The sequence below is a fragment of the Calypte anna genome, chromosome 1, assembly GCF_003957555.1.
Source record: "Calypte anna isolate BGI_N300 chromosome 1, bCalAnn1_v1.p, whole genome shotgun sequence".
Classification (NCBI taxonomy): Eukaryota; Metazoa; Chordata; class Aves; order Apodiformes; family Trochilidae; genus Calypte; species Calypte anna.
The window spans coordinates 62030925-62319282 of NC_044244.1; the positions used below are offsets into that span (position 1 = coordinate 62030925).

At 42.0% G+C, this 288358-nt stretch overlaps 5 protein-coding genes across 15 annotated transcripts in view; 3 read left to right on the forward strand and 2 right to left on the reverse strand.

The window, feature by feature from the left end:
* Positions 1–15867: 15867 nt before the first annotated feature.
* KDM5A (lysine demethylase 5A) lies at positions 15868–61467 on the reverse strand. The gene is given in 29 exon segments (XM_030444217.1): positions 15868–16080; positions 18199–18609; positions 20777–20997; positions 21293–21452; positions 24778–24921; positions 25699–26250; positions 27547–27708; positions 29441–29620; positions 30556–30694; positions 31207–31562; positions 34680–34794; positions 37229–37379; positions 37624–37748; positions 38022–38203; positions 38316–38510; positions 39559–39678; positions 40469–40631; positions 42379–42560; positions 44108–44266; positions 44967–45086; positions 46566–46724; positions 49622–49710; positions 50249–50354; positions 55319–55453; positions 55897–56067; positions 58131–58253; positions 59303–59380; positions 61302–61424; positions 61426–61467. Coding segments are annotated over 29 exon segments (5076 nt in total).
* Positions 61468–64211: 2744 nt separating this feature from the next.
* Positions 64212–76718, forward strand: CCDC77 (coiled-coil domain containing 77). The gene is made up of 11 exons (XM_008495686.2): positions 64212–64578; positions 65929–66145; positions 67289–67431; positions 69355–69451; positions 70306–70372; positions 71136–71230; positions 72312–72460; positions 72798–73035; positions 73903–74028; positions 74114–74266; positions 76234–76718. Exons 1-11 carry the CDS (start codon positions 64532–64534, stop codon positions 76378–76380), a joined length of 1479 nt encoding a protein of 492 aa, XP_008493908.2. The 5' UTR covers positions 64212–64531; the 3' UTR covers positions 76381–76718.
* Positions 76719–85334: 8616 nt separating this feature from the next.
* B4GALNT3 (beta-1,4-N-acetyl-galactosaminyltransferase 3) lies at positions 85335–150889 on the forward strand. The gene is given in 22 exon segments (XM_030448377.1): positions 85335–85470; positions 123527–123630; positions 124305–124382; positions 131783–131878; positions 132376–132466; positions 133332–133432; positions 133790–133857; positions 134415–134493; positions 134925–134991; positions 136753–136896; positions 137311–137420; positions 138342–138442; positions 139662–139738; positions 140340–141351; positions 142965–143014; positions 143017–143058; positions 143061–143261; positions 143626–143779; positions 144484–144556; positions 145024–145177; positions 145925–146051; positions 146851–150889. Coding segments are annotated over 22 exon segments (3174 nt in total). The 3' UTR covers positions 146960–150889.
* Positions 150890–155235: 4346 nt separating this feature from the next.
* Positions 155236–200877, reverse strand: NINJ2 (ninjurin 2). Of its 2 annotated transcripts, XM_030464097.1 has the most exons (3): positions 200833–200877; positions 156232–156463; positions 155236–155487 (listed from the first exon to the last, which is right to left on the reverse strand). In XM_030464097.1, the coding sequence occupies exons 1-3, from the start codon at positions 200863–200865 to the stop codon at positions 155324–155326; spliced, it is 429 nt and encodes a 142-aa protein (XP_030319957.1). In that variant the 5' UTR covers positions 200866–200877; the 3' UTR covers positions 155236–155323. The 2 variants fall into 2 exon arrangements, with proteins under 2 accessions (XP_030319957.1, XP_008493930.1); XM_008495708.2 differs by lacking the exon at positions 200833–200877 and having other exon boundaries at positions 156232–156581.
* A 27594-nt stretch (positions 200878–228471) lies between these two features.
* WNK1 (WNK lysine deficient protein kinase 1) overlaps positions 228472–288358 on the forward strand; it is a 100469-nt gene continuing 40582 nt past the window's right edge. For 7 of the 10 annotated variants that reach the window (XM_030462189.1, XM_030462201.1, XM_030462192.1 and 4 more), the window contains exons 1-8: positions 228475–229927; positions 261109–261281; positions 265964–266184; positions 268197–268354; positions 283824–283912; positions 285239–285458; positions 285666–285996; positions 286922–287109. In XM_030462189.1, the coding sequence (XP_030318049.1) occupies positions 229142–229927; positions 261109–261281; positions 265964–266184; positions 268197–268354; positions 283824–283912; positions 285239–285458; positions 285666–285996; positions 286922–287109 (2166 nt within the window). In that variant the 5' untranslated portion in view covers positions 228475–229141. Of the gene's footprint in view, positions 229928–261108; positions 261282–265963; positions 266185–268196; positions 268355–283823; positions 283913–285238; positions 285459–285665; positions 285997–286921; positions 287110–288358 lie in introns of all 10 variants that reach the window. The other 3 variants (XM_030462267.1, XM_030462214.1, XM_030462224.1) reach the window with 3 other exon arrangements.

The following is a 288358-nucleotide window of genomic DNA, read 5'->3' on the forward strand; positions in this document are numbered from 1 at the left end:
CTGCCCAAGGGTGTCCCTGGAGGTGCAGAAGACCACCACACTTGGGTGCCCTCACAACCCTTCCCTCGGAAGCCAAAGCCTTGAGAACTTCTGGGAAAAGGTAAGAGATGAAGTATGAATTCAAGATGAATTCCCATCACAGGATGCATCTCCTCAGCAGGAAGGACACGGGCACATGCAAAGATCCTGCACTGTAGCCCAGACAGGCTGCAGTGGTGGGCACCAAAGGTCCCATCTGGAAATAAAATCTGCTAATCTCTCTGCTGCTGCTTAGTAAGGGCCCCAAACAGCCCCATTCAGAAAGAGTTGCAAACTCTCTTCCCTCTCACACAGGTAACTTTGCCACTGGTCTTTCCCGGGATATCACTCCAGAAGCAGCAATGGGAGTGGACAACCAAGCAGCAGATGAAAAATCATGCAGCAGGGGGAAAAAACAGCCCCAGTTATGTATTTCTAACATATGGCTGGAAAATCAGCTGTGGCTGCTTAGGAAGGAGGTCTTGGGTTTTCCTGTAGGTAGTTACTTGATGATATTAGCTCTGTGCTTTGAGGCCGTAAAAAAGGCAAACAGAACAGGATATTGTTTATGGTAGATGTGTTACAGCTGTGATGGTCCAAGTATGTCAGCAAGGCAAGGTTTTAATATACTTTTATTACATCTGTTGATGAACATCTGGGTCAAGGAGGAACAAAAAGTGACATTTTTGGGTTCGATGTCCTTGCATCTGGCCTGCAAAGCATGAGGAAAACCTGAGCTGTGTGCAGGCAGTTTGAGGAGGTATTAGGAGAACGACAGGAATGAAGCTGCAAACTCTGTGGTGTCACCACATTAATCTGTGGTGCACTCACACAGCACTGGGTTTGTGACAGGAGAAACAGGGAAAGGGAGGATGGATGGGCAGAGGTAAGGAACGGATTCATCCAAGGACTGATCAACTACATGACAATTCCTCATCTCAAGAAGAGATACCTAGGATAAAAAGAGGGTGACAACAGAGGTTTAGGAAACAAGGAAAAGATAGGGGAGATTAGTATATAATTCGCTACATATTTAGTGCAACAACTAATGGCATCCAATGAAATATTCAGATTTAAACCAAAAGGAAATTCTTTTTCTTCCCACTGTTCATAACTGATGTAAAGCACGGTACCTGTGGCTATTTCCACAAAATAAGGAACTAGGCAAAGTCACAAAGAGCTGCTCCTTCTCTGCAGCAATGAAACAGGATGGACCAAATAAACAGTTAGCTCCAGTCCTCAAATTGTTTGGAGCTGATTGTTGGAAATCAGGGAAGATGCTCCAGAGCAGGAATTAGACAAGATGGTGAGAATCAAAAAACATCCCTGTGCAGAAACCATCTCACAGTGAACAATGTAGCTGTTAAATAATTAGGGTAAGGACACAAGGATTAAAAATCCACAGCAAAGTCAAATAATACCTTGCTTGGTGCAACAGATTGGTGTGAGAAGAGAGGAGATTGAATAAGGAAACATTTCCAGAGGCTGCCAAAACTGTTGTATTTGAGCATCACTGCTCAAATATCTCTAGATAACCACTCACTACAGAGCACCAATGGCAATAATCTTATCAAGGAGATAACAAGCTAATTGGCAGGAACTAATAGACTGTGCTAGGAAACCCTGTAATCAATAACAAACTACTTGACTTCCACCCAGCATGATAAGACCCTCGCTGAACACAACAATAAGTTGAAAATGAAAGGAAATGTTCAGTGTAAACATAAGCAGCAAGAGGAAATGCTAAATCTACATGTGCAAAAGCAAGCTGGAAAACCCTGAACAAAGCATATTTAAAGTAGAACACCATTTTACACATCATCTGGGCTGAAACAAGAAGTCCATATAAATTTGAGTGATATTACTTGAGAAATTAAAAAAAATAGAAAAATCTTCTTAGTGAAGAAGAGAACCAACAAATAGAGAAAATCAGTTAAGACTACACAAAAAGAAGTTGTCACTTTTTTGAAATTGCAGAAGACAAAGAAACTGAAAGGGACTTTAATCAATCTGGCAGAGGCAATTAAAACCTAAAGAGAAACATGCAGAGGATGAAATCTTGGTGTCCAAAATTTTGATTCTGTGAAAATATCTAATCTAAGTGGAAGAACAGGTACAGTCAGGAAAAAAAAACACCCTAGGAGGCAGAATTGTAAGAAACAAATGAGAGATGGAAGGATGTGAATAGCTTTAAAAAAACAAAACAAAACAAAAAAATCACCAAACCCCACAACAACAACAAACAGCAAAAAAGCAACAAGCTTAGTTACCATGCTGTCCTGGTTTGGGCAGCATTCATACTGTTGTATGCATAGTACTGTAGCTCACACATACTGTAGTAACAGGAAAATAACTTCATTTCAAGATCTACTGAGATAGTACCATTTAAAATAATTTGAGAGGTACATATGCATATATTTTATTTACATGAATAAACAGGACACCAGGCAAAGGCTTTTGCAGCAGTGTTTGCCACCCAGAGTTGTGTAAGCTGAACCTCAGCAGGCAGATGCAGAGCATCATCCTCCCAGGGCTGTAATGTCTGGCAAGCAGCTGAACTGATGCTGGTGCCTGTCCCATGTGCACCATTCTCATGCCACCCCCCAGGATGGCACAGGGGGATTATTTAGCAGGTGGCCTCCCCTGCCAGAGGTACAAAATGGGAATCTGTCTGCTTAGTAAACCCCCAGAGCACAAGGCTGAAAATGGCACCAGCAGAAGCAGCCACTTTCCTCCCAGTCCTATCCTAAGCTGCTATGTAGTGATCCACCATTTCTTGGAACAGCCTGCACTGGAGTAATGCTTCCCTGAGTGGGTCCTGAAGAAGCTTCCAGGTCCAGGGAGGCTGCCAAAATACCTTTTCTGGTGCAAAGCAGCGCAGATCTGGGGCACAGCTGGCTTAGCCACTTCTTTCCAATACCCATTTTGGAGCAGAGAAAGAGCACTGGACCAAAGGGGTGTCCTGGTATACCTCACACCTCATCCAGGACAAGGGCTGAAAAATCCTGATCCTAGAGGCTACTGATTCCTCTCTTAAAGTTTATTTTGCTCATCTTTACCTTTCCAAATCTGCAAACATTTCTGTCTTCACCTTGGTCCCATTCTTCCACCAGCAGCTGAAACTGCACCCTTGGGAAAGAACTCGCAGCCTGAACAAAGCAAACCTGGAACAGGTGTCCTCTGGAGATAGGAGGTACTTCAACATTTTCTGGCCCACCCCATCCCGCACTGCCCCCCAAGCAGGAGTGCTGGCCCAGCATGCTTCAGTCAGAACCACAGGACCCACTCCCAGGTCTGGTCTCGCTTCCTGTCAACATCCAACTAAACAGAGAATGAGTGTTGACAACATTTTTCTCCTATAAAGCATCCAGACACCTCCAGCCACTTAGAGAGCTGGTTCAAACCTAGTAATAGGAGGAATTCAAAGGCACTCACTTGGAGGAATGATGAGGGGTTAAGAGGGCAATGGTTACTGGGAGACATGTACAATCTCTAACTGCTCCGCAAGTAGCAGTGACTTTTAGATGAACTTATGCTCCTAACCCACCAAGGTGCTCTTAGGAGAGTGACCAGGGCACAGTTGCTGCTGCTGCTGCTTTGGCATTCCCAATGTGAAGAAGCCATCAGCCATGTGTGACCCTTGCTGAGCACCAGGACCAGCTATGCCCTCCACTTCCACCTCCCCCTTGCTCCTCTCTCACTGCATCCATGCCTTTTGGGGCTGTGTAAGCTTGAAAGGCACCTCCCAGCTTCCAGGAAGACAATTTGTCATTATACTATCTGGGAACCAAAAGCAAGAGCAAATACAATGAGTTTCCTCTATCTGATAATAACCCTGCTACTTGCCTTTTCAGCCTGAGAATGTTATTCAGCTTACATGGCCATGGCTGGTAGCGAGCAAAATTGTCACAAATTTGCACGGAAATAGGATAAAGAGAGGCTGATACTGGCTGGCACATTACAGAAACCTGGAGACTGCTCAGCAAAGAAAGAAGCCAAAGTAAGCACAAAGGATTGACTCCTGTTTGAGCCACTAAGCTCCCTCCCAGAAAGGCACATGTGTTTTTAAACTACAGGGGTAGAAGCCAAAAGCCATTGCAGGAGCTTGCAGTTTCCCCTGTGACAGGAGATCCTGCTGCAGCCATTTGGCCAGCCTCATTCAGCTGCAGCCTCCTTAGCAAATACCCACTTCCAAATAATTACCCAAAAGAAGAGGATCCTTCAGGCAAGAAAAACATCTGCAGAGTGGCTGAGGTCTCACTTTAATGCCCTGACTGTCTGTGGTGCAAGAGATGACTGCCTGTGAACACCATGATCTGCATACAGGAGGTAAACAAATGACACTCCCGCTCTTACAAGAGCTCAGCAACCACTTGAATCCCTGTTTCATTTATGGGCAAAATGAATGCACTGCAAGGTTATGCAGTTATAAATGTATATGTACAGATACCTATATGTATGCTTAACATGTGATATAATACATAACATCAACAAAAGTTCAGTAGGAACCACAGACTCCTGGAGACTTCCATCTTTTTAGCATCTCCTTCTGCTTTTCCCCCAGCTGTTCCTCAGGGCCCCTCCATAGTTCCACATTGCCAGTCTGAACAATTCCATGCCATTGGGCAGCCTGAACTATTCCTTGCAGAGTAACTGGGAGCAGAGTCTGAGGCTCTTGTAGGGGGAGACCAGGAACCACCACTCTTCAGAAAAGCAGTCACTGATCTCCTAATGTGAAAGCTGATAGTTTACATCAAGAAAATATATCTCACCAGTCTGTTCTTACCCTCTCCAATTAGGGAGCATTTTCATACCAAGAGCTACATCCCAAAGGCAACCCAAATGTCAGGCTAGTAACAACAGCAGTATTGCTTAAGTGGCCCAGAATTGACATGTATAATATCAGCATATTAATTATGCACAGGGTAGAGTTGGGGGCAGAGAACATGTACTGAGACCACCAGGGTAATGACCTGTCCTTTCCTCTGCACATCCTGCTCCTCTGAGGTGGAGTTATAAATCTGAAGCAGAGTGTCTGCTGAAAGAATTAAATCAAACCCATCGATAGGGATGGGACTTAAATGCCCCCTGCACCTTGCCTGCCTGCAAGGGGCATGTTTTGGCAAGAAAAAAGAAAATATTCTCTCAGAGGTAAGACAGGGTTGCACCTATAATCTGGTTTTAAACAGGCAAGGTTTGAACAGTGTTCTCAGAGCATCTGTTCATACTTACATACTCTCAAAAAAGTGAAAGGATAATTTTTAGTTCAGGATACCTACTGGGCTGGTAACCACTCAGAATACAAAGTTTCTGTTCTGGGAAAAAATCCAAAGGTCAGACTGTCATTGGTGGACAGAATGAGAGAAAAATTTTAAAGTTTCTCAGAATTAAGTTTTCTACATAAAAGACAAAGTAAAAACCTTTGGCATTTCAAAGAAAGCTCAACAGGAAATAAAACACAGGTTGAGTTTTTCCAGCTTCCAAAAATCAAATAAACAGGAGATTTTAGAAGGCCCCTGCACTGCCAGGCTGAATTACCTCTTCAAACCATCCCAGAAAGCCCTCATCTTGGCAGAGGGAGTGCCCCAGCTGAGCTCTTGGGGCAGCGCAGCACCCAGGGATGCTGTGCTTGAAGCACCACCACCTACCTGGGAGTCCACAGCCCATCCCTGAAATACCACCTGGTCACAGGTACCCTCCGTATGCTCTGCAGAGTGTGCCAGCTCCAGCCTGCTGCTGCTCAGAAGTGGTTTGTGTCTCTCTTGTGCTTCTGTTGTCATCAGCAGCCTGAGGCAGGGCAGGAGGAAGTGGAGGGACCTGTGCTGCATGTCTTCTCTAACCTTCCCCTTGGCCACCCTGCTGAGGTCCCTACAAGGTAGCTTAGGGAGACACCGCAGAGTTACCTCTGCAGACAGAGAGAAAAAGGAGGTTGCATACTGGTAATGTGCTCCCTGCCACCCATCTACTGAACTAAGTCAGTGCTTGGTGGGGCTGAGACACAACATTAGCAAGACCTTTAGGCATCTCCCCAGATGGACAGGATTCTGCTGAAATCAAAGCTTCACACCAAGGCTGATCTTCTGTCTACAAGTCTTCCCTGTTCTGGTGATCTGGTGCAACCTATCATGGCACTGAGTGTCTTTCTGTCAGGCTTAGACATTTTTCCTCACCAATTTAGGTAGTCATTTGCCAATTTTGATAACTTAAGGCAATCTTATTTTTCTCCTGATAAATGCCTGAGATGAAAAAGCTGTTCCAAATTAGATCTAGCTAATGTCTGAAGTTAATCAAGAGAAGGAATGGCAGTGGATCCAGGGCTTGGTGCCCAGGCAGTAAGAGACATTGCCAGGCACAGAGATAACAGCAAAGCCACGTGTGTATTGGGGCTGGCTGGATCAACCCACCACACATCTGCTAAATGGAGAAGGTAGCTTCTTGGCACCACTTGAGAGCAGCTTTTCCCAGAGGGAATGAAAGGGGTGCTTCTGCTCATGTACCTCACCATGCCATTTTTTAATATCCACCTCTACCCCACATTCCCCTCTTGCCATCATGAATTCAAACACTGATACCAGAAATAAAGCACAGAGTGGCTGACTGGCCAAGAGATCAGAGGGAGAAATACACACAAACCCAAGGTATTTCCATCCATTTCCCCATTAAATAATTAATTCTTCTCCTTTGGCCAGACAGGTTCAGCACATCACTGCTCTTTTTGATAGAAGGCACTTAATTCCTGGCCACTGCAAGGTAAGGCAGAACGTAGGGTACTGCTTGCCAATCATCTGAGAACTGCTGGAAATATGGTTTTGTTAAGACAGTCACAGCCCAGATGTGAAGTTCTCATGGCAAGCAGAGAAAACAAATGCAAGTATTCATCATAATGTGTCCAGGTGGGGGAAATAATTAAAAATATGGAGCCAATTCAACCTTTCATCTTGTTATTCCCTGTAACTGGGATCTAGGTGCGAAATGAGACTGGCCTTGGATTTACACCAGAGTAAACTGGAAAAACAGCCCTTTTTTTATTGCAGTCCAAATCTGGTCCTAATAATGCTAATGGATACAGATGTAGCACCCTGCTCACTAAAGAGAGGGACTTTAAGAGACAGCAGCTTACAAGAAAGATAAAACCAGGCTTTGACCATGCAGCCACAGTGAGGAACGCAATCAATATCCCCACACAGACTGTGACAGCACAAATAGTACTTACTGCCACCATCAACAAGTAGTCTGACGATGCTCAGGCCCTGAAAGGCTGAGCCACAGCTCTTTGCTTCCAGCACCTGGGTGGTGGTGGAGAAGCTGGAGGATCAGCCACAGTGAACAGGACAGCAGCAAAGTGCTAAACAACACGGAAGATGCAGCAGCTGAGATGGGAACAGCAGCTCCACACTTCCCCAGAGTGGGGTAAAGAAATCCTGAGCTGCACGGTGGGAAAAGTTCCAGAGAGGCATTTTGCAGTCTCACAGCTTCTCAGGAAGCAGACAGGCAGCCCTAGAAGGGAGGGAGGTGAGATCTCCGCTGCTGGGAAGAGAAAGCAACCGGGGAGGAACAAAAAGAATCCGCAAAAGGAATCTGTCCCGATTTCCCTTGGCCTCACTTCCTTCAGAGCAGGGATTTCCCAGGGTGTAATGGGAAGGGCCCGACAGTAGCAATTGTTTGAGACCACCAGACCTGAGAGAGAAACAGGGACTTAGAACAGCTGGTTACTTGGAAAAAGCACAGCAAGTTTCTTTTTGTAGGTATCTCGGGTATTACTTGGGCAGCAGTGCTCTCTGCACAGTGTGAACAGGAGTTTAGGGGAAAAAAACCCTAACAAACAAAAAATAAACAAAAAACCACAACAAACAAAGAAACAAAAAAACCCACCACCTGATGACTGTTTTCTGGTCTAAACAGGAATCTGACCCATCAGCCTCCTAGAATTGCCCTACTCAGAAAGAAAGAAAAAATTTTAAAAATCAGCTTTTAAGTTGTGAACAGCTTTTCCACTGCTGTGCACTCTCTTCCATTGCTATTCATTCAGTTTTGTGTATTCTTCAATTCCTTAACACTTCTAAATCCTGGGGTGTGACCATTCCAAGTGTATTCCAGCCCTCAATTCCCTAGGTACACACGCACACTCAGAAACAGGGCAGAGCACTGTGTTGCACATATATGCCATCTAATTCATAACCTGCTATCCATTCCTTTCTAACAAATGCTGTTTGCAAAAATTTAAAAAATGGTGATATGAAAGGTCATGAAAATCAAACATGCTGGAAAGGACTCTCCCATAAGTGTTTTAATTCTTCTGAAAACCATTTCTAATTGGTTTTCTTCTGGACTATGTCAGCTTCTTCTCTCCTTCACGTTTAGTAGACACTCCAGACACATTTTGATTACCAGTCAAGCCTGTCTGTCCCTCAGGGCAAAGACTCTGGTTTCCCTCTGGCAAGTTACTCGTGGTCCTCCTTTCACACAACAGTAACTGTGACAAAACAAGTAGCCAAGAGTGGTGATCTGCCAGCCTTAAGTTAAAACTATATAAAAGGCCAAGGTGTGAGGCAAACAAAACCAAGCAACCCAGCTGCCCTGCCAGTTGCATATGGGTGTGATGGAGTCATCATACTTTAAAGCTGTGTAGATGAGGCCCTTCAGGACATGTTCTAGTGAGTTTTACAGATATTGATATATATGTTTTATCCATGGGAAATGCTGAAAGCCAGACACAGTGATCTTAGAGATCTTTCCAACTGTGACAGTTCTGTGAAACCTCACTAATGGTTTGCAGCTGCCTCTGTACATTGCTACCTTCAAGCAACCTTCTATCAAGCTGTGAAGAGCAGAAGGACACACACTTACCTGGGTGCTCACCAGCAGTAGGCAGGGCTGCTGATGGATGATTCTGCTACTTCTTCATGTATTCTCACACATTGCTGTGCAGCCACTTCCTCTAAGCCACATTCTTAGAAGAGCACAAGAATGCTTCTAGGCTAAACTAAGGCATCTATCTCCTGCCTCCCATCCTGACAGGCTATCAGGAAAAGTGGCAGGGAAATGATGGGATGCGATGCTATCAGTCCACCAATAACACCTAGATTTTTATCTTTACAGCACTGCACTCTGATAATGCCATTGCAGGGACACATATGAGACCTGGCTAACTACAATTCCAGCTGAATAAAGGGAAAAGTTAAGCCATTAGCTGACAGAAATAAACAGAAGGTGCTACTCAGCACACATCTCACTAAAATCTAAGCTGTTTCTCAAATTCGTAATTTGGATTGGTGCAGTGCTGTTATTATACAAGTGCAAACTCCTTATTTCTCTGGGGAGGTAAACACCGTGCCCAGAGCCCGGCAGGTGATTTGAGTTGCTTCAAGACTGAGGACACAGACTGCATCCACCTGGAAATGGAGGCAGCAGTTGGATCTGGGACATCACCTATGCATTAAAAGCAGGTCCTGGGCTGACCAGTGACAGCTGTTTCAGGACCTGTGTGCTCAGAGGTGGCTGTTTTCCAGGGATACTAATGTCTGCAGCAGTTACCTCAGGCACTTGGATTTAAATTATTTTTTTTTTTTTTTGGGGGGGGGGGGGGATTGGGGACAATATACAGACCACCAAAAATTTGCTTCTGAAAAGACTTCAATTTAGATACAATGGCTTATCTAAGATTAAAACCTTTCACTGCAGCAGGGCTTTTGTTTCAAAGGCACTCAGAGCATGTCTCCTCACAAATATTTGTTTTTCAATAAATCCTTGCTACTTCCATTGATTGCCTTTACCTTGCAGCTTAACATGGTTTGTACCCAGCCATCTCATTACATAAGGCTTAATGCTCTCAACCTCTTGCTGTGCAGTTTCCAGCTGTCCCAAGCATTTATCATCCTCCCAAAGCCAGCATGGCTAGAATTTCGATAAGGGATGGATTTATTGCATCTCCCTGCTGGCCACGTGCTCCAAGCAGAGGTCCTGTTTGGTTCAGGCAGGCAGACCAAATATATTCTTAGGGACCACAGCTGGAAAGGATCTCAAGGAGCTCCTTGCTTTTCATTTTCATCTAACTCAAGGAAGCCTCAATGCTTGCTTTTAGCAGACCACAGTTCTCAATTTCTTACAGGGGCATTAACAGTGGTTTGAAAGAGAATGATTTTAGGAAACTTTTCCAGCCTTTTCAGATCTTTCATCTCCAACATACAAAACGACTGCTAACATGCAGCAGTTCTTTCCATCAGTCAGTATTTTTAAAGCTTTGCAAACCAACACCCAGAACGACAGCAAGGCATGTCTGATGAGCCACTGATGAATACCTGAAAAGTTTTTGTTTTACTGGGAGGGACTTCATGCTTTAGCTGGGAAGGGACTTTGTAAAAAGGCCCATAGTAATAGATTGAAGGGCAACAATTTTAAGCTGAAAGATGGTAGATTTAGGTTAGACATTAGAAAGAAATTCTTCGCTGTTCAGGTGGTGAGACACCTGCAAGTTGTGGCTGTCCCCTCCCTGGAAGTGTTCCAAGGCAGGCTGGATGGAAAATGGAGCAACCTGATTTAATGTGAGGTGTCCCTGCCCATGCAGAAGGGTTGGAACTGGACAATCTTTAAGGTTCTTCCAACAAAAACCATTCTATGATTCTGATACTCTGCTACAAGTCTGTGTGCCAGTTACTCTAGAAGCTGTTTGTCACTAGAACAACACAATAAAGGTGACAGCTATCATTGGACAGCTGCCTGATAAACAGCCTACTGTCAAATTAAGAAGGCTGTAGACTGTTTAATTTCTCCTAGATCTCTGTTCATGCTCATTTGCATAATGCCTTTCTTCCAGTCTGAAAAACTGTGTGCAGAACCATGCATCAGTAACATTGATGACTTTTATCTGTGTGTATAAGACTGAAATAACTGCTTAAGAACCCAGATGCAGCTTAGGCATGAGCAGTGCTTGAAGAGGCTTTGTTCTGCCATTTAGAGTTTTCCATGCATCTTGCAAACAGCAATTGAAATAGACTGGGTTGTTGTCTGGTTTGGTTTTTTGGTAAATCTCATATGCCACACTGATGAACAAAGCCTACAAAAACATCTGTCTGCAGGATCATTTTCTTGATTGTGATGAACCCTTCTGCATGTCACGCCCATTCAGGGAAGAGGAGGAAAAGAGGATACAGGCAACTACAGGACAGCCAGCCTCACTCCAGTCCCTGGGAAGATTACAAAACACATCCTCCTCACAGCCACATCCAAGTCCACGAGGGATAAAGCCACCATAAGTCAACACTGCAGTGTTAGCCCCACTTGGTTGTCTTCTGTGATAAGCACCATGGATAAGGAGAGAGCAGTGGTTGTTGGCCCTTGCAACAAAAACATAATTTAAGAGTGGATGGGCAACAATCTGAAATCTAGCAGGTAACCTGCTGCAAGTGGAGTACCTGAGGGGTTGGTACAGGAAACAGGACTTTGTGTCTTACACACCTGGGTGGTGGGATGGAGAGCACCCATATTTACAGATGGCAAACTAAATGCTGATGGAGGACAGGAGCAGGACAACCCAAACCAGGGGAGGAGACAGCTCCCATTTAGTTCAGTCATGACCAGCTGGAGAGTTGTGCTGGCATGAAACTGTCACATTCAAAGCTGCACCTGAGAAACAATAAACCACTTGGGGTAATGGTGGACACACTGACCAGGAGTTAGCAGTATGGCCCCTTGCAGCTAAAGTGGCCAAGTTCATGCCAGGCTATATGGTAAGAGCATGGCCAGCAGGTTCAGAGTGATTTTGTCCCTGTATGAGACACTCACAAACTGCATCTGGAGTACCGGGTCAAGTTTTGGGCTCCCCAGTGCAAAACCAGGTACTGACAAACCTGAAGCAAGTCCAGCAGAAGACCACCAAGATTGGTACAAGGCTGCAGCATGGCTCAAGGGAGGGTGAGCTGTGTTTAACTTGGAAATGAAGGCTGTAGGACCCGCTGTCTCCAACCACCCAATAAATGGTCACAGAAAATACAGAGCTGAATTCCTGAAGAGGCAACAAGCAAGCTTCAGTAAGTGAACCTCTGACTGTAGATCTGACCAAAGTGTGTAATGAAGACACCACAAAACTGGGACAGGAAGCCAAAGAGGCAGTCAAATGTGCATGCCTGGAAACACTCAAAACCCAATTAGGCATAGCTGTGATAAAAAAACTGACCTACTTTCAAATTCAGCCCTGCTTTGGTCAGGAGGTTGACCCAGATGACCTCCAGAAGACCCCCAACCTAAATTACCCTATCATTCTGAAAATGGAAATTATCAATGCCAACTTCACACAGCCCTCTGTTTATCTTATGCAGTGTGACTGTATTCCAGTCCCTAAAGATAATTTTCATAGTATCATTAATTTTACCTTAAGGACTCATTATCAAATTGTCCAGGCTGCACCAGCATTCAGGGACAGATATCTGTTAAAAGCATCAACCCTAAAAGTAATGGTACTGAAGTTCAGGAGTGGCATCTTTCTCAAAGTAAAGCTGCCCAATTCCAGGCCCTGGCTCCTAAAAAACCCCAAAATAATTATGAAACTGCATGATTTGGCTAAGATACACAACTCAAGTCTGGGCCATTCTTAGTTCCTCACAACACCTCAGGTTATTTCTTTGACCTTTTGTGTTAGACACATGAAAAGAAATTACATGAACAGTGGCTGGTACCCTTTGTAAAATACAGCATTAAGACGTGTACCTTTCTCGATTCACATGAACTACAAGACTTTGTGTATTCTGAGACTCTGTACCCAGAGTATGAAAACTTTTTTCCTTGACCTGTAGCAGATTTAAGAAAATTATATCCTTGGCTTAACTTTTTCTTACTTACTTGCATATGTTTTTATAAAAATTCAAAAACTGAAGAACTGGGGACAATACCACAACTGCAGCTTTAGGTTTTTCAACCACTAACTACAGAGTTACTTACACATTTTTCCAAAAGTTAACATTTATTCATAAGTTCATACTGTCAGCAATCCTTTGAGAGCAAATATGCTCTTTAAAAATAAGCTTAAACAATAAGATGTAAAGCTAATAATGGTCTTCGGTTTATGAATACCTTACCCAAAAGCAGATGAGACATCCATAACTACAACAAGTGTGGCAACCTCTTTTTGACAGTGTAATAAAGAGCCTCTCCACGTGGTAACATGAAAAACTGCTACTAAAAATGTGACCTTTTGCACATATTTACACATTTCTTTCAGTTGTTAACTCTTTTCTATGCCTGCTACCAGCAGAATGAGGGATCACTGCATCACACAGCTGTTTGTTTCCACCTCGTGGTAGCTAGTGCTACAGTTCAAAATCTCCACCACACTTTCTACTCAGAGAAACAGGAACATTCAATGCAGATTTACTAAAACATCTCTTTTCCAGTTGATGATAATTACATACAACAATGATTTTAATCGCAACAGAAAACGTAGGAATGGTTAAGAGGACACGCTCAGTGGCTAACAGGAAACGCTAACCATAGTTTCCATGTTGTGTCATGGATTCTAGGAGTCAGGAAAGAATACAGAACACTGGGATTCTTCAAGAAATCTTGTACTAGTCTACTTTTGGAACGATTAAACATCTGTGACAGATAGTCTATCCACTCCATATAAGGAAACATTTATGTAGTACCATCGGTTAAAGCCTGAAGAAGAGTAGCATCTGTTTAAACCAGTTTACCAAAACTAAGTGTACATTGAGAAGAAAAAAATGTAACTGGAGGCAAAAAGAGAGTAGGTCTAGCTATAGCATGGACTCCTTCATAAATAGGTAAACAAATAATACTCTTTTGCTAGGGTTTGCTAGGGTGCTCAGTCAGCCACACGCTTAACCACAGTTTGCTTTACCTTTTAACACCGTATTAGTCTTTACGGAGCAGGAATTGGAAGTCTGTGCCCCATCTGCACCCAAAAGCTCCCAAGACCCTGCCTTCTCTCTTATTTCTTTTTCTTTTGCACATCATCTTCTTCCCAGGTAGCAGGCAGCGATTAAAAAAAAAAACAAAAAAAACCCAAACAAAAACCAGTAAAGTCTGTCTACCTGAGCTGATTTTTTTTTTTTTTTTGATGGATAATTCTGCCAGATAAATAAACTTCCAAATATTAGAGAACAAGAGAAGGGACACAGAACAGTCAAGACAGAACACTTTTGTTTTTGTCAATATTTCTTTAAATCCCAATCCAGCTCCTAGTAAGACTGGACACTACTTACAACACTCCTAGAACTGCAGAAGAATGAAAACACAATAGGGAGCGAGTGGAGAGGGGGACAAGACAGCCCAGTAGCTGGCTTCAGACATTCACATACACAAAGCCAGCATCCACTGGAGTCCTTAAGGCCCAGATGCCCCACTAACAGGAATAAACCCCAACACAAAGGTAGCACATGAAATGTATTTACCTATTTAAACACAGGCAGCTGGTCAGGCTAGAATGGGGAAGGTAACTGCTAATTCCTTGTACTACAAGGAAGGAATGGAGTAAAAAAACCCAAGCCCACGGGCAGGTTTTTGCTTTGTGAACCTCTGTCTGTGCTGCTGGTTAACAGTGGTAAGTATAAAAAAATCAAAGAAAAATAATCTATTTATAGAACAAGTCAGTAGTCTGAGACATTTAGAAAAAAGTAAAAACAAGTCCTTCTTTAAAAATGGATTTACTAAAACAACTGTCACCCAGGATGACCCCAAACCCTCTGGTCCTCTGGCAAAGCCAGGGGCAACTTCAAACCAGAACTGTTGCTGATTGTATACTGGTACACATCCAGCAAAGCCAGCAGGGAGGGGGATTTGCACTGTGAACAGCATTCTGCAGATTGCTTGCTGGTATCGCTTGAGGCCATGCCCGTAGCCTGGTGATACTTGAAATAGTTGTGAGTGAAACTTTTCACAGAAGCACATGTCAGTGTAACCTCTGAGGTAAGTGGGCTGTCTTCTTTCCTTCCCATCCCTGGGTACAGATCACAGAAGCTGGTGTCCTAGGTGCTGTACCTCCTTGCCAGCTCCATCCTGCGTGAGACAACTTTAATGTGCAGGAGTGCAGAATTCTAAGCAAAGCCTAGAACAGGAGAGGGCACCCCTGAGGAAGGGGAAGCACTCTGCTTCTCCCAAGCTCTGGCCTAGCTAGACATCTTTGTCAATGTTTTCTGGCCCTCCCCTCAGGACAGGAAGATGAGCTGCTCTCCACTAAGGAAAAATTTTGCCTAGTTGAGAGGAGTTGGGTTTCTTTTTTGGTAAACAGAGCCTTTGCTGATTTCTGAGATCATGAGCTCCTCTGCCCTCTAGCTACAAAAGAGAAATTAAAATAAATTCATCCACTTGCTCCCATCCTTACAGAGTAGTGTTAGCTGGCTGGATATGGAGACAACTCTCCCAAAACGCTGCCCTGCTCACTGGGTTGGCATGGAGAGGCAAAAGACCAACTTCCAAGTCACCTCCTTAGGGTGACACGGTAGCCCCAAGAGCTCCAGCTCATGCCCAACAGTTCCAGGCCAGCTCCATGTACATGGCCAACATGTACTTCTAACACCCTGAAGTGTCTAATCTAACAGCCTGGGGTTTGCTCAGTCTCTAAGGGCAACAGCCACACTCAAAGATGGAAATGCTCAAGCCAAACATCACTGGCTGGAGCTCCTAATCAGGTGGTGTCTGCATAGATGAGTTGGTAGTGCTGTGCCTTGATGCCCCCATTGTGTGAAGGAAGCCAGCTGTAAGGAAGGGACCAACTCTGCTGCAGGTCTGTACATCCTTGGAAGTGAAGCTCAGTGGCTACATTAGCTTCAAACCCTCTCTCTTTCTGTAGGGTTTCAGTGGTCCGTTTCCCAACAAGTTCCAGGCATCGAGTAGCTGCTAACTTGTCTCCTTAAGATCTTCCATTGGTAATTTGTAGCTCAATAAGAAAGGAGGAGGTGGTGCATGAGCAGGGCTACTTGGTCCCTGCATTGGCTTCTTTGCACAGTTTATACAGATGTAATCCTCATTCTCAGCCATTTCCGGAGAGACACCAACACAAATCTGATGAAACCACTCATCACAGCCACCGTCACACTGCACCCAGTCTACCTGCAAGAGATCAGACCAGTGACATGTTACAAGGAAAGACAGATGGGCAGTTTTTCTGTGAAGAAAGTATCTTCTGTAAAGGCACGCGACACACCTAGAACACAGAAGGCACAATCTTGGGCACAAATCAATACCCCTATACAGCTTATTTTAACAAGCTGCTTTATTAAAAAAACCAAACAAACAAAAAAACAAACCTAAACAAAAAATCCCCACACTCTTTCAGCAAACCTTCTCTCCCCTCTTGCATCTTTAGAGCATCACAAAACAAGCACACACTCTGCTGCTACGGAAGATGACACTCGGGTCTCAAATGAAAGACAAATCTACAAATGCACATCCTAAATTACATATATCCCCTCCGACTGCATTATTAAATGGTAGCTTCTGCAACTTAAAAATTGCACTTTCAGAAAAAAAAATAAAGCCACATGACAGCAGCAGATTTAATACTTTCTACCAGATAGATATCAGGTATACAGCTGGCAACAAATACCATAAAATGCCCACAAACTAACTCCAATGCATCAGAACATTTAAGGTAAAGTATTTCAAACTTTGAGCTATGCTTGCTCTAGAACAATCAGGAAAATTAAAATTAAAATGTAAATGAAATTAAAATTAAGTTAAAACTTAGGAAGGGGGAAAGATACGAATTATTAAATTTCTGTAATTCCCTGAGTATGTGTTAATTTGAGTCTGGGGGCAGAAAGTGAGACCTGCAAGATAGGGAACAAAGATTCCTAACTGTATTGGCATGTACAGCTATAAAACCTGTTACTGCTGTTGTTCTGCTTCCACCTTACAGGGGAATGCAAATATAAAATTAAGATCAAAATGTGTTACATGAAAAGGAAAAATATATTAGAAGAATAACAGTAGTTGCAACTTATCTAAAATGAAGAATACTAACAGCTCAGGATTTTACTTCAGTTTCCTGAACATACTTTTGGAAGTGATTAGTAATGGGCAGTAACAGCTGCAGCTGTTAAGCCTATAGACTGTTTTCTTGTATTTGCCATTTTTTACTTGTATGACATTAACCCACTGAATGTACAAAAACAGAAAGTCATTCTGTTAAGAGATCTGATGACACAATCTGGAATTTTACTCAGTTTAACTTGTAGAAGTTTGACAAATTTACTATAACTTTATCATATGAACTTTATGACACTTTCCTCCTGTGCTGAAATCTCAATTTGAATAAAAATGTACTAATACAAGCTAATTAGAATTGTGAAGTAAACAGATCAGTGGTACAAAGACTGCATCATCTTTTGAATCATTCTGGGTAAGTTCTAACTTAGTCTAAGTTTAAGAACTCCAAACTGGTCTTTTAACTTATCTTTTTAAGTGCTCAAATGAACACTGGTAGTCAATGTTTCAATTTTGCAAGACAAGAAATAAGTTCTTGGTATTTGTATTTGTTCCTAATCCCTCTTGTGCAAGCCAATGTAGCAGTGTCAAACCCACAGGGTTTTTTTGGGGAACTATCTTTTTTTTTTCCTTTCTAAATAGCAGAAAAAAAAATTCTGAAAAAAAGCATTTTTAATCATAAATTAGTCAGTACTGAAAGCTGTCATCAGGACAGTCTGTACACCACAGGAAAAGGCCGAACAAGTTTCTTATGTAATAATCCAACCAGGTCTAAAATAATGGATTATTCATCTCCAGTAAGAAAAGGGAAGCACTGCAGCTTGCAGCATCACTGTTCACAGACTGTGTGAACTTTACTTCATTTAGGACCATGCCACATCCCACTTCTGCTCAAAACCACACTCAAGTTAGGAACTTTTCCATCTGAGTCAAACAATACTCAATGGTTGCTGCACATCTGCCAGAAAAAAAATTAACACAGCTTGAAGAGGTTAGACGTCCCAACCAAGACAGAGTACCCTTTCCCAGATTCTAACTATCCACGTTATTCTCCTGTGTTTAAGTGCCTAAGAGAATAAGGAATTTCTATTATCTGTGTATCTATCCAGGTACTACTCCATCCTCTCTTCTTTCCAACCATACCACTTTTGATGCTCATGCTGTTCAACCTTATTATTAAACTGCACTGGGGTTTATGACTTTGTATGGAACTGCTGATGAAGGAACTAAGCAAAAACTCACTTTGTCCTTGCAGGGCCTCTGGCAGTTTTGTGCAGCACATATAGCGTTCTCATCATCTGACTCCTCTGCTCCTGACCAGTCATACTTGGAAGGAATATCTAGAACCTTCTTCTCTCTTTTTTTCTCTGTGCTCTCCTTTGCTAGTTCCACCTTTGCAACAACTGCTTTCTCTCGCTTCTTCTTCCGCTCCTCTTCCTTTGCAAGTTTTTTTGCCAGCTTGTTTAGCTCCTTTGTCTTATCCATGGTGAGCTTTAGCTTCTTCTTTTTGGGTTTTTCCAGTTTTTTCAGCTCTTTAGATTTTTGCTTCATATCTCCAAAGAACTGCTCTGCTCTCTCCAGCTTTCGTTTCCGCTTCCTCTCAGAAGAGTCTCTTCCTCTCATTTTCAGTGGTTTCTCATCCATGCTGTCATCCTTCATAGAAAGGGTGAGAAAAAAAAATTCAAATGTAAATTTCCATGTAGTGCAAACCTGTGGTTTGAGGGATGTACTTATCTCCACCATTACGCTGACATGGTATAAAGAAACCTACTCAACAATATACTGTTACAAATTCCAAGCAAAATAGGGCTCAACTTTATTTTTACTACACTAGCAAAAAATTATAACTGTCTATCAACTGTGTCAAAGGTACAATGAATCAAAGATGTCAAGTGGGAAAAATAAATCACCAGCAAGGGTAAAGAGGCAGAATAGAAATAATTACAATACCATTCTCACATTACTTTTTAACAGAAATTGAGAAGATTAATCATTTGTTAGATGCTCGTGCTTATTTTTCATTCTAGGTCAGTCTTGCCTGTAATTATTTTTGAGAGAAAGCAATTGACATTCTGGAGATTAAAAAAGAACAGTTGGCGAGTTCTTAAAATGTATCATCAAGTCAAGCAAGAGAAGAAAGTAACAGATCCATTATTTGAATAGCTTCCAAACTGAAATACATCGTAAATATTCTGGCATCATTAAAAAAATCTTAAACAGCAGATTCAGGTCAGAAGTGAAGCTTAAAATTTGCAAACTCTGTCACTGCAGGTAGCATCCACAGTGACAGGTCCTATTTATATCTGAAAGATCCACATGGTAGCTTCTTTGCACAAACAGGACTGACTCCATTTCTGTTAATCCAACTATATACTTCAAACTTCATAGTTATTAATAGATTAAGGACATACTATAAACCAGAAGAAGACTGTTCACTGTACATTACTCAATATAGCTATTCCACACAAAACCAAATCATCTTAAGATTGTTTCCACAGAAGACTATTTGGCATGCAAATAGCTGTAGAAGGTATTCAATTAAAAATGAGTAGTTCTGGCTAAAGAAGTATTCATGAGGGTTAACCAGAAAATGTTAAAACATATAGACCCTCTTACCCCACCTCTCCATCCAACCACCCCCAAAAAGTGCTTACTATTAATATGTCTGACATACTTCTTATAAATTGCCATTTACTGTCATTCAAACTGGTTTTTAATACATTTCATGCCAAAACTGTTATATTAAAAGAACATTAAGCTTATCAAGCAAAATACTTGGGGCAAAACACAGTAAAGCAGTACTTCTTTGGAGGCAGGGTCAGCTTTATAGCCCTGTCCTAACTGATGGCAGTTTGGCAACACCTTAACTCATCCGTTGTACATGGATGGCACTCAGGAAGTGAGAGACAACCGATTTATTATGCTCATCTAACCTCTCTCTTCACAGCATGTAACCTTCCATCTTATATTACTGTACTCTACTAAAAAGTCAAGAAAGAACATTCTTCAATGCATTCCCCACGCAGCTCAGCAACCCAAGAAACAATCATATACTCCATAATTACACGTGGTTAAAACTGATGCCAAACTTTAGCTGACAGATGACAAAGGATGGCTTCCAATACATCTCCATAACCGAGGGGTTTACCTTCACATCCCTTTAAAGCCAAATGACTTGGTCTAGACCTCAGAATCAGATAAACCTGCCTCATTCATTGCCAGCTAAGCAAAGTGATCAGCACAACTTCAAGCATAATAAATAATTGTCACATCTATGTTACTCTGAGGAATAGGAAACTTCTCTGCATTACAGAGAAGGAAACTACCTACAGAGATAGGAAACTACCTGCATTACAAAACCAGATTTTTAAGAGTGTTCTTTTCCCAGTAATAGTAGCAGTTCAGCAACATACAAGTATCAAGTTATATGAGCTAAATGTAGACTTTCCATCTTCCTAAATATTTGTCATTCTTTCACAGAATAGGTCTGATTGTCAGCATAAACAAGTACTGCATTTCCTTCCCTAATCTTTTATTTTCTAAAAAAAGATTTATGTATGGAAGTGCCTGAGAAACCTGTTCTAAATATGGTTGACAATGGAGGACAGGGCTATGGCATGACTGATTAAGAACTGAATTTTTGGATCTCTTATACTGTTATTTTCCAGAACCTGCTACTTCCCATTTGAAATCCAAACAAGTCAAGTAACTAAACACTCAACTACACAAGATTTTATTTTTAAAAAAACCCAACAAAATAACGTGGGGTTGGTTTTTTTTTTCTGTTCCCACACCAGAATATTTCTTTGAGTCCCCATACCTCCATGACATGAAGGAACCTGTCCTCAGAGGGTGGATGAGTAGCCTGTAAAATCCGCCAGATGTGCTGAGTCTCATCCAGTGACACCTCCAGCAGATCTCCTACCATCATTAGGTCTTCTAGCTGAGCTTTTGCTCCAGGTGAAAGCTCCAATACAGGAGGCTCCAAACTGCGAGGTACCAGTGGACTCTTCCGAGGCTGCTTCCTTGGTGTGCTAGAACCTTTCGGAGACGAGGCAAGTCATATAAGTATAAAAGAAAGAGACCAAAACCAAAACAAATTATACACTTTTTACAAGAAACATCTAAGGACGGAGACAATCCCAAGCAAAAACCATTGACACAGGTTTATACAGCAGACATCATGAAATTGACTGCAATGTGAATCTACTGTACCTTCTTACAGACAACATATCCTCTACTACTAGTAGCACAGGCAACAGAGCAGTTCCCCTCCTTTATGACTGCTCAACCCAGCTATCTTCAATTTTATCTCAACGTATACAAAAGTAAATACCTTGAGAGCAGCTTTTAGAAGCTGATGAATATGCATGTTCAGCACAGAATGAGGGAGCAGTCCACATGTGCGTTACCACTTCCTCGGATTTAATGGGGATTTCCTCATCACAAAATAAATTGGGCTCCAAACTGCTGGAAGATTTTACACTGGCATTGTCCTGAAAGAGACCCACAGAAAACATGCAACATCTAGATTCCAGAAAATAGCTACTTCAGAGTAAATTCTACTAAGACTGACCAGTCTGCTGTTCCTAAGCCCCTACCTTTGAAGCATCCCATAGAGACATCAAAACTATGTACAGAAGGTAGAAGTTACACCCCTACTTAGATGGTGTGTGAACACAGCAACTATGAAGATAGGTTAACAGGCTTATAGTCAGTGCATGAGAAATAAATGATAGGTTTCCTCACTCAGCCATCCCTCAAATATGGTCTTCAAAACTCAACATAATGATAGAGACTTGCTCTTAGCCTACATAAGGTGTTTTTACATGAGAAATGTGACTGCAAGACCACAAAGACTGCCATCTTCAGTAAAGCAGGGGTATGCTGAGCAAATAATGGTTACTACAGAAAGAAATTAAAGATCTTACAGGTGAAGGAAAAAATGGGGTGCAGCACCAGCTCAGCACCAAATATCAACATAATGGCAAACAAGTAAAGGTTACCCTGGGATTGGGCAGTCCTGAGCCATTTTAAGATAGGGCCAAATATGAGAAGAGGGCTGTGCTTCCATGAACAAAATAACAATGGCAAGGGCTCGTGCTCAGCTCAATGCACTGCTTAGGATGGATGTTTGACTTTATACATCACACTCTAAAATGTGACACAAGCCTCCAGATACAGGTGGATACAGTAAGAGAAGAGATTTAGGAATATCTTCATGGTGGGGGAAACTTTGAGTTGATATTCCACTAGGCAGAAAATCCAGAGAAGGTACAAGCTCATCTGAGTCAGTTCCCTGATGCCCCCTAGTACTAATTTCTCCCTCTTACTCACCCCCCTGCAGGCAAAATTAGTAAGGATCATCTCCTCAACCAGATGTCTATTTCCACAGCACTTTCCGGAACTCAGCTACCCTGTCACACTTGTGATGAAATTGGCCAATGAGTTAAACATCTTAGCATGCCATGCAAGACTGAAATCTTTAAGAAAACAGTAATAAACAAGCGGGCTTAAAAGAAGAAAAAGGCTGTAGAACAGTTATTGACAATATTTACCTGAGGATTAGCTGTGTGGGTCCCAAAATGGTCAGCTCAGGATATTGTACCACACAGACACTGTCATTTCATGACATAAAAAGGGAATTTAAGAATGGTAACCTCTGTCTGGCTTTCAGTTACATGTTTAATAAAAGGAAGTGAAGTGCACAGTAATGACTTCAGTACAGAACCAGAAGTGAGAAACTGAGATTTAAATTATCCAGATGAAAAGGTAGAATAAATTTTTTCAGAAAGAAGAAAGTATTTTTCCCTACACAATAAAGATTATATGTTGTACGAGATCTTCTTTTGAACATCATATTACATTACCTTAGAGAAAGTTCAGGGCTGACAGAAAAAAAATATAAAAAGATATCACCATTTGGTGGCAATAGGTAACACAGGTGCAAAGGAATAAGAAAAAATATATGAGAAAAATGAAAGATGAAGAAAATTTACAGTAAATTTGATGAGTCTTCTTGGAACAAATCTTAAAAGAAATCTAGCTGTCACACTCATAATTAAAGTATTTGCTGGCAAGAGTCATGTTTTAATTAAAAGAAGCATGATATAATCAAGCAGACCTTTTCACATCCATTTTTCTAACCATTGCTGTACTTTGAGAAGTCCAAGACCACAATTCTCAGAAATAAATCTATGGACTTTAGGGATCCAAGGATTATTTCTACAGGGTCCACAAGAATTTACTACGAGCAAATTCATACTTGATGCATCATGATCTATATACCTTTTTTTCCTTTTTTTTTTAAACACATCTCTCCACTGGAAAATGTTTATAGATCACAAACTGAGAAAAAACAACCCCTGAAACCCAAAGTAGGAAAGTAATTAAACTCTGAGCAACTTTGCTATTGCTTCTGAACTCTTCTGCTCTCAGTTTAGACGTGAAGAATTTAGCTGTCTGAAGACTTGCCTTCTATTCAAACCATCTTAGTTGACCTAGCAAAAGATATTTCTGGTCTCTATCAACTTTGCTTTGACAGATTGTTATTTTTAGGTTTTCAAAATTACATATAGTGATGATGGACATACAAATCAAAAGGGTTAAGCAACAGATTTTGAAATCATGACAACAGGATCATTAAACAAATGAAACTACACTCCTGCAAAACTCTCAGTTACTGACAAGCATATGCCATCTCTCTTGACATATGCTTTATCACAGCCTCAGAAAATGCCACATCTTTCAGAAATGTCTTTTTACGACTCCTGATGCAAAGAACAGTTTTGAATATATTTTTAAAATACAAAACTAATTTAATTAAAAGCTGTAACACCAAATTGCAATGCACTCTTGTTGGCATTTCACATGGGACTACAAGACATTTGTCTTATAGTGTGTATTTGTAGAATGGTGCTTAAAAACAAAGTATTAAAAATGCAGAAAAACATCGCTGGAAAATTTGCTGTCCTTTTTTAAAACAGAAAATCTGCCTAAAAAGGTTTTAAACAACCATGCTATCTTTCAAGTTAGCATTTTTAAGGTATATATGGCACTATTACTAAAAAGAAAGCACTGCACAATAAACAGTAGCATTACCTTTGTCACTACATTAAAGGGCATTACAGAAGTTCTGAAATGAAATACACCATATTGAAAACACTTGGCTATCTCTATAATTGCCTTTTCTCAAGACAGTTCTTCTATAATTCAAGTATTTTAAAAATTTAGTTACAATTTAGTTACAATTTCTGAAGTGAATGCAGACACTGATTTTACCACACAATCCTGACATCAAGTCCTGAGTACTTCCACACATCTAAACCCAAACACATGTACTTCCTTTATGTAGGAGAGGCTGAATGAACAGAAAGGTATGAAAATGTAAAGGTTCTGTCATCAGGAAATTTCTTATAGGGCATGGAGTTTCCAAAGGCCAGTTTTTTATCTGTAACAAAAACTGTTGGAAGAACTCTCCATATAGACACTTACTCATTTATGATTCATGATATCCTGAATCAGGCATAGAGACAATGCTCATCCTCCATGACATTATGATACAAATTCCTTGAGAAACCCATCTTTTTCATTAGCACCAAGGAAGTGCTTTCCTTAGCACTTTTGAAACTCAAACAGGGCATTCTGAATAAAAGCATGACAAAACTGAGACATCAATATAAAATCAAGAAGTACTTCTGCAAAAGAAGCCAGGGCACATTGTACATAGATAGCTTGAGATGAAAAAAAATCTGAGATAAATTGAATTAATAAAAAATAGATGTTCTCTTCCACGAAGGGAAGCCACACTGGATTACTTACCTTTATGTCATAGCCATAAGTTTCCCTAATGTCTTCATCAGAGTCTGTCTCTTCATCATCATAATCCAAAGTCTGCCGTGGGGATGAGGACACACTCCCTATCACTCTGTTAAAGGCTGATTGCTGGAAACTAGTCAAGTGTCCCTAAAAAAAAAAATGGAACAAAAGAATTTAAAAAAATTTCCAGAAAAATATTAAAAAAAAACCAAAAAATTACTGATAAAGGAATCAGTGGGTATTTTGGCCTGAGGATAACTGCCTGGACAGTCAAAGAAAAGCCTAGTTAAAGCAATATTTGAAGAAAGATAGGGAAATGTCCAAGGAAAAGGTTCTGTTAGATTTTTGAATAATAGTGATTAGGAAGATCTAGAAATTGCTGTTCAGTACTACCAAATTATAGCCCATGGCTGTACAAACTACTGCACCACAGTATTATCTGATCCCAATCACAGGATGAAGAGATCAGTTGTAAAAGTATCAGTGTTTGCCTACAGTCCTCACTGAAATTTAATATCAGGACATCAAATGCCTAAGAATGACAATCCCTGAAAAATAATAAACATTAAGACTTTTGATTCTGTCAAGAAGAAAATGGAATTTGGACACTTAAGTAACCCCTGCTTCACACATCTTCAGGCCCTTAGCCAGCTGGTGTATCTGAGCTGATGTTCCCCACAGGCACCATCAGCAGCTGCTATTGACAGTGAGTACAAAGCAACAGAGCTGTTCCTGCAGCAGCCTGTGACTGACTCCAGCCATGGCCCAACACTGAGGAGCACTGAACCCAGTCATTTCAATACGTCTAATTCTCAGATTTTTAACTGCCCCATCTCTCTCCCAACCTTCTCCAAGAAAGATAAGGCATTTCAGCACGCTAAAGAAGGACAAGCACAGTAAAGAGTAAGATAATCACATCCCTACCTGAAGGTCTGGGTTGGCTGCTGCTTTCTGTAGCTCTGCGCTGATTATTTTCTCTGTTTTCTCCCGTGCTGCCTGCTCTACCATTCGCTGGCTGAGCACAGAAAGCTTGGCCAAAGCAGAGGACAGCTCGTCCGTGGCCAAAGCCTGCCGTGCCCGGTCCTGCCAGCTCATGGCACGTTCTGTTAAGCACTGCAAGGCCTCCCCCTCTGGCAGTCGCACGGGCAGTTTCTGCAGGGACACCAGCAGGGACAGAATTGTCTCGAGCCGTGGCCTTCGAGAACGCATACAAAGTGGACACAAAAACTTCACTTCTTTGGCCTGCCAACTGGAACCCTTCTTTTGAGAACTTGTTTTGGGAAGGGGCACGCAGCCACTGTGAAACCAGTCTTTGCACAGCTCACACTGTAACATGAATCCACTTGCTGTTTTGCGGCAGATACAGAATTTCACCTCTTCGATTCGATCCACCATCGTCATCTTGGCCAGGTTAGCTGCCCTGAGAGCATGCATGGCTTCTATCTCCTTTTGCTCCCGCTCCTTGAATATAGCCACCTACACAGGAAAGGCAAAAAGCAGTTTATGACCTTCACAGCTAAGAGAAATTGTTGTATTAGGAATGTAGGATAGGAAAAAACAAAACTGTATCAAGAGATCTTCACAGTTCAACTAGCACAAAATTTAGGTGCTGTGTGATCTAATTAAACCTTTAGCTAAAGTATCTCCTCCTCCCCCTCCATTAGTCATTACTCTGAAACCTTCTGACAAAGATCTTTTGTAAACTTGAGATAAATCTTCTCCCTGTCTACAAAGATCTTAATTAAATCTGTCATAAGGCCAAAAGAAGACCAAGTTTTGACTCCAGACAAGAAGTCAGAATCAGTTCCCTCCCTCTGTCTACCAAGACAATGCAGCTGAGCACCATTTTAAAGTTGATTTAGCAACAGGAGTATATAAGTGACCATATACATTTCTTAAGCTATTAGCATTTCCTCAGTATCTCCATTCAGATAACTACAACAAAGCATAAGTTAAAAAGACTATGTTATAAGCCACATTAATGAGCTTGCATATGATTTCTTTGTTTGCAGAGAAAGGGCAGCAAATTCTGCAACTAAGCTGCATGAATATCCTCCCAACAACGAGGGAACAAAAACATTCACAGAATCATAGAATGTTAGGGGTTTAGAAAAGATCTCTCAAGATTGAGTCCAACCCCCCCTGCCAGAGCAAGATCCACCTGGATCCTGCAGGATCACTCCCCCAACTACATCAGCCTCTCAGCCTTAGCAAAGGGTCCTAAGATAGCTGGTTAACATGGAGGGTGACAGAACACTGGAACAGGCTGCCCAGTGAGGTTGTGGAGTGTCCTCCTCTGGAGACATTCAAAACCCATCTGGATACATTCCTGTGTGACCTACACTAGGTGATCCTGGTCTGGCAAAGGGGTTGGACTTGATTTTTCAAGGCCCCTTCCAACCTCTAATATTCTAGGATTCCGTGAAATATATCTTCGTACTGTTTAAGGTAGAGCTGGAGCCTCATACCACATTTTTAAGATGGTATTACAGAAACACTGTTAATATTATACAAGCCGCTGCAGATACTACCCCAAGAGCATTTAAGTCTTACACACAGCGCACATTAAATGTCAGCACTTACCCTCTGAACTGTGCTTTCCTCTACTTTCATTGCAATTAAAGCTGAACTATACTCTTGTGTCAAACATCTTACTACAGAGATACACATTTCAGTAAGATTCATTTATCAGTTCTCCCAAAGGCCTTCTACACATATTAGAGACAAATTAAACCCACATATCAGGAGACACTACCTTTCATTGCTCCTTACCACAGCTGCAGTGTCTCTGGCCTCCTCTAGACCATCCTCGAGTTCACTTAGGGATTCCAAGTCAAGATCTTTCTCCTTTTCCTTCTCCATCAACTCCTTTGCCCTCTTCCGCCTGTTCTTACTGCTCCCATAAACACCAATATCAGTTCGAGGGCTCAGAACCTGTAACCAGCAAGAAAACTCACAGTTAGGACCAAGGATGCCTAGAACAAGCAAGAAGTTCTCATGTTAAGATTTCAGGGACATACAAAAGCAAAGAATATTCAGCAATCTAACACCTTTTATTATCTGTCAATGCTAAGAAAAAGAGAAATAAACAGGAAAGGATACAATTATTTCATGCATCTGGAATTTGAATGCAATCAGCACAACACTGATGTGGCAGGTCAACTTGAAAGCCATTATGTTTTCATGACTAAATTAAAAAATGTATACCGTACTGTCCTGGTTTGGGCCAGGATAAAGGCAATTTTCTGTCTTGTACTTCTACTTTCAGCTAGGTCTCTTGTAAGTAGCTGCACTTGCTGAAATTAACAGCAAGTTTCTCAGACAGTGTCTGCTTCTAGGACTGATAACACTTGATGTTTATAGTTACTGCTCGAGACTGGTGTGCAGAGCCAAGGACACTGCTCAGCTCTGAGGAACATTTTACCCTCCAGAAGGAGTAAAGAGGTCCCACCTGAACCCATCCTTTGGGGAGGTCCACACAGATAGATGCCAGAATTGACCAAACAGAGTATTCCATCCCATATACGTCATACTTAGTATAAATTTGAGAGAACAATGTACACAGATATCAGTAGTTTAACATTCACCTCAAGCCCCTTCATCAATTCAAAATCTAAAAGATCTGCCACGATTTCACATTTACATCAGAAATATATTGCCTGAAAAAACCTAAAAAATACGCTTCATGTCTTTTAATATCAAACATGAAGGCAGAAAGCACTCTTAAGAACAAGATCTGAATTTACAGTAATCTAGATTAATTGGAACACATACCTTATATAAAAAAATCTAGCAAATTAAATTCAATATAGGAAAGTTTAAACCTATACAATTGAAAAAACAGTCAAGTGTAAAACCAGAATGTATTCAATAACTAGGTTAGGAAGCAGGAAAGAGAAAAGTTTTGGATCTAGAGTGCATCACCAAATGAAAAGAAATCAATATGATGTTGCAGTAGAGAAGGTGCCCATTGGGAAACATTAAAAAGAAGTATGCCCTTTGAGACAAGATGTAATTATTGCACTTCATGTGGCACTAGGAAAGCCACAGTGAGAGGACTCTGTCTGGTTTTAGACATTCCACTAAAGCTTAAGACAGATTTTGGAGAACGGTAACAGGATAAGAGTATGAAAAAAGCAGCCTACAAGAAAGCATTGAAAGAACTGGAACTGTTTTCCCTAGAAAAGGAAAGCTTGTCAGGTTGATTTAATAAACCTTCAAACAAATGAATGTTTTTTATTATAACATAGGCAGTGACTACGTTCACTGAAATCATATAAATGGCAGTTGACTTATTTTTCTTATAGTTAAACAGCTTATAAAATATATATAATCTATTTCCTTAGAATTTAAGCAGTGGAACAAGTTAAAACATCCATCAATTAAAGACAGCTTCTATATTCATTTCAGGTGTAATTTTGTACAGTTACACAAAAGGAGAAATCCTTTACTTTCCCTCCCAAAAAGGAGTTATCTGTCTATCCATAAAAAGGACTAGCCAGACTTTTTGCCTTTTTTATTCTTTTCACTTAACAAGTTAAGTTTTTTTATTATATTTTATTCTCAAGAGCTGTAATCTTCCGTTAATTGAATGAATTGCTCCTTCCAGACCACACAGGGTCAAAGTCAGTTTCTGAAGAGTAAGACACAAGTGTCTGCTGCTCACCTGTAACAGGCTGTAGCTGGAGTTCTTCTTCAGGAAAGTTCTTCCCGTGCGCTCTCTCCAGGCCCGAGCTGCAGCCACCTGTGACTCCAGCTGGGGCAGAGCATCGAGACGCACCGGTATCGGGCGGCCTTTAGCAGACAAGCTCTCCAGTTGCTCCAGGTAGGCATAGTTGCTTCCATTCTGGGGTAAAAAAAAAAAAAAAAAAAATTCTAAGACAACAATTCCACCACCGTGTCAGTGGGCAGCTTAGTTTAAAAGCCATACACTGTTTTGCCAATGACTAAAACAGAACTCCATTTGAAAGACAAGTGAGGCAGGGTTTCAGTCATACTGATACTTTTAAAACCCTCTCATATGGCTTTTATTTTAACAGCCATTCAGACATGGCCAGCTGGCCTATGGATTAAGACAAGATTTCATTTCTAGATGGTTGTCTTAACTGTTGCCTGCTTAACTGCAAGCTACAACATCTGAGAGTTGTACATGGGATGATGCAAAATCACCTGGGATTCTCAGTTTTGTCCACTCATACCCAGAGATCAAGACCAGATCAATATTACAGGAGCTGCATCCCTTTTGGATCAAGTTACATGGGCAGACCAATAGAATGGGGAACCACTGAACTAACAATGACATAACTTCATCTATTTCAGACGGAATACTTCAGCCATCAGTGCCATTAAATCTTATGGTATTTGGGGGAGGAAAAAGAAACAAACCAAAAAGAATCATTTCCACAGCCAGCTCCAAAACTGAAGACCTGTGAGCAGAACATGTTCTACTTCAGCTAAGTATATCCATTGACAGTATGCAGAACAGTTTCAATACCAAGTGAGGTCTTTTGAGAGTAACATTTGGATCATAATTAATTTGTCAGCTTTTACATACCCCATGAAATCCATAAAAGGAAGGGCTAGAGAAACAGGGTAGCAAATGGAAAAACAGAAGTACAAAAAGAAAAATAAATTCAAGAATTGAGTTACAGTAAGCACATTTAACAGCTGTAGTAAGACTTCCCTTCAGGTCAACTTTGTGGGTAGAGAGGCTAGGAATAAAGATAATAAAATAATAAAAGGATGCAATCAGAAGATACCAGTCCCTGCTGTGGCCCCTACCTGAATAGCCTCCACCTTGGCTGTCCAGTCTCTAGCCCGCTGCAGGGCTTCTTTCAGTGCCAAGACATTGGGTAGGTACGCAGGGATATTCTTTGCTTCATTCACGATGCCCTCCAGAGCCATCATGCTTTGGCGTGGTCTAGAGTAAGAAAAACCCAATTCCAGCCTTGTCTCAAAATGCCAGTCAACTAAAGACATAAATGTGACAAGCTGGTGATGCAGCTTCATCATTACAATGCAGTGTAGGACACCATGGCACTATTCTTGGAGGGTGTTACCAGCTAACAAATAACAGGAGAGGTGAGAAAGTTGATGGACTTTGCACAAACAAGTTCAAAAGGGCACAGCATCAGAACTCCTTAACATTAAGGGAGCTGTCTTGTGCAGCATGCTCTTTGTTGTTGAGAGGGAGTGAACAAAGACAGCAGCAATTCACAGCCTTCTGCCACTGTGCAATATGACAGCCAATCAACTCTTCTGCAACTCACCAACAACCTCAAATACAACTCCTGAGCAACTAAACTGTTGTAGGGTAAAAAAAAATAAAAATAAAAGCACTAGAGCTTCAAAGCCCTACTTTTCACCACAGTCTTCAACAGGGGCTAAGAATCCCCCAAGTGTGTGACCTTTGTTTGTAAAAAGAACACTCACCTGGCCTGCAGGCAGACCTTGGCCTTCTCCTCCCACCTCTCCGAGACTGTAAGCAGCTCCTGTAGCTCAGCCATGGCTTTCTCTACAGCATGGTGTGGTGCCAAGCCCACGCCAGAGTCAATCAGCTTCTTCATCACATCTAGGGTGACTCTCTGGGGATCCAAGAGGGTAGACCTCACCTCATCCAGCCACCGTGCCTGCTGCAGCTCTTGCTTCAGCCTTGGCAGTTCAGGAAGTTCTACATAAAGGCCAGAGCCCATGTCTATCAACTCCTGCAGCTTGGAAGAGTCTGGGACCTCATCCATCATAGCTTCTTGAGCACGCTCATGAAATTCTTCCACATCATCCAGCAGATTCTGAAGTAACACACAGTACAAATCAATTAGGAAAAAATGTCCATAGAATCAAGAGGGACAGTTGATTGTGGGATCAGTCAGCTGAGAATCTGTACGAGATCATATAAAAAGTCAGAGCTTCTATATACACTGCCAGCTAGTTCCTCACAAGCCATTAGGTCTGACACACATTAAGTTACAGACCACCTGAGCCGACTTGGCCAAATGTTTCACACACTGTGCCTATTAGATGGATGAAATTCTGCACCTAAACAGTACAACTAACTACAGCTGTCAACCAGCGAGTATTAAGCACAGTCCTGTTAACAGTAATTTTAAAATAGTGGGTGGAAAAGAAACCTCTACAGATTGTCCTTTCAACCTAGCGTCAAGGACATTACAGTAAAGATGGTAACACAACAGAACACAACATGCTGAGGAAGAAGAACAAACTAGAGTTGCATGAGGACCTGAATACCAAAAGATCATTAAAATAACAATGATCAGCAGGTTCCTAAAGCAGGCCTACTACTTAAACAGACCTGGGTTAGATCTGAAACAGGAAAGAGATGAAAATGCAACACTCTGTAATGCAAATAGACAGTTTCACAGAAAACCAACTGCACTGCTGCAGTTGTCCTCATCCTCATGTCTCAGCACTGCAATGAAAAAATCAAAGAGAGCAAACAGGAAAGTAACTCTGCAGAACATTCCTTCAAGGACATCCAGACAGTATATTCAATTGATTCACTCCTGGGTCTCTTGCAAAAAGACAGATATTTCTGACAGCAGGTCGATGGCACAATGAGGAGCAAAACCTGTATTTCCTAACCCTTAGCTTACTGCCCTTTTTTATCTGATGCTGCTTTTCATGACTGTCTGGAAACCAGAAGGCATTTTTAAAAAAAGAAAAAGATCCACATTATGAGGATTTTGATTTAGGGAACATATGCTGAATGCTTCATAGTGACAACAGTAAATTATTACAGCTTAATAATTATTATGCCTTTTGTGTTAGAAAATACTCATCCTCCAACATGACAATTATTTTGTAATTCATTATGACAGAAAATTGCATTCAAATGCCATGCTGAAAGTTAGTAATTGCTTAGGCATAAATGTTCATTATCTGACTTCATTCAAAAACAAGGAGACTATGGCTCATGAATGGTATTTATTTTACTGGTTAGTGACTACATTGAAGCTTCAAGAACATACACGTGCATAGAGTACTTTAACAAAACTAAGTTTCCTAAGGCTGGGGAAAGTGGAAGAGTTGGGTGGAAATGTTTAGACAAAATTACAAATTACAACTGTTAAAAGTTTATTGTATGCCCCCAGCTCCACCACCCATGAATTATGTCTTAATTAGAGGCAGGTTTAAAATACATTAGAAACAAAGAACTTCTTTGAAAACAACCTAATAAGTCTATTGATAAAAATGGTGAAATATCATTAATAAGAAGTAGTTAATAGGAAGTGGTTTGTATTTGGAAAGACCTAGTAAAATCCTCCTTTCATATGAGGCTGATAATACACCTTCCACTCTTATCAGCTGCTGGGAAATTATCCTTCAAAGATGTTGTTCTGTGTAAGACTAGAGTCACCTAGCTTGGAAAATGTGTATCCTGGAGTTCAATGGTTTTCTGAAAGTACCTGTTTTCATCAACAGCATGCCAATATCAAAGAAAACAATAAAGTCCAATATAAAGTCTCTCCATGATATCAACAATGAACATTAGGAAACACTTATGAAGATACCATTTCAAACAACACTATTACATGTTTGGTTATGTAGGAGTAGCTGCATATATGGTAATGTTTAGAATTTTATGACCTCAATGTAGCACTATAGAATATTCTTCTTAAAACTGCATCACCAGGGAATGCACAGGTTCATAAATGGTTAACATGTACCTCAAGAACCATTTCCCAAGGTGAAAAAATCTTAATAAATACAATGCTCTTGAAGGAGCTTTCCAGAAGTTGGTTAGTAGGCAAAATGCTATTTAACATTTCATCATCAGTGACACAGAAACAAATTAAGATTACTGCTGAAAACACTCACTATCATACAGACTGCCAGAATGATGAACGATAATAGCAGCCAGGGGAATCAGTATGATCTGGATTACTTATTAGTCTAGATTCATTCAAAGACAGGTGCAAAGATAAATATGAAGGACAAGGGAGGCAAGCCATGCATACAGATTAAGGGGGTTGTAACCTAGAAAGCAAGGCTGACAAGTATTTACTGAAAAACTGTCACCATGGTTCTGCTTTCCCCTCCCTCCTCAACAAGCACACCAACATAACCTTCAGAAGTTTCTGCCAAAAACAGAGTAGGAATTAACTGGAAATTGCATCACTACAGAGAGCATTAAAAATGCCAGAATAAGAGTAGCTGGTTCAGAGAGATAGAACTGGGCTGCATGGACAGTGACAATTTATCTTGATTTAGCTATACTGAGGAAACCACATTTGACCACACCCACTGCAACAGGGACCTCAGAAAGCACACACAGCCCAGTGAAGTGCTCTGTTTAGTTGCTTACACTATGACTGCCATGTGCAATACTTCATAATGTTTGAGATAGCCACAAAAGAGACCCAAGACATTCCTCCAGCAGGGCAATGGAGGACAGGTGCAATACTTGAGACCATCGCACAGGTCATAAATCTCACTAAATAAATACCTGTGCTTAGGCTACCAAACCAAGCTTTTAGCTGCTTTGACTAGCATAAAAGTACAGATGTCATCTTTGCCCAAAGACATGCTTGCTAATGAGCAAGAAAGAGGTCACCCTTCCATTAGACAGACAGCAACATGCCATCAGCAAAATTTCAGTGACAACACCAAGATCACTTAGTAAAGCAGGGAAATGTTGAGTTAGATGCAGACTACTTTATTTCTTTTTTTTCAGGTCACAGATGTCATTGCAAAGCAGTTATTTGCTTTATGTTAGAAGCTGGAAATGAAACATCCCACTCAATCCTTTTCTGCAAGCACAGTACTAATCATAAAAAAAAAGAGCTTTTCATCCTTTACATTAGGCATCACTATTTAAAAAAAAAAATTAGCCACAAACAAAACAAAAAGCATCCTAGGATATATTCAAGGAACAGATACAATCTTACCTTTACTTGTCGGGCTTGGCTGATAACACAGGGCAGGCTGAACAACTGCTGTACAAATGCTTTAAGCTCCTCCATAGTTAGTTTGGTCCGTGTCCTTCCACTATCCTGGCTCTGTCTGCTGTATGAACGGACATAATTAAACAACAGCATATGAATGAGACGATGATCCCTATACTTCCAGTGACAGAAAGCTAACAAGACTACTGAGAAGTTAAAAAAAAAAATCAGTAATTTGAGAATTAAGAAAAAAAAACACAACAGAAAACCTACTCCACATGAATTCCAAAAATCACTGAATTGAATGTAATTCCTGTAAGAATCAAGAGAATTCACCCTGCTCCTTAGAGACAGCAATGTCCTGATGACCTTCAAATCAGACTTGTTCCAGATAGGTAAAAGAACATAGCCCCAACAAGCTTGCTTTAGGCAGCTCAAGAAGTTGACTGCTGTGACAGACACTGAGAACAAGTTTCAGGTACATAACAGCAACAAGCTCTGAAAAGGAGCCTTATTTTCTTAAGTGCTCTCTCTTGCAGCCAGAGAATTGTTGACATTGGCCTTGCAATAGGAAAAGACTGCTACTGAGTAGGACCTGCTCTGCAAAGACATTTCTATTAAATATCAGTTGCAGCAAGTACCACAAACCTACTGAATGCAGAAGACAACTTAAAAGCGACACAGTGCAAACATTAAACACTTGGCATACATATCACTGACAGGCACAACAATTTCACAAGGAGGACAGATTTTAAACATCGAAGAGTTTGCCCCTGCTAATGAATCTACATTTTGTTACTAGAGAAACATTAGAGAACAACAAAATCCAATCTTTTAACCTATGGACTTAAATGTAATTGTAAACATAACATTTAGATTAATGCTCCAATATCATTACACAGTATACAAAACTTGGTAGAAAAACCACTGCACGATTGGTCAGGCTACAACAGCGAGGAGGAGTGTTTGCTGCACTGGACTTGTGCCTTCAACACTCCTGTGCTAGAGTGCATGGGGTGCAGTGCTCCAAGAGACACCCCTGCAGGAGGGCACACTCCCCAAAAGCTTGTGCTGGCATTCTGTCCCTAGCTGTGGAGTGCCACAGGAAAAAACCCAACTATCTCTATCCACAGTAACTCAAAACTTTCAACAACAGGGAAGAGGCATAGGACTGGAATATTGGACACATCTTCATGGTTCCTTAGAAGGCAATGCAGCCTCCCTGGTGTTACTTTCCTCACCCAAATCAGCACGACCATACCTCTCTCTGACAGCAGGACCCTAACACACAATCAATACAAACAAGAGCTTTCTTTGCCCTTCAAATACAGCAAAAATGTTTCTCTATTTTATAGTAGCTTTCCAATTACATCAGGTGTTATTATCCTTGGATCTGTGGCCTAACATTTCAGTGCTCAAATTCAAGCAATTATGACATGCATGATGTTCTGTAGAGTAAAGCTGGGTGTTACAATAAGCAAAATATTTACATATTAACTTCCTTCCCTGTAAAGTCTTAAGTTATACAGAAAAAACTACATGTGCAAAAAACCACCCAACTACAAAGCCAAATCTTTTACTAAGAGGAAATGCAACCCATAGAAATTTACCAAACAACTGCTGGCACAAGAATTATGGTTACCTGATCAAATTATTTTCTATGGGACTTTCATTCAGTGCACAGAATGCAGAGGAGAGCAGGAAGAACACACTGCTGAAGGCTCATGACAACAGAACAAAGGGACACAGCAGCAAATTGCTGAGGTAGGGCCAGTAGACAGATTTAAGAGTGGAACAGCCACAGCAAGGCAGGTAACACACAAAACTGAGTCTGAAGTGCTATTGGTCACTGTGGCAAGCCACTACTTTTCAGCCATACATCACTGAGTTCCCACACCCTTTGCAAATAGAAAAAACCTGTCCAGAACTACGGACTGGTTTTGTTCTCTGCATTGCTCTGCTCCTCAAGATGGTTTTGTCCCAGTCAATGTTGGCGAGATACATTTGCTTTCCCTCTTCAAGTAACTCCATTGGCATCAGAACACATTCTGCAGCTTTCATTCATATAACACATTCATACAACTGTGCTTGCCTCATCAGCCATAACTGGCATTTCCTACTTTTCAAGCATTTTGCTTTGCAATCAAATTATTTCAATTTTTCTTTCCATAGTTTTAAGCTATGGACTTAGCCATGCTACCTAAAACACATTCAAGCCAAGTCTTCCTTTGTTTGCATTTTTTTCCTCTAGTAGTCTAACCCTACAAATCCCTCACAGAGAAATACTTGATCAGCAATCAGACACAAGACTTCTACAAAGGACTGTACATTTCAGTTCATAAATCATCTGAAAACAGTATTATTAACAGATCCCAAGCAAGTTTTTTTGTCCCTTTTTGTGTCTGCCTGCCCTACCTCTCAGTAAGTCACAGTAAGATGGAGAGGAAACTTAAAGATGTTAGTAAGCAGTAAGTCCTCAGGATTCTTACATTTTCAGGCCTAATCAAGTAACACAAGAGAGATGGAAATTCTTTTTAAAATGCTTGTCCTACCTGTGTTTTTGCTTTTTGCTCAGAAGCAGCTGTGCTACTGAAGCACAGGTCTCTGCTTCTTTCACAGCATCTCTGAGCCTGCGGAAAAGATCATTCTCCGGATATTTCCTGTCTTCAGCATCCTCCAACATTACTCTCAGCTCAATCACATCTGTAATAACAGTACATAAATAATTTGTAGACAAAACCAAAAAAAATTTAGACTGCTTCAAAAGTCTTGAATCAAGTTTCAAAAGGCTTATTCAATTTGAAATGCACAATGGTGAGTTGCATAACACTCAGATTAGCTCATTCCTTTTTTCCACTAAACAATACAGTATTTCTTTTACTAAATGAGAGCACACAACAAATGGAGGAGTTTCAGGGCATCCTACTATGAATGATAGAAGTCTGACCTTTCTTGTGGTTGAGATTGGCAGAGAGAGCCTCTGTAACTCGACTGACCCAAGTGTCATAAGACTGTGCTCTAACTTTGACTCCGTACAGCAAGGAAGGAAGGTCTTCCAGTGGGTACCGGTACCTGGAAATCGGGAAGGAAAATACAGGAAAAATATTAATGCACATGAAAAAAACAGGATATTGCTTATATTGAGTTTTTCCAGCCACAAGGCCATAAAGACAGAACATGCATAATATCTACTGCTTGGGAATGAAAAAAACAAGCAATAAGGATAAAAATGCTTCCTTAAAAAAAGGAACAGAGAAGTGTGGCCAAATACTGTATTTGATCAATGGTCTCCAACAAACTATTGTGTACGAAAGAAAAGTGAGGGAAGTAAAAAATCCTGTGTACCTTAGGCACTTCTTCTGCATGGGACATGGACATAAATCAGATGGATGGTATAAGCATACCAGACGCTCAGGATTACAGGAACACGTAAGAGCTGACAAGAAGCACGTGGTTCTGCAAGCTGTGCACTGACGCTCATCATCTGGAACCAGTTCAAACACCTCTTCTTCAGACATCAACACTCCCTAAAAAAAAAAAAAAAAATCAGGCATTTGCTAAAATCTCTAATCCAGGCTAGGAGAGGGGGAAGCAAAAGTTCTTTTGCAAGCAAAGTAAGAGAATTTCCTTATTACTCACCATCTGTACAACAGACTCCCTTAACCGTGTCTCTTCCTCTATCATCAGAGTCATCTCCTTGCAAACCATGGCAGCCAGCCCAACATCCAAGCACTCTGGATCTGCAGCCATCTTGAAAATCAGCTCTTCATGGGAGAACACACAATGACGCCCCAGCCTTCGGTAATGGCTCACACACTGACGTCCAATGGGAAGCTGCAAAAAAAAAATTTTAAAAGGGCATTATAATTCTGAGAAAAGTTGTTTCGAGATCATCTCTTAGCTCCCACAAAGCTTTTACAAAGCCTAGGAAAAGACTGACACTAAGGGATTTGTATCTTACAGGGCAGAGCCAATTACAACAACTTCATATCATGTCACAGATGAGGACGAAGAGGGTATCCATCTTCAGGAACCACCTGCCATAACCTTACACACTTAACTTGCAGACACAAGCTTGAGTTGTCCTAAGCTCCTCTGCTTTACAGTGAAAAGAAACTGGCACTGAAAAGATATGCTTGCATTGCTCTCTGGATATTGCTATGCTTGGACACAGACATTTAACACAGGACGCCTAAATTAACCAAAATTGCTATTGCTCATTTTATGCCTTTCAGAGCCAAAAAATAAGATGCTGGATGAACTTGCTACAGATTTCGGGTAACATTTTGCATAAGAAAAGGTAACTTCAAGTGGCTGGTGTGACTGTCTAAAATTATTTACTTTGATTAGAATTCCCATTTGAAAGTAACAGAAAAGAATTTAGAAACAGATAGACTACAGATGAGATTGTAACTTCTAAATTTTAAATTCTGGATGGAAATAGGACATTTTGATAACTTACTGGAGAATCCACATAAAAATATGTTCTTCTGTGGCATGATTATTAGAACAAACTCTCATATGATTAAAAGGTCAATTAGCTGGCACAAACGACAGTTATATGCCTACGTCCAACATTCAGCTCTCAAATTCAGAAAGAAACATCACAGCAATATGAGCTAAAGGTACTGCAAGATGTCATTTCTTGGTTAATTCAATACTTAGAAATGAAGATCACATGCCAGGGTTTCTATCTGAAGCTGCTTAAAATTATATGCTTATCAAAATTATTTTGTGTAGTGGAAAGTTAAATCAGTCCTCTAACTGTTGTACCAGGAACTATTAACATAAAACATAAAGGAATACTAACACACAGTTACTAACATTGTCCACTAAAGTGACCAAGTGGTCACTTTATGCAAACATATACAAAAGAACCAACCCAGTCAGCAGTGCAGAAGTTCACAGCTTCAGCAAAGTTATACCCCTGGTTAAACCCAGAGTGATAGGCACGAGGAAAAGTCACAACAAACTCGCCAGCACACTGATTGGTCCTGTATACCTAAAACAAGTGAGGATAAAGGAAAAAGAAATATTAATACCGCAGAATTTAAAACATAATTACAAGACATTTTAACACAACCTTCTTTACCTATAGAACACCATAGGCAACAGATCTACAGCAGAAGTGGGAAGGACTGGTTCTGCTCTCTTAAAAGTAAATCCTCAACTTACAGTCTCTCTCAAGAAAGCTAAATATATAGGCCAACAGTGAAAAAATGCTTCTTATGAATCCTAAAACGGATGTTTCTCTATCATCATCTAAACCATTGCACCACAAAAAGAGCAAAGGCAAACGGAAATGGTTTGTGGTTTGCTTTGCTGGGATATTTGCCAGAGAAGCAATTTATCCTAAGACAAAAGCAAATGATAGTGCCTGCTGCTTAAAAGGTCTGCAGTCAATTATGGTTGGACAAAAGAAGTTTGTAAACCTGAGATTTCTATAGAACATAAGATTCACATTTTCATGCCAAAAGTTATTCAAAACATTTCAAAGACAAACTCGCTGCTATGGCAGGGTTTGTTAATTAAAAATTGAATGTAGCAAACATTCTTGTTCTGTAACATTTTATGTAAGAAGCTTAGCACAAACCACTTCCAATATAATTTAAACTTCATGGTAAGCCTAGAGAAGATTCTAGAAAATAGGTTTAAAACAACACCCTATAACTAATCAACTGAATATGTAAATGTTCACCATATTAATTTTTCAGAGTTATGCCAAACCATTGTTACATAAATCTGCCACAGAATAAAAACAAATAAACAAACATATATCATGTGCTACTCACTGGTACCCCGTGTTCCATCAACACATTTGGGTTCATAATAGTGACCAGCTGATGCAGGAGATCAGGCTGGGATTCAAACAACTCAGGAGCCAGTTCCTTCATCACATCCTCCAGCTGCTCTGCTGCATGAGAGGGCACACCATACCATGTCTTCGGCTCTCCCCTAAAAAACAACCATGGGAATAAACACTTTACTTAAAGGAAAGTAACAGTGCCACCCAACTGCAAAGTACAGCTCAATCGAGCAACACTGCCCACAGAAGGCAAATATTTTGCATACAGGCACAAAAAGTCTTGAATGAACAAGCACCTCCTCCAGGATGTATCATTCTAAACTGAAAAATCCATTACACTACATTACACACAAAACTCCACATACCTAACAGCAGATTTTACTGTGACAACCTTACCATGGAAGATAATTGTAACTTACAATGCTCTTAAGGGGTAAAACTGGCAATTGTTTCCCTTCAGGAAGAAGACAGTTTAAGAAACAAAACTTGGCCATCACAGCTAATGTTTAAGAGAAAAGAGATCATGGTCCTTCTACACTCATTTAATTAGGCTTGAAGTATTCCTGTGCCTGAAATCAATGGAACAATACACCAGCCGAGGGGAATTGGAAAGAATAAAACACCAGAAGTGCAACAAAACATCAGCAATCCTTCTAATATACATAACCAATTACTGTGAACCACTGGTGCCCTGGACTCTTAAGATAAAAATTGCCTAATAACATTAACTAGTAAGTATGAGGGAAGAAAGAGATTAGCAAGACCAAAACTAAACTGAAAATTACTTGGCAACATATTCTTGTCCTTCCAGTCCTGCCTGAGCCAAAATAAACTGTAATGATATAGAATCTACAGTGCTGAAGTTTATTTTTGCATTTTAAATTTATTAAGAAATACAGACAGTGGACTGCTGAAATATCTGCAATTTTTTCTATACAGCACTATCTAACTGTAATAATAATCTTGTCACCAATCATCCCAAAGTCAGAAAAGCAACAGTGCAGCCTTTTCTGTGGTTCCTACATACTTCAGTGACACCTGCTGGTAAACTGCAGTAAAACTGGCTGGCTAGAGCTCATCAGCTGACACAAAACCCTTACAAACTCATCAAGTTAACATCATGCTGAGGACAAGAACTGAATTCTAAACAAAATTAATCCCGCTCCTGAGCCTGCGGATCATCTTGCTAGCAAACACACTCCTCCAGAAATACGTAATCCCAGCCTAAAGGCTATCAAACTCAGCCTTACAAGATGTACAGCAAGGTTTCTATTCTGAAGGGGTACTTCCCACAGCCTCCCCTCTCCTCTCCCCCTGCTCCATCCACTGCGACAGTCTCACAGACTGTTAAGACTGCAATGCAAGTAACTTAATCTGCCGCAATTCTTCCTTTAAAACTCAAAAGCTGAACACTAGAACACTTCCATTATTGTTCTGAAAGTCAAATAATTTCCGTATTTCTCTTCTCCTGTATAGCAGTATTTCTGCATACAGTAAGATCTGCTGCTACTGTCAGCTCTGTGTAAGCCACTAGAGGCAGCAGTGTCCACTGCCAGCACAGGACATACCAACTTTAAATCATAAAGCAGTGAACTGTAACCAAGTTCAAAACCAAAAGCTTTCATCAAAAATATGTGAGCCTGTAATCCGTGATTATACAGAGACACTGGAGTTTTGGCAACAAAGGAATATTTAATCAGTTAACAAAATATACTAAAGTGCTTAAAACAGTATGTGCATCCTCTTTTAATCAGCATCAGTGAAGTATACGGACTGCTCACCACATTCAGCTTTTTAGTTAAAAATATCATTAGTGTATGTAGGCATTTTCAAGCAGAACTACAGCTTTACTGGTGACAAACAGTGGAATGTAGACACACAAAGCAGAGTCTGTACCAATGCAGGTAGTTGATGGAATAGCTCCAGTGGTCTTCAATGTGCCAGCAAAATGAGGAGAAGCACATCCCTACGTACAGCCAAGGTACTTTCATGCCAGAGATATCTGCATTGATGTGAGCAAGGACCGATTGTTCTAGAATTGGCATGTTATTCAAGTTCCAACCAGAAAGCGCATAATCCTGCCAAAAAAAGGAGAAAATTCTGAACAGAAGGATATAAAGACACCAATTCCAGAAAAGGAAAGTACAAAAGAAGAGATCAGCCAATCCATTTCTACAGTAGACAGTGGGTAACAATACTCAGCAACAATGAAGAATCATAAGTAAGAAATAATTCCTTAAATACCCCGATCAGCAAACAATCACACTAAGATTTAAAAGCCAGTCCTAATATTTCAACATACACAGCCTATCTTCTTTGGATCAAGGCTTATATATTTGGGGTCTGATTATCCCACCTCCTTCCCAAGCTTATAGGCTTCATGCTTACCTAGTGAAGCAAAATGCCAGCAACACAAGCAGTAGAACAAAAATAAGTTTTTATAAAACTGAGTAATTTAAGACTGTAAACAAAGCAGTGAAACTTATGGTATTATATCAGCTTGCTTAAGACCTGCTTTACTGCACTGCAGTTTACATTGATCATCTTTACATATCACTAATATAATTTAGCCTTCTTTGCATATTACTTTGCAAAGCTTTGAAGAAATTACTACACTCTTATTTCTCAGAAGACAGCATCACCAGTTCAACAATCCCACCTTTAGTTTCAAATACAATTGTGCAAAACATAAGAATCCACACAGACTATCTTAAAACCCACTACTGTACTTTAGAATTAGTTTACTTTCCACTGTAAAAGCTGTTAGCACAGGTTCACAGTCACTTTAGGCATGTCCCATAGTTGCTGAAAGGACTGGTCACACTTTGTTTTGCTCTGATACTATCAAGACAACGCAGTGACTGACCTAAGTGATCTGGCAAGAATGTATTTTTTTTAAATTACTACTTTCATGCAAGTAGATCAGCAAGTAGTTCTGATACACTAAGCAGCAACAAAATCACTGCATAGCCAACAAAGGTACAGGTAGGAACATGCAAGTATGGGTGGAAGACAACAGTGAGCAGTATAAATTGGTTTGAGGCCATGTAATCAAAAAAAAGACTCCTTTATTCTCATCTTGTCAGAATTTAAACATATAAGCAGCCAAAAAACCTGATATGCTAGAGTAGGGTCTGAGGCAAAACAGGTAATGTTCTTATCAGATGTTCCTTATAAAATTTTCTACAATAGGATGCCATATCTACATCTTTTCACTCTTGCAGTACACAGTCAGAAAAACAAGATAAATCCAATTAGTTTGTTTCACCTACTATGAAGCTCCTAAGGAAGTGAGAATCATGTTTCTGTAGTTAACTCTGTAACAAAAAGGTTAGGAACATGAAAGAAAAAAAAAATCTTATTAGTCTTATCATACTTGGACCTATTGTAACAATTTGTTTATCTTTGCCTATTAAGATTAGGTGTCACTTAAATAATGAAAAGCAGCTTAGCTGTCAGCAACCAGATCTGTAAAAGAACCTAAACGTCAGATTAATGCCCTGCTCAAAGGGAATGTTTAGTGCAATTTCTTCATGAAAAAAAATCCATGCCGATTTCTGACTTTAATTCTTAATGTGAAACCTTATGCAAAGAATGGCATCAGTTTGCATATCAGGTTTCTCACCTCTTCCTCTGGCATCAGCTTTCGTCGGCCATCCTTCACTGGGAAGCCACTTCCAAAGTCCTTGGATGAGATATCAGCTCCATATTCCACAATGACATCTTCTTCTATGCTGCTCACCAGTCGCCAGAATTCTTTTTCTACAAGCTCAGTGGGAACCATCTGAAAGTGGGAAAGATGTCAGGGTATGTGCAGATAAGACCCAACATTCAAGTTATCACTCAAGCAATAAATCATTACCAATCCCCCAAGAACTTTCAAACACCAAGGCTACTCCCTCTCTCCCCTTCCTCTCTTCAAAGTCATCTGTATTCCTTAGTAGTGCTTATAATGTACACAGGCATTATAAGGTATGAAATGAACACAACAAAAAATAGGGTTACCAGAAATAAAGCTAAAAAACGAGGAGAGGAGACAGCTAGCAGTCTCCTGCATGCAGTCTGCAGGACAGTGGAACCATGGAAGTGTGCCAAACAAGAAATCCCAGTTTTAAAACGCTGCTGAGAAGCTGAACAACAACAACAATTAAAACAAATCCCTGATAATCAGGCTGTCTGTTCGCTATCTACAAAAAAAAAGTGGGGAAAACAACAATTTATCCTTTGACCAAACTAAACCAAGACAAAAGCCAAAGGAAGGGCAGGAAAAAGACCCCTTTGCCAAACAAGAACAAGATACTTAATTCAATTAATCAAAAAGGGCAAGACCTTAACTAGACAGAATGCTAAATCATTTGTTTACATGCTTGAAGCTTATAGTGCCTCTTTAAACAAAGCTAAAATGCCTCAGCAAAAATTCAGGATAAGCTGAAACCTCTTCTCTTTTTTCCCTGGAAGGAATCATAACAAAAGTTGAAACTCACATGGACTGGCATGTTGAAATAATCAGACTTGAAGTTATCAGCCATTTCACCAAAGCTCTGGAGAGTATATTCCCTGACAGCTTGTTCAAACCCAAAGGCCTCCCGGGGTTTGTTGCATTCCTAGGAGATACAAGATAGAAATATTGTTTCCCACAGCAGATTATGACATAGTTACATTTTTAGAAGAAAAAAAAAGACAAAAAAGATGGGAAAAAAAAAAAGACAAAAAACAGTGTTGATCCAAGTCCTTACCAAACAATAAGCTATCAGTTTTGAGTGCTTTTCTCAGCTGAGCAAGTCCTACCACAACGGAAACAGAACAGAATTAATTGTACAGAAGCTAATCTAACACAGCAAACCTCAATGCTACACACTTCTGCTTTCCTGTCTAAACCTAAATTTCATCATCTGCTGCTGCCAGCCACAGAGTAAGAATGCACAAGAAGAAATGCCTTACAGCAGTCTAAAGACACACTGGATTCAAGCACCTGCAGAATAGCACAGGAACAACTCCTGCAAGTGCTTCAGTTCTACCACATCAGCAAATTAGCTACTGATTTGGTACTTTGAAAGTGCATAGAAGAGGAAGAAGGCAAACAATGCAACACAGCTAAAACCAGACATGGTCCATCTGACAAAAATCTTCAAGGCTTTAACTGGTCTATCCTGTTTCATCCCAAGAGTACAAAGAATACCAGTCCACATTTCAGCTACTCCACTCACCCATTTCTACAGCATCCTTTTCAGTGCAACTCTTGATAAACCACCACAAAACCAACAGAAGCCCACAGCCAGGGAAGGGTGTGGGGGAAGAAGGGGGAAGTGGAGTACATACACATGTATGTGACTACCTCTTCTTCAAGAAACACTGTCTAGAAAGTTAAACCCAGTCACAAAACTACAGATTTAAAACCAGTAAGCTTTGCATCTCCAAATCCTACATCTATCAACAGCCTGAGCTTGCAAAATTTGTTATAAGACAAATACAAAGCTAATCAAATGATGCTTCACTGCCTTTAGGTTGTTGATCAGCCAGTTCTTGGAACTTTGTAGCTCTCTGAACAAAGAAGCTCAACTAACTTTCACTTCCAAAGCCTAACTTTTGTATTCTAAACCACATCTAAAATAGCTACAAATTTTTTAATTAGCTCTTTCATTCTGCTACAAGTTATTCTGAACAATGTCATAATGACTTCCCAAAGATCCCTCTTATGTCAAAGCCACATACTTTGATGACCTCACAGTTTACAAAATGTCTCACTGTTATGTCAAAACACCTATCATAACTCTGCTTCTCACCCTTGTTTCCCACTACTGACATCACATTGAGTTACAGCTCTTAGCATACAAAGGCCACAGTTTTAGCTGTCACATGGCTGCATAATAAACAAAGGCTGTGCCCAAGCTTTAGAAGGAACATTTCTCTCTCCTTATGGCTCACCAGCCAACAACAGCAGGAGATTCACAGTTTATCTTGACAATATTTCAAATAAAACTACAACTTCCACCCAGATGGAACAGCATTGGTCTGAGCTGCTCTTCCTCTGATCTTTCCAGGAACTCAAGCATACATACGAAGCTTTACTTCTTGAACTGTACCTCAGCAACACATTTTGGACACCTCCAGTCACCCTTGGGTACATCAGGTAAAGGAGGAATCAAGCAAAAAGTGTGATAGCTGTCATCACATCCATCGCACAGTAGCAGCTTGTCCTCATTATTTCCTCTGCCACAGAATAAGCAAACATACAGATCAACCTGTGGAGAAAAAAAATGTTACAAAAAAAGTTACAAAAATGGTACTTATCCAGAACCTGCCTTCCTTGGACAAAGGACCCAAGGATGTCATCCTCAAGTCTGATACAAGAATGTCAATGCAGTCTCCTCTGGTTTTTGAGAAGCACTGTAAATGATAAATTATGTTTCCATTTCTAAAAGCAGTAATACATGGGGGGAGGAGAAACACTTTGGAGCGCTGCAAAATAACTGCTCAGTTCCATTGGACAATTTGCAATTGTTTTCTGTGTAACTCAAAATAGCATCTCACTTATGTTATTCTAAAGCAAAACAGTATTTACAGGTTTTGGAACTTCACACTCTCCCACTTTGGGCCTTTATCATGGAAAACAATTCAAAGAAAATCCCTACAAAAATTCAAAGTAAATCCTTACAAAGAGCACACAGCTGAGGAATACCTTAAAAAAACATACATGCCACCACTTGTGATCATCTTTTCATTGGAAAAGAGCAGATAAAACCCACAAACCTACAGATTTAAATCTAAAAAGGAAAGGAGAGGAACCTGCAGTAAAGGTACCAACTTCTTATTTTCTCTAAAATACAAGATAAAAACTCCAAATAACAAGGGAAGTATTAACATCAGTAATTTATCAAGTAATTTTCACAGGTGTCTGTCCAAGATAATCTCTCAACAAGAACAACACCTATGGGGAGATATTCTCAAAGAAAACCATATCAACATGTTTCAGATCTTCTTTGCCATTGCTTCCTGAATTATCCATAGGACTTTTAATTTAATATAAACATGTAATCTAGTACTAAAAATCTAATATAACCTAAATGAAGAAACAGTGTATTACTTTATCACAACTAAAAAATTTTATTTTTTCATAACAACATGAACTTCATGAATAACACTTTCTCCAAATTCTGCTACAACTCCTGCCAGTCACTGGGCAACTCAGGAGAAGCCTATTTCCTTCACACAGCTCATAGTAACACTAAAGTAGTTTTTAGAGTAGAGCAGTTTTAAGAGGGTCTTATTTTCATCAAGATGTCACAAAACACAGTGCTTTTGAGCTGATTATGTTTATACAGTTGTGTTACATACTTGATGTCAACCCCATCTTGGTTACACCAGCCTAGTTAAGAATGCAGCATCTTAGCAACGCAACAGTACATTTAAGATGATTGCTCAGGTTTCTAAAGAAACAACTTTAAAAAATAACGTAATTCTAGTTAGTGACTTATCATCTTCCCCTTTCTGAAAGAAATCCATACACTCATCCTCATGGAATATCATGTCTGCTTTTTCTGCCAGTATGTAAAAGAGAGGGAGGGTACCTTTGCAGATACTTCCAGGTACTCTTCCCCAATCTAAAAGCACATTAAAACAGCAGTTTTAAGAGAAGGCTATTTCATGATACTCACTAGCTAACCTACCACTAATAGCACATTCTTCTCTCCAAATTCATACTAATATAAGCAATCTTCTTTATGCCAGCCCCAGTAGTGATTTGTTAAATACAAAGGCTGTATTGAAATGCACATTCACAACAAGCAGTTCTGTGATTAAGGAGTAACAACAAATAAGCCTCCTAGTCACAAACATGGCAAGACTATGATGACATGTAACTATATTTATCAGAGGGGAAGGAGACAAAGAGAAAAAAGGGGTATTCTATTTCACAGTTAATATTCCATAAAAAGATACATGAATTGGGAAGAAGTATAAACAAAACTACAGCAGAATATTTTCCAGATAGAAGTCACATGAGGCTAATGTATCACCTGTGCACTTCAAAGGCTGATTTCCTTGAAGATCTCTCATCCAAGTATAGAAAAAGGGTGGAAACAAATGCTACTAAATCACAGAATAGCACAAGATTACAGTTACAACAATGTAGTTCCAAAACTACATTGCTACTGCTCTGCTGTTTAAGTATTTTAATGTCCTCTTATAAATAAGAGTAAATGCAAAGAGGAAACAAATATCGTTTTCTACAGAGATTTCACAAAACAATGAAACAGTGAAAACAATGAAATGATGAAATCGTACTTAAACAAAATGTTCACAACATAAGCAGCCTAAGAAACACCATATAATAAGAAGTGGTACAATTTTAAAAAATTTGCTTTTTAAATATCCAACTTCTACATTTTTCTACCCAGAGTGAACTTCCACACATAAAAATATGATTCCTATATAATATCTGCTGTCTTGGCCTCTGATTGAAATTTAAAATAAGCTCTTAAATGTATGTTCTCAGGCCAAGAAAAAAAAAAAAGCATACCACTTCACTCATGGTTGCATGCACATGCTAAATTACAACACACTAAAAGTAAAAATGTCAAGTGGTATAAAAGATTAAGATATAAATATTAATGTTCTTAATATTAAGAACAACTATACACTGCTTTTCCATGGTCAAACACCAGTGTGCTAAAGATTCCACTCCTCCCCTTAGGGGTTTCTCTTGTATAATGACTAGTTTAAAATCAACAGAAGAGACATGAAAACTGGAATTAGGGAAAAACAAACTCATGGAATACTGGAGCACCTCAAAATATCTTTAAGGAAGTAGTATTAAGATCCTTCTACAACGAGAAGCTCAAATACGAAATAAGCTACCGAAGGCATGCAAGAAGTGTGTGGCAAAGCAAGCCCTCAAACCCATGATCAGCAAGTATCTTCATGTTGGAACATTTGCCCTGTAGAAAATACTGAAACAGAAATCTAAAACATAGATTATTTTTCAAAATACTGTTAATTCTTCCCATAACAGAATCATCTGCAGCAGTGACCATACACTCCTGTATCTGGAGGTGCATGGGGCAGTGTTTTAGAAAAAAAAATCTTACTAAATAAATTCATTTCTTATTATCAGAAATCACAGCAGATCAATCAAACTTACAAAGTTGACAGAAAGAGTTCCTTTGCGCTGTCTCATCTGCATTCCAAATGCTTCTGATCTAGTTCCCTTGCGTCTTCTTGTCACTTCATCTTGAAGTAAAATAAAGTCAAATGTTACTAATCCCATATCAAAATAGACTTATCTTGCTAAGACAACACAGATGTTAAGCCTGGTACCCAGCCTTTCACAAGAAGCTACCTAACCATCCAAAGAAAGTAAAACTGCCTTGTTATACCTGGCCTATCTAAAATAAACAGGGATTAGGAAAACATACTTTGCTTATCCTCACAGGTAATCCCAGTTGCCTCACACAACAGAATTATACTCATCATTTGTGCAAGTGTCTGGCAGGATCAGTTTCAGTATTGTTAAATCCTGTTTTCCCTACCAGTCACTCAGTTCATGCAACAGCTGCTTAATTGTTATTGTTACTATATAATACATAAGGAGCTGAAACCATGCCAAGTTACACACTGTGTATCTCTCTCGTGAATGAAACCCTAGAATACTTATCTTTCTTTTTCCAGTTATTGTGATTTGCCTACTACTTCATGTTGTCTCTGGAGACATGCAGAAAGATTTAACAGCCTTGTTGCTTACAAGACAAAGAGCCCAAGATTAAATTACCCTCTTTATCCTTTGTTCCCAGTGCCAGTCCCATCATCTTGGGTCCAGCTCCAAAGATCTGCAGCTTCTTCAGTTCTGTATTTCTACTCATTTCTCCTGCTTCTGCCTAAAAATGAAAACAAGACCACATCAGCACAAGCCATCAATATTTTCCCTCCAGTTCTCTTCATAATTTGTTTACATTCCACTCTCTCACATCAACCTAGCTCACCAAAAGAGAGAAAACAGGAGAATGAAAAGATACCATTTTCTGTTCCTAAAGCCAATAAGCAAACATGAATGGAATAAAGGACAGAATTTTTGTCCAAGCTTTCCACATTATTTTCAACTTACAATCAGAGATAAACTACAGAAACTCACCTATACAGCTATACCTATACAATAAGAGACCAAAGCTTGACATTTATCAAAAACAAACAAGAATGCCACAGCAGCATTTTTCAAAATCACCATGAACCAGTCAAGTGCTTGACACACACACATTGCTTCAATAGGATTTTTTATCTGCCTCTTTGAGTAAACACATACACAACACGAATGAGTTCCAACCTATTTCCTTGAGCTTGGCTGCTCCTGGATTTATTTGGGATGAAATGTTATGACTACAACCATTGGAATCACAGCTACTCCTGGAGCCCTTGCAACCTCAAAATTCCAAATGAAAAAAGACCCATTGGGAGACAACTCCATGCCTGTGCCCCTGCCCCCAGTGTTGTTTCCTGAAATGTTTCATTCAATTGACCTCCTTCCTGTTTCCCACCACTCACCCACTTCATTTGCCCACATCACCACTAACTTAACAGCAAAAAGAACCTGCACAGACTGTTCTTACCCACAGTGCAATCACATTGGTATTTTTCTTTATGTTCTCTCCTTAGACTTTGAAAAACAAATAGAGAACACCAAGTAGTCATTATTTACAACCTTCCTCTTGAAATTCACTTATCTTAAAAGATCTTAGTCGCTCTCATTTCAACAAGGTTATTTTCAAATAACTTATTGATAATACTTCATGTCATATTCCACAGCCTGATATATCACATATGACATGAGCTCTGTTAGGGTGACATGCATTCAGTTTTTAATCAGTGAATGTTGAAATGCACTTGCAATAAACCTAGAAGAAAGGATTTATTCAGTCTAAATCACTTTTTTTTCCTTGCTCCCAGAACACATTAGAAGACATACCATTTTCTGCATGTTACTACTGTAAGGAATTTTTACTAATATTTAGAGTCCCTGTTCCCACTGAACTGTGTATGTAGTACACTAACTAGCAGTTTTCTAAACTAATTAGTTTATATTCTAATTTTGAACATTTATGAATGTTATTAAATTATTTTTACTATATATATATATATATGTTACCAACTTTGTCAGCCCACTCTGGAATTGCATCTTAAGTGGCAATTTTTTCTCATTTAATTCCTCAAGTTTTTGGCTAAAAAGCCATAAAGAAGCCCTGACTTTTTTGCTATACAGAAAAGCTTACTGCCTGGACACTTCATAGTCCCTCAGTTTCCATTTGAAATTCATGAACAGCTCCATTTTCTCAACTAATAGAATCTGACAGAAATAACCAACATGACATTTCTCGCCATAGTAAGATCTTCCATCATTTCAGCAGCATTTATGAACAATCTCCACAATTTCTCTCCTGCAACTGCAACCTAAGATAATTTTTTCCATGATAAAATAATTTTACTATTGCCTTTAGTAAATCATTCATGTGCTGCACTTTCTCTTCTGTTTTATATCTTTGTTTAAAAAAAAAAATTGTCTAAATATATTTTTATAACTCCACCCAGATTTACCTGGATTCCACTAAACCTTAAGTAGATGCAATCCATTCATGCTCAGGTGGAAAAAACAATGCAGTTTCAAAATGAATGTTGCATATTGAAACAGTATTTTTTTAGAAAATAAAATTCCTATAATTCTACAATTCTAAAAAATAAAATTCCTAAGATTCATATATAACCTTATGAACACTGCTGAGATAAGCTAGGAAGCTTAAGATTTGAAAACCAGAAGCCTTCAGAAGTAGTCTTTCTGCAGTGTCCTTTAATACTGCATAAAAACACCACATTCAGAAACTAACACATGGAGGTACAAACCTTGCACTTCCTGCCACTTTTCATTGCTACCAAAAAAATTCCATGGCATTTTTGCATATTATTCCATATAAGCAAAATAAATTTGATAAATCTGCAATTCTATTCCAGCTTCTTTTCTTCCTGAAGGATGCAGGCATATTTTTGTTTCTTTTACCTTCTAAACTGAAAGTATAATGCAAAGGGTTGTGTTACCTATGAGCAAATTCTAATCATATGATTGAGCTACACCAGATTCACAGACTTTTCTGTTGTCCTATTCTCAACTATTCTCCCTTGGAAAGACAACACTGCATTTATTTTTTTTTTCATGACTACATTTCTCTACCAGAGATCATCATGATGTAACCTCATTAAACAAATCCCTTGCCCGTTACACCCTAACTGATCATCTATGAAGATATACTACGTTTTTTTCTAAGAAAGAAGTATTATCCTAAATTTAACATTTCCTTAAGGATATTCTCTTTTCCCAATAAGAATTCATTCTACTTTTTGTTGTCCTTTTCTTTACAAGCCTGTCATATTTCAGTTGCCCTTCTCTGATTTTTGCCATAGCCTTGTTCAGAGAAAAGGGAAAGAGAATGAAGCACTAAACGTAATTTTGGGCAGAACCTCACATCACCAGATTATCCTATTCCTATTTGCAGAAAATTTATTCAACTCACATTTGACTGTAGTATCCAAAGGCTTCCAACCCATCTTTCACAAAGGAGAGTACTCATTCCCTATTTTCTCTCATTTTTCACTCTAAGATTTCAAATTTTGCTTTCATAAAGCAAAGGAGTTGGTTTTTTAAGGTCTACCACCCCCTTTGACTGCTGAGGATCTTTGTTTAATTTCAATAATTTCTTATTACTGTACTTTTCCTTTCTTATTTATCACCCATTCTTAGATAAGCTACTGCAAGAACATGCAGAGCACTTTTGGAAAGTAGTTCTAGCACCTGGAAGAAATCTACTGAGATGCAGAGGTCATATGTAGTTATCCATGCATCCTACCAAGGCACTGGACTAGTTGGCAAACTACAAACAGTTAATTCCAATGTTTCAGATAGAGTAGAATAACATATTTAACAGGTTTCCAACACTACTAGCATATTGCCTGTTCTCTGAAGATTATCTAGACAATCTCTGATAAAATACCAGGTAAGCACTTGAAACAATCAACCAAGTCCTGCATGGAACAAGAAGGTGCATTGAAATCTGGAACAATTTCTAAGCATTCCCCAGATGTTTACACTTCTACCATTTGGAGCTACTGGGGACAAATCTGTTTCCAAATACATTCTAGGTTTGACTTGAAGTTATATACAGCTTCCAAGACAGCAAAAAAAAAAATAAAAATACTTCTCCTGACTATGCAAGTAGGTTGAGGTTTTCCTGCATTAAAGAATTAATTGCAGCCAATTTAATAATGGTAATGCTATAAAGACAGTGTGGCTAGAGGCCTAATAGAAGGCATTTAAATATAGGTACATGTTTACTTTTTTGTTGATGATCCAAGTAAAATCACCTCATTCATTTCTGAAATGCAGCCCCTTTAGATGAAATGAAGCAGCTATACTGTGCCAGGATGACCAGAGTGATTTTTTTCCAACAAGAAGAAATGAGAAATACCATTACTCTACTGAAATCAGGAAAAAAGGAACTTTGTAGGACCACGGGATCTTAATATACTAGTTATGAGAAAAGAATCATATTGGCATTAACCCACAATTATTTATTCAAACCCAAAGCAGAATTCCATGTAACAAATGATTGCTTCATCTTCTGCAGCATTCTCAGTGTTTCTGGAGAGCTCACTAACAATTCATGATGTGAGAGATCTGGTAACATCACAGCCCAGAACTGCTTGTGTGCTGCACTGCTATATGGTTATGATAAATAACATCAAGGCAACTTCACTAAGCTGAGAAAACAGACTAGAAAAGGCAACTTAGTCTAAATCAACCATAACATCAGAGTAAATGATAAGTTTATAAAGGCCACTCAAGTATACCATGTCAAGATAGATACATTTTAAAACAACCAGTTTGAGAGCACTTGAAAAAAATTTCATTGTGCTTAAAATAAGTCTAAATGACATCAAGCAAGTTGTAAATCTGTTGCATGTAAATTCAGCTTCTGCCCACATACCACTGACTGGCCAGCAGGGAGCTGCTAGGCCTGCTGTGCAGAGCCTTAGGATGTTGCCTGCAATAGAAATCTTTGTCAGAAGCTGAAGGCCAGCTTTAAATAGTGCTTAGTAGTTTAAATAGAAGCAGCAGAGCCACCAGGACTCCAAGAGTATATTCTAATGATTCAACATTTAAAATGGTGGTGACCCAGTTTGAATTCAGATTTACCAAAAGGGACTCCCACAATTTAATACCACCTAACAGAATACCAGAAGTTCCTAGAACACCACTAATACAGAAGAAAATAAACTTTTTCAGTAGAAAAACTACACAAATCCTATACAGTTCCAGCCATCACTGAGCATCTCCCCACATGCCTCTCTCTTATCTTCAGAAAGTCTGTCCAACTTGAGATAATTAGCTCCAGTGCAATTTCCACAATTAATACAGACTTATCTACTTTCATGTAACTAAAGGGCATTATTGAAAAAAGTTTTTTTTTAAACTTTTCAAACTTGGCACAAGCAGAGGCTTCAACACCATTTCACAAATGTCGTTTTTATTTGTTTAGCTTTCACAGATATATTCACTACAAAGACACTCAGGCCACTGGCTAGTAAACAAAAAGCAGCTTATACAAGTTTTCAGATAAACAAGACAGCTACCATAAGCAAACCAGACCTCACAGAGTCATACTTCTCTGGATTTTACTGAAAGGAAGCCTGCTTCCTGGGGGTGGTTGTGAGCAGACTCAGCCAGCCAAAGGCACTGCCAAATGCTGCTGCACTGGTGGGAGGAATAAGAGTTCTGTCTGTAGGAGCCAATTAACAACAGTACCTGGGATTTGACACGCCTGGTTCTCTTCAGCACAACGTTCATTCTTGAAGCCTGCTTTGGTGAAGTCTGGGCATCTGAGCTGAGGTCCTCAGCTTCCACTTTTTCCTTAAGGTCCACGTTTGGCTTTTGGATGCCCTAGGGAATCAGAGCACAGAACACCAGGTTCACAGATCAGGCAGTGCTCATCATTCCATGGTCTGCAAACCATTCTATTTAGTGAAGAAACAGGATGAGTGAAATCACGCAACATTACAGATGCTATTTGGACAAGGGGCCACAGACCCTTCAAATAAGGAAACTGAACCTTAATTGCCAGTTTATCAAGAGAATTTCCCATTAAACGTATCTTTTACCCTGTTTTCTTTCCCAACAGGGTTGGCTTCAGTCCTTTAAAGGAACAGCAGCCGGAAAATAACTACACAAGGTCACATTACAGCTTCTGTCACAGATAAGTAGGAAGGTGGTTCTAGGTTTGTTTACATAGCTGAAGTTTCTAAAAACATAAACCCAAGGTCCTGGCTTCATATGTAACAGCAAGTAGGTGCCTCTTTTCCTAACATGAAAGAGAAGTGTCTCACCATAAGGCTGACTCCTGACTGGAAGAGCTCATAGGGATATAAAATCCGTTCATAGTGAGACTTAAGTAAGGACCCTGTGCCTTTTCCTGGAAGGTAGCCAAGCCGACTTGCCACTTTGGACCATTTCTTTTCTTTAGTCACTACTTCAAAGCCTCCTTTGCTGGCAACAATCTGAAACACATAAATAAAAGAGTTTAAGTTTTGAGTTCTTCTCACCACTTTGCATAAACCAAGAATCAATTAAACCAACTAAATGTTAAAAAGTGACAGAATCTTCAGTTTAGTTTTTGTTTCCTCGAGGACTACAACTTTAATAAGTAAGCACTCACTTATGCTTATTACTAAATAAATTTAACATGACAAAGTAAATCTAACATGACAATTTTCTAAATGCAAATTGCATACTATCCTAGACAGAAGGAATACAGCAGTTAAGATTTATGACATGTTGGAAAGAATACTAACCCCACCATGAGACCAAACTGAAAGAAGTTAACTCTCACCAGACTTGTACTCTGATGCAAAACAAGTCTGGCCAGAAATTAAGCCCATTTTAACAGACTCCAGGAAAAAGGGAGCACTGGAATTCACACCTTCAGTTACAGCAATTCACAAAACCCTGAATGGAACACAGACTGTTGTAAAAATAGGAGAAAATTAATTTACCTTCCAACTAACTCAGTCCAGTTTTTACATCTGACTTCCATTAGTTTCAGTCATTCACATATAAAACACCACTGCTTACATGTAATATGTACATAGAATGAAAAACAACAGATCATTTGCCTTCAAGCAATGATCACAGCAGCATGAGTTGCTTCCTCAGAAACACTAGCAATATTTCCACTGACTCCATTCCCTTTACAGCTTCATTGCCAAGGAGCTTAAAACCCAAATGGATTGTAATTTCATTTATTTTATTGTAAGACTAATAGTTTTTCTACAGTAGTGTAGTTTTGCATTACATTTCTTTATATAAGGACCGAATTTCATAGGTAAAACATGCAATGTTTCACATACTGTTAAAAACCTCAATAGAACAACATTTTTATTACTAGAGTGAAATTTATGGTTGGCTTTTGAGGCTGAGTTAAATTGTTAAATTCAAAAATCTAATTCTTTTTCCCCATTTTACAAGAAAATACTGGAAAAAAAATTTTAAATGAAATTATTTCTAAATTCCAATTTATCTTCAACTGTCTATGGAAAACTTACTTCTAGAATTATCTACACATAAACAATGGCTAGAGAGGCCACTAAGTGACTATATAAACTTAGATCTGCATATCTGTAATGAAATAAAATGTTTCACCTCACAACAGTGACCCAGATATTTCCCAGTACCACCATAATCTGGCAAACACAAAACATTGAAAGACATTTTATTAGCTTTCCTCTGCATTTTATCAGCTATTCCAGATGTCCAAAGGGCTGACTTCCATATTTAAAATTAGAATATATTAAATTCTGTACATTTTCACTTACCTTTGAGAAAGAAATATGGATGCTCTAACCTAGAAGCACTAGAACTACCTGAGCTTCATTCCTTACCTTGCAAGAAGAAATCTACCTATTTATATTAACCCCCCTTTGTAATGTTTAATATAAGTTCACAACAGTACATGTATTTCACCAATGCTAATTCCAACAGTGTTTTTCTGTGCAAGCTTTGAAAGAACAACCACCCCGAACACAACTACAATAGTACAGATTTCCAGCTAGCCTTTAAGCCTAGCTTGTTTTGGAATTTAATTAGAACACTTATTCTAGAAATCAACATTATTAACTCTCTAAGATGCATATTTTTTCATGCAGAGGAGTTCTATTGGTTGAGGGGAGGGAGCCATTACAACAATTCATTACAGAACTGTGAGGTCAGGAGCTGAACTGCATGCAAGTATACTGTTGTCTGCTCAAAAAACACCTCAGACTCCTATAGCTCTTCCATATGTAAAAAAGAACTAAAAAGCAAGTGGCCAGCTGACACCAGGATGTTCAAGCTGCATAAAAGGTAATGAATGTATAGAATTCACCCAAAGGTACCTGATTTAACTGTGCTTGACATATCTGCCATTTCACCATTGTCTTTCACTGTATTTTTTTCCACTCTCTCCTTTAGCCCCTGTGTTAATGAGATTAATGCTGTAAAGCTAACCCTCCCTGTTGCTTGGCTTCTTGAGCCTCAATGAAATATGATGTCCTTGTCTGACCAAAGCCTGCAATTGCTCACTCACTTTGCTCAGACCATAGAGATCCAGTATTTTTCTCTCCACCACAGGGATTTTTAAATTGGATCCTTGGAGTTCCCAAAATTTTGCTAACTGATCCAAGAAGTCCAGCTTCACCCTTGTCATTGCCTGCAAATCAATAAAGGAAGACAAACATGTATGCCACAACATAAGCATGACAATACTTTACAGTCCTGAGAACAAACATGAGAACAGTTTTTATTGTGTTTACATTTTCCAAGTACAACTTGGCAAGTGAGGTATTTCTTAATCAAGGGGAAAAAAACCTAGAAATAGAAATATTGATAAAGATCTTTACAACAAGAAAATTCTATATATGCATTCCTCTGTATTCAAGAACCTAGAAACCAAACTCCTACCCAACAATTTTTCTTGGTTTGAAACCAAAACACATAATTCTGACAAAATCAGCATTCCTGGGAAAAACACATCAGCAATTATTAAAATATACATTGGAGAGGAGGGGGAAAGTTACACACAGTTTTTGTATATACTTTAACCATGCAGAAGGGCCTCCTCCCTTGGGTATTTTTGGAGTACTAAAATCACCTTCCATGAGGAGACCCATTTACAAGCCAAACAATACATTACATGACATTTTGGTAAATGAAGAGAGCAAGGCTTAGAGAAATGTAGAAAAAAGGAAAAATCAGGACATTATGGAACTCCTATTGCTTTCAAGATAGCTCCCATACTTTTTTGAACCATAAAATTCACCAACTATACCAAGCCTATTAAAAAAAAAAGTCTTTTTAAGGCTTAAAAGGCATTAGCAAGACAGTGTAAGGTAACCAGCAGCTTCACAACAGCAGTAAATAATTTAAGAAAAAATCCACTGCCTGTGGAGCTCTGAAGGATAAACACTGGCTGCTCTTACTACACAACATGGTAGTTGGCATTCATTTTAGACATTTCCAGTTTAATGTGAAAAATGCTTGTGGTTATTTTGGGTAATAAAATAAAAACCAGACTTTTCTTAAAGCCACAGAGATTTATTTTATATGAACTCAGCCACTGCCAAGTATAAACATTGATGTGGTCTACGGGTTTTCTAAAGCCTCCCCCATCTAGAAACCTGCCAAGATGCAAATCTCCAGCAATGAGCCCTACTGCTTTTAGTGCAAACACAAAACTGTATCAACACTGGAAAAGCTCACCTCGAGTTCATTCAGGCGCTGAATTCGTGGAGTAAAACGAAAACTTTGTACTTCACATGCAAATGGAGGCTGCCAGTCCTGAGCAGAGACAGAAAGACATTTTATTCCTTCAAGAAACTTCTCAAAAAATTCACAAAACAGAAGACCTAAATTATGTCTGAGTAAACAAGCTCCCAACAGTAGATGAGTTTCTCAATACATCTGGTGAGATAATTTTCCAGTTTTGTGGCATTTGTCTACCCTAAATTCATGTCCTTCCCACAGTATTTTAGTTTGAAAGAGACCCCCACAGAACTAAAAACATAAAAAAATAAGGTTCAAAGCATTTCAGTATGCATTACCTCACACTGAATTTAACTATGAGAGATACCCTGCCACTTGATGGTTATTATTTACTTCAAAAAAGTAAAGTTCCATATGTTCTGTACATTGCAAAATTCTCACTGTCAACAGTGACCAACTCTAAATAAAGCACATTATTATGCACCAAACTTTTTCATATTTGTCTACAGTCCTTTCAACAAAGGTCAGACCCACCAGTTATGAGTCCCACTGTTTAAAAGAAACACAACCTTAAAAAATCACTTTCTCAACACAGCAGTCCATCCAACCACAAGTGCCTCACAGCCTCACCTCTCAAACCTGTGTTCCGACACCAAAACAAGTATAATTCATCTTTTTACTACTTTTTAAGACAGATTAAATCATGGTAGATTGTCTAGCTGGCAGTAAACACAACAGAGTAAAGGGCATGCCACTTGTGGTGGACAAGGCACACTAAATATTTATTTGAGGTGCTGCAGTACATAAAGGCCTCAAGCTCAATTGTAAAATATTTACAGCTTCAAATAATGGAACAGAATAATAAATCAGCAAGGTGAGTACAAAGTGTCTGTCGGATCTATTCCTTATTGCATGTTGCAAATCAACCTGACGCATGCATCCTGCAAAAGCTGCAATGCAAACAGCTCAGCAATCATGGAGAAATACAAATGTCTTTAGTGGTCAGGAAAGTTCTAGTTGTTCTCAATGAACAGGATCTGGATCAGTTTCTTGGGGCCTCTCGACCTAAGCCATTCAGCTTATTTTAGAAAGGGCAACCCCTTGGAGGTCAAGTTTTCACCATCGTCATTAAACCAACTAAACAGATTCCAGCAAACCAGGCAGCTCAGAAGAAGAGGAAGGATCATGAAATCTTATCAGCAACCCCGTATCCATCTTGTTCTCAATTACACGACTTCTTTTCAGTTTTTTTCCTCTCTCTCTCTCTCAGTATTTTCAACTCTCTTGTTCTGCAGCTATATTTAAAGTTCTTTGGCAGTTTAATTATGAAGTGATCTAACAGCCTTTTGCTGAACTGCCTGATGTCCTCCTGTAAACAATCTACCAGGTAACAGGGCAAATCATCAAAAAATAACGATCTAGTCATCGGAGAGATTAAGCTGCTACATTCTAATATACGCATAATGTAATTCCCTGCACAAACATGTTGCCCTCACTTCTATTAACAGTTCGGAGATTATGTTTATAAACAATGACACATTACAAAGAAATACCCTTCCTCTTCCTTTCTCCCAGCGCACACGCCAGATTTCACCTCCGAGGCCGTCGCAGTTTTCACAAGTAGCCTACTGACCTTTTTTATTCTCAAGTAAAAAGAGCGTGAAGCCCCAGACACCACCGTGCACTGCTGGCTTCCCCCCCGCTCCAAAGCACATTCTACAAAACCCAGCTCCGAGGTCAAAGCCCATACAGGCTCCTTGATGCCCCAGACACGAACACCGAGGCCTAGCGAAGGCGACAGACGAAGCCCCAGCCGAGCCCCGAGGGTGGGGGAAGGGGTTCTCCGAGTCCCCACGCCCACCTCTGTGCCACCCAGACCCCGGGCCCGCACTTCTCGGCGCACCCCGCAGCGCCCAGGGCGCACAAGCGAACCGCTCCACGCCCCCCTGGGCCCGATCCCCAGCCCTGTCCCTTCTCAGGCCCACTCGGGCAGTACCTTGGGGGGCCGGATCTTGCAGATGCCGGTTTTCTCGGCCAGGCCGCGGATGCGGCCAATGAAACCAAGCGGGTCGCTGAATTCCTCCCAGCTGGGCTCGAACACGGGGCACTCAGGGGGGGGGGACGAACTCGGCCGCATAGCGCGACCCACCGCCCCCCGACATGGCCGCAAGAGAAGGAGGAGGAGGAGGTCGCCGAGGAGGGGAGCGCACGGAGGGCTGCAGCGGGGCAGGGCGGAGCGGTGAGGCCGGGAGCGGCGGGGGGGGGGGCTCTCAGAGGAGACCGGGGGTGCTGGGCCAGCGGCCGAGGAGCATCCTCCGGCGGTCACTGCCGGGCAGGAGGGCGGCCGAGGCGGGGAGGCGGGGCGGGGGCGGCGGACGCTGCCGAGTGTTGTGGCCCCGTCCCCCGGGGCAGCCTCCCCCCTCGCCGAGCCCCTCTCGCTGGCGTTCCACCTCGCCGGAAGTTACGCGTCTCAATACCAGCCGTCCACCGGAAGTTGGCGGCGCTGTTGCCTTCCGATCCAAAAAGTAGTCCCTCCGACACTCTACCGGCCGGGCAGCTCCCAGCAACGAAGAGTCGCCCACCTCCTGGGCACGCAGCTGACCGGCGACGCTCTTCCGACAGATCCAAGAAGGAAGCTGCTCCGCCCGCCGTCCCTCGAAACCCCCTACGGAGCGGCCGGGAGAGGAGGGGGAGGAAGGGGGGCGGCGAAGAAGGGGAGGGGCGGGGAGGAGGGGTCGAGGAGGGCGGGGCCGCCTCTACTTCCGCCGCGGAGGAATGTGCGACGAAACCCGAGCCATTCACTTCCGGTGCTGAAGGGGCAGTTCCCCCATTGTCTGAGCAGGGAGGGAAGCCCGCCCCCTCGCTAAGCCCCGCCCCCTCCTTAGGCCCCGCCCCGCGGCGGCCGTTGTGCCCGAGGAGGGGGAGGGGCGGTTCCCCCCCCCCGCTTCCCTCAGGGTCCATGGGGGCTGCGGGGGCACCGGAGCCTTCGCTTCTCGGGCGGTGCGATGCCGGCGCCCCAGGGGGGTTGTTACCGTCTGGTTTTTAACTTTGGCAGAAACCCACCCGATGGCCGGCACTTGGGTGGCTGTTGGGTGCCTCAGGATGCGGACTGCGTTTGTGAGGCGGCCGTTCTGCCAAGTCTTGGGTTGAATCTCGATGAATGGCTGCGGGCGGCAGTCGGGACGCATTGCTGTGGGCAGCTTCACCATCTCAGCCCGAGGGTATCTCCCCCTCTTTCGCCACTGAGATCTCAGAAGCCTGACTGTGTTAAGTGCTCCACGATCAACCCCCAGTTTCTACCTTGTGTATAGAGGCTCTTCGTATCTCCTCATAAAAAATGTTTTCAAAGTCAATTCACAAGACAGGACTCCCTGGGTACCTATCCGTGATGACATAGTCCTCAAAAAAGAAGCACATTTGGTTTCTTCTAACCAAAATCCTGACTCGGTGACCGCCATACTCCACATCTCACTTTATTCTTACTGTTCATTCCAGCCTCGTTCCTAGTGCACTATTTCAGGCTCAGAAAAAGTTAATTTCCTCCTCCGGTTACCATGAGGCTTACGCAATCCCCTCCAGGCAGGCTGAGGCGGTTCTGTGCATCACTTCCACGACAGAGTGAAGAGGAACACCTACATTTTACATATGGGAAACAAATGGCTTCAATGTGAATGGTTAATTTTGACCAAAATTATACGTAAGACCGAACTGTTATAAAACATTGAGTGAATTTTCCAGTGACTACTGTGTTTGTTCAATATTGACTTACAGTTTGCAAGGAGTTCCTGGCATGGATGCATTACACAGTTGACAGTAAAAGCATGTGTTATACAGATGATTCCTTAACACTGTCTAGAATTTTTTTTTCTTCTCATAGAAACATAGAAACTTTCTATTGTTTTTTTCTTTCACTGCTTGATTGTGTCTTTCTTCTGATAAACCATACCAGACTCCTTGGAGGAAATGTAGGTACGTGTATGCTTATTCTATTCCCAACAGTAAAATCACCAATGCTCCCAAGATAAACAGTAATTTAGCCAGGAGTACTAAGAGGGGAAAACTCCATGCTAGAAAGCCTGTAATCCATGCAACACCCTGGGCTCTGATGAAAGCTGGGTTCAGCAACACATGAATGCAGTCTCTCTCAGGACACCGGCCACGGACAAAGCAAGCTTGACCCTCATGATCCCTCAGATTTACACAGAGTGTGGCACATATGGATTGAAAAACTTATTTGTGTTCAAATAAGTGAGAGGCAGAACAAGAGACCTTGGTTTCCATAGGAGTAACCTATAAGCAAAGTCCTTCCTGCATACTGTTCTCCAGCAGCTCCTGTAAGCACCAAGCACTACCAGTCTTAGAAGCAGACACTGGCTGCAAAACACGCTGTTCATTTCAGAAAGTGCACTTCCTAGACTTAACCAAAAAGTTAAATTAGTAAAAGGAAAACTGGTTCTGCCCTGGCCCAAACTAAGACATTGGTTCCATTCTTTCCCAAAGACAAACAGATGTTTGGTTGGCTTATTTTTGATGATGATGATGATGCAGTGACTCCCCACCGCGGGCTGCATTTATCTTACCCACAGCCCTAAACCCTGCTATCAGCAAAGCAGGATTACGAAGCCAATTCCCCACCTTTCTCCCCTAAAAACAACCGCACCTCCCCCCGCCTCTCCAGCGATTTTCCACTGCGCTGTAGCAGCCGCCCCCGCTGCGGCGCACGCCACGCCACGCCCCCTCCGAGCGCGACTCAAGGACTACAACTCCCAGGTTCCCCAGCGTGGGATCCCTTCCGCCCTTTGTCGCCTTGATTGGTTGATGCGGCCGGCGCTGCCAGGCAGGCTGCCTGTGATTGGAGGGGGCGGCGCGCGGCAGCTTCCCTCGCCGTTCAAGTGTCGGAGAGGCGGTTGCGGCGGTTGGTTTGCCGTTGGGGCCGTGGGGCAGGAGAGGGCCCGGAGGTGCGGGTGGGCGCAGGGGTTGCGGGCTCGTCTCTGAGCTGCCTCGGGAGCTCTGCCTCCTTTGGCAGGGCCGCCTCCCTTCCCCGGGTTTTTCCGTGGGGCTGTGGCCGTTCCCAGCGAGGCCTACACGGCGCCCTAGCTCGTGTTTCTGCCGGGCACCCCCCACATACTACGCCAGCCACCGGTAGTCGCAGGTGGCCCGGCTGAGTCCCGGCTCGACGCTTCTGTGCCTTGCCCGCGGTGAGCTCGGCCCCTCCGTAGGGCTGCCATGAGCGCGACGGACTGCTCTCCGGGGGTCTCCTCTTGCTCCAGAAGGTAGTGTGGGGGCTGCCTCTGTGGTCACCCCGTACCGAAACTGCTCTGCGGGCTCTGGCCCCGGAACTCTTCTCTCTCTGTCTGGTAGCCAGCCTTAACGTAAGGCAACGTTTTGTCTCGGACCTGCTGGGTTTTCTTATCCTTACGCCTCTCTATTTCTACTGGATTTTAATTGGGTAATAAAGTGTTCACCTGTTTTCTTCTGCTGCTGTTTATTTTTCTAAGTGTGTTATCTAAGGCATTTCTGGACAGAGCTGGTGGGAAAGTTCCTACATGAAATAATCACATTATTGTGCATTTAATACTTTCCTACAGCGCCAGGAGTTAAGGAGGTTGGCCTTTTTTCATGGATGGTACACATTGGGATTCTGATCTAAGCAGCTTTGGTGAGCTGGTCCGTAAAGGTCACTTGCTACCTCAGTATCACCTGTGAGATCACTTTGCAATCAAAGTTTTGGCACTGTCTACATAATCAGGTTCTGGACTGTGTTTTTGTTGAGCAGACCTTAAGTAAAGAGGCTTCTTCTGTTACTCATAGTAACAGAATTTTTTGAAAAGTGTTTGTCATATCAACATAAGTAACAAAAAGAACACTTTCCAAGGCAATTTTGAATTCTATATGCAGCTCTGTTTGCAAATTTGTTGCTTGTTTGAGCTGATAAAATGTCTGAATGCAGTAAAAATGGCTTAAAAGAAAAATCAGGTGTGAGTGCACATACATATTGCTCATTTGATTTATTGACACACTTTCCACCTGGTATCTCAACATAATCAAGAATTCAGAAACTCCTATTTCACCATCAAGGATGGACAAGTAATGTCTATGAGAACATAAAATAGCATGTAGATTCCTAGATCAGCACCTTAAATTCTGGTGGCTGATGCATCAGCTAAAGTGAATCAATTCTCTTTATTCTACAGTTTTTCTTTAGTAAGCGTTTTTCTTTCTGGATATGATAGCAATTCTGTCACAGATTATGTCTTCCTGTTTATTGTACGCTCCTTCTGTTTGCACAAGGGACTCTGTCCCCTTTGTTCTCTCCTTGTTTCTTCTTCTTCTCATGTTCACCCTCCTCAAGTAAGCTGTGAGACTTTCCTTCATAACATTTTTCTTTCTCCCTGTTTCATCAGTTGGCCCTATCTCCACAGTATAGTAAGCCTCCAAGGTGTTCTGTATCAAAGCTTCTGATTCTCCTAAGTGCTGTGATCTGTTAAAATCCCAAAACGCAGACAAGCTTGACCTGTGTTTGAAACTGAGCCTGTGTTAAAATAAAAATTCTGGGTTTATTTTGAAAAGTTCTGTTGTTACTGTCTGAAACTTGCATGCCAATAGTAATTGTTTCTGTCTAGGCTGGCAACCCCTCATGTATCATCCAGACATCCCAGTTCTCCATCTCCAAATCAGAAGGACTTTACTCCTCTCCCCTCGATCAATGAGCGCTTGGCCTTCCTCCATCCCTCCCGGGAGCTGCTGGAATACTACCGCAAGAAGATTGCTGACTTTGATGAGGAATATGAAGGTTTGGTAAAAAGGCTGGAGAGATACAAAGAAACATACGATGAGCAGGTTAGAAAGTGTTGGGTTTAATTATGATGGACTACTTATCCTTAAACAAACTTCATATTTTTTTCAGTTGAAAATGCAGCACAGATGGTCTTAAGATCCAGCAGTAATGTGGTAGAGCTGAGCTACGAAGAAATAAGTAGATTTCAGAGATTTATTGTAAAATCTGTGTGTCTTCTGTCAAAGCAAACAAGCATGCATGTGGGATATTCTTCTTAAGTTGTTTTAGTTATATCCTCACAGTGAGTTGTTAATATCTGTTTTTTAAAAATTAAAACTTGAGTTTAGATGGTCAGTTCCCATGCTCTCCAAGTTATTTCCCTTGTTTCTCATAGTGAATAATGTGTGCTCTTTTATCCAAATATAATTGGCTTTGAGGCACAGGTATAGTTTGCATTTAATGTAATGGAATACATAAGCTTGGCCATAGGCTATTGAGCAGTACACACTAAATAAGTGCAAATTTAAGAGAAACTACACACCCTGAAAATCTGCCTTTTGAGAGGAAAAAGTCTTGCAGCTATTCAGTGCTCTGATATGCCTTACAGCATACAACTGTCTAGCAATGATCTTTATGGTTGTGAATGACTCTTTGGAAACAGAACCATGAGTTCTAAGGTGATGCACTTGAAGCAGCCTGAGAGCCCTTGAGAGATAGGTGGCATATATGTGACTTTCATTCAGTATATGGGAAAAAGAATTGCAGGTTTAAAATCATGCCCTGTCCACTATGGGAATGTATTTTTGAAAGGTTTTAGTTTTTCACAGCAGGTAGAAAATCATTAATGAAGTAACTAGTGAGATTTCTCAAGACTATACCACAAGTTGCTAAGTTCTTGTTGTCAGTCTCCCCATACCTGTGCCACTCTGGCCAACAGTGCAGAAGTGCAGCCACTGGAAACTGGAGACTGCAGCTTAGGCCTTATTTGGCTGCTGAACAATGATAATGAGTCTCAGGGCTCATTATCACTTCCTGTTGAAATACTGTTTTATCATTTTTCCATTACTGCCCTTATCTGGCCAAATTTTGTTAGAGAGTAAAACAATTCACTTGAACTGGCAGTTCTCAGGGCACAAGCAGTTTGAAGTTTGTAAGTGTTGGCCAATGCTCTGCATCATTTCAAGTACACTGTTCTCTTTACCTAGCACAAATTGCAATGGGAAGTACATCAGCGAGAAGAGGAGATTGCAGAGTTGCAAAAGGCTTTGAGTGATCTGCAAGTCTACCTCTTCCAGGAGAGGGAACATGTCCTTCGTCTCTATGCAGAGAATGACCGGCTGAAAATCAGGTGTGCTGTCTCAGGTGGTAGCTGGGTCACTGGCAGTAGCAATTGCACATGCCATGTTCTAATCCTCATCCACATCTGGAGTCTTCAGAGGAGCAATTATGCCATGCTTCCCAGGAAGGGCTCTTATGAAATCATACTAATCTTGGAGATGGAATGCTATCTGTTGGGCTGCTAAATATGTTTCTGCTTAATAATCCTCCTCTTCCTGTAGTAGAAGGAAGAGCAGTAGTTGAACGTCATATTTGAATTGTGAGTTGCCAGTTTGAATGTGGATGTTCTGATTCAAGCAGACTGGATGCCAGGCACACACCAAGCTGCTCTTACCCTCTCCTCATCTGGACAGGAGGAGAAAAAATACATTGAAAAGCTTGTGGGTCGAGATAAGGATGGGGAGAGATCACTCACCAATTACTAAGACAGGCAAAACAGACTTGTCTTGGGGAAATTAACTTATTACCAGTAAAATCAGAGTAGGATAATGAGAAATAAAAACAGATCTTAAAACAATTTTGCCCTCGGTACTTCCTTTGCAGAACTTCACTCCCAAAATTTCTACCTCTTCCCTGTGGGTTGTGCAGGGGAACACGTTGGGGGTTTCTGTCGATTCATCACATGTTGTCTCTGCCATTTCTTCCTCCTTGCTGTCTTCTCTTGCTCCACCGTGGGTTCCCTCCCATGGGAGACAGTTCTTCACCATGTATTCCATCCAGCATGGGTTCCCCCATGGAGTCACAAGTCCTGCCAGCAAGCCTTTTCCAGCATGGATTTCTCTCTCCCAGGGGTCACAGTTTCTGCCAGGAGCCTGCTCCACCATGGGCTTTCCAAGGGGTGATGGCCTTCAGGCATCTGTCTGCTACAGCATGGGGTCATCCATGGACTGGAGGTGGATATCTGCTTCACCATGGACCTCCATGGGCTACAGTAGCATAGCCTCCTTCACCATGGTCTTCTGGAACCTGGAGCACCTCCTCTTCCTTCTTCACTGACCTTGGTGTCTACAGTTGTTTCTATCACATATTCTCTCTCCTCTCTTCCAGCTGCTGCTGTGTAGCTGTTTTTTTCCTTGCTTAAGTAAGTTATCACAGGTGCTACCATCACTGGTGGGCTTGGCCTTGACCAGTGGTGGGTCTGTCTTGAAGCCAGGTGTCACTATTGGACATGGGGGAAGCTTCTAACAGATTCTTACAGTAACCAGTCTTATAGTTCCCCTGCTACCAAAGTCTGGCCACAGAAACCCAATTCACAGACCATGCACCTGCCAGGCAAAACTTCCTTCTTCAGCCTTAAAAATACTTAAGTTCAAATAGAAAATAGAGATCAAATAATTACCACTTACTCTGAGATCATGTTGACAGCTGTTCTTTTTTAAAGTCATTTAGTTGGTGAACTGGAATGTAACCTGCTGTACCAGACTAGCTGCCAGTGGCAAAGGGTTCCCAGCATTCTTCAGAACATTTGTGGGTGATGATACTGAGTTTTCTGTTAAAGGTTTAAGAACTTAAGTCAAAGCAGTCATTGGTGTACTTTGGCACTTCTCAAGAGTGTGATGAAAAGTCTGATAAAGCCCTCATTGTAGTTTGCTTTAAAAACAACAGAGACAATATGTTGAATGACAAGATTTTAGGTAGTTCTTAACTCTGGAATGCAAATTCTGAGCCACAATGTGCAAGTGTTGTATTGGCCCAAGTAGTATTGTCATTTGAAAAGAGGAACACCCCCACAACAACAATGGAATTGGTGGTGTTTTGTTCAATCTGTGACATCAGTAATGTCTTCTGGGAACTTTTAAAAGCAATATTCCCAAGAACAGCAACTGTTTGGAGAACTTGTAAGCAATAATGAGTAAACTGGAAGGATGGTGTGTCACAATGTCATGACATGCTTAAAAATGGTGATGTACTGACCACTTTCTTTGAATTCCAGGGAACTGGAGGATAGAAAAAAAATTCAACGTCTCCTGGCTTTAGTAGGAACAGACAAAGGAGAAGTTACATATTTTCACAAGGAGCCTCCACATAAGGCAAGTTCCATTTTTCTGCAGAACTCCTTTGATTGTAACATGAAGATCTGTGCCCCAGGGACTGACCACAGGCCAGATCTGTCCCACAAGTCAAAAGTTGTTAAATGAGCCCAAATCTGTATCTCTGTAGCAACATTAGGTTTTAGTGTAGCTGCTGACGGGTAAGTAGGAACAAGCACACTGGAAGCAGGCTATTGGAATAAGATGCTGAAAAAGATGCCTTGTTTGTGGCTGCTCTGCACTATGCAAACAGTTCAAAAGTCTCTCAGAAGCTGATAAACAATAGCTGTAAAATCAGGCCTGTTATTAGCATTGACCTGAAGATAACCATTGGGCTTATAAACCTGCTCCCTCATGGCCTTCTGTTTTGGTTGAGTAGGTTGCAGCTCAACAGTTGAATTGTTTCAATGGTTTTATTGATTAGCTTATATGCCAGGCTTGTTATGTAGCTGATATGTGCTTTTAACTCAAGCTTCATATTTCTCTGTCTTGCTAAGGCAAGAAAGGCATAAGATAATCACCATTTTCACCTTCCTCTTTTCCTCTCTGTCCTCAAAATGCTCCTTTTCCTGCTGAGGGTGCTGATTTTCATCCTAATGAAGCCAGCTAAAGCAGGATTGCGTACTTTTTGTCGCGCTGAAAAAAGTAGATGCAGAAATGGCAACTCTCAGCCATGATAAACTTTTCAACATGGACATTACACTTGTGAATGTCTTCTTTGTCTTGTGATAGAAGTAAGGTAATACTTCTATATCTTTTGGATATCTCATTTTATTCTTTAAGATTTGTACTTGACCACTGTGACTTTGGAGAAGTGAGATGTTAAGTGCAGGTATCTAATCTTGTTTCTATAGGTTACCATTCGGCAGAGGCCACCTAAATCCAGAGAGTCACGTGAACGGAATGATACTCCTAGAACAGGTACTACACCAAGCTGATTAACAGCAGTTCAGCTATTGATACTTGTTTCTCTCTGTGTTTGTGCATGCTATACCAAAAATAATTCCTTACTGTGAATAATTTGGTATACTTAACAGTAAGTGCCCTAAATATATCCATGTGTACATACATCTACATGCAATACTCCTGACTTCCCTTCAAAATCTTTTAAAATAACCTGACCTGGCTCACGTCCGTGATCTGTTTGGGTAAGGAGGTGGCTGGTATGACTGTGCAATGGCTGTTCTGGAAAAATGCAAGTACTAATAGGACACCCACCCTTAGCCACAGCCATTCTAAGGTGTGGGGTTTCACCGCCTGCCTTTTGTGTAGACAGTAGTGTGGGTCTGTATGCCTACTTACTGATTTTCTCTTGAAAGAAATGTCTCTTCTAAATTGAGTGAAATTAGCTAACAAGCTCAAAACTCATTCAAGGCTCAATGCTTGTGCAGGTGTGTCATCTGCCTGTTCATTTATTTAAGAAAATTTAAGTTTGCTTTCTGTTTATGCCAAGAAAATTGGTAGGTTGCCTAAATACTGTGGAGTGATAAAACTATGCAATTACCCTAAGTTCTGAAACTCTTAACTTCCATCTAGTTCTCCTAGAAGTCCTTGTGAATGTAGCAGTGGCAAGCTTTTCCCTGTTCCTATAGGCCTGCCAGAACATACAGTATTTCATGCTTGTAAAAAGTACTGCTGTCAGATCAGAAAACTCTTTTCTACTTCTGTTAAAATTCTGTAATAGGCACCAAGAGGAGCACTTCAAAACAAGCAGCAATAGAAGAGAAAACAGGAAGTCCTGGGAGATACCAGAGAGATAATCAGACACTTCTGCTTCAGGTAAAAACACTTGCTAACTGATGGTTCTGGCTGCCCAGGAAATTATGATACACAAATACATTCTCTACTTAGTTGTAGACATACCAGTTCTTTCAGTCCCCACATCTTAAAATGGATTTCCACTTTCTGTCAGTGTCTGCTTCTTTTCAGTGAATGTAGGTTTAGATTAAAGAACTTGGGACTGATTCTGGAAGCTTTATATAAGGAGATGTTCCAAGACTGTCAAGTATAATATCTTGCCCTTAAATACAGCAAGTGTAATGTATCTCCCATCAATAGATTCTGGCTATGTATCTATGTAAAACCCACAGAAGATGTGCAGAGTTGGGTATTTTGTGGAAGCCTGACAAAAGCAATGTGTCTGGGAATTAGGCAGCCCTAGCAGATGCACTAGTACAAAGAAATGCTTTGTTTGCTAGACTTCAGTGAAAGACAAGGGTGTAGGCAGCATGATGGAATGAAAGACAAATGAACTGGGAAAGATACCAGAAGGTGTAGGTAAATAATGAGGAAGAATAAGTTAAGAAAAGCAAATTAAGGAGCAGGCTTGTAAAGCAGATAGTTGTGGGGTTTTTTAATTATTTTTTTTTCTTCTGTTCAAATGCAGTGGTGACTGACCCACTGGCCAGTTAGCTGTCTAACATTTATTCTGGAGCAAAAGCATCATACAAAAATGGTCAAAAATAAGCAATCTAGATGATACACAGTATTTTCAGATAGTTTCTTGCAATTAGGCCAGATGCACATTTTTCAGTTACTTGTTACAATTTGTTTTCCTGACTGTGCACCCTAGATCAATATTTTTTGCATCACCATGCTTCACTCATTAACTTGTTTACATTCTGCTTGAGTAATTTCTTTTGTACCAGATATGTGGACTTGCTGCCTTTCTAGAATGTAGGTATTTTTATATCACCTTCTCACTGGAAGATGGTAGCATAAGGATAGAAGTGCCTCTGCATATTCTACAGGATTTGTCGCATCCTGTGTGCAATTTAAATCTTTCCAGTGTTTTCTGTCTATTGTTGCTGTAAAGCTGCTGTGAGGTCTTACTCAGTAATGTCTGTCTGTGCTTGTTGAGGTGGAGGCCCTACAAGCTCAGCTAGAAGAACAGACACGGTTATCCAAGGAACAGGCTGAGGTACTGCTAGATGACAGGCGGATTCGCATGGAGGAAGCCCAGGTCCAGCATCAGAGGGACCAGGACAAGATCAAAACTCTATCAGATAAGTGAGTGTGAGAGAATGACCATGATGTAGTCATGAGATGAGAAGAGAGGGCAACAACAGAAATATTTTGGCTTGCAGTATGTTGCTTCCTGCAACAGGCAGAAAAGCAAATTATGCAGCCATCTGTTTGGTGGTGTGTGGGGAAGAAGATGAATGAAGTAATTTATATATTAAAAATAGAAGAATATAACTTCATGCATTAAATGAGAAGAGCTGAACTTATTAGGAAAGCACTTATCTTTCTTCCATGCTTCTTCCAATATGCAATGATGACTGAGGAAATTAAAGCAGGAATTAGGAAAGTAGTTAATTAACAACACTGGTATCCCTTTTTACAGACTCCATAAGACCCAAAATCTCCTATATGAGAGTACTCGTGAACTTCTCCAGCTCAAGTTTGATGCCCAAGCCAAAGAGAAAGCATGGATGGCAGAGAAGGACAGCCTGTTGAGGAAACTTGAGGAAGATCTGGATAGCATCAGCAGGGAGCCAGGGAGAGAGAAGAAGCAGAGAGATAGAAAGAAGATGCTTCAAGCAGATGATGGAGGTTGGAAACTCCACAGCAAAGAAATTAAGGTAATTTTTTTGTCCTAGGTAGAGGCTCTTCAGCAGTTTTTGGATAGAAGACTTTGACTATCTTTGTGTTGCCAAGATAGGCAGTACCAAGCAGCTGAAAGCTGTACTGGCTTGCCATAAGTTATGTTGCTGTTGGCACTAAGGTTAAAAAAAAAAAAGCCTCTTCTGCCTCAAAATCAGCATTGCTTGCAATTTTCAGATAAATGTATAGGTAGGATTTATGGTAGCACTTCAGTGTCTGTTTCTGGTATGCTCAGATCAAATCCCCACTTTTGTAAGCTGCTTGATGGGTGAGCCAGCTGCTGTTAACCTGCCTGTTGCACATGTCTGTCTTTTAGTCCACGTGCTCTCACTAGCAGGCTTAGAATGAAGTGTCTGTATCTTGCTGCTGTTGGGCAAGAATAAGTAATTTCAAATGATGTTTCTACAGTAGTCAGGATTTTTCTGCCACCTCTAGTGGGAAACTGGGAGATCTGTAAACAGGCAATAAAGAATTGGAAATGGGCCATAGGGAATTGTTTTCATCTGCCCCTGGATGCAGATGCTTCTGAAATGCAGCACTGAGCAAGCAGCTTTGAAAAGGGGATTTATAGCATTAGTTGAATATTATTTTATAAGGAGAAGAGCAGAGAGTTATTTAACTGATAATGAGTAGTCATGCAGAACTGATAAACTAAGTAAGAAATTTCAGTAACGGAAGTGGTAGAATATTGCCCTTACCTAATTATTTCCTTAGCTGTAACTCCATTTGTTCATTTGTATTTGCCTATCACATTGTCAGTCTATCATCCTTGCTTTTCTGGAGCAGGGGGAATTTTGTGAGCATGGGCCTCTGAATTGATTCCTTCTGTTCCTTCTGTGTCCCAGGCTCTGCAAGATCGGCTAATGCAGGAACAGCGCCTATCCAACATGTATAGAGAGCAGTGTATTAGCCTGGAAAGTGAGCTGGCTAGAGTTCGTGAGGAGAGAGATGTTGGCAAAGAACTCTTTAAGGTAATTAGTCTGTAATCATCTGCTGGCTATGTGGTGATCTTGAGGCCTTTATTTTGTTTAATCCATTGAATTTTCATCTCCATAGAAACGCGCAGAAAAGCTGGGGAAGCGCCTAAAGCTGATGACTCAGCGATATGAGGCCTTGGAAAAACGGCGTAATATGGAAGTAGAAGGCTTCAAGAATGATGTTAAACAGCTTCAGCAGAAGCTGAAAGATGTAGAGAACCAGCTGTTTAAGGTAATTTTTAAGCATTTCTGAGGCAGACTATTGCAGATTTGCCCTATAGAGTTGTATTTTCAGAATTTAAATGCAGAATTTCCCTAGGGTTAAAGAAATAATTTCTTTCCTAAATGTTCCTGCATATGCTAATATTTGAAAAAACTTTCCCTCTTAGGTATTTTGTGAAGCAAAAAAGATTTGTCTATGCTAATCTGTCGGGCATGAAGTTTGCCAGGAAGCTGTGTGTTTTTGTTGCAACTCTGAAAGTTCTTCTCTGATTTCCATCACTCACTTAGCTGTCTCAAAAGTGCAAGGCAGTAGTTTGTTGCAGAAGTATATCCTGCAATGAAAATGATGATTGGTTTACTTTCTGGGCAAGGCATAGTGTTTGGTGTTCTTCCAGTAAGAGGTAGATCGTTGACTTAAATATTGGGAATATTCTATTTATTCCTTTGATAATCTCATTTGCAGAAGCTGAAGTTAGAACTGTGTACTGTGGAGTAACTTTTAGCTGTATAGATGAACATCAGAACAGAAAGGAAGCCACAGCCTTGATGTTTCTTTCAGTTTAGGATGAGATATTTATCTAAGATATGAGCTAGAAGATGATCTAGGTATAGATTTTGTCCAACTGACTCTCACGAGCCTGGCAGTGGCACTGAGTCACTTGTTTTCTTTACTTTTGACACACCATTCAATTTACTTAGACTGACTCACTTATCTTCACATGCTTGTCTTCAGGCTTCAATTATTTTGGGATTTTTTTGGCCTGTGGGTTTTTAAATTTTATTCTTTAAAAACTAAATAGCATGTGTGAATAGTGAAAAATTGCCTATGATACCTTTACTGCAGACCTGTATGTTTTGTAACTCTGGGTGTGCTTTTAATTGTATTCTTTTTTTATACTTTTAACTACTGTACTTTTTTATACTTTTAACCACAAGAGGGCAGAGGAACAAAATAGTTGCTATAAGGCTTCAGAGTCATCTTCAAATCCTCATCACTTGAGGTCAAAAGGACTACAGATGTCTAAACTTCCTGATACACATAATAAAATCGTTGACCAAGAACTTCATCATGACACTGAGACACCATTAGAGGGTCGAGAGAGAAGAAGGCTTCGAGAGCAGCATCTGAGGGTGTGCTGCTCTGTCAGTGAAAGTGACTGAGCTGGCATGCTGTCCAGTTCCAGGGTGACAGGAAACAGCAGCCCCGGCTAGCTTGCCATCAGGAATTCTGATCATCCAGCAGCCTTTATTCAGCTCAAATGTGCCATATAGCCTGTCCTGAGGCTGGGCATTGTATTTGCACTGCACTTGAACCATATGCAGTTCCAAAGGCAGCAGTCTGGCCACTGCAGTTAAGCCACCTCTGGTTCCAGTAGCAAAAGATGACAGAATGTCTCAGTATCAGGTGAGGCATTTAGAAGAAACTTATTTATAGCAAAGGTTGTTAAGCACTGGCACAGGCTCCCCAGGGAGGTGGTTGAGTCTCCATCCCTGAATATGTTTAAAAATTGTCTGGATGTGGTGTCTGGGGAAACATAGTTTAGTGTTGGGTCATCAGAAATAGGGTAACAGGGTTAGGACAAGGTTAGGCTCTGATCTTAAAGCTCTTTTCCAGCCTGAGAAATTCTCTGAACTAGGTAAAAGTTAGTTGATAAATATTTTAACTTGCCTCATTTTGTGGGTCTCTGAATAATATAGGAATCAGAAGAGTTGACAGCTATGGGTAAACTTGATTATGTATTATCCAGGTTTCTTCCTTACCAGTAATATAACACCATAATATATGAAAACTTTGTTCTTTATTTTTGCTTCTGGAGCACCATTCTGTTGGTGATATGCATTAACTTAGTGATATTAGATTACTCATCATCTTTACTAGCTACAAAGAGCTTTTTCCTTCATATCGTCATCATAATACTCTCTAAATTATATCCTGTACAGCTTTATTTTTCTTAATTTGTTTTTCTTTTCCTTTAGGTTATTCTGAATATTGGACCAGACCAGGATCTTGCAATTCTACATGAGGTCCACCAAGGAAACAAACTAACCCGTAAAATCCAAGGAGAACTAAAAAACTTAAAAGCAAAAATCTATGGCTTAGAGAATGAACTACGAGTCTGCTGAAACTGAGGTATTAGCAGGCATCCTGGTTTTAGGAATGAAACATTGCTAGGCTGGACTAGTCATGTGAGAGCAGTTCCTGCCTCTCTCTTTCTTGGCATCCAGTGACAGCAGGTTTGAGGAAATCTGCAGTTAAAGTCCTAACACTGCCCATGAGCCAGTTCTAATGTGCCAGATTACATTGCTGTTTCAGCTGAGAGATGGCACCTGGTAAGCCTGACACAGAGAGCACATGATGACTGGTATATCAGGAATATGCTTATGACTTCATCTCACCTTCCTATCTGTGGCAGGGGTCAGTGTGTTCAAGATCCAAATTGCTTGACTGACCTTTTCGTATGTGAAAAGCAGCTTTTAACATTATTTAAATTACTGGCTTAATTCTTAGGCACTTCAGGATGTAATTGGAAATTTTAATTTCAAAAGGCCACAAATAGAAAGTATGTACTAAAGTGTATTACATCTGACTCTCTTCCCTTGACAGTGTAACTTTTAAAATGGCTTTCCTGTGATTCTAACCTAATTGGATCAAACCTGACTGATTTAATGTGGAGGAAAAAGATAACCTGTTATGGAACTCGTTTGCAAGAGCCAGTAATAACTACGCTTATTTTGAATTTTTAGGGGGAAGGGAAATACTGCACTATCAAGTGTCATCTTCTCAACTCCTTCTACCAGTTTATCTTGATGTACAGTGGAAGCCCATAATAAAAAGTGTCTAGTATCTTCCCCATATTATGGTTTGTTTTGTACATTTGAACAATATCATGGTTATGTACCAATAAATTATAGCCAATTTTTGCTACAGCAGTTGTTGTTACTAAATTGTAACTGAAATTGGGGTGGAAGAGCAGGTGTCTAGTTGTTACATGATAAATATAACTCTAGCTATATGATTATTATGTTCATACCAGACATCAGAACATTGCAATTCTAGAAAACAGATGAAATCATGAAAAGGGTTACAGCATGACTTCATCCCTGCTTATAATTGTATCACACATCTACTGTAGGATCAGCAAGTCTTGTCCACTTGCAGACTGAGAGCAGATACATGTTGCAAAAAGGGATTTCAGTGCTTCTGTTTCTTACTGTGCCTTCCCTGTTAAATGTGACAGAAGCAGAATACTGTCTCTTTCTGTGGTATACGATGTTTTTGTGCTATCAAGATTTGGAGAAATAATTGTTTTTATAGCCCAAGTTAAAGCAATAGAGGGTGGAAAATTCCCAGAAAATGTCCAGGCCCACTTCAGTTATGTTATCCTCTTTGTGACAAGCTTGCTGTCCCGTATGGTCCTGTAGTGTGGGGTTTATTTTGTGTATGTTCTAGAGGTCAAGTTCATCACAAACAGACTTTAGTGTGGGTGGCTGACAGTCTGCACCAAAATGCTTAACTACTACCACAGCTTAGAGGAGGCAGTTTTGAAATGTGTTGCACTGATTAATTTAGCTGAAAACACAGAAGCTGATTCATTAACAACTTGGGTGCTGAAGCTCTGTGCTCAGTTGAAGAAGGTTATGATATAATGCTATCCATAATTTAGTCTCACTCTTTCTTACTTAAATAGTATTTTTTCAGATATGTCTAATAATTAAAGTTAGTTTGTATGAGAAGTAACGTGCTAGTGGTTTCAAGATACCAAAATTATCACAGATCAGGAAGGCTGCTTCTGAAGATTGCTATGTAATGAAGTGTTAGTCACTTATTCAGCAGGATCCATCTACTTAAATTCAGCAGCTGGTGGGAAGCTAGCAAAAAGGTCTCTGAACCTGTAGAAATAAATTGGTTTATGTTTCTTTTCAACTCTTCCAATTTAAATAATTTCCTACAAAATTCCATTTTCCGTACTTGAAAGGCATGAAATGTGTAGGCTTTGACATTAAAGTTTGTAAGATTATGAGGAAATATGGGGGAAGAAGGATGCAAATGTTTAATTTCCTATCTTCCCTACTAGTATTCCTTATTAGTTGACTGAACAGAATAAAATGGCAACATTCCTTTTCTATCTGCGGATGTGTCAAAATCCAAGTGCAGCTTGAACTTTATTCTTACTTCATCAGTACACTATGAACACTCCCTATTCAAAGGGGTCATGGTGATGGAAATTATGGTAGTGCTGGTCTGTAAATCTGTTTTATTTGGAAGCTTCAATATTTTTTCCAGGGGCCGGAAGCTCAAAGTATTGTACATGTTCTTTTTGTGTGATGTCATGTGATCATGTGAAATGCTGCTCTGCGTTGCCAAAACAATGGACCTTCGAGTCAAGAACTGCTTTAAAAACCACCCTCTAAGATGTCAGTAAATAATTACTGGCATTTCCAAAAGGATTTCCTGGGAAAGTTTCCAAGGTCTATATTAGTCATTTTTTCCCATAATTGGGTAGAAAACAAAAAAAGGTATTTACTCCAAAGACTAAGTAGCTTTTTCTTTTTCATTATTTTAAGGTGGTAATACGTGGCTTTATCATTTCTGTACAAATAGATGACAGGTTGTGTGTGTAGGAGCACAGAATTTGAAAAATCTCCAAAATGGCTGATTCTAGGAACACATATATTATGCTACAGAGGACTGAAGGCTGGAACTGGACAAATGTTCTTATTGTGACCTAAGATACAAAAATGATTCTTACATAAATCGGAGAAAAATGAGCAGTATAGGAAACCTTTATTGTCACAGAGCCTTACTCAGGTAAGAAAGGTGTGCATACATTTCAGAAAGTATGTTGAAATTTGGGTAAGCCACAGAATCACAGAAGAGAAGGAATTGTGCAAGAGCTTATATTGTATGGAAGAAGAGGTTATGAAGACTGATTAATATAGATGTGTCCTGAAGATGAAAAACTACCAGACACCTCCATCCCAGCAGAGAAAGGGCTAAACAAGAAGCAGTAGCCTGAACCTGCTCTTAATTGAAAAAGCCCATATTTTTAATGGGAATGTAGCACTTTTTCCCTCTGTATAACAAACTATTTGTAAAGGTAACAAATCCTCCATCTCTACCTTAAAGTTAAAAAAAAAATAAATTGTACCTCTGGAGAAGGTAGCTTGTTGTAATCAGTTATTGGGTTTGACACATAAGAACATATTAGAAATATAGAACACATTAGAAATTAGAACACATTAGCAATGTAATGTGCACTAAGACAAAATAATCTGATGGTTAGTTTTGGCTTTAAACCTTTGGTTTATTTATGTGCAGTATTTGTAAGAGGTTTTTAGCTCTCATGCAGATGCCTTAATTACAGGAATGTGTGCTGTGTCAGCTCACCTTACATAGCAAGGTTACACAAGGTAAAAAAACCAAAACAAAATTAAAAAAATCCCTCGTGATCCTTCTATACCACACCTTGGAGTAATTCCAAAATTAATTGGTGCTGTGACTGCTTAGAGAGGCAGATTCACAGTAGCCACAGTTCTAATAGTTGTCAGAATAAATCTAAATAGTAGAATAGCATGTAATTGCATGCAGTGGTTGTACTTAAATTGGTTATTTAAGTAGTAGTATTAATTCAGAAACACACAAATTTTACCCATATGGATGGACTGTGGGCAGCCTACTATTCTGGAATTGTAATGTCTCTGTATAGAGGCCAGGAAGTAATTCTTAGATAATCAGATACTTCCTTGAGACAAGCTGGGAGCAACAATTCCCTGTATGCTTTGTTCTGGTAGATCTGTTCATATTCATGCAAAGCTGTGTCATTCAGATTTTTAATTAGAGCTCAGAAACACATTTAATTCTGTTACACTAGAATGCATTTCTGCCTGCTCAGTCAAAATCCTAATAAAGATGTCTCATTTGTCCCTATTCAAGGTGGGATCGTAGGTCATTTGTATATAAGGGATATTTTAAGGCTTTTCTTTCTGGGTTTTTTTTTCTGCAATATTTTGGTTTTTGTATTCACAAGTTGCTTTGAATTCTAAGAAATATTCCCTTTACTCCCCAAGCATTTACTCTTAAACTTGCAAGTCTATCTGTAGAATTAAACACATTTTTTAGGAGTTATACTGGGATTATGTACCAAAACGCACTTGGATACATTGTAGAAGGTGTGAGATGCAATAGCTGCAATGGTTCCTTGCGGCTGATGTATTCTCATGGTTTTTAGGTAAAAAGAACAAAGTGTGTTCCAATTCTTATGTTGCATCAGAAGTTTAGAAGCTTGTCTGAAATGGGCCATTAGGTAACTGGAATTAACCTCCCAGCAGGAAACATTTCTGCTATGGCTGAAATATTTAAAGAGTGGGGGGAATTCTGATATTTCCTATTTAGCATCAAATGAACTGTTAAGAGAAAAGGCATCGTTGAGTACAAGAGTGGCTGCCCTTCAAGTAAGATCCAAAAATACAGCTTTATAAATTGAGGCCTCAACAGGGTTGACTGTTCAATTATACTGACTAAATTGCATGTTTTAAGAATTGTGAGGCTGTCTGATTTTGGACAGATTACAAATGTATAAATACAGGTTACTTTTTTAATTCAGGAAAGACAGAGAGTCTTTCAACACAGAAGTGTCACAATGTAAATCAAGACAATGATTAACTACATAGGCATGAAGGGTTTCATTGTTGAAATGAAGTTACCCTGAAGGAGTGTCCAGGATGTGCTGAACTCTCCTTTACTGATTCAGAAATCAAATTGCCTTTCTTTTGCTGTAAACATTTATCTCTAAGTCTCTGTAGAGTCACTTTAAGCTGTCCTGTAAAACTTTTTTTTCCTTCTCAGCACTTGCTTGGGTAGATGGAATTCTGCTCGGCATCATGACAGGGAGAGCTGCTCAACTTTGTGTTATGTTGTCTCCCTAATAAGATGTCTGTGACACATCTTTGGAACTTTCTGAAAGATAGGATAATGATCACAGTCACTTAAAATATAAACCAGGTACTGGTACTCTTAAGAACAGAGAAGGAGGAGATAGAGATAAGACTGCAGTTATAGTTGAAAGTATGGATTTCCAGAATTATCAAATACATATATGTATCTTTCATTATGGTAAGTGTCTAAAACCTGGAAAGTTTTGGAAGTTCATAGCCTAAAGTATCTAAAAACTTTTTTCTGGAAATGCAGCCATGTGCTCTAGATGTTGAGAGATTGTTCTGATGTGCAGACAGCAATTCAGGCCAAGTCATAGAGCAGAATCTGCAATGAGACAGTGCTTCTAGAGATCCTGGATGAAATTCATGTGAAAGTGTGTCCTCTTTCCATCTGGAAAGGAAGGGCAGCCATTTATATGTAATATTATCCAAGCAGCTAGGGTGTGAGACCTACACAAAGCTCTGTGACCAGCAGAAGTGAGAGGAAGTCAAACTCTGGCTCAGGCCAGTTCATAAAAACAGTGGAGGTGTAACTGTTGGTAAAAATCCCATTGCTGATTAACAGATCTGTGTTAGCAAAGCCCACCAATCAGCACACCTTAACTGGGCAAGAAGGCCCTTTTGCTAATAGTTTATTTACTTTGGGACCACACTGATTGCCTTGCTGTGATGTTAATCTGCAGCACTGATGGGTTTTTCTGGGATAGCTCCACCGGTAGCTTCCTGCAAAGCCAAAAAAGGGAAATAATAGGGAACTCTGTCTTCAGAGACTGCCTTTGAGATGCTTCGATTATGAATGTTGAGATGAAGTCATTGTTTGTGCTTCAGAGCATGGCTGAGGTCAGGAAGAGGGGTGTGGAGCCACCAGGGTGGTGAAAGCTAGGGACAGTTGAGGATCTTTGGTGTGGAGCTGGTAATTAGTGTTAAAATGAAAATCGCACAAGAAGAAAGAAGGGAAGGAGCAAGCGGTAGATAATTGAACCTTTGGGGAGCCGACAGAGAAAGGATGTTGGCACAGAGCTAAAAGTAATTTACAGAACAGAGAAACAGTTGTTAGATAACTAGAAGCAAAAGCATAACAAGAAGAGGCAGAGATGCACAGAGAGAGAGCTTAGAGTGGGGAGCCAGGAGGAACAGGAGATGCGTGTCATTAAGTGCTACACTGCTATCAAAGGCTGCTTTTATCGTGAGGAAACATAGCCAAAACAGAAAACAAACAGAAGCCCAAACAAAGCAAAAAATACTCATCTGGCAAATCATCAGGTTCTTTGAAGTGGGTATGCAGATCAGGCCAGGAGCTGTGTATCCTGAAGCCAGCAGTGACCTGTCCCATGTTCAAGGATGGTCCATCAGGGCAACAAAGCAGGGTCAGCTCCCCGAGTCATTGAGATGGTGGCACAGGCCCTGTGCTACACCACCTGCTTCCAGCTCACTGCGGTGTCCCTAGCGGGACCGACTCCCAGCACATGGGATTTTTACAAGCTCCGGTTTCCACCACTGCCATATTACACCCAGTGAAGGTGAGAGATGTGGAGGTTTGGGCATGCACTTGTGTGACCTGGGACACTTAAAAAATTGGGAATATGAGGCTGCTGGTAGACTTGGGATAAAATAATTAATGCAAGGAGTTTTTAAAAACATTACTGTATATTATAATCTTGCTCCTAGCCATTGTGCAATGACTAAGTGGTCTAAAATAAGTTATATTAAGAAGGGATATTCAAGTTCCTCATTTCACAATTTATTGTCCAGATTAGTTTTGTTCCTTTAATATTGTTCTATTGTAACTGCTGCAACAGATAGACATCAATATGCCATCTTTATTTCCTTAACCCTTTTCTCCAGAATAACTTGTCTGTCTTCCTTTTATAGCACACTTCTAGCGTGACAGATTTTTGTTTACAAGTCAACATTACAGCCTGTAATTGTATTTTCCCCTTTCCTCCATTTTAGATCTGTGTTCACAAGAGAAAAGTGTGCTTACTTATTTTAATGTTTTAATATACAAAAGTTCCAACAAAGTGTAGGTGTTGTTTTTCAAACCTATGGTTGTTCACTTAAGAAATGCAGACAACTTCCTTCTAAGTATATATCATTCAGTTCTTATTCTTTAAATGGTAACTGAAGTTTCATTTAGATCCATATTAATTGCACATTTTTCCTAGTATTTTCTCTCTTCTCTTGAACAAATACGAACAACTTGTTTTATTTCACACATGCTGGAAAAAGTCCATGCCAGCAAACCACCCAAAAATTGAACAGTGTTATGCCCTTATATGAGACTTCTGCTTTGCAATGACTAAACTGCTGAACTGCTTCACATTTTCAGCTTTATGGGTCCTAGTGGTGGCCAGGTATTGACAGCCCTGTGGGTTTGTACTGGAGGAAGCACCACCATGATGCAAGCTTGGGGGCCACATGTATCTGCAGCCTCCAGCGAGGCAGGAAGGAGGAACACCAAGTGTTGCATCCTCAAAAGCTTCAGAATGACATTGTCCACAGGGAGGTAGGAGAGTCCAAGGGCCGAGCCACCCATCAGCCTCCCCCATGGCAGAATTTCTTTCCATCTTGAGAAACAGGTGGAAATGTCTTTCCACTTCCACAATGAGGTACACAACTCTCTGGATGCACTTTCCTAAACCAAGAGAAAACTCTTCACCACCAAGGTGAAGGAAGGCAGCTCTGAAACCCTTGTGAGATATTAAAAAGAAGGAAACCTATTGTCCATCTCAATGTGTAACAGGGAATAGCAAGGTTTTGGGTGTTGCCTGGACACAGGGAACACAGTGTTCAGCACTTGATTCGGGGACTATAGATGCTGTTCCTACCCCCAGCCAAGTGCAATGCTTTGGATGTGGGCACTCTGCCAACACCAGCCTGTCCCTGCTAGGATTCACACTGCCCTTCTGTGGCCTTCCATGCCATTTATAACATCTCCCACACATTTTCTAAAGCTAAATAACAGCAAGTGTCCTTTTGCACAGAATCTCACTTCAGGAAGCTGCTGTGAAAGGAAGGTGAACCTTCAAAAAAAAAAGATCCATTGTTGTGTCCATTCAAAAAATAAAATTTCAGCCTGAGGATTTCCCTTCATTGCTGCATACTTCATGGGGCTGCATCACTGCTGAAGCAGCTCTAGAGCTGCAGAGCTGTGAAAGGAAGCAATTGGTGCCAATGACACAACCCCTACACCATGAATATTTCTGGACCAGCTCCCCATCTGGACATATTACATGTGTCCCATACAGCATCATCCAGTTTAGTACCACCCAGGAGGGATTGAGGGATCCAGTTTGGATCCTCTGAAGTCACATGGTGATGAGACCAAATCCAAGAGCCTGGGAGGTGGGGGGACAGCTAGGAGCATCACTTGTAAAGTGTGCTTGAAATGTGAAATGAAACACTCAAGCACCAAGGAAGGTCCTGATCTCCATGTGGGCCTCCAGTGTCCTCCCTCTGGTGGGTCTGCACAGCCTAAGGTGGCATCTAGTCAGCAGCTTCAGAGGGCAAACTTCCCCAGCCCTGTTCCTCCTGTCTAAGCAAAGCACTTCGAAGTAAATGCACTTGTTGCACCAGGTGAAACGCACTTTAAAATGGATTCAGCTGTGTGTAACTCTTGTCAATTTGAATCGCGCCGCTGTCGTCCTGCTTCCCCCCAGGCAGAGGAGTTTCCATCTCCTGTCCTCTTACCGGAGGGATCCACCAACGCTCCTCCGGGCCCGAAAACCGGTGCTGAGGAGGATCTGGAGCGTGCCCACTGCCTCCGCCACTGAAGCAGCTTTCCTGCCGCCTTGGCTGGACCGAACATCCCCGGTTCAGGCAGGGGGGGCTCTGGTCCCGGCGCCCTCCAGCTCCTCCATCGGCCAAGGGGACGATGTTGGGGGAAAGCCCCCCACACCCTCCCGCCGCGGAGCCCCCTGCTTGGCCCCCGCGGGGCGGAGGCAGGTGCGGGGGGCGGTGGCAGAGAGCTCCCGGGAGCTGCCCCCGCGGGGGAGCGGCACCGCCCCGCACCTGGGCCCGCCCCGCGGAAGAGGGTGCCTGAGGCAGCGGTGCCGTGCCCGTGCCGTGCCGGTGCGGGCCGGCGGCGGGAGCATGGCCCGGGGCGGCGGCGGCGGCGGGGGCCGGGCGCCCTGAGCGGCGCCATGCGAGGCCGGCTGCTGGCGCGGCTGCGGCGGCGGCGGAGGCTGCTGCTGGCCCTGGGCGTGCTGGCTCTGGGGCTTTGGGCCGCTTACCTGGAGTTGGTGGCGGCGGCCGGCGGCGGGGATCCCGCGGAACACAGTGAGTTACCCCGCGGGACGTCAGGGGAAGGGAAGGGAGGGAGAGGGGGTCCCGTCCCTCGCAGCCCGGCGCGGTCCCGGGATCCCCCGGGCGTCCCGTCCCGCTCAGCAGCCGGTGCTGTGCGTTTCGGGCCGGCGGGGAAGAAGGGGCGAGCGCAGCCCGTGGCAGAGCGGTGTAGGCGGGCCGGGATCCGCTCCCTCCGGAGCCTTCGGGGACGGATGGTGGGGTTTGTCCCCCGGGAGAGAGACGGGTGTTGAGGGGTTTCGCTTTTCTGCCTGTGAGTTCTCACCCTGCTTTCTGTCAGGAGCCCTGTCAAAATGCGACCTTGCTGGGACTGCAGAGCCCGGAGTCACTCATGGCTCTGAGGTGTCTCTTATTCTCTCTCGGTGCTGTGGTGCTAACCTGGAAGGTAGCAAAGATGCTTTGATGAGAGAAGTGCATGCAAAGCAGGAGGGAATGTATACCCGGGAGATGCACACAGCTCATCGAGTAACAGGTTCATTTTGTGTAAACTTTTAGGAGTATGGCAGGACTGATACTACCTGCAGAGAGCCGCTTCTTTTTTTTTTCTTTTCTGTTTTTTTTTCCCCCAAATTAGAGGAAAATAGTTCTTTCAATCAGTGTTGCGTGGGGTTTTGTGCTTATTTTTTTGCAGTCACAAGGAAGTTTTGAATGTCCCAAGGTTTTGTAAAAGCCAGTGGTGGTAGTGCTTCTGTTTTTAAAATAATTCAGTGTTTGGTGCTAATTGAGTTTTTCAGAAACACTTGAGCATTAACTATTAATACTTCTAAGTGTCTTGGGCCCTTCATTACACAGTATAAGCCCCCTGATTCATCCCTCTGTGAGTCAGGCTTGGTTTCAGTCTTAAAGCTTCAGCTTGTGCGTTTGTTCCATATTATATATGACAGTAAGGCTAAAACCACGTATTTATTGTTCCAGCAGCAAAAGAGATCTAATTTCTTTGGCTAGGACAAATCCTGTAGTTATATTCTGCCTTTTATGCCTGGTGGATTAGTTGGGACTTGAGAAGATGGGTTGCATTACAAGTCTACTCCCTGTTAAAGCTTTCGTGCAATCTAACCAATCCTCTTATTGTACACCGCTTTGCTCCTACCCCCAGAAAATCCTTAGAGAAGACTATAGAGGTATGTAGAGGACTTAAGTGGTGTGTAGCAAAGAAGAAATCAAACCACTGAGGGGTATTTTAAATCCTGGTTACAAGGAGAAAGGGGCTTAGGCAGGTGCTTGTGCAGCTGACAGTCATTTTGCTGCCAGCAGTGCGAAGGGAGAGAGGGAGGGTATGGGAGAAACAGGCAAGAGAGTGTGAGGACAGGAGAGATGTGCAGGACCAAACAACTTCTCTTATAAATTGGGTTCTTCTCCTTTGCTTTTAGACAGGGTTATTTTTACATCGCTGTTATAAAAAGTAATTCTGTTTTAAGACTGCAGCTGGAAACAGTGACATGACTTCAGTCACTACCAACTAAAACAGAAGATGAGGAAACAATTACATTACATTAAAGCTCAATTATATAAAAGTCCAGATTCTCCCAAATCCACAGAGACGTTGCTGCTTATTGCATGTGGAAGGCATTTAAAAGCTGCTGGAAGAGGTGGGAGGGCAAAATCCTCCATCAGGCAGCTCCTTGTGGGCTCTGGAGTGCTCAGAGAGCCGAGGCCCTGTGGGTGCGCTGCACACTTGGCATCGTGTTCTCCTCTCCTTATCACCAGGATCCTGGAACCTGCTAATAGGAGGAAGGTTAATTTGTGACCTCCCCACCCTTCCTCTTGTTCCAGTATCTCTAAAAGCCTGTTTTGTTTTAAGAGAAATCAGAAGTCAGTGTGAAAGACAAATAGTATTTGTTTTATTTTAACTGTTAAAACTAAATAAAGTTTTCTTCTCTGGGGGCTGGGGCAGCTGCGTTTTTGCCTCCATGTAGTGATGCTTTACAGAGATCCCAGAGAGCACTGGGATAAGATTCTCAGAGCCATTAGTACTTTTGCCCTGTCATTTCTGCATTGTTTTCTGTTGTATGTCCCAGGTGGGAACCTTACTGTAAGTCACACATGGGACCAAGCAAGAGCTACCACCTCAACTTAACTGATGCAACAGTCTCCCACGTTATTGCTGATAAAATACAAAGGTTGCTTCTTGAGTAATTTTTCTGGTCAAAAGGCTAAGAGGTTCCCTTCATTGGGACTAGAAAGTGGAAATGCTGCTGGGTTTGTAAGAAGTTTCCAGTCTATGTCTCATTGTTTCCATCTTCTACATCCATAGCAGAGCTTTCTTCTTACCTCCCTAAAAGGGATTCCTGGACATCCAGTGTATAGAAAGCCAAGTGTATTTTGTTTTTCCAGAGAGGTGAGCCTTCTTTTTGAAAGGCTGTAAAGAGTCAAAGAAAACGCTCCCTTTTCTCTCAGCTGTGCATGGGTTGGAGCACAAGCCACTGTGATGCCCTCCTGCCACCCCTGCTCCTGGGTCAGCACAAGTGCAGGCACAGTGGATCCTCCCCAGCTTTACACACTTCTCTTCTTCTTCCCACACTAGACCAGTGTGTTGTAGACGAAGCAAATGTCAGGTGGGTTTTGGTGTTTCAGTAAGTGATACTTAAAGACTGAGGCCCTGACTGTCCTCCCTTGACATGCTTGCAGCTCTGCTATGCAGCAAAGTTAAGCATACAAGTAAGTTTGGATGAAAGACAATTAAGGGCCTAGGAGAATATGCTGTGATCATTGGTACCCACTGGCTTCTGCAATTTTGCATCATTGTAAGAAGGGAGAGGCTCTGGCCATGAGGTTCATCTTGCTGAAACCTTCAAGTCAAGGGTGCAGGGACCAGCCTGAGGTGCTGAATTTGTATTCTGCATTTTGTATTATTTTTCTAGTGTACTGTATTATGGTTATTGTGCAATTCATGTGTGCCAAATTTGATCTGGGCCCTTGTCTAGCTGTCAGGGAGGTTTGGGATAGGCTGGATGATAGTATAAAATCTCATGAGTGACGGCTCTCTTTCTTCTTCCTCTCCTCTCTTTCTTCTTCCTCTCCTCTCTTTCTTCTTCCTCTCCTCTCTTTCTTCTTCCTCTCCTCTCTTTCTTCTTCCTCTCCTCTCTTTCTTCTTCCTCTCCTCTCTTTCTTCTTCCTCTCCTCTCTTTCTTCTTCCTCTCCTCTCTTTCTTCTTCCTCTCCTCTCTTTCTTCTTCCTCTCCTCTCTTTCTTCTTCCTCTCCTCTCTTTCTTCTTCCTCTCCTCTCTTCCTCATTTGGATGGTCAAAAGGTATTTATATGTATTTTTTCTTTGAGCATATTTGGCTGCCCAACAGGTATTGATAGGAATCTTAAACATGCTTACAGCTGAGAAAAGTGAAACAAGGAGTCTGATGCGAGTTGAAGATGGGCACAACTCTCCTCACATGAGATGTGCCCTGTTGTCATCCCAAACAAGTTGTAACAGGCAAGACGTTGCTTCCCTGCCAAGAAACCCGAGGAGTTGGAAAGACAGTGTGTTTACCCGTGCTGCTGACAGGCCCTGTAACCTCTGTGGTGTGCACTCTCCAGTAGAAATGTTTTTCTCCTCTTTGCTAGCTGCTACACAGCACACTTTGCTGCAGCAAGTGAATACTGGAGACTGGAATCTTTCTTATTTCAGGGGTGAATGAGGTGCTGGGGAGGGAGAAAATAGCAGTTAAGCAGAGAGCATCCAGGTCTGGAGGAGGAGATGTGTACCCTGCCCTTACTGCTGTAATGTAGCTGGCTTGGCAGCATGACTGGAAGGGGCAAGGCCTGGGACAGGTCTTCCTCAGGGAAAGTCCCTCATTCCAAGACACTACCTTTTCCCAGGGCTGTTGCAACACTCTGGATGGAAAGGCTGGTGGGTCAAACACCTTGTCCTGCTACCTCTGTTTTTCTCTTTTGTGCCCAGCAGTGCCTGATCTTGCCCATCCATGCAAGAGGGCATGACTCTGAGGGGGGCAAGGCTGGCATCAGTGAGCCCTCATTGCAGGCAAGGAGCATGTGCAGCCATTCCCCTTTGCTTTAAAACCTGGTGTCAACACAGTAAAAGCGAATCCCTGAAGAAATGTGGAGGTGAGGTCGTTCTCATCCACTGCTGTGCAGACTCTGGTTTTTCTGCTGCAGAGACCATGGTATCTTGGGAGACTATGAATCACTTTGACTAATTTCCTTTATTGCAGGTATGAGCATCACCCCAACCAGGCACAAGCAGGGTGTGCAGGATTAGATTGGATTGCTGAGAGGTGCAGCTTGTAAGGCAAGGGATTGGGGGTGGGGGACCTTTCCTTAACCTGCCTCTCCCAGATGCTTCAATCCACTCCTGTTCCTCTACATTTCATTGCTGTGTGTAAATAACACTGAGTTATCTTCCTACCTTGGATTGTTGTGACGAGTGGTTTCTATCTCGCTTCTAGTGTCTCAGACTGCTACTTTTCTAGTGCAATTCCACCCTCTGAAGTGGGAAATAGGAGGGGTTTGAAGAAAACATTGGAATGTGTGAATAAAAAAGTCCTTATAGCAAGACTTCCACTTCCCTGGTACATACATCTTTTGTGCACCTTTCCTTCCACAGAAAGTTGGTTTCTTGCCACACCTTGCCGCCATGGTGATCTTTCTGATTTTCAGGCATCCAGGCTGCTACACAGCAGTGTGAGTTTCTTAAAATACAACCAAGTGTGGTGTGAAAGGGCAGGTGCACATATGAGAAAAGTAGGTGGCAGAAAGCTAAAGTTGCTCATTTAATATAATGTATCTTACTTCCACCTTTCGCCTCCCTGCCCAGGCACTCTCACAAGTACTTTTGCATAAGGGTGAGCACACGTACATACGCAGGTTCATTCACATGCATGCACGGGCTGACATTTGCAATCATGCTCACACAAGATTACTTGCCTCTACATGCACAGTATCGCTCTTTTTTTGTAGCTAATTGCACCAAAGTTTACCATGTGCCCCTGGGGAGAGATTGGACCATGTGGTTCTCCAGTGGTGGCTGGAAGTATCTCCTCTCTGTGGAAACTGTTAACCCACAGGAAAAGTTAAACTAGGTATCAGAACACCTCATCCCCACTGAAGGTTAGGGTTGGCAGCAGGGATATTTGCATGATATTTCTGTGTCTTTGAAGATGCTGATGAGATCTCCATTCACAGGTACCTGTGCCAAGCAACACCACCCACCCAAAGAACACCGTGCTATGGCTGTGGTGAGGAGGATGGGCACTGCCAGTGGGGAACATTTTTCACTTCCAGGTGGTCAGTTCAGTCTCCCTGGAGGATGGTCAGAAGTGCTGTCACATCTTGCTTGGCACTGCTGTGTTTGAGAAATGAGTCAACATCCCCAGGCCCATCCATATTTGCAGCACTGGCTGGTATCACAGATTCAGCAGAGAAGCCCAGGCTGCTGAGAGCAATTTGGATCATGCTCTAATTTGGTTGTGAGGTTCATTGGTGCAGCAGACAGGGGATTCCTGGACATCATGCTAGCTATGCCACACTAGTCCTGGGCCAGTGTATCTTTTCACTGCTGCTGGGGCAGGTACTGCAGGTAATTCGTGAACCTGGCTTTTTTACCTCTTGACTTGAAGTCAAGTAGGGGTTTGACTCTTCAATAACCTTTTTTTGAAACAGCACCAAATGCCTGAATCCCTGTAAGCTGCGTGAGAGTGGTGAGTGTTTGTTTTCTTGGAATCTGGCCTGTAGTTTGTCTGACCTTAGAAGATCCCCACATCATTTGCAAAGATTACATATTATCATTATAAATAAACTCTTGCACCATCCCTCTCTGTACATGTCACCTGTGACAGTTTTGTGTAGTGGTGTGCCAACACAGCCTGTACTCCCACACCCCTCCTTCCTGTCTTGAGTCAGACTGGATTAGAATGAGTGAGATCTCACGGAGTGGTGCCTTCCTGTGCATCTTCTCCATGTTTTGGGTTTGCTAGAGGAATGCTATTGTTTTCTGGAAATGCATTTTGGAGTATGGCACAGTAACATGAAGACTCTCGCCTGCATGTTAAGGCAGATATGAAGGGAGGGTGCTGCTGTGAGAGATGATGGGCTTGGTCTTTCATCTGTTGGTTTTAAATTACCAATGCAGTATGGTAAAAAGCAGGATGTTTTCCTGAAGAAAGGGGTTGCCCTGTAGGTCATGGCAGTGGGGAAGGGAGTGATGATGGGGTTCTTTCTCCAGAGCTTAGAATGATAGCCTCAAAACCTGATGGATTTATAGTTTTGGTTGTACTTGGAGGAAAGGGGAGCTCCCTTTCCTATTTGTTCTTAGTGTGCATCAATATTCCCTTTCTTAATTGCTTCCCAGTTCTATTGCTTTGTTCATGTTTGCAGTAATGGCTGAGCAGGCCTTTCCAGAAAAGGAAATAGGACATCTTTTTCAGATGTGGTATGAGATTTAGAAAGATCTATGTAATGCCTTGGGTGGAAACAGATGTGAACCTGGTCCTTAGATACTTAATGCTTTTCATTATGTTCAAAGTTTGTTGTGTGTGTAATCAGCCAAACCAGAATACACTGGGATCTTGACCAGGGCTCCTCTCTACTTCTGTCTTCCTGAGAAGACTTTTCCATGCCAAAGCAGAAAGGCTTTGATATTCCTTATCTGGAGAGAGTTGCCTACACTTTGAGATTCTAAGATGGTTTGGGGCAGTGTTGCAGTTAAGTAAATCTGTGTTCTCCAAAGACACCTCAGAACAACAATTCATGTTGGCATAATGAAGCATTTAAAGCAACTACACAATAGTGAGACTTAATTAGTCTTTGAACTGTTGGATCACCTCAGACAATCAAAAGATTGTTGAGTGGACCTGTGAGCCCCCCTGAAGCATCAGTGTCCCTCTCAAAAAGTCACTAATTCCAATTTTATAATTTCTTAAGGTTTGATTAGTTCAGCATTCTGTAACCATTTCCTGTTCGAGATTTTTTTGAGGGGGAAAGGGGTCAGTGTGTCTTCTTGTACTCCTTGTTTTTATAAGTTGGAAAAGCTTAGACTTACTTTACATTGTAAGTCTGTCTGATATTCTGATGTGGCAAAAATTCTCCATCTTGTGCTATTCTTGCTTTTTTGTGTCACTGTTTCTCATCAGAAATGCAAATAGGAAGTCCCAGTCCTTTGCATCATCCATGGGTTTGGTTTTTTTCCTGGCTTCCATCTCGATGACCTTGATGTTAATTTCAGACAGTCTAAATATTTTTGGGTGTTTTTTGTTTGTTTTTTTTTTTTTAAGTTGAGCCAAATATGAGCAACTGACAGCCAGTGCTACTCAATAATGTAGAAACACCAAATAGAGATCAGAGAACTCACTGTGACCTTCCATAACAGGCATGTTTTACCTTTTTTAACTCTCTTTTCTGCTAGCCCTCTGGGCTATGAGTGTAGGAACTACTATGCTTTTATATATGGAAGCCTGTATGTCACTGAAGTTATGTAAATTCATGCACACTAAACAGTAGTTCTTTGTCAGAGGCTATCCCATTTACCAGTAAAAATAATGTTTGCCCCATCACCTTCTAGGCAGCAGAATTGCCTAGTGGAGATCTTTTGAAGTGAAGGTAATCTACTTTAATGATACATGTATTTTTTTTCCTGCCATTCTAGATAAATATGTTTCTGCCTTGCTTCAAGAGGCCACTTATTTCCATGTCATTAGCGTGGGCTGTTTGACTTGGCCTCTATATCTGTTGTTGGCAACTCCAACAGCTTCCTCAGTGCTGCCATTCATTTGAGCCTAGTTAAGATATCTCCAGCCCTTCTTATAAATACTCCACTTCCTAAATTAGTTTTATTTATATTTTGTAATGTTATTTTCTGTAAAATTGCAGTAGTCCTGTCTGGATGCTATTAACCCCATCTAAGCTGCAGAACAAAATTTATAATTGACTGAGAATATCCTGTCCAGACCACACTACATAGTAATATTCTCAATTACCTGCTGCTCACTCAGCATTAGTTACCACAGTCCATGTTTTGTTGTAGGCAGGCCAGTTGGCAGAGGTTTTATTTGTTTTCAATTGAAAATGCAAAACAAACCATTGATCTGCCAAAACCAAACTTTCCTATCGAACCTGACTGAACTGTAATGTATGTATCTTGAAAATAAATTGTCTGCCTAACATAAGTCTCATTTTGCCATTCCTATGTCTTAGAAGCATGCCTGCTTCAGAGGAAATCATGACCTACAGTCTGTCCTCTCATATCAATGGGAGGGAGCAGTTGCATCTATGTTGAAATTCAAAATAACACCCAAGCCAAGGTGCTAAGAATGAATACTTTATTAAAGTCTTTCCCAGGTCATATGCTGCCCCTTTCTTATAGGGAGGGAGAAAAAAAAAAAAGGCAGTAAGAAGTTTTGCTGTTTAAACTAGATAAGAGATCAAGGGCAAACCTTGGAGTGGAAAGCAACCCCAGCACCTCCAGGCCTCACAGCCCTCCTTTGCTGGACTTTGAGAGACTCCTCGTGTTATGCCAGGAGAGCAGTCTGAGGGAGGCTGCTCCTATCTTCCCCTCTCCTTTGGGGCTCTGTGTGGATGTCACCTTTCCATGCAGGCCCAGAAGACAGAAAGGAGTGCCCCATGCATCACTCAGCCACCAGCAATGACTTTACTGAGCTCTGGCAAAACCTTGCACAGCCCATCTGCTCCTCCATTTCCCACTGGCAGGATGTCTGGATGCTTCACCCCTCTGCAGCTGCTGGTGAGGCTGGAAGGCTGAGGAGTTGCTTGCAGGGAGGGTTGGCAGCTGTGGTCACCAGGAAATCCCAGGCATTAGTGGCATGGTGCCACTTACCTCCAGCTAGTCTGCAGCTAATAAATGCCTCTGCTTTTCATGTTCCTTTCCCCTCTCACTGAATGCTCATCATCATCCCTGCTGCAGAAGTCCTGATGACACTAACACTACTGCTGTCCCATAGCTACGCTTTGCATTTGAGCATAGTGGCATTCTGAACATGCCACTGTTCCTTGCAGGTCTTGCAAAGCATTTCCAGGTGCATCTCACTGACTCATGCCACTGCCTGCAGTGGGGAGAAGGGTCTCTTGTGTGTGCTGGTGGGGCAAAGGAGGATGCAGTCTCGCTTCGAAGTCCTACTGTCCCCCTGCCTGTGTCTGTCCAGTATTATATCAATTTGACTGTACTGTCTGATTGCTCTCTGCATTCTTGCAGCTCCAGCCATGCTTTGCTTCTTGAGTTGTAATAGTTTTGCCAACTAACTCTGGGTCTTCCAATATTCTCTCAAGTGCTTTGTCCCAGAACCCTGTGCTTCCCAAAGGGTATGATTATTTAGTTTTTTCCCTAAACTAAAATCCTTTGTAAATTCTGTTTTTCTTGTAACTCTGTGTTTGAATTAAATGTCTGACATAGGCACATCAAGGAGAGGAAAGAAATGTTTCATAGAATCATAGAATTTTCAGGGTTGGAAGGGACCTTAAAGATTGTCTTGTTCCAACTCCCCTGCCATGGGCAGGGACACCTCTCACTAGATCACGTTGCTCAGAGCCCTGTCCAGCCTGGCCTTAAAAACTTCCAGGGATGGGGCTTCCACCACCTCTCTGGGCAGCCTGTTCCCGTGTCTCACCACCCTCATGGTGAAGAACTTCTTCCTAACTTCCAATCTAAATCTCCTCTCCTATAGTTTGAATCCCCTCGTCTTATCATCTGACACCCTAAAAAGTCCCTCAGCAGCTTTCCTGAGTACTGGAAGGCTACAGTAAGGTCACCTTGGAGCCTTCTCCTCTCCAGACTGAATAATATTTTAGCGAGTATTGTAGGTCATGCAGAGATAGAGGAAAGAAGAAAGAGAAGTGAGAGACAAGGTAAGACAAGCGGGAGAGAATGGGCAGCGTTTGGGAATACAGTTGATGGGGATTATTTAACAAAAGAAGAAGTGGCCAAAAATGTGGAACAGTGAAACGAGCGTTGGAGCAGAATGATCAGAAAATGCCAATGGCCACTAAAATGTTAGAAGGGGGGAAAGGAACAGAAGGCTAAATTGGAAGCAAATACTTGGGATTTCAGTACAGCAGAGAGATCAGAATCAGCAGTCTCAAATGTAGAGATCAAAACCAGAGGAGATGTAGAAAGGAATTGGAGGTCACAGAGTAAGTGACCAACTAAGAATTTTAAAAGGGATTGAGGAAAATACAGCGATAATAATTACAGAAGCTGGTGGGGGCCATAATCAGCTCTACTGAGATGGCTAAGAATGTATTTGGTGTCATAAGGGTACTAGATGCTTTGAAAATTCATACCACAGTGGCTTTTTAGTGTAGTCAGTGTCTGCCAAGACATCTGGTTTCCCTGTGTAAAGGATTGTGCTTTGTGCTGCAGCTGTTTTGCCCCATTTGCAGAGTGTGGTTACCTGTTCTGTCCTGTACGTCTGGCAAATGCTAAACACTTTGCCAGTTGTTACTGTAGAAAAAAGGATTTGCTAAAGTAGTCAGGAATTTTTCATGTGTCCCTCTTTATTAGTAAAGGATGTAAAAAGTCCCTTTTCTTTAGTTACACTGAAAATCAAAGAAAAGATGCTTGGTTTGTAAGTAGACCTGTGGTACATGGTTTGGTAGCACTTAATCCAGAAACTCTCTGGATTTGCTGGGATTCACGCTACCTCTGCTCTTTTCAAAATCCTCAGGGCTCCCTTCCTGTCTCTCTTTCCATGCTCTTTTGGAGCTTTTCTCTTACACTGAGGGACAGGTGTTATTTGATGGAACCACTGCAAGTGTACATCCAGGCACAGGGAAGAACTCCACCTACTAAACTGCCACCCCAGGTACCAACTCCCACAGCAGAGACTGTGATGTTACAGCTGTCAGCCTCAGAAGGGAGGGCATCCCACCCCTGGGTAACTGTTTTGTAGTAGGCAGCATGGTTGAGAAGGAACCACTCTGGGAAGGAGCTGAACCAGGCTCCTGTAGGATCTGTGCTGGAGAAGTGGTGCTTGCTCAGAGTGGTGTGCTGGGATCCAGGTGCACCAGCTCCAGATCTGTTAAAAATATATATAAACCACATGGGATGCTGTGGCAAGTTTGAAGCCTAAATTATGCTTCTGGGAATAAAGTGAGTCCTATGAGCACTGCCTGGGGCTGGGAGCATATCCCCCTGGGAGATGCAGTTTGTCCTTGCTCTCATCTCTGGGTGATGGGGGAAGGATTTGATTCAGCCTGAGCCAGCGTGGCTCCCCCCTGCCTGCCAACAGTTTATATTTAGCTGACAATGTGTGGCCATGTGGGCTGTGTGAAGGCAGCATCTCCCAGCCCTCACCTCGGTCCTGCCCAGCTTTCCATAGTGGTTGAGCTGCTGCTGCCTGGGTGGAGAGCTGGCAGCTAAAATTAGAAGGGACCAATTCTCTTGCCAGCTGCTGCGTCTGACCCAGCCGAACCTGGAAAGGGGGAGAGGAAAACAGTCTTAAATTTCTCCACATAAAGCACCCAGGGTGCCTGCCAGCTCCTTGGAGGTCTTTTTGTGAGAGGTGGGGGTGCCCTACGGTGGGGTGCTTGGGGTGATGCTGAAGCAGTGAAGAGAGCAGGGCACTGCTGGGGCAATCTTGAGACACAGTAAGAAATCCTGATTCTCAGAGCTCTGTTTCCTTCTCAGCCTCCCTTTGAATATCACATAAACAGTCAGAGAGGCCAGTTCTTGCTCCTGGATGTCTTCAGAGCCACAGGCATCTCCCAGCTTAGGGAGAGGTTTTCTGGGCAGATGTGGGGGTTTGGCTGCCGTAAAACAAACAGCGTGTTATTCACTGCTCCCCCTCTGCCAGAACAAGCTGCTGAAGATTCCACTGCCCCCAGTAGCTGCCCACCCTAAATGAGCACTTGTTCTCGCTCTTATTGCAGAGCAATGTTCCAGCAGGGCGGGCTCTGTGAGGGGCTGTGGGTCTGGTGGTTATGGCCTAAATTTGGGCTAAAAGAGATGCATGCCATTCCTGTCCCTGCTGCTGCTGAGCAGCTGAGGCCTCAGAACGAGCTGCCTCAGCAGCCCATGCCTCAGTTAGCCTCTACAGCAAGGATGTAGATGATAATTGTTCTTTATCCTTTTGAAATTCTTTATGCCCAGGAATGGAAAAAAATTAATTTGGCTCAAAATTACTTAAGTGCAAGGAGAAAATTATGCTTCTTTCACTTTCAGCTATTCTGCCAGATTCAGCCTGCCCTGCTGGTACAGTCCTGCTGGTTTGACTGCTCCAGACATGCCACTTACCCTGTCTTCTGAGAACCAACTTTGCTAGTGGGTGTAATGCAGAGGCAGGAACTCCTGTGGGCCCACAGAATTCAGGTGTTACCTGTGACCTTCCCCATTTGTGGCACTTGCCTGAATTGCACAGCCTGGGGCAAGAAATGGGTGGAAGGCTGCAGCTGAGGTGTGGACTTGGTCCCTAAGCCCTATTCCTGTCATCTGTGGCCTTTGGCAAGACCTATCTGCAGTATGTTTAAAGGCAGCACAATGGCAAACCCTGGCCATTGCAAGGAGAAATGCCTTGGGTTTTGTACATTATCAAGTCCTGACAGCTCAGGAGAAGGCAGCCTGAGGGACACTCTGGGTATGCAAAATGAGCACCCCTTGACAGCCTAATAAAGGTCAGAGTAAATGTAAAGGAGGTTTACACTGAAAGGTCCATTTTTTCAGCAGGGGTTGGCAGGCACTGCTCCTGGGGAAAGCCAGGCCAACTGCAGAAGACAAAAAACAGGAAGGCATGTTCATGGTCTGCCTGACAACTGTTGCTGCTGAAGGGGAGGTGGAATTCTCCTTTTTCTGCACATAGCATAGAAATGAGAACAGCTGGGATGGCTGCATGAGCTGTGTCTTATGCAGTCAGTCAGCTAACTTGGACAGTGGCCTCTCTGTGTCTGGAGGTGTGCACAGAGGATGTGTGCTAGCCCTCTGCTCCATGACAGTAGGGGTATGAGGAGAGAGCTCCAGGAACTGGAGGGGATGCAGTACTGGCAGAGTCTGTCCTTGCTCCCATCTCAGCTCCAGGCATAGATGCCTCCCTCACAAGAGCACATCTCTACAGTTTAGTTCCAGTGAAGTAAAGGAAACAAAACTTTCAAGTGGGTCCATGGCTTCCTTTTCCTTTTCCCTGCCAAAGGAAGAATGAGGAATGCTTATGTGAAGGACTTCGAAGTATTTTTAGCATGGATGAAGACAGGTAAAATATATATGGGAAAATATGCCTCCTACAGCTGCAACAGGAATTGAACTCTATGTCAGACCAGCTCAGGGCTGCTGGTTTTGCTGAGAAGGATTTAGTTGCCTGAAACCCAGCAAGCTGAAGAAAGTACCACCAGCTGCAGACTTACTGGCACTCTTGTAGAGAAAGCAGCTGTCTCCTGATCTTTCCTCCTTCACATAGATCTGGAAGATCCTCTAGTACAAGGTTTCTTCCCATTGCTGGTACCCTTCACTCCTAGCAGCTCCTGGCTTTCTGTGCTGGTGCCAGAAACGTGCAAGGGCTGGGGATGGAGTTACCCTGCAAGGCTCTGGCGCTGCTGAGGCCAGGGGCTTAAGCCAGTTGTGTCACCAGCTTGCAAGCCTCAGAGGACAGACCTGTCTTTTTTCAGCTGAATGCTGTTCTGTGATGGAAAAGTGGTGTTTTCCTGCATTTGCTGGTAACAATGAGAGGAACATCCTTGCTCTTAATAGTCATAATTTACTGAGGATGAGGGGAAATTGTTCTTTCTTGTTTTCATCCCTTCACTGAACTCTGTTCTGGTGTTGACTGCTGGCAAAAATACTGATTTCTAACCAGACAGCCACTTGGAAATGGCCTGCCTTTGCTGTCTGAGGCTATCAAGTCTGTCTCTCAGCTGCAGTGCTGGCCTCCTTTGTCCCTGCCAGGCAGGCTGTCACCATCTCTGTCCAAAGCCCTGCAGAGCTGCTGGGAGGATGCTACAGAACAGTAAGTGCTTTAGGTACTGTGTAGCATGGAGGCTCCCCCACTTCCCTTGAGAAAGCATCAGGAAGAGGCTGATACTCCAGGAAGGGGCTAATGCTCCCCTGAAGCTGGGGCAGCATGCATTGCCACCACTTTGGCAAAGGAAGGAGTGGTAGAGTAGGAGTTGGATTGTGCCCCCATGTATCTGTGCTCTAAATTTACTTCTGCAGGCAGCCTGCTTAAAATCCACCTTTGAAATATTCTTCTGCCTGCCCTTTGCAGAGCTGGGCATTTGCAAGGTCTACTGAGAATTCTTCTCTCTTCTCAGAAGTTGAGCTGCTAAAATACACAGAGATTTTTTTTTTTTTTTTTGGGGGGGGGGCTGTGCAGGTCTGAAGACTGCTTATAATTCTTGTCTGAGACCCTGAAACTGGAGTGGTTCAGGTGGGGTTCATTATTTCCCCAGGGTGGTTCATTACCAGGCCAAGCAGGGCCCCCATATCCCATGATCTTAGATCAGAGCGTATTTCTCTATTGCTGTGTGAAATGGTGCAAGGCAGCTTAAGGCTTTAGTTACTGGAAAGCTTTTTTCAGGGCTTCACACCTTCCTTGGCTGGAGGGAGGACAGCTGGGGTGAATGATGCTGGGCTGATCCTAAAATTGAGCCAAGCTCTTGGGGATCTCCTAGAGCAGGCGTGTTTAAGTAAAAGGAAAAAAAAAAGAAAACAAGCAAGAAAATAGTGATAGGAGGAAGAAAATATTTGAGCCACCTCTTGTGGTAGCAAACACTCAGGAAAGCCCTTGCCCAGCCCTGGACACCTTGGCAGTTCCAGTGGAGCTGCTCTACTCCCTGGACAAGGCAGAGGCATGTGGCATTAGTGCTTTTTCTCAGTAACAGAGTAGTTAGATCTGTGCAGTTGCAGGCACGTAGGCTGTGATTCTTCTTTCACACTTTGGGATTTTATCAGCCCTAACTGTTGTGGGTGCTTGGAATTTGTCTTCTCACTATATAGCTTGAATGAAACCATACAAAAATCACTGCATACTTTGCTTTCCTGTGTAAATAGTGATATAAAAATACTATTCTTGTTGTTGTTATTACTACTACTGTTATAGTTGTTATTATTACTGTTGTTATTATTTAAAATATATGATAGTACTTTCTGGATCTGTAGCTTTGTAAAAAAATGGCTGTAACTTTACACTCAGCAACTATGTATATCTCAGGTTCTAAAGGCATTTCCATGTGTAGCATTTTCCACAGAGGGAGGGTCTCTGTATGCTCCAAGTACCTTCCAATCAGCCCAGCTTCCAGAAACTAACAATTCTATCTCCCAAGAAAGCAAAAGTTGAGCCTAATTTTCGCATCGTGTGCTAAAATAGTCTCAGCACCTTTTTAAGGTGCTTCTCATGTTGGCTGAGCACATCTAACCAAATCTGTTTGCTCCAGGTCAAGAATGATAATTTCCCAGCAGAAGAAATGCATCACCTGCACTTCATTATGTATTGTTTCAGATGGCCAGAGAATTTGATGCTAAACTCCATTGCATGGCACACAGCTGGGCTAGTGCTAGTGCAATTTTACTTGTACTTTGTTGACCCAAAGTGGCCCTCATGGGCTGACCTGTAATGAACATCTCGTTGAAGCTCCTCCCTCCAAGCCTGAGGAGGCCGTAATGTGAAGCGGAGGTGAGAGTTCTAGCAGTTCAACAGTGTGCTGCTGCTCTTAAATGACCTGCTGACAGTGCTCGGTGCTTTATTTTATAGACTGCAGGCACATCTTCCACACTAGCTTTACTGTTCTGCATAAAAGCCTTGCAGGCTGCAGTGGTTTCCTTTGTGTAGAGCCAGGGTGTGGGACCCTTCATTGCACTTTGCTCTCCCTCAGGATTAATGTTGAGACCCAGCTTGGGTTTCGTGAGATCGCAGACCTCAATGCTGTCTTAAAATGCCCTGACTGATGCAGGCTGCTTTCTGCAATTGCCGACAACCAGAGGAGCAATTGGTTTCAGGCACTGTTGACTGAACTTTCTCCCCAGTGTTGGTCCCTTGTCAACACAGGATCTCTCTTGTTGTCTTCCCTCATGCATGGTGATAGCCAGAGGCAAGAGACTTCAGTAAATATTTGTCTAATAGGCGCTGCTGTCTCCCACATAAAAGTATCCTAAAGAATCACTCACTGTACATATGTAGGCACATAGCAGATATGTGCTACAATTTCTGGATAGCCCCATTGTGTGTGTCAATGCTTTCAGCATGTATTCACTCCCGTCTGCTGCTGCACCAGTTTTTCTCATCCCCTGGTTTCCCCACCTGTAATGGCATGGAGGCACACCCAAAGATTTGCATTGCTCTGCTTCTTCCTGCAACACATCTGCCCTTCTGCTGAAAGGCTCTGTCTCTTAATGTGTGAGGCTGTCCACTGGCCTAATCTCAGAGCTGCACACTTTCCTCTGCTCTCTGAGCATGTAGATGTGCTCCCTGTGCATTCACGCCTCTTCATACATACCTGCCCATGCCAACATGCAAGTACCTGCATGTTGATGACCTCACCTACTTAGTAGTCTTTCATAGACTTCTCCTGCATGTTTTCATGACCTTGAAAGCCTCTCTTGTCTCCTGCCAAGCTCCTGGGACTGCTTGCTCTATCTTACAGGGTTTTTCCCTTCTGGGTTCCTTTAAGGTGGAGAGCAATGTTCACAAATGTGGTGGGTCAGATCCTGGAATAAATAAGATATGACATGGCCATGGCCCTTGCAAGTTTCCTGTCTAGGGTTGCAACAATAAATTTCCATTTCAAATTCTGACACCATGTGTGCATCTCTGCAGACCCAGAACAATACCAGGAGACACCCATGTATTTAGAGCCTGTAGTCAATCAGGGAGTGCACTTGTGTTCTTGTTTAGCATCCTGTTTCTCAGTTGTTTTCACAGGATGGTGACCGTAGGATGGTTTTAAAAACGCTCTCATAATCTCAAGATCTTCCTGTTTCTCCTCTCTGATGTTTCTTCAGTTTTTAAATACTGGCAGGTATGCAAGTACCTGAATGTGTTGGGCACCTTCATAAAGCAAGCATGAAGAAACTATTATATCTCAGCAGGCAGGGATTCTAGAGCAAAGGGTTTTCACTTGTAGGTAACTAAGATGAAAAGAATATTGTTGCTGAAAAAAGAAGTTTACAATTCTCATAAATAATTTCTAATTTTTCCAAGTCTTGTTTGTGCTCCCATTAGCCAATAGTTGGACAACTATTAGTAGTTGTCCAGTCACTGAAGGACATTCTTAGAGGTAAGCAGGGCACAGCAGCGTACAAAGAACACCAAGGCAGTCCTTAAGGATCTTGAAATTCTCCCTGTTTTTCTATATAAAACTTGACAACAGAGTTGTGTCCTCTTGCTTCACTGACATGTGTCAGAGAGCCAGATCTGCCTTGTCCATATCTCAAGGGAAGTCCTGTACACCTTTCCTGCTGTCCTTGGAACTGGTGAGGCTGCACCTTGAATTTGATGTCCACTACAGGAGAGATATTGAGGTGCTTGAGCAAATCCAGGGAAAGGCAACAAAGCTGGGGAAGGATCTGGAGAACAATTCTTATGAGAAGCATCTGAGGCAACTGGGGTTGTTTGGTTTGGAGAAAAAGAGTCTGAAGGGAGACCTTATCACTCTCCACAGCTACTTGAAAGGAGGTTGTAGTGAGGTGGGGGTTCATCTCTTCTCCCCAGTAACAAGGGAAAGGACAAGAGCAAATGGTCTCAAGTTGTGGCAGGGGAGGTTTAGATTAGGTATTTGAAGAAATGTCTTCACTGAAAGGGTTATTAAACACTGAGCCAGGCTGCCCAAGGAGGTGGTTGAATCACCGTCCCTGGAGGTGTTTAAAAGACATGTAGATGTGTTTTTTAGGGACATGGTTTAGTGATGGACATGTCAGTGTTAGGTTAACAACTGGACTTGATGATCTTAAAGATCTTCTCCAGCCACAACAATTCTGTAATTCACGCAGAGTGTCACTTCAACATTCTCTATGCTCTGTAGCACTCAGCAGATTTCATGTGCTGGCACAGCCCATCAGTGCCTGAGCTGGTAGCTCTTCTGCAGGAAGACTTTGATGGGAAGGGCTGTACAGGGAACTGGTGTCAGTTCCTGAGTGCTGCCTCTCTCCTGGCTGGGGAAGGCTATACTGGCTTCCAAGAGCAGGGTGTTACAGTGAGCTTTTCTGCCTTCTCCCAACCCTGGTTCATGGACCTTTCCTGCCTTGGCTGAGAAAGCTAGCTTTAGAGGAACTGAGGATAGAAAGAATAAGGGGTACTTGTGAATCTATCAGAATCTGTGATGTCAAAACCCCTCTGCCTTTCATTGTGGTGCTGGAGGTGCAGGAGAGGAGGTTGAGAGGTCATGGCCAAGGGAAGTGGATGTAAAGTGGGGGATGCTAGCTGAGGATGGGTGGGAACAGAAAAATTCGAGGAATTAATCCAGATCTCAGCCACCTGCAGGCTCAGGGTGGGTTGCTGCTTGAATCTGGGGACCACCTAGGTCTCCTAATGACCCAGAGAGAAGTGCAAGTGAATGGTAGGCCTTGTTCCTAAAAAACCCTGTCACCTCCTCTTATGCAGTCTCCGTTTCAGTTCTGCCCCTGTTCTCCTCCATCTTGTTTTGGACAGAACTGCCTCCAGGGCCAGCTGCACATGGAATTGAGCTTCTACTGTCACAGATAACCATAACGTAGGGATTGCTACAATTTAGGACGCTTCCTCCTGGCATGTAGGTGGGGACAGTCAGAGGCAGCAGGTCAGCACCGTCCCCAAGGTGGATGAACTAACCCCTGGCGCCCCTTTTGGGATGGGGAGCTGGTGAGGAACTGTCTGCAAGTGTGTTTGTACAAGTGTATTTCCTATACGAGTGGCCAAATGCTGTCGTTTGCTTCCAAGAACCTCATGTATTTTCCAGACCATCAGAAGGCCAGCCAGTACCTCAGCCAGGCTATTTGTGGTGCACAAGGACATGGTAACTGTCAAGCAGCCCACGCTCTTTGGATATCTTGATGAAAACAGCACTGGAGCTGCAGGAAGATGTGAGTGTTGCAGCAGCATTTGGTAGCATCATGGACTGCAAAGACAAGAAGGTGCAGGTGTAAACCTGTGGGTCAAGCACAGCTCTGATTTGACCAGGTGAACCTATGCTGAAACCCTCATGTATGTGCTAGCTCTGAACTGAACTCAGGAGGATTAACAACCCTTGGCTACACCCAGCTCTAGCTACTCTGCAGCAGGACACCCTTTACCCTCCTATCTGCTGCCTTGTTTGGAAACTGGGCTGAAATGCCAGAGTTTCCCCAGGGGTTGGCTTTAAGCAACTTGCTTTCATCCCCAGGCACCTGGGTTTGAAAGCAGTGCCCCAGAAATTTGGTTTTGGCCAGAGATGCTCTCACAGCTCTTTACTGATCAGCCCTCGCAGAAGCTCACAGGAAGGTCTGAACTTCATCTTGGGGGCCAAATTATGTTCTCAAAACTCTGTTCCTCAGGGGGGTTACTCTAGATTCATCATAGTGTTTTTCAGATCAAAACCAGTCCATAAGGAGCTAATTAAAGTGAGGCTAGTATGAGATTTGATACGGTCAAACCAATACATCCTTCATCTGCATAACTGGATCCTTCTGAGTTGCTGGGGTTGTCTGGAAAGGCCACAGTGAAACCAGATACCAGTTACCTGTAACTGAAACATCCAAGCAAGCTCTTTCAAAACTTGCTATGCAGGGGGTTGCTCAGGAGGGTGAGAGACCCAGGAGTTACTACACTAGGCTGAATAGTAAAAATTGGCTAAGCAACAAAGCTGTCTGCCTTGCTTGCTGCAGCTAATCAGAACGTTAAGAGTGAGGGCCAAGGGTTGGATCCAAGCCCACAGAAGCCAGTGGAAGGGCTCCCACTGGGTTTAAGCCAGCATGGTCCAGAGCAGCTTTGTTTTAAAAATGGAAGGGAACATAAACAGGCATGACTGAGTTCTGACATTTCCTTGAACCCAGAGAGATCTCTGTCTGGAGCAGAGCAGCTAGCTCTGTGTGCTTCAGTGCTCAGGGATTTCATGAGGTCTGAGAAGCACCAAGGGCAAGGAATAGCAAAGGTTGTTAAGGCAGAAGAGATTTACTTGTGACAGGATTTACTTGTGTAAGATACCTAGATCTGATTTTTTTTTTCCCCCATGAAGAGAGAAGGGTTAAAGCTGGTCCTACAGCAGAACTCAAAGTGTCTCCTAGAAATAAACCAGTCCCTTGGTAACAAGGGAGTTACGCCCCTAAATTAAAAAGCATTGTTTGTAAAATAAGTCTCTCGTGTATGTGCTGGGTAATTTCAGCATAGTTAATTCAGTGCTGTGGAAGCCAGTGATGCAACCGGTGTGGCTGGATTTTTTTATTTTTTTTTAAGGGTTGGATAATTTTATGACTAATAGTAACACTTGCAATTACGCATGGTAAGAGGAGACTAATCACAATTTTTGCTGCAGGGCATAAGCTGACTGTTGCATAGGTCATGAGTACCATTTTTTTTTTCTCCTCTGCAAAGTATTACAGCTAAAGGTTGCTTTCTTCTGCCTTTCATACACTAGTTGTTGGCCACTGGTCAAAGGTAGATTATCTGATGGGATGAACCAATGGTCTGATCTGCTAATTGCTAAATTCCTACGTAAGACTTTTAGTTCCTGCACAGTGAGGTTGTGTGCATACGCTGTGCCTTTTCAGAGAGACCTTTCTTTGCAAGACAGAATTAAAGCACCAGCTCTGGTCCCTAATTGAAACCAGCAGCATTCAATAAGTTTGGACCACATCTGTGTGCTGAGTAGCCCTAGGCGGGCCTCTGTGGTTTTTGTTCCATGCACGGGAACTGCGTTTCTGGCAGGAGCTCTTCGAGTTGAGTGAAGAAATGGCAATAAATAATCTACCGTATTTCTTGCACTTTGTGTGTTTGCTCGTGGAACTTCCAGAAGCAGATCGAAATTTCCTCGCGTGTATTTGATGTTGTTTAGCAACAGTTCATTAAATGGGCATTGCTTTTTTTCCTCCTGATGTGGCTAAAGCTAGCTCTTTGATAATCCAGGCCTCTGGTGAATGTTTGTAAGAAGTTAATTAAAAATTGTCCCTCTCGGAGTAAACAAAAACACAGGTTGAAAATATGCTGGGGTTGATTCTTCCAGGGTGGTTCAGTCACCCAGAAAACTAGAAGAAAAGTACCTTAATTAATGGGAAGATGAGTGGTAAAAAGAACCTTTTAAATGTTGCTGCCTGTGGCAGCTTGGTTTTGCTCTGTTCCTTCCGCTCCTATAGCTGTAGAGCTCTGAACAAATTGTTTACAGCTGTGCACACAAATGAGCAGTTGGGCAGTTTTGACCACTGGGCAAGATCCCTGGTGGGTGGTGTTTGGTTTTTTGGGGTTGTGTTGTTTTTTTTTTAAGAGCAAAAAATAACCTGGTTTGTTTTTTCAGCTTGTGATTTGCAGCACCATTGGTTAGAAAATATCCTTTTGATTTAAAAAAAACTGAGCAAACTGGGGCAAGCTACTTAAATAAGAGAGAATATGGGATAGTGAGAGGCTGTCCTATATCACCTCTTTGACTGTAATTGCATTTTGGTGTCTCATGGGTCCTGATTAAAGCCTGCACATGGGGTCACAGAGCAAGTGTGCTGTCCTGAAGTGCCTGCCTTGCTTATGGTGTTGAAGCAGTTGGGATTTAGTTTTCCATCTCAGGTTCACAAGTACCAGGGCCTCCTCAAATGCTGCTCCCACCAATCCATTCAAGACCAGTACTATATCTTATCAGACTGGGGAGGGGAAAGGACTCCTTTTGCTGTAAGAAATGTGACTGTGCACTGTAAGCACATCAGCACTAAGGGTTCCCCTAGGCCCCTGCAGCAGGGCCATTTGGTGTCTGTCACATGCAGCCCTTGCTGGGGCTCTGGGAGTCTGCTAGAATGGTGTAATTGGTGCTTTTAGCATGTCTGAGCCGGGAAAATCCTGGGTGGGAAGAATAGGTTATAAATTTTTCTCATATGACAATTATTCTTGTCTCTATCTCATCATTGCTTGTTTTCTTAGCTTTACTGTGGGGTAAGGGATGACTCATGGCACCTCATGGGTTTTCCCCAGAAGAGCCATGGGCACTGAGCAGTGAAGGACCAGGGAGTGGTGGCTGATTTCATGGGGGCTGTGACAAAGGCACCAGCTACCTGCAACCTCCAGACAAAATGTGGTGGTGCCTTGTGCTCTGATGGTGTAGGATGCTGCTAGAGAAGCCGCCATGGTAGATGTGTCCCCCAAGGGATGCTGGACTGGGTGGGAGCCCTTGTTGTCCCTTAAGCAGGAACCCATCAGGCCTTCTCCACCCAAGATGCTGGCAGAAGGCCAGGGCATCTCATGGCTCAGGGCATTTCATGGGGGCTGTGACAAAGGCACCAGCTACCTGCAACCTCCAGACAAAATGTGGTGGTGCCTTGTGCTCTGATGGTGTAGGATGCTGCTAGAGAAGCCGCCATGGTAGATGTGTCCCCCAAGGGATGCTGGACTGGGTGGGAGCCCTTGTTGTCCCTTAAGCAGGAACCTATCAGGCCTTCTCCACCCAAGATGCTGGCAGAAGGCCAGGGCATCTCTGGAGAGCAACATCTCAGCTCACTTACCAACCTGCTCAGATAGTAACCTGGCCTGGAGTCAGTCCTGAGGCTTGACATGGCAGCACCACAGCCTGGCCCGGTGCTTGCTCATTGCCTGAGCAGCAAGGAGATTGCTTACGGCCAGAGAAGAGGAGATGAAAGGGTGAGGAGGGACTGGCTATCATTTATTCATGCTATCGGGTTGCGTTTTTTTCCAGTGCTGTAAGACTGGGGCAGGACTTGCAAGCAGCTGATGAAAGAGGAAACAGCTCACCAGAAAACACGGGAGAACTTGAAAGAGAAGTCTCAGGAGGGTCACTGGGAGATGGGAATGTCTGAATGCTTCCCAAAACTGTCAGAGTCTGGAAGAGTCTGAGAGGGCAAAGGGAATGACAGGGGTAAAGAAATTAAATTAAAAGCATTTTTAGTGAGGGGATGAGAGAAACTGGACAGTTATCTTGTTACTGCAGAGTAGACTGAAAAAAAATGAGGTTTTTCTCTGTCTTCTATATGCTCATAATGTTAAGATAGTTATTCCAGGAGTGTCCTTCCTGTCATTTGAGCTTTTGTTGGGTGAGAGCTCACCTATACCTACCACATTACTAACATAAGTGCATGAAGGTTTTATGAAGAAGACCTGAAGGAATTTCTAGGCTTACCTATGGGGCTCAAATTTAGAAGCACCCTAAAAAATTCACATACTCTACTTTTTTTTTTTTTCTTTTTTTACTTTCTTTAATACTTTGAAGCAGGGATAAAGTTGTTAATTAAAAGCTTCTTTCGTTTTATATGGCTCAGTATTGTTAGAGATGTTCATAAAGGACATCCCTCCACAAGGGTCACTTACAGCAACTGAATGCGTTAGCAACCAGATTTCACCAGGGGTCTGGGACATGCTGTGTGTCTCATCTGGTTTTGTGACAGTTGTGCTTTTGATCATGGGCAAATGTGCATAAAAAATGTTATTCTGACATTTCCCAATTATGCAAAGTTATGAGCATTTGAAGTTAAATCCAGTGAGGCTTACTTTGCCAGCTTCAGAGCTGGAGAGATGCAGAGATTCCTAGATCGTGAGGTTTTTTTTCTTTCACTAGAAAGCCTTTTTTCCTATTTCTAATGAGGATCAGAGTGCCCAGGGGGCTTTTTTTTTCCTGATCTGACCAGCAGCATTTCTGTAACAAGTCTGTGTGAGTCTGAGTGCACAGGCCCTGTGAATCATACTCTCCACCCTTGTCATTGTTGGCATTTTAGAAAGTGAGATAATCGCGCCCTCCAGTTCTCCTGGGAAGCAAACAGATTTGTGTTATTCTCACCATCAAATGGTGACTGAAAAGACAGAAAAACAGTCAAGGAGATAATGCTGGCATCAAGAACATGCCCAGATTTCACCAACTGTGTGAATGCCGCCTCATTCAAGGGTTGATGAGTCCCTATTGACACTGATGCAGTAATGGCTCGTACTCATTCTCATACTCAATGATGTTTGTCCTGTTAGTCCATCAGTGCTGCTGTTAGGATTACTGAATTTTTGAACACCAAGACAGCTGCTTTTCAGACTGGGTGAAAACCCCATCTTCTCTGTGACAAGACAAAACAGTGCTGAAGGAACAGTATTTAAAAAGAAAAACTTAAAAAGGTCTGAAAAAAAATCAGTTGAGCAATCCAGATCCTTAAAAGCAGGTAAAAAACAAGCATGTGACAGATTTGAGAGAATGTTGCTCTTGGTTTCAGCTAAAAGAGCAAAGGCATAAAGGAGCCTTGTTGGGCCATTCTGAACTGGTGCTGTCTCTATTTCATGCACTATGCCAGGTCTTCCTCTGTTGCTGAGACCCATGGCAGAGAAATGAACCTGGCAGAGGTGAGCAATTTTGTTTGTTTTCCAGTTTACCTATTAGCATATTGCATTACATTGAGGCTTTTTTAATGGATAAACTCCCAGACAATAGGCTGCTGACAATCCCATTGCATCATTTTCAAATTAATTCTCCAAGCAGAAGAGCATGTCAAACAGTGACACTTACATGTATTATAAAACAGACAAAGCATCCTGCAGCAAACAGAATTTATGTTCCACTCTATTTTTCTAAATCCTGTGAAATGCTGATGTGGTCACCTGGATATTATTCTGTGGTTGCTTAATTTGAATGAACAAATCAGTCTCTCATTTATACAGTAGGAACATGAATAATAAACTTAGCTTATTAGACCTCTCATTATTTCTTCTAGAATTCAGTCTCTTTTGTCCTTCCATTCACATTTTTCAGGATCACAAAGGGTTTTGATCACATACTTGAAACTGGCTGTAGAGAAGGTGAATTTCTGATGGGGAGGTGGAGAGTACAGAAAAGCAGAAGGCTCAGAGTGATTTTGCAAACGCTGAAGTAGTTAATTGTATTGCCATTTTACGTTGGGCTCTAAAAAGGCAGATGTATGGCTTGGTTCAAATCCCAATATTTTCCCCTGGGACTCCTTTTTCCAAAGTATTTGCTGACAGATTTTTCAGAAGCAGTGAGCTTAGAAACTTTTGGGGTACAGAGTTATCAATGTGTTTAGATGACTGGCTGGTTTAAAATTATTTTTGCAAATTGTTTTTGCCTCGAGTGGTGAACAGATTTGGGTTAACCTGGAACAAGGCAAATAACCACCCTGAACTTAAGAAAAGCAAACTGTGCCCATGTTCAGGGACCTGCTTCAAAGAATCCCGTGGGAGGCAATCTTAAGGAGCAGAAGAGTAACACAGCTTTGCAGGAAAGAACTGTGTGATCCTGGTGGATAGCAGGTTGAACATGAGTCAGCAAAGTGTCCTGGCAGCAAAGACCAACACTCTCCTTGGATGCATTAGGTCAGATGGAGGAAGATGATGATCTTTTTACTCTGCTCAGCCCACATGAGACGTCTGTAGTGCTGTGTCCAGTTCTGGGCTCCCCAGATGAGACACCTGGACATGCTGGAATGAGTTCTACCAAGGGCTGTGAAGGAGAGTACACAACTGGAGGATCTGACATAGAAGGGGAAGCTGGAGCTGTTCAGCCTGGAGATGAGAAGGCTCAGGGAGGTCTTACCTATGTGTACAAATACCTGATGGGAATAAGGAGACAGACTCTTCTTGGTGGTGTTAAGGGAAAGTACAGGAGGTGATGGGCACAAACCAAACTGTAGGAAATGCTGTGTAAACATAAGGAAAACATTTTTTACTGTAAAGGTGGTCAGACAATGGAACAGATTGCCCAAAGAAATTGTGGAGACTCTGTCCTTGGAGGTATTCAACACCATAGAATCATAGAATTGGCTGGATTGGAAGGGACCTCAGAGATCATCGAGTCCAACCCTTGAACCGCCATTGCGGTTGCTAGACCATGGCACTGAGTGCCACATCCAGTCTCTTTTTAAATATCTCCAGGGATGGAGAATCCACTACTTCCCTGGGCAGCCTATTCCAATGCTTGATCACCCTCTCCATAAAGAAATTCTTTCTAATATCTAACCTAAACTTCCCCTGGCACAACTTAAGACCATGCCCTCTTGTCTTGTTGAAAGTCAGAATATCCAGAATGGATATGTCCCTATGCAGTCAAGGTGACTATATGTCCCTATGCATCCCTAGGTGATGGAGAACCTCTTATGAAAAGAAGTTGAGACTAGATGTTTCCAGAAGTGCCTTCTAACCTCAGCAATTCTGTGTTTTTGTATTAGAACGCAGAAAAAAATAGATTAAAAGAGTAATCCAGAGTAGACTGCTCTGGGATATTTGTGGAGCCTGGGAAGTCAGAGGCATACAATCCTCATCTGTGTCCCAGGAGACACCACATTAGGAACTTTTCCCATAAACCAGTGTGTAGTATATAAACTCTGCTGTAATGCAGGGCACAGGAACTAAGGTCTGATGCTCTCCTAGCAGCTATGTAAAACCTGGAGCTTAGTGAGTTACTGGGGTCAGAGGCACGCACAAGACAGATGATGAACAACTAGTCCTTTGGCAAAATGCAGTAGAGAGGCCAGCTGCTTTCACTTGCCTTCAGTTTTGGCAGAACATGCTAGAAATGGGTATTTTGATCTATGTGGTTAAGTTGTATAAGGCAGAGCAGTCATCCCATGATGGAAAGAGAATGAAATTGGTCAGTGAAGCTCAGTACGAATCACACCAGCAGCCTATGGAAAAGGTCAGTAAGACTTAGTGAGGAGTCTGAGTACAGAGTTCGGATGAAATCTCAGATCAGCATGTAAATAACTAATGGCATTTTCATTGGTTATTTATTCTGGAGCCAGTGCAGGAATTACTGTGTGAGTTTCCTGTACTGAATTACACAAGAGGCCAATTGGACAGTTGTTATGGTTTCATTTGTCCTGCAGTTCATTAGGCACTTGCTGGATGAGTGCTAGGCAGTAGGAACCCCTTTACCTTACTTATGGAAATTTCCAACACGTTGGAAAGAAAACACTTAATTTTGCAATCAATCCACACAAACCACCTTAAGCAGTTGGCTGGGTGAATTGAAAGCTCTGGTAGAAACTGTAGAACGGGTAAATATTCCACAGAAACAGGATAGCTCTGTAAGGCACGCTGGCCAAGCTCCAAGGAGAATAACCCGGCCATCTCCTTTGGGGTGAAGGATCACCTCTTGGAAGCCTTCAGGAATTCCTGCTGGTGGCAGGGATTGCTTGTGGAGAATGGGGCCCCATCAGCAGTGTTTGGCTGGCCCCTGCAGTCTGGGCTTTGAAAAGTTCATCTGTGTCTCAGTTCATGCATGGCTCCAGGTTTGTTCTCTCTGGGACAAGGGGTGGTTTCTGTGAACTCCTCCTGGTTACCACTTTCTTAATGGTTTTTGACAAATGTGTGACACAGGCTGCTTTGAGACCCAGAGCAGGGCATTGATGTGGGATTTAGTCAAGAAAGACGAGAAACAGTATTTCAGAAGTTGCTATTTTGCAATTATGTCATTTGGTAAGAGGTCTATAAAAGGGAGTTTACACAACCAGGATTCTTCCTCATAGCAACCCTTGTTAGGGAAATGAAGCTAGCCAAGAAGAAAGTATCTGTGCTTTGCAGCCTTTTCCATTGCACAGCACACATTTGTTCAGATACCCAAAGGGAGAACTGGTGGCTTTTTTTGTCCATGAGAATTTTGAGCCTGTGTCCTGGAGAAGGTCAAGCATTCTCTCGCCCTTTAAGTATACTCAGGCTTAATAGGGTTTTTAAGGCATAGATCTGTAGGATTTTCCAAAACATATGAAACCTTTAGTCTGTCTTGCATGTTCTCTGCCCTGACAATCAGTCACTATTTAATGATGATTCAGTGGAAATCACTGTTACAAATTGCATTTTTCTAAATAGAGATGGTGGTGTTGAGTTTGGAGACGTGCAGATAGCTCCTCCTCAAAAAGAAACGAAGGCTGGCATTTAGGCCTTATGAAGATTTTGCCTTAGATTTGGTGTTGTCAGCATCTGATTAGAAGTTTCAGGCATTTTTGAAGGATATCCTGAAATGGCAGTGGCTTTTTGCCATCTTTTAAATCAGCGTTTGAACCTTGTAAATATGAACCAGAAGCTGTAGTTCTAAACTTCAAATCAGAATCATGGAAGTAAACTTGTACACAGGGATTGCATCCAAGTTCCTGAAATTCTTGGAGAAGTTTTAGAAGCTTCATCCAAAACCCATTAACATTATTAGAAGGACTTAATCTGACTCAAAATCCAGTCATCAAATAGTTTCTAATCTGACATACCTAGAAAGCAATACCAAAGCAGTACCTCAACCACTGCAGGGTTGGTTCCTTTGTTACTTAGGCTTTTTAAATTTCTCTGGTTTTTGGTATTCATCACTCATTCATTTGAGATGCCTGCTCTAGTTTTCTCCAAAGCCTATTGAAGTGTTCTGTTGTCCCACATTTTGTGGTGTCTGTTGTCTTTTTGGCTCTGTTTAGTGTCAGAGTAAAGTGTCCCATACAGAGCCCTCAGATCAGTCATTCTGCCACCCTCAATAACACGAGTAATTGAAAACAATTTAAGCAAATCATAAAGTATTTCTGGAGTGGCCTTCAAGAGTGTCATTTTAGTTTCTTTGCCTCATGGTCAAAGCAGCCCAACCTGCACTGTTTCTGGTGGAGGTTTGTCCTGCCTGTTCTTTATCTTAATTCCTTTCTTCCTTCAGTCTCACCCCTTGACTGCCTCTGATCATCACTGAAACTGATAGAATCTGGCAATAGTTTTGTCACAATCAATAATAATAATTGGAATTGATAAATTTGAGTGGATTACTACCTTTAAGGTGAATTCAGAGGAAGAAAATGGCACCAGCAGCTTTAAGCAAAATGGCAAATAGAAATGGCAAGTAGATAAATAAATAAGGTGTGGGGGTTTTTTCTGCATCACAGAGTTCCACAGAACTTGTCTGAAATTCAAGCTGTAAGCAAATGTTTACATTTGCAGCAAATGTTTGCTGCCTCTACATGGAAGTGGCAAGATGTTGAGTCTTCAGGAAATTCCCATCCAAGATAAAAGAAATAATGCATTAGCTACATTCAGTAAAGTTGATGTTCAGCTTCATATCCTGGAAAGATCCTGTATTGAAAAGATGTATTGGAAAGCCCTCTGAGCAGTCTTTGTGCTGTGGTGTTTAAATTAGTTGAGAAAAACTCACTCACTGAAGTTACCAAAGAAAGCTACATGGACCACCTTGCTGAACTTTCTTGGGCACAATCCTGTTGGAAAAAATGAAAAACTGATAGCAAAGACTGCTGACCATGGAATTGCCATTTTCTTTCTTTATTTTTGCAGGTATCTCACTGCACTGAGGGGAGGAAAGCTGCATACATATGTTGCTTCATATTCATTGAATTTATTCAGATACCCTGGACACCAAAGCTGCAGATCAGCTCATGGCTAAAAGCATTTGGTATCATGCTTCTTTTTTCAAGAAATCCTTACTGTTGTTAATGATAATGTTGTAGATAAGACTAAAAGTAGGCAGGAAGCCTCCCAGGTTGGTCTCCAAGCGCAGTGCCAATGATTTGGGGCACTGAGCTGGTAATAGAGAGGCAAATGGTAACTTTAATTAACTTGTTACCACAGCAGAAGAGGCCTTTATTGCCTATAGTGTCTCTAAGGACAGGGCTTCACTGGTGCCTCCAGACAAAAGGCAGGGTGCCAGAAATACCACTTGGAGTGATCATAACCAGGTGGAACATCTGCTTTTCATGCTATTCATCTTGAGAGCCAGATAGGATTTTTTAAAGTTGTTATTATTATTCTTACTAATGTAAAAGAAAAAAAAGTGCAGACTGTATGCAGAGTGTGAATCAGCAGTTGAGGATGTGGTCACTGGGAGTGAATTGGTAGAGGTTCCAATGTAGAGGTTCCAGGATTGATGGTATTTTTGCTCCAAAAATAATGTCAGATTATTGTTAGTCAGTTACTGTTTACTGAAAAAAGAGGTGGAGAAGAAAAAGCAAAGCATGAAACTGGGTTTGTTCAGCTTTGGAAAGAGAAGACTTAGGAGAGACCTTATTATGATGTTCTAGTACTTAAAAGGCAGCTACAAAGAAGATGGAGACTCCCTGTTTACAAGGAGTAACATGGATAGGACAAGGGGCGATGGGCACAAGTTGCTCCTGGGGAGATTCCATTTGAATACAAGAAGAAAATCTTTCACTATGAGAACAGTCAGCCATTGGAATGGTCTCCCAGGGGAAGTGGTGGATTCCCCCAATTTGGAAAGTTTTCAAGTCTCAGCTCAACAGGGTGCTAAGACATCTCACATGAACAATAATATTAGAAGGGTTGGACCAGATGATCCTTGAGGTCCCTTCCAACCTGACATTCTGTGATTCTGTGAAACTGAACTGCATGAAGCGGCAAATTATTTTGCTCTTAAAAGTTGGAATAAAAATCATAAGTTATCACAAACTGTATCAAAACACCCAGTTCTGTGCTCTTCTGTCAACCTGCCAGTTTCTCTATGCACTGCAAGTCATGTAGTTCAAGCAAGCCAAGCATCTTGATCTCCCATCAGTAACTAACTGGTTTGATACAAATCCCTTGTTTTAAGGACAATGACTGGCAAAAGCGTGGCTTGGTAAGTGTGATACCATGATGTGAACTATTAAAAATACACATAATTTTGGTCTGACTGGAGGCAGCTTTTTTTGACACTGTTTGCTTTTGGTAGAACTATCTTCTGAGGAAGCAGATAAGAGTCAGCCTGTGTGCAACACTCACACTGTAACTGCAAGGACATCTGCCACATGTTCCATAAACTGAAGAGTTGGATTTGCCAACAGTTAATGATTTTAACTAAACATCTCTTGTGGCTGTCATGTTGAAAGCATATTTTACTATTTAAAAGCTTCTACATGTGTTTTCTGTAGTTAGGATGACCTTTGAATTACCGCAAAGGAATAGAAAAATGGGAACTATTTCCTACTCCTACTTTTCTCCTACTTTTGTTGTGTAAGTTAGCATTGCCAGAATCATGGTGTTTATCTTACATTAATGAAAGGAACAGGAGTTGCTCTTCTCAGGCTTCAGGCTTCATCTGAGTCAACATTGTTTCCTTCTCTTGAAAATAAAATGCCCTTCTATTTCGTCTTCCCTACTCTAATTCCATAGTGCAGCTTTTCAGAGGTAGAAGAGAGGAAGGCATAAAGGGAGTAAGCTGCATGGTCAGAGAGGAGAGGGCAGGACAAGGACATTGTCTCCATTGCTCACAGCCCCTGTTGGCTGGGATTGCCTGGGGCAGGGATTACAGCTGCACAGGCAGAGCTGGGGCTCTGTGGCCAGACACTGCAGGTGGCTGTAGGTCATAACCACCTTTCCACGCTGGCATTGGCTTCTGAGTCTCCTCTGCCATCAGCTTGGAAAGTGCAGATAAGCAATAGTTGGCAATTTTTTGACTCTACCACCCACTAGGTTGAAACAGAGGCATTTCTGGAGCTCATTTATGAATTCAGTCACGTAATTTTGAAGGATAGTGCAACTGGCAGCAGTATCATGGACCTTCTCCCTCAAGTCCAGCAATGCATCTCCGTGTGTGTGCTGACTGAACTTTCAGGAGGCAGAAAATCTCTGAGAGATAATCTTGTGGCATAAATGGGCTTCCCAATTTAGCTAGGGCAATGGAAGACTTCAGTGGCAGAAGCAAGATTTTAAGTATCTTAAACACAACAGGGTTTTGCCCCAGATATTTCTTATCAGTTCCTTCCTTCCTGTATGAAGTAGTTTTCCTATACCTAGAGGGCCACAGCAGCAAGGTATTATATTGGTGGGTGAGTCTGGAAATGAGACTGCATGAGTGCCCTAGGTAGTTTTGTCTTATCAAAAGAGAGCTTTTCCTTTCATTCCCAAGTTCAGTGCTCTGCTTTTTCTTCCTTTGTGTTTCATATACTTTTAATGTCCTGCAGGTTGTTGTCCAAGTTTGCAAACTCACTGACAGCAAAGCCGTCCAATTTCAAAAACTCAGTGAATTAGTGTTGTAAATGGAGGAAGAACGGAATAATTTATGTCTGCACACATGGTCTCTAAGTTGTGATTTATCCCTCAAGGTCAGCAATTGTATTTGCAGGGTTTCATGCTAACCAGAAATGGAAAGGTTTGCAGGCCTCCTTCTGTAGCACCAGGCTTCATAACCTCTTTTAACTCCAAGAGTGTTGTTCTGATTTTGATCTAAGGGCAAGGAGTTCACTCTTTTATGCCTGTGCCTTTTATTGACTTAAATAAGTAACCAGAGCCCGGCTCTACCCTTGAATGATTTTTTGGTAGTTTCTCTGTCCCTGTCTATGATTCATGACTTGACCTAACCTTCCTTCACCCCTCTGGCCAGAAGCCATTTGCTGTTCCTTTTCACTTTATCCTTCCCCACCCCCCCCAGTTTCTATTTTAGGAGGCCAGTTTACACCTCATCTTTATGTTCTGTATGCTGGTGTTGTGGGGCTTCATATTTGTGTGTGTGGTAATCCAGGAGACAAGTGTTTCTTCCCCAGCATTCTGGCACTAGTTTGCTCTGGTCAGGGTGAGTGTCAAGGCACGTGGAACCCTCTAAATATTCCCTTCCCCAGAGCATTATGTAGTACTGCTGTGGGCAGGTGACACAGAGATGGCCACTCTCAGGCTGCAGCCACAAAACCATGCTGCTTGGGGTGTACGGCAGAGTGGCAGCTTGTCCCTGTGATCTCTCTGGCCAGAAGGATTTGGTTGTTGGACCACAGCTTCACTGCCTATTTCACCCAGCAACGTATGGTGGGGTGAAAGCACTCGCAGAGTGCCTGTGAGGGTAACTGGGGCAGAAGCTAGAGTTTAAGTTTATGTTCAGGACATGCATATGGAGGTGAGGGACTGTACATAGGTCCTTGTGTTGAGTTCCTGTGTCATTTTTAGTTTGCAACCTTCTCCAGCATTTTTTTGACAACTATATTTGCAAGGCACTTAATGGGAATATTTGGGAGTATTGGGTACTTCCCCTACATACCTCATTATCTAGGAGTAATACTGGGAGAAACCTCAAATCACATGGAAGTCCCACAGGATAACAGCAAATTTAAAAAAATTCAACCAGGATAGGAAGAGGAATAGGATCCAAGAAAGGGTCAAAACATCATGCTATGCTGAGGGGTCTGTGAGTGCTGCAGGTAATGAAGAACAAAATCCTGTTTCAAATCAGGCAGGTTTTTGTGGCCCTGTTCCTGCAACAAAAGAGGAGGATGGTCTCAGACTTGGAAAACGCTTCTTGTGCAAACCAGCCTGTGGGACCTGCTGTTTCCTGAGGCTGCTGAGTGAAATCATTTAGCAGGGTTACAGAAGGGCTGGATAGCACGTAGGTGTTAATAGCATTTGCAGCTATGTAAGCAGCAGTAACAACAGCAGAGTAATCAAATCTTATCCTGCTGGTCACCCGAGTGGGGCTGGGATTTCCCCCTTGCACAATTGCCAGGTACCTTCAGAGGCTAATTGAAACATCGAGTGCTGCCTGGTGCCAGGAGCAGGAGGACAGTGGCTTGATGGATCTATCTCCAAACAGAGAAGCTCTGACCATGCTTCTGCCCTGAGGCTTGATAGGTCCCTTGTTACTCCTGTCTGTTACCTCTGGCTGTGGCTTTCTGCTTTTTTAATTTTTTATTGTTTTCTCTTGAACCGAGCTTCAAGTGCGTTGCTCTGTCAGAATCATAACTGCTGAATGAGATCTCCCCATCTCTGCTTGCTGCTCCTGCAGCTTCCTTTGTAGACTTTTAACCCAATAGCAATAAAAAGCATAGCTGAGAAGAGGCAGACGTGGCCCTGGGCCCTGATGAGAGCCAAGACAAGAAACATCTTCATCTTATTTCCTCTAGTTACAGCTTTTCTGTCCCTTAAGTGTTGGTCTGCTTGCTCTACAGGCAACTGGCTCCAGACTGGCTGCCTCTTGAGGGTGTTTCTGCTGTAGAATGCAGGTCTGTCTCAGCCTCCTCTTCAGGCTATTTTCTTTGTGTCCACCTGCCTCTATTTCCAGAGGCAAGCTCAAGTCCTGAGGGCTTCAAACCTCAAGTCCAGAGCGGCAGCCCCAGTAGGCATTTGGGAACTCGGCAGGCAGCTGCCAGCCTGCCTGATGGGAACAGGGAGAAAAGGGACCCCTTTGCACTGAAGAAAAAAACACCTTCGCATTTCAGGGTGGTGGCTGATCCCAGTGAAGCTTGAACCATGGACTACTGGTGCACAAAAGTAGAAAAAAAGGTGAATTACTGCTTGTAGAAAGGAGGTTGGTCACGTGTCTCAGTAGGGCAAGCTGACCATGCAGAAAGCCATCTGTCTTTCTTTCCTCTGGGTTAGATTTTAGGTTAATCACTGCTCTGAACCATCCTTTGTGGCCATGAGGCTGGTCCTGATGCCAAGAAAGGGGAGAATGTGATGGCAAGGCTGGCTGCTGCTTCTGACATGCTGTGCTTACATCAGGGTTGCCTTCCTTGGAGGTCCTTGTGGTGAAAAAATAGCCTTGGAAATCAACTCTGGTGCTGCAGAAGTGATGGGAAGTGCTTTGGGAAGAGGTGCCCACAGAAAAGAAAGGCCAGGAGCTGGTTAGTGCATCTGTCTGACAGGCTAATGGCAGCAAAGCCCAGACAAACATCTCCAGTTATTCAGCTGGCTATGGGACAGGCTCCTCCCAAGCCTTTAATGTCTGCCTGTACAGGTTTTTGCCTTCTTCCAATCTAACCAAACCCGGGTTTGTAGAGGGGCTTGAGCAAAACCAGCAAAGGTAATAGGTCTGTCATTCTCTCTTAGTAATGCTGAAGTATTTACTGAAGTATTTTAGTTCCTGCCTAGTGCTTTTTCCCATGCATATTATCACTGACTTTAAATAGCCATCAAGAAAGTGCTCCAGCCAACTGGGCTCCTGAGCAGTGCTCATGGGTAGCCCAAGGACATGGTGAGCCTGTGGCAGAACATCTGGCTCTGGTGCTCTTGAGACAGAGCAGTGGATGGAGCCACAAGGCTCTGCTCTTCAGCTGCTGCACAGGAGTAGATACCTGTAAGGCAATGTCTTGAATCCTGTGGCCTGTGCTGGGAAGAAAACTTCTATCAGCAGTTGGCATCTGGAGGTCTTCTGGCTGCAAGAGCCTGCAGGAGCTATGTCTTTTTTCTACAGCTCCCTCCCTTCACCTGGTGAGGAAAGCATGGGCAAAGCCAGGTCCTTCTCCAAGGGTCACCCATGGACATCCCCAGGGGAGAGCCAGTCTTTTGAGAAGAAAATGGAGTCCCAAGTTCTTTCTGTCAGGGGGGGTGTTTATCCTATTGCTTTCTGAAAATCAGGTCCTACCATGTTGGAGAATGAGCCTGCCAGAGTAAAAATTACCCAGCAAGGAAATCGCTACCTCCAGATTAATGCCTAGATGTTTTGTCTCTCCCATGTTTGGCTGATGGAAGTGCTAGGTAAATATTTGTACAACACAGAGAGTTGCCCCCCTTTCTTCTCTGTTCCATGGGTCAGAGAAATGTCAGTCGTTGGCACTTGTGTGCAGCCTGGCTTCTGTGTTTGCTGTGAGGTGGGCTCCATGCCAGGCCCACACAGGAACCCAAGCGCAGACAAGCCCGGCAGTCACCATGGCCGAGTGGCTGGCTGTGGTGGCCAACATCCTCTTCCCAGGAGAGGTGAGTTCCTGACACTTTATCCTGGGCTTATTCTGCAGACCAGTGAAGTCCTGAGTTGAACAGTGAAACTAAACAGTCCCTTCTCTCTGCATGAAAGGAAAAAAACCTGCTTCTCTTGCTGTCTTCTGTCAGTGATTCTCCCACAGTGGACCGGCTTATGTTGCCCTTTTAAAATTTATTCCTGTTTTACTTGATTCCTCTCTAAGTTATCCAGTCCCCCTCTTCTGGGACTCTACTCTGAAAAAAATTGGGCTCCCTTCTGCTAGGTGCAATGAGACCTCAAAGTAGTGAGTGCTGAATTTCATGCAAGTAGAGCCATGTGTCCAGCTGCAGGACTCTCAGAAGTAGTGGTTCCTGCCTCGTTTCTATGAGCAAGGTGGGAGCTCAACCATTATACATCATCTTGTATGAAGATACAGGAATTTCTTCTTTCCCATGACAGTCAGTCCCTGAAGCATGAAATGTGCTTTAATGACTAGTGTCTGGAAAATATTCTACAGAAGATAAATATTGATGTTGATATTTTTTTAGTCATAGACTTAAACCCATACCTTTTTGTGAGAATTTGGAGGTGGGAAGGCATAGGTCAGAAATTTGTGGCTGTTCAGCATCTAACAGGGCCTGAATGAAACCCACACATGTAAGCTGACACTCATGTCAGGAAAGTAGCACACTGTAGTTCCCTGAGTCTTGTCTCAGTCGCATCTCTGACTGATCATTTTCCCCATGATCTGATCATTTTCCCCATTTCTTGCACTTTTAGTTTATTGTTCCTTTTATTCACTGCATCAGAGGAGACAGCTTCAGCATTGCTTTCTGCTCACCTCTGCCAGACCCCGCAGATTTAAGAGCAAATAGAGACAAGAGTTTTGCAACCTTGTTAGGTACAATAGCAGGCTAAGAGCTCAGCAGGGCCAGAGCAGGGGATCTGTCAAAGGCTCCTTTGTGAGTTCTAGTTTCTAGAGTTGGTGTGGGTTTGCCTTGGCCTCTGCAAAACTCAGAGATGTTTTGGAGCTGATCTAAGTCATGTGGCTTGTAAACACCCCGGCCAAAGCAAACTGATGGAACACGCTCCTGTTTCAGCCAGGGTGAGTGTCCGTGCTGCTGGGTTGGGTGGCCAGGGTGGAAATGGGTGGGTAGGGTCAAGATGGGCATGCTGGCTCTGAAGCAGTAGAGATTTCCAGATCACTGGGCTCTGCTGCCCTGTCAGAGCACATCCCTGCCACTTCTGGCTGCAGGAGCAGTGCAGAGAGCTCAGATAATTTGTCTTAATACTCAGACTTGAAGCTGGCAGACGGGATCCCTGTATATACCAAGGCAGCCAACTTCTGTGGACCTCTTAGACCTCTTAGAATCCTCTTTGGGGATTATTTCCATTTTTAAAGAAAAAGGGCAGGGAGCCTGGCTCTGTTCCCTGATACATGGATACTGAGCTGGTCTGCCACCAGCCTGGGAGAAGTGAGTGCTCGAAGAGTCTTTGGCACTTGCACTCTTCACAGCTAAGCTATCGCGTGGGGTGGCACCGTGCTGATCTGCTGGCAGGTTGGATAGTTGCTGTCTCAGTGCCAGAATGTTTAGCAGTTCTGAAAACGGCACTCTGTGAGCCACTGTAACACTGCTGGGAGGTGTGAGCTCTGTTCATCAGCACTGCCACATTAGTGATATGGACAGAGGTCACAGAGAGCTACAAGGTTATCTACATCTGCTTGTCTTTGCCCTTCCTAAGGTCAGGAGGCCAGTGGAGTTGTAGAAGGAAACAGAAATTAATCCTGGCTCATGCACTGAGCAGGCTGGGAGGGAAGGGAGAGGTGAAGTTGCTTTGAACCTGGAAGCTGACTTCACTTAAATAGCGACATCCTTAACTGCATCACTGCTAACGTTTTGTGCATTACAGCTGAATGCCCCATCAGGTGCATTCTTTGCCATAATTTGCTTCAAGAAAAGAAGATTAAAAGATCTTATTATGCAAGATTTTATTGTGCAAATAGTTGTATATTCAGAATAATAGACTTTTGATTGTTAGACTAATTAGTAATCTGCTTATTGTCTTGCCTACTGTTCTTTGGGACTACTAGTTTAAAAAAATTGATGTTCTTTAGGATCATGGGATGATCTGAGGGTTCTACAAGAGGTTCCCAGTCCTGTGGTGATTAATAAAATTACTGACATGTATTTTACAACTATGATGATTTTTTAATACTACAAATTAATAATAAGGAGGGAAGGACTTTTAAGAAAGACAAAGGCAATTCTTTCTCTCTGTGTCTGCCAATTCTGGGTAACGTAAACAACTCCTGGTCTCTGCTGGACCATTCCAGTGCTAGAGGTCTCAGCCGTGTAAAAGACCAGTTTATTCTGGTAGCTGCCGTGGCTTCTTTTTTCAGCCTGTACTCTGACAACTCTTTCTGTTTCCTCTGCACAGGATATGAAAGCTGGAGGGAGCTGGCTAAGGCTCTTGCAGACACGAATGTCCCAGGTGGGGACCCAAGCCTTCACTTTTACTATTCACAGAAGCTGGGACACCAGGTGAGGGGGCTTGGGATGTCTTCTGAACATTCAGAAGGGCAGCTCTTCCTTCTTGATGCTGGCCCCAAGAGAAAGCTCTCTGTTCACGGAGGAAAGAGAGCATGCCACAGGGCAAAATCTGAGCTGACTCACAGCAGTGTGAATGCACAATGACTCCACTGTAGTCAATTAAGTTATTTTTGATGTATTAAGCCGCAGCAGTGGGCTGAAGTTGGCTGGGTATGTGCCACAGGAAGGTAGCATTGAGCAAGATGGGAGCAGAAATGAAAAGGTAGGAGAGAGTTTGTAGCTCTTTAGTGAAGCACTTCTTGGTACCAATGTCTGAAGGAAGAGTTGGAAGAAATATTCCTTGGACCCTTCTGGAATAGGGATGGGGTAGAAGAAAAGGGGAAGATGATCTAAGTTTTAACTCTGTGCTAGCAAACACTCATAAGTAAAGTGTACCTGGCCACCATCCTTTCCTCGCAGCAGTTCACCCTGGAAATCTTTTATCAAAGAAGCCAAGGAGCATTTTCACCCTGCTATGACTCTGATAGCTGGCCTATCCTTTGGAAAGGGGTTTGGGAACTTTCTTTTTTTGCATGCTTTGGTGACCAGGTTTGAGCCCTCCTGTGTAGGTGTCAGTGCTGGGTCATTTATCAGGTTATTTTGAATTTCCTCTACTTGTATTTCAGAGCCGAGAGCTGCAAAGAGGTGGGAGGAATAAATCTAATTCTGCAGCTGTGGACAACCCTGTCCAGTGGATGCCAGAGGTGGGTGCCTTTCTCCATAATTTTGCATGAGGGTGCTGTTGTTGGAGATTCAGTGGGCAGGGAGGTAGGGACCTCTGCCTGGAAATTCATTTGCTCCACTACAAGTCCATTCCCTATCACCTTCTCCTAACTTAATGACACTTAGAGACTTGAGTAATCATCTGGAAAGACAGGAGTATCCAGATTCCTGTTAATTTGTCCTCTCCAGCAGCCATCAAGGCACCAAGCACCCACCCACAGTTCCCTGAGAGCAGGCAGCCCGCTGCCCTCCTGAAAGGTGAAGTTTAATGAGGGCTGGGAGTGTGTAGGGCCAAACATTCAACAAACAAATACATGACCATGGTATGCAGAAGTGTTATGCTCTGCTCTTGCATATGCTTGCTGTCCAACTCCTGTGTGTCATGGGCAGAGATTTCTTTACTTTAGTGGCACTTCTGATGAACAGAGACCTTCTCTGGTGACCTTTGAAGACTGGGGTAAACATTCCCTTTATTTCCTTCATGCCTCATTTATTCTTTCCTCCCCTGTTCCCTTATCTCACCATTCCTCTTCAGATAAGGGAGCAATGCAGCCTGCTGATAATGAGGGACACCAGCCAGGGGGCTAACTCTGGTTAGTGGAGTTAGCTCACTAAATTCCTCAAGGTGGTTAGAGACCTTTGCAAATTAGGGCCTCTGTGGCTCCCCTGGGAAGGGAGCAGGCTGTGGTCCCTGTGCTCAGGGCATGAGATGAAAGCATGTCCCTCCAGCCATGGCATTGAGCAGTTTAGGTCCTTGCAGCATGAGCTAAAGCTTTCCTGGAAGCAGACAGTGCCAGTCACCCTCCAGTGCCCAGAACCAGACCAAACCATTGACATGTTCTGCTGCAGCTCTAGCAAGTCCTGGTCACAGCTGGAGCCCGGGGGCTTCCTCTGACCACATGGCCTTGCAGTCAGGGCACTTGCCCAGATGAGCATCTGCTGTTGAGAAGCCTGTAGGACATGAGGGCCAAGACTGCTGCTGTGCACAGGGATAACATGGAGCATATACTGCTCCCCTCTCCCACAGCATTATGTTTTATACTGGGATGCCACGCTCTGTGTGGCATCCCCCAGCTCCTTTGAGGCTTATTCCTCTTGATACCTGTCAGCTGTGGTGTGCAATGAGCCTTTACTGGATCAGAAATACAGTGGGGGGGAGAGGAGGTCATTCTGTAGCTGGGGGGAAGGTGGGTGTTTAACACAGGCTGATTTGCAAAGCCCTCTGCTTTGCTCTTGGGGCAGCTTCATGTGTGCTGCGGTGCTGGGCAGGGCACCCATCAGCCTGCAAACCTGACACCACGGTGGGGTGCTGCCAAGTGGGGAGCAAGTGCAGAGGCCAAAGGAGAAGAGGTAGGACTTGAAGATGGTTCCGCACCTGGAAAGGTGCTGCATGCCTCCTGCCTGGTCCTACACTGTTTTTTGTTGGGGAGGAGAGCTCTGTTGGGTAGCAGGGCTGTTGCCTCAGACCAGCTGCATTGGGAATTTATGGGGGCCCTGTAGGAGGTGGTGAGAAACAGATGCACCGTAGTAAGTCTTTAGATCCTAGGGAATATAGATACCATACTGGGAAGCTGGTTTTGGTGGTCTTGCCCCATTCATACATGCAATCCCCCATCAGCCCTGTTTACTAACACTGCTCCTGTGAAGCATCCACCTCTTTCACCAGTTTTCTTTTTGTCTATAGGCAAATTTTCCTGCCCTTGCTGTGGCACGGGCTGTACCCAGAGAGTCAGCAGAGCTACCCTGACTGCAAAGGTCAGCAGTTCACCAGTACCAGCTGCTGGAGATGGGGAGGGATCTGTGGGCACAGTTCTGTATAGAGTTGCTTGCTGTTCTCTTTAACACCAGCTAAAATTTCTCCTGACCTGGGGATTAAATTTTTCTGTAACTCTGCCCAAACTAATTACCCAGGGTCTGTGATCCCATTGTGCCCTCACTGCAGCATCTCTAAGAATTTAATTGCTGCCTGATTCCTGGGGCAAGGGGCAGCAGGTTGTATCCCACAGGTCTGGGAGCTGGGCTTTGAATAGACAAGTATATTCCTGACAAACATAAATAATTAACAGAGTTGCAGAGTGAGCTGGCAGCTGGCAGGGACACAAAAGGACAGGTTTCTATTTTCCTCTTCCAGTTTCAGGAGATGAAATTGGAGGTTTAGGTCTTCAGCCTTGGATAATGTGGTGGGAAAGTGTGCATGTAGGAAATCCCCAATGAAGTTATATGCTGCAAATAGAACAAAATAGAGTTTGGCCTCACTCCTAAGAGTGCCCATGCACATGATCCCTACCCCCACTGTTTCTTCCTCGCACCAGAACAGTCTCTCAGCTCCCAGCATCACGCACTGCCTCCTCAGGCTGGAGGGGGGGGGCATTTTGTTTCATTAATTCATAAAGACGTGTGGCTATTGCCAGGACAAACCTGTGCTGTGGTGCAGGTGAGTGTCAGCATTTGGCACTGCTGTAGGTGTGGGTGGAGAATTTTCAGAAAAGTACCTGGTTAGCCTGATCCTTCTCATTTACCTCTGCAAAAGCCTCTGTTCAGCTCTAAGAGGAGAAAGGTCTGAGGAGTGCTGAGGGGCATTTACACACATAAAACCTTCACGTCTGCACAGCCTCGGGACTTCCTTCCCTCTGGAAGGAGGTGTGAGGAACATCCTTGCAGGCTATGCCTGTGTGGGTGCATAGGAGCCAGGACATCCTCCTGCTACCAAACCTGGCCTAAGGGGAAGCATCCTTTCCTTAGGGGACTGACAGACAAAGCTGTTGCTGCTTGCCCTGTCCCTTCTTCACCCGCTCGTGCCCATCAGGTGTCAGGGCCCGATGGGACAAGGGGGGCTTTGTTGCTGACTTTTCTTGATGGATTCTTGATGGGAAGTGATTCTCCCCCTCTACTCTGCTCTCTTGAGACCCCGCCTGGAGTACTGTGTCCAGTTCAGGAGCCCCTATTACAAGAAAGGTATGGAGATGCTGGAACGTGTCTAGAGAAGGGCCATGAGGATGATCAGAGGGCTGGAGCACCTCTCCTATGAAGACAGACTGAGAGAGTTGGGGTTATTCAGTCTGGAGAGGAGAAGGCTCTGAGGAGACCTTATTGTAGCCTTCCAGTACCTGAAGGGAGCCTACAAGAAGGCTGGTGAGGGACTTTTTAGGATGTCAGGTAGTGATAGGACAAGGGAGAATGGATTCAAACTAGAGGAGGGTAGATTTAGATTAGATATTAGGAAGAAGTTCTTCTCCATGAGGGTGGTGAGACACTGGAACAGGGTGCCCAGAGAGGCAGTGGAAGTTTTTAAGGCCAGGCTGGACAGGGCTCTGAGCAACCTGATCCAGTCGGAGGTGTCCTATAGGGGGGTTGGACCTAGATGATCCTAAAGGTCCCTTCCAACCCTGACAGTTCTGATTCCTGCAAGTGCCCGGAGTGGCAGGGGTTGCAGCGAAGCCCAGCTGCTGCCTGCTGAATGTCACCCAGCCAGGGGAGCTGGGCCAGGCGGGAGGAGGGGCTGCGGCTGCTCTGAGGAGACAGAAGAGTCTTACAAACTCAGGAGCTTCCAGTCAGCAGCACAATGCTGCCTTTCTTCTTTGGCTCAGGCCCTCTCTGTGCCCTGTTTACCGTCCCCAGGGCTGTGCATTCCGCGGGCTGCACGCAGCTGATTTGCCTCCGTGATGCCAAAACTGCCCGGGATTAAACGTGGAAAGACCTCTCCAGTGGTCTTGCTGTGTGCTCCGGCCTCTGCTTCATCTTTCATCCCTGGTGCTCCTTGCTCACCAGGAGCAGCTGGTTGTGTGGTGTCACCCTCCCCGGGGTGGTTTTGACACCATAGGGGTTTTTTGGGCTGGGCTGGGAGGTCTGTGCTCTCTGCATGCACACTGATCCTCCTTTACCATCTGTTTTCTTAGGAGGAGATGATAATCTGAAATTCCACGCTGGAAGGGAGCAGAAATACTGAAGTCTCTTAATAAAGCCAGGGGTGCAGGCGGGTGTTAATTCTGTGGGAAGGATGGGCACTGGGGGTTGGGAGCTGAAGCTGCAGAGGCTGTGGGGTCAACATCGAAGTGAAGGGCCTGGCCCAGCTCTCGTGTCCCAGCCCTTGTTTTAGGGCTCAGCTCGGGCAGCGCCATTGCTTCGCAGCCTTATGCTCCAGAGGGTGTTGGCCTGTGTGGGATCCTGGGCCTTTGGTTCATGTCCTGTGCCCATTTCGGATCCAAGCTGGGTTCTTGAAGTACTACTAGTTCAGCATTGTGGAGAGAAGCCACCGGGAGGTGAGGCTGGGCTGGGGAGGAAGCTGAGGAGGATGAGGAGGAGCCCTCTAAATGGGAAGGTGCATACTGTGTAATACCAGTTCCCAGTGAAAGCCAGACTCTTGTCTTCTGTTCCTGGTTTTGGCCAAATCAGCCTATCCAAAATTTTCAAAGCAGATGTTTTTAGGGGAAAAGGGAAACTTAGCTTGTTGCTTTCCAGGCCCTAAATTTCCTGCTCTCTGAAAACGAGGGCCAGGTAGTTCCAAGGTGGAAAGTCAAACTCAGTAGTCACATTTCACAAAGTCCATTGACATTTCTCAAGTTCTGTGTGCATGAATTGGGAGGAATGGTGCCATTTATCTATTACTGCAATCTGCAAAAGCCTCAAGGAGGAAATACCTACTGCATGTTCCAGAGGAGACCCAAATAGCAAATGGAATTTCTCAGCTGCCCATGATGGGCAGCCATGGAGCTGAGTTGGAGGAACAGCAGTGATAGGGTTTCAAAACAGCTGCTGCACTGATGACTTGGAAGGGGCTGAAATTAAAGCCTAGCTCAGTTTTCAGTCCCAGAGCACTGCTTTGGGCAACCAGCACTTATCTGTCAATAATGTTCTTTTCAGTTTCAGGGGAACCAGAGAGTAAGTTAGGCTGCTCTAGCTCAGGAGAAAATCTGTTGGTTTAGAAAATACTCTGAAACTGCATTCAAAAATACTTATTTATTGGCTAGTTATTTATAGTAGCTGTGAGCACAGGAAAGTGAAGCAGTCTCATTACCTTCTTTTAGAATCTCCTCTCAGGTGGCTTTGTAAAGATTGTGGAGACAGGGGTGCTGGGCTAAAAATGTCAGGGACCATCTCTTCTTCCACAGCACTGATGAAGCACCTAATACAGTGGTGTCTGCCATATTTGTTTAGGAGGCTGCTCTGTCCCTGATACTGCCAAACTCTGCAGTCAAACATTGTATTAGAATTGGAGTGGTTCGAGTTTCTTCTGCATACATTTGAGCAAGTCTGGCCACTCTTCTGGGTCTTACCTCATAAAGAGTTATTTTGGCTTTTGACTACTCCATACCAAAGCCCCTCAGCTCCATTGCAGTCCTGAGCCTTGGGAGCATCCCCTGGGTCTGTCTTTGCCAGAAGAGGACTGCAGTGCCAGCCTCTCCACAGTGTGGGAGTGTTGTGCTACATTTGATAGAGATCTGAGCCTGCAGTCTGCAGCATGCAAAAAATTCTCCAAGAAGAAAAACTAGCATCACTTGTGGAGAGCAGCAGACTGCCTTAAAGGCTCACTGACTCACTGTGGGAGCCCAGCCCGTTCACCTCTTTTCATGTTTCACAGGAAACAGCAATTGTCATGCTTTGATTTGGCTGAGAAAAGTAGAGTAAGACCCTTGGGTGTGAACCTGGATTTGGCCAAGGGGCATGGGACTGCACAGCAATTACACTCCAATTCAGTGTCTGTCACACTTGCAGTAATTTATTTGTATCACAAGTCCCTGCAGAGTCCCAGGTTTTCTCTTGGCTGCATCCATCGCCCCAAGCCCTCTGTGTAGTACCTCTGTGATTTTGTGCTGCAACACTGGGGAATTATAACCACTGTGACTTGTTGCTTTTCCTCTTGCCTATAGGCAGAATCCAGGGTAAGGGATGTCAGCAGAGGAGTAAGGAAGAGGAGATAGTAGTGAGGGACAACACAGACTTTCTGACATTGGTCAAGCTGTAGCAGTATGAACACCAGTGGGCGAGGGCTGACAAGAGGTCACTTAAGAACAAGCAGCAGTTGTGAACTGTTTTGCTTGGCACACAGAGATGTTATTCACGTGCATAACTAAAGCTCACAGCTCTCAAGGAGCATTACTGCATAAGCTGTTGCCAGGCCAAGTCTGCTCTGTGTCCTTCCATCAAGCCATGGTTTGTTACAAAATGAAACCCCAACTTGCTATCTTGGGAAAAATAACTCCATACAGTGGTTTCTTTGCCAGGATTGCACTAAGGGCTTGGGCCCTCCTCCACCGTGCTGCTTCAGCCCTGCTTGAGACTCTCCGGCAAAAACTAAGAATTTGCTGCCATCTGTAGACATTTGGGTGCTGTTCAGGCAGTTTCCCCAGTCCTGCTCGCACAGTCCTTATATAGGCAAGACAGCCACAGCAAAACCTCCCTGGTCCCAAGGCAACCTATTCCTTTCTTCAGCATTTCCCCATCTAAGGTAGCTTCTACAGACTTCAGATTATTTATTCTCTGCTGTTGGATGCCAGCCATGTGAGGAGGGTTTCAGCATCCAGCTCCACTAGTTGCAGGCAGAGTGTGGTCTTTGCTGGGAGGCAGCCATCTCCTCCCTACTAAATGTCTCTGACGAAAAGATAAGAAAGCCTATCCCTTGAGGAACATTTCACTAAAATCCCTCAGGGACCAGAAAGCTTTTCCCAGCTAAGCTGTGCTTTAGGTCTTCACTGGGCACTGATAGCCACTCCTGGCCGTGCTGGGCTTGGCAGCAGGGGCAGCCACCCATACCACACTGCACCCCCTCCTACACTGTTTGGGAGAGGACCCCTGCTCCTCCAGTGTTTTTGTGGACATCAGGAGGCCACTGCTCCACAGCCTGCTGAGCCTGTTTCCCTGTCTTTACCATCCTCTATGAGCTCCACCTTGTAGGTGTGCTTTGAGAAGGGGATCTACCATCTCATCTCCCTAAATCTTCCTTGGGCCAGGGAAACAGCCCTGAGAAGCTGCGGAGATGAAAATACCTTCTTGAAGGTCCTAAGACCCTACACTCTCATTGCTGGATCAAGGGGGGCTATTGCCACCCTATAGCACGTCCCACACTGTGGCCTGAGAGCACAGCCCTCTGGTTAAACACCTCTTCAATGGAAAAAAGGGAAGTGAGCTCCAGCCACTTAGCTTGGCCTGTTATGGGCATTATCACAGTTTCCTGGTGCTCTTCAGACTCTCTGGCCCAACCCCAAAAATTCAGCTGATGAGACCCAGAAGTCTGGACCTATGTCTCCTGGAGACTAGCCCCTTGGGGAAGCAGCATCTTCCTTCACTCTCACAAGCTGTTGAATGCTGGGGTCCATGGTTTGGCAGGACCAGGGACACAGTGGGGGGACTCACTGATTCACAATGCCCCACTTCTGCCTCTCAGTTCCAGGGCCAGGCCAATCTGCACGTGTTCGAGGACTGGTGTGGCAGCTCCACTGAGCAACTCAGGAAAAACCTGCACTTCCCCCTCTTCCCCCACGTGAGTAAGACCTTGACACCTGCTGTCCCATACTTCCCAGCTCTGCTTCCCAGATGAATCATCCCCTGCTCCTTGCACATCACATTCTCATCCTTCTCTTATCACCTCCTTTGTCCTTGCTTTTGCAAGGGTCAGTGGTAGTAGGTCTTCTTGCTGCTTGGGGAAGGCTCCTCTTATCCATGCTGGTCTAACATGCCTCAAACATAAGGTGTAGGAACTCTGTATTTGGTGCTCTCCCTCCATGTGGCTAAGGAATGCCAAACCCTATCCCTATCTCATCAGCATGCACTGTGCAGCTCTCCCCTCTTAATTGTTCCAATTTGAAATCTCTCATCTCACCTGCTCTTTTCTGCTGCCTCCATCACACACCCTACTCCCTTCTCCTCCCAGAGAAAACCTCATACTTCCCTCTGCCCACATATCCCAGGGTTTTTGCATCCCTTCTTCTTCCTGTAGCATCTAATTATTTTTATTATTTTTCCTTTCCTCTACTTCAGACACGAACTACACTGAAGAAGCTGGCTGTCTCCCCAAAATGGACCAACTATGGTCTCCGGATATTTGGCTACCTGCATCCTTTCACCGATGGTGAGGGCTCTGAGGCTGCTGTGCCACTGCTCGTACCCCTTCTCACCTGCACCTCCCTCTTGTCCTGGTGCTGAACCACTGGTGCTCTCACCCTGGCAAGCCCTGTGTAAGGTCTCTCACGTGGGCAGCCCATCTAGCTGTGTGTGATGGACCGTGGCATTGGTGTGGGTGAAACTCATCTGCCTCCTCTGTAGGGTGGAAAGGAAAAGCACAGAAGAAAACAGACGGGAAGTGCTTGATAAAAACCAATGCTGTCGTGAATGTGCAGCCCCACAGTGTGTACGTGGGCACAAGCATTCCCTGGGCTTTTCCTCTCTCCTTCAAGTGCACAGAACTGTACATGACATCATTTGTGTCCCTGAAGCTCCCTGGGTGCATGAATGCCAACTGACAGCAGCTGGCATCTGTGTCTCCCAGCTGCATGCTCCTGCCCAGAGCAGCCTCTGGCATTCACCCACATCTGCTGGACCCCTGGCCCTCAACTGCCATCCCTGAAGCCCTGGCCAGAACAATGACACTGTCTCTTTGTGCATGCTTCTCCATCCAAACACAGCTTCTCATGCAAAAATTTGCTCTGGAATTAAAATGGGAGGCAGGGAGAATTTCATGGACTTCACAGCTTTCCAAGTTAGATGTCGTGTGAAGCTGATGCAGGAGGGATAGCAAACCAGTTGCATTTGTTTCATTTCAATCACAGCAGAATGAGAGAATTCAGAGAGGTTGTAAGGGGTGGGAGTGGTAATCAAAAGGGAAGATGTGGTGTCACCAGGAAAAAGGGTGAAGTCAGTGTTTTAGAGGAGCAGGATCTGTTCTGTACACAAGCTCTTAGCCTAGAGCTCTACTTATGCCTTCCATCTCTCGACAGGGGAGTTTCAGTTTGCCATTGCTGCGGATGATAATGCTGAGTTCTGGCTGAGTCCAAATGAAAAGACCTCTGGTCTCCAGCTGCTGGCCAGTGTAGGCAAGGTACAGTGCATGTACATGTGTGGCTTCTTCCATCAAGACTAATGTTTCTGTGGGGATGGAGACCTTTTTGTCTTAAATACTTCCCTGGACTAGCCAAGTTTCTTCTCCTGCCTAAATACAGACACCACCAGAACAGATGCCAGACAGGTATGACATGACATACTTTAATACTGTTGCATATTGGTGCTGGGCCTGAAAGCCCCAGTTTCATTATTAAGTGACTTAAATCTGTCCACATGTTATGGATCTTACAGACAGCTTACTAGGAGGAGGAGCTCAGCTTTCCTGCTCCGTTTCTCCAGCACAGTAACTGTGAAGAAACCCATCTTAACTAGAGTATTTTCTGTCTCTTCACAGACAGGGAAAGAGTGGACTGCACCAGGGGAGTTTGGGAAATTTCAGAGCCAGCAGTCAAAGATGGTGAGGTGAGTGAGTGGAGCCCCTTTCCTTCCTGCCTCATCTGCAAATGGCCAGGGCATCACAAGGAGAAGGATCCTGGACTTGTTATGAAGAATTTAACAATATGGAGAAAGGGATTACTCTGGGGTATCACTAAAGATGAAGTGACACACCCATACCTGTGCCAGTTGCTGATTTACTGCAAGAATCCAATACTGAGTTTTTGTTCCCTGGTTGAAGCAGCCACCAGGTTGAAGCAGCAAATCCAGACTTCTCTATATGAACTCTGGCCTGAGCTTTCTGCTTTGGATATGGCCAGGTTTCCCAGAGGCCAAAACTCATAAGACAAAACTGAAAGAGAATTAGGAAAAATTAACTGAGAGGGGTCTGGAGTGTTCAAGGTGCCCAAGGGAAACTACTTATCTCACTGTCAGCATCTCAGGTTTCTTGGCAGTCCTAACCCTGCTCACCCCTGAGAATTAGGTTATTTCATAGGTGCGGTCGCTCTTTCCAAGCATTATCTGCTGACAAGCTAAGAGTTGTTCCATAATATTCTTGGTGACAGACACGTTGTTCTTCACAGGTTGTCATCTACAGGCAGGTACTATTTTGAGGTTCTTCACAAGCAGGATGACAGAGGAACAGACCATGTGGAAGTAGCAGTGAGTCTGTGCAAATGGCCATGCTGTATGTGCGTTCCTGCAGAGCTCGAGAATATTTGTATTGATTTCCCTCCTTTCCAAGGCCTCAGCTCCTCTTTGCATGAGATGTATCTAATCCCTTCCAGACTCCTTACCTACTTCCATGTGGGATAGTCCTGGCCAATGCCAGGACACCTTTCTGTGGCTTGCTTGGAATAGTTCTGCCCTCATCCAGCTCTGTTTGCAGCTCTTGGTCCTTTCTTACTTTGGATGTATCCAAGGGATATCAGCTCACTCGCAGTGTTTTTGCTGGCTAGGCAAATTTGGTCATAGTAAGGAGAAGGAGGAAGCTGTGAGCCCAATCTGGTGGAAAAACATCTTGTGCCTGTTCTTTTTTGTTCAAGCTTGGTTAACTCCAATAGGGATTAATTTTAATGTCTTCTCTGTTCCAGTGGAGACTGAATGACCCAGAAGTGAAGTTCAAAGTCATTGACTCCCAATACCTCTCCCTTTTTGCTAGTAAGTATCTTCATCACAAGTTTGCCTGAGAACCTCCCATTCTTCCCAAACATATCAGCAGTGTTTTCACCATGAATCATAGTCTAGCCAGACCAAATACCATGAGTACAGATCATTACAGGGAAAGTAGTGGAGACAAGTCAGGAAGGAGACCTCTAGACAAGAGTGTGACTCATTAATATAGGACAATTAGTATGAGCAGTATTTCAGGGGAATCCAGAGGCAGTGAAAGAAGGGCCAGAGAGGAGAGTCTGCAAAAGTGAGGACTATTTCCAGATGTAAGAGTAACACAGATGAAGGTTGCTTGCAGCAGCTTGTGGGAACATGAGGCCCAGAACATGAGAGCTGTGGTGGTGTGCTGACAGCTGGACAGGAACCAAGTAGAAGGGGGTTGCAGGAGCACTTCAAGAAGATTCCACTCTGGGTGCTGGACATAGTGGAATACCCTAGTGATACTGTGGGACATTGCTTTGTTCTCTGTCAACCTCAAGTCTCTTCAAGTGGCTTGCTGGATTGCAGCAAGCACATCAGCCCTGTCTGTCTGGTTTTGTAAAACCTTAACACATCAAGTGATGCCTTTACCAGTTAAGGTGCTCCTTAGTACTGTTTACACTTACAGAACTTTGTCAGCATCCATTTTCCTCTGCCAGTATTCCCCCTGTTCATATCTAACCACTGTTACCTTCCAACATCTCTGGGCTTTTTCCATCCCGACACTTTTCCTGACATCTCTGAAAGGACTCACTGATGTAACTGAAACATCTGTTTGCTGTGTCTCGGATCATAACCTGCTGATAGTATTTTCTGAAACCTGGTATTTGTCCAGCACTAGGCTTTCCATTAGGTCCTTCTGTCCTCATCTCTTTTTTTCTTCTGCTCTTTCTTATTTTTTTCCCTCTAGAAGGGAAGATTCATATCCCAGCAGGATCACTTCATGGGTTGGACAGAGTGGTGCAGTCTCATCTTTATCTGGCCAGCTTCTGCTTATGTAGTGTTTCCTTCTTCCATATCAGCTTTTGGCATGTTATTCCCATTCCTTCTGGTTCCCATGTTGTTCAGTGCCCAAAAGTTGCTAACTGTGCCCTTGGCAGGCACATGGCCTTTCCCTTCCTGGATATTTTTCAGTTTCCCCTCATCTCAGGTAGGATCCATGAGACTTGAAGCCCTTGGGCAGCAGCATCCAAGAAAAAACCATAACCAAAACACAAACCCAGTCCTTGGATTTAAGCTTTCCCCATTGTTCCTGTGGATCTCCATGCCCTGCTGGGGCATCATCTTGCTCAGTCACTGAAGGCCTCACCTCAGGGACTTGCTCCTTTTCCAGCACAGAAGGAAGCTCTGTCTCACATTTTCTCCTTTCTTTCCTCTTCTCTGCCTCCTTCTAAAATAAATTCAGTGCAAATAATTCAGATGTGTCCCATAATTCCTGACAACATGAGGCTTCTTCAGCACACAACTGCAGGCATGACCAAAGCAGGAGGTAATTTTCCTCCAGTACTCATCACTGTGTTCGTTTGCTTTCAGTGGTATCTATGTTCCTACCTCACAGCCTCTGTATTTCCAGCTTTCTGAGTCAAAGCCTTTCCTTCCCATGGTGTCTGCAGTGAAGCTCCTGGTCAGCACTATTTAGGCATCACTGTGCCAGAGACAGTGTCATAGATACAATGACATTTGGAAAGGGTTGACAATGGGGAAGGGCACTTTTTGGAATAAAGGATGAACTAGTCCTTCCTCCCCCTTGTTTTTCTCTCTGGTTTCTAGATGAGACACTTTTAAAGATGGATGAGGTTGGGCACATCCCACAGACATTGGCCAGTCACACGAGGCGGCCTGCTGACAGTGCAGGCAGCAAGGCACACCCAGCTGACATGCTGAAGCCTGACCCCAGGGACACTCTTTACAAAGGTATAAGACTTGCAGGAGGTAGCTGCAGCCTGTCACAGCACGTGCAGCAGCACAGCTGAGACAGATTGTCCTTCTTGTGCCATGGTTATCAAAGGCTTCAGTTTTTTTCTCCCCAGTGCAGACGAGAGGGGCAGCATACAGAGTCAGTCACTGCTGGAGACAAAGCCACAGACTAAGGCCCACTCCTCTTTCTTGGCATCTGGCTCACAACACAACATGTGAAATGCTGTAGCATTTTCATTTCATAAGTGCCATAGGGGAACATAAAGGCATGAGCCATGCAAGATAGTTTACTTTATGTTTCTGCTAGTGTTTCACATGAATAAATGGAAACCAGGCACACAAGTGGCTTGATTGGTGCACTGGTTGCAGCAGGGCTGCTCCAGCAACACTTGCCTGTGTGTTTCTTCTCAGTGCCTCTGCTCAGCAAGTCTCGTGTGCGCAGGGCTCTGGCAAGACTGCCGTACAAGCCCAGCTACCTGGTCAATGGATTTCCTCTGCAGCGCTACCAAGGACTCCAGTTTGTAAGTTTTATTCCTTAAGCAGGTCGCTGGGGAGGGGAAATGAGGAGGGATGGAGGCCCCATTAACTATGGGGACCTCTCTACTGATCTGAAGTTCCTGGCAGCGTCTGACCATCTATTGCTCAGGTCTGTGCATCCCGGTACCTTCCAAAGGACAACACCCAGAAAAGAGAGATGGGTGCTACACACTGTTTGTGAGTCTCACTGGGGGACAAGTGTGTATGTGTGTGTTAGAGAGCCTCTCAGACCTCAAAACAAAGAACTGAGGCTTGCCTCACATGACCCTCACAATGGCCAAGGATTTTCTGTAAGGTGAACTGCAGTCTCTGTGGACTACTAAAGCCCTGACAAGCTTAACACTGGTCTTTAGGGGGAGCTCACATTTGTGGGGCATGCAACATCACAGGGATATATCTTCTGCATAGCAGAGCAGACTCTGAGGTCTGCTGAGGGCAGGTCACCAGCATGGTTTGCCCTCCCTGAAAGACGGTGCAAGCCTGCACTCTCCAGGAGACTCCCATCCTAGCTCCTTCAACTCCTTCATCACCAGCTCCTTCAGCCTTCCCTGGAGGCGTCCCCACAGCTTTCTGGGCTCCTGTGATTCCCTGCATCTCTTCCGGGCAAACCTTGTCTACCTCTCTCGACAGCTAGTTCTTGCTCTGTTCTAGGGACTTCAGTCACAGAGATGGACAGATAGGTGCTAAGAGAGAAAGGAAAAGGCACACCCATGCACACATGCCAGCATCCTTCCTTCTATTTTCCATTCTCACAGCCTGCTAGCAGGTGCCTTGGAGAGACAAATAGAAAGCAACCCCTGCTCCCTATCAAAATGACTGGTCACCATGCAACTGTGTCTGGGTCACCTTGGGACTGATATGTGACATTTATGAGGTTTTACTTTATTTTCCTCCCTTCTTCCCAGGTTCATTTATCCTTTGTTTACCCGAATGATTACAGTCGCCTGAGCCACATGGAGAAAGACAACAAGTGTTTCTATCAGGAAAACCCTTATTACTTGGAAAGGTAGGATGCTGCAAATGGAGGGGTGCTAGCAGGGAGGGAGGAGATGGTTGGACTGGAATTCTGTACTTCTGAGAGACTCTTTATTCTTAAATATCCCCTAACCCCTTTGCAAAATGTTCAAGCATTTTATATTTTCCTTCAGTATCTTAATGTTCCCTTTAAGTGAAACATGTGTAAGTCTCAAGGGGAAACTGCCACAGCTTTTCTTGCTCTATTAATCCAGTAGCTGGGTCAGAGCATGTTTGTTCCACTACATCAGTGAATGTATTTCCAGCAAACTTTGCCTGCCAGCAGCTGGAGCCTCCTGATGGTTGTTGCTGTGAAAGCCAAACCATTGCTCACCACTAGCATCTCTCTTGAGAAAGAAATGAGTGTATTCATCTTCATTTGGGTTCCAGCAGTGACCCTGTAAGGGAACCACAACTCACATGCTCCCCCCTGCAACAGGCAGACACCTTGTGTAAGGACACCTCTCAGTTCTGCAGGACTTTTTTAGGATAAGGAGAGTGACTTTTCTGGTGAGATATAGTGACCTCCCTGTGTTCAGGATCTGCATCCCTACAAGACTATTTTAGGGCTGAAGCAGCAGAACATATCATAGGTTTGTGTAGGAACTCTGGACCATGAAGGAGAGAGGCCTGAAGGTGCCACACACATTTATTGCTTTGACAATTAATTTGTATTGTGACAGGAGCTGGGAACTGGGGGCCCATTTTGCTTCACACCAAGCACTCATGGAGGAAAATGGTCCTGGAAAGTCCTCCCAAAAGCTTGAAGCACAGCTGTATGAGGACAGCACACAGTGGTGGTATGAGAGGAGAGAGGGAAAGCATTGCAATTATCTATCCGATCAGCTTTTGCAGCATGATGACTTGTGTTTGTGAGCACTATACCATAAGTGAGATTTAAAGAGCAGTTTAAGAAAGGCTGAAGAAATGTCTTAAGGTACTTACATTTGGGATTTCCTCCTGTGTTATGTGAAAATGTCTGAGAGACTGGGTTATTAACCAAGGCAAATTGATGTATTTGACAGTGCAGAGTAATATCTGATTGTTCAGAGATATGAAAGATGGTGGTGATGGTAGGAAAAGAGAACCTAAAGATGCTGGATAGGTGTAGTCAGATTAATGGACCATCACCTCAGAAGCAGTGGCTGTAATTTATTTGGAGAGGACAAAGTAACTTTCCTCAAACTTGTGTTTTGCTCTTTCCACTGCAGATTTGGATTCTACAAGTACATGAAAATGGACCGGCCAGAGAAAAGCCTGGACTCAGGAGAAAAGACAGAGCAGCCTGGTAGGGACCCTGGTATCAGACCCTGGAGGATCTTTTTACCTGTTACTTTTGTGTGTGATCTTCCAGCAACGTCTGGAAGAAGCTCTTGAATTTCCATGCCAAGGACATCACAGCCCTTCACTGCCAGATTGCTGTGGCTGGGAGGAGATTTTTGCTGCCACTCTCACTTCACTTAAGGGCAAGTTGGGAGGTCACCAAACAATGGGCTGTATTGGACAAGGTGACATTGTCACCTCTTAGGCCTGCAGCTTAGCTGAGCTGCAATTCTAGCAAAACATGTGGAGAGAAGTGACAGAGCCCAAGTTGAGCAGTGTGGCAGCCTATGCTTGGCACTGCCCTGCAAAGCTGTGGCCAGATGGACAGCTAAAGGCAGAGGCAGTCCCTTCCACAGTTTTTGGCAATTCTGGCTAATGAGTGCTAAGGATTTCGGTATGAACAAGAGCACAGCTTCTGTGTTTGAGAGTATTCCTGTCCTTCTGAGCAGGAGAGACAGCACTGACATTAGGCAAGAAGGAGCTGCCCCCAGCAGGATGGGTGCCTGGGTGAGAATGGAGAAGGCATTGGGAGGATGCAGGAGGTGTAACTGTGATTATTTCCACAGGATCCCAGGAGGGGAACCAGGACAACGTGCAGTACATGGAGCAGGATGTGGAGAGTACCAGTCGCCCTGAGCATCCTGGTACAGGGAGGGCAGAACTGGCAGGCAATGCTCCCAGCAGCATGGTGGGCAGTGATGATGTTCATGAGGACTATTCCCTCCGGGAGCATCGTCGGCTCCTCTCTGTGATGGGTGGTGACAAACAAGAAGGGCTACAGGGGAGGAGGGCAAAGAGGTCTGATGTCAAATCAGCCACGCTGACCTCTGCCAACCAAAGCCTCATCCAGCCTGGCTTAAAGGGGAACACCATAATGCAGAGACCCCATTTAAAAGCTGGAGTCAAAGATAACTCCAGAAGCCCTCCGCAGCATGCCAGGGCTGTCCAGGGGAGAGTGCCTGTCAAAAAGGCAAACCCTTCTTCTAGGACTGTGCCTCAAAGGCAGCAGCCTCACAGTGATCCCAGGGACTCAGGGGTCACAATTCCCAAAGTGATGAGACCTCAAGGAGACCTCAGGACTGCTAAGGATGGGCTGCAGCCAGCAGGCACAGTGCCAACCAGGAGGGGAGTCCCAGTCCCCGGCAACGCTGGCAGGCATGCTGAGAGTGCTGCCAGCCCCAGCCAGCAGCCTGGTCTGTCACAGTGGCTGAACCAAGTGGAATCCTATATTGCTGAGCAGAAGGCAGCCAACAGAGGGGACACAGGGGAGAGAGAGGAGCAGGTGGAAGCTCCTGTGAAGGGCAAGTCTGGACCTGTGGCAGCCGAAGAGGAAGAGGAAGAAGAGGCGGATGGGGAGCCAGAGGAGGAAGATGAGGAGGATTTTGATTACGTACCAGTGTTTGACCAGGCAGTAAACTGGGAGCAGACCTTCAGCATGAGCAACCTGGACTTCCATATGCTGCGCACAGACTGGATCGACCTGAAATGCAACACGTCAGGAAACTTGCTGCTAGGAGAAAGGGAGGCCCTGGAAGTCACACGTATCTTCCTGAAGAAGCTCAACCAGAGGAGTAAAGGGTAAGGCACAGTGTAAAAACCGAGGGGCAGTGTCCTGTGATTGGTGTACCATGATGCTGGAATACAGGGAGTACCTGCTGTGTGAGAAGCTAGCAGTAGTCAGACGATTGACTAGAAGTGGGAAATCAGACTTCAGGCAAGGAATCTATGTAAAACCTGGGCTTTAAATACCTATTTGGGCTGAGAAATAGAAATGCATAGAATCCTAGAATGTCATGTTGGAAGGGACCTCAAGGATCATCTGGTCCAGCCCTTCTAATAGTATTGTGTATATGATATATCTCAGCACCGCATCAAGCTGAGACTTAAAACTTTCCAAAATGGGGAAATTCTTGGACAGCAGACCATGCCTGAATAGTGTTATTCAACAGCTGGTGGCAGTAAACATGAAAGATAAGAGGCATCCAGCAAAAAGGATCACTGGCTTTTTGTTGGCTTCCTCCTTGCACAGTGTAGTTACTGAGAGCACACAGGACATTTACCAACTGAAGATTAAGAAACGCTGAGTAAGTAGGACTGGTCCCTCCTGAACTTGTAGCGTGATGTCTGCCGCATCTCAGTTTGTGATCAGAAGGACTTATCAGATAATATGGATCAATACACTACCTCAGAGACAACCAAGTATCCTACACTGTTACCTCAGTGTGTGCACCTCCATCTTAAACTAGCTAGATTTCTAGGTCTTAGTACTCATTTGGGAAGTTGTTTCAGCTCTCCCACTTCTGATGACCTGATGGAGACCTGGTTTTGCTGGTACTCTCTTTTTACCTGGTCTTCTTTTTCTCTAAGACTTACCCATCTTGATTGTATTTCTGGAAACAGACGTATCTCCTCTGAGCTTCTACAGGCCTAAACAATCCAACTCCTGACCCTCTGAGATTCCCTTCTATTTCCTAATATTTCCTATATATCCTTCTCCTCATTTTAGTTTAAGTCAATTTTCCTCATCTATGAAATGACCAGTACTTGGATATTATGAATGTGTTTACAGTTTTCCTGTTCCTGGAAGTAGCTCATCTACCTAAGATCTCTTTTGGTTTTTGAGTGATAAGTACACTCAAGCTTTTCTCCAGCATTTTTTAACTGATGAGTGTCTTTTGCAGCAAGAAACTTTTGTTAGGATCTGAAAGGACATGACCTGGCATTTCATCCTGTTCAGACCATTATGAGCCTACAGCTTACTGCCAGCTACATGGCTCAATCCTACTCCATGCTATTGGCTGATAAGCTGCCACCAGACAGTTTCACTAGCCCAAACATACTCTTTGTGCCAAGATTATTGTAGGAGGTGTTGAATACACTCACTATTACCAGCCCTACAATCATTCAGACATTTGTTATTTTCTGTGTCACCTTTATTTCATTTCACTTGCCAGCTATTTCCCCTTGGCTGGAATCCCAGATCTAATCCCATGTGCTTGTGAATTAAGGAAGCAGGTGCTAAACCTTCCCATGGGACTTCGGAAAGAGTGCAGCAAAGCAGGGGGAGAACTGGGGACAAAAAGGTTTTGTGGTAGCCAAGAGGAAAGAGCCTAGCAGAGACGAAGGGGCTGGAAGTGGGAAGAGGGGGTGGTGTCTGGGGGCTGTGCTGACTCCAGCTGTGTCTCCTGCAGGAGGTTCCAGCTGCAGCGCATCGTCAACGTGGAGAAACGCCAGGACCGCATGCGGGCAGCCGGTACCTGCTGGAGCTGGAGCTGCTGGAGCAGGGGGGCAGCTCGTCCGCTTCTCCGAGTACATCTTTGCCCAGGGCTGGCAGGGCATTGGCAACGATGAGGAGGAGGAGAGGAAGATGAGGAACCTGGCGTGGGGTCGGCGACGGCACCTGATGGCTGTGGCAAATGAACCAGAGCTGTGCTGGCCCCAGGGCTTTTCCTGGAACCATCGTGCCGTAGTTCACTTTGTGGTGCCAGGTAAGGGGACCTGCCTTCCCAGGACAGCAAGGGATGGGGAAGTGGGTGCTTCCCATGAGGGCAGTCTTGAACAGCAGGTCTGGGCCATCTTGTTTGGGTCATGTCTAATTTCTGTTCTCTCCAGGTTAAATTGCCTAAGTAATACCATAGGGCCCAAGCTCTCATGGGCTTGTAAGCTCAAAGAAAATTCCTGTCATATTCTGGGAAGAAATTCCCACTGATGCCTGGGCTCTTTGAAGCTATTTCAGCTTCCCTGCAAGTTTAGCAGGGCTTGAGAGGAGTCAAGAAGCTTTGCCTGCTGAGAAGCTACACGGTCTTTGGAATAAGTTTTGCTTTGGTTCTCTCCCTCTTGCAATATAAACAGTGAAAAACCAGGCACGTTGGGTGCTGCAGTTCATTTCTGACATGGAAGAACTGTTCCGAGTCACTAAGGATCCAAACTTCAATGTCATCATCACAGACTACAGCAGCAATGACATGGATGTAGAGAAGGCTCTGAAAAGGTCTACTTTGCACAGGTGAGAGCACTGCTTGGTCATGGAAAGCCTCTCATGCATATGCCTGGAAACACAGTACATCTGCCAGCTTCTGCCAGCCACAGCCTCCTGCAGCTGGAAACACAAGAGATGACATCCATCCCAATCCTGCACATATACATGCATACACTGTTCTTATAATGTATGTACACATATACTCTATATCATAGCGTTATAACACTGGAATGCGATCCCTCTTGTAGTCAGCAGTCCACATGTGTCTCTTTTCTCCTGGCTTTTGTTCAAGTTTTCAAGAGAGGACAGAAAGCAAGTGCCACAGTGAAGAGACAGGGGGAAGACAGAGAAGACAAGAAAGCTGTGGGAAATGGGACAGAGAGTGTGGACACCTCTGAGGACACTGCTTGCTGGAATAATTGTCCAGCTTACCCTACTCTGACCAACCAGCCTTGGTTGCTCCTTTCATTTATGTGCCAGGATGCCCCAGTAACAGATCTAGTAATGGGATGGAGCTGGAAAGACTTTTGCTAGGGACTGTCCTTGCTACGTAAGTGGGAAGACTCTCAGGGCACGCTGTGGCCTGGAGCAGCACTGAGCTTGCAGAACTGCACAGCAAAGGTTTGCAAAGGGCACGTGAGAATGAGGGGCAGCTCTGCAGTGTGATGCTTGTGGTTTACCACTTGGGCAGCATGCACACACTGAAACTCTCTGTCCTGTCTGACCCACAGCTATCGGTACTTGAAGTTGACGGGGAATTTTGAGCGTTCTGCTGGGCTGCAGGCGGGGATAGACCTGGTGACGGTAAGCCTTGGGCTATGGGGTCGACTGGAAGGTTTCTGGTGTCTGTCCTGTGCCTCTTGCTGTTCATACTCAACACACTGGGTTTTAGGAAGAAAGTAACCTAGCAAGCCAGATGAAACATAAATATATCTCCTGTCCTGCCAGAGTAAGAGTCTTCTCCCTAACTCCAAGAAGCCGGTGGTCCATTCACTTCTTGGCCAACCTGCTGGGCCTATCAGACAAGAGAGAAATCAGCAGTAGCAGTTTTATCATACTGGCTCTGCTGGTTGTAGTCATAGTATTTCATACCCATCGTTGAACAGCCAATCAATGACCATTTTGGCAGCCCCCCAGGACCTCAGTTTCTGACCTAGCAAAAAACCATCTCTTTAATTCACTCCCATATCTCTTGTCTTTCTGCCCCTCAAGAAAGACTTGCCTGAAGTCAACATTTTTTTTTTTTTTCCAACTGATGTGGTTGATTCCAGGACCCACACAGCATCATTTTCCTATGTGACCTCCACATCCACTTCCCAGCTGGAGTAATTGATTCAATCCGGAAACACTGCGTGGAAGGCAAGATGGCCTTCGCACCCATGGTCATGCGGCTGCACTGCGGGATGTCCCCACAGTGGCCTGATGGTAAGAGGAAGTGGAGCCTCTTGGGCTCTGAACCTGGGGAATGGGAAAAAGAAGGAGGCTGCATGCCACGTATAGATTTGTTCCTATGGTACTGTTGAGGTTGGGAGCTAAACGTAATTCCAGGGCCAGTGGGTGAGAGTGCCTTAGACATAGGATGGGGTTTAATGGTATCAGGTACCTGGAACTTGAGACAAAAGAGCCAGAAGAGCCCTTTTTATGAGGTTTCTCTTGGTCATCTCATAGGGCTTTCTATGTATTTGAGGACCTTGGAAAACCTATTCTTCACTCCTTGCTGTCCATGTCTCTCTTTTCTTAGAGGGCACAGTCTGTGTTGAGGAGAGCTGATAGCCTGAGGATGAGGGGAAACCACTCAAGTCAGGGGGAGAAAATTGACACAGGTCATCCAATTGTAGGATTTCCTTTAGACAGAAGTGACCATCCTGAGCCATCCAGGCACAGGGACAGTCCCTTGAAGCAGGGACAGTCCAGGTATGTTAGATACTATGCTGCCAGACAGGAGCTGTGAGAGGCTCTGCTAAGGGCAGAAGGGCAGTCCATACTGTCTGTCTGCAAGCCTCACTTGCTTCCCAAAGCTTTAGTATGGTTGGCTTTTCCTTGGTGCTGAGCTGGCTTTCTGGTGTCAATATTGTGCTAGAATTAGCTTTGAGTCTCACTCCAGCAGCGCTGGTGGAGCTGTGAATGATTCAAAACAACTGCATACACTTGCCTCTTTTATGCTGTCCTCAGGCTACTGGGAAGTGAATGGTTTTGGTCTCCTGGGCATATACAAGTCTGACTTGGACAAGATTGGAGGCATGAACACAAAAGAGTTTCGGGACCGCTGGGGAGGAGAGGACTGGGAGCTCCTGGACAGGTAGGCATCCATTGTCATCATCCACGTGCTCAGCAGGGAAAATCTATTAGATCCTAGAGGACCAATGACCAGGAGAGAAGAGACATAGACTGAGGTGACTAATGCCACCATAAGCTTGTTCAGTGAAGGACCTCTTTGAGCATGTCCTGAGCATGTCACGACCTCAAACCTAGTGGGTGAGTGAACTCAAAATAACACTACTAAAGCCAAAGAGAGAAGCTGTTTCCTGGTGCCTTCCAGCCCCAGTTTTGGTTGGCCACTGGCAGCTCAGACACTGGTGATCATGAAGACTTTCTCCTCTTCAAGCAGTTCAGCATAGGGAATCCAGTTTCGGTCCCTCAGGCTTCCTGTACTATGTACAGCAATTGTCCAGAGAGCAGCTGTCAGAGAGACATATGAAGACTATGAAAAACAGTCACAGTTTCTGATAATTTTTAGTGAGGGAGCTCTGCTGTACAAATCCTAGGCCTCTGGGTTTGTAGTTCTGTGTTTTGAGGCCTCTCTTGTCTTTTCTGTCCGATGCAGGAAAAAACACCCTGAGCAATCCCATGTTGCCAGATGGGATCCTTCTTTCCTCCTAGCCTGGCATGTGCAGCCCACTTCTCACAGGCCTGTTCTCAGGGTTCTATAAACATCAGCAAATGCCATTAGATGCCTGCTTGTGTATCTGAGATACCTCTGAGCTATTCTGGGTTCCTTAATTGTTTGCAGTCTCTTGACAGCAGCCCAAACCCCCCAGGGGTCTTTGTGATCGAATTGATCAAGTTTTCTGTAAATCTACCATTCTTCTTTCTGCCAGGATCTTGCAGGCCGGGCTGGAAGTGGAGCGTCTCTCCCTGAGAAACTTTTTCCACTGGTTTCACTCAAAGCGGGGCATGTGGAACCGGCGCCAGCTGAAGACGCTGTAGCCTTTAACCTCAGAGCTGGGCAGCAGCACCATCCACCATCTCACCTCGATGTGCACTTTATCAAGGCACACAGCTAGGAGTACAAACTCTTCCTCTGCCTCCAGAGCCTTCTGATGGGATGGTACAGCTGAGGAAGGGATGGTCAGACTAGGGGAGCAGAAGCTTCTCTTGTGCACTCTTGCATCCAAGACGTGGGATCTCTGTCTTGCTGGGAAGGCATGTGGGGGAGATGCTGACAAGTGAATTGACTCATAAATTCCTGCCTTGTGGTCTGGTGGATGGTATAGTGGGAGAGGTGCCATATTTCCCATTGAGTCTTGTATGGTGCAAACCAAACAAACACAAATCCCAGCTAAGCCCAGAATTGTTTATTTACAGTAACACAGCTTCTCTTTCAATACTTGAATCAAAAAAAAAAAAAAAAAAAAAAAAAAAAAAAAAAAAAAAAAAAAACCCTTCCCATTTCTCCTCCTTTCCCATCTCTCTGGTATCCGTGCTTTTGGACAGGGGACCAAGTAAGTTCTCTGAACTGTGTCCACATGCCCATGTGCTGACCCAAGGAAATCTGGATGTGGAGGAGCTGATAGGCACTTTAGGCTGCTAGTGCTTAGACGTTTCTCTGTGCTTTTCACTTCAGTCATTAGGAAAAACCATGCTCATATTCAGCAAATTATGGGCCATGGTTGGAGACTTAAGTACACTTCCCCTTTGAGAACCACGTTTGCCAGCAACTGGGCAAGGTAGTAGGGGTTGATGTTACATCTCCACCTAAATTATTAATCCACTGCCTGAGGATAGTGGAGGGGTTATACAGAGAAGCTAGGAGGGCATCTCAGGAGGAACTTTGCAGCCTTATCTGACAGACATGTGTTTGTCCTAACAATATCAGGGAAACCATAGCAGGAAGAAGTGGCAATATTTTATTAGTTGAAATATTGTTGATTTTGTCAGAAAAGAGGAGACAGACTATTCTGCTCTCTGAATTCTGTATTGTTTATGCAGTGTCTAAAGGTTAATTTAATAAGTTATAGCTCACAGTTATGTCTTGTCATAGTTTGAATTTTTATGTAAAGAACAGGCCTCATGGTTGAAGAACTGTCACAGCAGTTGGTGTTTTCTCTGGAACAGCCATGGGAGCTCCATCCCAGTATGGAGGAGGTGGCCCCAGGCCTTGGCACTGGCACGGGTGCAGGGAACAGTGAGGACAGATGAGGGTTGAGTGAATAAAAGGATGGGCAGACCCATGCCAACACTGATCCTAAGCTGTGGAAAGAGCTCCTGTCCACAGCCAGCCTGATGCTATAGGAAATTCTCAGCCTGTAAAACTCCCATTCATTTAAAGAAAGATTTTTTTTTACCCTTGTAACCATTTTACAGGATCATGAAAACCCAGGGATCCCAGCACAGACAGTGCTATGCACTGGAGCTCTCATGTCTCCATACCAAGCTGACAGAGCTGCTACAGGTCTCAAGCTTCAGGGGAGAGCTTGACATACGAGACCACTCATGGCACCCAGGTCTGTGGGGAGTTGTTGAAAAGTTGGTAGTGGAGGTATGCAGGGTACAAGCAATGCTGACATGGTTCTAGAGTTTGCTTTTTACACTGATGGAGTGGATTCCAGTTCAGAGTAGGCATTCGTCTATTATTTATTCTGTGGTGCTTGACAAGTCCATCAAGTTCCACCATTGCAGTAGAGAATTCAACTTGCAAGTCCTGGCACGTGAGATAGAAATCTTGTCAAATCATCTGCTTGTTCCAGTCTGGGTTTTGAGACTGATGGAGTCAGGACAAGTCAACCAGGTTTCAGAAAGTTTCTCTGCGCAGTGTGCAGCAATGGTGAGAAGGAGACAAGAGACAGCTGTGTCTCAGAATCCACAGAGCCTTTGCCAAAATGCAGACACTGAATATATCAGAAGAGGCAACCTTAGCCTTCTGGCCAAGACAGAGCGGCCTTTTTATTGAGAGGAAGTATTTTTACCCATATAGAGCTAAGAAATTAAACATTGTGAGGCAAGAGGGAAGAGGCTGACAGTAGTCAACACTATTATTATTATTATTATTTTTTAATAACAACTTATATATAGTTTGTAATAGGAGTTTAGGAGGCCAGAGCCCTGTGATGCTGTGTTGCAATAAGCTCTGTTTCTGCCTGGAATGTGCAGTGTTAGTCAGGGTTTCAGTGCATGTCAGAGCCTGTGCTTCACTCAAATATGGGAACAGCCTCGTTGAGTGTGCAGGTGAGCTGCTTTCCAGGCTCCAGGAGTGCACCTCCACAGCCAGTCCAGGCTGGCTTTGTCACGCAATCCCTGTGGAATGGGGAGAGGCTGGGGGGGAGGAGATGTGGCGAGGCATTAGCAGGACCAGCTGTTTAGCTCATCAAGCAGAGAATGGCATGGTGCACATTTGCAGATGGAGGGTTGACTGACTTTGCAGCCAGCAAGAGTGGATTGGAAAGTAGGAGACAGCTCTCAGCCCAGCACTGCCAGCAGAATTTAAGTGTTTTGCTCCCATGTTTTATTTGGGGCTGTGCTCCTTCCTTCACACCTTATAGCTAGACTAGTGGCAAGCAGAACTGTTTACCTCGCTGAGGATTCCCTGATGGAGATGTAAGGAGTTAGTGGGTTTCAGTCCAGTTTCCTGATGGCCAGTATCCCCCTGTCAAAGTTGCCATCATATCTAGTGAGAGGTGTCCCTACCCATGCAGGGGCAGTTGAATTAGCTGATCTTTAAGGTCCCTTCCAACCCAAACCATTCTATGATTCTATGATTTTATTTTCTTCTTTTTCAAGCACAGTGGGGATTCTTAGTGGTATTTAAGTTGTAGTAGTAATGTGATTATATTAATTGGCACTGCTGGCAGCTTGGAGGGAGCCCACGGGAACAAAACTGTCTTCCAGCCCACATGTTCAGGTTGTGGGAGAGAGGTGCTACATGCTCACCAGTCTGCAAGCAGCAAATCTTGCAGAAGCAGCACTGGGCTTTGCTCTGAGGCTGCTGCCCCTCTTCAAGCAACCTGCAGTTTTTTCTCCCAGAGTCATGAAGAACAGGAGAACAAGGAGTGTGTCAGGGCAGGTAATCCTGCAGCCGTGCAGTGAAGGATGTGACCATCCAGGGCAGTGGCCAGGGCACCTTGTTCCATGTCATTCAGGTGGTTCACCCCATCACTGGTGTGAAACATGCAATGCTGCTGTGAGGAGGGCTCATCTTTGGTCTGGCACAGGTTTCAGAGAGCAAGAAGGACCTGCTTCACTGCAGCCAGGACCTATCTCCCCAGCAGTTGATCTGTTCTGTCACCAGGATCTTCTTTAGAGCTGTGGACTGAGTGGTGATGAGTCTCCCCGAGGCCTTCATGTGATCCTGGCTGTGACCTACTCACAGCAGGAGTAAGCAGCTGAATGTGTTCCATGCCTCAGCAGGCAGCAGGGAGCTGCTCTGGTAGCTCTTTGGCTGGGGACAGCTGGGGAGATGATGGACATGCTGAAGAAGAGAACTTCCCTGGGGCAGGATGTGGCCAGGCTGTGGACCATGGGCCCCCCAGTGTGGGGTCCATGGAGTGGGCTCTGCTCACAAATGCAGACTCCTTAAGGACTGTGAATTGTGGGCAGAGGTTTGTTTTACAGTCAATAAAGGGAATGAGAGGGTGGCTTTTATTCTGAGAGAAATGTGTTGCATGAAAATTACAATGTGACTTGTTTTGTCATTGTCTTTACTGTTTGTCTGGTATGAACACCTCATCTTTCATTGCGTACAAATGTCTGAAGTTGTTTTTTAGATACCATGCTTTGTGTTAAAAGTCTGAATTGTACCTTTGAATTATCTGCCTTAGTGGCTCTGTACCTTCAAAATGATTCCTGGGCCACCTCTTTGTTAGAGCTGGGGATGTACTGTTTCTCCCTCGAGTTTTATAAATATATTGTCTTCCTTCAAGAGCTCAGTTCTGTCTGCCTGTTACTCACACTGCATCCATGCACAAGGGATTAGAGACAGGGTGTTCTCCTCTGGCTTCATATAACTAAAGGCATAGGCAATATCAGAGGACAGGTCACTCTGCCAGCCAGCGAGAGCTCTGCAGCAAGAGAGATGAGGGAGATGCAGCAAGCAAGGTAACCAGGAGCAAGACTTCTGTGGCTATAGGAAGTGGAACAGCAGCAAACAGTATTTTCTTCTGTCTTCTGGGCTTATATTTTGAAAGAAGGTAGAAAAAAATAAATATACCTCCCAGCAGAATACAAGTACAGGTGGTAATAGAGAATATAGGGAACAAAGTAGTCCTGCTCACAAGCAGAGGACAGTTCCTGAACAAGAGCAGGTGAACACCTAGACCTGAGCTCGGTACTGGCACAGCCTATGGAATTGGGAGGTTGCCTCTTTCATGGCACGTGTTTGTTTTGATTCAATTTGGATCCTTTTTTTGCTTTAACTATGCTCCTTTGAGTATAAAAAGCTTGGCAGGAATGGGAGTCAGACATGGAGAAGGAAAAAGGCAGCCAAGGTTGCTAATGAGCCTGATTACATTATAATGAGACATTTTACTAAAGGTGGGGGGCAAAAGCTTTCCAGCACTGTAGGTCTTCTGCTCATCTGGGCTGGATGACAGGAACCCTTTTTCATGGGCAGACCTCTCATGCTGCCAGACCCGACCGGCAGCTCTTGAGATGATGGTGCTGAAGTTAATATCTCATAATAAATTCCCCTCAGTGCTGATTTCCCATAATTTTTTACCTTTTCATGAACCCAGTTGGTCAGTAGTGGCTGGAACCCCTTAGCTGGTGTTTTGCATTGGTGAGAACAAGTTTTGCTGCCTCTACAGTGAATCCTTTTTCTAGAGGAGAGCAGGAAAACAGAGGCTTCTCAGAACCATTCATCCCTGTTTGCCGTCCAACTCAGCAGAGTCCAAAAACTGGGAAGAGCTGCAAACCTCAGCATTGCTCCAGATCTGCCATCCTGATAGAGGGGAGGATGAGTCTTTGCCTGCCTCCCCAAACAGATCTCAAACTGTGCTCAGCCTTGCTGAATTAAATTCCAGTTAATACAAAACTGGCATTTTTCCCACCCTACTCCCTTCTATGCAACTTTTCCTTCAGCTTCAAAAACGCCACTGTTGCTTGCAGGTATGAGCTGGTGCTGGCCTGGACGCCTTACTCACCACCTTTGGTGGGAGAGGTTCAGTCACACCCCCTCCAGAAAAAGCAACAGCCTGCTGACTTCAACAGAAATTTAGTTCTGTAGAGTCAAATACAGAATTAAAATGGAATCTGACCCATACTTGTGGGTATTTTTAAGTATCAGACATGCTCAGGAGCTCCTGAAGACCGACGTGTGGACATTTCATGGTATTTCTTCTCAGTGTTGGCAAGAATATCCAAAGGAAAAATCAAACTGAATCAGATTCTGCCATACAAGTGAAAAATCATTTAATAGTCAGAAAATCATGTAATTATTTGAAGAGGCTAACACCAGGCTACTAAAATATATATATCTTTTAGCATGACTAGAGCATAAAAAAATTTAGGGATTGAAAATTTTTACACTTTCAAAAAAAAACTCTGAAAAAAACATTAATCCAAAGACTCTTGCCTTTTAAGGAAACAAATTATTCTGGTACAAGAGAATTTCCAGCATTGTCAGTATAAAAACGATATATTTAAAAACATGTTAGCCATAACCCCCTGATATTATAATGGTTGATGTTTTTAAAAAGTAATACACATATCATTTCTTATTGTGGCAATAAGCCTACAGTGTCTCCTTGTGTTAATGTTTCTTCATTTTCCACTAAATATTGTCAAGCTTTTCTGACATCATTCCTGGTAGGTCCCTGGACCATCAGACCATAATATCTGTTTTTTATAAGTGTTAATTTTCCAGTGCCTGGAGATACCTGATTGTATTCTTAAATGTATTGCATTTAATTTTATTTTTTCATAACTAGGATAATATTTGAACTGGTTTTAGTTACCCTGACATCCACATACTTTTCTGTCCTCCCATGAGAACTTCTTTTAGTTGAGAAATCCATTCCAACATTTGGTAGGTATACTCTTAGAGAATATTGCTCTAAGTATAGCAACTCATGCTTGAGACAAAAAAAAAAAGCTGGACTTGTTTACTTAGCCTACAAAGTAAATCGTTCAGGCTTTTCTACAAAATGAGCCAATATTGAATGTGTGAAGCAGGCAACTAAAATAAGAGATGAGTTTTACAGAACTGTGCTTTTACACTGTGTACTTTCTGCTGTTCCCGGAGCTTTCTCTAGCCAAGTTTGCTCTGGCTTTGCAAGGCCATGTTTTCTCCCCTTCAGAACTTCAAAAGCATCATGGCCAAGGAGCTGGTGCACCACTGACACACACACCTTTTTGAAAGTTTAACCCAATTCTCTGGGATTTGTTGATGGGCTCCTGCTGAGGTCAGTGAAAAGGCAGAGGAGGAGAGCTTTCCCTGCCAGCCACGCTGAGATCCTGCAGGGAAGACAAGAAAAGCCAGTAAGGTTGCAGCAGGTTCCTCTGTGCTCCATGGGCAGAGAGCAGCAGTCCTGGAGTACCACATCGCTCAGCCACCCCTACAGATGTGGCGGGGTGCTGCTCTTTCAGTGCTTACACCTTTTCTGGACCCTAAGCCAGCAGTTTTTTTTAAGAGGCTTTTTGGCCTTTTGCATCCTCCTCCATCATATCATGAGTCTGTGGAGCTTTCTCGCTGGCTGTTGCCCCAGCATATTGCATTTAAACTGTGTTTACATGTTGCAAATCAAGTAAGCAAGAGATGGGTACTTTACTTCTTGACTTTTGACTTAAGAACATGCCCTTCCCTTCTTACCAGTGCTGTTTAAAATCTCTGTAGGAAACATGGACAGTGGGATAGAGTGTGTCCTCAGCAAGTTTGCTGACAATACCAAGCTCTGTGGTGTGGTTGACACCTCAGAGGGAAGGGATGCCATCCAGAGGGACCTTGACAGGCTGGAGAGGTGGGCCCATGCCAACCTCATGAAGTTCAACATGGCCAAGTGCAAGGTCCTGCACCTGGGCCAGCATAACCCCAGGCACAAATACGGGCAGGGGGGAGAATGGATAGAGCCTTGAGGAAAAGGACTTGGGGGTGATAGTAGATGAGAAGCTTGACATGAGGTGCCAGTGTGCATTCACAGCCCAGAAGGCCAACCACATCCTGGGCTGCATCAGAAGCAGTACGGCCAGCAGGGAGAGGGAGGTGATTCTGCCCCTCTGCTCTTGTGAGACCCCACCTGGAGTATTGCATACAGATCTGGAGCCCCCAGCACAGGAAAGATACAAATCTGTGGGAGGGTGTAGTGGGAGGAGCCTTTCTTGCTCCTGAGGCTCAACCAGCTGCTGGCTTCTCCATTGCCTCGCACAAGAGTGAGCTTAGCTGGGCTCCTTTCTGTGGGTGTGTGTCCCACCTTTATTGGCCCCCTGGTAATAGGGGGCCTGCCCTAACCAGGCACAGGTGGACTCATACCCACTCTTTGGCAACTCGAGGCACCTGGTTTATCTTGTGCCTCTACAGGAGGGGGTTCAGAGAAGGGCCACAAAGGTGATCAAAGGGCTGGAGAACCTCTGCTACAAAGCTAGGAGGCTGAGAGAGTTGGGGCTGTTCAGCTTGGAGAAGGCTCCAGGGAGAGCTTATAGAAGTCTTCCAGTACCTGAAGGGTCTCCACAGGAAAGCTCTGAAGGGACTTTTCACCAGAGGGGATAGTGATAGGACAAGGGGTAATGGTTTTAAACTGAAAGAATATAGATTTAGGTTAGATATTAGGAAGAAATTCTTCACCACGAGGGTAGTAAGATACTGGAATAGGTTGCCTTGGGCAGCAGTTGATGCCCCCTCCCTGCAGGTGTTTCAGGCTGGGTTGGATGAGACCTTGTGCAGCCTGGTCTAGTGGGAGTTGTCTCTGCCATGATGGCTGCATGAAGAGCTCTTTCCCCCCACTGCCTTGACAACATCTTCCTTTTCTCCCTCTCAGATAACACTGCCATCAGTGGATACCTCCCAGAACGCACCAGGTTTTCATTCCCAAATAAATTTGGCTCCCTGTCCACAAGTTGTACCCGTACCTAGCGGGAGGTCTGCAGGCTTCTGAAAACCACTTGCTGGCGATAAAACCCAGCAGCTGGGCTGCTTGGTGCTTTCAAGGTCAAGAAAAGATAAATCCTCCCTTGAGGGAATTTGTTCAATGGCCCCAGATGCCCATGGTTAAAACAACATGCCTCTGGAAAGGCTTTGTTCATTTGTGCAGCTTTGCCTTCTGCTCCCTCAGCTTGCAGTGATGTTTTCTGAGACTGAGAGCCCATCTGGGGGCTGGCAGTGATGGGAACTCACCCCTTTCTTACCTGACTCCATTGCCCTGTGACTTAATAAGGTCGAAAATTCCTGGTAGGGTAGAGGCCAGTCTTCTGCACCCCAAAAGCTGTGATGAAGATGTTGAGGATGACCGTGATGAAGATGAGAGCTGTGGCAGCGTTGTTGAGTATATTGAGGTGGGGCTGCTTTGCAACATCATTCAGGTTCAAACGAGCTGCATGATACAATACAAAAAGAACAGGAGATGGGTAGCCTGACTCCAAGTCCCCCAGGCCCTGCAAGACTTCCCTGACAGGAGAAGTGTCCCTGACCACTGTGGCCACAGAGCAGGGAAAATAGTCCAAGGAATTTTACAGGAGCCACATCTTGCCCTAGATCAACATATGAGGACAAAACAGACAAAAAGCATGTCTGTCTTGTGTCATGTTTTTGTTTTGCAATGGGAGTGGCATGGCCCTCCAATGGACAGCCCTAAATAGCCAAATTACTGCTGTGTGCTAGCACAGCATGTGCTGTGTGACACCACCACCACTGCATGGCCATGGGACATGGTAAGGAAAGCCTGGGTGACATGGGGGACAAATTGAATGAGGTGAAAGGCAAAATGTAGAATCTGCAGGAGGTGCATGCTATAGGATAAGCAGCAAGAGGGCCAAAACCCAGTTCTCTCCCTACAACAAGGATTCAGCAGTGGAGAAGTGAAGGAAGAGTTGTGTTCGGAGCTGTTGTCCAAGAGAAATAAACAACCTACTCCCCACTCTGAAAAGCAGTAACACAGAATCTTCCCAGTGCCCACACCAAGCTGGCCCTCCTGTAGCCCTGGGAAGGTTGGAATCAGGAGAAGATGGTTCAGGGGAAGAGGCTTCTTCTTTCCACCCCCATGCTTGCCAAATCATGGGGTTCCCTACCACAGCAGCACCCTGCTGCAAGGGTGCATGCACCTCAGCAGCCACCTTACCAGTGATGATGAGAAGAATCCCAATCACCACCTGGAAGAAGAGAGAGATGCTGATGAGCACAACGAGTGTGGTGTAGTACTGGAAGGAAGGGCCCTGCTCCAGCACTGCTTTGAGCTGTGTGACATTGGCCATGAACAGAGCCACGTCTAGCATGCTCTCTGCCACGCTCTTCTTCGTCGCATAGTGGTTGATGTTCATGGGCCCGCTGTACCGAGGCTGAGGATCCACATCCTGGGGAGACAGAAGAAACCACATGAACTGGCACAATTGCAAAGCTGACAGACCCATCTGTGTCAAATGGGCTGCTGCCTCCCCACAGGGTTTGCCTAGAAAGCCTGGGAAAGAGTCAAGAGTTGTGTGTTTCAACTGTGTTGAGAGTGCTCGTTTTCCATTCAGAGTCACCACATCATATTAATAAGCACAAGAGATTTGCAGTCATCAGGAGCTCGGCAAGGTTAGAAAAATACTGGGTATTTTTGTGGAAAACAAGCTTGACCGAAGTTACAATAATGTAGATTACCCAGAGCCAAGGATTTTGCAAGAAATATTAAATTCTCTTCCTTCAGGGGATAGTCAAGCTTCAAACTTGGGGAGGGGATTAGAGACAGATCTTCTCTTTGGTTTGGGTGCTCAAAGGACTGCCAGTTGTCAGGCTTTATATTCCCTCTGAACACTTTTTGCTGGCTGCTGTCTTAGATGAGATGATAGAGCAGATGGGACAATCCACTTTTTTGTTTCTGAAACCAGGGATATTTCTTCAAAACACAAGGCACTGAAACCTGCTGAGGCAAGGAGCACCTAATTTTCATTCAGAAAAACTTTTTTGATGGTGCGAAGAAACAGGTACTTACAAGGAGTAAGTCACCTGGTTGCCCTTAACCTAATTACAAGCTGCGGGTCATTTGGCTGCTTTTAGCCACCCCCCTTCTCCATCTTTCTTATTAAATGAGATCCCCTGTGAGCTGTTTTGACACAGATGACAAAAAAAAAGAAGGGGGACAATGGTTTTCAAGTCCCCCAGATTGTCCTCAGCTGGTAATAAACCACAACCAAAGGCAACAATTACAAAAGACTGGACATGTTTGCAGCAAGCTAAGATCTTCTTTCTAAAAAGAAAGACAAACAACACTTTTGTGTAGCAGGCAGGCTTCAGTTCTGGGTAATCAATGTCCTGCCAGCTGTAGTGAATACCAGCAGCCTTGCCCTCAGCACTGTCTGATGGGTAACCCTTTAAATCTGGAGATAAGGAGCAGGTGGGAGCCTTGGATGACCTCTTTTGTTCAGAGTGGTGGGAGAGATTTTTCCAGGTGCCTACTGGAAGTAGGATTGTGCCTATGTAAAGTGGTAAGTCCAATTTGGGTCTTTTTCTTTTTTTTTACTAGAAAAGGTTGAAAATGTAATCTTTCACCATTCTTTGGGCATGAAATTTAAGAAGGGTTATGTTTATGTGCTTTATTGGGTTGTATCTGGTGTCTTTATGTATCCCTGGCTCTTTCTGTGCCAGACTGGGAGTGCAAGCAAAACCAGTGCCTCTGGGAGAGTGCTGCACATGGTTTTGTGTCTGATACTGCCATGGGCTGAAATACAGAAGGAGGTTGTGGCCTGAGTCAGTAATCACCCTCATGTGAGAAAGGTGCAAAGCAAAAAGCAGACAGGAAGGATGGAAGGACTGTGCACAGTTTGAACTGTCAGTGAACTGTGATCCCTAAGAAGGGGCTGCCTTAAGGTAGGAAAGTGCTTTTGAGGAATTTTTTAATTGATCTATTTGTTTTGGTAGTTTAAAGCATGTAATTCTTTACTGTTTCTAACAGTGAAAGCTATTGTTGTTAAGAGGGCCTTTTGCAAGTCTGTATTTTTTTGCCATGGAAAGTAAAAGATACTGGAAAAAGATAAAAGTAGAAGAGTAATAAAGTAGAGAGCCAGTAAGGACTCTGAGGCAGTGTGTAAGGGTTCAGAACTTCTTACACTTTACTGTCTGGGGAGGAACAGAAGTATCTCGTGGAAAGGATGCCAACAAAAGGTCTGATCCTGGGAACACATATTAAAGCCCCTGTATTTAGGTACTGCCCTCTGTCAGCTGGCTTAAAAAAAATCCTGTCCCAGCAGAGTGGTACCCATTCCAAGTGGTGCAAGATTTGAGATTTGACTCCCTAGTGTGTTTTCTTCATATTCCTGAAGAGGCAGCCCTCCTCCTGCAGTCTCACAAGGCTGGGCACTGATAGTTTGTCTGTGTGATGATGAGTTAAGGGTGTGAGAACGAGGGTGCTGTACAAACAAGACAGCTTTTGTTGAATGAATGACTGGTACAAGGAGGCTGAGACATCTGCTCCCAGTTGCTTATGTGGATCTGAATAAAGCAAGTGGGGGCCTCTTGTCGAATGAAAATGTGTCTTCCTTTTGAGCTTTCCCCACGCTTTTTTACCTGGAGTGTGAGAAGGGGGAATGTTAATGTACTGAACTCTGGGTCCCAGATGATCAGGCCAGAAAAACAGACATAAGCTTTTCTGGATGAGAGCAATGGTACGTTCCCTTGTCTGGGACATTCTCCTACAGCCAGGGATGGCCACTGCTCTCTGATGTGGAGTCACTGGATCTGGGAAACCCTTGCACTGAGCAATCAAAAACTGTGATTTCTGTTTCAAAGTTCTGTCAGCCCAGGTGTAGTAAATCCACAAAGGTGGCTAAATGGTTACTGAATGATGAAAGCTGGAGACCAAGCTTTCAGTCAGGCAAGTAGCCAGTCAACTCTGACGCAGGAGTCCACTAAATGTAGAGAAATGCAGCTCTAAGGATTTGTCTTGACTAGAATATTCTGTTTAGTCCAGCAGCTGTGACAGCAAATCTCAATCATCAACTAACAAGGGGCTTAAGGAAACGGGGAGTCTTCAAAGACCTGGCATTAAAATTAATGCAGGAGGATGGCTTTGTGTGGGATGCCTGGTGCCATAGCTTTCATCAGGCTTTGTCTTCAAGTTCTGTCCTGTAAACTGCTGTGGCTCAGGAGGTTCACAAGCAACGTAGGTTTTCCTGCAGCAGGATTGCCCAGGCAGCTGTGGGGAGTTATGTGGGATCACTGGGGAGATTAAATTATTCCCTTTTGGCAGATAGAGGCCTCAGTCAAGTCCCAGGGACATACCTGAAGGCTCATCAAAGTGATTTATGTCATCAGTTTAGAGTTGGTGTCTTTCTAGTCGCTTCTGGAAGTGCTCTCCTTCTGAGACTGCAGATCCCTGTCTTCCCTTCTCTTTGTGCATCAAAGAGAGGAAACCTGGATCTGGCAGTCAGACACTGAGTTCATCTTGCAAGCCTTGTTGCAGAGCCATATGAGGCAGCATCTTTCCCTGCAAAGACTTGGCTTCAGTCTGATCTCAGGCAAATTCCCTTTCTGCTTCTTTTTGTGTACACGTGGCACAGTGATACAGATCACTGCAGTGGCTGAGCACCAGTCTTCTCTGTTGCAAGTCAGAGGCTTTATTCTTACTCAAAGCACACATCCCCACAAATATTTAACTTGCTTCTATTGTTAATTTTGTGTGTTATTTTGTGTGAATTTTTACAGAAAAAGGATAAGCATCATCACAAGTGTCGGGTAGTTTGTTGTCGGTTTTTTGTTTGGTTTTTGTGGTGGTTTTTTTTCTTGTAAATTTGATCTCTGTTTCTGCTGTCGGGAGTTGTGAAGTCCCAAGGCCTGTGAAACCTGGCTCCGGCACCAGAGGGCATGCTGAGCCCCGCAGCTCACTGAAGCAACCTGAAAAATTTCCACTGAAATTAGTTTTCAAGGGAAATTCTTTGCTGTTTTTTTTTTTTTTTTTTTTTTTTTTTTTGTGTGCATTTATATTTACAAGACATTTTACAACTACTTTCTTCTAGAAACTTTTGGAGGAGTTTCATCTAAATATTTCTTCCCAAAGCTCACGGATTTTGGGCCAAGGGGAGTATAGGCCTTTCTTGAAGGTACTTGGACAATTCATACAAATACTACAGTTTTTCTTGTGTTTTTAAAGGCAGGGAAAAAGAAAAATGCAGAGCAGATCTGATTGCAAATCTGTATGCTTTTTGGGTTCTGTGACCCTATCCCCAGGGCAGAACAGACTGAAAGAAGCAGTGGGAGAGCATAAGGCTCTCAAGTATGAGAATGATAATTCTTCATGGGACAGAGAGGGATATCGGAGGAGAAACTCTACTGTTGGCTGCTGCTTCCAAGGGAAGTGCTGGAGGATGCCAAAGAAAACAGAGACATGAATGCAGGCTGTGCACTTGGAGGTGTTGGTGCAGAGGCACCCACCATGGGGATTTGGGCTGATAAACAGCCAGCCACACACAGGCACAGCACTGGGCATGGGGGAAAAATCTGGGGTATATTTCCACAGGATTTTCCAGCTGGCAGCTTTAGAAGTACTTTGTAAACATCAGTTGATGAAGGTTAAAGCATGCTGCAAGTCATCATCTTGCAAAGTAGGGGAGGAGCATGGCAGAAAATGGAGAGACCAAAGGCCCTGCCCTCAATCAGTACTTCTACTTTTAAGTGCACAGTAGCACTGCTTCTCAACTCTTCTAGAGAAGCTCACTCCCTGCAGCTCACAGACACTTGATTTGACATGATGGGAGCCAATTTTCATCTTTTTTGGCCTGCATGCCATGCCTGGGCATGGACAGTGGTGGTGCCAGGAGCAGCAGCCATGAGCAGAATCCCCTGACAGAGGGGGAAGCAGGTTTGTGCACAGACAGAGAAGTGCCAGAGAAGAGACACACTTTGGTCAATACCACGTGTGTTGCAAACTCTGCAAGGCAAGGGCTGTTTTTTCTCCACACAACAGTAAGCATCTTGGCTGTGTTCCACGAACAAAAGTAATCATAAATCTTGTCATGGGTGCTGTAGGCAAAAGAGAATCGAAGTGTTCAGGGCTGGTCCGCCTCTTTGGCCTCTGTGGAGACTGTCAGCTAGTCCACTTTTGCCTGTTTGTTTTGATTTGGTTTTTTTTCCTTTTAATATAGCCATGTGTTCTGCTTTCTAGGGGTTCTGTTCAGAGCCAAATGGTTGTGTTGCCTTCAATTCGTATTGGATAAATCCCAGAAAATAAATTAGGGATGCTTTCTTGGCATCTCAGGCTATTCCCATGTAGGGGACTGGTCCTGATGAAGATTTTTCTCTGAGGTGTTCCTCCACTTCTGTGACAGGTTGCTGCTGAGTGTAACAGAGGGCTCCCTGGCACCAACTGTTTGGATGAGAGTTCTCCAACTAAAAAGTAGGTTCCAGGAGCTGAGGGCAGGCACCTCTCCATAAGCTGAGGCCTAGGCAAACAGCAGGCACAGATCTTGTGTGCTTGCTAAGTGCTATTCATGTTCTCCAGTGTCACTGAACTCCCACTCTTTCCACTTGCTTTATTCACCTCCTGTGTCTCACCTCACACCCACGAGCAAACTCTGTGACCTGCCCTGGGTAGAGATGTCACAGTGGTGCAGCACTCGGGACCCTCACCCTTGGGTGAGGGGGTGGCTAAGTAGGACACTCCAGTTGCTAAAAGAGATGGCAGTGGAGCTGGGTAGGGCTGCCAGCAGAGCCTCTCTCACTTCCCCAGCAGCAGTGCTGGCCTTGTATTCTCACTGCAGCTCCCTGAAATGAGGCCATGCAGGAGCTGCAGGCTCACAGCAAAACCCAGCGCCACGGAGAGTGGGAAGGGTTGGGAGTGGGTAGGGAAGGTGGGCGGTGGCTGGCAGAGGGAGAGGAGCAGAGGAGGGTGAGTTCTGAGGTAGCAGAGCCCCAGGAGAGCTGTGGTGCCTCTCCTCACCATTGCCCTCTGGCTGAATGGTGCTCGGATCCTGCTCCCTGGCTGCTGCACTCGCAGCCTGCAGAGCCCTGCTTGTCACATCCAGTGTGCATATTCTGCTCACTGTTTCTCCCTTTCCATGCTGCTGCTTGTCTCTTATTCATCCTTCAGACCCCCTCTGCCACCGTCTGCATCTTCTGTTAAGCTTATCTTCTCTCTTTTCACCTTTTTTTTCTACTCTCTTCTTTTCCATTCTTTTCTCACCCTGTGCCTTTCAACTTGTCTGTCTTTCACACTTTTCTTCCTGCTATCGATCTCATCTTGTCCTTCATGCACCCCCTTCCTTGGGTTGCTGTCTCCCTCTTCTCCCCTACTTTTTTGGCTCCCCCTGATACACCTTCTGCTGCTGTGTGGCAAGTTTCTTGAATCCATTCACTCCCAGATGCCACTCATGGTTTCTTGTGCTACAGGGCAACATAAATTATGTATTGCTCAAATAACTGTCTAACCAAATCTGTATTAAACTACCTTCTTGAGTTTATTTATGACATTGAACTGAAGGATCCAGGAATTGACTGGCAGGCTGCAGGGCTTAGTTGGAATAGATGATATTTTTTCTTTTCCAGGTATCTGGGATGAGGACAAGGTGGGAAGGGCAGTGACAGTGGTGGAGGAATCTTCATTCATTGCTCAGAAGCAGTTGGTTGGTTTGGGGGCTCAGGAACTGCTTGGCACCAGCAATTAGAATGTGCTGATGCGTGATCTCTGATTGTTGGACAGGAGCAATTGGGTGTGTATGTGTGGTGGTGGGGGACAGCTCTTTGATTGTATGGAATTGGGATTGCACTCAAAAGGATTAGTGGGAACAATTATTTCCAAAGCTGGGATATAGAAGGTGGAGCCTATTCAAGTCACTAGTGTTTTAGCACCCAAAGCAGTTTTATCTCGGTGTTTTGGGGAAAGAAAAAGGAAAAAAAAAAAAAAAAGGAGGGGGGGGAGAGAGAGGGAAAGAAAAGGCAAGCAAAGACTAAAAACAGCCTTTAAAAAAAAAAAAAAAAAACCACCAAACTCGAAACATTAAAAGTAGGTTAGCAGAGAAAATGAGTTTATAAAAAATGGAAGAGCAGCCGGGAGGCACAACAGTAACTACTGCATTGTGCTTACAAAGCTAAACACATTAAGATGGATAAATCCCCAAGCTGGATGGCTTATGGGCCAAAATATTAAGAAAAGCTGGGCCTGACTGAAGGTTACTGCCAGATCCAAAGAGTGAATGTGTTCATATAAATCATTTTAATAAAAAATTCTTAAAGCAAGGTCCTAAATCTGAATTGCTTCCAAGTGAGGGGTCAGGCTCATTTCTAAAACTGAGGGAAGAGAGTAACAGCAGTACTGGATCAGACCAAAGGTCCAACTCCTCTTTGACTGCAGTTTGTTGCAGATGTGTAGGGTAAAAAAAAAAAGATATTTTAGCAGTAGTCCCTCATGCTCTGTTCACTCAGTGACCTGCAACTCTGCATACAGAACCACCCCAACCCTGGTTTGATGTTGCTTTTCATGTGAGGAAACTCAAGATTAATTTGACATTTACTGTGTGTCTTAGGACACCCTTCTTGCTGCCCCTGAGTCTTAGTTTCCTCATCTGAAAAATAATGAGAATTCTCACATGAGTCATATCTAGGGAGAGATGCCCAAGTTCTACTGTTGAAGTGCAATAGGTGCCTGTGTTTTATATATAATATACATGGACTGAATTAATCATGCAGGTATGTCACTGAAGCTGATGAAATTAGGTAGGTGATCTTTCTTATTCCTGAGAGCTTTACACCTTGCGGTGTTGCCTAGATTACTCTCGCTCTAGGGCACTGGAGTTTAGGTTAATCTGCAAATTTTGACATCTGTGTGCCCCTGGTCACCCTACAAGTGCTCAGGACTCTCCACAGAAAGCAAGCTCTGAGAGTCTGGATGGGAAGAGGCAAGGACATGACTGAGGGTTGCAGGTGAGGCAGAACTGGTGAAATCACACCCATAAAGAGTGGGACTTGGGGAGTTTGGTCCCTCTATTATTTATAAAGCCTTTCATCCAGAAAACCTTTTTTTCCAGTTTCATGTGTACTAACACTCAGAGTGTCTTTGTCCCATCTGGGTCAGTGTCTGTTTCTTATTGCAGTACTCACCAGCATCTCCAAACAGACCTGGCTGACTTACTCCCACCTGGGTGCCTACTATTCTCTTTCTTCAAAAAAACTGTCAGGGTTAGCTTCCTCCTCTGCCAGGAAATTGAGCCAATCACTGGATCTAAAAAAGCTGAATCTGCTGATTTTGTTCAGGACTGGCATGCTCTGAGCTGTCAGGTTGCAGCTGAGCATTTGGCCTCATGCCACCAAGAGAGGTGAAAAAAAAAAATTAGGTGCTGTTGCTGATACAGACTTTTGTAAACCCCTTAATCCAAATTGTTTGTATGTTCTGTTTTGGTTGTTTTATAACGCTGGCCAAACTAGGTATTGGATACAGAAACTGGTGAGGTGGTAACTGAGGTTGCAGGGGCAGATACTTGTAGACAGCGATGGGCTTCAGGGAAGGGAAGTCTGCCAGAGCAGACTTTGTCTCTCAGGTCTGTGCTAACCTGCTTGGGAATGTCAGGCTTAGAAACATCATCAGCTGTCACTGGAAAGATTTTAAACACATTAGGAGTGCTCTAACAAATGGCTGTTGCGTTTTAACATGAGAAAATGCGAAGTGATGCATGGCTATGGCTGTTCAGATTCAATTAGTGTTAATGCCCTTCCATTAAGCTCTGGCTGGCGGGGCTGCCTCTTTCTTGGGAGCCTGCTGTGCCAAGGAAAGCTGCTGCTGCCTTGCCAGCCGATGGGTAACCTGGAGAGGGTGCGAGGTGCCACGCTGGAAAGGATCCGGGCCGTGTTCTCGGCAGCGTGGGTGGGAGCAGCGCTGCATTCCGCTCAGCCCCTCCTCAGCATCTCCCCAAGCCTGGCTGGAGCACTGCCCTCTTTGTTTGTTTGCTTGTGGGCTCGGGATTGCTTTGTGTGGGGCTGAATACATTAGCATCTCTGCTTGTGGTTTGGTTGTTGTCTGACTGAGGGTATTGCCCCTGTTCTTGGATCGATGATGGCAAGGCATTTAGCTACACTCGAGAGGGTTTTGCTGCTGCTGGGGCTAAAAATGGACAAGAATGGGACTGTGGGCATAGAGACACTTCTAGGGGCTGGAGAGGTCTGAGCTTGGCTCTGAGCTGTTGCATAATTCCAGTCTTGGATTCTTTGTAAAAATGGGGATAAAACTATTTAAATCCTCATGTTAACAGCTTTCCAGCACAAGAAAATGCCCCCCTTTGTGTGTGTGTGTGTACTGTAACTACCGCAATGGAGGTCTGGTCTTAGTCAGAGCCTCTTATTCTAACTGTACTCAAGATAAAAAGGTGGAAGATTCCTCAAGCTTTAACTGAATTTTACAAGGATTGATTATTAGTTTGTGCAGAATATTTACGTATGTAACCATTACCCACGTTCTAACAAGTCATTGCAAGTCAGTGAAATATAGCAGACTGAAGAATGAAACAGATGTTCTGACTTTGAGTCTCTTGCTTTCACTAGAAGGCTTACACTGACAGCAGTTATGGATGGCTACCAGTGACTAAAAGCACTATTTTTATATTGTAAGATAAAAACATTGGTGTTTTCTAGCCTGCCCCATATGGGATGTTTTTTTCTCCTGTGTTTGCTACGCCAGGTCTTCAAAGTGTATATTCAAGCTTCTTAATTCAGTGTGTATCAACTGGATTAGGAAATTTCATTTCTTCTTTGAGTGACAAGACATTAAAAAATTGTTTAGGCATGCATTGCTTCAAAAAGGGTCAGTGTGAAGCAAGATTGAATCAAGAAGGTTCTTGCAATGGATTAGCACTGCAGGTGCTAAGAGAAAGCAGCTATTTTGCATCTGTTATTCTATGGACAATTGGATATGTCTAATTCTTACACATCCTCAAAAGGCAGCTGAGGATAATAAGTTCCTACATGTAAGACACTTCTTGATTTTATATATATATATATATCTTTGAAATGATTGGCCACTTTGCTGAGAAACATTTGCAAGTTTAGAGTTTTAAGGCAGAGTTAAACATGCTGTGAAACACCTTAGAAAGGCCTAGAGGTATTCCCTTCTAAGCTGGTAAAGTTAAACTTTTGTCATTCTGAAGCTTGTGAGCAGGTAAGGTACTGAATACAATGGCTTTTCTCCCATCTTCTGGAAAATGGCACTGTAATTCAAGTCATAAAGGAGATCTCTCAATTGCAGGAGGAAGGGATATGTCCCACAAGGAAGAGATGCTATTATTTTGTGATTCAAATGGTGTCCAGACCATCTCCTCTCAAGTGGGTGTTTTGTTAGGACAAACAAAAATAAAGTTGCTTTGGAGCACACAGGCAGCCTGAAACAGAAGTTACCCAGAACTTGATCTAGTTTCCTGGCAGATCCAGCATCACCTTCCTTCAGCCTGAAGCTTGCTGAGCCCTTGGCCATGTTAGAACCAAATAATCCCATCCAACTGTTCTCTTTCCTTGGCACATTTTGTGTCTTTGGGGCATGTGTGTGTGCAGACATTGTTTTGGGGTTGATATTGCGGAGGAAATGCTCAGGCTGCTCTGCAGTCTTGCTGCTGTTAATTGAGGTTACATGAATCTGAACCAACAGGAAAATCCAGATGGGGTCAGCATGCATTTTGTGCCAAAACCTGTTGGGTTTTGCCATATCTGACAGAAATCTGAAGCGACTAGAACCTTGAGGAGGAATCGTCTCACATCAAAAGGCAAAAAAATTTAAAAAGTGCCTATAGTCTGTAAAACTGAAGTTACCAGAACAATTAATATTAAAAAAAAAAAGTAATTCTTTAATTGGATAAATTGTTGCGTGAGACAATAACTTTTAAAATATCTTTCCATGTCTTGCTTTCCCTCCCAGTGACTTCTGTGGACTACCTGGTATGTATAAACCTTACGGTTGTCTCAAAGTCCCCTGAAGAGCCTTCTCCCTGCTGCTTGCTGAGTTACTCTCATTTCCCTGCATAGCCCTGTGGCATGTGCTCTTCCCCTTCTTCTAGAGACTTCTGATGGACAAGGAAGGGAGCAAGAGCTGGCTCGGGGCAACTGGGCAGCAGTCCTCCCATGCCAGGAAATGTGTCCCAGCCTTGCCTTTTTTACTGGATTATGTGACTTAGATTCTGTATGCAGAAAACTGGAAGCAACCAAGCTAACTGGCTATGCCATCTGATGCAATTAGTGTTTGTGGAACTTTATTCTGGAAGGAACCAGCCCTGTGCAAGATCCAGCTCCCCACCTAAGCTGGTGTGCCAGCCCACATTGTGAGTGCCTGTGTGGAAAGGCAGCAGCAGTGGGCTTGGTGTGATGCTCTCAGAGCCCATGCAAGTCCCTGGAGGCAGCTGCTTCAGCATCCTGTGACAGTGGGAGAGAGTGAAGGAATAAAGGGCAACAGAAAGATGTCAAGAAGCATTTTTTTCTTTTTTTCCCCTGGTGCAGATCTTTTTTCCCCTCGATGAGATCTCAAACAGTGCCTCACAGAAGGTCCAAACTCTGTAATTAAGCTGCTGCAGAGGCTCAGGTCTTGTAGGGCACCTGGCGTTCCCAGGCAAGGTGTTGTCACTAGAGAGCCCAGGGACACGGCTAATCAGGTCACCAAAGGGGCCCTTCCTATGTTTGGAACAAAGGAAATATCCAACACAATGTCCTGACAAAACCTTGGGTACAGGAGGAAAATCTGAAATCGGTGTATCTGATGTCATGTTGCTTTATATGAGTTTAACAACTTGAGCCATCTGTGTTGGGAAACTTTGACTCTATTGTTCCTATTAATAATTTAATTGAAAGCTGGGCCAGGGCCCTGCCTTAGGATCTACAGTAAAGCTCAGGGAGGAGGTTTAAGGTGATTAGAGAATGGAAGGTTTTCCTTGGTAATTAGAAATATTAGGTTTGGCTTTCCCTTTTCTTCCTGGAGGAATTTCAAGGGTGGGGTCATCCTGTTTGGGTTTATAGCTTGCTATGTTGACAGAAGGATTCATGGGATGAGGTTGGTTTTCTGGGTTTTGGTTTTGTTGTTTTTTTGTTTTGTTTTTTCCATCCTTCAGTGTAGCTTGATGCTTCTGGAACAGCTAGCCAGACTAAATTCAGGGCAGTGATACAGTGTGCTATAGAAATGCCCTTTAATATATCAGTACGTTAAGCATAAATGGTGAATTCCTGTTGGGCAGAGCTAAGAAGTGAAATGGGTGGTGCCCAGTAATATCTCTCTTTTCTGAAAAATCCTACTGGAACTTTCCTGTATAACTTCCAATGAATTAACTGCAAGTTTAAGTTAACTTTGGCTATCTCAGCTGAAGTTCAGCACACTAAATTATACTCCAACAGTGTGGTCCTGAAAACATCTCTGTTAGGATCCTTTACAGGATCAAAGTGGCAGAATATAAGTGTCAGGATTGGCGTTTTTTCATAATAATAGGTAACAGGCCTTTTCCTCTTGGCAAACTGGATTAAGTTAATGTCAAGCTAGGACTATCACCAGATCACTGGCACAATGGAAGAACTAGGTGAGAAAATGAGCAACTTGTATTTCATAACAAGGGGATGCTGGAGAGATTAAGGCAAAATCGTGAGTTTCAGGAGAAGTCAGAATTAGGGATTCAAACAAATACCAAAGGACCTCTACTGGGTTTGCTTTTTCTTTGTGGGCTTCTTGTGTTGGTCTCAGAGACCAAGTAGGGCAGTGGGTGCTTTGGGGAGAGCTGTTGCCTTCACAGCCCTTCCTGTTAGGCAGCTGCAGAGTTTTGTCTCCCTTTGGTGGCTGCTCCAGCTGTGGCATCACAGCTGCCTCCACCTTCCTATCTTGCTGAGTGCAGAACTTCATGTTCGAAATCTCAGGTTCTATGTTACAGGACCCAGATGTAACATACACATCAGTATGTGTGCCTCAGATGTAGGGTCTGCTCTCAGGTTTTACTAGCAGGAGAAATATCCGAATTAGAGGAGATAACCAGCAGGTGGTGCTCAGTCGCAAATACAAAGGGTTGCACCAGATCGTTAAGATGGTAACAAGAATTTTTGCAGGGCAATTGGTTAGCCTATACCTCTGATAACAGGCTAGCATTTTTTCCCTTGTGGATTGATAATTTAGATACAATGATTACTACAAGGGGTTATATGCAACCTGGAGAGTCCGAGGTATTGTAGCAGAGCGCTGTGTCATTCGGAAATGTCTCTGAACAGATTCAAAGCAGATTGAAGTCTAAAGGGAAATAGTTCAGAAAACATAATTGTTTGGGACTTGAAGATGCCTGATATATCTTAAATAAGATACAGTACTGTAGGAATCCATACAGTAAAAGAAATATGAAGCAACTGTAGAGCTCTCCCTCCCTCCTTTCCCCTCTATTAATCATCTATTTTAGAGCTCATTTTGTGCCTTTGTGCTGTGTCAAATTAATACACAAGACCATGGTCTTCTAATTCTTCAGCAGTTGGTCATGTATGTAAAACTGGCTCCTAAGTTTGATATATTTTTAGTGGTTTCTGTAGTGCTAGATTGTATTCTTTTGAAAAGTGAATAGTAAACACCAGAGACATTCTTCCAACAAAATTTCTTTTCAGCTAAAACTGTCTCTCCTGCTCTAACACTACGTAACCTGCATGTCAGTAGTAGCATCCTGAAGTCTTAAATTTTCTCTTCCTTGCACCACAGGAAGGACACAGCAGTAGAGCTTGGGGAAATATTACACTTTGGTCTCAGTGCCTCATACAGCTGTTGCTGTGGCTGTTTTATGTAAAATCAGTACTGAAGGTGTTAGTCTTTTTGAAAAGAAACTGGCATTGACCTAAATCCTGTGCAACCCCACTTGCTGATAGCCCCAGGCTGCAAGCAAGCATAGATTTAATTCTCCTGTTTCAGTTTTTAAAACAATAATTTAGTGCAATCATGTTCTGAAGGGTGCATTCTTGTATATCCTTAAATGGGGAAGGTCTGCTGGTCTCGGATCCCATTGGAGAAGGAACACACACCATCACTTTCTACCCCAAGACCTAGACAGCAAAGCTGAAGGGTCAGTATCTCAAAATTGGACCATTTTGGCATCCTAGAGAATGAGGTTTGGTGTTTCCAGAAGTGTTGAGGGCTTTCTAGATGGTCAAACAGAAATGAGTCACTAAGAACTGATGGTCTACCAAGGAAGCTCATGTGGCTGAAGTTGTGCTTCTGAGAGAGCTCTGCAAGCATCAGGTGTGTGAGGGGGGGAGATCAGATTGCTGGTTCCTGCCTGGTGGTGGAGACAAGGTGTCCTGAATGGGTTCATCTCTGATCAGAGCAGCAGGGCACATTGGACCTTGTTGCTGTTACCCATCATGTCCAGTGTTCTGTCTCAGACTCATGGAAGAAATAATTGATTTATAAATCCTCCACTTCAAAATTAATAGTGGTCTCTTCCAACCATTAAGCTAAGTGCTGTTCCTTTCAAGCATAACAGGGCTGGAACTTCTAGTATAACCAGTGGGAACATTGCAGCCACAATATTTAGCTTAGGCAGCCATTCTTTTTTTTTTTTTTTTTTTTTTTTTTTTTTGAATCATAGAATTGGCTGGGTTGGAAGGGACCTCAGAGATCGTCAAGTCCAACCCTTGATCCACTACCGCTGCAGTTCCCAGACCATGGCACTGAGTGCCACATCCAGTCTCTTTTTAAATATCTCCAGGGATGGAGAATCCACTACTTCCCTGGGCAGCCCATTCCAATGTCTGATGACCCTCTCAGTAAAGAAATTCTTTCTAATATCCAACCTAAACCTCCCCTGCCACAACTTAAGACCGTGCAACAACTTAAGACCGGCAGCAGTGCAGCAAAATACTGCTTTCCAAAAATTATACCTTCTGGGGCCTTTCTAGTCACTTGAAAGAAGGTGAAATAAACTCTGAGGCTCGTTACACTGATATATCTAAAGTGTCACAGGAAGTGCTTTGCATCAGCGAAGCCAAAGCAACATTTAAGCAAATGGCTGTGGAATGGCTGCAGCCATCTCCAGCCAGGAACCTGTTTGGAATGTACCTGACTCAATGGCCAGCTGTGTTTCCATTGCAAACTGTGGGGAAGAGGGATTCCACTCATCTCCCCGGGGGAAATAGGAGCAGGCTTTCAGTGGGCACTTATGGGGTGGGGGTTTCTGTCTAAGGGCATTGATGAGTAACTCCTGTTGGCTTTGGCAGGATTTGGAACATTTTCAGCATTTCTACAAGTCAGCCTGGGCTTAGGTGCATTTGAGGCAATCTTCTTGAGTGTAATTAATTAAGAAAGATGCGTTTAATTAGGCTGTAGAAATAAATTAAGAAAATCAGAGCCCAGTTCAACAGAAGCTGTTTGCTCTGATAACCAAAACAATGCCTAAGAAACAGCTTCCTCTGAATGAACTTAGGTATCCTTCATGACAACAAAGCTGTCATCTGGGGGAAGAGTGTTACATGAATACAACAGGGAGAGGAACAAACCCTAAAAAACCTCCAAAACAAACAAAAACACCCTCCCCCTCCACACACACCAGATGAGACAAATCTAGGACTATAATTGGTTCACTGGACACACCTGGTTGCTCTGGGAACTGTAGTTAGTGATGTTTAAGATGTTGAACTATGGATGCTCAAACTGAATGAAACCAACATCCCCCACAATTCAAGAGAACTCAGCTGGACATCCCAATCTGTCATCAAGGTTGCATCACTCAGATGCATCATATCTTAATGTGGAAAGTGAGAGGAAAAATGTGAACTGTGGCCAGGAAGAAATCTGGGAATGGCCACTGTCATTGTCTCTAGCTGTGCTGTCAGCTCCACTCCAGATGCTGATATGGCACCTGCACTTTTGAATTTGTATTCTCTTATCACTGATGCACTCAAGGGTTTGGCAGGTGATTCATGTACACTGATTCACAATTCATCCTGCGTGAAGTTTACAGTAAAAAGTGTTATCTTTGGTGTCGTATACATGGGGAAAAACCACAAACTGTGACCAGGTTCTTCCCTAGCATAAATTTTCTTCACAGTGACCTACAGACTGCTGCCTCTGAAGGTAGAAGAGAGATTTAGTTCTGGCAATTTGCACATCACCATCTCTCACTTATCTCTGGGTGGTTAATTCAGGTTATGGATTAACTGGGCAATCATTTAGCAACACTCTGCTCTCTACTGCTTCCAGTTCAACTTGATACAGCTGCATGACACTATGTGAGGCTGTGCAGACTTACTGACTTGGCTCAGTGCTATTTTAGGGATCTGTACAGCCTGGTGTTTGCCTGATTGCTGAGCTTTTTTTTCTTCTTTATACCTTTAGTGCTTGCCCTCACAGTCTGGACACAGTAATACCTTACGATAGCAAAAGATGAGTTATAATAATTACCTAGGAAACTATGAACTGAATGTATCAGCAAACAGCTTTACTTTTTTTTTTTTTTTTTTTTGTGGGAAGCCTATCCAGGTCAGAAAAATCCCAGCACCTTTTTCTCTTTTCAAAAAATTACTTTTGATATGAGAACTGTGGAGTGACTTCACAAGAGGAGGAAATGGCTTGCAATAATCATCACCTGTCAATCCAAGAAACCCCAAGACAAAGCCCAACAAAGCCTCTCAGCAGTTTTCAGAGCATCAGCACAGCTGATGGCTTTGAAATGCCAGTATGAGTTGTGCCAGGCCATCTCCTCTGTATTTTCTTACAGACACATTCTTAGAGATGAGAGATCTCTCTGAAGTGACCTCTCTGGAAGGTTCAAGTATCAAAAGCACTAGTTCTGGAGCTTACATCCTTTGTGCAAGGAGATTGTCACAAAAGTGGCATTACTGTCTTTTCCTAAGCCTTGAGCTTCTGGGGCACTTGTACCTGAAGGCTTGAGGCCCCAGCCGGATTCCACTGGCATTAATGGAACATGTAATTGGTTTTCTAGTGAAGTAAAAAGATGCACCCTGCAAGCTAGTAAGTAAAGAAAGGTCTGCTCAGGTAATGAGGCAGGATTCAGATTCATACAATCCTGGAGCACCTCAGAGTGATCAGCCACTTTCCCAAAGCCATCTTATACTATCATTCTGAATGTTTACCTTCCCAATACAAACAAAAATGAGGTGCATTTAGTGAAGGAGTAAAAAGGTACACTTCTCTCTAAAGAAACCAGTTTGGTCAGTCAGCCTGGGTGTTGACAAGAGATGGAAGGAAATCATTAAAAGAGACTGCATAGTAGGTATGATAATTAGCCATGTGGTTGGTACCAAACAATAGAGGCTTATGCAGAGCCTAGGGAATGTGGAGAGATAATTTTACCTTTCCAAACAGGAGGGCATCAAGCTGTGCTACCCTGCCTGGGAAGTAGGTCAAGAGGAAGTGCACTTTCAATTCATATTCATCTCATAATTATTTCACATACTGAAGAACAGCATTTCTGTCAAGGGGAAGGTGCCTCTGTGGCCAGTCTTATGGAAGAACAATCCTCCACTCAGAGCAGCAGCATGCATATTTGACGCTTTCAGCATCAGTGCCCATCAGCCCTGCCTTCCACATGAACTCTCACTGCACTTCTGCTGTTTGTCCTGACCTTGCCAGGCTTCACAGTCACTCCAGACATCACCACCAGCAGACCCAGGGAGCTGAATCCCATCACAAGAGTGCACTGCTCCACATTTCCCAATGGATCTCAAATCAAAACGGGTTCTGCCAATCGCTCCCAGTACTAAAGCCAATCGTCATCTTTCACTGGCACTGTAGGAGAAACAAGTGATCCTGACAAAATACTTGTATTGGGATGTGTATGATAAAAAGGAGACCATTAAAAATATCTCATTTGATTCTTAAGAGAGGGAAAGTAGAAACATGTTTGTTTATTTTTACACTTCTAATTTGGAAAGGACCTCTGGAGGTGAGTTGATCCAACAGGCTTCTCAAAGCTGGGCCAATTGTGAAGATAGCTGGGGGTCATATCACCAAACTGTTAAATTGATAGAGGGTCCAAAGCCTCTCCCTCAGCAACCTTTTTGAACACCATCAAAGAGATTTATGTTTTTTCTCAGAGGTTTCAAAGTTGTGTTTTAAAGATGGATGTCAAGGATTAAACTGGATGAATAAAGGATAAATCTATATTAGCCTAGGTAGAGAAGAAGTGTTGCATAGTCATCTACACTACCCATTCTTGGGTTTCTTTGTATATATGAACTGTTTCACAAGTAGAAGAGAGCCATTCCCAGCAAAAAAAGTACTTATGTTCAGAGTAAATTTTCCCATGATTTGAAGCAATGTGTGAAGCAGCAGTGGGGAAAAAAAAAAAAAGTCATAAAAGAGCTAAATAACAGTGTCTTAGAGAATTTTACTACATTTAGCCCTAATTTAGCATTTAATTAGAGAGAAATGCATAAGCATAAGACTAAATACAGCTACTGTAATTTGACAGATCTGTTGTATGTTGAAAAACTATGTAGGATGTGAAATACTACAGCTAGAAAGCACATTGCTTTCAAGCTGCAGTGTAAAATTTCTACATATGCCACTTACTAGTGTTTCTTAAGAAAAAAAAATTAAATTCTCATCAGCACAGAAATCCAAATCTGCTGCACCAGATCGTGCATGTTCCAGATCTTTTTCAGTAGTAGAATATTTAGTAGCTGGTTCTTACTCAGCCCCACTTAAACCCAGACCACCTCCCTTTTTTTTCCCCATAAAATTATCTTGGTTTCACCATAACTGAGATACAGTTGCAGTATTATTTCCTCATAAAGTTTTCAAGAAAACTGAATTGAGCTCCAGTGGAGATAGGACACTATGGGGTTTATTTTAATTAGTTGAGACTAATCCTTTGCGTTTTGCCAGCTAAGGAAGCCAGGAAGGTCAGAAATTTTGGAAGCTCTTCTTATCCAAGATTTTAAACTTTAAAATCAGCTAATACAAGGAGGTTGATTTGGTGGGAAAAAAAAAAATCCACTTTCTTATTCCTCTACTGGAATTACTTCCCCTGCAATACTATACACAAGACTTGAACCCTGCATCAGTTTTGTTGCTAAAGTAACAGAGTGACTGCAGACATGCCTGGGATGAATCAGTCTTTTCTTAAGGTTAACAATTATCATTTCTCTTCTGAGAGACCCCTGACATCTGCATACCTCAAAGCCCTGATTTTGTCCTGCTATATCTTTGTTTTTTCCCTGCTTCCAAGCATTTCTATTTTCTGCTATAATTATTTTTTTTTCCCTCACAACTAGCAGTACTAAAATCAAGTAAGCAGCTATAATGTTGTAGCAAAGTTTGCATAATGTTTAATAGGAAAAATATTTTCAAAAACCTTCTTTTCCCTTCCCCCTGCCTATTGCAGTAGATTTCACTTAAGGAAAAAGAAACAAACAAAAACTACTAAAAATACTACTTAGGGTAGATGGGTAGATGCTGCTCTTGTTCTGTGTTATCATACCATTAAACAAAAGAAGTCTTCCAAGAATTAGCTTTGTACTTATACCACATCTTTGCTAAATTAATGCTAGGCTGTCATCAAGACTCTAACCTTGTAATCATTAACCCTTTCTGTTCCAGTAAGCTTCTATGTCATAAGGAACACTTGCTCTTTGCTTCCCTATAATTGTCAAACAGCAGCATTTAACAGGAAGGAACAGCATCAGCTAGGAAATTTCATTTATCTGTTCTTAGTTTTTTGGGTGCACTTCACATTTTTGCATCCTTCACTTGAGCTACTCAAAAAAATACTGCAAGCTTGTACTCTGCCTTAGGTTTTTTTTTCCCTCAGGATTCCCCAGTCCAGCACAGCTCACTAATAGCACATCTAATCATCATTACTGTTAATAAAGCACAAGCTTTTGAAAGGTTTAATAGGAGTAAGTAAGTCAGTACTCAGTATTTTAGTGCTTCTTTGAACTTCTGGTCTTTTAAACCTGTTTTTCCCAGTAGCTTCTCATTTTTTTGGTAATAGTACCTGTTACAGATTTCCAATAATGTTCAGGCTGAGTAGAGATGATTAATTCCATGAAAACAGACTGCCAGGGCAAGCCTAATAACTCCTGCTAATGAGTAAGTAATTAGACTAAATTAGAACTGGACCCTACTCCAGCATATTCTGAAGCAGCATTGAAGAAAATCTCCTTTTTTTTCTTGTTAGGATGGTAAACCAAGAGCTTTCTAACCTGCCCAAGCCAAGACACAGGATTTCCTATCTGTTCTGTTTATTGTGGCTCTGTCTAGTCCTGTCTTTTGTACTCCTAAATGGCTTATTTTGCAAAGCAGCTAGGGAAAAAATGAATTAAAATGGTTGGGAAGAGAAACTTGGAAGAAATAGTGACATTCAGATGGGAAAATGTGAATGAAAACTGGAAATTACTCCAGGAAAGTTTACTAGATGACTAAAAACCACAATTTCATAATGGTGAATAAGGACATCTTTGGTTAGTGGCACCTCTGCATTAAGTGAGGAAGTAAAGGCAGCTATTAAAAATCTTTTTTTAAAAAAAATCTATTAAAAAGGGGAAGAAAAGAAGGAAGAGGAAGGAGGCAGCAATCATGTAAATTAAAGACTGGAAATATAAAGAGGGGAAGGGCTTGAGAGGGAGCAAAAGAAACCTCTACTTTGCAGCCTAAGGACATTAAGGCATTTTAAAAGATAATGGCAATAAAATAATTCCTAATAATAGCATAGCTTTCTTGCTAGCAGAAGATAGTGAAAATCTTAGTGATTCAGGAAGGGCAGGAATACTCAATAGTTCTCTTTGTTTTTAAGGAAGAAGCAAGGTGATGTCATCATGCATCATGAGAATGCAGAAGTACCGTCCAACCCTCTCAAGTAGCTATGAATGATGATAACAAACAAAGAATTAAAAAATAAAACTTATCGTGCCTAGGTAGCACCAGATGAGTGAGGGAGTTGTCTGAGATGTGTAACCTTCTCTCGTTGACTTGTACTAAGTCTTTGAGCAAGAAGGAAACTTTTGAGTCTAGAGGAGAAAGGCAAAGCAAAATGACCTGGATAATCCTGACCCACCTTGTTTGACAGTAGAGGGCAAATGTTGGGAAAGCTTCATATGGAGCTTAACTAGTAGAAGAAGAAAGGGAATATACCCTACTGTGCCCAGTATAATGTGAGATTTTGGTTTTTGACATTATGTATTATTTGAGAAAACATTATTTTTAAATTAAGTGACGTTACATGATAGCCTGTATATTTGTTTGCCCTTTACAGCCCTTTATCAGCCTGTGTGATATGCTCTGGTGGCTGGAATTAGTTGATACTATAGCTGGATTTGGCTCAGATGTTGAGTGCTAGATCTGGAACCATCCAAACTAGGATCAGCATGTTGATCATTGCTGAGACAGTTCAGTATTTTTATCTGTGGCATTTCCTGAGCCTAAAGCTGGCTTAAAGTAGTGGAAAAGACACTTGCAAGCCTGTAGAATAGAATATGTAAGAAGTAGAATGTGGTGGAAGGCAGACTGTCCATGTGGCAACAAATATGCCTAAAGGGGCATGTAAGAACAATATTTTATAACAAAAAAATCTATTAACCTGTGGAGGTAGAGAAGGCAAGAGGACATAATTTAGCCTTTTGTGTTACAAGGTGAAACTAGCCTCAGCTGAACTGATAGTGGTAGCTTGATTCCAATCAACACGGTCATATGCCAGGTAGTTTTATCAGGCAAGTTTGCATTGATTTGGCATGAAAATAGCAGTAACAGCAATCAGTTTTTTATTAATTACTAGGTCCAATATGAGTGAAGTGCAGCTTATGAACATTAAGAACCATGAAACTGGAAAGCAATGATTTGAAAACAGATTTAAGGATCTTAATGGAAATAGGGCTGAGCATGAGCTTGCTGTGGGATATGGCAGCCCTACAGTGATGACAGGAACAGGGCAGTGTTCACAAGATTCTCTAGTTTAATATCAGAATAGCATGAGAAACTCTCACAGCTGAGAAACCCATAAAAACTGGAAAGTGCAGAGGAGAAGAGAGCCATACAAATTGTGAAAATATTAAAAATTGCTTTCCAATGGGAAACAGACAGAAATCCAGCTGTCCTGCTTAAAAGAAGACTTGGATCTGACTTAAGTAGCACACATTATAGCTGGTACTGAAGTAGCTTTGTATAATTGCTGGAGAAAGCATATTAAAAAAGAAAAAAAACTATAACAGGAAGCTGAATGGAGGTAAGTTTAAATTTGAAATGAAGACAGGGAGATAACTTGCCAAGGGGGGGGGGGGGGAGGAGAATGTGTATATTCTCCTTGAATATATATTTATCTCTTGAAACTTTCAAATCAAGATGACACCTGGTATGCTCTAGTCAAATACCAGGTACTAGATTCAGTACAGAAGCAGCAAAGGGATCCAGCAGCAGCCTTGTACAAAAGGTGACACTGAATAATTCAGTGATCCCCAAGGACTCTGAGTATCCATTTGTCTTCCTAAACTTCAAAATGTATTGCTGTAAACTGGTAAACCTGAGTCAGCTCTGGTGCTGATAAAGCAGTTATTTGATCAATCTGTTACACTGGGGGTAAAGTTAGACTTAGTCAATTCTGCAGTTTCATCAAGTTACCTGTGTAATATCTTCATTCAAACAGCTATGTAGGATCAGGATATTGATGGCTAAAAGTATAAGTTTGAGTATCCAAAACCAAGGGTGCTCATCAGGACTTTCCCATATGATGATAAAATAAAGAACATTTCTTTTAGTATTGGATTTTTAATTATTTTCTTTTTTAAGAAAGCTGTACTTTCCAAGATGTTACTTCTATGCTTTTCCTTAGCTTTCCATTAGAGAACACCACGCATTCTATGATCTCCCCATATATATATGCATATTTTATTATTTTCCTCTTTATAAACAATGCAGTGTGACTTGAAAAGACAAGAAATTGCAGAGTTAGTGAAGGCAATGTGTCATTTGGATCTGGTTGTGTCCTGATATCAGCAGGTTCTTTTCTTGAATTGATCCACCTGGCTTTAAGATGCAAATTGTTGGTCAGTAGGTTTATTCAAGCCTTAAAAAGATTTATGTCCCCTGAGAGGGCTGTGGAACTGTACTAATACTACTGCAGCTGCATGACAAGCTGGATGGGTACAGAACCACTTGAAGGATCTTTCCCTGTACCAGAAACTTCACAAGAACACAGCTCTGTAATAGCACCTTAAGGTGTTATATCCAGCTCTTGGTGTAAGCACTGCATGACCTTCTGCAGGATCTTTCAAGTCTGTGAATAACCAAGAGCACCAGAGGGATATCATGTCTGAAGCTCCATGAGTTTAATAATTTCTTAATAATTTCAACACAGTGATGACTTATGAGATCTAAATAGCTATTTAAGAGCCCATGACATACTAGTATGTGTGACATCCTCATCTGAAAGGCAGACTTTTGTGTACAAAATCCATCTCCCTGCCCTGTCAAACTGTAGGTTAGAAACTTCTAGAGAGAAAGCTGTGTATCTGGAACTCATATAAAAAAAACAAACCAAAACACAGCAGTCAAAGACACAGCCACTGTCTGAGTCAGATCTTGAGCTGAAGCATTCCTCTGCTTCACTCTTCCACTACCAAAACCATCAGAAGCATTGCATGGAAAGGTTAACATTTAGTGTACAGATTAGAAAGGAGTTGGTTCTTGGGATGTGCTGGAACAGTATGACACTTGCAGGTTTTAGCTGGTAAATCTGCAATTCTTTCCAGGATTTACCTGTAACAACCTCAGTTACATACCCTAGTGACCATCACTGAACTTCTTGTAGTGAGGATTGTTCTATTCTGGAGAAAACTTGCACCCCAACCCATGTTTCTATACAGTCAGTAACAATCTAGCAGGTAACTGACTGCTTTCAGCTTTCTCTGCTTTACAAGATCAAGAAAGAGAACCATTTTCACACTGAAAATCTGTTTTCCACACAGCAGTCTCATAAAACCTGAACTCTCCCAATTTATTAATCATTGTGTTATAAGTACAGTGTGTTTGTTCAAGATATCTTGCTACAGGGTTTGGAATTTGCTCTGTGTTTACTAAGACCACACACTCAGTGAGTTTTACAGCACTAGGGTTACAGAATCCAGTGAGCAGAGATACTGTTGTGATAACCAATGCTTTGACACTGAAGTCTTAACTAGAGAACATCCAAAGCTGAGCATGCAAATACCTGCAGCCTGAGGTGAAAAGCCAAGTTTTTCAGCAGAAAGCTGCAACTGATCCAGATCTGGTGTGGCTCAGATCCAGAGAAGAGTCCGTAGAGTGCACTGATTACTTGGTTACATTGAGTTTATTTTGTTCTGATCTAAAAAGAGGGTGCAAACTTTTCAAAAATTTTTGGGGAAAGAAAAATTAAAGGGAAAAAAACCCAACCAACCTTATGTTGAGAGAAAATGTTTTAACTAGTACAGCAGTATTTTAAGTGTTTTGTAACAAAATACTTCTATGTAAAATAATAATTTATAAAAGCTATTTCAAAGTGAAAGAATTAAATGTTTCCTTCTGAGCAATTTAGGTGGAAATTTTCTCAGATTTTTGTTCAACACGATTTTGAAAGTAAACCTTAGGTTTTTTTTCTTTACAAGAACGCTTGTTCAATATTTTGACATCAGCTCTTTCAGGACACTGAGATGCCTGAGGGGAAAAAAAAAACAAACTACAGCCAACAAAAGCCTCCCACCACCCCAAAAAGAACCCCCAAACAACAATAAAAAAACCCAAAAAAAGCCAACCCAAAACTTTCCTGTGAAATATGCATGGGTCAAAGTTGTCAAAATGACAATAGCAACACCAGCATATAGTGGCAAAGATGAATGTTTTTTGTTTTAAGAGTATTCCTCCTTCCAAAGACTGGAATGATAGAATCATTCCAGACTATATTTTTTTAAACCTTGAAAGAGGAAGAAATAACTGTTCATTACGACTTGCTCTTGTAATGAACCCAGACTGTGCATATGTGTAGCCTCACTTGATATATGTTAATATTCAGTGACTTACAGATAACAAGAAAAATATAAGATGGAGAATCACTGTTTGAATAACAGCTGCCCAGGAGAATGTTCATTAAGCTTAGATCATGACTCAACAGTGTGGTTCAGAAAACATAATTCATCCATTGGAAACATTGGAAATGGTTTAAATTTTTTCTGGTTTTTTATCTTGGCAAAAAATGTGCAGAGAAAAAAACCTGCTGGCCAATTGCATAGAGATATTGAATGCATTCTGCTGGTGAATAATAGCATATACAGTGGACACTGAGTCCAAAAGAAATTTTAATCAGTGCTCAGCTATCAAATTCTTCTCTGGCAAAAGCTCAAGTGGTTAGTATCTTGTATTTTGTGGTCAAATGATGTCAGCCTCTGTGGAGCAGCTGGGTCTACAGGATGAAGAATAAAGGGCTTGCTATCAAAAATACTCTGTTGCTGGGAAAAGCCAGGTCACTGGAATGTTAGCAAAATCATGGCAGTGGGTTTGAGCTTTTTCAACTACAGGTAGGGTAAGTGATGGCTACTACTGGAAGCACATCATAAGTGCTTTAAAACTTCATTTAATTCCTTGGAGTACATCTAGAGAGAGGAAAAAAGAGAAAGTACTTCTTACATCAGCTATATATGTGACAGTTAAATGAACAAGAATCTCCATTTGGACTACCCAGTGTTTCTGAACAGCTTGCAAGTCTTTACTCTTTGGAATATATCTTTGAACTGAGAAATCCCTGCATTGTGAAAATGACATCGCCGTCTGTAAGAGATTATTGCAGCTACCTGGAAAACGCACAGAAAGGACCTTCCTGGCAATTGATTTCCTTCGAGAATCCCAGGATCCCATATAAAGAAAGACCATAATGAAATCTAATAGGAGTGTCCATTACAAATGGTTTTCATTCTATTTCCTTCTTTCCATCCCAAAGCCCCGTGCCGAAAACTTTTCTGCTTTTGCAGCAAGGGGCTGTGCAACACGCATGCCTTTCAGATGATCTTGAAAGTGCCTGAGTAATGAAGCAGATGTTGCCCACCACCATTTTACCCCATCACCTCAACATACCAGAATCATCTGTAGAACAAGTTTTCAGTCGACCTACTATTGTGTCTTGACACAGAGGAAGCAGGAATGGTCCTTTCCAGTGGAAACGTTTACTGCGTATTGAAGATGCCCGGCTGAGGTGTTTTAACTATCTGCCTTCAGAATCCCTTCATCAAAGTCAATAGAAAAAGGGTCACGTGGTTCATTGTGGCATCACGCATGATGGGGACATGCTGGCATCTGCCCAGTTTGCCTAGTGGCTGCCTCCAGGCCTGACCCTGCTGGTGCTGTGCTCCTGTGCACATTTTGCCACTGCCCCCAGGGATGTCATTCATCTCCTCTTACTCACATATCCCCACCTTCTCCAATTTTTAGAAAGAAATTCTGCAGCTACAAAAGGATTGCCAAGTTTTCATAGCATAAAGAAGTGAACAAAGGGAGTAAAATAAGGTTATTGATGCAACTAAATCAAAGTTGGCATAAAATTTCATAATTCAAAACTGCTACCAAACCCAGTTCAGGCTTAAAGGACTCAGGAAAACAAAAAGTTTCTATAGAGCAGTGAAGTCAGTTAATTCTTAATAATATGTGATCAGAAGAAATGTTGACTTAATCAAGCTAAGATGAGCTACCATCCCCTGACCCCAGCCATCCAGAAATGCTATCAAAATCCATCAAATTCAAATTGTAAGGGACCAGATTAATATCCAGCAGATGTCGTGGACTGAATCTTGTAAATTAGCTTCTTTCTACTGTAAGCGTTTCCTTATTGGAACTGATAAATAAGTAGGACTCATTGAAATCTACTTTGAAATTGAAAACCCAAGTGCTGCTTTTTTTTCTTTCTTTCTTGCATAAGATGGCAAACTATTTTCTCTTAATCTCAGTTCACAATAAATAAAAGAGTGTCTTGGGATCTTAGGGAAAACCTGCATGAGCTGAAAAACAGGGGACCTCTTAGGTACTCCAGTGAAAGACCAAGACAAGATTTCAAATGAGTTCAGAAAGATTTTATAAGTGTCGACTTCACACATCTTTGGAGTACTTCTCACTTTGTCTCCTCTAAAAATCATAGAAAGGAATGGGTCATTTCAAGATAAAGCCCCTGCAGTGACAACAAATAGAGTCAAAAGGAGAAATCCCCCTTTCATGGAGTGGAGGTTGGAGCTGATGAGTTCCAGATGTCCTCCAGGTTATAGGTTGAGGTATTGAATGTAAATCATGCCTTTCTTTTCAACCTCTGTAGGTTTTGCTGGAGATGCAGATGTCCTTGCTGTTTCACACTTCAGATACTTAGAAATGCTTCTCACACTGAGAGAAGTTTTAAATCAGCAATTTAAGAAACTAAAAGAAGAAAGGCTAATACCCATGTCGTTCTTAATTAGCAAACCACAGTTATAGTGTGTAACTAAATCAGAGCCTGGAGTGTGAATTTTGCAGTAGTTATAAAGTGATGATTAATCCCTCAGTGAGGATTCCTCCCCTGTTCTTTAAGCTAAGAGGTTCTTCTCCCTCTTAGCAGAGAAAAGGACTTTGCTAAATTATGCATGCCAAATCTTTCTGGCAAATAATGCTGTCCGGAAAAGACAAAAACTGTTGTGTTATTAATGCATCAAAATTAATTATGCCAGTATAACTGGTTATCTTTGGCACATGTACAGAGCTTGAGGGACCAGCCATGATGCTGCCCTATTTGTTACCATGGTAGACAATTATGAAAGAAGTACAGCTCTGAACTTGCATAACTTGAAAGCAGTTCTGAGCAGATTTTAAATTTCCAGGTTAACAGTAAAAGAAATATTAATTTCTCCAAAGCTGTAATTTAGGACCCAGAAACATTCTGACCCACTTACAGGGGAAAATAAGTGCAGCTTACAGAGCTGTGACCAGTGCTGCCCTGGCTAATGGGTTATCACAAACCACTCTGGAAAATTCACTTGGTGTGCACTTAATCTGGTACAAGGTGACAGGAGCAATCTAGGTGCGGCACCAGTCTGATATTTTTAGCTTGGACTTCTCTGACCGTGCCTTCTATAGCTGGGGCTGAATGTGAAAGCAAAGTGGTGAGCAGCTTCTGTGAGGCTGCAATAAGCTCTTCAGCCTGAGTAATGTGTTATAGCTACTTGCTGCTTCAGATGGCTGCTTCACTTGAAATTGGAGCTTCATCAAACTATGCAGGTAGCTTAGAAACTCTGATTGCTTGTAAATATGGCTTTGAATCTGTGCATGGTAATCAAATAACACCTGGGATATGGAGATAGCTTTTCTACTCTCCAAGAATGAAAAGTCCCTATTTTGATCATCCTGCGGATGCTTCATCAGGAAATGGCAGGCAGCAGTGAGCATCTTTGACATGCAAGAATATCAGCAAAATGCTCAGTAAGCTTTTTCATCTCCTGACTATAAAGCAACTTTTCCAAGAATGTATGCAGACCTGAATACAGCCCAGCAGTTGAAGCACATTTAAATCCTGTGCCATGCAGTGTGCTCTTTGCGTGTGCCAGATGTAAGCAAGCTGTGATTTATGTGTGCAAATGCCTCTGTGCATACGTGCATATTAGCTCAGGTGGAATTTAACATGAGCTCTTTTGAAAACTTGAATTCTAAGTTGCACTTCCCACTTTGTTCTTTCGTATTAGAACAGGCTCTGCTTCTGAAAAGACACAGAGTGGAACTTCACAAGAAGCTGAGGAGATAAAAGTTTTAGCTGAGTAACAAATGGAGGTGAGTGCTAGTGAGTCATCTGCTTAGTTTTGTGGGCAGATGGCTGGACGAGAAATTCCAAGCCATTCTCTTAACACCACAAAAATCTCTCTAATCTCTGGCTGTAACTATGGGGTTGTTCAAAACCAGAATCTGGACAGATGAGAACAGTTCCCTTTCTCAGAACTTAGCTTCCAAATGCAGTTGCTAAGAGTAAAATTTGTAAAATTTTAGCCTTTGTCCAGTCTTAGCAGTTACACGTCTGTCATCTCCATGCAGAAACAGAGTGCTGAAAGGAACAAATGCACATGGTCATGGGTTTTTTTGGGAGGCAGAGACATTCCAGTTGGGGTAGCATTGAAGTTTCTTTAAGGGTTCTGACAAGGTGCCCTTCAGGTCAAGGGCAAGCAAAACTGGACAGAGAAAATGGACTTGAATTCTGGTGACTCATGATGCTTGGTGCTCTTCTGTATGTTTTAGGCTAGTAATAGATGCTGTTTCAAGCCACAGGGAAGATGTGTTGGTATATCTGACAGTGAGTAAAGCATTGTCCAGCTCTTAGTGGCTGTGCTGCCTTGCCATCATGTTCAAGATGTTCATAAAGGCTATTCCAGTTTTGTGTCACCAGTTCTAGTTGCACCTTTTAATTCTTTTGTGGTACTGTATGGTATAGCTCTAAGAGACCAGAATTACTCTCTTCTGCATTTGTAGCCAAATACAACTTCTGAATTGTACCAATTAATCCCCTTTCTGTCTTGAGCAAATTATCTCAGAAAGTAGCTACGGTAATGTATATGAAAAAGAGAAACTACCAGCAAGTAGACATCTTCTGCATGAGTCTGGAGGTTACACCTTGTAGGCAGGGTGATCTAAGTGTCCAGAGAAAATGCTCCTGCTATTAGTCTTTTGCTCTCTTGCACTCTTGCTTTCATAAGACCCTGTTCTGAGCCAGTTCATCTCATGAAGCCAAGATAAATTTAAAATAAAAGGAAAGAAAAATAGAGAATTTTCTCCAACTTTAATGAGCTTAATTGTTTGTGAGAAGGGTTTGGCAAATGCCAGCACAAGGGCAAGATGGGATGTGCCTCTGGGAGCAGGAGATAAGGAGTGAGCAAAGGGTGGTGGGCTGAAGAGGAGCAGTGGGATAATAGATCATCCTGATATCTAATCTTTCTGGTTGTTAGTCATTGCTTTAGACTAGGGATGTCATGCCAAACCTTAGTTGCTGTTGTTGTTACCCTTATGACACAAAGGAAACATGACTTGTTTCACATAATTCCTTTATGTAAACAGTGAGTAGGGATTTCGTGTCTCTGAGTGTACAGGGTACAGACAATGGCTTTGCAACAGCTTTTGCCATCTGATGAGAGTGCTGGGCTGGAAAATAAGGGTGAGGTTGACTCTGGCAATGGCTATAAAGAGCAAGATGCAATCCTCATGTAAAATATATACTGAGATACCCTGAGGAAAGGAATCACTTATCTCAATACGTGCTGTCCTCTTACAGCCACTTTGCCAAGGTCAGTGCAAGGACATTTGATGATATACTTGTGCCAAAAAGTCATAAGCAATGCAATTAAGACATAAGAGATGTTACTGATGCAGCAGAAGCTGTATTTCCACTGGAGGATTTGCCGGTGTAACACCACCAGCAGCATCCTCACCGTACAGTGTATGACATTTAGGCTGAGATTCATATGTGACCCAGAATAGTGCAGCAACTGGAATTTTGAGTAAGGTAGCCTCAGTGTGGAACGGATCCTCAGCAGGGATAGGCTAACAGTGCAAAATGTGGATCTGCATCCAAAATTGCCAGCACTTCACGAGTGGTCTACACTGATACCTTATCTCTAGTCCCTAACTTTTCATACACTATTTATGGCTATATGTATTTTTAAAGTCCCAGACTCGTCTCAGAAAACATACAAGCAGGAATTGCAAGCACAATATATGTAATCTCCCATTAGGGTCGGGTAGCTGTGCATGAGCTCACCTTGTACTTTGTGTATTTGCACAGTGAAACCTTTTGTTAGCTGTTTTGTGTACAGGTGCTCAAATTGTGTATGTGGAATGTCAGCAACTGATTTACTGAAAACATTAAAAAATAGGTTACTAAGTCTATGCAAGTACACTACAAAGTATGCTCCTGAACCTGCCAGTACATGTTAACTTTTTCTTTTTGTACCCTCTAACACTCTGTACATGATAGCTTATCTTCTAAGTCAGTGAATCAGTAGCAACATCTATGGAGCATCAGTTTCATTTACCCCTTCTCAAAGAGACTGTTCACCATTTGCAGGAGCCTTTTGTAGACTTTAGATGAAAGACACTTCATCTGTGTAAAATATTATTATTGTTGTTAGCCTAGTGTTTTCAGTGGGGTTTATTGGAACCTGATGTCCTGCCAGAAGTAACACCCTGGGAATCTTTCAACAACTGTTCCTGGGTGTTCTGTAGATTACTGCTGTTTTCTCATACACTGTCCCTGGGAATTATGTTCTCAGATTAGGAAAAATGTCAGTCCTCTTTCCTCTGTGAAAAGAACTGCTGCTCAGCCTCTGTATGAAAAGATTAGACCAGTACTTTCTTTTCTGGTGATTTATTATTCAGGTTGTGTTTTGTTTTCTCATTAACCCCTTTGCAAAACACATTCAAAATGTTAAATAAGATTGATGTGAATGATGTTGTGGCATTATGCAAAGACTTTGCATAGCTGAGAATGGCCAGTTAAAGGAAGACTGGTGGAAAATTGGACCCAGACATTCAGTCAGCAACTTTCAACCCTGCAGAGACAAAGAACCTTTAAGAGCTAACTTTATAATGAGGAGCTGTAGTACAGCATGGCAGAAATTAAAGGGAGGCCCAAATCTCCTTAGTGACAATTGTGTTTTGCAGAGATCTCCTGGGTAGACTTTGCTTTGAGAGACCTTCAGGAAGGGCTGTAGCAAATGAGGCCTTCCTAGGAGACTGTATTGGGGAAGGAAATGCCTCTGAGCCAGAGCAGAAGTGGGAGGAGATGAAAACAGAATAACCATTTCTCTGACAATTGAATGACCAAATCCTGCAAATACAGTCTTCTTCTGAAAAACATTCACATTTAGCTACCAAAAATGTAAACTTCTGGAGTGGGAAACAACACTCAAGAGTATTATGATTTCTTTATCACTCTATCTGATGTTTACCTTGTAGTTTCTCACTTAAAGAAGTGGGAACCATTGGCAGAGCAAATGCGCTGGGTTTAAAGTGAGGTTCACTCAATATCTGTTTTGAAATGGAGCTGGATTCTTACAAGGGAGTAGACAAAAAGCTGTGTTCAAATGAACTTCTGAATTGCTGGGGAGGGATGGAAGAGCTAGGGAAAAGGATGGTGAAAAAAACTCCTGCAGCCTGTGGGCCAGGCTAGGCACTGGGTGTCTGTGTTTGGGTTGTTGCGGTGGTTTTGATCATAATTTACTGGTATGGACTCAGAGAATCAGCTCCTATTAGCTCTGAGTTTTTGTTATGCTTTGAAACATTTGGATACACATAGCACAATGTGATGGAGGAGTTTATCCCTGTAGTTTATTCACTTTTGATCACCCTCTTCTTTTTCTGGTTTCTGCCTCCCTCTGCAGAGCTCATTGTCTCTGGAGCGGCTCAGCTTTATCATCAACATGCTGCGTGGTAGCCCAGTGAAGGGGATTTTTTTGGTACCTCTCTGTGCACACACTACAGTCTGTTTCTCTGAAAAAGCAAAACCAAAAGCCACTCTGCCCCATTTCATTTATTCACAGTTTCTTATGTCCTTTTTGGGCACCTTGGTGCCCTGTTTAAGGCTGGTGCTAACATGACCAGAGGAGATGGGCAAACTGAAGTCCTTTTCACCTATTAATATTATCATAACTTAATCTATATTGTCCATACTTGAGAGGAAGATAAATATTTAGCGAAATCATTACAACTGCTCTCCTCAGTTCTTGTCCCTGGTATCAAATACTCTTGCTTTTGTTGGACCTTTTAAAGAGAATTTAGTTTGCAAGTTACTTTCCAAAGATATACTGCCTCAAAGGTTACCTCTTTGGTCTTCAACCTTGAAGGCTTTCACTCAGCTACACTCATTACATCTGAATGTAGCTGCACAGTCTTGACTCTTTCCCTGCCCTCCTAGTTTCATGCATCCTCTTTCCTGTCAGAGGACACTTCAGCTCCTGCAACATTTGAGTACAGAATGTGAATTTCTCTCTGCTCACAGGTATCAACATGTTAGTGTTGGTTGTGTACATAGTATAGGTGCCTTGGGCAAAAGACAGACTTAATGCTGCTGTAATAGATATGACATTCCCACAGTTTTGGGGCCACTGAATGTGGCACAACCAGGAGGAGTCAGAGAGTCCTACCCAACCCTTCACAAAGCATCAGGAGAAGAGGGCCTTCAAAGGACATAAATCTTTCCAGACAAAGATAGCGATCAGTAAATCACAGCTTTCTCTTAGCCTATGGAATTTGCTAGTCCTAAGACAAACTTCCCACAAGTGTCCTCTCATTTCTGCTGAATCAGCCTTACAATTACGCCTACTGAGCAGATGATAACAAATGATGATGTACTTTGTCATGTGCAGAATACAAATGTATCATGTGTATGGAAATGGCTTGAGGAGTGAGTTAGCTAGATAATGTACCTTATTTCACAAGAGAGACCAAGACTATTGCTAGAGACAGTGTTCTCTGACTGAAGAACAGCCACTGGGAACGGTGTCCTGTCAGCCTGCTCCAGACAGCTCTACAACTGTATGTACCCACAATGTGCTTCATGAACAGATTTACCAAGTCCATTAATTGTGCATTAATTGTGCACAGCTCATGGTAAAGCTCTGTGCAAGCTGCTCCTGCATAACTCTGTTGGGGTTTAGTTGGCTGAACTTTACTTTTCACAAGTCATTTGATAATAGGTAAAATAATAATAAAAAAATAACATGGGAGGAATATGAAAAATTATGTTAGTCACACCAGTAACAGACAGCCGGGGCTCCTAGCTGAGGAACAAGTTCTCATCACATAGGAAAAAACAGGGAGGGGAACAAAGGAAGAAAAAATTGCTTTTGGATCAGAATGAAGAGGAATGTGTTGTTATCACTTTCAGCCACAGAGTGATGCATCTTTTTCTTTTTTATCTATTTTTTTGCTGTTGGCAGCTACAGGGACACCTTTCCCTGCAGCTGGCCAAGCATGAGTCAGTTGCTCCCACAGGAGGGATAATGTCCCTGTTTGTGTGTTGTGTGAGTGAGACAAGAGGAAGTGCTTTCAAACGACCCTGCCCCACCAGGGCTGTAAACACCTGAGTTCACCACCATGCTGGTCCACATCTAAACCCTGAGCCCGTTCCTCCACTTGGGGTCCTGTAAGAAAACTGCTGTTTTGCTATGGCAAAGTGGCAAAGTGAACAACGTAGGACTGACCTAGTTTGGTGATGCCTGGAGGCTTGTGGCTGAAGGTAGCACAGAGAGGGTTGGAAAGGTATCAGAGAGCTATTCAGCTCAACAGGGCTAACCAAAAGTAACCTAATTAGTAGCCACCAGGACCTGTTGCCATCTGCTCTTGATTTGCCTGTCTGAGCCTGGTCCTGTGTTCAAATATCTGCATAAAGATACAGATCTACAGCATGCCTGCAATGTTGTCCACATCAGAGATGGCTTTAGTTATCTCTTTTTTTTCATGGTCTCAGCAGAATAATTGAGCACTAGATAAGCTCAGAGGTGAAACATACCTCTTGCTATACTTAGTATCTCAGGCTAGGATGAAGCGGGGAGCTCCATTTTCTCTGGATTCTGGGGACAGAGGCCTCCAGGACCCACAGTTCTCTGTATCTTTTTCTCCCATTTGCCTTATTGAGTCTGTCATGTTGTGAAACTCATCCCATTGGGGCTCTCTCTTGGGGCTGCATTCCTTTTTTGTTTTTTTCTTTTTTTTTGCCTCTTTTTCATGATTTGCTTCCTGTGCTTAAGTAGTTGATTTTTGGTGTTGGATTTTTTTCTTTTTTTTTTTTTCCCCTCTTTTTTTTCTGGGGTGCTGAAGGTACTGCCTCCTCTGAGCATGTGTTAGCCTTTTCATTTTGGTAGGCCTGTATCTCTTACCCATAAGATACAGATATGAGCAGTTTTCTCCCACCAGCTTCGTTGCACCCTGGCTCCTCATCTGAGAAGGATGGAAGAGGGGCTTTTATTGTGCTAGTGGACTTTGCCCATCCCTCTCCAGATCTGAATAGGCCAGCATTATTTCACAAGTGCTAAATCCACTCACAATGGTTTTAAATGGTTGAGCTGCTGAGCCAGCTGAACAGCAAACACCAGAGGGGAAACCACATTTCGTGAGCGTTTCAGATTCCTTCAAACTGTACGTGGAGCCATTAAAAGCAAAGTAAAAGCCCTTTGACACAACTCCCTTCGGCAACTTTTTCACAGCTTCATGCCAAAAATGGGGGCTGGCTAAGGAATTCATCCAGAATCAGCTCCCAAGAATCTAGTATGTGAAGATGAAGATGGAGGTCAAATCTGTTTCTGTTAAAAGGGAAGAAAACACCAGAAAATTATATTTTTTGTAGCATATTAATCCTTTGGTGGATGTCTCTCTGATTAGTGTGGATTGTCAAACAAAGTATCACCATAGGCAAAAGGTGAAAAAAACTCACGTACTTACATTATGTGGGAATGTTTTTTACTGTATCTGTGTTTGTGTCTGTTTTCTTTATTCTTTATGTATTTGAAGAAGCCAGAATGTATATCTCATGGTCTTACAATCATGCAAGAAGTACTAAATCTTCACCCAACATGACCAGCCAAGAAATATCCAAGAACTCAAACGATTATGCCATTGCAATTAGATGGATGAAGACCTATCTGAAGAAGCTGCTATTTCTGTTTCTGTCCAGACTTGTGAAGATATGGGACTTAATGCTTCCTAAGAAGGAGGCATAATTGCATATTCCCTGAACAAGTTCTTTCACAATGATCTGGGTTAGCTTAGACATTCAGTAATGGAGGTTTCCTAGCCCAGACTGCCTTGATTGAATGATTACTTTGAGCAGCTGTATTGAGGCAGCAATAATAACTGATGGTGGTGATGAGGGTGAACCTCCCACCTTCAGTGCTTCAGCTTCAGTCAGCAAAAACTGTGTGGCCAGAGCCTGAAATCACACAGGGACATGTAGGAACATTGCATCTTGAATCGGCTTAAAAAAAAAAAAAAAAAAAAAAGGTGTAAACTTGAAGTAGAATAGATGCATCAAGGAACCGTATCATCATTCTGAGTCAGAATTTATGGTTAATATATTTCAGCTTGTTTCTTCAGCTTCTTTTCGGGGGGCTTCAGGGTTTTGCTTCCTACACCACAGACATGACTGTAGCTCTACCAAGAAAAAGGTGTAAAGACATCTGTGTGCCTGACTTTACCTTCAGCAGGGGAGGAATTGTGTTTGTTCTCTTACTGATAGCTTCAGTTACTCTTCTTTACATTGAGTGAAGTAACTGAGTGGGCTATGAAGACTAAATAAAATAATATTTAGCAATTTCTAAAAAAAAAATCCAACAGGTGATGAAGAATTTAGCCAGTGAGAAGTAGAGGTGAAACCACAGAACACGCTGCTGCTGCCTAGCAATCCACACATCAAACAGAGATACTTTCCTTCCTGCTTTCTACATCAGTGGTCACTTAATAGTCCCTGCCTTGACCTGATATCTGTGAAATAGGCAGGAAAACACCTCTTGCTCCCTATGGGGAAAGTGCAACTTCATTCACTGATATTTACAAAATGCTTGGAGAACTAGGAACAGAGAGAGTACAGACTATTGCTGTGGTTTTATTTTCTGCAGAAATGTTCCTTCAGTAAAACCTAGGTTACAGAAGAGGGGATGGTTGCCCTTTGGCTCTTGTTAGATTGGTAGAAGCAGTTACTTTCTCACAGTAACTAAGGTCTGTGGTGAACTTGGGGCTTTTTTTTTTTAATCCCCCAAAATATTTGGAATTGTGTGAGTGCATAGAGAAAAATCCTGCAACTATGCACAAATATTTGCAAAAATTAAGATGAGGAGAAAAAAAAAAGAGCCCAAACAATCTACAAGCCAGTACATCATCTAATTTCCTTATTCTCATTTCTCTAAACCTGCTAACAGGATTCCCCCAGAATTTCCAGCACTTGCCGAACCTTGACCTAAGCAGCTTCATGAGAAATTTCTTCCCCAAGGGGTATTTTGAATAGAAAGTTCTAAGATCCTGAGTATAATGGTTTTCACAGCTGTAATTATAGAGTCACACATCTGATTCATGTAATTTGACAAGGAATTATAACTTGCCTGCTTCAAAGGAGTGTGTCAAGGTGTAGGGTAACTCGTGATGTGAATCTTGCAGCATCTGCACATGAACTCTTCCATCATTCTGGTGTCTAATTCAAATGTTTCTATTCCATGTTTACATACCTGGGGCAGTTGAGATTACAGTAGCAGAACTCATTTCTTGTATTGTTTTTTCTCAGAGAGAGTTTTATAAACATTTGACTCAGAAGCCAGGGATGGGAAAATGGCAGTGAAAAGGCCCATGCACCCTTTGGTGCTTGGAGAAGCTCACACTTCATTGTGTGGTTATTGTGTGCAAGCTGCATTGCACATTTTTGGTTCTCAGAAGAGAAACATAACAAATGCAGATATATTTTTCAGGAAGGGATGAGAAATGGTAACTTGAGCTCGAAGCTTCCGTTTTTAGAGGTTAAACAAGCTGATGTGCTGTACCTGTTTGTTGGCTGAGTCCGTGGTTCAGCTCTTCGGTGTGGGCTGGAATGAAGCTGAGGGAGGGAAATTTTTCACAAAAGACACAAAAATTGATCTGCCCATGACCTAGCAGGTACTTCACATTGCTGAGGACTCACACTCACAAAGATGTCTCAGTGGGATATTTTGCTGTTGGCCAGCCAGGAGAACTGTGTGTTGCCACCACCATAGCCAGGCTATGATTACTCACTAAACCAAACTCACTGCTTGTGTATTCAAATCTGTGAGGTAGGTGCAAGAGTGGGTGAGATGTATCTGTATCTCAATGTGTGAAACAGGTACATTGCAACTCATGGTACCCCTAAAGGTTGCATCTGAGGGGGGGCAGATGGTGGAAAAAGGGAAAGGGAAACTACTAGTGGTTGATGCACAGGTTCTGAGGGCAAGCCAGGCCAAGTTGGTCAGGTATGTAGCATGGAAGTGGCAGGAGGGTTGTCCTCATCTGGTTTGGTTCTGCTGCTGGCTGACCATGTCCTCCAAGCAGTGTGTAGCCACACTCTCCTGTTGCCACTCTCAGTGGGGCAATGGGACCAGCACCACACAGAGCCCTGGGCATCCCCACGGCCCCCAGTGCTGCCCAGACACCATCATGTCACCCCCAGGTCCTGTGCTACTTCACCCCCTTCCCACGGGGAGACACCCTGCTCTCCCTGCTTCAGTTGTATGAACTTTATAAAGCAGACACAGAAATCTGTTGTTATTATTAATAAGCTGTTGTAGCTGCCAGTCTCTGGGGTCCTCTCCCCTTGCGTCAGAGGAGGTGACAGCATCCCTTGACCCAAGTCACTTCCTCCCTCTCAGTTTCCCCCTTGGAAATGTCTGGGCTGCTTCAGATTTCTTTTTATACTTCCCATTTCTTCTCCCTTGCAACTTTGACCGTTTCCTGCTGTGACCTGAGTGCTGGCTCTGCTGTGTTTATCAGACATAGAAGGGAGGTGCTGTGCACTAAGGTCTGTGATAGACCAATCCTACAAGGCAGTGGGGGAAAATATTCCATAATTTACTGTTAGGCAGCCCCAGGTCTGAGTGAAACTCATATGTCTTGTGCAACATGTTGTAGACCAGCAAGTGTTAGCTCTGTGCAACAGCAGGCAGAGCCTCTCATGGAGCCTGGGGAGGTCTGGGCATCCATCATCCCCCTCTGAGGCCAAAGAGGTGGTGCCACCCACATAGCAGCTTTGCCCTCTGCCACAGCTGTCCTGGGGTCTGAATGCTCAGCAGTCCCTGTTCTCTGACAGTACAGCCTCCTTTGAGTAGTTTATAGCAGTGACAGGTAACTTTTTAGATACTTCAGAGGCAATGACTGTTCTAATGGCACGTCATTGCCTTTTTATTTCTTAATCCAACCTAAACCCTAAACCCAGCAGAGCGATCCTATTTCACAGCAATCCCTTGAACTCTTCCATGGAAGGCCTCTGCCTGGTGTTGTTTCAGTGAGAGCAGATTCACTGACCAGTGGGTCAATCAGGCTCATCCACTATTTCATACACTACCAACATCCCCCTTTGCCCTCTTTTTCTTTTCTGCCTTCCCATGCAGGGCTGCATGATGGGCATGGCCTACCCAGTGCACAGCAGGGGACCAGGCTTCCTCTCTCAGAAATATGCTTATACTTTTCTTCCTCCACCCCTCAAGAAGATGGAGTATGAGGGATGAGACCATTCCCTGTTGTAAGGTTGCTGCTTTCCATTGATAAATCCAAAGGTATAATTGACTTTCTGTGTGCCTTGTTTTTCCCCAGATACCCTAAAAACTGGGGTCCAGTTCCTCACAATGAGGAAATAGCATCCCCATGTTTGGAAAGGGCCTAAAGAGAAAGTTCACCCCAAGTGGAAACACTGGCCATGTCCAGGTAGAGTGAGGAGGAATAGAGGAGAAATGCCGCATCTGACAAAGGACAGGACAAATACAGGACAAAGGACCAAGTAGTACTGGCTGTAAGAAAAACTCCTCATCATGTTGTGATGACACTTGCCTGTCTTCCAGTGAATATTGCTGGCTTCTGGGACCACCGTGGGTAATGCCACACAGACTTGCAGGTCACTGTAGCTGGGGGAGAAGATCATTCTCACTTCTAAGTACAATATCCTATTTCACACCTGCTATTTGACCTGCTAGGTCAGGATGATGGTGATCTCTGCCTAAACCTCTAGTTAGCCCTGCAATGGCTTTACTCTCAAAGAGCAGTCTGAAATCTTTCAGTCTGAGTGACATCCACCCTTGAGAGCAATCATTGCTACTGCTTGGTCCTTCCCTGCTCTTTTGACTGGCTACACCCAGGCTTGCACCATTAGGTAAGTGATCTGAAATGAGGGGTAGCTGCCACTAAAAGGAGACATCCTGCTGCCTCTTCATGCTCTCATGGCCATGGAGTTCCAGTCATTGGCAATTGTCTGATCCTCCTATGAACCACTGCAGGACAGCAAACCAGAAAACTAACACTGCCAAAAATGGGGAGTCTCTCTGAATCAGCCATACCAGGGTCAAATGGATGGCACAAAGGGTGGAGTTCCCCCACTGCCCCAGGAGTGGGATCCTGTTTGAGGGGCAAACCTGTAATCACATTTTTTTAGTTAAAAACATAGTGAGATAAGTTTCTAAAACTCTTGATGGTTGAGTTGCACAAAGCATGTAATGGTGTCACAGGAATGGCTTTTTCTAAAGCACTTACGATTGCCTATCTGAAAGGCTTTTTCTCTATCAGTGCAGACTGTCATTTATCCTGTCCTAAATTACAGAACCCAAATAATGCTGATGAGGCCCACTGGGGCAAGGACAGTGCTTGATTGTCAGTATCAGCCTGCCTGCCTTCTAGGAAATCACTGAAGGAGAGGAAAGGTCTTATGGCACTGCAAAGCAGACGCTGGCTGTTGCTGTAGAAGCAGGTAAATATGTGCCCAAGCCAAGAACTTGAATGCACGTCACAGCCTTGAGGCACACATTAAAGCCACAAGAAAACACAAAACCAAAAGTCCAATCTAGCTGTGAACACATTCCCTGCATCCCCTAATCAGGCTTGGACTGCAAGTGGGATGTGGGAAATGGGATTTACAGTGGTAAGTGGGACTTTCCATTTGGTTTGTGGGTATTTTGGAAAAGTCCACAGTGTAGCTCACTCTATTTATCTGCTTGTCTAAAATCTTCCTGCTGTAGATCTGTTAAAAAAATGAGCACTAGAAGTAAACTATCCTACTATTTTAAATCTTTTTTTTCCTTGCAAGTTGCCTTTAAACCTGTCCTTTTTTTCCACAGATGTATTTTGCATTCAAAGTATTCACCAAGCAGCTTCTGCCAAAAAATTTCAGTGTAAGGTCTGGTTTCCAGAACGATTTTTTTTCTCTGTTTACTCTTTTCACTTTAGATGTATGCATGATACCCTAAATGGTGAGGTATTATTCCTGCTTCTCATCTCAGAGGGCTGTAAATTTTTTATCCAAAGAGTAAGAAACTAAACTATGAAAAGGGAAGATGCAACCTGCAGTCTATAGCCTCTTGCAGCATGAATATGGATGACATTCATTTGGCACACATCCCTTAAACACTCATACATACAGAACACAACACCCGTTGATGAATTAAGAAAATTTATAAACAAAAAATGTAATAAACCTCTGGAGCAGTTTAGTATCAGCCCCAGTTTTTGCTTCATTCTGTAATATTCATCTGGGGCTCTGAGAGACTCAGCCATGGTAATAATGTGTGAGTGTTACTGATTTAAGCTGTCCACAGACTTCCCCCTGGTTATTGCTGCTGTGGTGGAAGTGGTGGAATGGATGTTGTCTGAGTTGGTCCTATTAAAAGTCTGGTACATTAGCTTAAATCACTGATGAAACAGGGTTGTGTTGAGATGCCAGATGGTGAACTGCAGCAGTTGAGGTGCACAGCTAAACAGATTTAATGGGTCTTTTGCTACTTGAAAGAATGGATCTGCATGGCTACCTTCTCTCTCCCCCCCCACCATGGAAGTCTATACGGAAGGATTGGAGAGAATAATTACACAGAGGAGTGCAAATAAATAAGCCAGAATGTAAATAAATAAATAAACCAGAATCAAAGCCATACTTCTAATTTCTAAACCTTTGATTTGTGAAGTAAAAAGAAATGGGTGATGGGATCTTTTTGGATTGCTTTATTTTTTTCTATCCTAAAGGTGTTTTTCTGATCCCAGGTGTCTCAGAATGTACTGTTCTATATATCTCATCAGGTTACTGGTTTGTCTGCCTGGTTTCTGGTCAATGGTAGATGCTTAATGGGGGAAGGTGAAAGTTCACCTGGAAGACACAAGTAGAGATGTCTGGGAAGAAAAATGCATAATTCAAATTAATTAATATTAAAATGTTATCTTTTAATAGGTGAGTTGATATTTTAAATTAAAATATTTTAGTTCCTGTTTAATTTTTTGTCTTAGCACTTGGCTGGCGAGCATAGACCTGATGAGGCTGCTTTAAAGCCTTGTGGCTTTTTATTCCACTTCAGCACCATTTCCTTTCAGCATCTCTCTGTGCACAGTGTGAGGTTTTGTTGGTCTTCCTAGAAGTCAGAACTGGAAAACAGGCTTCTTCGAAACACACAGAACAAGAGAGTATTTGTGAAGGAGAAAGTACATTAATGGGAGATACTTCTTGCTGTTAAAAAGCAGTCCTAGGTCTCACTTATGGGCAGCTGATGTGCAACTTCTCTAATGCAAGACAACAGTTGCAGTCTGGCCAGCAATTGTGCCATTGCCTGTAGGGAACTGAAAAGGGTATTTATTTTTATCCTGCTACTGGCTTATGGGATTTGAAAGTACCTTTTTTAGCTTGCATAACTGTAAATATTGTTACTGGACCTCCCAACCTCTTCTCAATGCTTTCTGCAATATTCGACCTTCTGACCTGCTCCAGGAGATGGCAAATTCCACAGGCTGACAACATGCTGGGTGAGGGAGTGACTCCTGTTGTGGAGACTTTCAGTTTTGCTGAGTGAGCTCCTATTCTCATGGTTATGCTGAGCAAAAAGTTTTGGACCTGATCAGTTCCCTCTTGAGCCTTCTGAAATCTTGATGGCCTCTTTTAGCTTTCTCTTATGCTAGGCCAGGGGCTCACAGTGTTTCCACTCTGTTGTTACCTGTCTAGCCTTGGCATGTAAATGCTGTATAAGAAATGCTACTAGGAACTCTGAAACTGCTTATGACACGGGACCCTCTCCCTATAACTAAAAAAAAAAACCTAAAGATCCTATTTCTATATTGTATCATACTTTATTTTCACGAGAGTTCCTGCTACTCCATCCAGGAACTTCTTGAGGAGCTGTGAGTCAGGCTTTACCACCCCAGAGCATGCAGTGCACGTTCTCACAAGCTTCACAAACCCACAGCTGGAAACTTCCAAGAAGACACCTGCCTTGTGTTCAGTGCTCAGAGCAGGGATGCAATAGAGGCTTTTAAATGCACTTTGAACTAATAGATTTCTTTTTTTCTTCTTCACTACCAATCACTCCTTCTCTCACTTCACATTTCACTCAAGTCACATCATTGTCAGGACCCTCTTGCTTGGCCCAGCTCTGTGGTCATACACAATGCTCCCTCGCCTGCCAGCACTGTATATTTCCTGGTCACAAGCTGCAGAAACCTGTGTGCATTCACCTGTATTTTCTACTGACTGATGGCTTCAGGAAATGCCTATAAGGTGTCACAAAGAAAATCTCTGCAGCATGTTTTTTCTTGTGGCAACCTGTGTAGAGGTGGATAGAATCACTCCACACCTTTCTGCTCCAGAAACAGATAGGTAAGCTTTTTTCAGTTTTGTAACTCAACAAACCTCTGACCAATTTATTTGAGTAATGTAAAGGCTGAGGAGCACTTTTGACTCTTCACCTCAAGATAGGTTGAAAGAAAAAATTCTAAATCCTAGATTTTTCAGAAGTTCATAAGCATTTTATCTGGTGAAGCTGATTTTTTCCATCTACAAAATCTGGGCTTCAAACCCACAATAGATCTGAAATTTTCTGCAGGGTGGAATAATTTAATATACGATGATTTAATTTGACTTTTTATTTAGCATAATTTCCTTGTACTCTTTTCCCCCACTTCCTGGCTAACTGATTTCTGTATTTCCCCCCTAGTTCTAGAAAAGCATAAACTTTTACTCAGTTCTGAATAGAATACATTTTCACCAGCTGTCATAGCTACCTGTGTAATTTCTTCAGTTGTTATCTCTTATCTGAGCATAACAGTTCCCAGTTCTTAAAAAGCTGCTCTGCACCTTGTATCTTAGTGGAGATACGTTCTGCATGATCAAGAAGTCTTGGTCCTTCTTTCTAGCTAGGGATAATGGTCCTGATTATTTCCAAGGATGAAAATCTGTCCGTTTTAGTTTCTTTGATATGGGCTGAAGAAATAAAAATTGAGCCCCCAGATAGGCTGCCTTATTTTCAAGTCCAAGGATGGTGATGACCATCAGAGACATTAAAAATCTGCTTCAAAAATTGGATCCTGCTGTCCACCTAGGTATGTCTGGAAGCTGTGCCCTCAGCAATGCTTCATATTCTTCCCTTCTCCAGAGTTGTTTGAATTGTGGATCTGCACTTGAACTTCTCAAGTTTGACAGGTGTTTGTGATCTGGGCTTTTGATTCCATTTCATCTCTAATAGTTTCTGTTTCCAGACCTTTGGGTAGTTGCCCTTTCCTAGAACACATGCTGAGCGCAAGAAACACCCTTCTTAAAAAACACAAACACTCAGAAGAGGAACACAGAGAACTGAAAGAGCTTCACTAAGAGGTTTTGTTTCTCTATAAACCCTACATAGGAAACCCTGGCCTCTGCGCTCACTCAGCATTTGCTGTATTTATTTCTTTTCCTCCTTTCCAGATTGGGAGCACTTTCTGCCAAACAGAGAAAGGCTTTGTGAGATGAGGAACAGTTCAGATTTTTGCAGCTTGTGAAGTATGTGCTGCCTCCTTCTGAGAGCTGAAGGCTAGCTTCTGCCCCTGCTGCCCCTCCTTCCCTCTCCCAAAAGCAGTTCTTTTTACTAATACCCCTCTTCTTACCACCACTCTATTGGGAAAAGGCTCATAACAGCCCCTGAAAGGAGGGGGCAGGGATCCTACCACTAGCTTTCCTTCAAAGGAGAACAGAGGGAAACAGCAGCACCGAGTTTTCAAGTGAAATTGGCTGCCACGGCTGAAGAGTAAATGATAGGAACAGTGGGTACTACCCCCCCAAAAAAGCAGGGATCTCCCCTCCCGCTTCTCCCTCCCACGAGTATTTCCCCAAGATGGACTCACTTGAAGACTGATGCTCTCCCTTTCCGAGGCCATCCTGGTGTCCCCGGGTCTCTTCCTTCCTCTGCCGAGGGTGCAGGGAGCGGGACACTCGGCACTCCTGGAGACTCCGTCTCTTCGCTGGACCGGGAGGCGCAGCTGCTGGAACAGACCCACCATTCATCTGCCGGCAGCCGGCTGCCTGCCCTGGCATCAGCTGGGGGGCGAGGGAGGGGGTGGCAGGCCAATTCTTCATTGTCCAGGCAATCCGTGGAACAAACACCCCTCTTAGACTTTCCGTGAGGGTTGTGTTCATTATGTGTCCGTCCTACCTCTCCGAGGCCAGCTGGACCTCATGAGCTCACTTGGGCTGGGAGGCGGTGATGCAGACAGTGTACCAAGAGGTTCCTGGCATGGGCCGGGGTGCAGCAGCAGCCATCCCCACCTCTCCCTCTCTCACCAGCACCCAGCAGAGCCTACGGATGAAAAAACTAAGAGCTTGGAGAGATCAGGTTGAGAAAGTTGTGCCTGTTAGCTTGCTGCTGCGGCAAAGATATTGTTACATTGCAGATAAAATTTCCACTTCGCTCTCTTGAAAGTCCCTTCTCACTTTTCTCCCCAGCCAAAATGTCCTTCCTTTCCCCTCCCCAACACTTTTTTTTTTTTTCATTAAATTTGATATGTCTAGTCCTAAGTGAAATAAAATCTTGCTTCTTGCTGAAGTTAAAAACAACTACGTATGACACTGGAATGGAAATGTACGCTGCCAGAATCAAATCACTGCACAGAAAAATAGGTTGTTCTTATTAAGTGCAATCCTCAGGCAGAGGAATCAGTGTGATTCTCTAGAATTTAGAGGAGCTGCTCTGTACTACCAGCAGATCAGGTAGGCATGCTTGGCCTTCGAAGGGCAGTTTCTGTAGTTACACTATTATAGAAAATGTATGGTAAGGCAATACGTTTAAACAGTTCAGCCAAACGCATGTTCTAGTACTCCAGCCTGACTAAAAGTGCTGACGAGTCTGTCAGTAGATGATCGTGTTGCATTGATGCTTCCCAGCAAAAGGCCTCATTTTGCAGTGAAAATACCAGTGCTTAGTACTGCAAGTTCATTTCAAAGTGCTGATGAATTTAGCCTCTCCACATTCCTCTTAAACAGCTTTTTTTTTTTTTTTTTTTTTTTTTTTTTTTTTTTTAAACTTTTAAGTTAAAAGCTGAAGCAGTGAGATGTATTTAGGGACTGGACTAATGTCATGCAGGAAAGCAGAGCCTGGATACAGCTCATTTCATCCTCAGAGTCTGGCCTAAGGCTGAAAGCCCATTAGGAACCATGAGTTCTGATTTTACATGAGGCTGATTTTACAGTCAAAAGCCACCTTCATAGTTCCTACTTTTGAAAATTAAGATCCTTGTGTTTTGCTATCACTGACTTGATTGTTTGAATCCCCCTGGGAAATGGAGGTGAAGAGCAAAGAGACCACTCATTGCTACTCTTCAGCACCTGTTGGGTCTTTTACTATTACTATTTTTAAACGTAAGGAGCATGTAAATGAAAATGCAGCCATCTGCTCCTGCTGTTAACTTGCTTTACTCATGGGAATCTGTATGTTAACTAAAAACTTTTTTTATATTCTGTGGTTATTAATAGAGATAATTACCTGTTTTATTTTTCTGAGTATAGTCCATAAAAAGATGCTTCTTTGGATCAGTTTATGAATAAATATTGTTTATTAATAAATAATTGACATTGGGTGGGTGTCCACTGTATTTGCTGAGACACTCCTGGGAGTTAAAAGGACTTGATGTTGTGCAGATCCTTTGTGAACAGGCTTTCCACAAACAAACCATGAAGTCTGGCCAGAGTTTTCTGAGTCCCTATATGTGCTATTAGCACAAAATTAAGTAAAAAATATCTTATAGTGGTCAGACTGGAATGAAATATATATAATTTCATTTAGTAGATAAATGAATACCAACAGTGTACGAATTTCAGACATGGCTTCATGATATATAACGTTGTGCCTTTTTAAAACTAATTTCTTAGTACTCCATCTAAATGCTATGCTAGGGGCTTTTTAACAAACAAACAAACAAATAAAAACCCAGAACACTTTCCAGAGAGGTACTGAAAAAAGTAATGAAATAGCACTATGTCCTCTGAATATCTACAGAAATCAATCAAAAGTTACAGGAACCCTTGTGTCCTTGTAGACACTTCAGTCAAACCAGGTTAGCACTGCCCTCTCCCAGGATAACATAAAAGAGTCTTTCTGTCCCATGTGTTAGCAGTAATGGCTATAACAGACTTCCTTGAAATGTCTGGAGCCAAACACATTAGGATGAGAAAACTTCAAACAATAAAACTTCTCTTGGAAATTATTTGTCTATGTCAGTAGTAAAACTCAGAGTCAAAAATACACAAAAATAGAGGGGAGTGGGTTTACTTTACCTTGAATTGTAATAGCTGCCCAAGAAAGAAGGAGTGCCTCAATGAGCACAGTCCTCACTGAAATTTACTTATGAAACGTGATTACAAAGGACTACATTTTTCAAACTATCTTTCTAGTAACTGTTAATTATGATGTAAGAATGAACCATTGTAATGGCCCAAAGACTAAGCTATAGAAAATGCAGCCCGACTTGTAAAAGGGATTGTGTAACATGAGTGTCAGCACTCTCCAGTTTTAGACTCAGCAGACCCTGAAACTCCCTTCCAGTCTGTTTTTATAACACAAGAGAAGGGGGAGACCCCAAAAACTTGACTGTTCTAACAGACATTGATGGATTAGAGAGTCTCCCTGGTAATGCATACTAGAGAACGATGGGGAAAGAGCAGTGCTCCTTGAAACAAGAGTGGGGAGCATCTGGGACATGGAGAAGAGCAAGTTTGTGATTTCCCATGCTAGCTCAGCCCACACCAGCTGAGTATGGAGGAGAGGCTCTGCGGATCAGCCACATTCACTTGGGAGGAGCACGCATTGCAAAGTTGCTTATTTCCACCCCCATCCTCTTTCCCTCCCTTTTGCCAGCCAAAGGGCTTGTGCAGCCACCCAAGAAAACAGACAGAAGAACTTCATCCAGATGGAAAAGAAGAAAAAAAAAAAACCAAAATCACCAACAAAAAAAAAATTTGCAGGATATTTTTTTGGCTGGGATCACCTCCCTGACCCGGTTTTGCACATAACTGCACAAACAGTTATGCTGGCAGCAGGGAGGGAGCCCGTCAGGAAATGGAAAAAGCAGCTGGGAGTGGAGAAGGGTGGGGACAAGCTGGTTCAAGCAGCATTGCTGCTGAATGTGTAACCATAGTGTTGCAGCACTGGTGCCACCTGTGGGGATGGCCTCTGCAAAAGGGACATGGGAAGAAAAGCTGCAGTTCTCAGGCCTCAGCACTAGCCAGTAGAGACTGCTGGCAGCAGAAAGTAGGCCAAGCTCTGTGAAGACTGATGGAAGAATTGCTCTTTCCCACCACTCTCAGATTTGGTGCCGCACTCAAGAGAGCACCATAACCAAGACTGCAAGAACTCTTGTAGGGCAACTGCACTTCTAAGAGAGCAAAAAACAGGATAACTTCATTTCTTAACTCTTCCCAGGCCTCAATATTGTGTTAAAAATGGGGTTTGGTTTTGAGACATCATTTCTCCACCCTGCAATGTTCAGCCACCTCTTCACTGTATCAGGAAAGAAGTGTGGTATTCCTGGTATGCTGGGTGCATTCACCCAATTCTCTGAGAGGATATGAGTAGAGCTTGACCTGTTTAGTCATACAGAATGAAAACCGAGAGGGATACTTGATGCCAACTACAAATTCACAGAACTCGAAAACTCTAGGGAGATGGAAATGCAGCATTAGCACAGCAACTAATGAATAAATTTGCCAAGGAAAAATGCTAGGCTAGAAACTAGAGGAAGGTTCTTGGCTGCCTAAGTGCTGATGTTCTGGAGAAGCCAACCACTGAGGGTAGCAAGGACAAGCAACTGAATTGGATGGGAGATAGAGTTTGCTGAGTTTACTGAAAGGACTACCTGACAGGGCTGCCTGTGACAGGCTCTGACTCTGATAACTGTTCCTGTTAGGTCCTATTTTCTGTTTCACTAGTGGTTGTCTTTGAAGAGCAAAACTCATCCATACTGTAGGATGTGCTGCTGCAAAAATGAAGGCAAATGACTAGGTAGACAAAGGCTAATTTTTTGCAGTTTCTTTGGAAGCATGATCTCCCTTGTCTTTCAATTAATGGTAGGGTTGTAGCTCCTGGTTGACAGGACTAGCTTCACCTTTTATAGGAAAGAAACCACATCCTAGTGTTTGGAGGAGTAATAAACTTAAGGAAAGCTTTGGAGACAAAGAACACAAAGAGGCAAGCAGTACTTCTAAAATTCTCACAGGGGGTGATAAATGAATGTGTACTTATCCAATGAATCATTTAATTATATGAAAGCAAGATTAGAAAGGATTTTAAGGAGTCACCAATTCCTCCTGCAGCTGCAAGAGCATGGCAAGTCAGTAGTACCTGTCCCGTTAGCACAGACATTGCTTCAGCCTCCTTTGAAAGCATTCCAGATGTGAAAGTTTCAGGACAGCCTATCCCAGTGCTTCAGTAACACCACCCTAACAGCTAGAGACAGTTTTTCTAATATCTAATAAAAAAGTCCCTGCTGCAATTTTAGCCTATTACTCTTATCCTCTCCACATGGGAGAGAAGAGATTATTTCCTTCCTCTTTACTGTGGTCGTTTACATTTTTGAGGCCTGTTATCATGTCTCTGTTCAGCCTCCTCTATATTTAAGAAAACAAAAATTCCTTTGCAGTTTCCTCATGGGTTATATTTCATAGATCTGAGTGCTTTAGTTGCTCTCTGAACTCCTTCCTGATGAATTATTGGGGACTTCTAAAATGCTGAAATGCTAATGTTTGAATTAGCACAGGTGAAAATGTTCATAGGGGTGAAAGTGAGAGAAATAATAGAGAAATAATCTTCCACGTATTTGGATTGATAATGGGAGTCTGGATCAGAGACTGTAATTTTTTGTGAGGTCTGACTAAGTGCAGGTTTTCTGTCTGTCCTTGAGAGAAAATCACTAGTAGAGTGTCAGGACAGATGTTAGACAAGATTGTTTTAGCATTTTTCAGCTTCTTAAAATGTGTGGTAAGCCATGGTCAGAGTGAGAATAGAGTAAAGGTGGATCAGGCTGTAGGGAGTTGAGGATTACTGCCTGAAGCTCATGTAAGTGGCTACTGATGTTTCTCAAGAATCCTAGCAGCCCAGGATTGCTTTGTCATTCAAATGAAGGATTTGAAGGAATGAAGCCGTATCCTATTTGGAGAATAGTTTCTGAAGCCTTGTGCTCTTTTCTGGGTGCCAGACTGTTGGATTTTGTCTTTCTTAGTCAAACGTTTGCACTGGAAAGGTAGATTAAGAACACTAATTAGCCACATGCCTGGCAAAAGAAGGTATCACTTGAGAAACAGAGAACTCAGTTGAACAACAGCCTGACTGTCAGTTTGTTGAGCTTTTTGAGAGCTTGAATGGACAAATAACTCCCATGTCAACCTTTATCTTCTACACAGGAAGGCGTGCAAGGTTAGAAAAGGGTTATGTGCATTCCAGTATACACCCCCTCTCTTTAACACCTCAGCCACAGCCTACAGAAATTACAGGTTGCTTCATGCTCTCTCTTCGTCTCATTAGCTCAAGACAGACTGATGATACTTGAAGATTTTCAGCACCAGTGGGTCAGGAGGCATGCACGTGCGTGCCTGCACACACACACATACACACACACACAGGCACACCCCCTATTACATTATCACTGTTAGCATCACATGCCCTTTTAAGAGAGTCATAACACATACTTTTTTCCTGAGTCCTCCTCCAGCGATTACCAAAACATCTTCCCTGGTACTTCTGAACCTAAACTTGCTGCTATCTAAATTTCCTTGTGGGTATTTCTACTGACTTCAGTGCTTATGGCCTTGGTCCATTATCTCTCTTCGCCCTTCGGTGTTTCCTAGCCTTACTGTGCCTGGCACCTTTGAAAGCCATGTTCCAAGATAGGCTTGGAAAACTCACCTAATCTAAGACTCCTTCTTACATGCTCCTTGGATTTTCCTCAGGATGCCTCTGAAGGTGACCCTTGGGAACTGAGCAAAATAAGGATCTCTCTTCTTGCTCCTTTCTGTATTGATACTTTTCCTGGTGTTCCTCTCTGTTTGAACTGAATTTTTCCTGAATCTGATCCTCGCAGCAGATCTTGTCATGGGCAATTTTTGCAAACTGTGAACAAATGCTGCAAAGTTCCCTGTGTAGCACTATACCTGTATGATGCTTTTCCAAGCACTGTTTTGAAGCTCAGACACAATTGTGGGTTACTCATACAGACTAATTCATAATATATATAAATTCCCATTTACTTCAGCTGCAACTGAATACATTTTGCAGAAAGTTATCAAATTGTCTGCAATGAACAACTCTGAAATTTCCTCTCCTGTACTCCCCCTCCTTCCAGCATTCATCCCCCATCTCCTCATTTACTGCTGCAGAGAACTGACCGGATGGGTGGATCTGGAAATGTTATATTCATAGCATTCCCTTCTACAATCTTTGTTTCTTCCCATCTTAATGCCACACACTCAATATAAAAGAAACCCTCAGCCTTCTTACTCTCTCCCTTCCCCCATCCCTGCCCTCCTGACAGATTCCAAATAAACCTTGAAACCCACTATCAGTTGTAAAACGTCTAATCAATGAAAGACACAGGAGCCAGTAATATGAAACCCTTTGCCTCAAGATCTTATTGTTTCTTACTGAACTTCAGTCTTTAAGGTCAGACATTCTAGCTGCTGTTTGGCTTGATGTTCATTGAATACAAAGTCAAACAAGGGGCAAGCCTGGGTAGGCTATTCCTCTGTTTACAAAGCAAGCAATATCCTGACTTGGACATTAAAAAGGCATTCTCACCTGGAGAACAGTGGGGGAAAAACAAGGAGAGATTTTGTATGGCAGGACCTGGAGCATCACACTCAGTGGTCTGCTTTGCCCCAAGTATTGATGAATGGCAGAAAACTCAAGAAACAACAACTGCAAGGCAGTGAAAGACATAATTTGCAAAGGCCTGTTTTAAAAGCAAAGCTTGTAGAGGGTAGCTAAAGTCAGTACCTCCTACAAGCCCCTGTAAATCCACTGAAAGCCCTCTTGTCTACAGCTAGCTTTCCAGCAGCCCTGAAGGGAGGCAGCTGAGGAGGAGAGGATTCCACCAGTATTTGAAACAGAAGAGAGGAGAGAAGTTATTTATAGAGGTAAAAATACAAGTACAATGGGATGAAACCAGCAGCATTTGACAATCATACAAAATTTACTGATGCTTTGGCATCACGTCTCAGGAAGAGACAGATTTCTGTTTTTATGATGGTCCTAATTTGATGTGATTTAGCTCTGAGAAGTATACAGCAAGAAGACAAAAGAATTTATTTCTATGGTGGAAGGTGTAATTAGGAAATTTAATATGATTATTTGATCTACGTCTTGAATGTACTTTTGCTTTCTTGCTGTGGAGTTCCAAGGGAAAACAGTATTTTCAGTCTTAAAGGTTTCTGCAGATATTTATGGATACATTGTTCCTCCCTGCTAGGATGTCCCTCCAACAAATGGAGACTAAGAAGTTTTAATGTCTGGTGTCTTCAAACAATTTTGTCAAGAAGCAGCTGAGATCTGTTTACATTTTAAAGACAGTCTATTTAGTTAAATTGCCAAGCCTTACAAGAGCTGTGGTTATGGCAGTGTTCCGGGTCAACACCAGAAATACAAAGTGCAATAATGTATATTTTTCAAAAGGTCATGTTACTGAGGACAACCCCACTCTGCAGTAGGGGAAAGATTTTCTTGGTCTTTTAAAGAGATTAAGAGCAACTGTGTGCTAATCCAGTAACTACGTGCAAGATGTATATTTATTTGCTGTCAAACTCCCATTTTGTGCTGCAAATTGCAAACCGAAAACTTGTCCTTAATCTGGTTTGACAAGTATTTTACATTATGTGGTGCTAAAAGAGCTACTAAAGCATTCTTGCTTTAGCTTTGTCACTTCCTCAGCGTTTGTGATAAGCCCTTTTAAAGACCTCTTGTGGTAAAATTTCCCAGTGGAACAGGAGAATATCAGGCCTGACAGGGAGTCTTACTTGATGAAAATCACTGGTCTCTACAATCTTGTTTCTGAATCAGACACGAGGGTTTCACTACCAGTTCCAAAGGATTTGCTGGAATCCCTCTGATTTACACCCATAAAAGATCAGCATCAGGCCCCAGTGTTTTCATTTTTCATTTGTTTTTCTTGGCCCTTGTGTCCATTTACCAGTGTTGAATACAATGTTCCTAAAACAGCAGATGTGCTTGTGAAATGAGGGAATAAAAGAAAAAAAAAAAAAGGAGCAGCAGACTAGACTTCACTAAACAACGGGTAATCTTTTTTTGCCCTATAGTCTGAATTCTAGGTTTTTACACCAGTATAACTACATTTATTTCTACAGGACTGTATCTGATAAGTTATAAACTCTTCCTGGTATACATACTTTTGTTATGGTAGTTCTTTTACAGATTCATTGCACTATGCTTAGTATTAGCTTGCATAACAACTGCTTAATACACAACATTGGCCACAGATTTTGTCCCAAGTCTGGGTTTCCAATGACTTCTATAATATTTCAGTCAGTATATTACTTACTGGTTTCAAAGTATTATGGGATTTGTTACTCTTCCACTATTATTAAGTGCTTGGAGATATTAAGTAACATAGTAATTACACATAGTTCATACCAGTTATCACATTTATACCAGTTAAAACTGATGGGAGATCCAAATCTGCCCCAGTATCCAGATTCCTTTGATGTGGTAGGAAGAGCAGGTTCAAATTTGCCGAGTACTGACCACTCCAGTCTTAAGCAGCTGAGCATTAGACGAAGTGCTGAGCTTCAGCTGAATGAGTAATGTGACCAAACCACCCATCTGCTCTTCAACCTGCACAGCCAAGCCCTGTGTGAACAGGGAAGCCAAGGCTGTGTGTGATCACCTCCATTATTTGGTGCTGGAACCCAAGACCAGGCTACTATAGCTAGGCTGTAGCAAGCTACTCACAAAGTAATTTCTTCAAAATGGTCTGAGGCATTTTCAGTGATTATGGAAGTTACAGGGAATTCGTCTTCTCCCTTCTTGAAATTATTCATTCACTGGGGACCAGGCTACAGATAAGGGAAATGAATGAATGAATGGAAAAAACCAACCTGGGAGCATCAACAGCATCCTACTCTGTATCCAATCAGAAATCAGCTTTCAGTGTGTTAGGGTGAGTTGTTGCTGTGTATCATTAATTAGTCCTCTGGGATGATAACTGCTTTGAAACGTTTTTCAAAGCATTGATAGTCATGCAAGCAGCAACAGTAAATTTAGTACTTTAGAGTCATATTTTATTATCATTTATACCACACATAGTTGGAGCTGATCACTTGATATCAAAAATTCAGTGTCAAATTAACACTCATTCAGAAGATGCCAGAATCAAGTCCACTTTCTGCTGCATCCACTGCCTTACACTTAAATGATGCAATGAGAGAAAGACCCAACCCTTTCTTGCATGTGCATGAATAAAAGCATCAGTATTTCCAACTGACAGCATGCCCGTCCTGGTTGAGCCATGAAGTCTGTCAAGATAGAAATGAGGATAAAAAAGATGTTATCCTTGACACCAGCTTTGCCTCCCAGGGATCTGTATCTGACTCAGGTCCTTTGGCAGAAAGCAGAGGCCTTGTGGCAGGCACCTACCAGCAGCATTACACTGGTATGATCATTAATTTTGTCTGCTTCTCCAGGCACAAATTCTCTTTACAAGGTATTCAAAACACAGACAGGGTTAGTCCACCTGCTCCTAAAAAATATTAGAAAAGAGCATAGGCATTACTTTCCTCTGAGCCAATCTCCACCATGCTACATAGCAGGCAGTGTGTTTTACCTGGTGATGGTTTCCAGCTCAGAAGTAAAAACAGGGACTTAACTAACTGTGCCAGTTAAAATCCTGTAACACTTTTTTTGTAAATTGTTCTTATCCAGATAACATCCTCAACGGTAATTAATTAATTTCTGTCTAAAATTCTCTCTTAATTAAGAACATGATGTTCAGGACTTTATGCATAGATTCCTCAAGTAATACGTGCTCTCTAACTGAAAATACTCTTTCATCCCAGAAGTGGCTGAATTGCAACGATGAGCAAAATGCTTTTTGTGTATAGACTAAATAATTAGATGGTGAATTTCATTGGGTGCTTGGAGATCTCTAGACAGAGGATACAGCATAAATGTCAGACAGTCCTTGGCAGGAGTACCTATGGGCTCTGGATGATGGGTCAAGTGAGGAGGCCAGGAGCGTTGAGAATCTAACAACATAAGCTGAAGGCTTTCAGTGGGCCACCCTTTCTCTTCTAATAAAGACTGTGTATAAAGGATTTTCTATTGCATAACTAAAAGGTGTCAAACACATGAAAAATAAAATAACCTCTGTGGCTTTAAAAAAAGACCTTTCCCTTTCTGCTGTCTTACTTGGTATATTCCACATGGAATCTGAAGTGATTACTCAAGGAATAGAAGACAACATCATACTTCTATTCAAGTTTCAAAAATCTATTAGGGTGATGATTTTGTGATATGTATCTTAGTGACAGATGACCAAATACCCGTGCTCCAGAGGTTTTAGGGGTTTGATCAAAACATGCTGAAGATAATGGAAGCATCCCCAGTGACTACAGTGTAGCCCCAGAACTTTACATTCTGCTATCATGCTTTTGCAGTTTCAAGTATTTGCTTTTTATGCTTTAAATCCTCCATTCCAGCAGGTTAATTAAGTAATCAGTATTCCTTTACGAAGTGATTGCGTTGCTCCTCAAGGTAGTAAGCACAGAAAAAATAAATACATGTTATATTTCAGTCCACCATTCCATGCTTAGTCCTAAGCAAATTTCATGTCTCAGAAAGTGTCAGGTTGATGGCCTCGGCACAAGCTTTTTCCTTTCATCTACAAACACTTACTCCAGCAGCAGAAAAAAAGCCTTCTCCATACTGATCCCTGACAGTACATCCTGAAGAGACTTCAAATGGCAGGTCCTCTAAGTCCTTGATCTGCCTGGCAGCCTCTGTAACAAAGGGGCAAATTTGTGATGGTGCTTTTTATGATATGCTTCCCTAGCAGAAACTCAACTGGAAGTCTCACATTGTCTCAGAGATCAGTGCTGTCTAATATTATTCACTGGTGTTCTAAAAATAGTTATGATTAGATTACAACAGATAAAACCCCACAGAAATGGCTTAGAATGCTAACAGTTTATTTTGGAAGAAACAGAATTTTTTCCCAGTGACATCTATCATTATGCTAGAAAAAAATTGCTCCCAAAGGATTTTTTTTCATATGCCCATTAAGTAATATGATGGGTGGTTTGTTTTGGTTTGTTTGTTATTTAAAAAAAAAAAAACAAACACAAAACAAAACAAAAAAAAAAGCCTGAACTATAGAAGCCAAGAAATATGATAACAAAAGCATTTCTCACAATCACTAGTCTTGGGGAAGTGCTGACCATGATACCTGATTATATCAGGCATAGGTGACTGCCCATTTTGTAGCATTTACAAGGTCACCATGACCCAAACAGGCAAAGAAGAATCCCAGTATATAATCCTTAGCAAACACAAAGCATATGGGGAATTATGAGTTGGCATGATAAGGTAACCATCTTGCTTATAGATGCCTGAAACAGAACTTCCAAAAATCCACTCTTTATAACTACTCAACTTAAGCATGACTCACTTTTTGTTTTTTCTCTTTATAGTAGAATTCCTGCCTCAGGACCAGTTCTCTTTCCTTGAAAACTAATTTAGAAATCTTGTCAGGCAGCATCAGGCAGATGAATGTAAGCAGCAGCCTTGGAAACTGGTATTTTTTCCTGGTCACCTGCAGACAGAGGCTCTGAGCCTTCACTACCTGTTCCCTGATTCGAAACACCCCAAACAGATGTTTTCCCCCATCACTGAGGGCTGCTGGCAGCACACATCCCTCATTCAGAAGGAAGAAAAGGGAGTGAAGAAAGAGGGTTGGCTTTATAAGCAGCTTGGATGGAGTGATGCTGATAGTGAAAAGTTCCTTCTCTTTGCCATCACAGGACAGCCTTGCCTCCTGCCAACTTATGATAATGAACACCAGGGCACTTGCCTGAAAGCATCTCAATTTAAGCTTTTTTCCCCATAATGAATCAAAGGAAAGGAACAATTCAACCCATCAAACAGGAAAAATCCCTGTCATGATTCAGCCCAGGGGAAGGGCTGCCTTTGTGTTGAACTGTGTGACAGGTCTCTGTGTCCATCCCCTACCGAAGTGTTGCATCTTCTCCTCCTTATTTGCATCTCTCATCTGGGACCTATGCCCTCGGGCAAATTCCCAGCACCTGTGTATTTTTCATTAAGGAGCTGGACCAGCTGCTTCTGCCAGCTTCTTAGAGAGCCAGCATGCCCTGCTATGAGCAGCAGCAAGGGAGAAGGACAGCGTGTCCTTCTGCCAGACCCTACCTAAAAAAAGGAAGCTGCTATTTTACTTTCGGTGTCCCTAACACCCTAAGTCTGGGCTTTTTTTTGAAGGGGGGCTTCATACCAAGAGATGGGTGGTGCTAGCAGCAGCACTGGGAGACAGAGGAGCAGCCTGTTGTGTGCTGTCTCACGTGTGGAGCAGGGTGTGACAACCATTTGCTTTTCTTCGGAAGCGATGGGAAAAAAACCAAAACAACCAACATTCCATTCACATCACAAGATTTTGTTCTCAGATTTGTTTGTCCCTGCTTAAATGTTATCTATCTGAGGTGCTCCTGTATTCTAACATAACAGAGATCAAATGGATAATTAAAACAGCGAACTGAACCACTGGAAAGGAACTTAAGGAAATAAAACAGAGCAAAACTACAATAAAATAAAAAAAAAATAAAATCATATTTTACACTTACAAGTACCCTCTCAGAATAAAGGCTAGCCAGAGAACTTTCAAGGAATAGGCAAGAAGAAAATAAATTAATCGCTATGACTCACAAGTACACTCAAAAGTACACTCAAAAGTACACTCAAAAGTACACGTTCTACTTCAAAGGTGAACAGATAGATACTGGCCAACAGCACAGGGACAAGCTAATTTTCTCAGGAAACTATACAGTAGTCAGATGTTTAATTTTAAAAATGCCTTTTTTTAGTTCTCTGCTCAGGGAGCTGCATGGATTTACTTCAGAGGGTTACACAAGCCTGAAGGCCTCTTGAGCTTTGGACTGTCTGTACCTGAGTTCTGAAAACAAGATACATTTTGCTTGAAATTTTTCATATACTTTAACTGTTTTCTACCTCTACAAAATTCCTACTCTCTCCTCAGTTATTTTAGTACAATTTAGGAGCAACTCCATAAAAGTTGGTGGTGCTTGTTGTAAAACCTGCCTCACTGAAACACTTGTTTTTTAAAAAAACTGTTTTTTCCAGCAGCATCGGCATTTCCTCCTCCTCCCCAAACCACCTCACCTTTTTCCAGTCATCTATTCTTTTGGCTATTATTTTAAGTACACCAATAACAATATTGATGTAAGTTCAGTCCAGAGCGCTTAAAATAATAGAAAACTGCAGGCAAACCCTTTGGCTTCTTTTTTGTACCCAGTGTGGAACTGTTAGCACAAAAGCTGATAGCTGATAATGAGCAACCCCATTGGGAAGGATGCTGGAACACCAAGCTGTTTTTGTAGGGTGATCCAAAGTATAAGGAAGTTAATGGATGGCTTTATACTTAGGGCTCCAAGACGATGGGCTGGGATCAGGTTTTAAGAAGATGTATAATAGGCTAATTGTTCTGACCAGATAACAGCAATTTGCAGCTGGATGGGTATAAAGGGGCATTCATTCTGGAATGTTTTTACTCGCGGCAAAGCAATTTTTTCACTCTTTATAAACCTGTTTGCCAAGGAATTTAATACAAGAGAAAATTAGTACTTTTTGAAGGACCTCATTTCTTAACTAGGCTATGCTACCTGCATAGCCAACAGCAAATTCATCTGCTGATTGCTGAAGTAGCTACACTCAGAATGGCTGCAGGATGTATTGTGTAGTGTTGTATGCTGCCAGCGTTACCTGCAGAATTACCAGAAAAGACAGATACAAATCTAATCAGAATGGCATGAGAAAAAACCTACACAACACAACAAAAAGAATGAAACTATTCTCTAATAGTTCACTGATCTGCAGTTCAGCTGATCACTGCTGGGGTTGTGCATTTTCAGTTATTTGATGTTTGCCTCAAATAGTCCAAAATAAAAGTGGTAGGGAATAGCTGCTAATTCACAGGGAAGTTTAAGAGAAAGACCCTAGAAGAAGTATCTGCAGTCATTGTACTTGGAAAACACAGAAGGTCTGAAAATTAAAATAATTTGATAACTCCATGGTGAGAAGAAGCTCAGATGTTTAAGTCATCACTGAAGCTGAAATGGCAAACCTGAGCCCTGATACTAGCTGCAGCCTGTGCTACCCTGCAGATAGCCAAAAGGGGAGCTTCAGCTGCAAGACCAAGTGTCCAGGATAACAATCACTTGGAAACATTTGTGCCAAGAAGTGTAGCTCCATTACTGCTCTCCCACTAATGCAAAGGATAATAGAATCAGAAAGATGCGGGTCTGGAAGGGGCCTCACTAAGTCCTTTAATTGGTTTCCTGCCCAAAGGCAGAATGAACTGTACTTATGCTATTTTTGGTAAGTGTGTGCATAACCTGTTCTTAAAGGTCTCCACTGATGGAGGCTTTGCAGGCTCAGAGGAGAAGGCGGGTGGTGATGACATCCAAGGTGGGATGGAAGGATAGAAAGGCAGACAGAGGTGGAGAACCAGTTAACCAGGAAGAGCTGGGTGCAAGAGCTAAGGAATGTGATAAGAAGAAGCAAAAAAAGTGAAAAATCCCATCCATAACATGTCTAGGAAAAATCCAAAGAATGTGGGGCATAGGATACAAAAGCAAGAGAAAGGTTATTGACAGGAATTACTTGAGAAAACGTGGAGTTCACACAGGAGGAAGTTAGGTAAGAGAAGGAGGACTTGTGTGGCAGGAAAACATCTTACTGTTTGATTTAAAAAAACATTATTCTTATTGCTTAACCAGTGATCCTATGCACATTCAGGCAATTGTTACCTTGAAGTCTCTGTAGATATCCAGAGCACACTGTGTGAACTGCTGTGGTCTGGAGTTGGTTGTTTTAACTGACAGATCCACAAGTAAGGGTCTCAGGATCAGCACTGAAGTGTTGCCATATAAAGATGAGACCACATTACAGTCAAGTGTGAAAACCTAGCTAGCAACACAAAGTCCTTTCCTGGACATCAGCCAAATACTGCTGCCACTGAGAGGTTACTACACCATCAGAGGAATCTTTCTAAGATAACAAATATGAGATATACATTTAAGCAGTTTCCATCTACTGAAAACAGTAGACTAGTATCAGATGAGGAGAGGAATGTAAGAGAATGGAGGAGAAAATGGAGGCAGGCATCTCACCTGCCATAAATGAGCTTGCTGCCTGTCAGCAGAAACAGACTGAGAAATTGCATTTTTGAGACATCCCTTTGCCTGTCTTAAAGGGACCACACCATTAATCTAACTGTGTAGGAGCATGATGCATTAAATATGCCCCAGGTGAGACAATGATGACAGAAGCTTGATAAGAATGCTTACCTTTCTTCTTAGTAAAGAACAGTACTATACTACATCATCAGCTCAGCTTCTTTGATGGTGTTAGATGATGTAATGGTCTGAGTCTGGAATGACACTGAGGAACTGTAAGTGAAAAAGGATGCTCTGTAACATCTCTGTGTGGGGCCTTGCTGCCTCTCATGTTTCCTGTAAGAGAGCTGTGCTCTGTATAAGCAGGATAATAATGGTTGCTTTGTGGGGAGCGGGCTATGCTACAGAAAGCCACCCTCCAGCTCACACTTCATGTGTTGAATACATTATAGAAGTGCAGCAGAACTAAGTGATTACTCAGGAAAACATCCCCACAGTAATAAAAAGCTTTAAGAGTGAGGCAGGATCTCTAGCAGCTATAAAAAATGTTGCTTTCCTGCCTCTTCTCCATGCAATGCTGAATCATCACAGCACACTGACCAGCAGGCGACTACACAACCATAGGTCAAGACCTCCCAGCCCTTTCTTTCCTAGAAAGTTTTAAATTAGCCAGCAGAAGAGTATAATGCTTGGGCTTTCATGAGCTCAACCTAGTATGAAAACAGGCAGAAATGGTCACTCTGCCCACCACAAGCAAGGGGCTGCACAGCAGCTAGGGTGAACCTGCAGTCCCTGCTGATGAAACCCTGCCTGGATTCCACCCGTGTGACTTCATTTGTGAGACAAGTAATGGCTGAATGTATTGCTCCGAGGCCAAGTTTGAGGCAAGAGATTCCTTCTCTGTCTCTAGTGTTATTTCGGTATATTTTATTTGGCCCAGAATTTGGGAAAACAAGAGGGAGGTTTTCCATAGGGAGTGGAACAAGGAGGCAGGAAGGGCTACCATACTTCTCCAGACAGAAACTCCTACAGTGTCAGAGTCCAGCACTGCTGCAAGTGTCAACAGATCAAGTATGATACAGAAGGCCCTCTGCCAACTCTTTGCTACTGCAGCAGCAAACTGGGGAGAGCACAGAATCTAATATCCAGTACCACAGAGTTAGGTTCAGTCTCTGCTGCAGTGGCACGAAGCAGGAAGGAATTAGTAACCACCTTCTCCTTTCCATGCAGCAGGACAGGAGATGGTCCAGGGCCCCCAGCAGGACAGGAGATGGTCCAAGGCCCCCAGCAGGACAGGACAGGGCTCAGAACCAGTGTGTTCAGGCCATCTGCTGAGTCAGATCTGTGGCAGCATCCTCTGTGATAAGATCTTAGTATGTGTCCTTGTGCCTGTCACTGCCTCCCAAGGAGGACCCTGTAAGTCAAGTTGCCTCTAGAGCCCAGCACTGCAAATTGTGCCCCTCGATGCCAGCGGGTGTGATTCAGACCAACAGTGGCGGAGGGCAACAGATTGAGCAGCAATTAGCTGCTGTTAGTCATCCTCTTCCCAAGTATAAGTGGTATAGCATTTGATTATTTCAGCACAGTTGGATGTGGGAGGGAAAGCAGGCCTGGAAACATTTTCCTGAAAGCATACTTCTCAGCTCTTTTAGAACACCTCTCATGTTGACACTCAGCACAGCATTTCAGACAAAATGCCACTTCCTCTTGTAGAGCAGCGAGGAAAAAATGCTGTCACAGGTTGTATAACAAACATTAGGTAAGCAGCAATCATGGCCATTGTGCAATCTGGGATTCAGGCAGGAAAACAATCCATAGATGGCTAAGAAAGAGGTACCAGTCATCTCAGCCACCTGAATAAGATGTGAATGGCTTAAGGACCACAGAGAATGTATGGCATTGAATGGGTAAGTGGGGCAGCTTCATACTGGTACGTGTGAAGAACAAAAAGACATAGTTTTTAGACTGAAAGCTAAAAACTGACGCTGCTGGAATGTGGGTTACTTGTGCTTAACTGAGGTCTTCTTGTTCCTTTCTCATGGCACCATGAATATGTGCAGTGGTCTGCTTTCAGCAATCTTCTGGTCTTCTGACAAAGAAGACCATCATGTAGCATCAGTGGTGATGTCTGTTTGTACTATGAAAACCACATTCTCTGAATAGAAAAAAATACAAAAACTTTTGTATGGGTTTCAGCAACCTTTTTTTTTTTTACCTGCTGCCTCCATATTTCATCGTCCTCCTGAATTCATAATGCCCCAGAATTTTTATCTCCTTTTCTCCTACTTTTCTATGGGCAGACACTTCAAACTCCCTACTCATCTCTGGCTATAGCACCTGGAACACTGCATGTCTCCCTGAAGAGTTTTGTGTTGGTCCTCCCAGAATCCTAGATGTACAGAAGTCCTTTTGGAGGCAAACATCTAGGAATATGGAACATCTACAGGTCCTAGCATGTTCTCAAAACCCACAAAGTAAACTTCTGAGTGGTAACAGAGAATTTAACATGGACAGTTCCAATGTATAATGTTTGGCTTGCTTTGTGAGAGCTTAATGACACCCAAACAAAAAGTATTTAGAATTATGTTAGGATTCTAGCATTCCAAAGATTATTTGCCCATAATAATTGTGCACCCCCTGCACAATTAAAACAGCATTGCATACTACAGTTTTAGATAAATGCTGTCTGTCTATGATCAGCTATTTAAATGCAAAATATTTCATTCTTACAAAGCCACCCGAAAGAAGAAGGACCCAAGACAGTAAGCTAAGCACTCTGAAATTGCTTAGTCCAACATTTAGAGCATGTTGTTGTCAGCTTACATTTTCAAAAGCTCTGCCCCAGCCAGCTGAGTTAGCTGAGCTGCTAACAAGCAGGTCAGAAACCACACCACAGTGGTGATTACTCCTCTCTCCTGTACAAAGCTCAACAGCATTGATAAAATGATATGAACAGCTTAATATCCTGGCATGGTGTACAGGTGTTACCAGTTTTACAGGCACTAGAGAGGGTTTATGTCTTGGTTCTGAAACAGGAGGGGCAGACGACCAAAAAAATGTCAATATTCAGGGTGTGAAAATGAAGCAATGTAAAGCAACATGATTTGTCTTCAAACAAAGATTTCCAACTATGCCATTTGCTGACAATGATGAACCAATCACTCAGTATCTGAGTGATGGTCTGTTTATAGCACTTAGTGCAAGCACTAGGTTTCGTGTTTTAAAGTGTCTCTCACCTTACATGTTTTAACTCAGTAGATTTTGAATGCTCTTTTGGGATCATCACTGAAACAATGTCAAGTAATCCAGCATTGGTTCTGTCTTATTGGGAAATTATTCTGCATTCAAATATATTCAAACTTTCCCATTTTTCCATTCCATAATTCACTCCAGTAGTTCTAATGTTACTTTCCTGTATTCAATTAACCTTCTCTGGTGGTTAATGCTTTGAATATTTATAGACTGTTATAGTGCCCATTTAATAACATTTCTAGTCCTTGATAATAACTGCATGATAATAATACCTAAATTTTAACAGAACTTTAGGCTTTGAAGAGCTAAAAAATGGCTTCATAAAAAAGAAATTATCACAGCCTTGTAGTCATAGTCATCCTCCTTTTTCTTGGTTTTATATTACAGATGACTATCAATACATGATCTGTTGTGTGCACAGTAATTTGTCTGATGTGTCTGATAACATATATGGTGTTCGAATTTTGGGAAAAGAAAGAAAGCATCAGCTAGGACTTTTTTTACAGTTAGGAAGAAAGCTCATGCAGATGTTAGGTACAGAATTTATACAAACTCAGACATTTGTGTGATTTGTGCCTCATGGTATCTTGGGCTGCTGCCAAAACTGTAAGCTGCTCAGAGACTGTTTGGTTCCCCTGAGATTATATATTCCCTGTAATGCAAGATGTTTTTAAAAAGTAATTTACTCACTGTGATTTTAGAAGTCTTAATGAGTGAATCTATATTTCCTTCTGGGTTTTTTCTGCTTAAAAATCCTAGTAAACCTTGTAATCAATGTTGTGTAATCTCTGTCACTTGATTGTGGATCTAATTTTAGGTACCAAGGTTTGAATTCAGGATTTTTAGTACTTTGGGGGAGACCAGAATGATTTGCATTTCCATGACCAGCATTGTATTGAATCTTAACTTCTTTACCTGTAATCAGATAATCACCAAGAGCCTGATCCTTCAGACACTTACTGCTGTGTGCAATGTAAAATGTCAATGAGACTGTTCATAGGACTAAGCACTGTTTCCCAGCTGAAGTGTTTGCAGATTTGGGTCCTGACAATGCACATTTGTGTGCTGTCTCCATCCACAATGGAAAGGCTACTGAGTTGGGTACAAGGTGCTGGGAGTAAACAGCTCTGGGTTCAAGTTGCAGGCACCAGGAGAAGTCCAGCATTGCATCCCAAAGAGGGTAGAAAAAACTACAGGAAATTATTCTGACTCCCCCAAAATTTTAATAATTTGTCCTGTATGCTGTCTAGGTAATCTTTGTGTAGCTGAAAGCTTTGAAGCCCTGGCTGTATCTAACCATACCTGTTTCCTGAAGCTTTGTCCTGTCTACCTAAGGCAATAGGTAGTGTGCTTCACAGCCTGGTCTTCAGTGTGACATTGCTTGTGTCCCCACAAGGCAACATCTTTGCTTTCCAGCCGATGGTGGCAGATAATAGTTTGTGGAGGGATGCATTTGAAAGGGAAACTGTTTTCAGAGAACAAGAATATGGAACAGAAATACTATAAAAGTTTCAGGACTGAGACAGCAGAACCATTGCATTGGTATCAGAAGCAAACAGATTTGGCAAGCACTTTCTCAGCAAAAGGCAGTAAAATAGAGGTGTAATATATATATGCATATTTGAAATATTCTAAATGCATTATTGATACATTCAAGAGACAACTGAAGTATTAATTTCTGTTCTTCTTTATTTGAGGCTATTCGATGAGTTCTGTGTCTCCCATTATGATGGAATTTGTCAGCACCAATTTGTGACAGTCCTACCAGGGCTGTGGTCTGTCCCCATTTAGGTAGTATCACATGGATCTAAAGAAAACTCAGACCTTTTCCAGTTTTACCAGTTTTCAAATACACTCAAATCTCCTTTCCCTCCTCACCTAGAGCTTTAAGACACTCATCAGCCTTTCGACATCTGTGATAAACATGTAGTAGATTCCCTGGAGAGTTTCATTTAAGATCAGGAACAGCAGAAGATTTATTGCTATCTGTGAGGCAGCTACAGCTCCCTGATTCTCTGTCCAGCTTTGGGCACAGATTTGAGCAACATGAGAGCTGCTTTGACCTGTGTCATCTGGCAGTGGCTCCCAAGAGCTTGTTTACACTGGATATTTTTTCATTAGACTGTAACTACACCACTGAAACTACATGAGTGGGAAAACTTTGCACATGCGTAGCAGAGGTCTTGCAGGTAAGGAGCTTTGGTTTCAGTCACTTTCAATACCAGCTTGCTTGTATCATCAATAAACACTTTCACTACTGTCAAACCTCTACAGCAGGCAATGGATCAGGTGCAGACTGCCAGAATGTGTTATATTTCACGGTCCTGGTCCCAACAGACTGCAAGGGGAGCCAGCTGAATGTGTCCACATTCACACATTGGCACAACATGCCAATCACACCTCACTCCAAGTATTTTGCCAGGAGGGAAATGACCTGAGGAGGTTGCTCCAGATTTACATTCCTCCCATTAGCCAAATAGTCACAAGTGCCTTTTTTTCTTTGGGACTCCTGCCTTATCAAGGGCTCGATTCTGCAAGGTGCTGAGCCCTGCCATGAGGGGCTGGGTGCTCTTGCTTTCCCTGCCATCAGTGGCTGTGGAGAGCACTCATTATCCTTCAGGAATGCTCAACACCTTTCAGAACTGACAAGCACCTTCCAGTACTGAAGCTGGAATAAATGGCATAGGAACAGACTAACCCTTTGCATTTGGACCAGCCTGTGCCTTTGAAGGACATGAGGACTATAAGCCTGCTTCTACTTTGACTGAAGTGAGCAGTGTTTTATTTTTGTACTTTGATGTAGAGAGGAGCAGGACTGGACCTGCTGTGAGAGTGATTGATTTTCATCAGCTTGTGAGCAGTGAACAGCAAGCAGGGCAGGTCGACTGCTGCACAGCATCACTAACAGATTCAGTCACAAACACAGCATCACCATCTTTTTCACACTTCCCTCCACCCACCTTCATCAAACAGCTCGTCTTCATTAAAGCAGTGCCCCTGCTTCTGTGCTTGCTTTCGAAGTGTTATGACACTGCTGTGAAGCATAGAATTCCCCAAAGCCTTAAAGAGAAAGGATAAATGAGGCATCTTCAGCACTGACTAAAGACACATAAAAAGAAAGCACACAATGCTGATTTCAGCAAATAACTATGCTTCCAAAACACTTACTCATTGCTAGACTACTTCATAAACTTGTTGTGTCAAGAAACATTGCAAGAATAGCCATGAAGATGACATCAAGAAAGAAGTGAGCAACAATTTTCCTCTGCCCCCAACAGGGGTGACATTAAATTTGCCCCCAGCACCTGCCATTATGGCTTGATACACTTTGAAATAGTGCACAAACAATAACTGAGTCACATCTCTGATAAAATTCTGTGTTTGAGTTATTTTAAATGCTCTTTTATTATGTTCCTGCTGTTTGACTTTATCTGAATGGATTATACTTGGAGAATGTATTTGGATAAATAGGTATGCTATTTATAAATAAAATAGTTGATTAGATGCAGACAACAGGGAGCCGGCAGTGCAGCCTCCAAAGAGTTGTAGGCTATAAATGGTTACTAATGTAACTGAAACTTGTAATTCAATCATTAAAAAAACACAGGTAGCAGAACAATGGTATAGCCTTCTACTGGTTCTCTCCTTGTTTTACTTCCATATGGCTAGAATACATTTTTAAATGCAGCTCAAGTAACTGATAAAAGAAGGGAAAGAAGAAGAATTATGCTTTCTATTCTAGTGGTTAGGTTGGGGGTGGATGGGTGGGTGAAGGGGAAATGTAGGTTTCAATCTGATGAAGAAGCACATGCTATGCTCCAGTTTTATGGTGCAGGCTTGTTGACATTTTCCCCAGCAATTAATAAGAAATGTCACACAAATTCATCATCTTGGAATTCACTCTTTCTTATACAGCCTTGCTGTGTCTTTCTCTGGTCCTTTAGTTAGAGCTCATACTTTGCTCATATGTCCTGGCCATGGTGTGGACCCATCCTCCTGCAGAAATAGCAGACTCTGCAAGCCAGGAGAGCAGAAAGAAGGATGCTTAGTTTTAAGCCCTACACTTGTAATTCTTGTTCTTTTTCTTTTGGTCCCTGCTTGTAGAGAGACTACACACATTCAGAGATTTTGGCAGGACTCACCATCCAACACAGTCTGATGGATCACCTACTGCAGTCTCCAGACTTACACTGCCCATTGATCCTAGAGATGTTTACAGTGATTTCATAATCAACCTGACCTACTTAAAAGTAGAAAACCTCAGTAAAGATAAAATATTTTAAAAACTGTAAGGCTTTAGAACAAGTTTCCAATTAAATTTTATTTTCTGGGGGAAAAACAAACAAAAAAATAACTGGAATGTTAAATACTCTCATTTCTCAAGCATGCAGTCTTGAAACGCTTTGTTTCACTAACTTCCAGCATTTCAAGAAACAAAAATGAACACTTTGGCAGAGGCTTAGATTTGAGAAACGTCAAGGAAAGAAAAGAAACCATGGCAGAAAAATTCAGATTATCACTGCTGTTACATGGCACTCTAGCTGCAACCTGGTAATGTGCAGTGAAACCGAGGTGGACAGTTTGCTCTGAAAAGCACTTAGGTTGTGGAATAAAATCACATGCATTAAAATTATGGCATAGCCCTCTGTGTTGCATAATGTATTGCATAAGAGAAAATAGAGAATAGCGAGAATAGCTGTTTCACATTAATACTTTGTCACATGGGAAGGTCATGGAAGCCAACAGTGAATGAAATGTCAGTGGAGAAAGCAAAACAGAAAAAAAGTTTCTGATTCAGTCAGCTTCAAAATCACACTTCATTCAGAGTAATATCTTAAGCTATTACTGTTCCAAGCAAGATGACTCTAAGTTAAAGAGGCTTGACAGAGGGAGGATATTTTTATGTCAAGTGTCAGCCCTTTGGATTTAATCAAAAGATCGTTTAAGTCTCTTTGCCTGTAATTTCTCAAGTATAGTCAGGCTCCTTATTTCTGTGGATTTTTCTTACAGCAACAGTCAGAGAGAAATAATTTTAATTGGCTGAGGAACTTTCGTACAGAAACTATTTTAATTACTTGTTTCTAAACATAGAATACATATAGAATTTACTTTTATTAAATCTTGATGCAATACTGAAATTTTCCATTTTACCTAAACACAGTTTTACAGATTAAAAGAAATAAAATTGAAGGGAAAGCAAGCCCACACTCTATTACATACGCCTCTTTCTTAGAATGACAAAATTAGAGCAACACCCACATAAAATGTAATTGCCAACATAATTCCCTTTCATTTTTTAGTGCCAAAGATGACAAAATCCATCATTCCCACCTCCAGGTCAGTTGCTCAGCTTTTTTTTTTTTGCTTTTTTTTTTCTTCCCCCCCCCAACCGAGATGACTGCTATACGCATCTCTGCCTAGAAGAGGAGCCAGTGAGAAGAACTGGGTGTTAGGGACCTCATACTGAACGGGTTGGGCTCAGAGGACTAACCTCCTTCATTTTCAAGAGTACTAAGGAATGTGCTGGATCAGACATTGGGGAGGTTCTTTTTAACCTAATTACCACAATTTTTTTTAGTTGAAGATTGCCTCCAGCCCCCTGTGGCTATGAACTGCTGGGCTGTAGGTCTCTTTTGCAAAGCTTTCGCTTAATGAACTAAGGGGAAATATACTTAAGAACACCAGGTGAAAGGCACTTGAGTAGGAGAGGGGCTACAGGCAAAAAGTCTCAGTGAAACCACATGTGTAGCCCACAGGGAGGTGGATCTCCAGCTGCAGCTGACCCACCTGGGGCAGCAGATCATACAGTAGGTGGCTGGGCTCAGAGCTGGGAGCTGCTTGCCAAAGGCTCCTGGTGACGCAAGTGGAATTCACCTCACAGCTCTCTAGGCTTACACCACGGGGAATGATTTATCACTGAACTATTTTAGGTGTATCCTCACAAAGTTACACTGGGGAATCAAGCTGGAGCAAGGTTTGCTATCTACTGCTATCCATCCAAAGGGTCAATAAGGATAGAGAGGGCAGTGGAGGAAAGCAGATCACTGCTTTGATGGTTATGGGACCTTAGAATCATAGAATTGGCTGGGTTGGAAAGGACCTCAGAGATCATCGAGTCCAACCCTTGAACCACCGTTGTGGTTGCTAGACCATGGCACTGAGTGCCACATCCAGTCTCTTTTTAAATATCTCCAGGGATGGAGAATCCACTACTTCCCTGGGCAGCCCATTCCAATGCTTGATCACTCTCTCCATAAAGAAATTCTTTCTAATATCCAACCTAAACTTCCCCTGGCACAACTTAAGACCATGTCCTCTTGTCTTGTTGAAAGTCGTCTGGCAAAAGAGACCAACCCCCCCCTGGCTACACCCTCCTTTCAGGGAGTTGTAGAGAGCTATGAGGTCTCCCTTGAGCCTCCTCTTCTTTAGGCTGAACAGCCCCAGCTCCCTCAGCCTCTCCTCATAGGGTCTGTGCTCGAGTCCCTTCACCAGCCTGGTTGCCCTCCTTTGGACCTGCTCCAGTACCTCGATATCCTTCCTGAACTGAGGGGCCCAGAACAGGACACAGGACTCGAGGTGTGGCCTCACCAGAGCTGAGTACAGGGGCAATGGATGACAGCCCCTGCTGGATCTCTGCTACTGTGTCCTACTATCCTTACCTGTATAAAGCCAGCATGGATACACCTGCTGATACTACAAATGAAGCTTCATTCTGGCATCTACTGAGATGCACAACTACCTGTAGCTAAGTGTTGAGTGAAGCTGAGTGCTGCTTGGGAGTAGAGATGCTGATGGCCAATTGCTGGTGCTGCTGCTCCTGGCAGTTCATCAGGGATGTGGCATATTGAATTGTGAGTTAATTAGTTTCAATCCAGTCACTCTTTGCTGCTAGTGAAATAACTCTAGTCAGCTTAACATTGTTTTGGAGAGTGTCCACTCTTGTGCCAATGCATTTCAAGTTGTACACCAATATTAATAAACTCATAATAATGCTAAACTTCTATATAAAAGTTTATTTTTTTAATTATATTTTAAATAAACTTTTAAATAGTAATATTGAACTTGTTCAGTGAAGCTAAGCTATAGCTGTCTTAAGCCATGCAAAAGTTGTTACTGAAATGCTGTATAATGAAGTACCTTTTGCCCTTGTGAAGTCTGTGCCATCATTTTGGATGTTACAAAGAAAAGTGGAAGATAAGCAAAAAGCAACAACATTCCAATTACTGCTTGGTATTAAACTCTATACATGAAGAACTTCTCAGGTTGTTATTTTGTGGCTGGAGGCTGAGAGGGCCATTTATGTTATGTTCTGCAGAAGGACATAAGGCTTCCCATCAGCATCACACAACTTCCTCTAAACTGTTGTTTTGAAAGTAACTTCTAAAAATTTGAAATGTATGTTTGCTGGAAACATTTCATTCACGTTTTCCTAAATTTTTTTTTTTATCTTAACACAGCTTTTGATTTGCAGTTGCCTGAAAGCTGTAGTACCAAGTCATTCACTCCTTCTTCAGTACCTTCCTGTTGACTCCAAAGGAATGCTCTCCTAAGAAGGAAAGTGCTTGGTTTTGGTCTATTGATACAAAAGAGGAACATGATATAAATAAATTAGATGACTCGTGTGTGTGGCACTGCTCTGTTAACCTGACAGTTCCCAATTTGTGTCAGTGTTGGCAGGGGCTCTTGCTGCTCCTTGGGCTGATTCCAGTGCGGCAGCCACTGGAACGGCCACGGGATAACCATCATTTTCAGGGCAAAGACTGCAAATCCCAGTTCTTTAAATAAATAATGGAGAATATACGGCAGTTATTTGCATTTTAGGCTGTCTGGTCAATTAATGCCTCTGCAAATGACCTGAACTGAGGAAAACCCCATACTCTCAGCTGCTCCTGCACTCCTCCTGTGCACCGAGTTACTGTTGCCCACAGTTGTAAAGAATCGCTAAGGTTGTTTGAAGACATGAAGTATTTAATCTATTAAATAGCTATAAAATACAGCTTGAAGAAACAAGCAACCAGAGCAGCCTCGACACCTTTGGAACCTCCTGCGGCCCGACCCGCCGAAACCCACCGACACCGCCCCTTGGACCGGGCAGACGCCGGAGAGGGCGGCCGCGTTCATCGGTTTGGCAAGAGGAGGATATAGCGTGCAGCTTCTCTTCCCAACACTTCACAGCCCCGCCATCCCCTCCCGGTCCTGGGTGCACCCAGAGCCTCCTTCTTCACGAGGCGGGGGCAGGGAAAACCACGGGCACCCCCCCCACCCTCGGCCGGGCCCGGGGATGAGCGCCTCTACGGGCGGGAACTACAACTCCCATGACGCTCCGCGGGGCGCGGTGCAGGACGGGAGCTGCCACCTCTCCGAGGCCGCGGCGGGGCAGGAGGGCGCGAGCCGCTTCCCCGGGGCGGGCGTGCGCGCGTGCGCAGGGCGGGCGCGGAAGGGGGCGTGGCCGGCGGCGCTGTCCCTCCCCGCCTCCCCCCTCACCCCCCCTCCCCTCTCCTGTGTGTCGGTTTCGGGCTCCCGTCGCCATTTAGCGCGGAGACGTCCGCGGGGCGGCCGCGGCGGCTCCCGCTCCTTCCTCCCCGCTGCGGCGCGGGGCGCCACCCGGACTCGGCTTACCAGTGGCGGCGGCAGCGGCGGCGGCGGGCGGCCCCCGGTGAGGAGAGGCTGCAAGCCGCGGGCGGGGGGCAAGAGGAGGGTTTCCGGCTCCGTGCGAGGCGGCGGCGGCCGCTGCAGTTGCTGCAGTTGGAGGGAGCGCGGCCCGGCTGCGCGCGGGCGGTGACTGCCTGCCGGGAGGTAGAGGCCGCGGCCGCCATGGGCGCCCCGGAGAGGCGGGGCTGAGCCCCCCCGGGGACCCTTTCCCTGCCCCTCGCCGGGGTGAGTGCGCTGGGCCTGCCCAGGCCTCCCCCGCCCGGTGCGAGTGACTGAGCGCGGCAGCTTCCTTCGCGGCCGGCGTGCGGGGCCTGCCCCCCTCTCCCTGCCTCGTCTCCCGGCCCCTTCCCCTCCCCTTCCCTCCGGCCCTCGCTCCGGGGGGTACCCGGACCTGCCCCGCTTTCTCTTCATCGCCGGGGAATAATTGCAGCGCGCTCCCCTCGCCTCAGAGCAGCTGGGCGAGGCACCGGCTTTTTCCCCCCGTCGGGGGCCTGCCCCCGGGGCTCCTCCCTCCCTCCTTCTGCGGGCCCGGTGCTTGGGCTTTTCCTCCTCCCGCCGGCCCCCTCCCCGTGCCCCGTCTCCGCTCTTGGTGCTCCATGTCGGCCCCGCTGCCCGACTCCCCGCTGCAGGATGGATGCAGACACTGACCGGGGGCCCACCCCGCCGGCCCAGCCTCCCCAGCAGCCGCCTCCCAGCTCCGCCGTAAGGAGCCCTTGGGACCCTCTGTTGCAGCTGCAACGGCAGCCGCGGACAGGCGCGCTCCCCGCTCAGTGACCGGCCCCTTCCCTCGCCTCCCCCCGCCGCCGCCTCGCCCTTGCAGCGCTCCCCCGGGGCACGATGTCGGGGGGCGCCGCAGACAGCGGCACCCCAGCGCCTCGCTTCCTGGCTCCGCCGCCGCCGCCGCCCCCCAAGAACGGTTCCAGCTCGGACAGCTCCATCGGGGAGAAACTGGGAGCCGCTGCCGACCACGGAGTCTCCGGGTCCGGTGGAGCCGCCTGCGGAGCAGGGAGCGGAGGCCGTAGTGAGGAGTACCGACGCCGCCGCCACACCATGGACAAGGACAGCCGAGGGGCGGCAGCCACCGAGCACCGCTTCTTCCGCCGTAGCGTGATCTGCGACTCCAACGCTACGGCCTTGGAGCTACCCAGTTTGCAGCCCGCCGCGTCCTCGGCCCCTGTCTCGGGTGGAAGCGCTGCTCCCTTGGTCTCTCCTCCCGAGTGTGCCAGCCGGACCTCTTGCACCGCTGTCAGTGCCACCCAGGCCCCCTCTCTGCTGCAGCAGCAACCTCCGCCTGCCCAGCTTCCCCTCGATGGACAGTCCGCTCAGGAGCCCTCCGCCTCAAAGGATGCCGCCCCGCTGCTGCCCAAGGAGGAGGAGGACGAGGCAACGGCGCTGCCCCCCACCAGTGCCGCTGGCAGCGCCTCAGCTGCCAGCCGTGAATTTGAGGAGCGGAGAGCAGCACAGCAGGAAGACATCGAAGAGCTTGAGACCAAGGCAGTGGGCATCTCCCCGGATGGTCGCTTCTTGAAGTTTGACATCGAGATTGGCAGAGGCTCTTTCAAAACTGTCTATAAAGGACTGGATACAGATACCACTGTGGAAGTTGCCTGGTGCGAGCTGCAGGTAAAATAAATAAAAATTTGTGAATTACCAAAGTACAGTCACTCTCCCAGGTGCTAGTCTGTGTACTAAGAGGAGGTAAACTCCATTGACTTGAGGTCTGTTTTATTCAGGCAGGAAACTGCAGACCTTGCCTGAGGCACGCTCCTTGAGAAGAAAGGTGTAGCTTTTTCTTGGAGTCAGTTTGCCTTTTAATTCTTTTAAATACTGTCATTGGGGACTTTTGTATCTTTATCACCAGAAAATGTACTGCAGTTCTGTTTCTTAGTGTCTTATATTTTACGCCTCCAAAAGGCAAAAAGGTAGCTTAGAGGGTTGTGAAAATACTTGTATGCAGCATCCAGGAGGCTGAGGGAAGATGTCTAAGTGATTGTCAACTTGAGCTAGCATCAATTTTTCAAAATAACTGTTTAGTTATCAGAAAAAATATTAAAATGCTAATTTTAGACATTTCATATGTGGCAGTAGATTCTTATAGGAGGTAACTCTAGAATGTACACAAAGTAATGTAGAGCATCACATGGTTTAGGTTTTCAAAACTATTTTTTTTCCATTCTAAGTTTTAGAGTTCACACTTGATACCAGCATGGGGAAAGGAAGGAAGTAATTGTCACCTTTCTGAAGCTTTAAAAGAAAAAATCCCTGAAGTTTAATGTTTCCAGATGCCTGGGAAATTAATCTGGATTGAGACACTACTCTTCTACCAAATTCTGCCCTGAGCAGGGCCATAGTTCCATGGCAGCCCAGTCTATACACCCGTAGTTCCACACGAGTCAGAGCTTGTATAACCAAGATGCAGGTTAAAAGAAGTGGGAAGATCTTGGAATACCAGGAACAAACACCTGGTGTACTAGTTTGTTTTCAAAGCCTCAGCATTAAATTAAAATGATAGCAATTGCTTTTTAGAGTTGGGTTTTGGTGCAATCTATAGAGAAATTCATGTAGCATGGCTTTATTATTTTCTGTGTTCCCATCCAATTTAGGGCAGACAAAAGAGCATTGGATCAAAATTCCAGAAGTCTTTGAGGGGTTTTTAAGCAGTTGGCTGGTCACAAATGATTGATTGCAGTGACTGTACCAAAACTTTCTTCCCTTCAAAAGCAATTTTCCAGTCAAACTGAGAGAATTTATGGAGAGATCTCTCAATTTGTATTCATATTTGCTTTTGGATGATTGCTTAAGCATTTTACCAGGATTTTGGTTGATTATGTTATTACCATTATTCTCCACTTACTTTACTGGAAGTAAGCTTCCAATTTTCTTTGTGATCCCTAAGCATTCTCCATTCTCCCCTCCTCCATGCTACTTTTGTACTTGCTGTGGCTCAAGTATGCAACTGAGCATTAATTATAAATTAAAAAGCGAAATAATCTGTGTTGGGCACTGCTTAAGCTTTTCTTGTGCAGTTTAAATTGAGAGGTGACTAATAATTCACCCAAATTTATACTAATTTTATTTGAAGTTTTAATATTTGCGCTTTTGGAGTTCCCTTAACCCCTGAAATCTGTTTTAATCTTCACTCTTCGCTTACTGATCAGAAACTGTTGTCAGCTTGGCATCAGGCACGTTTTGCTATTATTGCTTCTGTTGAAGTGTCAGAATCATAATCAGTACCATGTGGACAAACTGTCTTAAGAAGTAATTACTTCATTGAAGTAATTTATTAAAGAAGCTCATTGGTAAAGGACATGTTGCTGAGCTTTCAATTGATTGAAGAATTTAATGAGTAGTATTTAAAACGACAGACTGCAAAAAGTATGAGTGAAAAAAGCTTGTAAGGGGGAAATACTTGATGTTTTGTTTGGAGATAACTACATTCAGAAATATCTCATGGTTTAAATTATTCTGAAGGCTGTAGCTTTTTTCTCTTTAGGAGACTCCATACAAAATGGCAAGTTTTAAACATGTATCTGATCTTTATAGCTGTCAAAAGTAATTGCTAAAGGAGCTAGACTCTACAGTTAATATTTTAAGATTGTCCTGTTTTGTTATTTGCATTTAGAAAACAAAGGAGGAAGTTGGTATTTTTTGATATAATGGGTACATCCTCTTCTTTATCTAGGAAGATACAATTGTTGACAGGTTAATGATAACTATGCGTTATTTGTATCAAAATGCAATTTGGATTCACAAAGATGTGCTGAGGCTTAGTTGTCATTGGAATTCCAGAATGCCATGGTTTGAGGATTGGTGAACCTTAAAAGTAACTATCAGTTACAGCTGGTGTAATTTAGTATGGAAGGGAAAATAAATCATTCCCATTTCTCTAAAAATAATTACACTTTGAATTGTCTTAAAATAGCTTTCCTTAGCAATAGAAGAACTTTTCTTGCCTGTGTTCATGCTGGCAAGCATGAGCATCCTAGGTGTCCTAACTGTCCTGGAGTCTTCTAAAGAGTGCTGCTGTGGTGCTGCATGGTTATGCATGCTAAGCTGTTCCAGCTCTTCAGGCTTGTCCAAAGTTGACCAAGGTGTATCACAGTTCTCAGTTGCAAGACATGTAATAGAATGAGGTGAGAACAGTTTGCACTTCTGCAGGGTATGGGTGTATGCTCTTTTAAGGCTTTTCTAACATATCGTGAATGCTTTAGTTGCTTTAAAATCTCTGGTGCTTGGAAGGAAGCAAGATGACAGCTGCTTTCAGCTCATTTAAACATGTTTAACTACTGGAGCAAATTCTGTAGTAGGAATCCTGTGGATCATGGGCAGCACAGGATACTTTGGTCTCTGGTTGAATGACTGTTTAATGCTGAATAATGCAGCTATACCTAATTTTGATGTATGTGCTCTCTAATGGTAAAGTGTGGAATCTGCAAATATCAATATGCTTTCTTTTAAAGGGGGAGGGTGTGCTATTTATCAAATGCAGCTTGGGCTCCCAAGTTGCTGCTGGTACTCTGAAGAATATTGCTCCATATCCTCAAGAAAGCTCTCAAACTGCATTGTAGTGCTCTTATGCTTGACCTACTGAACCTGTGGAGAAAACTGGATTTCAGCTCTTTCCCCTGTGGGTGGCTTAATGGTGTTCTTAGTATCTTCAGCAAGGGAGGCCTTGGCCAAGGCTCTAGTTTTTCTTGAGCTGTGGAAGAATGGGAGGATTTGAAGGAAGTGAATATATGAAGGTTGCTAACAGATGTGTAGCAAAATCATAACAAATGTGTGACTGAAGTAAATTGTAACTGAATCTGGTGTAAATATTGGATGAGGGTATTTAAATGTGAAATACTTGCTCTGCTGTGAGCATAGTGGAGCTGTGAAGAACTCGGCAGCAACTACATAGGGCCAGTGCACAGCTATACTTACTGAAAGGAAATTTTGTGTTGTGCTAGCTTTCAAATAGGTTTATTCCTACTGTATATATTAATCTCAACTCTAGTTATTCTTAGTCAAGTGTGCCTCCTACTGTTGTCTTTTGTACATCTCATAAATTGAGTGTAGTAGGAGTTAGGTCTACTGCTTTTCTTTAGGTAGAAGTTGGCAAAAGTTGTTATTGCTGCTGTTTACTGTTTTAATTTAAAATAACTATTCCTGTACCATCATGTAACTGGTTAGTCTTTTCAAGTCACATTTCTGAGTCTTTTGTCACCTCTATACAGTTCAGATAACATTGGGGCTAAAATGTGATTCATTTTCCTGTTGTGTTAATTTTATCTATGTGAAGTAATAAGCTTGTGCTAAAGGTAGAAAAAATCACAGAGCTGACTGTAAAAGCCAAATATTGGGGGCAATATGTCATCCTCTGATTCCCAGTTTCAACGAAAGTTGGTTCAAAATCAAGATTGTAATTTAACTTCTGGTTTACAGAACAATACAGGGTGGTGCAGTGACTTGCTGGAGTACAGAATAGTGTTTAGAATTACTGCTCTGTGTTCTGTAATTCAAATTAAAAACTTGTATTTGAAAAGTGCACTTGATATGGAAGTTAAATTGGTCTCTCTTTTGAACTCTGTATTCTTGGGCATTTGAAGCCTTACTTCTTTGACAATGTCTTCTCTTAAAGGAAGTGCAATTTAGTAACTTATTTGAAAGATACTTACATGAGTTGAAAATGCATTTCTAGTAAAATGCATACATTGGAGAACTGTACCACTTGTCTGGTATGTTCTATATCACTCTTGTCCTTCGTATTTCTTTGGCAAAAAGGGTAGGTTGGTCAGTCAGCAGTTATAGTTCATGAATGCATCTTCTTGCTGATAGGAGCTGCTGAAGAGTAGAAGAATGTTGAGGCCTGTCTTCCATATGAGAGAGCTTTTGGGGGTGAGAAATGAGTTCAAGAGGTGGAAGTAGTGCAAGGAAGGGTATGCTTACTCATTACTGGTTTGAGGGTGAATCTGTATGAGGATATGGTTATCTTTACTTTTAAGTCTTCTGAATAATGAACTAGAGTCAGTTATAAAAATGCAGTTCTGTTAACTGTGGACCAAGTGTAGTCCCAGCTTAGAAATGCTTTTTTCTTTACATAGTTGGCAGCACTGAAAAAAGCAGCTTACAACAAATAATGTAACTCAATGGGGACCATATGCCAGAATTTTTGAGTGTAACAATATATAAAGCCTGACTTAAAAGTCACAATACAGGAAATTGTTTGGCTATGATATATGGCTTCTATTGACATTTCAGATTCAGCTGTACCTCTTAGACTTAAAGCTATGTTTAGTACTGATTTTTAGGTCAACAGACAACAGTGGAAGGGAGCTTCTGTACTGTGCAGTATAGACTGGCTCACCGTGGTAAATATCAGCTTACTGAAGTCAAAGTATAATTCTTAAAAATCCCTGCTTTCTGGACTGGCTGAGCTGAGAACATTTCAGAAGCTGCACATTTCAAGTCTGAGAACCAAAAAAGGTCTTGTAACACAACTGTGGTATCCTGTAGTCGATTTTTTTTTTTTTTTTTCAAGCTCGTTGCATATTGCTCATTAGGCTGCAAAGATGCTAGCTCTGATGCACAATTTTATAGCTACATTAAAGCAAAATGGAAAGAGAGATCAAAGCCTTTGTGCAGTGAGAGGAGGCTGAGGAGCATGGAACTAGATCACATTGTGCTAGTTCTGAAGGAATAGTCGATGTCCTCAAAGAATAGACATTCTTTGAAGATTCTATCTGTAGTTTGATTCTGAATACTTCAAAATATATCTTATAAAACTACTGAAACACATCAAGCTGGTCTAATGCAGTATGGTGACTCCCATGCCTACCCTGTACTTCACATCATATTTTCAAATAACTCTACTAGTCTAAGAATAACTGTATGTGGCTACAGCCACTGTAGCAGCAGCTATGGGCCTCCCATTCATGACTGCATCTGGGTCAGAGGCATAATTGTCACAAATGTAGATTTACAAATGTATCTGACAATTTCTGTGACTGTGGTTCTGTCCTTACTACCTTTTTTCCCCCTGTTTTCAGTTCTGCAAATTCCAAAATACTGAAAGCAAAAAGCTGTAAAACTGTAAGTGTATAATCTATTTATAACACAGGTAACACTGGATTTTCAGTTGTTTTCAAGCGTGCACACGTGGGGAGCTTGAAATTTTGTGCAGTGAAGCCTAGATCTTTCATTGGTTTTCCATGTTGTAGGGTAGAACAAGTTACTGGTGCTCACTGGCTTCATGTATCAGATGTGTAAATTCCTTCTTTGGCTAAAGAACAAAAATCAGACATATTTCTGAGTGGTTTTGCTGTAATTGATAAAATTGACAACTTGATAAATGATGTGTGGAAGGAGCCAGATTAATTACCTGCACAAGGATAAAGAGTAGTCGGGCTCCCTCAGACTTTACAAAGGTGACCCTGAAAGAGAGAAGGGATCTCTAAAGCACATTGTGGAGCTGCAGCTGTTGGGAGATCTCTGCTTAGGAGACTAATCTTACCTCAAAGGGATATCTCTTTTGGAGATGGCTGTGGTTCAATTTGTAACTGACTGGTTGTGAGGCAATAAATATAATCAGATAAGTACCTTCTGAAAATGCAGCATTGCTTCTGGAAATAAATAAGTTCTTATTTGTCAGTTCGGGTAGGTTTGAGAGCTGCAGAAGTAAATCTTTTAAATGAGATTTGTTTGGGGTTGTTGTGTTTTAAAATAAACTCTTAACTCTGTAACTGAACTTTTGCAGTTCACAGAAAAGTATAAAGACTGTACTCTTTCTTTGTTGGGGAGGGGGAAGAAAAGCCTCCACCTGATAAAAACTCCCTGGAGATATCCTGTACAGAGTCCTTTGAGGACTGTCTAGCAGAGTAATAAATAAAACAAGCAGTAATAGATCTGTGGTAGTCTCCATGGATGCAGTGCCTAGTGCAGTGTGGATTCAGTGCCTTTTGGTTAGCAACATCCCTCCAGGCCACATGTTCTTTCTTATTTTGTTGGGTTTTTGTTGTTGCTCCATACCAGCAGCTTGTAAAACAGCACAGCTCCAGCTGTCACCTACGTTCTCCATCCTACATTGTGCTGTGCAGTGGCAGCCTTAATGCTTCCTGTCATGCATCACTTCAGAAACTCTTGCTTCTTCCTGTTTTTTTTTTTTTTTTTTGGTTTTTTTTTTTTTAGATCACTACTTGACTCTTCCAAGTAGTGGTTGAGTTGAAATAAAAGTTGTGTGTTTGAAATAAAAGTTGTGTGTTTGAAATAAAAGTTGTGTGTTTGAAATAAAAGTTGTGTGTTTGAAATAAAAGTTGTGTGTTTGAAATAAAAGTTGTGTGTTTGAAATAAAAGTTGTGTGTTTGAGTATTTTCCATTTCAGTCTTTAAGTTCACATTTTCAAATTTGTCTTAGTCTTGAGAGTTATTAACTTATGAAAAATGGAATGCAGACATAATGGATGTAACATCAGTGCTATAAGAAAAAGAATAAATAGAATGCAAGCTTGCAGAGCTACTACAGCTGGGTGCAAGACTTTCTCTTGGCAAGGGGAATGTATTTTTATTTTTTTTTTTAATAACAGATGGTAGAAGGTTACTGGTTTTGACTTTCAAAGCTCCAGGTAATGGTTCTGTGGTTTTTAACTTGACTATGCCATGAATACACCGTGTCTGGAAAGATACTCTTCCAATACACTTGAGACAATTCCTGTTCTAAATTTCTGGATTAGTAGTGCTGCTTAAAAATTGATTTCTTGGTGGAGGTGTCTTTCATGAGGCATCTTTTTTATATATGGTGTTACAATTATTATCCTAATGAATGAGACTCAACTTTTTATACTGGCTTCATGCATATTTTTGTGGGAGCTACTTACAGTCTCCTGGACTACTTCTAGCTGACTTAAAAAATGATTTTGGCTATGTATTGAAACTTGACTGGAAACATAAAAGAACTAGTTAAGATACTTCAGATATCCTTTTTTTCTTACCTTCCAATTTTCGCAACATGTTTAGGAATTTTCATACCAGCACTTCTTCAATGTGTAGTTTTGGTTGAACTCATTATTGCCCTTGGGAATAACCTCAAGTAATGAGGTGACTAGGATGGAATCTGTGGCTTACTTGAGGTCATCTTTGAGAAAGGGAGTTTGCTCACTTCTTGTTTTATGGGCACAACTTCTTAGCTCCATGCAGAAAAGGATGAACTTGTGTTAATGATGTTCTGGTTTATGTGTCTGTCCTCTAAACCTGAGATTGTTGAAACAAGATGATCACAGACATTGCCAAGTTGTCTTTTTTATCTAATAAGCCTGGGTGAATTAACTGGGATGGAATACAGTGATCTGAAGAATTCAACTTGAATTCTCAAATGTATTCTGAACTTTTCACCTGGTGCTAACAAGTGCATTGCATACACCCAGATTATTCTAAACCACTTTCGGATTTGCCTGGGTAATTCCTAGCAGCACTGTACGTTACTTTACATGGCTCACAGGCAACTAAACATGCTCTTAGTTTATTTTTCAGTGGAGGAAACTGCATCTTTCTAAAAATGGATTTTTGTAGGTTTTGTTTTTTTCGTTGTGTTTTTTTTTCCCTGACTGTTGTATAAATATTAATATGTACATAAAGCAGTAAGCAGTTTTTACAGGGATAACTCATTCTAAATAAATCAGGGAGGCAAATTTACTAAGCTTGGATTTATCATTTTGGATCTGAGCAGGATCTTTGGGATTGCTACCTGCATTCTTAGTTTAGAAATTGTGTCAAAAGAATGTTTATACTTGATGGTCATCTGTCTTGTAAGTGGCTTGACACTCGTAGTGTATCAATGAAAGATTGCTGTGGTGCTTTTCAAGTCTTACAGTCTGTGAGTAGTTAGCAAGCCTCCTTTTAGTGTGTTACAGGCAAGATTAAAGTAAAGAGGAAGTTTTGGCAGCTCTGGCATGTGATGTGGATGCTGTATTTTGAGCCATAGTCCAGAATGTTCTGGATCCTATCACCTCTGCTAATAGTCATTGATAGACACTTTTGATAGCTATTCACTGAACAGCTATTTTTCTGCTTCAGGACAGCAGGTGGTGTGGAAAATAAGCTTTATTAGACAGACAGGATTTGTTGTTTCTGTGTAAGTGTTCTAGATCATCTTTCTCATCTGGATGGTTTTAGCCATTCCTAATTTAATTTCAAGAAAATTGCAAGAAATTTGGTGCTGGCAACATAAAGCAAAAAAACTGCAAATGGAAAAAAAACTATGTAAGTGATTGAGAGTTTATTACTACCAATTGGAAGAATTTGAAAATAGGAGTACTCATCTCTTTGTAATTGGGTAGGACTGAAACAACTATGTAAGAATGCAGAGCTAAGTGGAATATAGTACAAAGGTGATACTCACAATTATGTGTTTTTTATCCGTTTTTGCCCAGTTACATAGTTTCATGATAGTTTGAGTATCCAACTGTTGATGTTACCCAGTTTTCCTTGGATACTTCTCTCTCAAAGTGACCTTGTGACTTGTTTCTGCTTTGCTGACTGTTACTGACAAGTTTGACCCCAATCTGAACGGTATTTTGACGGCTTCTATGCTAGTCAAGGCTAATGGCATATAAACAATAACCCTCAAATATTGCTATTAAAAGCTTCAGCAATCCAGACTGATTATCTTAAGGATCTGGAAATCTGTGTGCACTTACGTAATATGCATCTGTTAATGTCAATTTCTGAACTGTTAGCAGGTTTTGCTTAAATGTTGCAAAATGTTACCATGTCTGTTTTCAAATCTGCTTCTTTTGAGTGAGACTTTTATTCTCACAGATATTTCCACCGCAGAACTTTTCTTTTTTTCCCCTCTTGATCAACGGTATGCTTTCATTTGTGAAATTTAATTTGTGTATCTGTATAAAAATGCAAGATGCTATCATCATGTGCACTGCTTTGCTGTAGCTCATTTGGACTTGAGTCTTTGAGTTATCACTGAGGAATAGATTTGATAATAGAGACGAAACTGGAATTGGAGAGTTCAAGGAACAGTCCATTCAGACAAAGAAAGAAATGTTGTATGAATTTTGTTGGTTTTTTTTTTTTTGGATGTAGACAAGTAGAGATTGACAGCAAATATAATGGCTCATTTTTTGTTGTGATTTGGGGCTTAGTAAGGTGTTAAGTTTGCCAGGAACAGTTTGCTGAAAATAGAGAGAAACTGCAGAAATGTCTGATACAAAAATAAGACTTGAAGTGTAGTTTTAGAATTTTTTTTAATTTTTTTTTTCCCTGTGGTTTTCTCTACTTCCTTTACATGCAGCCCGAGCTTTTTTTCTGCAGGCAAAAGCAGGATGCATTTCAGGTTATCTGTACCTGGGGGGTGGAATTACACAGGGCACTTGAATTTGAATTCTTTTTTACTTCTTGATGGCATCTGTGAGACAATTCAGGTGATGGAATGATTTCCTTTACTGATCTTATACAAGTCTGAATTTATCTAAGAGGCTCCATACTTCCCTCAGGAACAACAAGAATTAAGTTGAAGAGGTTGCTGCCTAAGACTTCAATGCCTATGGTCTATACCTGAAGATCTGTCATAAAAAGCCATCTTTAATGCTCAAGCTTCATCTGGGAAAGCATGCATCTTGGCCTTTGAAGCTGTAGTCGTGTTTGCAGAACGTGAAAATATTTCAGTTGCATTTGTGCTTGAAGTAAGTTTCATGTACAGAACAAATACAAGTATGTAATAAGTGTTTAGGGACTACATTATTTCTGCCTAGGTAGGAGTACAGTTCTTTCCAGTTCCTTTAGATTGTAATGCAGCTATTTAAGAATGGCCCTATAGTCTGTAATCTGTCCCTTTTATCTGTGTGTTAATAATAAAAAACCAGTTTTGCCCCAATGAGCTGCTTAATTTATTATCAGGTAGTATGCCTCTAAAGCAAAACTTGCTACAGTCAGGTTAGACTAATAGTTGTCTTTAAAACCTGTTGACTTGGGTTTTTTTGCTTTTTTGAGAGACTGATGGTTTTTCTTGTAGTTGGTGACCTCAGTTTCCAAAATGTTTACGTAGACACATCAAATGGAATATAGCGCTTGTTGTGGAACTGTGTCTGTATAAGGAGGGTAAAAGGAAATTTAAAAAAGTGCCACAACAGTACTGTAGCACAAGTTACAGCCTAGAAGTGCAACTGAACATGACTAATTGTGTATGATAGCACTTTGAATAGGAAGAATAGGTCTGTTGAGACTAGAGTTCAAAAAAGTAATTTTCCTATCAAGTGTGAAATCTTACTTCTCTATTTGAGTGAATCCCAGAGAAGCAGGCAGAATTGAGGTTTGATTTATTGATGTTGGAGACTCTTAAATCTGTCACTGCTTTTGACTTAAATGATTTCTTCTAATGAACTTTGAGAGTTGAAAGGGCATTTACAAGACAAAGGTGCAAAACAGCAAAACTCCTTGTTTCTTACGATCCAAGTGGCATGAATTATTAAAGTTTTAAGACCAGGCAAGTTTAAAACAATGCTATTTAATGGCTAGCTCTTGAAAGCAATGATGATATAACACTACTTGTGCATTTCTTTACTCCTTTTTGTCAAAATTACCTCCATTTCTGTTCTTAGTTTAGTGGTATCTTATTGAATAAGGTACCAAATAGTGACATAACAATTTCTCTTATTTTTTATTTTAGACATGTGGATTAAATATTTGTGTAACTTACATAAACATGTGAAGTCATTATATGTATTTATTCAGTCTTTCAGCTGTAGAAAGGCAGCACTCAGGAATGATGAACATTTTGTTGCTATATATTTTGATTTATTTTCTTATTTTTTAAGTGTTTTGTAGTAGATTGTGAGCCAGCACGTTTGTGTCAAAAAATTCTATGACCATAATTTAGGTGTTTAGAGTTTGGTTGGTTTTTTGGGTTGGTTTTTTTTTTTTTTTTGAACTAGAGAGACACCTATCCCAAACCATCATCTGTGGCCTAGCTGCTAGTAGAGATCTAGCTTTCCAGGAAGTTTTCTGGATCTGTTTTCTAGATAAAGAGCTCTAAAATGTTGAGTTGAACGAGAGTGAGAAACTTAGCAGTGCATTGCTGCCACAAATATGGAGATATTGGGAAAACTCCTAATATACCTATGCTAGAAATGGTTTCTGCATGATAAACCCACACTGTAAAATCCCATTACTCCTTGGCATCTGTGACAATGCACAATTAGACTCAAAACTGTGTAAGTGGTAGGGATTTCAATTGGAGATGGCTGATAAACTGATTCAGAAGAATCTGCAATAAATCTGGTAGGCCTTTTTTCACATACTAGTGGAAATAATAATTATTTTGAATGGTGAAGCACAGAAATGGCTCAGTTTTGTGTAGAAAGTTAAAGTAGCTTTAATTAGGTCAGGCTAACCAAAGGGATTAAGCCTAGGTTAGTTGTGGTAAAGCAGCTAGCTGTACTTTCAGCATCAGCAAACTAATTCCCAAAATTCTTTTTGTGGTAGCCTCTGTTATTTACTGTTATGGCAGATTGCTGGTTGGTGTTCTGAGTTGTTTAACTGAAGGTTTGCTTCACTACAGTTCTTCAGTGGTTTGACCTCTGTCAGAAAACAGATGTGGCTTCCAATGTGGCAGTTCATAAGATAATACTGTATTTCTAAAGTATGCTTTTGTGATTTTACTGTTGTTTCACATCCAAGACCATATCTTGCTCAACTTCTAATCTTGGTAACTTTTTGCAACAAACCACGTGGTTTGGGTAAACTTGTAAAATTTGAAGGAACACAACTACTCAGTCTAAAATTACTGATTAATACCAGGTTATGACTTAGCTAATAGGAATGTTAACTAAGCTGGTGTGGATGAGTACAGTTAAAAAGCAGCAAGCTGTAAGCATAGTGATGTTTTAAATATATTTTATCACTTAAGAGGAATATGAAAGCTGAGGAAGTTGGCACTGGAATTTAGAATGGAAAGAATGAGTTGGTTGATGATGTAGAAAATATTTTCCACTTTCCCTTTGACTTCTGTCCTTATCTTCTCTGGCAATAATATGCAGGGAAATGGTATCTTTTGTTTCTCTTGTTCCTGTGTGGGAATGGTAATTGTTCTTGTTTCTTACCTGTTCAGGAAGTATTCTAATTCCTCCTCCCCAACAAAACATGTATCAGTCATTGCCAGTGCTGTTTTTTTGCTTTATTTGCTAACTTTGGCCTTCCTCAATCTTCCTGTGGTCCCTGTATAAACCATTTGGCAAAACAAGGATTATTTTTTTTTTTTTCCTCCTCCCTCTTGCACTCTGGAATGAAGCAGATTTTGTATCTCTGTCTGTGTTCTGTTACCCTATGTGAAAGTATAATGAGCATGGTTAAAACCTGCATCTAAATTTTGACTGCTGAAGCTGGCTTCTTCCAAACTTAGATTTTTCCAGCTGGTAAACCAATCCTATCCATGGAAATGTGCTTACGATTCTCTTGGGAATTTGCTTATACTGTTGCCTTCTCCCTTCCCCCTTCTCAAGCCAGATTTCTTTCCAGGAAGAAAAAAAAATAATCCATGGACTAGATTGAGCTTCAGCTGAATAGGGTTTCTCGTTTCAGGTATACTTTCGGTTGCTTCTCAAATGACCAAAACATAAGTGACAGCTGAGTTGTCTGTTTGTCATGGGTCAAGGGCAGTCCAACTCAGCAGTTTCCCTTTCCTCTTCCCTGAGTTTTGTTTGGGAGTAGTAGTGATTTGCCATTCTATATAGTCATCCTCTTGTCATGGAGACCAGATGGAAATACGTCAGTTGTTTCATGTATAAATACTCAGCCCAACAGCTGTGAGTTTATTGGGAGTCACTGGGATCACAAGTTGGTGACCAAATTGTTAGTTTGGAGAGCTGTAAGCATTACTCAAAATAAATTTGAACTATAAAACTGGTAGAAGAATTCTGACTTGCTGAAAGAAGGAGGAATAATGTTGATTCACTTAGAGGCAAATTCCTTTTTCAGGTGAAGTTATAATTATTTTTCTAGAGTGTTGCAGAAGTCCTCTTATACTGATGATAATTCTTCAGCTGCTAATGCTGGATTTGACCAATGCTTTTCCTAAAGCAGCTAAAAGGATGGCTCTGAAATGTTACAATTATCTCCTTTCCTTTTGTCTTTTCATTAGATAAAAACATTTATCCAGACTATTACCCATGTTTTTTTGGCCAGGTGGTAATCCTCAGTCTGTCTCTCAGCAAAAAGCTGAGACACCTGATGTGATCATTGCTAACCATGAATCAAGTGGAATGAGATTCACAATAAATCTACTTGACACTGATAATTAAGGGGGTGAACTTGACTTTGTAGGTTTCAAAGGGTTATTGCTGCCATCCATGTGCAAATAAACCTTGATTTATTTCAATAATATTGAGAAAGGGGGGGATGTGGAAGTCTGCCAATGGCCATTGGCTATTTGCAAAATGCAATCTGTTGCATGGCCTGCTGAGCATAATGTGAAACAAAGTGCCATTAAGAAAAAAACCTTGAGTGCTAAGTACATGACAGGAAAAAAAAACCAAAAACAAACCAAACACTTAAAACAGAGAATAGGCATGGACATAAACTTAAAATAGCTTCTCTACAGAAAATGAACATAAAGCTGAGGCTGTAGTCTTTGATTAGTGAAGATTGCAGTGCATAGGACTGAAACTGAATTAAAAATGAAATAAAATTTTCCAATAACTACAGGCACTAAAAAACAACCAAACAGGGAAATTGTCTGTGTTTTAGTTCAACCACCTGCTCCTCAAAGATTTAGAGGAATTGTGCCTGATTGTCTAAAAAGCTTTGTAGTTCAAGGGGGTACTCTATGATATTTTTAATGTCTGCGGTTAGCGTTTTGAGACTCAAAGCCAAAACCACCCCCACCCCAAATCAAAAAAAGCCCAAACAGAGCAACAAAACATCACCAAAAAACCCTAGAACGTTGTCTGGTTGAGTTGCTTTGTCTGCATAAATCTCAGCTTGCTTCTTCCAGGTATGTTGTGTTTCAGAAATGGTTTTCTTCATCTGCCTTTAAATTCTTAACAGGACACATGGAACTAGTACATAAGGTAGCAGTACTTATGTTTGATTCCTGCCATAAGATCCTGCTTTCAGTTGCCCAGCTGCTGTGTACCTTAACCACCTGGGCTCCAAATTTTCAAGCCAAGTCTCTGTCTAGAGCTTAACGGTTTAATAAGCTTCTGCCAAGATCATAAATAGCTGATTCAGAGGAAAGGGCTTGCTTTGCTACATCCATTGGTGCTTTAAGCTTATATATTTTGGAGTTGTGAAGCAGGGCCCTAAAAGCAGCGTTAGGACAGGTAGGTTATCTTTATGTTGAGGAAATAATTTCCAGGTAGCATTTCCATAGCTTTCAGATGCTAAAAATCTAAAATAAGTCACATTTTCTAGATTAAATTTACTTGGAAATTATGAGGTTTTTGAATCCTAAAATTCTAGTCTGCTGGTAAATTGTGTTGGCATCCATATGACATTGTATGGACCAGTTTGTTTGAGTCACAATGAGTGTATTATGGCCTTAGGTTTTACAAATGTGCAGTTCCTTTTTGTACAGCAAGTGCAAGTCAAACCCTCAGCATGGGAAACGGAAGATAGAAAATTACATTATACTTCACTTTGCTTGTTTGTGTTGCATCTGTTTAAGATAGTAAAGTGTAATATCTTCAGAAGTGGATTGCTTCACAAGGACAGTTTTCTCTAGAGGAACAGGAATTAGTTTTCAAGTAGAAAATCTATTATGGTACAACAACCTCTTTTTGCTGAAGGAACACACTTTGCAGTTATTAACTGTAGTGTTCAGATGACGAACTAGCTTTGGTAGTGGTATGTAGTTAGTGTGATGAAAACATCTATGGAAATACACTGCTGAAATGACTTTATAGTAAATTTGGATTCTGCAAAGCGATAGTTTTATTATTTTAAAATAATAAAATTGTTAAAATCTGTTTGTTCTCCCATAAGCCTTGAGGGGAAAATTATATGGACAGAATGGAATATAGATATTTACCAGATTTGGCAATTATCTGTATCCTTTTCTAATGTATTTTAAGATACATTAGTCTGTATATTTACAGTTTGACCTTTTAAAAACTGGATTTTCCAAATCAGATTGGATTCCTGATGTTCAAGGCTTGAGTGAAATAGGGCCACCAGCAGACACTGTTGCTATACAGACTGCAGAGTTAGAGAAGTGTTTGGGTTTTTTAAATTATAGTAGTCATGGATGTGCAGAGGGAGGACAAAAATAAAAGTCCAGAGAAATGTATGTAAATGAAGCAAATGAAACAACTGATAAAAATCTAAACAGGCTAAACATAGCTATAATTAGAGTAGTACTTGACTGCTTTTAGTTTTGTTCTAGTGCTTAGTATCTAGCACATCATACGGGGATTGCTTTTTAATTAGCTAAGAGCCAGGTCTGTGCTATGTCTAATGTTTGCCCCTCCTAGGAAGTGAAAATTTAGCTCAGAGCTAAAGGCATTCATCCCTTGAATTACCTGGAAATTGTTCCCTCCATTTTTTTAAAAATCAATTTTGGGTACCTGTGGCCATAATGTCTTCTGTGATCTTAAGTCTTCAGTGTTCTTTACTGTCTCTCTTTTTGGGAAGAGCATGAATTTTGGAGAGAAGCATTCTTGTTTTGTCAGAGTTTGATCAGTGCCAACAGATCTTGCAAAGTCCTTATTTAGGTACAAACATGCTGAAGTCAGTTGAGATAAGAAGAGTTCATAGTGGCACAAATTTCAGTTTCCACCTTACAGCATTATGTGTGTGACTAATTCTGGAATGGAGTCGTTGGGCCTGAGTCAGCAGTTTAGGTATGTTGAAAGTAATCAGGCTATTTTGGTTTGGTTTGGATTGAGCATTAATTTGCTCTGCAGATGTAGAGCCAAAGCGATTGGTTATGGGAACCTTCATTAGAAGATGACTAAGTATGAACCAGGTCTGTTTGAGAAAGTGTTTTGAAATAGCAAATTACAAGTAAGTGTCTCTGAAATTCCAAATGTGTTGGAAGCATTGGAGAGATTAAAATAGCATCAAAAAACTAGGAGCCTCTGTACTCAAAGTGCTCAGTGCAAGAGCAAGCAAGGGGAACTGCAGTTCCTTGTTTGCAATGCAGTCTGGATTTTACTACTTGGAAAGTGAAATCACAAGGGGTAATGGCTGTTTCTGATGGACAGTTATGGCATGGCTTATTCTAAAGAAGCTTGTTCATAAGTTTTTCAGCTTGCTAACAGCTTTGAAGAGGACTTCATTAGGACTGTAACTCTTAGAGACTGATTCTTCTGTCCAGTTGTCTTTTAAGACAACCTGTTGGTCTCCAGTCCCTCTTTGACACTTGAAGGCTGTTTAATATCAGTGCTGTTGAAGTTAGTAATAACTTTTGAGTTTTAAAACTTAGCACTCTACTCCAGTGTTAATTGTTGACTACTGAAGCCAGTATTTCTGAGACTGTAGCAGCAGATGCACTTATGCTTGGCCCTTAGTTTTGGAAAAGAAATTAGAAGACAGATTAAATAAATTACGTATCTTCCCTCTCTGCCTCTTCGGCCCAAATTAAGAAAGTGGACGTTCTAAGCCCAAAACCTCATGGTGGTTAACAAGGAAAATGTCTTAAGGATTTTCTTGTGTTCAGAGGATTTAAAATTATCTAATGACACTTCCATCTTTTGATCCCCTAACAAAAGAAGCCTTGGGATTGGGCTCCCAAGAGACTATGTCATACAGCTGCCCATTGAAAGTACATCTCTATTTGGATCATAGCCATCCTATGGAAAAATGAATTTATATTGTAGAGGTAGGGTCTTAAAGAGAAAAAATTACGCTTTCTGAAACTCTAGAAGGAATTAATGATGTTCTTATAAATATCTCTAGATACCAAGCACTCAAGCGTTAGAATTTTGACTGGAGAACTTATCTTGGCACTTGGATTGTTTCTGAGGTAACTGAAGAAAATATGGGAGTGGCAGTGGAGGATGGCCAAAGAACTGGTTCTTAGGTGCTTCCACAGTACTGCTTGTATGGACTTCATCCTGCTTCTACTCACATCCTGTTGTCTGGTAGTTGGACAGAAAGCTCTTAATCTGAAGATGAATATTAGATACCTGTCAAGAGATCTGAGTCCTGCCTCTGCCTGTAAAAAAGGGCTTTTGTGTAGCCTTGGTCTCAGGAATGGGGAAAGGTGATTCTCAACTGACCTTCAAGCCTGTGTACTTGTTTCAGTAATTACTCTAGTAGAGCTGAGACTAAAACCAACTCTGAATATTTATTACCTTTATGATACTGTCTTTAGCTTAATTAAAATTGTTTTACTATGGTGTAGTTTCAAATAGTGTGGTAGGGCAAGGAATCTAAACAGCAATATGGAATGTCTCAAGTCTACTTACCTACTCCTATCCCCACAGAAATGTAGATTTTGCCACTAAAGCAAGGTACCAGAAAAATTTTGCAGCTTTTCTGACAACTTTTATATTAATTCCAGCTTCTATGGCTTATTGTGTATGCAGGCTTGCTGAACAGATAAGTGTGTTTCAGATGGAGCTGTCGTGCTAAAAATGTTCTCAGATAACATTTTGGCTAAGGAAACTTTTTCCAATATTAAATGTGGTTAATTATTAATAGTTTTAGTATAGGAAGAGCAGGTCAGAACAGAAACAGAATCAGATATTTCACTCGGTGGAAAGAGTATTTGAATATTTTTAACTTCTTTTTTTGGATAATGCTCCTTAGTTCATAAGTAAAATTAGTTTTGATCTGCAGGTAGACTTTCAGTGTGACAAAGTTGGAGATAAAATGAAAGCAGGGAAGTCTGTTTACAGGTTGTGATGACCCATTTAAGGTAGGCCCTTTGGAACATGACATCCTCAGGCATAGTTTGTCTTTTAAGAAATTCCTTCAGTGTTCCTATTCAAACAATTGAAATAAAGTGGCACCAGACCAAGGACAGACAGTGTGTGACTAAAGCACAAAGTAATAAGAAACAGACTTTTTGAATAGGATACAGCAGTCTGAATAGCTGATTCATAGATAGGTTGTGGTGAGTATCTGTGGTGTTCTAGGTTGTGGTTGGTCTTCTGGCACTGCAGGATATTTCCATTTGTAATCATCAGAAAATGATGATTTATGGTGATTAATACAGAATAGCCTTGCCAGTGATGATACTACCCTATGTAGTCCCCAGAGTCCAAGGAAGAAGTCCTGAATATTCATCTTAATCTTCCTCTAGCACCTTTTCCTAGCTGTGTGCTGTGAATCATGCTGGAGATCATTCTGTTAATAGTCTTTGATCTCTTCTGTTTTACAACACTAAATTTTGGTTGTCAAAGTGTCTTGTGGGTTGATCCAGCACATAACAGGTTTATCTTTTCAGAAGCTGTAAAAAAAAAAGTCCTTTTTTGTCCAAGGTGTGCAGATATTATTACCTTGATTTGTCACAGTGCAAAATACTTGGTGTTTTATGAATTGTATCCTCTGTTGGTTTAGGTGATAGGAACTGACTTGTTTCTTCATCTGCATTTCCATTACACTGTTTTGTCTTATATTTTAACTCATTTAAAAATTGTTCAGAGTTGAACTGTAAGGCAAATTATGCTTCTGGATGCCAAGTGCACATAATCATGCCAGTAATCTTTGCTGTTCATCCTACCACTTGTCTACTCTAAAGTATTTGTTTACTTTCTCCTGACCCAACTACTCTCAAATTCCTTGCTCTATGAAAGCTGAGGTACATATTTTTCAAATCTTAGTGGAACTTTTGTTATTGTTGGAAATATTTCTGACTTTGTGAGTGGCTTCTTTGATCTACATTTTGTATGATGCCTGGCAAGGAAGAGGTATATGGTGTGTTATAAATCATAGGTATCCCTAATGCATATGGTATCATGGTGAAAAACATGCAAGTGGTGCAAGAACCTAACAGGTAAGCATGGGAAATGTTTTACTCCTTGCCTTTATGAGAAACCTGAAATGAAGACAGGCGTTCTGGTAGATCACAGGAAGACAACATCATTGCAGTGAGGTTAAAAAAAAATTAAAACTGCTCCTTGAACATGTTGCAGGAGTTCTATGCTTGTGAAATGCTTGTACTAATACTAGTATTTATGCAGGGGATTCCTGAGACCTCATCTAGAGTGCATATTTTTGTCACCCTGTAAAACTTGCTGGTTTTGGAACTCTTTGGTCCTTTCCTACATGAGATCTCTTTGATTTTGTCTGTCTTGCAAGAACTTGAAGAGCACCTGGCAATTATTTGGGAGACTTAGAATGAATCCCTGAAGGATCACTGGAAGAGATCTTTCTATGAACAAGAAATGCCTGGCAAGGAGTTTTTTAGTGATTATTGTATGGATTTTCTGTTGGTTGCCAGTACTTGTCCTAGACTTTGTATGTCATCCTGTCAAAACTGATAGTAATTTTGTAAATGAAATGCTTTTTTGGATGTCTTTACAGAAGCAGCAAAACTGGGAAGAGTAACTCCTCTAGTGTAATCAGGCTGCGTATGTGATAAATGTATCTGAGTTTTATGTAAAGTTGAATGAAGATAGTGTGTACTGCAGGCTGATATGAGTTCATTTTACAGCTGCCTAAATACTTGTGTAGACAGTTGAAATTTATTGCCTCCAGGCTTTATGCTGGGATTTTTGCTAGTCAGAGGTACAGATTATTGTGTGCATCCTACTTTGATCATTTTTTAATAAGTCTTTGGAATTGTCTTGACACTCCTGCATGATTTCTAACCAGCATATAGATGCAACTCTTCTGCATACTGAAAAGTAGATGCAGCTAACTCTTTCCCTTCTCAAATAGCTTTGTGAAGCATGTAAGATAAAGAATTGTAGTGTGGTTTTGATTCTCTAAATTGATTTGCCTTTATCAAAATCACTTAAGGACTCACCTTAATGTTCTAGGCATGTATGTACTCATAGAAGGACTCTTAACAGTCACGTAGAAATGCATGAACCAGTCTGCAAGGCAGCCCAAATGGATTGTGGAGGAGGCTTTTTTCCTGCAGTATTGTCAACCCCTGAATGGAGAACTGAATTTTCATAGTAAAATTAAACAGATGATTGTATGCACCTTCCCTCTTACTGACAAAGCAATCAATTAATTGCAAAATGAGAAGTGACATGAACATCAAAACTTTTAATGAGGTATCTGAGCCAAGTGTTAAGATGGTCCAGCTGGTTAATAGCTCATCAAAAATTCAGTTCAGCTAACACTTCAAGTCTGTAATAAGCTGTATGTAATAAGCATAAGCCTTATTGTGAAGTGATATCAGATAGCAAACTTGTCCACTTATCTTTCATGGATCAAAAAGCAATTTTAAAGTGAAAATAGACAAACCCAGCATTTTGATTACAGTGCCTTATGTTTAGTCTCTAGGGATGAATAAACTAAATAAATCTTTTAGCCATCTTTTTTCCAGACTTCTGTGCAAGGAAACAAATACTGCCTAGAGCAACCTTAGAATAGAAATAGTAGCCTAAACAGTTGCTTGCCATTCTTAGACCAGATTCCTGAGGACCTGAGAGATTCCAGAGGAGGCCATGCCTAAGCCGTAGGTTTCATATCAAGCATTTAAAATTTTTCTCTTACTTGTTGTATGGAAAACAAAGAAGAATAAAGAATTGATTAGATAAAGTATCACTGTAGCTCCTAATTTACTTTGAAGCTGCAATGTAGTTTTCATGGCTGTATTCTGAAGAGTGTGGGTTTGGCAAAGGAAATTGTGGGATTAGGCAATGTACTGATTAGTTGTAGTCATTGTTTTCTGCAGAAGTGGATTTGGTTCAGTTCTTCATTTTTGCCTTCTTGCTTTGCCTATGAATGTTTTTGCTGATGTGAGTGGGAGAGGAGTAGTAATACTTGTATTAATATGTATATTCCCACACAATACAGCTTTGAAAAACAAGCCAGTAATCCAGTAGAGATTCACAAGTGGTGCAATCTTGCTGCTGTTTGATTTTCCTGGGAAAAGTGAGGTGTCTTATGGCCAGGTGTGTCATATTCATGCTGCTTAAATTTTAAATGGAAATCAAAAATTGTATGCTGGCTGAATTCTTTGGAAGCCTGTCAACCAGACAGACTATTCTAGCCCATCTTGAGTTGTACAGATTGTCTTCTGTTGTTTAACTTTTCAAGAGGGATTTGGGGGTGTAGTTGGCTGCCCCAGTCTCTAAGCAGCATGCTTGCATCTGTCTCTGGTGAGTGTTTCCTCTAGTATTGCACATGGTATTGAGGTGCAGTAGTGTAGCACTTTAGTCATCTTTGGCATTGCTGAAAACTCCCACAGTACTACTGTGACAAACTGTAAACTTTGTTATTTTACTCATGTTTCCGTGTTTATGCTTACAATTCTACTTCTGCTGTTTCTTCAATGTGAGGAAGCTTGGCAAAATGGCTCTGTGTTTAGCCATGTTAGTAAGCCCATTACTGCAGCAGTGTTCCCAAGTTCCTTTATTAGTGTCTTTGTCCATAGTGCCTGCCTGCTCTACAGCAATCCTCGTATTGGCAATTGACTTATTTTTGTATTTTTTCACGAGTTACGAGGTCCCTGAAACCTGAGGATTTAGCCAGCCTGAGGATTTTTTTTCTAGCTGAAGACCTGGAAGGACTGTCATTGTGATTAGTTGCAAGTCAGTTGTGTTTAATGATGCTAGAACTTGGTGCTTGAAAGCATTAGCTTCAGTTCTCATGTCTTTTCTGTTATCAGCAGACTCTCGCTGAGAATGTGTCTTCAAGCATAGGTAAAGCCTGTGGCATTGCTGCCACCAGGTGTCTTAGATGTTGTTACTATACTGCTGGCATAGGTGCCACTGCACATGTAAAAGTGGGAAGTGACCACCTAAAAGGAGAATCATTATTGGTGGTGTTCTTGCCCCTTCCCCTGTGGTGATGAATTATAACTTCATCAAAACTGAGAAACAGTCACAGGATTAAAAAGGGGAGCAGTGCAGGTATCTTTCAGTCACATACCTAGGCTTTAGTTGCAAATAGTCTGTCTCCCCTCAGTGTTACGACAGAGTCACATTTCTTATCTTTTAAAGTTATCTATTATTTCAAGAGTATATATAATTGACTACTTCAGAGTAATCCTGACTGATGAAGCCTTCTATCTGTTCTCCTTCTGTCTGAGCACTGAGTTTCATTTCCTTCCTTTTCTTTCTCCTGCCGTCAGTTTATTCATGTATCATCTCTGTCAAGTTATGTGGAATTTGTTTGTTTAATTCTAACCTTTGAGCATAAGCAATAAAATTGTATATATTTTTGTATCACTTGTAAAAAGTGGGACAAGAAGCAATTTTATTTTTTTGGTGTGCTTTTTAACAAAATGACTGCATCTTATCAGTTTTGTGCTGTCCTACTATTGTGCATTGGAATAGCAGAAATTAAAATACAGAAGAGAATGTAGATGCAGATGTTTTTTCACAAGGAAACTACAACTAATATGAATAACCTCCCAGCCTTTCACTTAGGTTGACTGTTCTTTTCTGAAACTTAAAGCATTTTGAGTGTCTTGTGTAGGTTGAAGCCTACAGAAAACATTTACCCTTAATCAGAAACTTGAAAGGGTGTAATAGATGACTGTTTTAAGCCTACTCTTTTCTATTGTGTTAAATAGGTATATTGTGTTTTAGCATTATCTTAAGCTTATTTGCATAGTCCCCAGACTGTAGCTTATATAAAATTGATTCTTGTAGAGACTTGTCAGCAATGTGTGTTTTACTTTCAGTAAGTGTTTCATTGTGTTGCGTTCTGCTACCCACCCTCAGGAGCTTTGTCTTCAATCTTCAAACTAAGATGAGGAGGAAAGTGACTGAAAATTTTAGGGCCCCTCACAACAAGACAAACGTTGAGGTGCTGGAGTGTGTCCATAAAAGAGCAGTGAAACTGGTGAAGGGTCTGGAGCACCCGTCCTATGAGTAGCGGTGGATGAAACTGGGGTTCTTCAGTCTGAAGAAAAGGAGGCTGAGGGTAGACTTTATCACTCATTACTGCTACCTGAAAGGAGGCTGTAGCAAGGGGGTGTTGGTCTCTCTTCTTAAGTACCAAACAATAGAACAAGAGGAACCAGCCTCAAATTGTGCCAGGGAAGGTTTAGATTGAATAGTAGGAAAAAAATTTTCACTAAAAGGGTGGTCAAACCTTGGAACAGGCTGCCCAGGGGAGCTTTTGAATTGCCATCCCTGGAGGTGTTTTAAAGCTGTGCAGATGTGGTCTCAGGGACATGTTTTAGTGGTGAATTTGACAGTGCTGGATTAAGGATTGGACTTGATGATCTCGATGGTCTTTTCCAAACAAAGTGACTTTATGATTCTGAGTATCACTTACCAGTATTTGGAGTGCAGGAATATTGAAATTTTCTGGTTCAGTTACTATTTAATCTGCATTGCTTTGGTACTTTGCAGCCTGATGTGGAGAGGAGAGTATGTGTTATATATACTCTTCCATTTTCCTGACTGGTGTGAAGTAGTAAGCAAGCAAACCTTTTATTCTGGAAAGCTTTCTGGAAGTCTTTGCAGAGCTGTTTCTGGGGATATATGAACTGGGAAGGATAGTTAAGGAGTTTCAAGAATGGAAGATACATAGCCTCTGGGAAGCTTAGAGAGGATTTTGGTCGTTGCAGCTTCCTGGCAAGGAAACCTGATTCTCTTTGTTTCTGCCTTTGCAGAGTAACTTTTTGGCTTGGTCTCTCTTTTTTTTGATGTATTTTTAAGCTTATCTTTTGACTAATTAGTGTCACTAATTAATGTGTTTTGTGTAGAAATCATACCTAATTTATTTCAGGAACAAACAGTGCATAGTAAAATAATCTATTTTAATAGATTAATCTATATGTGTGTCAAGTGCAGCCTGAGAGCATTGACAACTATGTTCTGGCAGCTCTTGATCTAGTGACTTCTCATGTACTGCTTTGGTGTATCCTAATCTGACACTCTGTACTCAGTAGCTGCAGTTTTAAAGTATTGCTTTTTCTAACCTCTTTACTGAGCAGTTGGCAGATTTGATTGTTGCTGGTTTTCCCCAGTGTGCTGAGCACCAGCAAATTATCCAGTGCAAATTTTGGAATCAGACCCTCCCATCTTGTGTAGAGTCAGAACAGACTTGACTGAAAGGTTGGACAATGGGAAGGTAGGAGAGCTGTAGCAAGAAGCATGCATGAACTAGGAGCTGTCTGAAGACCAAATGTCTTCCATTAGGTGTGCAGACTGGTTTCCTAACTCTGGTTAGCTAAAGGTTTATGTAACTCTAGAAACGCTGCATTATACAATTTAGCTCTCAGGCAGGGCACTTGAGTGCTCTGAGCTTTTTAGAAACACTGCTGTCATATGAAAAAGCCATTGGATGCATGCTTTTGGAACTGCAGCTATTCAGCTCCATTTAATCACTTTTTCATGTTCAGTGGTTTTTAGAAAGGTATACTGGTGGGAGGATCTGTGCAGATCCTGGATCAATTTTCATGTTGGTTGCTGTGCAGGGATGCATTTTGAACAGTCTTTTCCCCCTCCTGTTTGGTTTTTTTTTTTCCTCTCAACTTAGTTGCTAACACTGGAAAGCTTGAGTGGTTTGTGTTTGACAGAGAAAAGTAGATGCAGTTCTTAGGCACTGAGACTTACATTTCTAAGTACCAACTGTGTAATACTGGATGATTTTTAAGATCAGTGGATTCTTTGTGGATATTTTCTTAATCTAGCTCAGTGGTCGTTGTGCTCATTTTTCCTCTTAACTGCTAGATTTTTTCAGGATGAGAACACTGCAACCCACAAAGCCTGAGTTCCATTAACAGTGCTGAATATCAGTGCAGTCTTGCTAGCTTCTCCTCTGATGACCCCTCATTAACCTTGCAAAGGCTTGCAAAGCCTTTCTCATATGCTGCAGAAATGCACACAGAAGAATATTTGTCCTTCTGTATAGTACTTTTTCCTTTGAATAATAGGCTGGGAGCAGCAGTGTCTTCCCTCAATTTTTCAGACATTTGGAAAGCTTCATAAAATGCTGCTTGGTGTAATCACAGTACAGATAGATAATTTACCTTGGTTGTGATTCAGACTTATCTATAATTCAACAGCACTTTGAAGTCTGTCATGGCTGTGCATTTTCAGATCACACCACTTGAAGAGAGTTCACTGCTCCTAATTTTTCTGGTGTGGTTTCTAGTGCATCTCTTTGAATTAAAGCTACACAGTGTTGCTCTAGTGTGGTTTCAAAAAATGAGAACAGCCACCCTCCCACTGACTGTCTCTGCAGTATAACTGCAGAGATTTTCTGGATCTAGCAGTAGGATATGCAGAAAGATAGTAAAAACTGTCTGTAGTATATAAGGTGTCCAGTCTTTCTCTGTTTCCTCTTTATTCTTTTCCTAATATTGTGGAAGAGGGAACAACTCGTTGTGTAGCAGCTCACAAAACCATCTTTTTTTTTTCTTTCAAAAAGAAAGGGTTTTTTTTTCTTTAAATCCAGTTTAAAGTTGTCCTCTATCACCCTTGATTCTACTTATGTGTAGAAGATGATCATGTGAAGACTTCTGGGTTAGGTTTTTTCTGTTGTGCATAAGGGTTCCCTGGCACTTTGGCTTTGTTAATTGTATTTGATATTAAGAAAAATTAAAATCACCTTTGTGAATGTATAGCATGAGTTAACAGCCCTAGTTACTTCGAAGTGGGGTACTTCTCTTGTTATCCACAGGGTACTTCCTGTACCACGTGTTTGAGAGTGAAGTGCAGTGTGTCTCTCCTGCATAACTGTGTCTATTTAATGCCAGCTGAATTGTCCTAGAATTTAGCTCAGGACATTTGGTGTCAGTAAAAATGGACAGCGGAGGCAAGACCCTTTGTTGATCTCATTCTGAATGAAGAGCAAACTCAACCTGAACAGAACATGATGCTTTGCTAAAGTGTCTGTGCCAAGGCCCACCAACCACTTGTGGTAGTGTGATGTGCTTTGCAGATGGGTGATTTCTTGTCATGATGTTAATAGGACAGACCTAGAAAGACTGTAGAAAGTTAAGAAATTGTACGAGAGTTTACTCAATAGACTCAAGGGCTAGGTGAACAGCCCAGTTGAAACAATTTATGTGCCAAAAAAGTGTTTTCTTTCCTCATTAAAGGTGCTGAATAGATACTAAGCCTTGGCTGAAAGAACTTAAGGAATATAGGCCATTTTTGCTGATAAGCTTTGTTTTTGTAGTTTGGTACAATAGCTTGGGGTGAAAGAGTAAGCCTATACCTGGTTTACTATGAATGACCATGATCCCTGAGTTACATGAAATAAACTAAACACCTGTGATAGCTCTTCTCCTACCAAAAGAAATCAGATTATGAGTACATGGATAAATGGAAACAGCCAAGAAAAAGCTTATTGAATAGTTCTGAGCTGAACAATTGTTTCACTTGCTGCCTGTCTCCGTTCAAGCCTCTGGCACTGCCAAACTGTGGGTCACGAGCTGGAAAGCCTTGCTATTTGTCCTGGCTTGTCAAAACAAGTTAATGTAGGTGGAAAGGCATGAATGAAATGAGTGAAGTGGGCTTGATTTGTCTGTTTCAGTTTGTTCAAAGGGCAGCCCAGTGATTGGGATGTGACACAAGTCCTCTGGGAAGCTATCAGGTTCAGGAAGAACAATGCTGTCTGTTCTATAGCATAGTTAAATCAATTTTAAGACACAAGCTCTCCTATAGTTTGACAGCTTTGTATGTTTTAAAGTGTTTGGGCTGTATCTACTCAGCATATACCGAGATGCAGTAATGCAATTTGCTAACTTGTAGGCTTAGGACTTTGCCTTGTTGGCCTAGGGTTGCTTCGTTGTAGTAAAAAAACCCCAAAAGGCCGAGGAAGGAGAGCATGTGTCCATATAAAATTTTATTAATAGGAATTCCAAAACAAACTGGTCTTTAAAGGATAGGATAGCAAGGTGTGTGTTGTTAACTGCTCTTGAAGTGCTGGTTTCTTTATAAAATTGATGCTTTCCAGGCTTATGGAAAAACACCTGATATGCCATTCTGTTTTGTTTAGTGTCTGACTGTTTGATTTTGAAGTAAAAGGGAAATAAAAGAAAACATTACATTGGTTTAACCAATCTTATACTTTGTCACACTGGATTGTTAAGTTACAAAACCTGTATTTTTGTGCTTCCAGATGAAAACAGTAAATACATGTGGAAACAATCCATCTACATACCTGTTCAGATGGTGGCTTACAGGAAAGAGGATGAAGGGGATAGATCTTCTTTTTTGATTCACCTTTGGAATATTTTAATCAAAGTGCTTATTTTGAATGATAGGTAACAAACTTTTTGCTGCCTCTTTAGAGGTGGTGATAGAGTTGAGGGTCTTGCATTCCTACAGACTCCAGCTCAAAGGCCCCAGGGGAGTACGAGTTTTGCCTCAAGTAGTTGCCTTGTTGAACTGACACATCTTGGCTTTTGAGTTCTTTGGAGCTTATCCCCACTTAAAACTGGGGATTGTTAAACTGTCCCCTTAGCAAATTCTTGAAAAATGCTTTCTAGAATTCTCAAGTGATGATGGCTTCTTTCTGCTGCAGCTCTGCTGTACAATGACATTGTATGTGGATTTTGTGTCATCTACCAAGATGTTCTGATTCCCCCTCCTTTTCTCAAATATTCATATATAACTTTGCTGCTAGCACCATTTCTCAGTCTCACAAATTACAAATGGTGCTCTATTTTCTTGCTTATCTCAATATTTTGTTAGCTGCAGCTGCTTAAACTGCATTTTTGTATGAGGAAAAGCGTAAAGTCACCATAGCCTACACTAGCAGCTCAAAAGACAGCAAAATTTAGTGACTGGGATGAGCTGTATTCTAGTCCATTTCAGTGCAGTCTGAGAGATCTTACTGTCTATGTCTTAAGGTTCTGATGTATGGAATACTCAAGTTTTGAAAGTGTACTTTCATTTTCAAATTGCATGTTAGCTTGTAGGCCAGCTGTTTGTAAGTTGCATTAGAATGTGGTTTGTACCAGGTTAACTAGTCATTGTCAGTACAGATTAATTTTATTGTAGTTGTACTTGAGAACCAATATTTTCCTGAATGCTAGAGCTGAGTGTATTTTTTTCTTTTGAGTGTAATCCCCTTTTCTGTTACCTAACATTAGTGTTCCTTTAGGGAAAGAATATAAATAACTGTTATGGATGAGCATGTGCTTTGTGTATCCAAGGAAATGAGAGTAGATAAATGCAGGATGCATCACTAGTATTATGAAACAAGTGGCCTCTTGTCTTTTAGTTACAGCTCTGTTTAATGTTTTCTGTTGCTGCTGCAGTATGGTACCAAAGGGTGTGATGTTTCCTTGGTTGCAAAAACAGAATTGTCTTCCCTGGGTGAAATCTGTTGGCCTGTATTTGTGTCCAAACTTGTCCCAGATCACTAGGGCACTGTGACTTTCAAAGAAGGATTGAATTACTTAGTATATTGTCACTGTCTTGGTGGGTTGCCTTTTTTTTTTTTTTTAATAGTGCAAGCACTGAGGTGTTGAGTGTCTGTTTTAAACGTCACAGATATGTTTGCAGGAACACGATGCTACCATTGATGTGACCAGAAAGAGAAATGAGTCACAATATGCATGCCTATGAAAAGTCTGTTCATTGATAAGAGTGATTAACACTTGTTAGTTTCTATTTGAGGCTAGTAGTACAGTGGTAAGGAAAGCTGAATAAGACACTTCAGGGAGATCAGGTTTACATAGATTAAGATTACAATTTAATGTCAAGTGTTGTCTAAAACTGGTTCTTAGTGTCTGTGGAAGATAACTTGTTATAATGAACAAAATAAAGGAATTTTACTCCAAATGCATATCTAAAATCTAGGTTTTGGACAAAACCCTAGGTATTCATGTAACATAGCTAAATTTAGAAGTGACAAAGTAGTAATTGTTGCATCTTTGTTTTTGTAATTACCATATACAGTAATAGGATTTACAGCTAGTTTTAAAATGTGGATTATAAGTATCAAATGTAGGGGCTGAAAAGGCAGTTTTATTTTACTGTAAAAATTATTGTGTTGCTTGAAGCATTGAATGCTTCAGAAGCATGTGTGTATGGTCTGTTGACTGTACCTATTGCAGCTCACTGCTTTTCTGTATCACTGCTGTTGGTAGCAGTCAAGATGAACTAATTTTGAACAGAGATTGTGCTTCCTTCTTTATTGTAAGAAAGGATACCTATTACATGTGTCAGTTCAAATGGAACCATTGCTTCCATATTAAAAAAAAACAAACAACCCAACACCTAGTCAGACATGAATACTTAAATATTTGCAGAGTGTTTCTGCAAACGTGTCAGGATCTGTGCAAGAATCTTTATGAATGAGTAAGAAGAGATGGTAGTGCTAAGTTCTGCAGAGTGAAATAGTTGTTGGATTGAATGCTTTTTATGTCCATAGGCTAAATTTGCGAAGCTTAAGAATTTAGCATCTGCCTAAAAACTGTAAAAATATGAGTGTTACTGATGTAGGCACTGATAAGGTACTGATCCCTGAGGTAATTTTGAACTTTTTCTCAAACTTTCACCTGGAAGGCTTTTGTACTTCTGAAAATTGGAGCTCCATCTGAAAGTGAAGTTTATCCATACCCGAAGATATTCTGTGAACTTTTAAGAAATATTTAATAATCTAAGTGAAGGTAGGATGGTTTAGATATTAGTATAGCTGAATGATATTGGGAGAACATATTACCTGTAAATGAAGGAAGAGGAATTACTGTCTGGAGGATTACAGGAGGTTGTGAGCAGTTATAAGTCAACCCAGCATGGTTTTACTGTCTTCTTTTAATGGAGAAGGAAATATATTATCACATGACTTGAAAATTACTACTCAGATGTGACAAAGAGGTTCAGTGATTATTCGTATAAATAATTGATAGAATTTTTTTTCTAAAATTCTGGTCTTCAAGTATATCCTGAAATATTTTTTTAAAAAATATAAACTGCATATGGGTCAAATTTAGATCAGTCAATCAATTTGACTGGTGTGACCAGTGCATTGGTGAGCTGGCAATACTTAATGACACAAGGAGCCTGTTTTCTCTTGAGATGTGCAGCTTATCCTGGTAATATCTCCTCAGAGTTTTGATGATACCTCATAGTCAATTGTTTGTAGATACTATAACAGTATTGTATACGAATGCTTTTTATGATCTGTCTCTGGCCAAAAGATCTCTGTTTCTAATGTTAGTTATGTCTTTTTTTTCCTTGATGCTAGATCATAGGAAGCTTGCTTAATCATGAGATGCTTGTAATCAAAGAAAATGCAGCTCATTTTCCTGTTCTTCTACAGTTACATGTACATATAATATGTACTTACAGAATTTGAGGGGTTTGATGCTCTATCCCTCTGTATGGAGTGTTATTTCAATCTGTTACCAATGGCCTGGATATTGTACACATAGGAATATTGAAGATCATTATGTACAACCTGGGATGCTTGAAAAGGTGCTATTTTGTGTACTCTAGAGCACTTGAATATTTGAGGATATTGTGTCCCCTTTTCACTTCAAATCAAGCAATGACTTAAACTTACTGAAGTATGTATGAGAGGAGGAAATAGGAAGAGGACATAATCTACAGACTCAGTTGTTGCCTCTGAAAGCAATTGGACTGTAAGGAAAAGTAGATGGTAAAAAATGTTGTAATAGAGTGCCTTCTAAATGGAGTATTTAAGGGTAATTGCAAACAAAATGGCATTTTAGACTGCTGGTTCTTTTTTCATTGATTGTACCCAACTGTTCTTCAAGTTGCTGTTTCTCTGAATGAGAAATAAAGCAAAGCTTTCTGATTACCTTCTCTCTTTCATTAGGATCGAAAGCTGTCCAAGTCAGAGCGACAAAGATTTAAAGAGGAAGCTGGGATGCTGAAAGGGCTTCAGCATCCCAATATTGTCAGGTTCTATGATTCCTGGGAGTCTACAGTCAAAGGAAAAAAGTGTATTGTTCTTGTGACGGAACTCATGACATCTGGAACATTGAAAACGTAAGTAAAATAAGGCATGTCAAAACACGTAAGAATCATTAGCATAAAATCAGAGCACTAGCAATGTTCATTTTAGAACAGATGAGAACAGAGCCCTTTTGCTGAGAGCTAAACTTCTGTGGGGAAATTCTTTTTTAAGGGGAGTCTTACTAGTACTGCAGGGTACAGTAAAATATTCTTTAACACACTTGTCACATTTTTTCTTGTGATGTCCTAGTAAGCATATGCAGGAAGCTTCATATTTTAAGAGCTCAGGAAGGCAGCGCTCTATTTTCTCTTCTCAGAATTTGTTTTCCTCTCAAGCTGCCTTCCAAGTAGCATGATAAGAGTTTGTAAAATTCCAAGCATTAATTAATTTACGTCTTTTGGGAAGTTTTGGATCTTACTTATGTACAAAGAATACATAAAAAGAAAAAACCCCTACTGTTTGTTTACCTGAAATTTCATGAAGTAGTATATTAAAAAAACATCTGAAAATACTCAATTGCAACCTGTGAGGTAGTCTTGTGAAACGAGGTCTATTTTTAAGCCAGAGTTAAAAGTAGACACCAGTAAATTAAGCTTCTGCGAGGGCCCTCTTGTGGTACGTAGAGCCATGAGGGCTTAGACTTCAGTCACGCCTTTACCTTGCGCTACAGACACTTGCAGAGCTGTCAGCTTTGTTTACAAACATCCAGTCACCATTAATCTATTGGAAATAAAACTGCCAGCATTGGAAATTCAGACATTTTGGGTTGTTGTCCTAATTCGGTTCCCTTGTAAGTCTCAGAGAGGCATTCTAATCTTAATTGTGGAAGCAGGCTGTAGGAGCTGGAAACAGTTTGCCATGTATTTGATTGAAATAGGCTGTGAATGTCTTGTATTTTTATAATGTGTATTGATAGCCACAAATTTAAAGACATATTTAAAGAAGGAAAAAAAAATGGCTCTTTGGGAGTTTGGACTGCAATTAAAGGAAGTATTTGTTTCTTGAAATAGTACTTGAGGGCTACAGATACCGCAGTATGTTCAGGCAAGACTTTTCTGAGGTTGTTTAGTATTTCAAACAGAAGAATAGATCTGTCACTTCATGTGCTCTTTTCAGAGCAGTAATAAAATATAGGTTTTACAACCTTGTACAGACTCCTTTAAAGTTACCCAGTTTTATGCTAGAATATGTAGTATTAGATTTAACTTTTTTCTCTTCCTCACAGGTTCTATGGTATTAATACTTGAAGTATCTTATATGGTGGCATAAGCAAATTGATAAAGATGATAATTTATCAAGTAGGATGATGGTAGGAAGAAATACCTCAGATTTGCTGACTATAGGATTATTTTGCACTCTGAATATGAGGGTCTTTTTCTTTTATCCAGAACTAATAGGCTCATAAATTGAATATCTTTTAAAGTGTCATTTGCACTATAATTTTGATTTGGTTTCTTCTTGTTCACTTCACTCAAGACTTGACAGGTAAACTATATGGGAAGTTTCAAATGTGTCAAATTTAATATAATTATTGAATGTACCTGTGTCATGTTCCTTACACTGTACATTTGTGTTTGCTTATGATATTTGGCTGACAGTGTTACTTATCTTTTTTTTCAGTATGTTTACATTACTTGCATTTAATAAAAGAGATACATTCTTCATTTTGAGACTTGAGATGTAGACGTTGTCACTTGATGTAAAAAACTCAGAACAGAAGAAAAGTATTGTGATAATTAAGTAAATTTTCCTCTTTTTTCACGTTTACACACACACACACACACAGGCACACATGTAAGTATTGTAAAACATTATGGACTCATTCTTTTCAAATGCTGCCTGGCAAGACCTCTGTATGAAGAATCCTTGAACTTCTGCATACCCATGGAAAACTTTCATAGCTCAGTTGTTGTAGAGAGTTAAAGTGCTTTCTGACATTGTATATTATCATGGAATTAAAGCATTGAGGGTAAAGATGGAGTTTTCTATTTTAAAAGCTTCTGTCTTCATTAATAAATTAAGACTTTGTCTGACCTAGGTCACAGCCACTGGTTTTGTCTGAGGCTGTTGTAGTGTGTGTTCCTGATCAGATTGAAATTTGTGTCCATATGAATGGGCACATAAATGTATAACTAATGACCTCTGCTAACTTATTAGGGTTTCCTGTAGCTCTTTGAGCTGAGATGCTATAGACCAGCAGCTTTCCGGCTTGTAAGAAGCACTAACCTTGAGTCAGCCAAACTCTAGTTGCTGTTTCTCTCTAATTGATTCCAACTACTAAAAAAGCTTCATGTTCTCATCTTTGCTTGTATGCTGGGCAAAGGTCAAATAGCCATCTTTTTCTAAAACTGGCTGCTACCCTGTAAAATAGACAAGAACAACATTGATTAAGCATGAAGAAGATGGTCAGGTGCTGGAGTGCCTGTGCTTATGAGGAGTGTCTCAGGGAACTGAGCTTTTGGTCATCCTGAAGGTGATGTTTTGGGGCACACCTAATAGCTGTCTTTCAAGCATATGAGGGAGTCAGACTTTGCAAAGTGCTACATGGTTGAGAGGATTGGAAACAACAGGCATTAATTGAAACAAAAGAGGTTCAGACTGATATATAGAGCTGTTTCAGTGGTGGTAGTCAGGCAGTGGAAACAGGTTGTCCCAAAACATTGTGCAGGCTCCATCCTTTGAGATAGAAACCTGACTGGATAGAGACAGCACAGAGGAACCACGTCTGATTTCCTGACTGACCCTGCCTTGGGCAGAAACTTAGACTAGAAACCTCCTGTGGTCTCTTCAAGCCTGAGTTGTCCTATGATATTAGGAAGACTGAAAACATGCTGACTAGTAGGGTTGTCTGTATTTTTATGCATTTATATATGCTTCAGTTTTAAAAATGGTTTCTGCCTTAAGTGACATGTGACTTGGTTCATGACAGTGTTATGGAAAAATGACAGCAACACTTCAGGATGTTGGGTGATGGCTGGATTTGGATCCTTTAACAGTGAGGAGCTGGCAGTAAATAGCATATTTGAAACCAAGAATGTAATTAGGGATTCCAGATGCTGAACTGAAGTGCCCCTACCATGTGATCTTTGGAACAGGCTCAAGAGATGAATGAGGACTGTGTCCATAGCAAGAATTCAAGTGGTAGCTGATGTGATCCAGAATGTCCTTCAGTTTCTTTCCTTCCTTGGCTTGGTTTTTACCCTGCCTGTCTTTACATTGTTTTGAAACTTGATTTCCTTCTGGAACTGGGTACCAGTTGCTTTTAGAAATCTGTTTTCACAGAAGGATTGTTGCTAGCTGTTTGATTTTCCTGATGTTTTGAGCTGCAGAAATTAAAGTAAAAGAGATTAATACACTGCATTTTTAGGTTGGTCTTGTTTCAAGTGATTTCATCAAAACTTTCCCTTCCAATTAAACAGATATGCAGAAGAGATGAACACTGCCACAGAATAATTCAACATGACTTGGTTTTAAGATTGTAGTTGGTAGGCTCCATGCTAATCACAGACTTTACTACCAGACCTGTAGCAGTATGAACGTGGTCTTTAACTGAGACTGATTAACACTGGCTGAATAAAAATTAAATCCTTGCTCTACATAGCATGCTAGTTCCTCTCTCTAACTGTATTTCAGCACATGTTATTTCAAAAGGAGGAAAACAAAGTCTTTGGTTCAAATTCTTTTACCCAAAGAATGTGTGAATATACTGCTGGAAATCACTTGAATACTGCCTGAGGTTATTCACCATATGGCATCTCTAATCTGTTGGAGTTAAGGAGTAGAATAAGATCATAGTCTTAGGTTACAAGCACTGAAAAATATTTTTGGTGTGAAATATGACTCTTTTGACATAGGTTTTTAAACATTCTAAAATTGTCAATTTTTAAAGTTATGTCACATTCTGCCTGAAAAGGGATACTAACTTTATGTATGAACTCTTTCATGTCAGTTATTTGGCAGAGACATTTTAAAGGTTTCCTGCCACATCTGTGTCTGTCCATAGTTTTGAAGTAGTGAGTAGTACCGTGTGATTAAACCTTGTCCTGCACCAGGGAATTGATCTCTAAGAATTTTTAATTTTCTTGAATTCAATAAGCAAATCAGAAGTAGGTTTAAAGTGTAACCTGGAAACTTTGACCAGAGAGATTGGACTAATACTGATAACTACAGTGTAGCAACTTGGGAGTTCTCACACAGTTGGCAGCAACTCTGTAGAAGGTTGGTTGTTATTAGTGTTTTGGCTCTAGTGACCCACCTTTCTGCCCTGTTATATTTAATCAAGGAAAGGATTATAACTACTTAGGCAGCTTCAGGAGAGAAGGGAGGAAAAAACCCCTCTTAATAGATGAAGAATTGTTGTAATGCATAAACATATAACTTTTTGACAAGTAAGCACAGTGCCTTAATCTAGCAAGGCAACTGCCTAGTTACTGTAATTATTAGATCTGTAATTACTGTAGATCAAGTATTTCACTTGTGTCTTACAACTTTATAATCGCCTGGCTAGAAGAAGAGGGTATAGGTTTTATCAGGAGGAATCATCTTTAGGTCCCCTGAAGTTTTGAAATGCCCAGGTAGATTTTAAAAGTAGAAGGTGAAGTTGAAATTTGTGCATCTCTTTACTGTCGTTTTACTTCAGAACAGCAAATGATGTAGCATAATCTGCTACTTATTAGCAGAACCTGTTTAACCTACTGCTAATTTTTTTCATTAGGTATTTGAAGAGATTTAAAGTGATGAAAATTAAAGTATTACGAAGCTGGTGCCGTCAGATACTGAAAGGATTACAATTCCTACACACGCGCACTCCTCCCATTATTCATAGAGACTTAAAATGTGACAACATCTTCATTACTGGCCCCACTGGATCAGTCAAGATTGGAGATCTTGGTCTGGCAACCCTGAAACGAGCTTCTTTTGCCAAAAGTGTGATAGGTAAGCCTCTCTTGTTTTGGAGACTGGTGAGCCAGTCTGTCTAGTTGGAAACCTGAGTCTGTTAAGAGCTTTCCTTGAAAATATGTTTTTGAAGGTCCATAATCAAAGCTTTATTTCTTTGATTTTGAGGTCATTCTGTGTTCCTGATGAGATTACATATTAATGTTTTGATTGTGCTTTTATTATTTGTACATTAATAAGTATTTTGCAGATTCATTGCCCTGCCCAACCAACAGTTTAGAGCAACATTGTTGATAAAACCACTCTTGACTATATATAAATTGCAGCTTGAATATGATGCTTCTTCAAGAAATGTACAAATGCATTTTGGTGGCCAGAAAACATTTTGATATTTAGGGTAGCATTAATTTATACAGCCAATTTTTTTTTTATTGTCACAATGGGTTAATATTAAATCTCTTACACTGCATGAATAAACACAAACTAAGGTATAGCAAAGCAAGTCTATATATTATATCACAGACTGTGGTATAATGTCTTACTCAAGCTGTCTGTAGAGTGTGGGTTTATGTAAGTTAGGAGAAAACATTGGGGAAGTATTAATATATTCTGGCTCTGTTCTTGTGTATCCACTGATAACCCTTTCCAGAAATTGGTTTGATGAAACACGGTAGTCTTTCTTGTGAATATTTGTAAGAATTGGTTTTATCAGCTTTGTTTTTATAGTTGGGTGAATAGACTGCAGGGAATGAAGTTGCTCTTGCTCTTGGTATTTAGAGCTTGCTAAAATGCAGTATCACTCAACAGTCCTATACTAGATTCCTAGATGGGATCAATGGTGTATCCTTCTAAATTGTCCTGCAAGCTGTCACTGAAATATTTCCTGCTTAACCAGGTCAAATTATTAATAGTAAAGTATAGTGTCAAAGAAATACTTTTTCTTGAGCATGCCCATCTTAGCCTCAAATTTATCACTGCAAAATTGTTGTTTCCTCTCTAACTATCTGTTAAAGGTTAGCTTTTGAATAAATGACTGCAATAACATTATCTTTTTTCTTTGTTTTGTTTCATGTGGTGAAAATGAGCAATGTGGCTATAGAATTATCTGTAAACTGTTGAATCTGGTGTCTGCAGGAAATAATTCTATGCTTAAATTTACAAAAAGCAAACTTGCAACTCTGGCTTAAAGTAAATCTGATCATACAATGCTGTCCCTGTACTTATGGAGGGGACGCTGTGATGCTTCACTGGGCAATAATTTTCTGCACACTATTTAAATGGGACTTGTTGAATCTCACGCTCTATGCCTGTAACTCAATCTCTCTGTATTTCTGAGTATTTTTGACTGTAGGATGTCCCTCACTAATGCCTGTATCTGCAGTAGGCCTATAAATATACTGCAGGTGGGAAGGTAAGTATATGAAGAAAAGGGCTCTGGTGAGTGGCCTTTGCAGAAAATTATTTTTTATCCTTTTTTTCATAAAGAGTTTTATCTGTAACAACAGAGTTTTTCATTGCAAGGCCTTTTGTGAAACATTCTACGTCAAAAAGTAGATGGAGAGCACCAGGTTAGAGACTAGCTGTGGGCTCTTACCAATACTATTTTTTTTGCAGCAGAGGGTACTCGGGTAATTTTTAAGCAAGGTTTAACATGCCTCCTTTCTTACAGGGAGAGAAGGTAAGTGTCTTAACTCTCCTTAGTATTTGGTTTGCAGCCTATGGCTAGTCTACAGTTTCCCCTCTTCTGATCCCCTCTCCGGCGTTTGACTCCAGCCTGACGCAGTCTGATTTGATACTTATGCTAACTAATGGGTAAAAAGGCATTGCATCAGTCCTTTCACACCATTTTTATTCCATAAAGGCCTTGCAATGGAAGACTCATAAAGTACGTTGATGCAACAGAGTGACTGAGGGTTTCCTCCCTCTTCTTTTTGCCTCCACTTTCTCTTGTCTCACAGGTCTGCCCACCCGCTTCCCCCTGCGGTGAGTAACGCCAGCAGCCTCTGCTCGCTTTGAGACATTTAGAGTCTGAATCGTTCTTTTAATTTAAGGTACCCCAGAGTTCATGGCCCCCGAGATGTATGAGGAGAAATATGATGAATCCGTTGATGTATATGCTTTTGGGATGTGTATGCTAGAGATGGCCACGTCTGAGTATCCTTATTCTGAGTGCCAAAATGCTGCGCAGATCTACCGTCGAGTGACCAGTGTAAGTCCCTCCCCGCTGCTGACTCTAAGCTGCTGCTGCTGCCAACAAAGCAGTGTAGCTGGGTAGCATGGTGCTGTGCAAGTGTGTGTGTGAGAGATGCTGACAAGGTTTTTTGGGGATGTGTGGAAAGGTACAGGGTGATTCAGCTTACCAGTCAGTCGGAAGCCTGTAAAATACATGAATGGAATTAAAATTTTGCAGATGTTCATACTCTTCAGTATATATAAAGGTATTGCATAGGGTTCAAAACTAACATATAACCACAAACAATAAAGCACATTAGAATAATAACTATTTTCTAAGCCTCTCTGGGGCTGGTGGTGGGAGTATGTCAGTCTTGAAGATTAGGTGGTAACTTTTTCTGTGGAATAAAGCTGGAACACAAATTTAGAGCACTTTGGCTTAGCTGCCTGCTAATGTAAATAATAAATTGTTACTTAGAATTATTTTAAGTTAGTAGTTTACTGAATTCCTAATGGCCCTTAGCTAACTTGGTAGGTGGCAAGAAGCTATTCCACCCTGAGAGAGTAGTTTTATAGTAGTGGTGGTGGGAGGTATTGTGAGTGAAACCAACTAGATCAGTGAAAGAAAACAAAGTATCTTACCAAAACGGTTTTAGTGGTACCTTTTACTGTGCTTGTGTATGTGTCTTGGGTAGAGCCAAAGAAGCCTTATTTAAGTATGGGATGGGCACTTTTTCTCAGCATAGATATCTGGTATAACTGCCTTGCCCATTCCTAAAAATGTGCTAGGAACTGGGTTCTGGTGAGAATAATCAATTCTTGAGACAATTTCAGGCTTGGAAATCCCCAGGTCGTAAAGATGTCTCTTTCCTGGTCTGTGAAGTATTTGGCAATTGGAAAGCCTTGTACCTAGAGACTTACCAGAGTTCAACTTACCACTTCTTCATTGTGCTTGATGCTTCTTTCTCTCCATTGTTTCTGGTTGATTGTTGAACTTCCAAGAGGGTAAGGAACACTAGTAATTTTCCAGGCTGTCCAGTACCACCTTCTGACCTACTCTGCTGGTGGTGGTTCACAGGTTGAATTTAATTGTTCATTTTTAATTTTTTTTAATTTTTCCCCCTCTGCTGTTTCCCCCATATGCTGTTCTCATCCTTGAGAGCCCTAAAAAGTATTTTGATACAAAATAGAGGGAGTCTTGTTTTCTTGCAGAAGAAGCAAAGGCTAGGAAGTTAAATAAACTGAAATGTACACTTACCTGCTTCTAGGCAGAGAATGGAAAGGCTGTGTGCATTTATTTCCCTGTAGCTGCAAAACAGTTTTTTAGAGAGGAAAAAAAAAAACCAAAACAAACAAAAAAACCCAGCACCAAAACCCAACCACAATCATGACTTGTATAACTTTCAAGGAAGCCCTTCAGTGAGGAAAACACAATATCATCTGGAAATAAAGCACAAATCTGGCTTAACTGATAGTAAAGAATTTAGCTTTTCTTCTATAGCATGGAGAACAGAATGAAGTTATGAAAGTGAAGTAAAATACTCTTCATATTTTTTACCATTCTGAAGGCCCTGTGAACCAATATGAAAAAAGAGTTTTCTGCCCTTGTTCTTTGTTCCCTGTTAAAGAAATTAAGATTTCCTTTTAACATCTGCAGTGGTGGTAGAGGGGTGAACTGGCTGAAAACATCAACTTAAAAGTCAGTGTGTTAGCTATCTGTGACTATCTGTCACTCCTCCCCTGTCACAGAGGGGAGCCAAAAAACTTCCCATGTTTGGTGGCTAACAGTACTTAACCAACACACTTTCTTTTAATGTGTGTGGGAAGATGACTGTGGTTTGTGGAAGATGCTTAACATTTCTACTGCAACCCCTTAGTTTGCTCTTTTCCTAGGCATATTTAGGAATATTTTGAGGTAGCAGTTTTAGTCCTGTTGAGCCTTAAACGGAAGGATTATTTTGACTAGGTGAATACATAGAGATTAGAGGGAAAGTCAATAGTAATTGTCTGCTATTGACAATCATGAAATATCATGCCATGTGAGAGCTTAACAATGATTGTAACCCCAAAGGCAATATGATGTGCAGGTAATATCTATTTCAATTATTTCCCTCACCCCTGCTGCAGTAGCTATTAGGCTACTGCAGTTGCTCTGTTAGCTTAAATCCTTGCTATTGCTTAGGACAGAAGCCTGTGTCATAATGCCCAGGGTGTCCTCTCAGACTGGAATTTATACTACCAGCTTACATTCTTTACTCCCATTTGGTCTCTCTTCTAGGGTGGCCTTCAACCTCATTGCATTTTGACCATACACCTTTTGTGATAACAATTGCTGTAGCTGATGCCCAGATACCGCAGCCTTGGCTTGGAGCATTTGCCAAAATTGCTCAGAGTGCTCAGTTATGTGTTTAGGGTCTTCTCTCACGGTTGGAAGCAGTTTTCGGATTAAATAGTACAGTTAGGTAAACAAAGATCTGGATATCAGATGAGACATGTTTTTGGATAATAACACTGCTGCATGGGTTTGCTCTTAGCAAGATGCTTTGTCTACATTATCTCATGGGCAGGTTCCTCGTTTTCCTCACACTGGTGCTGGGGTGAAGTTTCTGAATTTTCCCTGGCCCAGGAAACAGAAGTGCAACATAAGTGGTTTTCTGGTTCATTTTGACTAGAAGAGTTCTTTCAGTGTAAGAATCAAAGTAAATGCCTGAATTAAAGGAAAAAGGAAAAAAAGCTGTCAGTACTTTATAGGACTCAAGGTGTTAGGCTGAATGTTTTATACTTCTGGTGAGGAAGTCAGCAGGAGTTTGACACAGCAATTAATCTGTTTGTACTTGCACCCTCTAGCATACACTGTCAAGACCCTTTCAGTACCAATAGCAGTTTCTTTAGAATGGAAAATGAGATCTGCATGTCTTGTCACTCGAGCATAGAAAAGCTTAGGCTTCCTCTTTGAGACAAAATTACAACATTATAGTTTAATGAATAAACCCCCAAAACTGTTTTCTTCATTGAAGTTCTCCTTTCCTCTTCTTTGGAAATTGTTCTAAATAAATTAGTAGTTAATCAAATTTCAACTTCTATTGTTTTTACCTTACTGGGCAGGGGAAGAAAATTAACTCTTCGAGGCTTAAGTAGTATGTCTCCTCTGCTGGGACTGAATGGCTTTACCTTACTGGCTACTTGGCCTCAGTTAAAAAAATATTTAAGTCTTTAACTGAAGGTAAGATGTACTATTAAAGTAGTCTTGCCTTGTCCTACAATTTTTTTTTTCCTCCTCTGTCCTCTTATGCAGACAGAACTGTCTGTGTGTGATGTATTAATAGATGAGGAAATGGGTCTCCTCCCCTCCTTTTTTTTGTGATTTTGCACTTCTGCATCATATCAAAGTAATACAGGCAGTTTCAATACAAAACATAATCAAGGTACTTAATTCTGTTACATACTTACTTGCACAAAAAAAGGAATATAATATCAAAGGAAAATTCAGGAATGTTTCCCTGCCTGACTTCAATTCTCTCTGGAGATTGTTATACCATCTTTGACCTGTTCCGTGCATATTTCAATTAAACAATTTGTCACAGGAGATATTTGAAGTGGGGCTACATCTATATTTAAATCAAAACAGAGGTATTTATAGAACAGACATCTTAAGTATGATTTCTTAATTTAGTCTGTTTGAAAAGCAAGGCAGTGAAGGCGTAACTAACCACAGCAGTCTCAGCTGCTTTGCTTCAGCCTCTGGTGAGACCGGTGTATCCCATGCAGTTGCCTGAAAAAGGTAGCTTTTTTTCCTGCCCATATTGCAGTTGCCATTCACAGGTAAAGTACAGACCTCAGCTACTCCTGTGCTACATTTCCTTCAAGCTTTCTTTTTGCAGCACAGAGATAAATTTTAGGAGTATGTAGATGCACTGATTACTTGATGTGTAATACTTGAATGTCCCAAGTCTTAAATTTACTAGGTAATTGACTAATCCCAGGACTAGTAAAAAGACAACTAATGCATTTATTATGCACGTTTGTCTCATTCTTTGTCTCACTAACATAAAATACAAACATGTTCATTGCAGAAAAGTAAGATCTCCTTCAGTTTCAAATGGTAGTAAACAGCTGAGTAAAAGTAGAAAACACCCTTTTTTCTTCCATTGCCTTCAATTATATAAACTTACCATTTAAGTTCTCCTGATGGACTTGTACTCTATACTTTTAATCCACGCTTACTTTGACAAAGTGAAATTTTGCACTTACCCTTGCTTTCAACAAAGTCCATTCTCTTCTCTGCAAACAAATGTCTGCTTTCTGAGCTGGCCTTAAGATGAGAAGGAGGTGAGGGGGGGAGGAGGAAGGGGGAGAAAAGCATTTTGACTTTAAAAGTTGTTCTGTACTGAAATGTTCCACAGTTTTGGCACAACATTTTTCTTCTCTGTTCTATGGTGCTTTAAAAAAGGCCCAAGGGAACAAGGTATATAATGAGTAACCTGACTAGGCAGTATCTTAACTGGTTTAAAAGCCTTAATTTCCCTAACTGGTGAGAACTGAAGCTCACTGGTTAGAGTGAAGGTCATTCTCTTGTCTGGAAACCAGGCATTTACAAAGCACTGCAGTTTGTTGAATTGATGCAAAATTAATCTTTTCCCTAGTGTCTCAAAAGTTGAGCATCATAATTATCTAGACTTGTAAGCAACTTCATTTTAACCACATGTAATGGGCAAAGTATCCCACCTCTTTTCCTTCTCCCTGAGGGGTCCTAGGCAGCAAATACAAATGCTTAACCTTCAAGAGTTATAATTAATTCTACTTGCAAGTACTTAATGCATGTTGATGAATTTCCTCTTTTGCTTTCTGGAAGCAATAAGCAACTTTTTAGAGGCATATATTCTGTTTCTTTACCTTGAATAACTTGGCTTCTTGGCCTGACTTGGATACAGTAACTCTCTTTCTAACAAGCTTTGTAGAGGAAAAAGTGCTGGAAATAAATTAATAGAAAAATAGGGAGAGGTAACCCTTGCTCAAACAGAGCAAGCAGTCTTTTGTTAAAGAAGGTGCTGTAAGACCATGAGCCTTCAACCAAGCACAATCACCAGAATAATTCTAAGAAAGGGAGTACTCTTGTATTTATTGGAAGAAGAAACTTCAAGCACTTAAGTATCAAATGGAAAAAAAAATTATGCATCAGATACAATTCCTGCATGGCACTGAATGGACTAAGGAGTGCTTACGTGCCTTTCTACCACTTGCCTATTTTAGCTGTTAAGCTCAGTTGCAAGCATTTTTCTGGAACAATTTTAAGAGTGAAGAATCTTCCTGGGTTCAGTCACTGACTCATAATTTCAGACACACATAGCCTTAAAAATGGAAGATGGGAACTCAGGGCTTTGAAGCATTAATATATCAAAAAGCTTTGCATATTAGATTAGAAATGCTCTTTAAGAAATTGCAATTATCTAAGTGACAGGGATCATGTTGAACACTAAGATATAACATGGTATATGGTTTGCACAGGTAGGGCATATGACACCTGAAGTTGGAAGGAAACAAGACTCATTCAACTGAATTCCTATCTAAAAGTAACTCACTTTTATGAATTGATCATGGAGGGATTTGTACCGTCCATCATCAAAAGCTTGTAGATTACAGCTGGAAATATTTTGTCAATGTTTGTGTTTTACAGCAAACTTGGTTTGAAGCAAAAGTAGGTATTTCTTATTTACATAGTTCACTGCATAGTTCCAAATGTTTTTTAGAAACCTAAATAAGTTATTAGAATATTAAATAAGCCACCTATGTTTAAAAACTTAAGTTCATTATATGCTAAGGATAAGGCCTCTTAAAACTATGATACTAATATTTAATATTCTGTCACATACTGTCGTCTACTTAGCTCTTACATTAACAGAGTTTAATGTAAGACATAGGAAGGTGTCATCTCTTAGGAACAGGGAAGTGGGAAGTGGTTTTAAAACGCCTGACTTTACAGTGTGGTGAGAGCCATTAATATATTAATAAAGCATTACTAAGGGGAGACTGATAGCTCAGTGTTGTCAGTATAATGCCTTTAGCCAAAGATACCGACATTAAGAACGCATGGACTTCCTTGTCCTGTCAACTGTTGTGCAGTAGTTGCAAAGGGATAGGAATGGGATAAGTCCAGGAAAGTTTTAGTCTTGTGGAAACTCACAGGATTGTTCAGTAAAAATAAGTTATTTTGAGACTTTGTGATTCAGAGGTGAGAACTCCACCAAAATTTTACATAAACCCTTTAAAGTTACTTCGAGGTTATTTAGAGCTGTTCCCAGAGAAGGCAATGAAATGGAGGCCTGTATTTCTGTTTGAATGCTTTTGTTATTTCTGTAGTAGAAGAGTGAAAGTTACTAAGGTTGAATGTGGTTTTGCAGGTATTTTTGTAGATATTCTCAAAAATACAGAGAAAAAATCCAGGATTTAAAAGTATATTTAAGAAACTTCATTGCTTATAGTGCATAAGGTTTTTGCACTAAAAGGGGGTGAAAAAAGCTCTTGCTTTGCTCTATAGGGAAGGTACTTAAAAGCTTCCTCACACTGTGAACCTGTGACTTTGTTTGGAGGTAAGCTTGTTTTAGAGATGTTTCTACCCATTACCACCATCATAGTTCTCTGCATAGCAGGAATGCTATTTAGGACCACCCTCTGAAATGGTTGGATCTTTTAGTACACAAATATAGAAGTTCTTCACTCCTACTAGTGTAAGTCATAAAGGGGGCAACTTCTGGTGCATTGTCTCAGTTGTGTGCTATTTGTGGCATTTGCATCTTCAAGGCTTGTTCTGGTACTAACTGTGTTTTGTGGCCCATGGAAAAGATTTAATGTTGTCTTGTTCTTTTAAATTCAGTTCCAAGTCCACTGGACCTAATCTGTGGCTTTTGAATTACTGTTGTGGAACCTGAGTTCAGAAATGTATGCTAGATTGTTTTCCGACTAGGATGGTAGCTGTTTAAAACAGAGAATGCAACTAATACAGTTTGATTTTTCAAAAAGGTATTTTTCCATACTGAAAATAGAAGATATTTTTAATATTATATGACTGAGGCATTTCTAAAATTATAGTGCTGAAATGCGTGTCTGGTCATGTGTGTATTTTTGAAAGCTATTTCCAAGCTGAAGTCTGGACAAAGTAAAGGGTCATTCAGCTACCTCAGGATGTTCACCACTGCATAATGTTGTTCAGATGATAGTCAGCATCCCCGCTTCTAAATGGGAGGTTAAAAAACTGTCCATGATAGATTAAACTGATCTTAGCTTTTATGCTCTTGTACAAAACAAAAAATGGAAAAATATGTGTTTGGTTCACTTGTTTATTTGGAATTTATTGTTGCTTCAGAAGACCTTCTGTCCTTACACTGTGTGTTTCTAAGGAAGCCCCTTACCACTGTTAGATGCACCAACATCCTGCTTGTTTGCCAGCAGTACACCAAGGAACTGTTCAATCTTGTAGTTACAAAATTTCCTATTCTAGAGCTTGAGAAATGTCTTCTGTTCATTATAACTGCTGCTATTTACAGTAGGTGCTGTGACTAATTAATCTACTTCTTACTGAAAACCATCTGCTTAGCTAGTCATAAGGGTTCCAGTTGCTTAGCACCTTTGATATTTTTATTTATGTGGATGTGTTCAGTAGAGAAGACTTTTCTGTACGAGTAAAAGCTTTAAATACTATGTATGTTGGGCTAGATAATTAGTCACTGGGGGAATTGGAAGACATGGTGTATATTCAGCAGTAGTGCACAACATAAATTACATTTCAGTGTTACCACAAATACTGTGTTTTTTGTACTCTGTTGTAGATTTTTACTTGAGGGTGCTGCCAAGTGTTGCAGCCAGTGATCTCTGGTAAGACTTATGACTAGTTTCTGTTCAAACTTAACTGTGTGGAAACAAAGTAGTGGAACTGTAGCCTACCACAGTGGTCTTCAATTGGCTTTGTTGACCAGGAGGATTTGGATATATATGGAGTTCCAAACCTTCTAATGCTTTAAGTCTTCTGACTTTATAATAAGTAAAAACATAGTATTGAGAGTATAGCAAAGAAGCTGATTAAATGGGCAGTGTCAGTGTACTCATGGCTCCTGGAGATCAGTTGCAGAATACAAAATGTGGAGCAGTGATGTCTCATCAAATGAAGAGCATGTGTTCTTTCTAGCAAAGGTTCTTATACAAATGACTAGATCCTTCTTTTAAGCAGCTTCATGAGCTTTAGGAATGAGCAGGGTTTGTCCAAATAGCAATATACCTGATGTGTATAGCAGCTTTAACCATGTATCTTGGGAAATTATTTTTACTGTTGTGACTGGCCTCTTGTTTTTTATTACTGCCTCAAATTTGCTTAAAGATAGGTGGTAAATTGAGGTGGAGGGAATTTTCTGAATTGCATCAGTTGGGTTGCAGCAGACAGGCCTGCAGAAACACTACAGTGCCTCCATTGTCTTTATAGTGCATTTGTGAAATTAGGGCATGCACTTGTTTTCTGTTGCAAGTCATGAAGAGAGCTGGTCTGGAGAAGTTTAAGAATCATGGGACTTTGGTTACTTACACACCTGCATCGCAGAGGGTGAGGACAGACTTGATAAGCTACTTCAGTAATATAAAGCTCTCAAATGACTGAGTTATGAGTTTTGGTGTGGATGATGATAGAACAATCAATTTCAAAAGGTTCAAAATATGCAGTTGTCATTTTTGAACTGGGCCTGTCCTAGTCTAAATGCTGCCTCGTGAGCTAACTCTAGCTTATTGGAAGCTTTCATCTGCTCCTACTGCTTGTATTGCAGTAATGCTATTTACTCTGTTAGGATACTGATCTAGTTCAGAGTTTATTCTGCAGGATTTAGTGATTTAATACGAGGCAGAAATATCAATTGTCCAGAATTAATTGCTGTGAAAATACTGAAATGGGCAAAGCTGTATTTTTTACTTCTGTTAAATGTGTTGCATTGGTTTGAATTCCTCCTTCATCCAACCTCTGCATTATCAACTACTCTATCTTGCTTTTTAAGAATAGCAATACAATCAGTCTTTAGTAAGCAACTCTTATCCCTTTTGAACTGAATAAATCTCAGAACTGAAGCATTCCTTTTCCCAAGTATTTGAACCAGGGTGAGAATTATCAAATAGTTATAGGTAGTGTATCCTGTATGAAATGGGGAAAGAACTAAATCAGACAGATGGTTTCTAGAAATGACAACAGGATTACAATGACAGATGAAGATGGAAAAGGTGGTGAAATGGTTAAACCTGTAGGTTCTAAGGGCTGAGTAAATAAATAATAGCGGGTGGTGGAATTAGAAGATCATGGGTTAAATCAATTTAGATGCCATATATACCATTACCTAGGGGCTTCTTTGAGACTATGGGGAAGGAGGTAGGATCATTGGCTTATTTTCCACTGGAATCATGCTCTGTCTAAATTCCTGGAGTTAATGGTTTGTGGCAGCCTGGGACTGGCTCAAACCAGAATGGTAACGACATTTTTTTAGAAAAAAAAAAAAAATAGAGCATTTAATTACTTTGTTTGTGTGATTTGACTTTGCTACTGATTCTCTTAGCCTCTGGTCTCAGCAATGCTAGAACATTTTGTTTGAGAAGATCCATCAGTTACGGTAGAATTCCTTCATACTCTGCACTTAGAGCACCTTTGAAAAAAATGAAGCAAGAATTGTGGTTAGACTGGGCTGTGTGCTTGTTAAAAGCTGAAACATTTAATGTTCTTTGCAGGTCATACAAAGTACCTCAGAAAAGTGTAGCCATTGTTAGGTGTGTATGATACTAGATTTTTATTCCAGTGCAGTAGGTTTGCTTTGACTGCAATCTATATTTAGTTTGAGTGCAACTTTAATAGCAAAAAGATTTATAAGCAGTGATAAGCAGAATTTCAACATGCTTTATTCATGATACCAGGAAGTGCTGTTAAAATGGAGATGATAATCAACAGGTAGTTGATTATGATTAATTTTTTTCTGTGTGTAAAATGTCTATCTAAGCAGTTGGAAGGCCACTCAATGTATCAGTATCTGTAATGATTCCTTTCCTCTTTACTGCTCTGAAGTTTTACAGCAGCTGGTAGAGAGGATTTCTAAAATGCCCAGTAAAGGATCAAAAAGTACTGCTTTTGCAACATTGATGCATGGAATAAAAACATCATTGTTATTAATTGTGATATACTTGAGGGACCGAGTATCCTATTTAATGTGAAAAGTGATCTTGATAAGTTGAAATTGAAATTTATCACAGTTTATCATCACTAGTTGGTCAAAATTGATTTGCTCACTTCACACTTTAAAATTGTGTATGTGAACTTTATTAGTTTTGTTCCTTCCACAAAAACCCCCGAAGGCCAGAAGCTGTGAACAACTCATAAGTAAACAGTTTTAACAATGGCTGTTTGGAATTGTATTTAAGGGGAAAAAATTACATGTCAAACTTCAGGTTTAGGCTTGGATTCTAGCAAGAGGTATTGAAAAATATAAATCTGGAAGTTATTCATGCACATATGATTAAAAAAAAAAAAGCAGCAGTACAGCTGGCTTAACTTTTTCCTACAGACTGAAAATCACCTTTAAATTCCTCTTCCCCTTACACTAAGATGACAGGTCCCATGGTTAGCAGCATGCTGTTGTCAGGAAGGAGAGTGGTTGAATATATTGTATTATTCTAGTGCTGTCTTGTATTCTGTTAGGATAAAATTAAAGTTAGTTAGTTATAAGTATGCTTGTGTAGCTCTGAAAGAAAAGGTGAAACAGCAGCTGCCTTCAACACTCTCCCTTCACCCCCTACCACTCCCAGTACAAAACTGGTGCCAGCAACTTCAAGTCAGACCAGCACACTGGACAGACCCAATTCTTCTCTATTTGAAAGGGTACTTCTGCATCAGTGGGAGTGAGCTGGGTGATAATCCTACAGGCAGCCTTAAACTGTGGCAGGAAACTTGGGTGGAGAATGGGCAGAGCAGCCAGATAGGGAGGCGGGGACATGCAGGAAGCAAAGGATCCTTGTTCTGCTGCTTCTTTCTCCTCCTTACAGCTAGAGCCAGGCAGGTGGAAAAAGGACACCCTTACTTCTTTCTTATACTGATTCTTTCTATTCAGTATTTGATTGGCAAAAACAAAAATTAAGCTCAAATGTCTGCAGCCTCATGTACTGGACTTGGAAAAGTAGAAGAGGTGTCAAACAGAAAACAATGCTCCCATTTAATTTTGATGTCTGCTTTCCTTCTGCTGTGCGTTAAGTCTACAACCCAGTGGATTCCCATCGGAAACTAGCGCCTAACTAACTCTGTAGTGAGCCTGTCTCTTTTCCCAATGGATTTTACGAAAAGAGACATCTGTCCCATATTTGTGATTGTTAATTCCCACTGTTGCTGCTCTCACAAGGATTGTGCTAAAGAGGTAAGTAAGAATTTCAGCTGTATAGAGTGTGTGTAGCCACAGAAAAGGATTTTGGGGCTAAATCCAAATTCTTGACAAACTTGCTGAATGACTTTCCATTTGTGTAGCTTGGATGAACTTGACTGTACTTTTTTTTTCCTGTAGATTTTTAAATGTAGATTAAAATCCTGAATAGTGAGGCAGGAACAGTTGTTTCTTCTGTTATTTTCCACCTGTGTTGTTATTCCAAATCTAACAATTTTTTGAAAAAGGTTTGGATTGCTGAGGATATATCACACTACTTCAGTCTTCATTTTGGTTTGGTGTGAAAGTTACAGAGTATTGATTGTACATGCTTTTATCAAGTAAGTTATCTTTTAATTATCTCTTGCATTATAATGAGATGCTAAACAAGTGGCCCAGTAATCTGGTGATCTAACTAATGCAAAATACTATGTGTTTATAGTAAAAAATTGTGCAGAGCAGTTCTCTGTAGCCTATGCTTTGTTTGAAGCATCTTGAAAACCTAGGGGATTGTAAGAGAACCGAACTTCTGCTGGGTCAATGAACCATATAAGTGTGGATGTTGAATTCTGGAACACTTATTTTTCACCTGATCACAGTCTGATAAAATCACAAACTTTATCACATCCAAAGTGCACAAAATAGGAAATATCTTTTTATGCTTATCCCAAAGACTGGAATATGTTTTTTTATCAGTCGCACTTCGTGCTGCCTACAAATATACTTGTATTCTAAGAGTGCTCTCAAGACATACATGTTCAGTGGGTTTTATTTTAGGTTGGCATTTGCAAAAGAAGCAGTTCTGCCCTTCTTAGCTATTGCCTGGGAGCCTAGTGCAGCAGCATAGGGAAGCAGATGGGGGAGCTTCATCTCACTGGAAACTCTTGCGGGCTTTTTTGCCTGGAATTGTTTCAAGTCTGTTAGGCACTGATCTGGTTCATTATGCAGCTGTGTATGTGTATGTGCTGGCAAAAGGGAGGCAATGATATGAGTGTGGGAGTGGGAGATGGAGGAGAAGCAACTGCTACTTTCAGCAGCACTGCCAGCTCATGCTGTTTTAGGTGGTAGTTTGAGGAAATGGTCATGATTTTCATGCCTGCCTGTTACACCTGTCTATGCTTTTCTTTTTTTCCTCTGCAAGAGTGCTTCCTTCTAGTGCTTTAGCAAACTCTAAAGAAATGCTAATGGGATTTGGTTGCTTAGTTCTCACTAAACTGCCACTGGAGAATAGGACTAGTAGATGAAAAGACTTTAGTTGTCACGTAATTCTTCTGAGGAATTTGGAGCCAGGAAAGGCATATTAGAACATGATGGTCTTGCAGTAAATGTCATGAAAACCAGGAAATACTGGATGGCTTAGTATGTACTTGAGTGCCTTTGAGTATAGAAGCTAATGAAGGAATGCTTGGCTGCACAGCTCATGTGCACTTAAGGACATATCAAGGTTATGTGAATTGCAGGGCCTGACCTCTCCGTGCTTCCTCTGTGATGGCAGATTAAGGTGTGTAGGCAGTTTAGGGTAGAAAAGAGCTCACTGATTTATTGTTTTTTATTATTCACTGTATCCTTTACCATCTTAGGTAAAAATTGTTTCCTCTAGTGCTCATAAGAGGAAAATAATAGCTGATGATGTATAAGTGACGTGAATTAAAGTGTTGCTTGGCCACCACTGTAGACTAGTCTTAGGTAACCCTTCTCATGGACTTGAGAACAAACAGAGTAACAGGTTGTTGGTTTTGGGCCTAGTGTGATGTTTTTTCTCCCAAGTCTTCTGAGGAGCAGTTAGGAACATGGAAGCTATGCTTGAGACTGGCAGGAGCTTCTCTTTTAAATGGAACTCTTGGTTTGCAATTCACAAAATTGGTTATTGTAAAATAGCCCTTGTGAAAGGGCCTGAAGCTGTTAGATATTTCTTTTAGAATAGTAAAATACAGGGTAGATTTACTGATTTTTAAAATCCTTTCATAGAATTACCTTCTCAGTCTTTGTGCAAGAACAGAACATGTTGTAAAATAATTTAAAGGAAACTCATGTTCTGACTTTGTTAGATTGGTATCTTGCTGTAGCTGTTGTCTTAGATCTGTGACAATCTCTTTTCAGAAAAACTAAAAGCTAACATCTGCTGCTGGCACAGTGTAAATGAACATACATGCACTCTTCTGCTATGTCTGGGAATTGAGCTATTTAGGAGATGTAAATGTGTTAAACTTTGGCAAATGTGAATAAAAAATTTACAATAAGCAGTTGAATAGTTATTGAATTATTTATATATATATGTATATGTATATGTATGTAGTAGAGCATTTAATTAAGTTTAGAAATATCTGTCTCTGCATAGAGGAACCTGAAATCCTGGGACTGTTTTAAGCTTGATAATAATTAAAGGTGGGTGTCTCTGACTAGTCTGCTATATAAGGAGGCATACATGCAAACAGGTACTTGATGCTATTATCAAACAGTAACTCCAGTTTTATAAAACCCTGTAAACTGTAGGGCTCTACGATGTCCTTCTAGGAAGATATTTATCCTACCTGGTTATAGTGTCCAAACTTTGGTGTGGTGTCTTATCATCTTATCAGAAGCATTGGTCTTCAAAAGTCTTGACGATCAGTAAAGCTACTAAAAGCCTTAAGTTAATGTTCCCTGGAACACTTTTACAGCTTAGTGTAGTGACAATATGCTCTTCAGTTCTGTGAACTTTAATAGCTAGAATTTCATAGAAGTTTAGAGCAAAGAAATAATCAAAATGCTGTTGTGACAAACTTTTTATCATGTGAAAAAAGTGTCTGTAGTGTTTTTGTTTTTTTTTTTTTAAATTCCAAATACAACACCTTTGCCAAATGTAGTGACAATTAACACTGTCGTCCCCTGAAGGACTTGTGTGTTTTTCTCACTCCTGTGTTTGCATCAGTTGAAGCTGGTGTAGACTGTGCCCTCTGGTGGAAAAGTGTGGTAGATACTTTTCAGGTAGTAAGTATAGTAAGTCAATGTACTTCCTTGTCTGGCTAAGGGAAAGAAGGTATCTAAATGTAGATGGAAATTACTATCTTAATTTTCAGTTAAATTAAGGTCTGTAATTGCAAATGCTGTGGTTCAGAGATTCAAACCTTAATGTTTCAAGAATTGTCTTCCACTGGCAATGGAGGTCATGTCTTGATGCCCCCATTTGGTAGGAAGTAGTATTGTACAAGATATTAGGAGAAGTAGTTTCTGGCTAGGACACAAATCATGATGCTTGTGCTACTACTTCTTTTATTTCTAACTTCACACTCTTGCTTTTATTTTTCATTTTTTATTTGGTTCTGATTTACCAGTGACACAGGGTCATATAACAGAATTTATACAGGATGTCTTCCTCCTCTGTCATTCTTCTGTCTTAAGCACGGAGTTTGAACCAAAAGGCTGAATCAAGTAAAACTGTTTGCCAAGTATCACTGTGGTGGACAGTTGTTCCCGAAATAAAGGTTCTGGCCATGATGAAGTGATCAAGCTTGGCTCTCTTCCTGCAATGTTTTGCAGAATTCCCAGATGGTCTTTTCTGTAGCCCTATTTGCCTTACTGATTTGAGTAGCTGATCATATGTAGATTTTGTTTCTTCTCTCCAGTGGCTTTAGCCTGTATTAGAGAAAGGAATGCTGAGTGTTCTTGAAGGGCTTTTGTAAAGGTCTGCATTGCTAAGCTCATTTCTCTGAACTCACAACCCCAGTGTTCTGCAAGTATGATTTGAGTACAGTAGGTCTTCTGGAGAGGTTAAGATACAGGAAAGTTGTTGTCTTTGTTTTGTGTTGGTTTTTTCAATTATTACTTCCTTTTTTAAACACTGGACAAGTTATTTAACCAGCATTACTTCCACAGAAAATAAACAGTTCTCCTATCATAACTGAGAAACCAGCATCCAAAGTCTTCTGTTAAGTAGTAGTAGCTGAGAAATGGGGGGGCCGGGGATATGTTTGCAGAGGTCATTAACTAAAGATAAATTTGAAGACTGTGGTCAAATTTCTCTTTAATTTGCACTGGTGGGGAATTCCTACTTTCTGTTACTTGTATGTTCCAGTTTTGAGTTTCTCTGTTACTTGTACATTCCAGGGTGTCAAACCTGCCAGCTTTGATAAAGTAGCAATCCCTGAGGTGAAAGAGATTATTGAGGGATGCATTCGGCAAAACAAAGGCGAGAGGTAAGTACTTAGAGGTTTTTTTCCAGATGGAGGTATTACTTACTGTAATGATACTACATGCATTTAGTTCCTGAGCTCTTCTGTGTGTTGATCAAAGCTGAGAAGTCAGTACTGCTTCTGCAGCTTCTGTTCTTTGGTAGATTCATTTTAAGTAATTGTTTTAGAGCATTACCAGCGTCAGGAAAACTGCAAATGCCATAGTAAACATCCATGTCAGTTTATTCGGAAATTCTACTGCTTGTGTTAAAAGTTTGACCTAGTCAGGAAAATATAGGAGGACAACCTTTTCAGATTACCAGATATTGGGATTGTTTGCTTGTTTTTTTAATTCTGTAAACCTTTGGTTTTCCTGTCCCTTTGATTTTGTTGGCATTTAGTGGCTGGTTATTTTAAGGGCTTGTTTTTGTTAATTCTTTCTGCTCCTTTTCATCTGCATTTTCTGCAAGATGGCTTCTGCTTGAAGTGATTAACTTACACCAGTACAGGAAATGTATACCTGGTCTGATGGCTGATTTGTGGGATTGGTTTTGTTTTCTGCTTTTACATAGTTGTTGCTGCTTATTGAATGTATAATTTAAGAATGTTTCGGCCTTTGGCCTCTGCTTGCCTCATGTTGTTCTGTTCAGAACTAGTTTTGACAGTTCATGAATGTTTGCTTGTTCTCTTCTGTTAACTTGTTGAACTTCTATGTCTGATGGCATTGCTGTGTGTTTTTAATTTATTTTTTATTTTGAAGCAATTTCGTATTTTTTCCCATTTTAAGTTACTTTTATTGCAGCTTATTACTTACTACTTGCCATTTGGTTTAAGTGGTTAACTTTTAGACTACTGCTGCTAATGTTGTGCATATATGAATTTAGAACTCTTAGTACCTTCAGGACAAAGCTTCTAATTGTGCCAAACAGAATGCCATCTTATTTAATGCTGAATTTAATAAATGAGACACTAAAGATCTTGAAATAGACTAAAATACATATTTAGATTACTTCACCCATTTGAGGGCTAAGGGTTGTGTGTTAGATCTTAATGTTCAGTAAACTCAAACCATTTCTTCAAGGTTCTTATTTAATAAGAACCCCGCTCTGTTGTCTTAAATCTGTTCTGACTGATACGTGTTATTTTTTTTTGTACATCTGTAGCATTGTTGCATTTGTTTCTCCATCATGCCTTTAAGTAGAAATCTGAAACTGTCAGGCTGTCAAACAGTTCATGGGAGAAGTGAGCCAAGTAGAGTAAATTTGTGGGATCACCAGGCAAGGATATTCCTTAATATTTTATGAAAATCTAATAACTTTGAGCTTTCTGCATTCTTTTCCAATTCACCAGATATGCTATTAAAGACCTTTTGAATCATGCTTTCTTCCAAGAAGAGACTGGAGTACGGGTAGAATTGGCAGAGGAAGATGATGGAGAAAAAATTGCCATTAAGCTCTGGCTACGAATTGAAGACATCAAAAAACTCAAGGGCAAATATAAAGATAACGAGGCAATAGAATTTTCTTTTGACTTGGAAAGAGATGTCCCAGAAGATGTAGCACAGGAAATGGTAAGTGTTGGTAGTCTCACAACTGGTGTTGTCTGACAGTGAAATGTAATCTGTCAGTTTCTGCATTTGCTATTGTTTTGGTCTAGAAATAAAACACTTTCAGAAGTTTCTGAATGAGAAGAAGTGCCAAAGTAATAGTTTATGTGGCAGCATTAAAATAGTGACTATCTATGAGAGTCTGAATTCTGTGAATATATCCTCCTTTAGGTGGAATCTGGCTATGTCTGTGAAGGGGATCACAAGACAATGGCAAAAGCTATCAAGGACAGGGTATCTTTGATTAAGCGAAAGCGAGAGCAGCGCCAGTTGGTGCGAGAAGAACAGGAGAAGCTTCAGGAAGAAGGTGGTCAGAAGCAGCAGCTGGAGCAACAGCAGCCATCAAGTGCTTCCCATGCAGGGTCAAAGCATCCATCTGTCACTGGTACTACTCCTGTCCCCACTGCTTCAGCATCGGTTTCTACACAAGTGGAGCCTGAAGAACCAGAAGCTGATCAACACCAACAACTGCAGTTCCAGCAGCCCAGTATATCTGTTCTTTGTAAGTGCCAGTTGGTTTATTTAGGAACCCTTGCACTGACACATTCCACACCCCCACTGCCTCCCCCAGAGTCTTTAGCCTTTGGTGGGTATACCAATAAATACATTATGATGTTGCTGTCTCCCATTGCTGTCTGCTGACAAATGTCTAGAAAGCACAGCAAAATAGATGAATTCCTGTTTCTTAGCTGAGCCAAGTTTTGGCACAGATCAGAAGCCAGTATTTTAGAACTATTTTTTTTTTTAAGTTCATACACTAAATGAATGGAGGCAACTGCAACATAAGCACATGTCCTATTATTAGCTGCCCTTCTATAGGGACAGTGTATTCTGGCCATGTGGAAGGTTGTGTACTCTGGGGGCAAAGCATTTAGAGCTTTTAGAAACACCTACTTGAATCCTTGATAACCTATGTTTAAGGTGAAAATGAGATTCATTTACAAGCAGTTCTAATGTGTGTTCTATACTAATGTGTTTTCTGATAAATGTTTTAATTTTGCTCTACTTATTATACATGAAATGATGAACTAACACTCCTAGCTCTTCCACTTCTGCCATCTCAACATTTGAATGAATATTCAAGTAATGATGGTAGATTAGGATATCTGTATTAGAATGGTGAAGATAGAAAGCTTCTTCTAGTTTACCTTTTTTGTAGGAAGTATAGTTTACTATTAAATATCTTCCCAAAGGACTCCTGAAATGACTGATATTTTTCAGAAGTTAGGAGTAAGGAATTACTGTATTGAGAAAAGGAAAAAAAAAAGCATTTTTTTTAAACCACCTTAAATATTACAAAAGGTAAAATGCTGATGTCAGTGTGATGTGGCACAGACATCAATCTAATATTTGATTATAATGTATTTAAAGTTCTGAATTCAGACTGCAGTTCTTGAAATGCAGATTTTTATCTTTAATTTCTGCAGCTGATGGGACAGTTGACAGTGGCCAGGGCTCATCAGTTTATACTGAATCATGTGTGAGCAGTCAGCAGACTGTGTCGTATGGTTCCCAGCATGACCAGTCCATCCCAACAGCTCCAGTCCAGGGATACACAACTCCGGTTGGCCAAGTGCAGTCACAGCAGCATGGAGGATATCAGCCACCTGCAGCGGTAAGCAACAACTTCTGGTGTTGTAAACACATGGAATTACCTGATTTTTGTATTTGTATTGTGAAGTGAAAAGAAAGGATGTCAGTATCCTCCAGGTGTCTTTAGTTTTGCATGTGGTACAAATTCTGCATGGGAATAGTTAAGGGGCTGTTACTGCAAGGCAACTGAGTCTGTGGGTTGGGCAAATGCAAGAGCATACTTATTTTTAAAGCTTTTGTTTGATCTTGAGTGCACTTAAACAGAATGATGGGTTAGGCTTTTTATGGATGGAAGTAACTTCCTCAGAATACAAGACTAACTCTTAAATTAAGCATTTAATTTCACTTGGGAAGGCAGTTGTGTCTGTGTGTGTGTGTGTGTATAGGGTGACCAGGGATAAAGTTAGTTTGATTCGAAGAAAGGATTAGAATAATTTGAGCTATTGCATAAGTATGAAATTGTTGTGTGTGTTCTGTGAGATTTTGTTTACAGATTCTGCAGGTAAGATTTTTTTAAACTGCTACAGAATGCTGCATGTGAGAATTCCAGACCGAAAAGACCCCACACCCCTGTTCCCAATTTAATTTCTAGCTTGTGTTGGTTTGCTCATCAGTTGCCATGCGTATTCCTTTTCCCTGGAAAGTCTGCACTGGGCACAAATACTTTTCCTACTATGTTGGTTTGTGTTGCCCTTTTATTTTGGTGTGTTTTTTCCTTTGGTATGTTTTTAGGTTGAAATATGAGTATGCAGAAATCTATTCTAACTCTGGAGTAGAACTTCTGCAGCTGTTACATTGTCTTCAGTGGTTTCCTTGTCACTTGTTTTTTTAAAGAAACAAAAAAAAGAATCTAAGCTTAAGGCAGAGACATTATGGTATAATGTAATAATACCATAAGGGAGATGATGTGACACTTAAGACACAGTTGCTTCACTTTTTTTTTTGGTTGTAGCCTTTGCTGCAGAATTGTTGATCTTACTAGCTTTTTGGAAAACATGATGGTTTCACTCAAGCAAACCATCTCCATCTTTTCAAAAGGCACATAATCTGAAACATGTAGTGCTGCTAGTCCTTGGTTAAATGTTTTTTTTTTAAACCCTCGCAGTAAGATCTTTTTCTGGGTAAGCCATATTTTGGTGTGTGGTGGGCATATCTCAGAGTAGAAGCCATTTCACTTTCTTGGGACTGTAATCTCTTGGGTTAATATATGACAAAGGCAGTCAAGATACTCCTATGTTCTCATGCTCTGTGATGATGACAGTGATACCGAC

Coding starts and splice junctions, on each gene's coding strand:
- CCDC77 (XM_008495686.2), top strand. CDS start 64,532: ATGAGCGCGACGGACTGCTCTCCGGGGGTCTCCTCTTGCTCCAGAAG. Junction 67,432..69,354: donor AATGACCGGCTGAAAATCAG/GTGTGCTGTCTC, acceptor TTTGAATTCCAG/GGAACTGGAGGATAGAAAAA. Junction 74,267..76,233: donor TAGAGAACCAGCTGTTTAAG/GTAATTTTTAAG, acceptor CTTTTCCTTTAG/GTTATTCTGAATATTGGACC.
- NINJ2 (XM_008495708.2), bottom strand. CDS start 156,520: ATGGGTCTGTCAGCTTTGCAATTGTGCCAGTTCATGTGGTTTCTTCTG. Junction 155,488..156,231: donor GATTCTTCTCATCATCACTG/GTAAGGTGGCTG, acceptor TGTATCATGCAG/CTCGTTTGAACCTGAATGAT.